We start from the raw sequence: 218623 nt of genomic DNA, 5'->3' as shown, positions 1-218623 counted from the left end.
CTGCTCTCTGGAGGCCCCCGGAGGCCCTGCAGCTTTGGGGCTGCCTTTGGAATCATTCTTCTTTTTTCTTGAAGAGTCACACATGTTGGCAGCGGGATGCCCCTATCAGCTTGTGTCCTGCCTGTGGGATTTTGGAAGTCTAACAGCTTTCCTATGTGTCCATGTCCCTGTTAGTCCAGGATGGCAGTGTTTATACTGGTACTACATTCTCAAAACCATGTTGGTTTCCTGTGCAGTTCATGGGTTGCACACCATCAGACAAGAAAGTTGTCTATGGATCTAGATAACCTCATATCTATTCCTAGCTTCTGCTGAGACAATTGCTTGTATCTATTAGTCATATATCCAATCTCTGGCAAAAGATTGTCTAGTCACACTCTTGACATTCTCTCAAAGTCATGCTTTAGAATCTTTTGCATTATAGATAGGCTGAGAATTTACTAGGTTATCACATTTGGTCCCCTTTCGCTTGATAGTTTCTTCCTCAGCATATCTCTTTCTTCTTGAATATATATATAACCCTAATATACAAACAGGGTTATATATATATATATATATATATATACTAGAGGCCCGGTGCACAAAAATTTGTGCACTCGGCGGGGAGAGGGGTCCCTCAGCCCGGCCTGTGCCCTCTCGCAGTCTGGGACCCCTCGGGAGATAATGACCTGCTGGCTTAGGCCTGCTCCCGGGTGGCAGAGGGCAGGTCCAATCCCTAGGTGCAGCCCCTGGTCGGGCTCAGAGCAGCGCCGATTGGAGACTTGGGGTGCCGCCCCCTGTCATGCACAGAGCAGGGCGATCAGGAGGTTGTGATGCCACCCTCAGTCACGCTCAGGGTAGGGCCGATTGGGGGGTTGGGGCACCGTCCCCTGTCACACTCAAGGTAGGGTCGATGGGGAGGTTGCGGCGCCACCCCCTGTCATGCACAGAGCAGGGCCAATCAGGGGGTTGGGGCACTTCCCCCTGTCACTCACAGAGCAGGGCCCATCAGGGGGGTTGGGGCTCTGTACCCTGTCACACACAGAGCAGGGCCCATCAGGGGGTTGGGGCACCGCCCCTCTATCACCCACAGAGCAGGGCCGATCAGGGGGTTGGGGTGCCACTACTCTCACACTCAGGGCAGGGCTGATGGGGAGGTTATGGCTCTACCCCGTCACACACAGAGCAGGGCCCGTGTGGGGGTGGGGGGTTGGGGCGCCGCACCCTGTCACACACAGAGCCGCAGGGCGATCAGGGGGTTGGGGAGCTCCCCCCTATCAGGCACAGAGCAGGGCTGATCAGGGAGTTGGGGTGCCTTCCCCTGTCACGAACAGAGCAGGGTGGATAGGGAGGTTGTGGCCCCGCCTCCTGTCACACACAGAGCCGCAGGGCGATCAGGGGGTTTGAGCGCTGCCCCCTGTCACGCTGATCCCGGTGCCGGGAGGCCTCGCAGCTCCGCTGATCCCGGTGCTGGGAGGCATATTACCCTTTTACTATATAGGGTAGAGGCCTGGTGCACGGGTGGGTGCCGGCTTGTTTGCCCTGAAGGGTGTCCTGGATCAGAGTGGGGGTCCCCACTGGGGTGCCTGGCCAGTCTGGGTGAGGGGCTGAGGGCTGTTTTCAGGCTGGGGGTGACTGAAGCTCCCAACCGCTCCTTTTTTTCTTTTTCTTTTTTTTTTTTATTCTGGGCCAGCTTTAGCTTTGAGGCTTGGCTCCAGCTCTTAGGCCTCCGCTGCTGAAAGTGGTTTCTGGCCTTTGCTTACAATGTTGCAATCCTGCTGGCTGAAGCCCAGACTAAAGCAGCTTTCTGGGGTTTTGTCTAGCTTCTATATTTGTTACATAGTTGCTTAGAGTTGCAGCTCAGAGGCCTGCAGCGGCAGGCGGGGAACGTTGAAGTCCTCCGTCACTGAAGCAAGCAAGCCTCATGTTAGTTTCAAGCTGCCTGGCTGCCGGCCGCCATCTTGGCTGGCAGTTAATTTGCATATCTAGCTGATTAGCCAATGGGAAGGGTAGCGGTCGTATGCCAATTACCATGTTTCTCTTTTATTACATAGGACTAGGGGCCCGGTGCACGAAATTCGTGCACTGGGTGTGGGGGGGGGGGGTGTCCCTCAGCCCAGCCTGCCCCCTCTCACATACTGGGAGCCCTCAGGCGTTGACCCCCATCACCCTCCAATCGCAGGATTGGCCCCTTGCCCAGGCCTGACGCCTCCGCCAGAGGTGTCAGGCTTGGACAGGGGACCCCCATCTCCCCCCGATCACTGGCTCTGGCCCCCGCCCAGGCCTGAGGCCTCTGGCCCAGGAATCATGCCTGGGCAGGGGACCCTCATCTCCCTCTGATCGCTTGCTCCACCCCCCGCCCAAGCCTGACGCCTCTGACCCAGGCTTCAGGCCTGGGCAAGGGGACCATCATATCCCCCCAATCTCCGGCTCAGCCCCCCGCCCAGGCCTGATGCCTAGGCCAGAGGAGTTGACCCTCATCACCCTCCGATCACCAATCACTGAATCGGCCCCTTGACCAGGCCTGAGGCCTCCGGCAGAGGTGTCAGGCCTGGGCAGGGGATCCCCAGCTCCCCGCGGTTGCAGGCTCCGCCCCTGCCCAGGCCTAATGCCTCTGGCTGAGGCGTCCGGCCCGGGCAGCGGGGACCCGCAGCTGCAGCGGCCCCACGATCGTGGGCTCTGCTTTAGGCCCAGGCAAGGGACCCCTAGCTCCCGGGACTGCCAGCTTCGACCGTGCCCAGCTCCCATCGCTGGCTCCACCCCTACTTCCTGCTATCACTGGCCAGGGCGGCAAAGGTGCCTGATTCTCCGATCATGGTTGGGGGGCAGGGCAAAGGCGGCCCCAGGGCTGCCTTTGCCCTGCCCCCCAGCTCTTAGCTCCCCCCTGGGTTTCTGATCACTGTCAGTGGCAGGGGGCTTCTTCCTGCTTTCCCATTCGCCTCCCTGCATTGTGACTACATATGCAAATTAACTGCCATCTTGTTGGCAGTTAACTGCCAATCTTAGTTGGCAGTTAACTGCCAATCTTAGTTGGCAGTTAACTGCCAATCATAGTTGGCAGTTAATTTGCATATAGCCCTGATTAGCCAATGAAAAGGGTATCGTCATATGCCAATTACCATTTTTCTCTTTTATTAGTGTAGATAACCCTAATATGCAAATAGACCAAATGGCGGAACAACTGAACAACTGAATAATCAGTCGCTAGGACATGACCACCAGGGGGCGCGTGCAGAACATGGCAGGCGACGGCAGCAGGTGGCAGAGCACAGAACATGGTGGGTGTTGGCCCATGACTGGGATGGTGGAGCAGGTGAGCAGGGGCGCCAGACCAAGGAGGGCACCCGTCGCTGTCATGGGGTGAACCTCTGGTGGTTACTGAAAATTCTTTCCTCCTGCGTGCCATGGTCCCGCCCAGTGCTCACACCCGCTGCCAGCACCCAGCGCTCCCCGATCACTTGGTGTTGTCAGCGGGTGTAAGCAGCAGCTGCTGGCCCCGATCACTCCTGAGGGCTTCTCCACCTCCCCCTGGTCCTGAGGGGCGATCCAGGTTGGCAGCCACTGCTTGCACCCGCTGACAGTGCTGGCCCCACTCGCACATGCTGCTGGCACCAGCCCCAATCACTCCGTGTCATCAGCAGGGGCCAGCGGAGCCAGTGCCACCATCAGCGCATGGGAACAGCGGCTGGGATCCTTTAGTCCACAGACCGATGCTCTATCCACTGAGCCAGAAGCCCCAGTAATTTTCTTGGTTTCCTTGTGTCCTTCTGAGCCTTCACCAGAAGCACCTTTAACATTCATATTTCTACTAACGTGCCGTTTGCGACAATATATGTATTCTCTAAGACAATAGAAGCTTTCATTACCATTCTCTTCACTGCCTTCTGAGCCCTCACCAGTATCTCTTTTAGGGTCCACATTTCTACCCAAGAGTCTCTTCAAGGCAATCTAGGCCTTTTTATCAAATACCTCAAACTTCTTCCAGCCTCTACCCATTGTCCAATTTCAAAGCCACTTCAACATTAGAACAGTACTCCACTTCCCAGCACCAAACTGTATGGTTTGTGATAACAAATTACCACCAACTGGATGGCTTAAAATAAGAGAAGTTTATACTTTCACAGTTTTGGAGACTAGAAGTCTAAAATCAAGGTGTGTTTTTTTAAAAAAATAATAATAATCAAATAAAAAAAAGAAACAAATAAACAAACAAAGTTGTTTTCAGGGCCATACTCTCTCTCTCTCTGCAGGCTCTAGAGGAGAATTCTTCCTTGCCTCTTCTAGCTCCTAGTGGATGCTGACAGTGCTTGGCTTGTAACAGCACAACTCCAATCTCTGCCTCCATCTTCAGATAGCTTTTTCCCTGTGTGTCTCCTCTGAGTCGCTGTCTCACAATATTCCTCTTCTAAAGTCACAAATCAATGGATTAGGGCCTACCCCAACCCAGTACAACTTCATCGTAATTCAATTACATCTGTAAAGACCTCATTTCCAAATAAAGTCACATTCATAGGTACCAGGGTCAGCACTTGAACATATCATTTTGAGAGGCACAATTTAGTCTACTTTTATAAAGCTGATAAGAAGAAGAGGAAGAATAATAGGGGGGAAAGATGATAAAGAAGATGAGGCAAATAATTATTGAGCACTTAAGTGCCATGCAGTGTGCTAAGTGCTTTGCCTGACTGATTTCATACAATCCCCTTAAAAGCCCTGGTATACAAGTGTCATGCTTTTCTTATCCTCATTTTTCAACCCAATAAATGTAGGCTCTGATAGGTTAAGATTATTACCCAATATAGAGTGAATTAGAGGTCCACTCACTTCTGATGGGACCCTGAGCCTAAACTCCTAAACACAAGGCTACGTATTTCTAACAATACTACACGCTACCCTTGAGGATTTTGAAGTCTGATAAATGCATCTATCTTCTTATTAGATTTTACCTCCAGAAAGGAGCTTCCTCTTCTGTAGTCCCTTTCAATTCATTTCATGACTTCAAGGAGAATGTCTTCATCTGCGGTTACTATTTCTTTCTCTTTTTTGTTAATATATTTTTATTGATTTCAGAGAGGAAAGGAGAGGGAGAGACAGAAACATCAATGATGAGAGAATCATTGATCAGCTGCCTCCTGCACGCCCCACACTGGAGATTGAGCCCACAGCCCGGGCATGTGCCCTTGACTGGAATCAAACCAGGGATCCTTCAGTCCACAGGCTGATGCTCTATCCAGTGAGCCAAACCAGCTAGGGTGGTCACCATTTCTGTAATACCTAGTATGTTCCACTCTCCCTCTTGATCAGAGACATCTACAAACCCCAGTTCAGAGTCCTCAGCAAACAGCAGAAATGGCCTAACAAGTATTGATATTATTTGGTTTTCCCTTCTGGTTCTATTTGTTTATTTGTGGCAGGAGATACTGGTTTACCCGAATCATAAGAAGTGAGATTGTTTTTCTTTTAAACAAAGGTATTTAAGTAACAAACACGAGTCACAGTAAAGAAAACCAAGGTAAATTATAACACAGGTGGTATGCAGACAGAGCAGAGAATGTGAGAGAAGATGGTATGCAAATGCTTCAAGTTTGCATAACACAGAGTTAAGAAAGACCTTTGACCCTAATTCAGATGCAGAGGTGTCTTATGAAATCCAGCAGGAAGAATAAAATGTAGGTGTTGGCCCTGGAAATGCATAGCATGATCATTAAAGCTGGAAATTAAAGGAGTGTGTCCTTATCCTTGCATTTCAAGGCCTTTTTGTTAAAAAGGAGATTTCCATTTGTCTGGTCACTTACAACAGTGACTCATCCAGCCAGGCTTTGTATTCTCTGTGTTATTAAATATTGCTACTGCAGGGGTGGGTGGCACTCCAGGGCTGCGACGGCAGCGGCTTTATTTGGAAGATCTGGCAGGCCTCCGACAAAGGCTCCTGATCTGAAAGTGGGTGATGTCACCAAAGGGCAGGACTGCAGTTTTCTCACACACGCGGGGCGAGAAAGGGGGAGACTCAGCCAACTGGTCCCCAGAAGCACCAAATGAGCATTGAAGCTGGCACTGCAGAAGCGATGCTGAGAGGCCATCTATGCCAGGGGTTCATAGAGATGGCTCAACTAAGTGTTTAACACATTATTTCATCTTCTGTGTCTCCTATTGTTAGAGTGATTCAAAAAATATATTATGGCCTTTTCAGATAAATGGATTAAACCCACACTAAATGAGTCAGAAAAATCAATTAATTTGTAAAACCTTAGTGCTGAAAATAATGTCAGGTCTGCCCTTTTTGGGGCAGATCTTTCTTTCTTTCTTTCTTTCTTTCTTTCTTTCTTTCTTTCTTTCTTTCTTTCTTTCTTTCTTTCTTCCTTCCTTCCTTCCTTCCTTCCTTCCTTCCTTCCTTCCTTCCTTCCTTCCTTCCTTCCTTTCTCTTGTTCTCCAGTTTGCTGATATTTCAGCAACAATTTTATTTTGTTCTCAGCAATTATGAGTCTGATCCTTGGGAGGCTTAAGACTCCCCACCAAGAGAAGCCATCCAGTAGAGAAGTCCAGTCATGGTCCAGAAATCAGGGCAGATCTGCTAGTTCTTAATAAGTGTGGGCAACGGTGGGCTGAAGGCAAGGAGGATGACAGGGCCTGGCCAACCTGATTAAGTAACAGCAAGCAAAGAGGTGAGCAGTTGCCCCAAATTCTGGCTACACCACCATCCCCTCAGTTAGCCTGGGATCATCCACCCAGCAGATGGCAAAAAGTAGCAGAGACCCTGGGCTTCTAGTTCCTGGGGCAGAAGGCCCTGCAGACTAACCGGGGCAGCCTGGGCATCCAGGGCAGAGCAGGGCAGGCTGCACTGGGATTCTTCTAGAACCCCAAGCACCTGTTCCACCAACTGTGAACATCCAGCAGCTCCACCTGAGGACCTAGGCTCTGAGTGATTATGATTTCTCTCTTAGAACCTCCTTCAGTAATATTTTTTCTGTAAAAACAAAGTAAAACTGAAGACTCACCTGACTTCATTATGTATCCACCCCTCAGGGATAGGAATGGAGTCAGTCACTGCATGCCTCCTCTGAGTAAGGGTGAGAACTACACCGGTAGGGTTGGGGTGGATCCTGGTTCTTCTGAGCTTTGGACCTCGTGATTTTATCTTATTTTCTCATTTACAAGAGCAATTTTCAACTCCTTGTGACATCTAGGTAGGACTAAGACAGTTCTTTCTCCACAGACAGTAGAGAACGGATCTATGGAAAGAACCTGAAAATCCTGGATCCCTGTCTACAGTCAACCCTGGGGTGGGTGCTCTGGGTTCTGAGCGAATTCTGCCACCCATGCCCCTCGGCCTGGCTCCAGCCAGCTGCAAGTTGTCTGGATGGAGCCGCTTCCACACGCTGATGCTATAGGCCTTGCAGTGCCTGGAGCACGCAGATAGGAATGGGCAACCTGCCGTCTCACCAGACGTAGGAAGGCCATTTAGTTTCTGAAATCCAGGTATAAAATCTTGAAAGCTGAGGGGGGTGATGGTGTGCAATTCCCAGTGGAACCATGTAAATAGGGAAATGGCTTGTGCCGTGTATTAATAAACAGGTCAAAGCAGTGAATTACATGCAGACAGAGTTTGTAGGGAAAGTAAGTGCCTAGTCTTTCTTGCCTCCTCCCACCTCCCTCCTCTGAGCTGTGCACTGACAGCAGATTTTTCAAGGTGATCTTTGAAGTTTCACTTTGTATATAAATTAATAGAGTTGGACCCTGGCCGGGTAGCTCAGTTGGTTAGATCGTCATCCCAATATGCCAAGGTTCTGGGTTCGATCCCTGGTCAGGACACATACAAGAAGCAACCAATGAATACATAAATGCATGGAACAACAAATCAATGTTTCTCTCTCTTTTTTTTTCTCTTCCTAAAATCAATCAATTAATAAAAGTTAAAATGATAGAGTTGGCTTGTTTTCTCACATCCTTCATTTACTTCCTAATTTATTCCATAAATATTTATTGAGCCCCTGCAATGTACCAGGCAGTCCTAAGCACTAGAGATAGAGGGATTGAACAAATGCAAGTTCTTATCTTCTTGGAGCTTACATTTCATAGAGGAGGCAGACAGAAAACAGATCAACAGATCATGTCATGCCATGCAGTGACTGCATTATGGAAGCAATCAAATGTATATAGCAGCAGAGTGAGGAGAGAAGTGAGTCCCCCTCTGAGGGGAGGATAGTGTGAGTGATGAATCAGTAAGCATTTATTGAACACCTACTGTGTGCTAGGCATTCTGTGAGTGGTTGGGGGAGGAAGAAAGGGACTAAAAAGATTTACTGGGCACCCACCTTATGGGGAAGCTATAAATTACAAAATAATCATTATAAAGGATCAGGAACAGCATTTTCCCTGATATTCCTCCAACACAGGAGTTATTCACATTTTAGAGTGAAGATTTGGGGATTCAGAAAATTTCAGGTACTCTTCACAGCAGAAAAGTTCCAGCACGAAGAATCTAGCTCAGGTCCGTTTGGCTCTCAAACTGTTTCACTCAGTCCACATTCTATTCTCTGTTCTGTCAGGACTGAGGAATTAAATTCTCTTGGTACACCATACATACTGTGAAGAGATCAACTGTCAAATATAAACTAAAAAAAAAGTCTTCTTGGTTTATTATATTATTTCACCAATGAATCAGAAGTATTTAAGGATCATATGGATCTTGTGTTCAGCATTCAGAACATCGATTATTATTGATGATGGATATGTAGAAGTACTTATAAACCAAAACAAACAAAACAAAACAAAAAAAAGCACACCAGAAATTTTGACTCAAAAAAAAAGAAGGAAAAAGTTGAGCACTTTGTAGATACCAGACCTTTCCTATATTCCGTATTTGTCTATCCACCTGCCTATTGACAGCTCCATGTGGATGTCTAGCAGGCTTCTCAAACTCAGCATGCCCCAAACTGAATTGATCTTCCCCCGAAAACTGCTTCTCCCACCATTGTTCCCCCCTAATGTCCTAACAACTCCATCTTTCCAGTAGCTCGGGATAGACTCTCAGAAGTGTTCTTGCCTTCTCTTGGCATCCAAGCTCTCAGAAAGCATACTGACTCTTCCCAAAGTTCATTCAGAGTCCAGCCATTTCCATCTCCTTTCGCATCCTGCTTCAAGATGTCACCAAGTCTTACCTAGATTATTGCAATAGCCCCTTAAGAGGACTCCCAGCTTCTCTCCTTGCCCCTAGCCTGTGGTCGGCAAACTGCGGCTCGCGAGCCACATGCGGCTCTTTGGCCTCTTGAGTGTGGCTCTTCCTAAGCCTTAGGAGTACCCTAATTAAGTTAATAACAATATACCTACCTATATAGTTTAAGTTTAAAAAATTTGGCTCTCAAAAGAAATTTCAATCGTTGTACTATTGATATTTGGCTCTGTTGACTAATGAGTTTGCCGACCACTGGCCTAGTCAATTCGCAGCACAGCAGATCAAGTGACCCCTTTAAAATTAGCCCTGGGTGGTTTGGCTCATTGGAGTGTCAGCCTGCAGACTGAAGGGCTCCAGGTTTGATTCCAGTCAAGGGCACATGCCCGGGTTGTGGGCTCGATCCCCAGTGTGGGGGCGTGCAAGAGGCAGCCGATCAATGATTCTCTCAAATCACTGATATTTCTATCTCTCTCTCTCTCCCTCTCTCTTCCTCTCTGAAATCAATAAAAAAATATATATATTTTTAAAAATGTAAGTTAGCCCTATCCAGTTTGGCTCAGTGGATAGAGCGTTGGCCTGCAGACCAAAGGGTCCTGGATTTGACTCTGGTGAAGGGCACATACCTCGGTTGCAGGCTCCTCCCCAGCCTGGGGCCTGGTCAGGGTGCGTGCAGGAAGCAACCAATTGATGTGTTTCCTCACATGATATTTCTCTCTGTCTTTCCCTCTCTCTTACACTCTCTCTAAAAATCAATAGAAAAATATCCTCAGGTGAGTATTAAAAAAAAACAAAAAGTAACTTGGAGCATGCCATACCTTTGGTTAAAATCTTGCAGTGGCTCTGCATTTCACTCAAAGTGAAGCCAGTGCTCTTACAATGGCATGCAAAGACTTTCTGTGGCGGCTCCCATCAGCTCCCTGACTGCTTCCCCTCCTGCTCTCCTCTTGTTCATCTGCTCAGGATCACTCGTGTCCTTGCTGCTCCCTAATGTTCCAGGCACACCTTCCATCTCCTTGATGCCTTTGCTCTAGGTCTTCTCTCTGCTATGACACTCTTCTTCCAGGCTAATTCACTCATGTCCTTCCAATCTTGGCTGAAATTTTACCTTCTCAATTTGACTCTGACCACCCTACTTAATTATGCAAACTGCCTTCTCTTCTGCCCTTGAGGGCTTGGTCCCTTTGGCCCTGTTCTAAATATCATCCCCTATCACACGACATCATCTATCTATAAGATGAATGGTCTGAATTCCCCTGCCAGAATGTAAGATCCCTGAGGACAGATATCTTTGTTTCACTTACGCATTTACTCGAAGCCCCTGAGGCAGTGCCAGGCACAAAGTAGTCATGGAATCAGTATTTGTAGAACAAGTGAATGAATGTCCCAAACAAGAGACACCCTCCTTGCCCATCCACCTAACTTGGAGTTCTGCCTATTTATTTGTTGAACTGAGAGAGCCTATGGCAGTACTGTATCAAGAGCGAGACAATAGCATTTCAGTTTTTCAGTTCATCTGCTCTGCTGACTGCGTGCGAGCTAGGGATCCTAAATGTCATACCAACAACTCTAGGACTGGAAATAGAATAAGCATGAGCAGTTCAAAACTCACAGCTTGTGTGGGGTATTCCGCAGTGCAGGCAGCAGCTGGTCTGTCCCACAGGCAAACCCTCCGGGATAAGACAGCTGTCCCCACATCACTTCAGAGGAGTCCTGATTTGGTTAGAAGATCTGACAAGATGTTCCCCTTTGCATCTTTGTTTATTCCTGTTCCAGAGAGAACGGCCAGGCACTTTAGTGGCTAAACTTCAACTATAACAAAAATCAATCCACAACTGCATACTGAAGTGAATGACAGAGGAGAGTTCAAGAACTTCTATCTACCGAGCGGGCTAGAGGGAATGGGATGAGTGCACAAGAGAAGGGACCTCTTGTGTGGGTATCACAGTCTGTCTCCACATTATAACTGGGGGGTGGGGGGAATGGTAGTGGGAAGATGAGGGAAGAAGGTATGAACCATTTTCTTGGAGAGTAGGAAAGAGAATTCATCAGGGAAGCCCAGTAGATGTGCCCTACTAGACTCAAGGCCAATTCAAGAATGAAGTCATATATGTAAAGTGACCATTGTAGGGTTATTTTTAAAAAAAAAAACATGTTTTTATTGATTTGAGAGAGAGAGAGGAAGGGAGAGGGATAGATACATAGAAGTATCAATGAGAGAGAAATATTGATTGGCTGCCTCCCGCACACCCCCAACCAAGGATTGAGCCTACAACCCAGGTATGTGTCCTGACCTGGAATTGGACCAGTAAGCTCTTGGTTCATGGGTGGATGCTCAATCACTCAGCCATACTGGCCAGACCCTTGTGTCTTTTAACAGCAAAGAAATACATCAATCCCTAGGAAAGAAAACGAAAGAAAAGAAAGCAAAATGCTAACTACTAACAAAAAATTAGTCTCTCCACCAGTATTAACTGAGCTTTTTCATGCCTGGCTGGATTTTTTTTTTTTGGATCTTCAGATGGCCTTGAGGAAGAAGAGTTGATGGTGGGCAGTTCAAATTGTCCTTAACTCCCTATGTGTGAAACTACCAGAGATGCCAGGACAATCCTTTTGGAAGTAGGAAATCTATTAAAAGGGGTCATGCATGCCAACATGTGTCAGCAGTCTTAAAAATTCCAGAACCCTTTGACCCAGCAGTAACATGTTGGAGTCACTATCATAAAGAAATAACCCCCAACTACCCCAAAAGCTTCAAACAAATGGATATTAACTATAAAACCAGTGCATGGATAATAGCAAAAAAAATTAGAAGTGGTTCGTGTGTCCAATTATGGGAGAATGTTTAAGTAAAATAGGATGTATCCACAAGTGCACCTGTGATACACAGGGCTCCAAATAGATTTACATTGATATTTATTATAGCCTTGTTTTCAACAAGAGACAAATTGGGGAAAACCTAAATGTTCATAAATAGAAGTATTGTTAAACAGATTGTGATACATCCATATAGTAGCCAACTGTAGAATAATAAATAAATATGTCTGTACAAACATGGAAAGATATCCATGTAAAAAAACTCCATTGAGAGTAGGCTTTTTTTGTGTGTTTTATTGTTTTGTTTACTGACAAAGTATCAATATCTTGAAGAGCAGTGAGATAGAGTAGATGTTCAACAAACAACTGTTGAGTAATAACTATATTTCTTAGCATAAAGAAAAATCAGGCTATAAAAGAATGTAGATACTACAGTTGGTTTATGTTTATGTGTCTGCATTTTATATATATATATATATATATATATATATATACACACACACACATACTAGAAGCCTGGTGCACAAATTTGTGCATGGGTGGGGTCCCTCAGGTGGCCTGCCGGGAATGGACCCCAGCTTGTGCCCCCAGGATCGCAGCCCCACAGCCCCGCCTGGCACCCCACTATGGCCTGGTGCTGCCCCCTCACCTGCTTCACCATCCTGCCTGTGGGACGATGGGTCAGAGCCAGGGCCCCACCCCACGCCCCTGCCCAGCTCCCTCAGTGTCTGGGAGCCGGGCGGCGGCCCTGCCCCCATCGCCACCACTGGTTATCCTCTGTGGGGCAATCGGTGGAGTGATCAGGCCCCTGCTCATACTGCCTTGGCCTGGCACTGCCCGCTCACCTGCTCCACTATCCCTCCGTGGTCCCGCTCTCATCGGGGCCCATCGGGGCTGACAGTGCCTCCACTGCTGCCTGCTGCCAGCGCCATGTAGTTGATGCCCCCATGTTCTGCACTGGCCCCTGGTGGTCAGCGCACATCATAATGAGAGGTCAAACTCCCCAGGGGACAATTTGCATATTAGGCTTTTATCATATAGGATATACTCTATAAGGATAAGACAGATTATACTGCTATAACAGACAACAAGCTCTAAGTAAAACAATCTTATTTCTCACTTACTCTACATGGCCATCACGAGAAATCTGGGAACTCTGCTCTGTGTCACCTTCTCTCTGGAACTTGGCTGATGAAGCAGCGGCTGATTGGAGCATTGCCAGTGCCATGGCTAAGGGAATAAAAGCCCCGAGGTCCTACAGCAGCATTTAAATACTCACAACTCATTGGCCAGAACTGGTCACATGGTCTAACCAAAGAAATAAATTAACCATCAACTGCTATCATATTATGTACCCGGAAAATGTAGAACTGGAAATGTTTGGCAAAAAATACAACTGACTATCGCAAAACCGCATTGTAAGACACATGTGGAATTATTAAATGTCACAACTTACAACTGGAGAAAGAATTTAGGAAGGGGTAAGAGGTTAATGTTTAATTCGTATTTTGAATAGTTACGTATCTTTGACATTTTTCAAGTAGTTTATTGTGTAACAAAATGTTTTTAGAAGTGTGTATCCAATTTAAAAGCATGTTTTAATATAATGACACATTCTGCAGCCCTAGAAATGTTTAGGAACTATTTTTATAATATGAAGAAGTTTTTATGCTGTGATGTTAAATGGGAAAGGTAAGATAAAATTTCTTTATATAGTATCATTTCACTTGTCTAAAGAAATGTTTAGAGAAAGAACATTTGGCAGAAATGTGCCAACCTAGTATAATACTTTATTTGGGTATACATATCTATCAACAATCGAATCTAAAGAACAAAATAAATGAACAAGCAGAACAGGAACAGAGAACATTTTGACGGTCGTTGTTGGATGTGAGTTGGGGAGATAGGGCAGTGGTCGGCAAACGCATTAGTCAACAGAGCCAAATATCAACAGTACAACGATTGAAATTTCTTTTGAGAGCCAAATGTTTTAAACTTAAACTATATAGGTAGGTACATTGTTATTAACTTAATTAGGGTACTCCTAAGGCTTAGGAAGAGCCGCACTCAAGGGGCCAAAGAGCCGCATGTGGCTCACGAGCCACAGTTTGCCGACCACAGGGATAGGTGATAAAGGTGAAGGGATTAAAAGGTACAAATTGGTGAGTAAGAATAGTCACAGGGATGTAAAGTACAGCATAGGGAAGATAGTCAGTAATACTGTAATAGCGATGTATGGTGTCGGATGGACACAATCACTGGGTTGCACACCTGAAACTAATACAATATTGTTTGTTATTGTTACATCTCCTGGTCTTGGTAGACTGGCCTTATATAGTAGGTATTCTGTAGGGTCCAGTGGCACATCCTCCCTGATAAGCCAAGCTGGACACACCAGGTGAGTGCCCCGAATGAGCTGTATACACCCTCCTGTTTTAGTTGAGCCTTGATTGCTGTTGGCATATCAATGAAGGGGGCGTATCCCTAGGCTATTTGCCTGCAATCACTGGCTTCAACCATTATGGAGGATCAGCTAGCTGTGCAGGGGCCCATCGCACAGAGCAAGACTGACTTCAGCGGGGCTCTGGTGCCTGCTGAGTCTACCCCTTGAGTGTGTTGCTTGTGGAGGTGGTTGGGTGGTTCTTCAATGTGTTCTGAAGCTTTCCATTGGGTGTCTTATCCTTCCGGGAGGTGCAGGCGAAAGTCAGCCACCACCTGTGTTCTACCTAGGGCCATCTGGCAGTTACAAAGTGATCTTCAGATGGCTGCTACTTGTCCTGGGTTTGGAGATGCCCAGGGGAGGCCAAGGCAGGCTGCTGCTAGTGCCAGGTGTGGGGCCACTTAGAGAGAGGTATGGGGCACACCAAGGCCAGATGCTGCCTGTTTGAGAGATTTTAAGAAAGTCTGAAGCATGAGTCAAGACAGGTTATTCATATGGAAAAGCCACTGGAGACAGCTTGTGTGGGCCCAAAAATTGGGTGGGGCAGGGTCTCAAGAGATTAGTAGAACTGGGTGAACAGTGTTAGCCAAGTTCATGGAAACTCAGATATGGCAGCCACCTGCCAGTTCTGTGGGAGGAGGACTTGGTGAGGGAACAATGGCCTCTGCCAGCACTTCTGTCTGGGAGAAAGCTGCTCCTCCAGCTCTTACCCTGATGCCAGACTCTTCAGTTCCTCCCCACATGTCCCTAGTACCTTTTGAGGTGCTGTCCTAGTACTGGAGCTTAGAGACAGTAAGTCCAACTAAGTCCATGCATGGGCCCTTTAAGAGGTACTGCCTGGGACTCTGTCTCACTCAGCCACAATCCCCACTGGTTTTTACAGCCAGAAGTTATGGGAACTTCTCTTCATGGCACTGAAACCTTAGGCTGGGGGTGGGGAGGTGAGCTGGTGTGGGGCTGGGATCCCTTCACCCATTGAGGGGTATTTCTGCAGCTGAGATATCCCTCCTGGTTTTCATCTGCGACATGTGGGTTTGGGACCAGCCGTTCCACATCTCTGCCCCTCCTGCTGACTGGTTTCAGGAAGTTTTGAATGATGGTTGGTCTGTAGTTTAGTTGTAATTTTGATTTGGTTCTGAGAGGATACAAGTACCCCATTTGCCTACCCTGCCCTCTTGACCAGAAACCTTCTTAACTCTTAGAACATAAATAGACAAATATGCCCATAACCGCAACTTTTCAGAACAAAATAGGCAATAAGAAATGGACATGTCCTTTCTCAGAAAACCTTGAGTTTTATAAGCCCCTGTAAATAGGGATGAGATGATAGAACAAACAGTTCCTCTTTAGAGTTGTTCTTTTGATATAAAATAGGGGGAAAACTCCTTTTATAAGGCCCATTTTCAGTGGTTAGAGTAAAGTAAGATTTCTACAGAAGTTCAAATAACAAAAAGAAATGAATTTTCCATTTTACCAAAAGAGGTCATTGTTTTCAGCATGTCTGGACACTCAGAAACAATGTTCCTATCCTACTTGTTTCCTATATGTAGTCCTATCTGAGTTTCACATTATGTTCAATCAGAGAACTTTAAAGCTGAAAAGGCTCCTGGAAATAACACACAGATTGAGATGGAAGCTCAAAGAGACAGGAACTAATAATGGCTGGCATTAATCAGGCACTAGGTCTTTTGTGAAGTGCCCATTCAACAGGGATTATCAGCCTTGAAGCTGTTAACATTTAAGGCTGTGCAACTCTCTGTTGCGGGGCTGTCCTGGGCATTGTAAGATGTAGCATCCCCTCTCAGTTACGACCACCCAAATGTTTCCAGACATTACCAAACAATCCCTCGTGACAAAGAGATAGGGTGATGTCCATTCACACAAGTGGGAATCTTCCTCCTGGTCACAGAATTAATAAGTGACAGATCCAGTCTCAAATCCAGCTCTCCATAACTCCATGTGATAATCATGTTAACTACCAATGAATAAACATTTACCTGTAATGTCAGGCATTGTGCTAAGCTCCTGATTGGCATATCCTCATAAAACCCTCACATCAACGGTAATAAGTGAATGCGCTCATTATTCCCGGTTTCTGTGGGAACAAACTGAGCCTTCGCAAGGTCACATAGCCAAAAATATGCAAACCTGAATTGGAACGAAGCTGTGTTTTACTTCACGGTTTACGCTCTTCCCATTAAGCCTGAGGTTTTATTATGTCGCACGTGTTGCCAAGGGAAGGTGGAAGAGTTGCAAAAATATGTTTTGCTCTTACCAGTGGAGGTAATACCTGCTGTCATTGAGTTCATTGATCATTCCTTTGTTCATTCATTGCGTATGCCCAAACCCTGGGGTGGCAGTAGAGCATGGCTTAAAGAGCATGGTCTCAATCCTGCCCCACCAATTACTAGCTGTGTGGCCTTGGGTACATTGCTTAACTTCTCTGAGTCTCAAGCCTCATTTTCTTTGTCTGTAAAATTGGGATAAGTGACTACTTTTTAGGGTGATTAGGTAGAGAGAATGAAAGAATGCATGGGAAATGCAGAGCTTAAGTGTTAGATAAAATGTATCAATAAATGTTATGATTGTTGTCACTTCCCAGAAGAAATTGAGCTGGCTAGGTTCGGAATGCACACAGAGTTGAATAATATAAAAACAGCCAATGGAAAGCCATCGTGCAAGAGAAATGCAATTAAAATGCCAAAGCAATCTCAGGGCAGGCTAATGTGACAGCATTTACCTACTGTTCTGTAAGTGAGCTTTCGAGAAAAAAAAAACCCACATTCGCCCATGTTTGTCATTAACATGTTTTTAAAAATGACTTTATGTGGGCAAATGCAATGAGATATTCTTACAACACGATTGTACCTTACAAAACCTAACGCACATCTACAATTTTCTACTTTTCTTATCATTTTGCCTGTGTCTGCTTTGAGGATTTGGGGGCGAAAAAAGAAAACAACTTCTGTTGCTAGGAACATTTCAATAAGTGAAGATATTTCTCTGCCTACAAAGATGCCCCCATGAACCGGTTCTTCTGTTCTCCCCAAAACCAAATTACACACAGATGTATGGCTAAGTCTGAAGATGTTTATTAAAGCAAGTTATTACAATTCTGAATTTTGTTACAGATTCAAGATTCCAAATAGGAGGGGTAAAGAGATTGGATGAATAATATAAATTCTTGCTCCCAGGAAAGTTTTGCTTTATCTGCTTTGAATCCAATCATTTGCCCAATTTGTATTTATCCTTATGCAAATTGGTCTGATTGCCTACAAACCATATGAGAAGGCTTAAGTGCAGTATCAAAGGGTCAGGATTTAGCAAGGATTTGGAAGTCTTGTGTTCATTAGCCGTACTTTCTTCAGTTACCCCTAAATAACATTCACAGAACTAGTTAATTCACCCACTCTGGATGGATCTTTCAGCTTCCCACTTGGGAGATTAAATCTAAAAGGATAAAACATTTGAGAAAATACTAGAATCCATGTTGGAAAAACCAGATTAATCTGTCTGAGAAATAATCAGGTTGATTTGTCTGGGAAGACAGTAGAGCACAGTGGTTAACTGTGGGGAACGTTGGAGTTTGAAAGAACTGGTGCAAATCTTAGTTCTGCTGTTTAATCGCTGTGGCAGGCAGCAGGCCCTCCAAGGATTCTCACCTCCTGGTAGTTGTGCCCTGATGCAACCCTCTCGGTTGAGTGTAGGCTGGCCTGGTGACTTGCTTCTAACCAACAGAGCCTGGCAAGAGTGATGGGATGCCACTTCTGTGATGAAGGTATGTAAGATGTGACTTCTGCCTTGCTCGAATATTCTCTCTCCTGCTGGCATGAGGGAGTAAGTTTCCATGTTGTGAGCTGCCATGCTGGGAAGGGCACGTGCCAAGGAACTGAGTCCCGCCAAAAACTGACCATGTGAGTGAGCCTGGAAGCTGACCGTTCCCCATTCAAGTCTTCAGATGAGACCCCAGCCCTGGCTGCCGCCTTGATCACAACCTGTGCGAGCCCATGAGCAGAGGGCCTAGCTAAGCTCTACCTGTACTCCTGACTCACAGGCGCTGTCAAATACTGAATACTCGTTGTTTTAAGCTGCTAAGTGCGGGGTAATTTGTTATGTAGCAACAGATGACTAATACTGGGGCGATGCCACCTTGGGCAAGCCACTAAGCCTCTCTGAACTCAAGACCCACATCTGTGTAATGGGGATTGCAATGCCTGCCTCTCGGGATTCAGTAAGTAAATGCTTGGCATTGTGGCTGGCACCTTTCACGCTGACTTTTATTTTATTCATAACATTCTGTACTCATAACGCACAGCAGTCTCAGAAGTTAATGAATGCGATGTACAGGAGACTTAAATATATAAGCCAATGTTTCTGAGAAATCACATTTCAGGACATTCTGTTACAGTCGACACGAGAGAAAGCCAAGTTCAGGCTTCTGCCTCCTAATTTCTACGCAGTGAGGGTTGGGGGCGTCAGTTGTACATCTACGCGCCGGAGAAGACTCCAGAGAGAGGCGACTGGATACAAAAGTCCCACAGAAGAATCTGTCAGAAAGAGGGGTGCACATGTACTTGATAAGAGTGAACTGGTCTGTCCACGGCTGAGCAGTTAGTTTGGCAAGTGTGGGGGGACTGGGGCATCTCATATGCTGTTGGTGGGAACAGAGGGCACTCTGACAAACACCAGCAGCATTTACATGTGTACCCTCTTTAGCCGAATGACCCCGTTTCTGGGAAGTTACCCTGAAGAAATGACCTGAAGAGCACACCAATGTGTTTAAGCTGTTCATCGCACTATTGCTTATAAATGGTAGGTTGAATCACATGACCATACGAAATTGCCAATATTTGACTCTTCTTTTTTTTTTTTTAGGGGAGAGCGCGAATGCAGTCCCCCACTACCACACATTATGCAGTCGAGTCTCCCACATTTGGGGAAATCGCAGGGGTCAGCACATCCGGAGGTCGATGGGTAAGCCTCGCCCTGGGAAACCACCTGTGTGATCATGGTACCTCCCCTGCCAGGTGAGTGTGACTCTTTGATCTGTGAAGAAGAGAATTTGAAACAACTCCAGAACCCAAAGGGAATGTGGGACAGTGGAATTTCACACACACACACACACACACACACACATTCCTGTAGGCATTTAAAAGCTGGGATGTATATGGCAAACTGTTTACTGTAGTAATAATGTATTGGAAGGATGAAATTACAAAAAAAACCCAAAAAAACAAAAACACTATCATTTTTTTCTTAACCTCTTTAACATTTCACAAAGACCATGGTTTTTTTAAGGTAATTGGACTTCCTGGAAAATTAAAGAAGCCCCTTACATTTCATACAGGCCCCTATTTACGTTTGCTGTTGTAACAAATTACCACAAGCTTAATGGCTTAAGACAACACAAGTTAATTCTAGTTCTGGAGGTCAGAAATCCCAACAGTGTTCCCCAGGCTACAGCGAAGGTGTCGGCAGAGCTGCGTGCCTCCTGGCGGCTCTAGGGGAGACTCTGTATCCTTGCCTTTCACGACTTCTAGAAGTCACCTGGTTCCTTGTTTCACATCTCCTTTCACATCTTCAAAGCCACATCTTCGTAGCATCTCCTATGCTCTCTCTGGGCCTCTGGCCTCCGCTTCTGTTGTCACATTGCCTCCCTCCCAGCTCCCACGGCCACCTCCTCTTTCTCCACTTCCATCTTAGGAGCACCTGATGGGTGGTTACATGGGGCCCACCCAGAGCATCTAGGACAGTGGTTCTCAACCTGTGGGTCACGACCCCTTTGGGGGTCGAACGACCCTTTCACAGGGGTCCGGCCATCGGAAAACACATATATAATTACATATTGTTTTTGTGATTAATCCACTATGCTTTAATTATGTACAATTTGTGACAATGAAAATACATCCTGCATATCAGATATTTACATGACGATTCATAACAGTAGCAAAATTACAGTTATGAAGTAGCAACAAAAATAATTTTATGGTTGGGGGTCACCACAACATGAGGAACTGTATTAAAGGGTCATGGCATTAGGAAGGTTGAGAACCACTGATCTAGGATAATGTCCCCATTTTAAAATCCTTCATTCGTTCACTTCTTCCAAGCCTGTGTCCTATGGACGGTAACACATTCACTGGTTCTGGGATTAGGACAGAGACATGTTTGGAGGACCATAATTCAGGTTTACATCTCTGTAGGTGATACATACTCCAGCGTCAAATTACGTCAAACTACATAGAATGTTACTCCCTCCTCTGTTTCCTGTCAGTCACACTGATGACATCCAGGGGAAAGCTTTGGCACCTTTCTAACACCTGCTAATCTTCCTTCTTCACCCGACAGCAGCCCTCAGGTTCAGAGCTTTTAGCAAACAACATATCTACCTGGAATCCAATTGTGCTTTCCCTGTAGTAGTTTTTACAGTTACCTTCCATTAGGAGGTGATATGAGTTTTCCATTTTCAGTGGTGACTATGAAGTCACATTTACATTTAAGATTAAAAAGTCACTTGATTTTTAAAAAATATATTAAATAAGTAAGTAGTTCAGAAAGGATGGGAATATGACAAGAATTGTTAAAGGCTGTTTCCCAATAACTGAAGTTTAAAGAAGTCTCTTGTCAGAGACGCAGAGCCACGCCTTGCCTCCCCTGGGCAGCCTTGTCAAGTCCCATGGTGAGTCTGTTTCCTGCTCCAGAAAACGTGCTCCATCGACACCCCTGGTGTTTCTCAAGGGGTTAACTACCACCTTTACTCATGTGATCCCCAAATGTGTACCCCTGACTCTGACTTCTCACTGACTTGTATTCCCAATTGAATATGAAGGTAAAATTTACATTTACCGAACTAAGAGGGGATTTAGAGAGCCTGTTCTCTAAGAATCTCATATTCAGCTGCCCAAGGGAGGCCGGGAAGGTAATTTACATGTGAAGCAGGCTGGGTATAGATGACAAACGGCAACTGGCATGCAGCCTCAGTGTCAGGAAGACTGTATGTAGGACGTGGTAGAGACTGTGGGGACCACATGTCCATGTCCAGTTTAAAGGGGGCAGCGGGTGGATGCATTAGCCAACTGCTGGGAGCAGAAATCTGGGCTTTTCTGTAAAATCCTTCAATTTTGACATGTTGGTAGCTAATTAAAATGTAAAACCCTTGTAGAATAAACAAACGACATCTGCCACCAGTTTCCCTACTTTGGTTTAAGGCAACACCCTCAATTTTAAAAGACCAATGACTGGGGCCCAGAAGGAGTATATGAAAGATTCACTGTTAACATTTGGCTCGGTTCTAACCAGAATCCAGGTTTCCTCACTCCAAATTTCCTCATATTATAATTGTTTAAAACTAACGCATTATCTTTTCTTTTTCTTTCCCAAACTGGCTCTCCCTTTCAGCTAACCCAGTGGTCGGCAAACTCATTAGTCAACAGAGGCAAATATCAACAGTATAACGACTGAAATTTCTTTTGAGAGCCAAATTTTTTAAACGTAAATTATATAGGTAGGTACATTGTTATTAACTTAATGAGGGTACTCCTAAGGCTTAGGGAGAGCTACACTCAAGGGGCCAAAGAGCCGCATGTGGCTCGCGAGCCGCAGTTTGCCGACCATGGAGCTAGCCTGTTTCTGAGAGAGGACCCAATTTTTCTTCTGTTTTCTCAGGCTAGTAGCCCAAGCCTTCGGTTCCTGTCTTGGTCCTCTCTTTCATAGCACTTCTGTCCTGCATTTTTTCTTTCCATTCTGACTGCCAAAACCTTAAACTTAGCCAGTTCAGGTGTCTGTTGCTCACTTCGTGTCCAATCCCTTCCAACCAGAACGATGGTCTGTCTGTCTTAAATCAATTTCTCTGCTTGGCATTCAAGATTCTTCCATCTGGTCCCCACCTAACCAGTCTTATTTCCGGTTCTGCCCACAGATGTATTTCTTCCCTTCCCTTCCCTTGTCCGCCCATTCAGTTTGTTGCCCACAATCACCTCTAGGGGGAGCTCAAAACCCTCCTCCCTTACCTCTAGTTGACTTTGTTGACCAAAGACAATTGAACCACATTAAGGGGTGAAGCTTTCACACAAAATTAGAAGTAAATTCTGATTCTTCCTCCTCCTCCTGAAAGCATTCTAGCCAGATTCATCTGTCATTAATACTAACAAGAATGGCAATCATAACCGGTAACTTTTTTGAGAGCTGATCATGTACGTGCAAGTCAAGGTGTTTTTCCTACAGTTTCTCATTTACTTCTCTCCAAAACTCTATGGAATATTCTTTTTTGAAGATGAGAACACTGCATCTCAGAGAGACTTGGGGACTGGCCTGAGGTCATATGCTAATAAGTGATGGAGCTGAGATGCTACTTAGGTCCGTCTCCTCCAGAGCCAAGTTCTCAATCTGCACACGATGCTTTCCTATAGCCCCAGTGTAATTTCTGGTGGTGGAGGTCATGTCTAATTGCTTTGTATCTTTATTTTGGTTTGTTTTGTGTGTGTGTGTGTGTGTGTGTGTGTGTGTGTGTGTGTGTGTTTAAGAATAGTTTATTGATTTGGAGAGAGAGAGAGAGAGAGAGAGAAGAGAGAAACATCAATGTGAGAAAAAACATCGATCGACTGCCTCCTGCATGCCTCCTCCCGGGGATGGAACCTGCAGCCGGGTATGTGCCCTGACCGGGAATCAAACCAGCAACATTTCAGTGCCCAGCATGACACCCAACCCACTGAGCCACACAGGCCAGAGCGCTTTGTATCTTTCATACTGCCTCAGTTTTCTCATCTCTCAAATGGCAACAATACAAATCTGTATACATTTCCTCGGGCTGCCCTTGCAAATTACCCCACACTGAGTGGCTTAAAACAACAGAAATAGACTCTCAGCTCTGGAGGCCAGAAGTCCAGAATCAAGGTGTCAGCAGGCCCGGGCTTTCTCCACAGGCTCTAGGAAGAGTCCTGCCTTGCTGCTTCCCTGGCTCCTGTGGACTCTGGCAATCCTTGGTGTTCCTTGGCTTGTAGCTGGATCTCTCTGCTATTGGTCGTTACACAGCCTTCTTCTCTGAGTGTCTCTGTGTGTCCTCCCCGCTTCTTATGCGGACACCAGTCACTGGATTTAGGGCCCACCCGAATCCAACATGACCACGGATTAACTTAATCACATCTGCAAAGAACCTATTTCCAAAATAAGTTCACATTTACAGGTTCCCGGGGATGTGAATTTTGGGGGGACACCATTCAATCCAGTGGGCAACCTTTTAAGATTGTGGTAAAACTTAAATGGGACCCCGTATTAAAAGGCACAAATCCTAGTGCCCAGCGACTCAGTAAATGTTACTGTGCTTCTCTCATCACCCCTGCAGCTATGGACTGCAATGCTCATTTGCTGTTCAGCTGACTCAGGCAGGGGCCTCATCTTAGACTCTAGACAAGCAGTTCTCCCCCCCAGCTGCATATCAGAATCACCTGGAGCATCTTTAAGACCAAAGCTTAAGTCTCATTCAAGACACATCCAATCAGAAACTCCAGAGTCAAGTCTGGGAATGCCCCAGCTTAGAAAGCTCGCGGGTGATTGATCTAGCCCGCAGCCAGGGTTGAGAACCACTCATTGAGATTAATGTGGTCAGAGTCCCAAGAGATGAAACCCAGACTCACGTGTTGAGTGCCTTTGGATGCAGCCCTATTTCTCCGGAACATTAGCTCAGTAAAAAACCAGGCTAGTGCTTTGGGAAGATCAAAACCAGTAAAACTTGTCAGATTCTGAGTTATGTGTAGCTGTTCCTTCTTGTGGGAAACAAAGCATCATTCCAACAGTGCCCAATGTGACGAAGATGAAAAATAAAACGAAAGCAGAGGGAGGGCTGAGTGTATCCATCTTGTGTACCAGTGAAACCAAAGGCTTTCATTTTGGTCCTGAGCTCCAATGGCAGAGATGTCGTCCAGACAGGGCCAGGAATCAGCTGCAGTCACTTTGCATGAACACATGACAAATCAGAGAAAAGCACAATTCAAGAGGCGGGCGTGGAGTATGCAGGATTTTTTTATTGTCATCATTCATTGGGAGCTGACTTAATACTGGGGCATATGGAGAAACTGAACAAAAATTGAAATCTGCCCTAAAGACTCTCAACAATAGCCCGCCCGGTGTGGCTCAGCGGTTGAGCATCCACCCATGAACCAGGAGGTCACGGTTCCATTCCCTGTCAGGACTCATGCCCAGGTTGCAGGATGGATCCCTGATACGGGGAGTGCAGGGAACAGCAGATCAATGATTCTCTCCATCATTGATGTTTCTATCACTTTCCCCCTTTCCCTTCCTCTCTCTGAAATCAATAAAAAGATTTTTTAAAGACTCTTAACATTAGTAAGTTTAATTGAGAAGCAAATTCAATTGAATTCAACATGTATTGATTGAGGGCTTCCTATGTATCAGATCCTATTATAGACACTCAGCATAATCCAGTGGAGATATACATACAGATGTCTATATCTATATCTATATTTATATCTATATCTATATCTATATCTATATCTATATCTATATCTATATCTATATCTATATCTATATCTACCTACCTACCTACCTACCTATCTATCTATCTATCTTTATCTTGGGGAACTTACATCTCTGCAGGGAGCTTAAATTGTACACTAAATATAAAATTGGGTTGAGATGATTGGAGCTTTAAGGAAAACCCTTATTCTTGTTGAGAGAGGGAAAAAATGATTTTTCACAAACCAAACTGAGTAACTGAAATATTTAAATGCTTCAGAAGGTTGAGTTCACTACTCAGATGAAGAAAATGAAATTAGAAAGTCAAAGGAAGCCCCTATAATCATACCAGGGGCTTATTTACAAGGGGTGTTAAGCAATTTAGGAAAGCGAGACAAGAAAATAAATGGATGAACAAAAGCCTAAGGAGGAAATTAAATTCAAATTTCTGGATGAAAAGAATGGGGATTATTAGTATAGTCTGCTTCAAAGGCTAAGAACTTTATTATAGCAGCGAGGGATCCTTTTGCTTGTTCGTGGTTCTCATGCCAATCATGTGCATTGGACAGAAGAATGGAAGTAACGGGCAGGGTTCGTTAGCTGCAAGTTGCTCATGTGGTTGTAAAGCAGTGCTGACCACCTGGACACTTCTGCAACAATGGGGCTGTTCCACATCTGCACTGTCCAATCTATTGGCCAGGCAAAAAGATGGATGCCCGGTCACATTTGAATTTCAGATTAAAAAGAAATAGTGTGTTTTTTAAATTTTTTTATTTGAGAGGAAGAGAGAGAGATTTTTGTTGTTCTATTAACTTATGCATTCATTGGTTGCCCTGACCAGGGATCGAACCCCTCAACTTTGTCATATCAGGACGAGTCTCTCTCTTTGTTTTAAAATAATATATTTTTATTGATTTCAGAGAGGAAGGGGGAGGGAGAGAGAGCTAGAAACATCAATGATGAGAGGGAATCATTGATCGGCTGCCTCCTGCATGGCCCACACTGGGGATTGAGCCTGCAACCCGGGCATGTGCCCTGACCAGGAATTAAACCATGACCTCCTGATTCATAGGTGGATGCTCAACCACTGAGCCACTGCGGCCAGGCTCAGGACGACTCTCTAACCAACTGAGGTACCCAACCAGAGCTAGATAATGTTTATAGCATTCTGGGCCATACTCATCTGAAATTCAAATTTAACTGTTCTGTATTTTTTTTCTCTCTAACTACGGTCACCCTAGCCACATGTGGCTATTGAGCACTTGAAATGAACACAGTGTGACTGAAAAATTGTCATTTTAATTTTATTTAATGTTGATTAATGTAGTAGCCATAAGTAGCAAGTGGCTATCATATGGGTTAGTCGGCTGGATCTGAAGAAACAGGGTATGTGACAGGACTTCCACCAGCGTGAGATTCCATTGGGGATAGTTTTTATTTACTTTATTTTACTGATTTATTTTTAAAAATATGTTTTTTGTTGATTTCAGAGAGAGGAAGGGAGAGGGGGAGAAATTCAGAAACATCAGTGATGAGAGAGAATCATTAATCGGCTGCCTCCTGTATGCCCCATACTAGAATCAAGCCCACAACCGGGACATGTGCCCTGACTGGAAATTAAACCGTGACTTCCTGGTTCATATGTTGACACTCAACCACTGAGCCACACCAATCAGGCCAGGGATGGTTTTTAAACTCAAGTTTTCCATTCCAGGTACTGAATGTCAGGACGGCCTGCCTCAGCTCACTGCCATGCTGGGCGGTCTTCAGTGGCTTATCTGAAATAATAACAACTACAGCAATAATAAGCCATTTATTGAGCAATTATTATGTTTTATGATGCACACTTTAAGTATGCTATGAGACTGAATCCTGCCAACTTTGTAGGTAAGCATTATCCCCACGTTATGGGCGATGAAAACAAAGCTCAGAGAGGTTAAACTAGTAAAGCCCAAACAATTTACCCTAAATGAGGCCTCGGGCTCTTAGGCGAAGCCTATTGCCTCAAATCCATAAGACAACCTGTCCGTACTCCTAACAACCTTTGTCATCTAGTTTCACAAATCTGGGCAGATGACAAATGAGGGAAGGAGGTAGAGAGTGAGTACTTGCTAGAGGCAGATGCCAGAAACAGTGAGAAGAAACAGCTCACAGCCTGCCAGTGAGGAGGAGACAGAAGATCTATAAAAAGTAGACAGAACTGTAAACGCTCAGCTGCTAGGGCCTTTGAATGTTGAGACAAATTGTTCGGCTTGCTTCCTGGAGTGAGGCTATAATACAGCCCAGTATAGCAACTGCTGTTCTTAATAATATACCTGGGTCTCTAAATAACAACACGGTTGGATTAGCTGTTACAAGGGGTGGGATGAAAGAAAGAGGGCAGTTTTTTCACCCTAGCTAGATTGGCTCCGTGGAAAGAGTGTCGACCTGCAGACTGAAGGGTCCTGGGTTTGATTTCAGTCAAGGGCACATACCTTGGTTACAGGCTTGATCCTTGGCCCTGGTTGGGGCACATGCAGGAGGCAACTAATTGATGTGTCTCTCTCTCATAGATGTTTCACTCTCCCTGTCTCTCCCCTCCCTTCCACTCTCTCTAAAAATCAATGGAAAAATAGCCTCCTCTGAGGATTAATAAAAAACAAAACAGAAAAAAAAGGTCAGTTTTTAAAGGGTGGGGGAGGGAGCATGATCGTCACTAGCTGGTATGCTCTCCCTGCCCTCAAATGCTCACTTGTACATCGGCAATGTAGTGGATTATCTGTTGGCCCTTTAATTTTTTTTTTTAACAAAAAACAATCTTTATAATAGACACCTAAATATAGTATTTTTTTAATGAAATCACGTGTATATAGTTGTATTCATAATACAACTATAAAGATAAGTATATTATAAAGATAAAAGATAAGTATATTACTTATAAAGATAAGTATATTCATAAAGGTAAGTATATTCATCAAAAACTACACAATAACAGCAAATACAAATGCAAACAAAGATATTCTTCTGAATTCTGTTCATCGAGCCTCAAAAACCACTAATCTTTTAGTTCTTTTCTTGTACATTATTCTGTATCCACATTCTCTGCACCTGATTGGATCCCTGGATTTTATTTCATTTTCTGCCTGACATTCTCCACAGATATATATCCTTGGCTGCTGCTTTGGGGGTTGGACGTCCTTGTGGGTGCCCATTGTTAATCCTTAGCACCAACACCTTTTTTTTTTTTTTAAATGAGCCATTTCCCCTTTTCAGGACAATGGTATCCTGATCCATTTTTAAAACATCTATGCATTTGACCCTCAAGCATGCATTAAGGGTGGGATGGATAGCACTCCTCCAGGGGTGGCCCTATACATTAGCAGATAGAAACATGCCATTTACCCTTTGACCTTGCCTCAGAGAGCAGCCCGTATCCAAACTGGCACTGTTGTGATGCCAGGGAATGCTTGCTGGGGCTGGTGAGAAACAGTGACTTCCTTTGTCTTCCTGCTAGGTGTCTCAGGAGGACGTGTGGTCTAGAACTGTGTAGCCGCTCTCCTCCTGTGAATGGGAAGCCTGGAGATGCCAAGTGATGAGAGGGAGTCCTCTGTGGAGATTGAAGATGAAGACAAAGTTACAAAAGGCAGAGAGGCTGGGTCAAACCTCAACAGAAGCTGCCTTGGGGTTTTAATTTATACATGCCTATGGATCCCTCCTCTCCCCCTCCCCCCTCCCCCTCCAGTTAAGCCAATTTGAACTGCTTTTTAGTTCATTGCAATGAAATGATACTGGCTCATATAACAGGTGAACAGAATCTTGAAAGAAGAGTAGAATTTTGACCAGAAAAGAATGAGTTTGAGTGGTATTTCAACAACAACAATAACAATATTAACAATATCAACCACAGCAAAAATGTATCAAGCACTTAGTATGCTCCAGAAACTCTGCCTCCAGCTTCATTTACTCCTCACAAGAACCATGGGAGTTCATTTGGGATGAAGCTCAGAAAGATGAAGTGACTTGCCCAGGGTCACCCAGCTGGGAAGTGGATGGAGCAGCGGGGCCTGATGTTCAGGAAGATGCTCCTTTCACGCTGCCTGTCTGCCTCCTCTAACCTTCCAGGCAGACAGCTGACAGACCATGGTCAGAGTGTGGCACCACTGATCTGTACAGTGACGAGGGGAGAATAGGGCAGGCAATGTTGTTCAGAGGTTGCTGGACCCAGTGGTGCACAAGGTGGAGTTGCAACCATTACTACCCTCACACACAAAATGTCCAAACCTGTAGAGAATTTCTATAAGAGTTTATTTTTTATTATTTTTTTAAAAATATATTTTTATTGATTTCAGAGATAAAGGGAGAGGGAGAGAGAGAAACATCAATGAGGAGAGAGAATCATTGATTGGCTGCTCCTGCACACCCCCCACTGGGGACCGAGCCCGCAACTGGGCATGTGCCCTTGACTGGAATGGAACTGGGGACCCTTCAGTCCACAGGCCGACGCTCTATCCACTGAGCCAAACCAGCTAGGGCTGTAAGAGTTTATTTGAGCCCAAACTGATGACATATGTTGAGGAGCAAATTTATGCTCCAGAGAATAACAGCTTGGCAGTTTCTTTTATGCATTTGAATTTAAGGAGGAACTAAGGAAGATTACCTGGAGGTGGGAGAAAACAAGGCACAAGATTATGTGCTCTCTGAGGGTTACTGCCCCCTTTGAGGGATATGTCTGGTCTTCAAAGGTGTGTTAACCTAGATGCACAAGAGCAATGGACAGGGCTGGCTTCAAACCTTTTACTAAAGGAATAATAGCTCAGCAGGTGTTGCTCAATGGTTAAGCATCAACACATGTACCAAGAGGTTGCAGGTTCGATTCCTGGTCAGGGCAGGTGCCCGGGTTTCGGACTTAATCCCCAGCCAGGGGGCATGCAGGAGGCAACAGATCGATGTTGATGTTTCTCTCTCATTGATGTTTCCATCTCTCCCTCTCCTTTCTCTTTCTCTAAAAATCAGTAAAAGCATTTTTGAAAAAAAGAAATTATATGCGTGGGCATGACTGCCCATCATGACCTACCCTGTCAGGAATTTATGATCAGATCACCCTGTGAGATTACTTCCATAGAACCCCCTTTTCATCCATACATATCATTACCAACTGTGCAAAGGGCTGAGGGACAAGAGCAGAGTGCTGTGAAAAGAAGGAGGGAGACAAAAGTTTAGATCAGAAGAGTGTGCAAGTATTTAGGTAAGACCTTTCCATGCAAGTGTGACTTAAGCAGAGGCACTGATGTTCAAATGAGCAGATACAGACTCTAGGCAGAAGGAACCACACAGGCAAAGGGGCAAATAGATTTGCATGTTTAAGGAACTGAAAGAGGTCATGTGGCTGCAAAGTTAATGGGTGAGAGGTAGGAATGGGCTGGATTTTGCAGGGCCCGGAGGCCACCATTAGGACTTCTGATTCTCATTTACAGTATTCATTTCCTCCTTAAACATTTCCTAAGAATCCTCCACTGGGCCAGGCCATACCCAGGGAATAGGGATATAGTGATTAACAATAATGCCAATGATAACGGCTAATATTTGTGGAGTATATTTGCTATTAGAACTATTGTATTTAAGCACTTTGATGCACCAAGCCATTTAAGCCTCCCTATACTGGGAGATTAGAAATTAAGTAACTTTAGAAACTAAGTAATTTTCAAGATCAAAGTGCCAGCAAGTGGTAACAGGCAGCCTGACTTCAGAACTCCTAGGCACTTAATATTCTTAATGTGGGGGAGTGTGGAGGTAAGGAACAAACCTGTAGAGAATTTTTAGATGACATATGCCAGAGAGCAAGAGCTCAAATACTCTGGAGAATAACCGTTTTTGCAGTGTCTCTTATGCATTTGAAATTAAGGACATACCACAGAGGCACATCTTGGGGTGACTCCTCTGAACCCCTAACCACTATGATTTACTACCTCTTGCCTAAGATTGGAGGACAGTCTTCCTAGTCATTTTAGCCACCCAAACAGTGTTTCAGAAGCAGGCAGCCAGGTAAGAAGAGAATTCCTCAAACTTAGCAGAACCTAAAGACTCTTTTGGGGAGTTAAAAACAGACCCTTCTCCTGAAGATTCCGCTTCACGAGGTCCACCCTGGAATTTGTATTTTAACAAGTTTGACCAACACTGGCTTGTGCAGGTCAGTTCAACGGTGTTTGCTGGGCAGACCCTCCTTTGGGTCAGATGCAGCTTTGCTACTTTTCCAGATGCCTGTCCGCTTGTGCAAAGGGCCTCGCCGTTCTGAGCACCAGTTTCCCCTCCTGGCAAATGAGGGAGATGCTGCAGCACCATCGCCCACGGCTGCTGTGTGCATGAAGTGAGCTCTCCCCAAGTGCTCAGCGCAGCGTCTGATGTGGAGTGAGCGATGCTGATCATACCGGGACGGCGGTGATGACAGGGCAGCCGAAGACGCCTGGTGATCGATTGTTATGGATTCCAGCTGCTTAGAGGGCTGTCTGCCACATGGTGCATGGGACAAGCTTATCGTCGCCTCTCTGGGCATTCGGTATTTTTATTCGTGAAACCTGACAACCCTACCTGCAGGCTCCCAGCCTGAGCCCAAACACACCCCCTCTCCGCACTCGGGCCCCAGCCTGGGGGCCTCCGCTCGCCAGGCGCCCCAGTCGATCCCAGAGGGGCCGCTCAAGCGTCTGCCCGCCCAGGCAGCACTAGCGGCGCCCCGAGCTGTCCAGGCCCGCGAGCCGCCCGCCGCCCCGCCCCGCCCCGCCCCGCCCCGAGTAGAAGGCTCCGCCCCCAGCGGGCCTGGCCCAGCCGGCAGTTGGGCGGTAAGGAGTCGCGCCGCTCCCTCCCACGCAGTGCACTCAGGTGGGACCGGGAACTCTCTCGCCATGTCCGCAGCGGAGGCGGGGGGTGTTTTCCACAGAGCCCGGGGCAGGACCCTGGACGCGTTTCCCGAAGGTACTCGGGGAGGGGATGGCTTCGGGCTGCGGAACCTTCCGCCGCGGGAACCTTTGGTGTGGTTGCGCGCACCTCCAGCCGGACCCCATCGGGGCCGCAGTCGGGGTCGGGACCAAAATAAAGTCCGCACAGCCGGGGCGGAAAGGCTTCCTCGGGCGCTATGGAGACGCGGGTGCCCGCTGGGGGAGTCGGGTCCTGGAGACTCGCTGGCCGCGACCTAACTTCCCTGCGAGAAGAGTAAGGCGGCGAAGCAGTTCACAGTAGCGTGGGCTCTACAGTTGGGTTTGGTGTCCTCGCCTCGCCTAAGACACGTTCCTTGGCAAGTTTTGGCCTCAGTTTCCCCATCTGTAAAACGGGAATAATAACAAAGTTCTGTGTGGCACTCGATAAGCGTCTGGTGCACGTTAGATGTCGTTACTTTTATTGTGGCCGTTCCCCATGGTGTATTTTATACGCCGCAATCACGGTTATTTACTATAATATGACTCATCCACCCAAATGTCCCCAGTGCCCGTCAGAACAGTGGAGAAGCCAAGCGGTCGAGAGTCGTGATAGAAGCAGTTAAATGCTTGGACTTTGAATGTAGGCAATCTGCCTCGCTGTAAAAATGGGTTTGTTAAGATTCTGATAGGTAACAGATTAACCAGGTTATTCTTTTAACAGATGGAAACTGTTTTTGAAACCCGGTGTCTGACACAGACGAGGTGCTAAAGTGAATGTTGGCCCCAGAGCTGGACGTCTAGAGCAGCGGTTCTCAACCTTGGCTGCACATTAGAATCACCTGGGAATCTTGTTAAAGTCCTGACTTCTGGGCCTCGTCCTCCGGAAATTCTGTTTCTTTGTTACTAATGATGAGGCCCAGAAATCAGGATTTTAACAAGATTCCCAGGTGATTCTACTGTGCAGCCAAGGTTGAGAACCGCTGCTCTACAGGGAAGTCTGTCCCTGGTTCCCTGGTTCTCTCTGTGGCATTTTGCTGCCTGGGGTCAGATTCCCTCTCTTGCACTCACCAGTTTTGTAACCCAAAGGGAAGTCACAGGTGCCCTGCTGCATCTGGCTTGTGCTCACCTTTCTTCCTTCATGCTCCATTCTTTCCCGTGCCTAGTTTTCTTTTCTGCCAAACTGGGTTTCTTTTAAGATTATTTTATTGATTTTTTGGAGAGAGAGGAAGGCAGAGGGAGAGAGAGCGAGAGAAGCATCGTGAGAGCAGAACATCACACACACCCCACTGGGGACTGAGCCACAACACCCGCATATGCCCTGACCAGGAATCCAATTGGCAGCCTTTTGCTGCACGGGGACAACACTCAACCAACTGAGTCACGCCGGCCAGGGCCACACTGGCTTTCTTTTTCTTTCTTTCTTTTTTTTTACACTGTCTTTCTTGAACTGCATTTTTAAAAGGGCCAATTGCAGTATCTCTTTCTCCTCAGGACCTTGGCGCTTGCTCTTCCCTGCTACCATGGCTAATAGCCTGGCGGGGGGCCTGGCTCTTTCTCAATCTTCACATCTTATTTAAAGTTAAGTTACTTCTCAGACAGATTTTCCCTGGCTGCTCTGTCTAAAGTAGTTTTCTCCTGTAATTCTGTCCTAAAACCTTGTTCTTTTCTTTCTTTGCAGCTCCTGGTGGGGAGTGGCAAGATTTTGGAAGAGCACACGGGGGCCAGGAATATAGCTGTGGTGGATTTTGGGAAATGCAATCTGCTGTAGTGCCCATTCTCTCAATATTTTAGTATGCCTTTTTTTGCCCATCATGAGATTTTTGAGATTTATCTATATTGATATAAGTAGTGCTAGTTCACTAATTTTCCTGCTGGGCAATACTCCATTGTATAAATATATACTCTATGCATTCTGTTGCTGGATATGCTGAGTATCTCTGTCCTCCGAAGCTCCACTGTGCTCCAGGATGTTGGCCTCTCTGGGCGTCAGTGGGCTCCTCGTCCTCTGGCTTTCCCTTGGGGTCAGCCAATGGGGAGTCCCCACCAGGAAGCAGAGGAAGGGTGTTCATTCCCCCAGTTTACTCCCTGTGGACTTGCTTTGAGCTAGTTATATTCCTTACCCCAAGTTCACTGCTTTCAAGATAGCCTTTCCTCTGGGTCTTTTCAGATTTGGGTAACTACTCGCTCCCTTCCCCCTTTCAGATGTAGGGGAGGCAGCAGCTCTGCTTTTCTATCTTTGGGCTACCAAACTGTCGTTTGTAGTTTTTCTGCACTCAGTTCATCCCAAATAATCTATTTTTAATCCCTCCTTTAATTATCCTAATTTTTAGTATGCCAGCTATTTTCTGATATAATGGGCATTGAGGGGTTTATATTTTTCACTCTTGGTAACAGTGCTGTTAGGAACTTTTTTTAAAAAATTCTTTATTGTTTAAGGTCATACATATGTCTCCTCCCCCCCCCCCCCCATCGTTCCCACCCCCCAGTTAGGAACATTTTTGTACAAGTCTTCTAGTGGATGCGTGGGGAAATTTCTCCAGGGCATATATCCAGGAGCGAAATTCTGGGTTATGAGGTATAATCACCCCCAGCTTTACCATAAATTGCCTTCCAAAGCCCTGGCACCAATTTATATATCCACCAGCAGAGAATGACAGAGTTCCTTGTTACTCTTTTCGGTATCTCTTTTCAGTTCAAGATGTGTTTATTAGGTTCCTGTTGCATTCTTTAGTATCTTGTGGAGAATAGAGAAAGAAGGGGGGTGAGGGGGGAGGAAGGCAAGCTACATGCCCTCAGGGGCTCAGTCTAGGCACAGAGCTATGGCACAAAAATAATTCTCAACTGGTGGACTTGTGGGCCACTGCAGCTGCAGTGGGAGGAGTTGGGATGTTAAGCATTGGTCCTGGCTGATGTTGGGTCTGTTAACTAAAATCACAGAATAAGGAGTAGGTTTAGGTTTGATGGGATTGGCTTGGGAAGTAATGGCTTTGAGGTGCCATCAGGAAATATGCAACTTGTGGGGCATATACACAGCTGAGGATGAAGGTGTGGGTTCCACTCGCAGAGAGCAGATAGTATTGCTGTAGGAGTCAGTGGCATTGCTAAGGGGGAAGTGTGGAGTAGTGGACAGTATTTGTCTCTGTGTGTGTAGTCTCAGGATATGCCAATGCTTAGGGGGCAGGAAGAAGAAAAGGACTCGGAGCAGAAAACAACCAGGAATTTTGGAAGAGGAAATCAGGAGCGGACCTTGGCACTAAAGTTGGGGAGGAGGGCTTAAGGCAGGATGGGGCACAGGATGGCATGTTGCAGATTGTTAGCTGAGCAGAGGATGGCAGGTGTGATTGTCACCTCGAGGAGAACAATTTCAGTAGAGTTGTAGGGGGACACCTGTACACAGCGTCTGGGGAATGGCAGAGAGTGAGGATGCGAAGTCAGCAAGGGTAGGATTCCGTTTGGAGCCATTGGTGATGCAAGGTCGACATAGGTCAGTAGCAGCTTAAGGGAGGAGCAGTGCTGAAGGAAGGCCGAAGGGTTTGAAAGAGTAATAATGATAAGAACAGTAGAAGCATCTAACAGTCATCAGGTATTTTTGGCAGCCAGGCACTGTACTCTGGGTTGTATGTAGATTATGTCATGTAATCTCCAAAACAGTCCTGTTGAGGTAACTATTAGGATTATCCTCTTTTTACAATGGAAAAAAAAAAAATCAAGCTCAACAGATTAGGCAATTTGCCCAAGGTCACATAATTGGTATGAGATGGATCTAGGGTTGAAAATGCAAAAGACAGAATAATGGTTGGAGAGAAAGAGCTGTGGAGATGGGATCAACGGCTTGAAAGAGGGGTTGACTCTGGGATCAAATGTACTTTTCAACCATATCTCCATCCTTCTGTCCATCCATCTATCTACCAGGCCATCCATCCACTATTCATATTGGTCTATCCACCATATGCCCATCTCTTCATTCTGTCTATCCACCTATCAGTTCATTCATTTGTCCTCTTATCCAATGTACTGAGCACTTGCCCTGTCCCAGCCATGGTGCTGGATGCCAGAGTGAAGGGAGTGAAAAACAGATGTGACTCTTCTGACACACAGCTACTTGGAAAGCCTGACATTAACCTGCCCCTCACACAAACCAGTGGAAATTCCGGTTGTGGCAAACGTCAGAGAAGTGAGGGATTGGTTCCATGAGAGCCTCTCACCGGAGCATTAGTAAGGACCTTTAGGGAGGGCTTCCTTGAGGAAGGGGTGCATCACCTGATTGCTGAAGGGCGATTAGGAGTTAACTGGGCCTTGAAGGGAGGGCAGACCATTGTGACCATGGGCAGAGCAAGTTTGAAAGCCTGGCATGGTGGGACGGGAAAGGGAAGGATGGGGGAAGAAAGCCGTTGAGTGTGGAGCAGTGTGGTATGGGAGGGCTCTGGAGAGTAAGGTGGGGGATAGTTGGATTTGTTTTTGCCTAATAGCATCAAAGGGATTTAAGCGGTATGTGTGAAAAAACAGGGGCACATAATCGGATATCCATTTGGAAAAGAATGGTCTGGCTGCAGCAAAGGCAACAAAAGCATTTCTACTTACGAGGAGCTTGGGTGTAATCTGGTTGGAAGCTGGAGCTCAAGTACTTGTCTAGGAGCATCATTTCCGTAGCACCACACTGTTTATTTTCAGCGACTGGAGGTGCATGTGGTCGTGGTGGTGGGGCTTCCAATGAGATGATGGGAGTGCTGAGGTGTGGAATCTCCGTGGCCTTTTGGAGCTGCCACAGGGTTGCCAGTAAGACCAGAGAACAAGAGAGTCGTTGGTCTGGAAAAGAATGGGGCCGACGGAGAGCCTTAGAAGATAGGTGATGAGATAGAAGAGGGAACATGACCTGGACTTCTCTACAAGTGGGGCTTGCACTTGGTCTCCCGGTGGGCATGCCCTGTATGGATCATACAGCACAGCACGTGAGGCTCGTCCTTGAAGGCTTAGGTTTAGAATCCCTAGACGTGTTGGTTTACTTCACTGGGTGCCGGATCCCTAGTTCGCCCCTAAGCTGCCCCTGCCACTGACTTTCCCTGGGTTCTATTTCCCTGCTAGCATATCTGGTAACTTTGAAAGATGCCTTTAAGGTTCATTATCAGTCCAGGATCTGCTGGAACAAGCGTGTCAAACTCAAAGACTAACACGGGCCTAATAAACAATGTGGGCTGCAAAAAAAACCAACTTCAATTTTCATAGAAACGGAGGTTTATTTCGATAGAGACATGCTGAGTACAAAGGGCTGAAATAAATGAGCATCATTAACATAAAATAATAGAACATTTTAATAAAAATTAATACTTTTTCTTGAGCATTAACTTACCAAACACTAAAAAACTGCACAAATTAATAACCGTAACGCAAATAAACCTATTTTTCTTGTTCTCCAAAAGCGAAATATTTCCTGTTGTGCACACCAAACAAGTCAGTCCAAGACTAATGACGTGGCCATCGGCTGCTAAAATAATCGCTGCTAGAGAAATGGTGCACCTGCGCGTAAGACATGTAAGGGAAATGAATGCAACATGATTATAGTAATCAGTCATTAGCGAATGTTGTAGTTCATTATTAATAATTATGTATAACAGGATATTGTAAAAATTAAGTCACGAATTTTTTTTTTTTTTACATATGTATCCATTTTATCCCCCCGCCCTAGACAGTCCCCTAGCCTCCCCTATCCCCCAGTGTCTTATGTCCATTGGTTATGCTTATATGCATGCATACAAGTCCTTTAGTTGATCTCTTACCCCCCTACCTCCTGCCCCCCAACCCTCCCCGGCCTTCCCGCTGCAGTTTGACAATCTGTTTGAGGCAGCTCCGCCTCTGTATCTATTATTGTTCAAAAGTTTATAATGGTCTCTATTGTCCATGAATGAGTGAGATCATGTGGTATTTTTCCTTTATTGACTGGCTTATTTCACTTAGCATAATGCTCTCCAGTTCCATCCATGACGTTGCAAATGGTAAGAGTTCCTTCCTTTTTAGAGCAGCACAGTATTCCATCGTGTAGATGTACCACAGTTTTCTGATCCATTCATCTACTGATGGGCACTTAGGCTGTTTCCAGATCTTCGCTATGGTGAATTGTGCTGCTATGAACATAGGGGTGCATATATCCTTTCTGATTGGTGTTTCTGGTTTCTTGGGATATATTCCTAGAAGTGGGATCACAGGGTCAAATGGGAGTTCGAGTTTTAGTTTTTTAAGGAAACTCCATACTGTCTTCCATAGTGGCTGCACCAGTCTGCATTCCCACCAGCAGTGCACAAGTGTTCCTTTTTCTCCACATCCTCTCCAGCACTTGTCGTTTGTTGATTTGTTGATGATAGCCAGTCTGACCGGTGTGAGATGGTACCTCATTGCTGTTTTGATTTGCATCTCTCGGATGATTAGTGACTTTGAGCATGTTTTCATATGTCTCTTGGCTTTCTGAATGTCCTCTTTTGAAAGGTGTCTATTTAGGTCCTTTGCCCATTTTTTGATTGGATTGTTTATCTTCCTTTTGTTAAGTTGTATGAGTTCCCTATAAATTTTGGAGATTAGGCCCTTATCAGATATGTCATTGGCAAATATGTTTTCCCACACAGTGGGTTTTCTCGTTGTTTTGTTGATGGTTTCTTTTGCTGTGCACGAAATTTTTATTAAAACGTTTCTTACATACCATTATATAGGCTGGGCCACAAAAATACTCCTTGTGGGTCGCATGCGGCCCCATGGGCTGCAAGTTTGACATGCTTGTGCTAGAAGGTAGAACCTTGAGCTGGTAGAGTTGCCCCAAGGGCAGGCCTGGAAGAGAAAGGGAAGGAACTGGCTTTTCCCATCAAAGATGTTCAGTTAACTCAAGCAACAGTACCTAACATCATATCCCTAACATCCTATCTCTCACGCACTACTAGAAGCCCCTTCTAGAATTAGCAGTTAAACAGTTGGTTTCTCAAGTGAAGTTTGGCAAGTAAATGAAAGAGCACTGTCTTCGTCTGTTTGAGCTGCTGTAACAAAATACTATGGACTGAGTGGTTTATAAACAGCAGAAATTATAGCTCACCGTTCTGGATGCTGGAAGTCGGAGATCAAGGCACCTGCAGATTCAGTGTCTGGTGAGAACCCTCTTCTGGTTCATAGAGGGCTGTCTTCTCGCTGTGACCCAAGGGGTGAGGGAACTCTCTGGGGGTGTCTTTTGTAAGGGCAATGACCCATTACCAAGCCCTCAAGACCTGATCTCCTCCCAAAGGCCCCCACTTCCAGATACCGCCACACTGGGGGTTAGGTTTCAACCTAAGAATTAGGGGGAGGGGGACACAGATATTCAGCCTCTAGCAAGTACTTTAAGACTACCCCCTGCTTCCCCCCCCCCCATGATTTACATGAATAACAATATTCCCAGGCATTTCTTCCCACAGTATTACAGGTGAAGCTTGGCTTCAGTCATCCATTCCCTGTTAACATCATCTGCTAGGCTCTGCCAACAGATGTTTACAAAAAGCAAATGGTACATGTCACACCCGAGAAGGCTCACATTCCTCAGGCATGTTCAGATACTCATTTTAATCAGGCAAATTGGTAATTATATTTCCTTGACACACATCCTCATTAAGACCACTTTCTCCTAGCAAATCATTGTCTTTCTGAAAAGTTTATGACATCTGTTTTGAAGAAATTCTCAAAGAGAGAAATATCAAGATAAAATATGTTTTAAAAATTACCTATATTTAATTGTCTTCCAGCCCTACCCTGGTTTCCCACTTCACTTTACTGCCAGAATATTTCCTCCCATTTAGAGAACAGAGTTTCCTTAAAAAGGTTAGTTACTTTCCTGGACATTTGCAACCTCAGCAGCTGATTTGGAGGAACCGAATCATATTTAATCCTGAATATTTCTTGGTCCCCTCGGAAACCCTCTTACACGCAAAGAATAAATAGAGTCCCTGTTAAAAACAAACAAACAAACTTCATCTCTTTCCTGTTTCACCTAAGAACTTTTCTCGAAATAGACCTGTTTATGCAAGTCTGAATGGGGTTGAAAATACTGTGGTTTTTGCCGGAGCTGGTTTGGCTCAGTGGATAGAGCATTGGCCTGCGGACTGAAGGGTCCCGGGTTCGATTCCAGTCAAGGGCGCATGACCACGTTTCAGGCTCTGTCCCCGGTCGGGGGTGTGCAGGAGGCAGATGATCAATGATTTTCTCTTATCATTGATTTCCCTCTCCTTTCCTCTCTGAAATCAATAAAAAAATATATTTAAAGAAATTAAAATACTGTGGTTTAAAAAATTCTAACATATTAATGTCTGCCTTTTTTATTATAATCAGCCAAATGGGTGTGACAAGTGGAATCTTATTGTGATTTTGATTTGCATTTTCCTATTGGCTAATGATTTGAACATCTTTTCATGTGCAGAACTGTCTGTTCAGATCCTTTGCCCAGTTTTTAGTAAGGTTATTTGTGTTTTTATTATTGAATTGTAAGAGCTCTTTATATATTCTGGATATAAGATCCTTATCAAGTATTTGATTTGCAAATGTATCTCCTGCCATTCTTTGGATTGTCTTTGTGATAGAGATGGCAGGAATGTTTCAGCAGCTGCCAAGAATTCTTAATCTTGGGGACTCTTCTGCTCTCCCTCTCAGGGCGTCAGCCACCAGAAACTCTTAGCTAGTGAGATTTCTGTCAGTGTGTCTGTAATGTAATTTTAGCTTTCTATCTTTTGGGGACTTTAGTTTGCTCTTCCCTGGTTTATGAATATAGGGACAAAGATTACATGGGGAAGTAGGGATTACAAGCTTGGACCGCATTCCAAGGCTGACTCCCAGGTCTTGGGGGCATAGGACTCCCAGACAGGTTGGTATGTCCTTTCTCTGACCAGAAAGGGCAATCATGGTTAGCAGAGCATGATTAATATTTCCCATAACCATAACTAGTCTCCAGTGTTCTGTTTTTGCCTATAACACTGGGAGGAACAGATCTGTAGAAGTACCCTCTAGCAGTGAAGGAGGGCATTCCTGTTTTTATAAAGGAAAATAAAATAAAATAGTACTTTCACATTAAAGCCACTGAAGGCTGGTGAGTTATCCCTATTACAAAATTTGCCAAGAAAATGCCTTGGATAATAATAATTGGCTTTAAAATCTCAAAGTTGTTATAAATATAACAAAAGTAAAGGTTATATGATAAAGCTTTTTCAGAGTTTTCCAAAGTTTTTGGTAACTTAAAACTTTGGAGTTTGCTGGGTTAAATAGTAAAAAAATTCATATATTTTAAATACCTAGGTATTTTGAAATAACAGGCTACTGAAACTGATGGGGAAAATAAGACATTTTGGGGGGAGGGGCGGGTAGCAATCTGAATCTGTGCCAGTAACCTAATGTACTTTCTTTATAGCCTATAATTAAGTCACTACCCCTTTCTCTACAATCTGATATAGCAAGACCTGTTTTCCCAATTACTCCCAATTTACAAAGGGGCCATAAACAAAAGAATGTAACAGTTTAGCTACAGGGAGGTCACTGACACCACCCAGACCAGGCATTTAGATGCAGTCTAACTTCCCCCTTCTAACTGACTCAGGCAGGTCCCCCAGCCCGGTAGTTAGGAAACAGATAGAAAACAAAGAAACCAAATGGTATAAAGAGAAAGCTTCCTCCATATTGGCTTACTCAGGATTTGGAGAACTGACCCCTGAATCCATGTGAGACATCCTATCTAATAAAGGGGTAATATGCAAATTGACCATCATGCCATAACAAGATGGCTGTGCCAGCAGAGACAGGGATTCCATGACACAAGATGGCTGTGCCCACAGCAGAGGCCGAGTTCCTGTAACAAGCCTTCACGAGCAATCAGCAGGGACCTGAGGCTGTGTGGCACTGGGCCAGGGCAGGGGACCTCAGGCTGTGCCCCCGTCCCCGGGCCAGAGGATCTGAGGCCGCGCCCCACACCCCGGCGCCGGGCTGTGGGACCTGAGGCTGTGCCCCACCACCCCCATTCCCCCCAGTGCCAGGCTGGGGGACCTCAGGCCATGCTCCCTGCTTGCAGGGCTTGACAGGGTACCTCAGGCCACGCCCCCTGACCTTAAGGCGCGCTCCCCGGCCCAGGCCGGGGGACCTCAGGCTGTGCCCCCCACTCGGTGGGTGGGGCTTGATGGGGGTGGGGCTGGCTAGGTCTGGATCTAGCACATGCGGGTGGGCGGGGACTTGACTCTGGTTACCGTGGTGTGCCCCAGACTCTGACAGAAGGAAGATTTTCATATACATTTTAGTAATTTTCTTTCATCTCTGACACTTCTATTATAGAGATAGGGCAAATAGCAATATTAAAATATTTCCTCTAATTTATTCCCTTTTAATGTGCACGAATTTTGTGCACCGGGTCACTAGTCTGAAAATAAATGGGTTTATCCTGGACCTCCAAGTATTCCTGTGTATTTTTCAGTCGCCTGGTGAATTCTGTAACAAAACAATCAGAGTTTGCTTTGTATGGAGAATCTAGAGCAGGGGTGGGCAAACTTTTTGACTCGAGGGCCACAATGGGTTCTTAAACTGGACTCAGAAGAAGGAGCTGCGGCCGTGTTTCCCAACGTTGCCATGTTAACACTGCTGCTGGTGAAGGAGCGGAGGGGAGAGCAAAAGAACCCTCCGCTCTTTCGGCTCCACAGGCCAGATAGAACAGCCGAACGGGCCGGATCCGGCCCGCGGGCTGTAGTTTGCCCACGGCTGATCTAGAGGATAGATTTGAATCTATTTGGATATGTCTTGTATTTTATTTGAAAAATATCCTTAAAATGTGAATGTATTATTAATCTGAGAAATGCTAAGTACTTAACTTACCACCTAAAATTTAAGGTCTAAGAGTTAAAAATTCTAGCTAATTGGAAAGAAATTATCTGGTTTTGGTAATAGAAGGCATGAAGTATGGAGATGCATTATTGAAATAATTAGGAAATTAAGTTGTTCTAAAGCTAAATGAATAAAAGATTTGTGAACATTATTAGAAGGATTGTGAAGAGAAATCTTAAGAGGAAATTATAGGTAGGTGAATCTAAAGTAGGCTAATACAGAATGTGTTTAGACCTTTTCCAGGGAAAAAGTTTTCTGTAAAAAGTAGAAAGATTTTTTCTGTATTTGCCTAGGAAGCAAAAGTTTTAAAAATTAATGGAATAATTATATATTGTGATATTTTGACCAGGTACTTAATTACTTTTAAAAAAAGGTGATTTTAATGGTGGGAACTGAAGATTTACTAGCCTATGTTTGTGTTTAATACCTTCTTGTCACTTAGAATGATAGATGATCTTTTGGTGGATGGGTTTGACAGCCTTCCTAGGGTTTGAATTTTAAGAAAATTTTTTTTGACCTAGAGTTCGCTTTAGATCATTCCAATAGGCCCTGTAATGCCTCAAGGATTTGTTTTCTCTTTATGAAGGAAAATTTTATACTGAAGGTACATACGAACCTTTGCCAATAAAGAAAAATTATATTTCAGTAGGGAATTATTAGGACTGAAATGTTTTTTCCTTCTACCAGACCATTTGTTGTGATTCTTGCTGTTCTAATTTTGCTCAATAATACTAAATATCATAACACAGTTTGTCTCCGCCAGGTTACAAGCCCACCTCCTTCCATGCCTAGGTCTCATCGCCCCTCTGACAGAGAGCAAGGAGCTCTTGACTCTGAGAGAAACCTTCGCCCCTCCTCAGTGTTAGGGTCCGGAAGGAGGAACACATGAGGCCATTTTGGGCTTTTTCTGGGCGGAGAATTCTCTGTGCAGGTCCTGATTCTGGGAAACTCCGGAGGGGAGAGGTAATGGCCTTGGCAAGTGGAATGTGGTCTAAGCAATGCTAGGGTCACCGAGGGGGGGATCAAGAGGCCAAGTTGGTAAGTGTTAGAAATAAGGCGAGCCCCCAGGTCAGGCGTCCTGGTAGAACAAAACAGTCGGGAGCCAGGCAGCAAGGCCAACATCTTCACTTCTACGCAGAAGGGCGCGCACATGGTCTGGAAGCAGCAGCCGGGCCGGTGGTCTGCTCAGGATTTATAACCCTGACGCACGTGACCTGTCCCTTGCTCTTGATTGGAGCTCAGGCGCACAGTCTCTCCCGATTGGCTGATTCAAAGGGAGGGGTTGGCCTTTGCTGTTTCAAGATGGCGGCCCCCAGGGGAGCTGCCAGCCATGCCGCCAATGTGGTGGCTGCCAAGTCACGCAGCCCCAGATGGCGGCTGTCTAAACTGCTCTTTGACAGAAAAGATGGCTTGTTTATTCTCGCATGAGGGATTATAAATTTCTTAAAGGACTCCAGGCGAGCTTTTTCTGGGCGGAGAATTCTCTGTGCAGGTCCGGATTCGGGGAAAGTCGGAGGGGAGAGGTAATGAATGGTCTTAGCAAGTGGAAGGCCCGTTGTGAAGTGGCCTAACGGTCAGTTCCCAGGGGAGCGGGTATCGGTTCACTTATTTGATCAGACCTGACAGTATGGAAGCAGCATTTTTTGCCGGCACCCCCTTTCCCTGGAAGAGTGCAGAGCCAAGATCCTTGAGGGGTGTGTTAGGCAGTTAGACGGACATGAGCAGAGCAAGGACGAAGGGCCAGCGCTGCGATGTGCTTCTTACCACCCCGTCTGCCCGGAAGCCAGCAGTGAAGGAACCTGCGTAGAGTCTCCTTTTCCCTCCTCTGAGACAGCCCACAGGTCTTAGAACACTCATGAAGATAGAATCAGTGTAAGAAGAAGAGGGGAATTTGTAAGAAACATGCCTGATGTATCTTCATAGAAAAGAAACAGCATGTGGCCAGGCGGCTATGGAATTTCCTCAGAGCAGACCGGATGTGTGGGGGGGGAGAGATGAGAGCTGTAAATGTGGCTGACAGTACATATCCTAGGAATATTCCCCTACCCGTGGCCTGCAAACCCTGGCTCGCGAGCCACATTCAGCTCTTTGGCCCCTTGAGTGTGGCTCCTCCACAAAATACCACGTGCGGGCGCGCACATACAGTGCGATTGAAACTTCGTGGCCCATGTGCAGAAGTCAGTATTTTGTGGAAGAGCCACACTCAAGGGGCCAAAGAGCCGCGGTTTGCCGACCACTGCCCTAGACAAAGGGGGGTGGCGACTAGAAAAGGCCCCAGCCCATTTTTTAAAATAACCCAATGGGAGACAGCAAGACCTAGGCAACCTATTAGGAAATAGTGACCAAATAGTACTCAGCCCATGAGGAACTAGAGCAGGGTCTAAATAAATAGGCTGTGTTCCTTGCCCCACGTGTGATCCTATACAATGGAGGATCCAGTCCTCCCTCCCCTTTCACCGTGCTTCTGTTTCCTAGTCCGTCTTCTGAAATTTGGACAGGTGAGCCATTTCTCACAATAACATTTGCAGCACCAAAGTTTTTAATTCTGATGAAGTCCATATTATCTTTTTCTTATATCACTTGTGCTGTTGATGTCACATGTAAGAAATTTTTGCCTAACTCCAAATCATGCTCCTGTGTTTTCTTAAGAGTATTGTAGTTTATGCTCTTACATTTAGGCCTAGGTCCATTGTGAGCTAATTTTTATGTAAGGTAGTTTTTTAAAACTACAATAGACGTCTGGTATTTAGCCAATGAGTAGAAAAACTTAGTTCAAGAGGGTAATCGTAAAAATCCCGCACATTCTTTTAACATTTCATTTTAATGTAAACTATAAGTGTAATTCATTTACCGATCTTTGAGGTGGTGCCAAGGATGTGCCATGGAGTGTGGGCTTGTAGATGGGCCTGCCATGTAGCCTTTCTCGCATAAACACCCACAGGAATCTTTTCCCGTTTGGGTTCTTTCCAGTGGAGTAGTCGGTTAAAAACCACTCGGAGAGCACGCTGAGTGAAGAATGCTTCTAGGTTTATACTTTCTTTTTCTTCAAACCTTTTATACTTGTCTGCCTAACACCTAATTCAAGGTATTTTATTTTCCCCAGCTTGCCGTTATTGAGTCTTCCCAAAGGACCCGTCTTGGTTTTATTAAACACAGCCCTTTTCACATTCCTATTTCTCTGGTTTACATGTATAATTAAAGTACTGGCATAAACAGATTTGGGGACAACTCCTGATGGACACTGAGCAAACTCCTCCAGGGGCAGGGGCAGAGGGGCATAGAGCATGGGAGGGCTCAGCATGCCCTAGGGACTGTCCGTGCCTTTTTAGAGGGCATGGGGAGTGTTGGTAAACCCTTCACATCAGTCTAGTGGTGGCGGCTCAGAGAGCATCATCTTCACAGAGAGGGCTAAGTGGCAACATTTTATTTGTGCAATATATGATTTTTAACTTTGCCAAACCCTCCGATGAGGAAGGCACAATAAATAACCTGGTGCCAGACAGCTGGAGACTCCAGGAGCCCCAGAACTGCGGCCACTCTCAGAACCAAGTCTGATGAGCAGTCAGACACTTGGGAAATATTTTTTGAGTGAACGAATGTCCGAACCCCCCAGGCAGCCTTGTTTGAAAGAAAAAGAAACCTAGTGCTAATGCCACAGGTCCTCATCTGTAAAATGAAGGCAGAGTGGTGGCTAGGTCTGTGTTAAGGTGCAGTCGTGTTGATGTATGTGTTGACTTCATCTGCATGAGGGCACCCTGGCTCTTTGCTGATTTCAGGTTTCAGACTGATAAGTGGGAGGACCAGGAAGAGAATGCAGCAGCTCTTCTGGCTCCCAGCCTTTGGCTTTGCCACCAGAACACACTGGAACAGAACAGAGCTCTTTATGTTCCTTCTCCTCCTCAACCTGCACCTTCCCAGTGTTCCCCCAGCTCACCTGTTCCACCAGAAGCCTTGGAGTCATTCCTGACCTCAGCTTCTCTCCTCCTCCCCATGTCCCAGCCCTCCACAGTCCTGTCTGTTCAACCTCCAGAGCTCCCCTGGGTTTTGTCCACCTTCTTCTCAGCTCCACCTACCCCGTCTCTCACCTGGACAGTTCGGTCGGCCATTGGTTCCACACTTTCCCCTCCAATCCATTCCCTGTGCAGCATTCAGAGTCATCTCTTTGAAACAAAAATTGGGTCCATCACCCCTTTACATGACTTTTCTCTGACCCTCTCTTTTTCTCTCTGTGCTTTCTCATTCTTCAGGTCACAGTTTAAAAGAAACCTGTGCTGATTCTCCCATTCTAAATGAGGTCCCCTGTCATTCACCATCACTCGTTCTTTTCCTTATAGTTGTGTATTTATTCCAGTGACTTTGATGTCTTTTCTTGCCTCTAGACCAGTGGTTCTCAACATGTGAGTCTTGACCCCTTTGGGGGTCGAACGACCCTTTCACAGGGATTGCCTAAGACCATCAGAAAACACATATATAATTACATATTGTTTTTGTGATTAATCACTGTGCTTTAATTATGTTCATTTTGTAACAATGAAAAGACATCCTGCATATCAGATATTTACATTACGATTCATAACAGTAGCAACATTACAGTTATGAAGTAGCAATGAAAATAATTTTATGGTTGGGGGTCACCACAACATGAGGAACTGTATGAAAGGGTCGTGGCATTAGGAAGGTTGAGAACCACTGCTCTAGACTATAAATTCCTGGAGGGCAGGAAGCCTGGACTAGGACAGTGTTAGCAGTAGGGGACACTCAGTGGCCATTTGTTATATGAATAAACAAATGAGTATGAAAGAGTGAATACACTACCTCTGGATCACATGTGTATATCCACCTAACCCATTGCTTGCACACACCATGTATTCTTTGGACAAAACAAAACAGAAACCAGGATATCGAACCAATCAGTACGACCCTCGCAAACCACCCTGGGGCTCTGCTGTTTGTGAATTACTCAAAGACCTCACCTGGAGGACATTCTTGTAATCAGGGGTGTGCCCTCCCACAGAGCTGCATGTGACCCAAGGAAGAATTGTCTTCCCTTAAGTCCAGGGCCTCTGCTTGCCCCGCCTGGTGCCTGCAGGGCTGCCTCTGCCCAGGGAGAGTGCCTTCTTCCAATTCTCCCCGATGCACCACCTGGGCTAGCAGCTTGGGGAACGTGGGGCATAGTGGGGAAAAGTCATAGCTAATATCCACCCACATCAGGCAAACCCCAAGTGGAGATCTGCTTCTGAAAAGTGAGAAAGGTTCAGAAATGCCTTTTCTTCCCGGGTTAGCCATTGTCTAGATCAGCTTTGGCCAAAGCCAGTGATGCCGAAAGCCGCCTGGCCAAGTTGTCCTGGCCCATCTGCTTTCTTACATCTCTGAAGGGCTGCAGATAAGATTTTGGCAGGTCCTTCCTTCCCAAATGGCAAGTGTGGCAGCCAAGCCATGACTCAGAAGCTTTTGTGTATCTGAGAGACTACCTTTTGGATGCATTTAGGCGAAGAGAAGAGTAGTTGAGTAAATTCACTTAGTACTTAGGAAATATGATTTGCAGACTCTAAGGATATTGGTGTTTTAGTTATTTTTAAGGAGGAGGGGGTCCTGAATGATATTTGTTTTCTTTAACAGCTTCACATACCATACAGTTTGCCCTTTTAAAGCGAACCATTCAATGGCTTTTGTTCTGTTCACAGAGTTGTGCAACCCAGTCAGTATTAGAACATTTTCACCACTCCAGAAGAACTCCACACCCCTTAGTAGTCACCCCCTACCTCCCGCCCAGCCCGGGCAACCACAGTTGAAAAGACACTACTAACGGTTGCATTGAGTTCTGGCAGTTTTACAGTTGGGACATTTGGGTTGTCAAACCAGAAAGAGTCCCAGAGTGGTGAAGGATTGTTTTGTTATGTTTTTTGTTTTGTTTACCACTCAAATCAGATTAGTCCCCAGAGAAGATGAAGGATATTGCTGAAGACATGTAGGTAGTGATTCACTGTGCAGATTGCTACTGTGAGAAACTGCAGAAATTGCATTTTGTTGGCATTTGTTCTTTAGCTAGAAAGCCTGCAGGCTACCCATCTTTGCTGTTTTATAAGCAAAGCAATATCCACGATATGTGAAGGAAAGGATGTGAAGGCCAAAGCATGTGTGTGTAGGTGTGTGTATGTATGTATGTATGTATGTGTGAGTGTATATACAGGGTGGGGCAAGAGTAGGTTTACAGTGGTTTGTATAGAATATAATATAAATAATAATGCAAGAATAAATTCTGTGTTTCACATACTCACAACTGTAAACCTACTTTTGCCCCATCCTGTACAGTTATGTATGTAGCTCCATCATCAGATATTTTCTAAACCCCACTTGGTACTGTGGAGAGCAAAGAAATGGGTAAGGTTTGATAGCTCTTCTCTGCTCAGACAAGGGTAGGAGTTCCCATGAGTCATAGTCATGGAAACAGAAGCTCCCACTTGACTGCTTATTGTGTGCCAGGTCCAAATGCTTACATGCATGAACTCATCAATTCTTCACTTTATAGCTAAGGAGACTTACTGAGGCACAGAGAGGTTGAGGGAACTGCATCATGTCACTTAGTTGGTAAAGGATGGAAATGGGTTTTGAACCTGGCACTCAAGCCTCAGAGTCTGGGCTACACTGGGACCAAGTTAGGGCTTCGGGAGATGGAGGCCCAAAGTGGCCCAGAGGTGTTAAGCCCTTGCCCAAGCCCTCACGTCCTGCCTGGTATGATGTATCCCACCTCATGTCACCATTTGCCCTGGTCTCAGGGTCTGGGTACCTGCTGCCATCTTCCTGGAGATTATCCCCACAGCTTCCCCGATGCCTGGCTTTCTCATCCTTCAGATCTCAGCTCCCCTGTTTCCTAGCTGCCCCATCCAACCAGAGCTCTCCTTCCCCCCCCCCCCCCCCAATCCCCACCCCTCGCTCTGCCTGTGATCACCTGATTATTTCTGTGGTCACATGGAGCACTGGTGTGATTGTGTTAGTTGTTGACCTGTTCATTGTCCATCTCCTCTCTACTCTGTAAGGTCTTAAGGAATAGGACCTGTGGCCTTGCTCACTGTTGAATGCCTAGTGCAGTGATGGCGAACCTTTTGAGCTCGGCGTGTCAGCATTTTGAAAAACCCTAACTTAACTCTGGTGCTGTGTCACATATAGACATTTTTTGATATTTGCAACCATCGTAAAACAAAGACTTACATTTTTGATATTTATTTTATATATTTAAATGCCATTTAACAAAGAAAAATCAACCAAAAAATGAGTTCGCGTGTCACCTCTGACACGCGTGTCATAGGTTCGCCATCACTGGCCTAGTGACTAGTGTGGCCCCTGCCATATGGTGGGTGCTCAGAACCAACTGCTGAATGGGGAAGGAGGCAGAGCTGCAGGGGAGGGAGACAGGCTTTGTGGCCGAGGTAGTGATTGAGCTGGGCTGGGAAGGACTGATGGAACCTCAGTGGGGAAAAGAGCCGGTAGCGTGGAGAGCACCCCTGGAGGAAGGGGTGGGAAAGCATGGGTTGTGTTGAGGAGCAGCTAAGGGTCCATTTGGAGGCATCTGTGCTGTCTTGTGCAGGCTTTCTCAGCCTCAGCATGGACACTGGGCTGCCTTGTGCTTTGTTGCGGGACTACCCTGTGTAGTGTGGGATGCGTAGCACCACCCCTGCCCTCTATCCATTGAATGCCAGGAGCTCCATCCCCCTCCCAATGTGACATCCAAAAATGTCTTCAGACATCAGATGTCCCTTGGGGATCAAAATCATCCCTGGTTTAGAGCCACTGGTCTAGTGGGAGCAGTAATCTGTACAGCTGGGGAAGTTTTGGCTATTGGGCTACATTTGAGCCCCAATAGCCGTAATGAGTGAGGATCCATTGCCATCCTCATTTATCCCTTCACCAAATGTTTACTGAATGGCTCCCACATGCCAGGGACATTATACTAGAAAGCGAAAGCAAACTTGGGGCTTTTCTCATGAAGATTAGAGGGATGTGGCCCTTTAACAAGGGAGTTTGATGATATGGGTAAGGGTTTCAGGAAGAGTCGCACTGGTGGTGATAGCCTGGGGTGGATCAGACTAGGCGGCACTGCATGGAGCTGTCCTGGTGGCCCTAGGTGGGAGTAATTAACACCTGGCCACAGGTGGTGCCGCTACAAATGGGGAGGATGGATGAGTATGGGAGATGCTGTGGACAGCATTACCTGGTTGGCTAAAGGTACACATGACCCTAACATTTAGAGATTGGTGGACTGGGGACCATGGTGTCAAAGACTGGGCTATCAGGAGAAGAAGCCAGTCTTGAAGGAAGGATGATAAATTTGCTTGTGGGAATGTTGACTTTAAAGTGCTGAATGGACAAATTGGGAGCTTGAACGTGCCCAGAAAAACACAAAACTGCATTTTACTCCACTTTCTTGTTAATTCTGTGGCTTCTAATCAAATGGAGAAGTGTGGCCCCTTAAGTCCCCATTCATGTATTATTTTGAGTTAGATAAGTTAACAGGAGCCAAAACAATTGAATTTTGAAATATTCTTACAGTGCAATAATGTGGTATTGTAACAACAGCAACCTTGTTAACCAGACTGCCTGCTAATTAAACTTCCTAACCAGTATCTTATTATTTTAAGTCTGTCTTCCAAAAGGCAAACTAGATGTAGAAAATGAGGCTTTTCTTTATAAAAATTAAATTATCATTGTATTCACCTTGACGTATTTGAAGTTGCCTATAAAGTAACAGGTTTAGTACATCATGAGAGCACAAATTATTACAGTATTAGGTATTAATGACAGGACTAACTCCCATAGGCCTTTTCCTAGTTGGGTGATGAAAGCAGTGATTCATTTGCTTTGGGGTGTACATTTATTATAGTTAGTCTTTGATTAACTGGTAATAGCGAAAGGATCAATGAAATTTATAATTCTTGGTATATATTAAAAAGTCAGCTTTCGTTAACAGTTGACAAATATGCCCAAAAGGTTTAATAAAAATGAGAGGAAATATATTGGTAGAGACAAATTTGAGAAAACATTTAGTTCATGATATTAAAAGTGCAAATGCAAAGAGTGATTACAATTTGATTATCTTTCAGACAGGATATTGGCACATAAATAGTCTCATAGGAAGGATTAATGATAAGGCATTGTGTGGATTTTTAAAGGTGTTTTAAGATTTTTCTCTGTATGCCATTGCTTTGCACTTGATCATGCTTAAAGAAGACTCAGAAGCCTTTCCTATCCATAGTGTAATGCCACCCCAAATTCACTGTTGGTTTTTATCCCTTAATTTTGAACAGTGGTTACTATGACAATCTCTATCAGTCGGTGGCCAAATTTTGTTGGTCTCTATACGATGGATAAATCAAAGTTCTTTCTAAAACCAGCTTTTTCTTTGAAAAATAAATTAATTTAAAATTTTGATTTAGGCTATGTTAACTGTTTGATCTAGGCAATGGTAACAATAAATTATGCTAATTTATTATGGCAACTCAGAGCTTGTTTTTCTGGCTTGTCATTTGGACAGACTTCAGTATTCCTAGCTGGATAGTTCTCTGTAATTTCCCCTCTGTGATCACCTGCCCTGAAGTTGGGGCTCTGGAACATACTAGGCCTGGTTCTGCCCCTTGTTGATCTCCATCAAGTTCTTTACTCTTGACCTTGCTTGGTTTCCTCTTCCATTTCACTGAGCAAAGTGGAAGGGTTACCGTAGATAAATGGTTTGTCATTACAGATATCTACAGGGGTTCGGTGATGAATTGGGCCAGGTGTGGACTGTGGTCAATTTGAAAGCACATGCCTCTTTAGAGGGGCAGCCACTGCTCAGCCCCGGCCAGACATTAGCACACTCCACTGGGGCCCGATATGGCCATTTTCCGTGAGAAATCACAAGGCCAGGCGTGCATGTAAAACTCATGATTAAAAATGTTGGTGACAACAGCCCGGCCAGTGTTGCTCAGTGGTTGAGCATTAATCAATGAACCAAGAGGTTCCGGGTTCGATTCCCTATCAGAGCACATGCCCAGTTTGCAGTCTCGACCCCCCAGTAGGGGGCGTGCAGGAGGCAGCCGATCAAATGTTTCTATCTATCTCCCTTTAAAAAATCAAAAACATATTTTTAAAAAAATCTTGGCAACAAATCTGAAATTTTATAAACCCTGTATGAGCCAAATAGAACACATCTGCTAGCCAGATCATATCCAAAGATTTGGAGTTTGTAATCTCTGGAGAAATCACCAGTTAGCATCCCACAGAAGATGAATGTGCCGGCCCCCAGCCTATACTCTGCATCAGCCCTGTGCTGTTGTTGGCAGGAACTGTGAGCATCACAGCATACCAGGGAATTGTTCGGGACCTTGCCAGCATTATCTTTGTGTCCAGTTTTCTTATTTACCAAAATGTTCCATTCAAAGGAGATTTTTTGGAGACAAAAGTGTCCTTGTGGAGGTAGACAACTTCCGGGCAGCTCAGGCAGGTTCCATCTTCTTTGTGGCCCTCTCCTCTTCAGACTGGCCTGGCTGCACTGAGATTCTATGAAAGCTGCTGCTTATTAGCTGTGTGACCTTGAACGTGAGCCGTGACTAAGATCCCTAGCGGGGCCTCAGTATCCCCCACTGGTTAAATGAGAGGGTTGGTTAAAGTAACTTTGGGAACCCTTCCATCACTGACAATTTCAAGTTCTTCATTGGGAAAAGGTAGGCTTCTGTAAGGTAAGCCTTTGGCCTTCCAGGATGGGCTGCCGTAAACAGGTTCACTTAGCTCAGTAGTACAGGCAGTTTAAAGGGTGATGATTAGATAGCAATGAATAATACTAAGAAATGTTTAGGACCAAATACTTGAGCTGGGCACAGACAGGGGCCTAAAAATGAATAGGAACATATACAAAACAACGCAAAACCGTAAAAACATTACCACTAACAATAACAAGGAAATCCTCCAAGCCATTATTTCAATTTAGGGAAACAGCCATCACTTTGCTTCTGTGTCTTATGAACATGTTAAAGCAGTTCCTTAATTAATTGCAGGCCAGTGCTTCTCACATTTGGATTTGCATTCAGTCACCCGGCTCTTGTTAAAATGCAGATTCTAACTCTGGGGTAGGCTTAAGATTCTGCCTTTACCACAAACTTCCAGGTGGTGCTGCTGGTGGTTCCTTGGCCACACCTTGACTGAGGTGTCGGCCCAGCCCCGCCCTCTGAGCCCCAGTGCAGCCTGCTCCACTGTCACACTGTCATCCTTGCCTTTTCTCTCCGCCTTAGCCTCCATTTCCAGGCATTTCCTTTACTCTTTAACCAGACAGTCTGATACTTAAGTTGACTAGGAAAACAAACAAACAACCCTCTCCCCGCTACTGGGTCCTTAAGTGTCTTTTCTGCTGCTCACGGTGGATCAGGGTGCCTTAGGAAGGGACTTCAGCACATCCAAACTCCAGGGCTTGCGCTGTCAGAACAGTGCTTCAGGGAGTCTAAAGAGAGCATCTGGACTCCTCCCCGGGCAGACGCTTGCCCTGCCCTGGAAGGGAAAGCATCACAGCTCTCTCCCGGCTCTTGTAGATGTCAGCTAACTAATACCTAAGCCCTGCTCTGCGGGTAACTCTGGACTTGGGTGAAATAATTTAATGCAAATGTTAATTTATTCTCATAATATAAAAATGTGACCTTCTGAGGGGCTGGGGGAAGTATAGATGTATACCAAAGATTCTTCCTTTTAGAACTAAGGATTACAGGCCTCAAATATCTTTAATTCGGACTTTATTAAAGTTAAGATGAGACCAAAGACCACCAGCTTCTGTAGCAGGAATCTTAAGAGAATCCAGGTACTTTTGAGAATGCAGAGTCCTGAGTCAACAAATTTCCTTTATTAAGTACATAAGGTAAATGGAATAGTGAAATGTGAGCCGTCACACATTTTAGGTCAAATCTGTTTTGTACATTATTATCATAAAATTGAGATTCTATCTAAGATTTCACTAAATAAACAAGTAATAATGAAATTTTTATTTTAATACCTTTTGAGACAATGACTATTGATTTTCAGTCTTTTTCATCTACTGGCACACATAAGCTAATTACTAAAATTCTGCGACACACCAAAAACTATGCTCTACTTTTTTGCTAATCTGATGAAAAAATAGGTATGATTTTGATTCATTCACACCGGACAGCTATTGTTGTGTTGTGATTTTTTTTTTTTATTTAACAGTCTGAAGCTGAATAATACTCCACTCTATGTACGTATATACCACATTTTCTTTATCCATTCATCTGTAGGCAGGACATTTAGGTTATTTCTATATCTTGGTTTAGCCTACTTCTTGAAGGGACAGACATCCTATCACCGTATTCTGTTTATTAGAAGACAGTCACCAGGTCCAGCCCACACTCAAGAGGAGGGGACTGCACAAAGATGTATTGTGACACAGGGGTCTTTGGGGCCTTTGTGACACATAGTAAGGTCTCAGTGAATGAGTTGAATCCATTATCTTGCAGAATCGCTCGCTGTCCTTAGCAGGGAGATGCATACACAAGGGTTTCGTTCAGTCTTTGTTCAGATTGAGCTCAGATTGGCTGTGATTCACCAAGCAGCTAACACTCTGAGCTGTAGGTCAAGAACTGGTGGATTATCATGCATATACAATTTGTTCTATAAAGTATGTACAGGTGGTTATGTTTGTTTGCGCGGCTGTCTTTAAGTTCTGATAAAGGAATTAAGAAGGAAGGGAAGCCTAAAGCCAGAGGTCCACTTTAAGATGATAGTAAGCTAAGTATGGTGGGTGGGAGGGTGGCCATGGGATTTTAAAAGGTTACGTACAAATGGCTCCTTCTTGCTGAACAGATCTCAGCTTAAATGACACCATCTCAGAGAGGCCTTCCCTCTCCATCCAATTTAAATTAGCCATCGCTTCCCTCTTCGTCCTCACATAGTCCTTGGTACCTTCTAGCTCAATTCTCTGCTTATGTCCTTGTCTATCTCCCCCATGAGAACTAAGCCCAGGAGAGCAGAGACCTCACCTGTCTTGGTCCATCCCTGTGTGGTCAGCACCCTGAATGGGGCCTGGGAAACTAGGCTCTCAGTAAGTGCTTACTGAGTAAACGCATGAATCGAACGTGGAGACGTGAGATTATTCCAAGGAGTTTTGGGGATTATAACATTTTCGTGACTTCCGAAAGAAATGCCACTTACTCGGTTAACATGGAAAATACATTAATTTATTTTTAAAAAGAAAACAGTTTTAAGATAGTGGGGTAGTTTTAGCCCTGTCACTTATTGCTCCTGGGCCGTTGGGCAAGGCAGGTCACTGCTCTGGGCTTCAGTTCCCTGGAGGGTAAATACCAGGGCTGCACATCAGGGGGCTTCAGACTGTGCCATCCCCAGACCCCAGTGGGACAGGGACAGCTCCGTGTTTACAGCATTGGTCTGCCACCTGAGGTTTTGGTTGAAGAAAGGATCCTGTGGCAAAAAAAAAAAAAAAAAGTTTGAAATCCACAGGGCCTCCATGCCCATGAATGGTCATCCCAGCTCTGAAGAAGCAGGCACTGGCGTGGTTCTTTGGCAAAAAGGGGTAGATACCTGTGGCTGGTGAAGCTTTGGGCTAGTGGAACCAATAGGAAGGCAAGCCTGATCATTTCAGTGCATGTGACCTAGCTCCCTTTCCAAGAATCCCCTTTCTCTCCACCCCCCCCCCCCCATCATCACACCTCACTTATGCCCACATCATGCTGCCTTTGAAATGTTAGCATCGATTTTTTTTTTTTTTCCACATCGACTAACTCATTTCAACATTTCATTTCTGGCACAGCATAGCCCACCAGATAGCCAGAACTTCTGAGCTCCAAGTTTTATAATTGAAATTCTGTCACATCCCCTGAAACAGTGCAAATTGTGCCATTAAGCCTGGCTAAAAGATTTGAGAGTACTTCACCTAGTCATTTAAATATAATACTTCTGGCAGCTTTCAGTTGGGTTTTTAAAATTCTAATTAAAAACCTATTATTGAGCATTAATATCCTCTCTGTAGTGGGCTGTTGTGCCTCTGAGCTCCATGTTGGCCAGCTCGCTTTTAGACCAATAGCTTGTTGCATGGCCGTGGAGGCCCACGTGGTTTGTCCTGGCCTTTGGGAGACACCAGGTCCCAGGCATAATTAGTATAAATCAACATCCTCTAGACTATGACAGGAAAATGGTATGTTTGGACAGCAGCTTATTAAAATGACCTACTTAATTTAAGAAAAATATTGTATCTACTTGCACGGTAACCTGGATGCTTTCCCTGGCAGCCTTAATCATATTTCTCCTCTTTCCTTTTATTTCTTAAAGAACAGGAAAAGGAATGGAAAGGCCCATTCTACTTCATCCAGGGTGCAGACCCACAATTTGGACTGATGAAGGCCTGGACCACTAGGGACTGTGACAATGGTGGAGATGAGTGGGGGCAGGAGATTCGTCTAACTGAGCAAGCCATTCAGGCCATCAACAAGCTGAACCCCAAGCCCAGATTCTTTGTTGTGTGTGGGGACCTCATCCATGCCATGCCAGGTAAGATCCGAGTTGTCTCTGTGACCTTTTCTCCTTTACCCAGTTATAACTGCATTTGGTCAGAAAAAAAAAATGATTCCCCTTAAAAGTTGTCTTTATTCGGTAATGGCTCATTTCTTCTCTTCATGACGGTTGCAGTATCATCAAACATCAGACAAATGCACACTCATTTTATATTTAGAATTTGGTGAGATTAATCACAGTAATTAGGCAGAGCTGCAGTTCTGATGATCTGAGCTTAATACGAAAAATGGAGCAGATTCCCACGTGTCACCTTGCTTTATTTCCAGGGGACAAACTTGAACTGCTTCCAGATAACTATATCCATAAATGTAATTGTCTCTTCTCCCAATTTTATTTCTCCTGTATTTGCTAGTGCTTTTTGAGTTTCAAGTGACAGAAATGTAACTTAAACTGGATTAATTGTTTTTAATTAATTGTTTCTAAAGTAACCTAATGGCACTGTAAATATCAGAGGTAGAGTTGGCTTTCAGGTGTGGCTGGATCCAGAGACTCAGAGGTTGTTTTGGGACTTGGACTCTCCATTGCTCAGCCCTGCTTTCCTCTGGCTTGACTTCATTCTCATGTAGGATCTCTCTAGTTAGTGGTTGCTGGGGCTGTAGGTTTATATCCTTTTTACAGAAGCCACAACAGAAAGAAAGTACCTTATTCTTGGTGGTATAGTCACAGCCCCAGACCAACACCCAACCAGCTCATGTGGCCCACTGAAGCCAGGGTGTGGGGTCCACTCCGCTGCAGCCACGTAGTCTGAAGAACAGGATGGGTCCCCTAAGGAAGAGTATGCTGCATCGCTGTGGAGGCCCACGGGAATGTGAAAATAATAGATGCCTTCTAGAACTCACTTCCTTTTTTTCCTTCCCCTACCCTGATGTCCTTCTCTGATAGCCCAATGAGCAAGTATAAGCAAGTGGAAACTGCCCCTGCCCCTCAGGGAGGCAGAGCAGGCATCCATGGCCTCTCTTATCGAGGTCCTGGTCTCTGCTTAGTGGAATAGCAATGACCAAGGACTACTGCAGAAAACACTGCAGTGGCTATAGGTGTTTGTTTTCATCTGATGTTAGCGTGTAAACCAAGACTCCTGCAATGATATGTAACACCTTTAGAAGCCAAGGTTCCTTTGCAGTAAGCCAGAGTGCACTAATTTCTCCCCATCAAGGCTCACTTGTTTTCCATCCTGCCTCTGCAAAACAATCCCAGAAGGAAGATAAACTAATGGAAAAGGGGCTGCCCAGAATTGCTCTCCCGGCAGTGTAATCAGCAGGGAGAACCCTCAGACCTTCCCGCATCTGTTCACTAGCATTTTACACAAACTCATCAATGTGCACATGCCCACGTCATCCACTCCCAGCAGGTAGAATCCAGTGATGTAATCTCTAGAGAAGTAGCCTGTCCTGCGATTGGGCCTCTACAAAGGTGGCTGGATGGAAAAGAGGGAGAAAGACCTGCACACTCGGGCTCAGGTGGCTGGGACTTCAGCTCCACATCTGCTCCTGATGCACTGGGTTATCTTGGAGACACTCCTTACCTTCTTAAGGCCTCAGTTTCTGAACCAAGAGCCATTGATGGCAGCAAGACTTTAAAACCTCAACAGTCTGGGGCTGTATAGCACAGTGGCAGATGACTGACTCTGTACTTCCAATCAGCTGCTGAATACCTTAGCAGCTTGGTACAGAAACACATTCACAGGAAGGTGGTGAGTTTTGTTCTATAGGGAGGTAAAATCTTAGTTGCCTATGACCTTGGCCACCTGGTGACTCTTGGCCAAGGGTTCCTAGGTGCTGAGATTGTACAGTGCTACAGTGCCCACAGAGTGCTCAGTTTCGAAAAGAGTTAGAATTCATAGTAGGACTTGAAGTAAACCAAGATAAGGTGTTAGTTGACCAGACAAATTAATGCTACTTCCAAATGGTCTGATCTGCAGTTAGCTGGGTTTTGGGGACCAGTCAGCACTGTAGCATCAGCTAGAGAGCTCACTCAGGGCCACACAGTGAGCAAGTTTCTGTTTTTACTGGACACTTGAAAATCGGATTCTGAATTTAGCATTTTTCTGTGCAGTTTCTTTTCTTTTTAAAAAAAATTTAAATTCTTTATTGTTTAAAGTATTACATATGCCTCTTTCTCCCCCCCCCTCCCCCCCCGCCACCCCATTGACCTCTCCCCGGCCACTTCTACACCCCAGCACATGCCCTCACCCCCCTATTGTCTGTGTCCATTGGTTATGCTTATATGCATGCATACAAGTCCTTTGATTGATCTCTTACCCCCCCCCCTCCTCCCCTGCCTTCCCTCTGAGGTTTGACAGTCTGGTTTCTTTTCTTTAAAAATAGAGTATTATGGGACTCGCTAGAATTACATAACATGTTCTTGTAGATGTTTACTACTTGTTCTGAATTATGTTAATGTATTCAGTCATATTGTCACCAGAAAAAGACCAAGACTGAGCGTAAGCAGTGAGAGGAAACTTAAAGGACTGATTATTAGGGGCAATGTCTATTTTGGGGCAAGATAGAGTAGGGTGCAGGTCCCAGTCCAGTTGGCTGGGAGACAGGTATTGGTGTCACACAGAAAGAAGATTCCCTGATTTTTAAGCAGAAAATGTTCTCACTGGTGAAGAGGTGAGTGACCTTGTTGTTCTCATTTTCCCAAAGTTCCAGCCAAGGTTGCCCCCATAAGGGGCTGGAAAGGGCCTTTGGGATTGACCTGTGTAGCCCCAGTGGTGGTGTTCTCAAAAAAGATATATTTCCTCTCCGTCTCCACCCAAAATTTAGAATGCGTGAGTCTGTGGGAGGGCAGTCGACGGCAGTTAGATTTAATTGAGAGTTGCAAATCTGCCATGGGAATAGCTGGCGCAAGAAAGGGGTTGACCTAAACAGAACTGGGAGGTATTGGTCGTTGGGAAGGTTGCTGAGATGATGGGCCAGGCTGATAATCAAATGGGGAGGCACGTGGGTTCAAAAACAGGGCTGTTGGGTTATGCACTAGCCCAGTTGGAGGAAGGTTGAGAGTAAAGTTGCATGAACGTTGATCAAGATATTCTAAAACTTTTCCTGCAGGGAGTGTTCTGTTGGTGCAAAGAGGTGCCTGATGTGCTAGGACAGTGTTGGTTGTAACTGGTCCTAAGATGGGGACTTTGTTGGATGAGTGTTCAGTTATGTTGTTTAAATATGACTGGAGTGACTGAACGGCTCTGCCTGAGAGCGTTCCTCTTGTCATTTCTGTGAGTTGGAAGTTATAAAGTTCACCAAGGCACACGAGTTGGAACAGGGGCCCTCCATGTATCTTACAGTGGAAGGGTAGACTGGAGGTGGCCCATGTGTATCAGGAGGCTGGGGCTGCCGTGTAGCTAGTTGATGAGAGGGGAAGACAGAGCCATCAGTCCTGCGCGAGAGTGGGGTTGGTGGTGTTGAGGAGCTGATGTGTTAGGTTGAGGGTTCGAGAGAGATAGTGAGGACTTAGGAGGTGTTAAAGAGGTATGGGGTAGATCTGCATACACAGTAAGAGGAGGAGAAGGCTTGGGAAGTCATTGTAGACTCTAACAGATACAGCGTAATTTCAACCAGATGGTAGAAGGCAATGGCTCAATAAAAAGTAAAAAATGACATGGGTGACTTCGAGGAATACTACCAGCCAGAATAAAGAGTGAGTAAGGGCCTCCCAGGCTGAATTCTAGTTAAGTTAATCCCCAGAGTTGACTTCTAGCCAGCTTATTTGGTCCCAGGAAAAGTCTATGAAATCTCCCTGCAGATAACGATCCCATAAGAACATCAGTAACTGTGTTCAGTCCTGGGATGAAAAGGAGAAGGGACTTCTTTGAGGAAGGATAGGGTAAGTGTTCTGCAGTAGGGAGGGGGCTGGCCAGGGCAGGAGCCAAAAGACAGGGACCAGCACAAACAGGACAGTGAGAAGCAATGGGGGAAGCCTGGCTCATAGGGGAGTAGAGTAAGGGTCCAGGGCTTACGGTTCCTCGGAAATTTTTGTAAATTTGAGGCCAGTCGGTCCGAGGCTGACCCTCAGCTACAAGCTGATTGGCGGTGGAGTCTGGGGTGCAGAGGTTCACTTCAACTTGGAGGAGTAGACCCAGGATGAATATCCCCGTAGCTTGACCGCTGTTGGTGTGGTCAGGAGTGCCTGGTGTGGTCCTGTCCTTTCGGGCTTTAGCGTCCCCGCCGTAGGATGCCTGGAGAAATACCCAGCCTCCCAGCTCTAGCGGAGGACCACGGGGAGAGTCAGTGGTGGGCCTGGAGAGAACTGGCCGGCATGCTGGCCAAGGAGGTGGCAAGTGAGGTTGAGAGTGTAGAGATAATCTCCCAAAGGGCTAGAGCAGTGGTTCCCAGTGTGGGGCACACGCCCCACAGGGGGGCAGTTTGATTTTTTTTTTTAAATGTATTTTATTGATTTTTTTACAGAGAGGAAGGGAGAGGGAGTTAGAAACATGGATGAGAGAGACACATCGATCAGCTGCCTCCTGCACACTCCCTACTGGGGATGGTGCCCTCAACCAAAGTATATGCCCTTGACCGGAATCGAACCTGGGACCCTTGAGTCCACAGGCCGATGCTCTATCCACTGAGCCAAACCGGTTAGGGCATGGGCAGTTTGATTTTTAAGGGGGGCAATTGGAGAATGAGTTATTAACAGTGAATTTTTTTGCATTTCTTATTGTTCTAGGGACCTCATACACAGCATATAAATATATATTGTGACATATTTATGGATTTCAGGTCTCTTATATGTTTTGAAACTTTATTTGCTATCCCTTCATATTATTATTTTTTAAATAATTTCTTAGCGATTTCTTCCTCAGTATTTCAGCTTTCCTTTGTCCTGCGTGGAGGGAGTGGTGAGTCTGGGTTGGGATTTGGGTGTCTGTTGTTGTGGGAGGATAGTTTTCCTGCCGTGGTGAGCCAGGCCCCTTTCCAAACAGCTCCTGCCTGTGTGTCAGGAGAGTTCCTCTGTGGCGTGGGAGGGGTTAAGAGCCCGCATAGCAAAGAGCTGGGATTCTGCAGGCTGCTGTGTGGCTGCCCTTCTCGCCTCCCTGTCTGCCTTGTTCCCTAGAGCATTGAGTCCTGTATCAGATTGATGCCCCTTGCAATGGGTTACTGCTGCCGCTTTAGGGAGTCTTGTGGCCCGAAGGAGCTTGAGAATGAGGTTGGTGTTGGTGACTGGGGACTCTCTGGTTGTGAGGAAGCCCCGTAAATTGAAAGATATGGTTTTTATGATCAGCCCTACTGTTGGTCAGAAGACCTTATAAATGTGAACTGGTTTGAATATGTATTTTATATTCAGTGCGACTCAAGAATAATTTATATCTGGTCTGAAGAGTTGGGCTGTTTGTGGGGTTGTAACTGAGCCAATGAAAGGACTGTGACTGTTTGAGTGTCGTGGTCTGAGATTAAGCAGAATGTTTTAAAACTAGTTATCATTTTTAAATATGCAATTAGTGGCTTCCTCCTCATTTAGTTTTTATTCAGGGGCAGACACTAGAAAAGTAATTATTTGCTTTGACTGCTTAGCACATTGTTAAATGCATGTATTCATAGGCAAATAAAATCAGAAAGCATACTTTCAGTTCCACATAAGTAATATCTTGGGCCAAGTCGTTTTAAGTTCAAACTGGAGAAAAAGAACTTTATGGGTAATTCTTTTCCTAATGAAAGTCATAATATGCTTTTTCATTACAAATATCTATCATAATATTTGTTCATCCGCAAATTTTTAGTGTGTAACAGTGCTAGATGCTGTGCATGTGGTAGTTGGAAAGAGGATACCCAGATCCTTCCACGGAGCTCAGCTTCTGGTACGGGAAATGCAAAACCAGAGATGCTAAGAGGAGCTGTTGGAGCTGAAGAATGCAGGGCAAAACATGTTTCATTCTACAGACATCTTTTTTGTTATCCTGGTATTTTATATTTTCATAAAGCTTCTCTATGAGAGAAGCCACATTACAGACAGCAAATGAAGATTTGTATAAATATTGAGACCATTGATTTTCAGTCCTTCAGTTTTAAGCCCAGGGTTACTTTCTTCGGTCCTCCTGACGTTGAGGCATCGACCCACTGATACTGTCCCCAGGAGCCTTGTTAGATTTCAGCAATTATGTGGGAAGCTGACAAGTGGGAACAGGATGATACAATTACAGTGCAAGAGATTCCTTTCTGCCGTTAGTATAGTTCGTTATTAACACACGTGTCCAGCCCTGTTTATTAAAAATTGCCATAACCAATCAAACAGAAAACGTGGAAGGAATTCTTCCCTTGATGAAAAGTCTCCTTAAAGAATTCTTTGTGTGTTGACCTCCACGTGGTCAGCTGTTACCTGATTTCCTTTCACGTGGTGACTCCGCCTCAGGAAATCCTTTATTATGTGATGTGAGGCAAGTCTGCACTAGCATTATTCCTAGATGGTGTGTTAGTTTCCTATGACTGCTGTGACAAGTTACCACAAACTTGGTGGCTTATAACAACACAAATTTATCCTCTTAAAATGCTGGAAGTCAGAAGTCTAACATGGATCTTCAGAGAAGCCTTCCTTCTAAAGGTTTCTGCTTTAGAGACTACACACGAGGCTCTTTCCCTCATCTTCAAAGCCAGAAAGAGCATCTTCCCTCTGACCTTTGATTCTATATTTCTATTAGTCCTACTTAATTTTATGTAAACACTTGTGAATACGTTGGCTCATTCAGATAACCTAGGATAATCTCTTCATCTCAAGATCCTTAATTTATCACATCTGCAAATTCCCCTCTTGCCATGTAAGATAACGTATTCAGATTTTGGGGATTGGGATGTGGACATCTTTGGGTGCCCATTATGTAGCCTGCCACAGATGGCTTAGGCTGGACCTCAAGGTCTGTTATCTGCCAGGAACTGTTGCTAGCTCACCTACTCATTATAGTCATGAAAAGGAGGTGTCACTGTTGTTTTCATTTTTACTGATGGTGGTAACTGGCTCAGAGCAGTTAAGTACTTACCCCAGGGTCATTCAGCATGTCAGTGGTGGAGTCAGGATCTAACTCAAGTCCATGTATTTCCAAACCTCGTGCGTTTCTCTTAGCAGCCACCTACAAGAACGGTGGTCCCTAGAGAGCAGCCTGGAGCTTGTGTGAAATGCCTGCCCAGACCCAGTGAGACAGTCAGCACTGCAACAGATCCGCAGGTGAATCTTATGGACAGTCAAGTTTGAGAAGCAACTACTAGACTAAAATGCACAGGGCCCTGAATTTTTTTTTTTCTTTTCAGTGTGTGGTAGGCAGTTAGACAATAAGAGCATAGCAAGGACGATAGGCCAGGTGCAGAAGGTCACCGGGGCGGACAGCTCCGGGTGCTTAGCAATGGGCAAAACTGGGAAAACAAGGCCAGTGATATGCTAGGGCAGGGGTGGGCAACCCCTGGCACGCCTGCCAAACATGGCATGCCAGTAACTTGCTGGCACGCAAAACCCTCTCTTATAATCTTACACTTATAGTTTTTTTTTTTAATATCGACTTTTTTATTTTTCAGATAAATTCAGTATAGGTGCATCTTAGATAAATAAATAATTTTACATAACATGTATACATTAAAAAATAAATGTATTTTTCATCATCATATACTATGTTTTTGCCGCTTGAATGAATTTTATTATTTCTTCAAGGTTCTTCACATACGTACACCTTAAGAGATATCAAGTAGGCGTAACATGTTCTCAAAAAGTTAGGGTTGGCACGCAGAAGAATTTTGAATCAGAGATTTTGCTGGTTTTGGCATGCACTCACAAAAAGGTTGCCCACCCCTGTGCTAGGGTAACCTTTCCTCTCCTAGCATATCGCTGGTCATGGGGTTCGGACTCTCCCCTGACCTTCCCCTCCCCTAGCATGTTGCTAGTCATGTGTGTTAGACCCCCTTCGAGGGGGGAACGAACAAGGGGCCGGTGAATTGTCCTTAAGCATTAAGCCCCCAGGACAATGAGCTTTTGACGTGCATCAAATACATGTAGGCCTCAGTTCAAGTTTCAGCTCCAGGTCCAGAAAAGCAGCAAAACCAGGTAAGTGACACGTTGGCTGACCTCAGGACACACCTGGAAAGCTGATGCATCTCTATTTGGGATCCTCCCCTGTGGCCTCCAGATAAATATCCCCAAGGGGTGAGGCTCTCTCTATGGAGTCCCCCAGGCCCGTTTTCCTCGCCTCCCTCTCCTAAGCTCCACGCGTCCTTCTTTGCCTCTGTAACTTGTTTCCTGAGCCCTTTTCTTCTACGACTCACTTCTACCTCTGTGACTTTCTAAGTAAACTTTCCCTTATAGTTTGAAACTTGGCTCTGAATTCTTTCTTAGTCAGCACTGAAGTACCGAGGTTGCTGAACCGAGGTCTGGTCTGACTCCACTGATCTAACACCTGGTGCCGTTTCTCTGCCAACAAATGTATTAGGTACAATTGTGTATGCAAGTGGTTTGTGAAAAGTCCCTTCAACTATTAAAGATAATGGTGTTTAGCAAGAAAGCTATCAGTATTTTAGTCTTACCATGCCCAGCTTTCAAAGGGAAATGCTTTAAGTTTGTAGGTTTTATTTTGCTTTGTAACCAGTTTGAATAATTAAGTCAGGGTGACTTCTGCCATTCAGGGCTTCCTAAACAGAACTTGACGAAAATATCCAGGAAGACAACCAAACATTTTTGCTTTAAAAGGATCTTTATGTAGAATGGTCAGGAGACTTAGACCTGGCTCTTTGCGTTGGGTAATATATACGAGCATAATCCCTTACCTGCCATTCGTAAATGCAGAAAGCTCTGAAAACTAAGAGGTTTATCGTAATTTTGAAACTTATTCAGTTGGCAGCATAACTGACCTGAACTGGCATGAGGCTATTTATAGTCTCTATTTATCCTTCTTAGTGAGAATATTCATATGTTCAAATATTTGCTAGGGAAATGATACTCAAGACCCAGCTTCAAGTGTTATTTGTTATTTGCCCTATGCCCAGTATTGGTATTTTAAAGTTTGAAAAACTTCAAATTTCAAATGCTATTTGGCACAGACCCTTTTGGATAAGAACATATGGATCTTCAGTATTGAACTCTTTGGATTTATAGATTAAGAAACCTTTGATCACTAGAAGCAGAAGTCTTTATCTAAACTCCCTCTGATTTAATGTTGTTCCCCAAGTTAACTTCTGTGTTAACACAGAATCCATTTTAGTTTCAGAGTTAAAATGATCCAGGGCATCTTATATTTGAGTTTTTGGGACCATTTCTGTTGGGACCAACGTGAAAAATGGAATTGGATTTAGAAATGATTCTGAGACATTGAAAAGAGAGGGTATGACCCTAGCCGATTTGGCTCAGTGGATAGAGCATCAGCCTATAGACTGAAGGGTCTTGAGTTCGATTCCGGTCTGTACTTTGGTTGCAGGCTTGATCCCAGGACTGGTCTGGCCTGTGTGGGAGGCAACCAATCGATGTGTCTCTTTCACATCAATGTTTCTCTCTATCTCTCTTCAACTCCCTTCCACTCTCTCTAAAAATCAATGAAAAAAAATCCCTGCATCAAGATTAACAAAACAAAAAAAAAAGAAGAAGAAAAAAAAAGAAAGAAAGAAAGCGCGTGCACAGAGGTGATTGCTGTAGATAAGTGCAAAATAATCCACTTAGGTGGAAAGTCTTAACTCCCAGATAGAGGAGGCTTCTGCAGGTATGGCTGCAAAGGATGGAGAGGAAAGGAGTCAATGGAGTGGTGGTTAGGATAGGGGGATGCTATGGGAATTACTGATAAATGGCATTCTGGTTTTCTGAAAAGAACCAAGTGAGACCTGAAAGGTTCCATTTTTTCTAGTTGGATAGCCCCTCACCTTCAATTAGATGTGAATAGTTGGGCCAAGGTCCATATAAGAGTAGCCTGGGCCGTTAAATGACCGTTAAGATTCCTTCCCCACTTGGAGATTTCTAATTCTATTAGGAGTGGACAGAATTGGGGAATAAAATCACCGAGCAAAGATAGAATGCTCTGGTACCCTAGGCTTAAGGCAAAGAATAAGCCATTTGTCTTTTCGTTGTTCACACAGACCAGGAAAGTTAGTATTCATTTTCCTCAACTAGGCAGGCACAAAAGCATGAACATAATTCTGGTACAAGGCAGACTAAGATAAGCAAAGCTTCAGAGTCATAATTTTGAAAACTAAAGCAAGGATTAAGGCTCTGGCGAACAAAAGGCCTTATCTCATTCCTCCAACCCTCTACAAGTTCACCTTCCCCAAGCTTAATTCTAAATTCTAAAGGGCAGTGAGTGTATGTATCTGTATCGGTGTGCATTTTCATCTAGTACCCAACACTGTGGGCACACAAAAGGTAGTCAGTGAATGCAGGTCAAATAAATCATTTTATGTTTCCCATGACCTAAGAGAGCAAGCAAGGAGCTAGCACCTGGTAGGCACTCAGCACAGATTTCTGGATTAAATGAATAATTAATTCATTTTTTAAAACAAATCTTTATTGAATGCTTACTTTGTGCTACATCAGTGACTAAAACAGACAAAAATCCATGTTTGACCCAGAAATAAGGAATATGGACACATGGAAACATGTAATTATTTTCATTCTAATCTTTGGTAGGATTTAGTACAGCGGTTCTCAACCTGTGGTTCGAGACCCCTTTGGCGGTCGAATGACCCTTTCACAGGGGTCACCTAAGACCATCCTGCATATCAGATATTTACATTACAATTCATAATAGTAGCAACATTACAGTTATGAAGTAGCAACGAAAATAATTTTATGGTTGGGTCACAACATTAGGAACTGTATTTATAGGGCCAGAAGGTTGACAACCACTGATTTAGTAGGTGGCAATAGATCTGTTTTATTGTTATTTTATTAGATTTTTAAATTATACAAGTATTATGTGACTAGATTCTCTTTGTAAAGATTTCAAATCTATATCTAGAATAAACTGAAAAGCCCATCCTCACCTTCCACCCCCAAGTCCTTCTTAAGGTCACCATAGTTAAAGGTATATAAAGCAACTTCTCTTATGTCAGTGTCATCACTTTGTATACATTGTTCTGTGACTTTTTCCCCTTCCATCTGTCTGGAAAAATACTTTTATGTTGGTACATAGAGGTTTATGTCAGGCTTCTAATAACGGCATTGCGGTCCATGGATTGGAATATCATGATTGGTTAATCTTCCCTCCTAGCCAGAAGTAGGCATGCAAATCTCCCCGGGTGGGAGCTAACGGAAACCATGCTGCTTTCAGACGTCCTTCTCGTGCCCCAGACCAATTTCTCCTCAGGCTTGAAGTCAAAAGGATTGGCTGGGTTTGAGACCTTCTCTGGCACTTGCAATGAGTGAGCACTAGTCAGTTCCCTAGAGGACATCTCTCGGGACTAACCGGCAGTTGCCTTCCATGTTGTGTCTTTTGTGCAACCAGTGTCTCACTCCCTATCATACAAAGCGATAAGGGCCTGCATGCCTACCACACTGTAGGTACTCAGGAAGTTTCCATTGAACAGAAACCTTTTGTCCCTATTACAGTAGGATTTGTTGTTGTTAAAAGAAGCTTAGCTCAGGTTCATTTCCTCAGCTGTATAATTAGCCTTGAGTTTTTATTTTTAAGTGCCTATTTTAGGCTCCAAGAAATGCCAAGATTAAAGACAATTTGGTGTACAGTTTAATATACAGAAACATAAAAAAGGGGTTATGTGAGTACCAGAAAGGGACACGCCTGGAATGGGCGGGGGCTGCCCACTTGGGCTCCTCCTGCAGGTTGTGCAGGCGAATGCTGCGTGTGTTACCAGGAGCAATCAGCCAGACCTGTAGCTCCGTGGCTCCGTGGCTCCTCCACATCCATTAGAAGTGCTGTTAAAGCAGCCAGGCAATCAGCGACACTACCTCCCTTCTGCCGAGGCTGATTGAAAGTGGTTTGAGCTCATTTACCTAATATAGCTAATTAGGGAGCTTGGAGCATTACTTGAAAAGTTGTTTGTGATTAGGTGTGCGATCAGAAGCAGCATTGTTGGCGCCAGTGATCATTCTCCCTCCCCACCAGCCTTTGCCACATGGTGTTATGGCCGAGGGGCTGCACTCACTGCTGGCTGTCACCTCTTTGCACCCAGTGGGGCAGCTTGGACCCCTTGGCAGGTTGGTAATGCCTTTGGACTACCTCTCAGGATGTTTTTAAATGCTTAAAACAAAATGCATGTCATTTCAAAGGAGACCAATTATATGGAAATACAGTTATCAAAATATTTTAAAAAGTATTCGATACAATGATATACATGCTTCTTCGTTGATCTATTATATAACACAATCTAAAAGCGGGGCTCATAACTGCGATAATTCCAAAGTGGTGCTGAGCTTAAACAATATTTTGAGATATTACAATAGCTGTAACAAGACAGGAAAAATCCTTGTGCTTTCTGCTGGTGACAAAGTCACAGGAGCATTAATACCACTATGTTTTTCTGCCCAAGTCATAATAGAAGGAAATGCTAAATATCAGCTAGGCAGGGGTAGGGAACGTCCAACCTGTGGGCCGTATAAGACCCACAAAATCATTTGGTCTGGCCTTGCCAAGGCATTAGGGGTGAGCAAATTAAATGTTTGACCAAATATAGCAGTCTAATTTTTAAGTTGATAATTTTATATGGCCTATGAATGATGATATAAATATTCAAATGGCCCTTGGCAGAAAAAAGATTTCCCACCCCTGAGCGAGAGGTTAGTGAAAATGTAGATTTTCCCCATCTGGATTTACAGGTCCCCATGGCCCCAGGGTAAGAGCCCTTTCCGTGCACATATGGACACTCTTATTTGACTTGTTGGAGCTGTCTCTTCATAGTCAATATGTGGATATTATAATTGACCAAAGTATAAACTTAATGCAGAAACTCTACTTTTAATTAAAGGCTAAAAGCTTCTTAATTGTAGCTATGAAAATGTGGACGTTTGATTATTCAATGAAAATAAATGACTGGAGCTGAATAACAGCAGGTAATTAACAATTGTCTTTTGATTAAGAAAAACAACACCTTCCATATTTTTTCTCTTTGGTTTCTAGTGTTTGGATCAAAAACTGAAAATTGAGAGATCCTTGTGTTATGTTTTTGTTCCATGGGGACATTTGAGAAGGCTTAAAATGAACAGAAACACACAGTGGAAAAATATAAGAATTGACTAATCAGGACCAAAGAAAATATAAGTCATATAGGAAATCAAGACCAGCCGAAGGGAGACAGAAGCACATAGCGCTATTGTGGTTGATAAGATACAAGTTTAGCCAGGGAGAAAAGAGAGAGTTGTCAAAGAAACAAAATTATACCCATATCTAAGAGAGACACAGATTTTCATAGAAAATCTTAGATTTAAAAGAAAATTTTTATGATGATTCCCTTCCGGGGCACTAAGAAATATAATATCAAACTGGGGAATTCTAGATGCAGGTTTTTAAATCTGGGTTCCAGGCCCATGAAGAGGCTTCATCTGACTAGGGGGACCCATAAAACTGGGCAAAATGCAGTGTATTTGTGTAGATGCTTTGGGGTGGAGTGGGGTAAGGTCTATAGCTTTCATCATATCCTTTAATAAGGGCTCTATGACTCAAAAGAAGGATGAGAGGATCCACGGAACAAAAATCATTGATGATCTCAGTGCTCTTGTTTTCAACTCCCATCTAGGGCTGCTTTCCCTTGGAACAGACCGGACTGTAGAGGACATTGGTAGAGAATCTGTGATGGTCTGCTTAGAGATGCTGGGCCAGCCTTCAGAGCAGAATAGCTCTGGAGCCCACTTCCACCCTCCGCCCTTCCTGTGCAAGCTTGCAGATCCCCTGGCACACAGATATGGTGTAGACAAAACTAGTGTCTTTCCAGCTTCTGCTTAACTGATGGGAATATTTACATCTTTCCTCTCATTGTTTTTTCTGCGAACACTCATTTTCTAGAATTGGAACATTTCACCTCTTTGATGGGCCTATTTTCTGCAACAAATGAAATGCTAAAAAGGAGCACGATCCCAAAGGAGTTTAATTATCAAGTAATTGGTCAAGTGATCAGAATGTGCAATGAAAAAAACAATGAGGTTGGAAAACGGAGCACATTTAAATGCCCAGGCCGCTGAGGACACCCATTGTGCAATTGCCAGAATGTAGGAAACTCACCGCGTGTGTGGAATTCTATGTTGTTCCCTCCAGTTCCTAAATAGTTTGGTGGAACTGTTGGTAGGTTCTTTTTAATATATGTTATTTGGGTTGTAAAGAAAGTTTACTACTCCTTTCTTAATACAATTATTTGGGTGAAATGCTGCTGTCATAATCCATAAATATTCTTGTGAAGAAATTGTATCTGATATGTAAGGTAGCACTTTAGAAATTTCACTTGGATAATATACCTTCCTTAATCTTTTTTCCCCCAAGCACATTAATGTATATTTTATATCATACCAGAGCCCCATTATGTCAAACAGTTTATTTTAGTAATTGTATCCTGACTAAGTTCGCTCATAGTATAGATTCAACAGTGAGTTGCTCTAAATGTCTGGTAGCAGGTAGATGCAAAATTAAATGGATCTTGTCTAATAACGTGTGTAATTTAAGAACCTGTAGAACCTGATTAAGCTTGATCTGTTAGCAATATGGTACCGGATCACTACGTGAGTAAATGTTTATGCTTGCCAGGTTTCAGATCAATGAATTTACATACCTCAATTAATTAGGAACGATAATGGAAAGGGTTTGAAATGGAAAGAACTATGGTTCCATAAATTCTCTGGGAGTAGATGAAAGTAAATGTTCTTTTTAAAGTAAATGTGTATGTGTTTTTAAGTAGATGTATTTTTTCTTAATCCTCACCTGAGGATATGTGTGTGTGTGTGTTTATTGATTTTTAAAGAGAGAGGAAGGGAGAGAGAGAGGGAAACATTGATGTGAGAAACATCCATCAGCTCCCACCTGCAAGCCCCCTAATGGAGATTGAACCCGAAACACTGGCATGTGCCCAGGCTAGGAATCTAACTGGCAACCTTTTGGTACACAGGCCGACATTCAGCCAACTGAGCCACACCAGCCAGGGCCGAAGTACATGTTTTTAATCAAAGTACTAAATCATTTTCTTAAGTTCCTCTCAAGGCTGCTTGTGCCACTGTGTCTCTAGTCCTAGAGCCTTTCTGTCCCACCAATCATTGCTTGTGCCTTGGACTGTGGCAGTTAAAGTCAGGTAATTTGACCTTAATCCATTTACTCATTTGTTTGTCTATAGATAACAGCAGTTCATTGTGGAGGGTCTGCTTATGTGCCTGGCACTGCTTAGTGAGAAACCAGCTTAGTTCCTGTCTTCAGGCAGCTTAGAGGCTGGTGAGAGAGAGAGGAGGCAAGAAAAAGCCATGCTAATGGAATGAACTGGTGGCCTTTGCGAGTGACACTGAGAGTAACACCGGAGCAAGTGACCCCAGTTTGGTGAGTGGTGAGATGAGGACATGCAGTGTGAGGCCCTGGTCTGGTCTGGTGGGTGAGCGAAGGCTTCCCTGCAATTGGAGTAGAATTGCCGTTCTCAGAGTTTGGAAAACCAAGTCAAATCAGACAGAAAGTATTCAGAGGAATAAGGCAGACTTTCTGCCACCACTGACCTACTTCTCTGAGAAAACCAGTTATTAGTTTTTCATGAAAGCTGACAAAAAATTGTCATGCTTATGTACGTACTAGAGGCCCAGTGCATGAAAATTCATGCACTGGATGGGGGGTGTCCCTCAGCCTGGCCTGCCCCCTCTCACAGTTCAGTAGCACTCAGGGGCAGGAGGTGACCTGGCGATCAGGGGAAGGTGATGCCCCATCACACCTCTGCTGCTGCCACTGCCGGCAGCACAAGCCTTAGCTGGCCCTGATTACCTGAGCCTTGGGTGGCCCTGGGCGGCTGGGCAGCCGCCATCCAAGCCTTGCCTGCGCCTCAGGCCAGCCCTGGGCAGCTGGGGGACTGAGGGGACTGGGGTCTCCAGAGGCAGGCATGCAGAGCGGCCTACGATCGCGCCTGCTGCCCCGGCGAAACTGAGGGTACTGGGCACCACCATCTTGTGGCTGTGGGCACCACCATCTTTGAGGGCAGGCAGTCAATTAGCATATTCCCTCCTTATTGGCTGTGGGTGCCACCATCTTTGTGACAGGTGAGGTTCAATTAGCATATTCCCTCTTTATTAGATAGGATAGTGTTCTGTAAAAAGCCCAAATGGGAGCAAGAAAGACACATCATCTGGTTACGTTGTTTCTGTTGCCTCTCCACAGCAGCACATACACAGTCCTCCCACTTTTCAGTGGACAGGATACCAGAATGTGTTCGGACTGTTCCTGATGGGTGGACATTTATGTGTGTCCCGTGTTCTGTTGTGACAAGTGCCCCCAGGCCCCTGCCTGAGCCCGCACCTCTGTACATGTATAGCTGTTAACAACATGACTGTGAAGTCAGATTGCTTACAGTGAAATCCTGGATCCCTGTCACCTTGGGCACGCTAGCTCATCTCTTCGTAGCTGAGTTTTCTTATCTGTAAAATGCAGGTAATAATGGTACCTATTTATAGGCTCCTCATAAAACTTTAAAAAAATGCTTAGAACACTGTCTTGCATTTAGTACCATCCAATAACTAAAATTACATCTACTAGCTATTTTTCAGTAAGAGCTTTACTGAGATGTAATTCCCATATCATACAGAGTGGTCAAAGTAGGTATACAGTTCTGAATATGTGAAATAGTTTATTCTTGTATTATTACTTATCAGTTATTGTATTATTTTCCACACAAACAATGTAAACCGCTTTTGCCCTCCTGCCCCCCTGCCCCTCCCCCCCGTGTACAATTCAGGGTTTTCAGTATATTTGCAGGGTTGTGCACTCACCACCATCAGGACTCCTTTGTGGACCCTCGGAGAGTACAGCCCTGCCAGAGTGAATCCTTTTACCCGTGCCCTCCGTCGGCCAAGGCTGCATAGAAAGTAGGGAGAGAGGGAGCTGAAGTGGGAGGACAAAGTTCCCTACTAGAATTTGATGACAGCCGGCCCCAGGTGTACAAAATACAAAATGATCTGTCTCTGTCTCGGTATAAAGGTGAAGCCGCGTTTCTGTAAGTGGAAACAGGTGCTGTTCAGTTGCAATCTAGGCCATCCTGACAGCCCTGGACTCCATCAGCATTATCAGGTTAAGTTAATTGGGTGATATTGGCATGGGAATTGCTTCTCTTTGTTTAATAGACCAGGGCAGCAGTACTCAAAGATGTCACATTTTAAAATTTCACTTATCAGTAAATTAAAAATGGTCCCAGAGTCCCACACTTGCCACGTGCTGCAGGAGATTTGCCGCACTTCGGAACAGAAGACAGATGTGCTTTTCTCAGCCTGCTGACAGCCCATCCTGGGACCACTGGCTCCCCCACAGCATGAAAAATCAACTCTATCGGTATAGCAGCTTCTACTCCACTAAGAAATAATGTGACCATCTTGTTCAAAATCTTAACATTGCCATCTTAAACTCTGTTCATTCAGAGACATGTAAAATTAACAAGCAATTATTTAGAAGACAGAACAGATATTGCAAGGGACATTTATCATTCTTGACCTTCCAGTACTTTTGAACTCCATTTCCCCTCCCATATGTGTCTTGGAGGGAGGCAGAAACTACCTGTTGTGATTGAAGCTAGATGCCCTGATGTTCTTTCCAGCTTCCCTTGCAGCTAGACTCAGGCATGTGACCTGGTCTTTTTATTTTTATTTATTTATTTATTTTAATATAGTTTATTGATTTTTTTTACAGAGAGGAAGGGAGAGGGATAGAGAGTTAGAAACATCGATGAGAGAGAATCATTGATCAGCTGCCTCCTGCACACCTCTTACTAGGAATGTGTCTGCAACCAAGGTACATGCCCTTGACTGGAATCGAACCTGGGAACTTTCAGTCCACAGGCCAACGCTCTATCCACTGAGCCAATACGGTTAGGGCAGTGGTTCTCAACCTTGGCTGCACATTAGAATCATCTGGGAACTTGTTAAAATCCTGATTTCTGGGCCTCATCATTAGTAACAAAGAAACAGAATTCCCAGAGGATGAGGCCCAGAAATCAGGATTTTAAAAAGATTCCTAGGTGATTCTAATGTGCAGCCAAGGTTGAGAACCACTGTGTTAGGGCATGTGACCTGGTCTTAACCATGCAGGCACACCTGAAGCAGATTTTGAATCTTTAGCTGTTGACACAGAAGGCAGGATTCACCCTGATGAGTGAGTTTGCAGCTACATCCACTCTCCAGGGGCAGCAGTGGGCAGGGTCCCAGAATTATGAGCATCCAGCATCGCCATCAGCAGTGACAGTGGGAAGGCTGGGAGTGGGGTGATCTGTGCTTAGACCAGTGTTTCTCCCTGGAAGCATTTTTGCATGTGATTTGAGGTACAGCTTCTGCCCCTTCAGCCTCAAAACCTGGTTTTCCAGCTTTCCTTAAAACTCACAGCTACCTGATATCTAATATGCTTCTCTCTTAAACTGGCCAGAGTCAGTTGTTTGCAACAAAGACCCTGACTGAAGGAAGCTTCCACAACCACTTTTTCTAGTTGCCTCCCACATGACCAGATTTCGCTCTGTGCTTCTTCCTAGGTCAGCGGTTCTCAACCTGTGGGTTGCGACCCCTTTGGCGGTCGAACGACCCTTTCACAGGGGTCGCCTAAGACCATCCTGCATATCAGATATTTACATTACGATTCATAACAGTAGCAACATTACAGTTATGAAGTAGCAACGAAAATAATTTTATGGTTGGGAGTCACAACATGAGGAACTGTATTTAAAGGGCCAGAAGGTTGAGAACCACTGCCCTAGGCACATCTGCCTGGTTGTTCCACTCATCCCTCGGTTTCATTATGTGAAAACCAAGTTCAGTCCCTTTGTGGAGATTTCTTTTTGTTTGGTGGTATATTATTATTCTCTCAGTCATAAGGATGGGAACTTTCTGGATTCATTCTTGAGCCATCTTTCCTTCCCAACTGCCCCTGCCAAGTTCTGCCTACCCTCCCTGTAGCCTTATTAGCCCTAGACACGTAGGCCAGCTGCTTCCTGAGGGAGCTGTCTACCTACTGGGAGACTCCTTGTCACATTGTCCCTTCCATTGTCCACCTGACCCACCTTCACTGTGTCATGTGCTTGGCTCATCACCCCTGTGGTGTTCTAACAAAATGGCCATAGTTTAAAATAGTGATGCTAAGATTTTGGATAGGATGGTTATATTCTTTCTTAGTTTGATTACACAATTTGTTTAAATGACTAGTTCCTCTTCTGCCTTTCATTGCCATATATTTTGCTCTGATTTAGAGCAGTCCTAGCTATCTACCAAATTGATTTAGAAACATGGTCTTTCAGCCAAATGCTCTGACACACCATCATCTCCTGTAAATAAGTACCCAGTGTTGGAATCTGGCGTCATCTGACAGCATGCTAGGAGGACTTGTTATCCTCCTTGGAAAGGTTGCATTAGGACTGGTTTAGTAGGTCATACCCTCCCTGTGTTCCCACCCTGCAACATGACTTGGAGGCTCTTCCCATTGGGAGATAGAGTGTCTCCTCATGTTTCTTCCACTGCATTAGCAAAGGGGCAGCATAAGGTGGTAATTAAGAGCACAGCCATAGCACTGTCTTTTCTGCAGAGGTTCGAGTCCCAGTTCCATCCTGTATGGCCATGTGACTTTCAGCCACTCCTCTATGTAATGAAGCTAATAATGGTACCTACCTCAGAGGCTTGTTATGGGATGGGGTAAGGTAATGAACGTGAAAGGGCTGGCACAGAATAATCATTGAAGAAATGGTGGCTGAACCATCTGCCCTTCCCATCACCATTCATGTTGTTGCTGTTGTCATGGTCATCAGTCACCATGTCTTCCTTTGGGATTCATCACCATTTCCTGTATTCTTGAAAACTTCTCCAAAAGTTCCAGGTATTAGTGATTCCTTCTACTTGTAAACTCAGCTGTCCATCTACTTCGTTAATGTGGTACTGAGTGTGGGCTGCATTTGTCAGTCTAGTTAAATAGTCTGGGTTTTGGAATCAGAAGATATCACTATAATTAACCTTGTGACTTTGGTCTAGTTGCTTAACTTCTCCAAGCCTCAGGGCCCATAAAACATGGAAAATAATAGCTATGCCAATAGATAGTGGGAGGATTAACTGAAGTATGGTTTGGGAAACAGTTTACATGATATCTGGCACCTGATAAGCCCTCTATAATTGTAATAATTGTTAGTGGCGTTGCTTATTATTGTTCCTCCCAACTTGTGAGCCTCTTCAAGACACATTCTCTGCCATTTATCCATTAGTATCCCAGAGCTACCACAGTATCTGACACACAGTAGGTGCTCAAAGCATAGGTGCTCATAGAAGCTTTTGGAGACAGGTAGACCCGAGTTTAAAACTAAGTGTCATTTAGGAGCTGTTTGACCCTGGGCAAGGTCCTCAACCTCCTTCTCTGGAAGTCAGGGGTGGGGGTGATATCCATGTTCCTGGGACCCTTGGAGGATTAAACAGGATCATAAATTACAGGACCTGTGGCAGACCTTGGTGCTGGAGGAGCGGAGTGATGGCCTGGCTTGTTGTCATTTATCAGGTGACACCACGCTGGACCACATAGTAGTACTGTCTCTTTCCTGTAGGAAACAGGAATGTGAGGACCAGAGGGGGGCTTTGTGTGTGAGCTTTTTCTTTCTTTGACTTCCAGCTCTTATTCAAAATATTCCAAAAGCTTGCACAGAAAATCAGCAACAGCCAAGAGCCCTATGAAGAGAAGTGGATGTTTGATTACACGATTTGCCTAAATGACTATTCCTCTCCTGCCTTTCATTGCCATATATTTTGCTCTGATTTAGAGCAGTCCTAGCTATCTACCAAATTGATTTGGAAATATGGTCTTTTCAGCCAAATGCTCGGACACACCGTCATCTCCTGTAAATGAGTACCCAGTGTTGGAATCCGGCGTCATCTGACAGCATGCTAGGAGGACTTGTTATCCTCCTTGGAAAGGTTGCATTAGGACTGGTTTAGTAGGTCACCCTGAAGGAGTGAGGCCTGCCTGATGCAAACTGTTATTCACTCGTGCCACCTCTGCTGCCTGGACCCCCTGGAAGGTGTCAGTGCCTGGGTCGGAGGTCTGTCTATAAAATACCAAGAGCTCACAGGGAGACCAGACAGGCATTCAGTCATACGGGTTTTTTAAAAAACGTTTTTTATTTTTGAATTAGAATCTCTTTTTTTTGAGGTATAATTGACATAACATTACATCAGTTTCAGCTGTACAATAATGATCCGATACTTGTATATATCATAAAATGATCAGCACAGGCAGTGTAGTTAACGTCTATCACCATACATAGTTACAAGTTGTTTTTTTTCTTGTGATGAGAACTTTTCAGATCTAGTCACGTAGCACTTTCAAATGTTCAATACAGTATTAGTAGCTACAGTCACCATGGTGTACATTATATCTCCGGGACTTATTTATGGGTTTTTATTTTCAAGTTTATTAAGAGCCTTCTGTACAGTTTAGCTTGGCAAACCCTGTGGGCAGACTGCATTCTATGGAGCTCTTAGCATTGGTGGTAATGTTTATAGTTATACTGTGGAGCTCGTATTACTGTACGAAGAATGAGGGCAGCCAGCCAGTCTGGTTTGCTGGGAACTGACTCAGTTTCAGTACCAAAAATGCTCGCACCCTTAGAAACCACTGTGTTGTTGGCAACTGAGATGGTTGGCCGCTCTCAATATGCTGTAATGGGCTTCTCCTACACCCAGGTTGTAGTTTGTGAAGATAAACATTTTTCGGCATTGTAACTAAACATTTTAGAAGTCAGACATGGACAGTGGCTGATGCATGTATTTAATATAAATGTTCAGCACTCGAGGAAATAATCTATTGGGGATATATTTGGGGAGCATCATAGTTGAAGTGTATAATTGCGATCTCAGGGGTTAAAGTTGTACCTAAACTTCCCTAAATACCCTTCAATTGCTTATTTTGTCTGAGTTATTATTTTGCACTGGTTTTCCTAGCATTTCTCAAGAGAATCACTAACTGTTGTTAAGTAAGGACATCTCTGCTGCTACTTCCCCAAGCAGTTTGCATAGAATTGCCCATATGAGAGGCAGCTCTCTCGAAAATCACTAGTTTGCAGCATTTGCCCTCATGACTTTCTGGGTGGGCTCTTACTTAAAACCACAGCTGTGTCCACAGCTGCAGGCCCTGTGCACAGTATGCTTTCTCAGTTGCCTACCCCGTGGACACGCATTGTACCTGTTCCAGGAGCTGTGCGGCTGAACCAGCTTCTGCTTCTTTGAGGCGCCTTACAGAGCTCCCCAGGCAGATTTCATATGCCACTTAAGCTGCTTTTCCGTCACTCTGTCCAAACATTACCTTCCACATTTGTTGGATGTGTCTAGCTGTTTTCATATGAAGCAACAGAGAGTGAATATACTTTATTGCGTGGAGATGAGCCTTCTCAAATGCCTTTACTGCAAAATGATCTAACATCACAGCTAGTAGATCTATCAAGTTATATATTGAAATGCTTTCAGGAGGGTCACCCCGAGAGAAATTCAGTGATTAATGCATGCAGGTCACAGTGATAGTAGCCATAGAAATGATGCAGTTCCAGTGCCAAAAGACACCCCTCAGAGACCGTTTGATCTGACTTCTACCATCTCATGCCCTAGAGAGGGCACTGTTCTTCTGAGTCTTGAATATGGCACTCACCTGCAACTTTCTGTGCACAGAAATTTAGAGTGAGTCTGACCCACCTTTTCCTGCTAGACTTTAATTAATTTTCTTGAAGTTGGTCCACTGTGAGGTAAAAAAAAGATAAGTAAATAAAGCTGGTATTCTCTCCCTTGGCCTCCTCCTCTCAGCAGTAGAGAAGTTCCTGTGAAAATTGAATTTGTAGAAATAGAATGTGGCAGAGGATGTTAGAGAGTCTCTGCAGCTCATCCTTTGTAAGGCGAAGAATGAACTTGTAGTTTGCCTTCATCCGAAATTTGTTTAATTTAGACCTACACAAATCTGTATTTGTGTATTGACTATGACTGCTGTCAGTTTGTGAGGGGGTGTCTCTCATAGGCAGGGGCATGGCCTGTGTGTGTGGGTGCACATACGCGCCACAGCAGATCCGAAACCAGCCAGCAGTTAGGTGCTCATCAAAGTTGCCTTGAACTTCATCTGGTTTGGGTTTGGCTTGAAAACATGCTGTCAGATGGTCCAGAGACAGAGCCAGTGTTAAACCAATATTTATTACTTCACTTGTCATCAGACAGACACTGAAACCTCGAATGGGCGGGTTCAGAGGCCACAGTGCTCCTGAGTGGAGTGTTCTGTCATTGAGATGTGGTTTGAGGACTAAATATCCGTTTTCTTCTACCGTACAAAGCTGTGCCACACAAAGAAATGAAGAATGGGAGCCTAAAAGTACTGGCAGCCATAGAGCAAGCTGTGAGAGAATCCCAGTGAGGGAGAAACGAATGCAGAATGGATTGACAGAATCTGCCACAGAGAGCCACATGAAACAAGATGCAGAGGCAGGAAGGCCCTGAGGATAGTCAGGAGTCTGGTATCTTTTTTAAGGCATTTCATTTTTAGCATGTGTATTAGTCTGTTTATGCTGCTACTACAAATTACCATAGACTGGGTGGCTTAAACAACACATTTATTTCTCACAATTTCGAAGGCTGGAAGTCCAAGATAAAGCAGATCTAGTATCTGGTGAGAGCCCTCATCCTGGTTTGCTCATAGCTGCCTTCTTGATCCCCACATAGTGGAGAGCTGAGAGAGAAAACAAGCTCTCTTGGGTGTGTTCTTAAAGGGCACTAACTAATCCCATTGGTGAGGGCCCCACCCTTATGATCTAATTACCCCACGGCCAGTACTTCTTAATACCACCAGATTGGGGGTTAGGATTTCAGCATATGAATTGGGGATAGGGGCATAAACATTCAGTCCATAACATTTTTTAAAAATTCAGAAATTTTTCAAAGAAATATTTTTGGTAGTTGATATATAAATAGAATAATAAAAAATGTTAACAAACTCACACTGTATAGATTTGTGATGGTGCAACTTCAGCGCGAAATTATAGCTAATTTGCCTACAAACGTCAGGTGGTCATAATAATCTGGCCACTCAGTGTAGATTTGCCTGCCAGGATAGCCCTCAAGTAACTGATTTTCAGAGTTTAATAAATTTGATCTACTTAAAACTGACACAAGTTGATTTCTCCCCACCAATCTGAAGATAATTGTGGTTGAACAGAAGGTAGTTAGGGAGAATTAAGTCGGAGCTGTAAGCATGAAGCAAAGCTGCCCTGTTCGTGGGATAGAGTAATAGGTAACATGAGCATTTCTTATCCAGCCTGGAAACTCATTGCAACCGGAACAGTGATTCAGGTACAAGTTTATGTTATTAACTGGCATCAGGTAAGCTTTTTAAGATCCAAAGGATGTTTTTCATCCAACTTCAGTTACAATCTATGATGTTCTTTTAATAGATTTCCTTAAAGAAAAAGTAAGCCCTTTTATTTTGAAATGGTGCTTTAACCTCTGCTCTATTCCTGTTGTGTTTGATTTTATAAACTAGAACTAGTTTATTATAAGAAGCCTTTATCCCCAACACAAACTTGTGTTTGTTTATCTACTCGTTAATTTAGGGTGTATTAGGAAATGCTTGGCCCTAGAGGGCAGGCAAAACTGGGTTTGAATTCTGGCACTACTACTTTCTATTAGCTTGGTGACTCTAGGAAGTTTTCTTATTATTTCCAATTCAGTTTATTTATTGAGTTGCCTACCATAGGCATTTCTCATACATTTTACCATTGAGTCTCCAAAATCGTACTGAGGATTAAGTATTAAGCTATATATTTTTAAAGTTTTAAATGTTTCAGCGTTTTAAAAAACTGGAAAACATAAAGAACACCAAAAATAGGCTAAAGATTAATAAAATGAGTACAACAAAATAGGCTAAAGATTAATAAAATGAGCACACAGCCAGCTTATGAAATAAAACATGAATAGTGCTGTTGAAGCCTGCGTTTCAGTTAGGCATTAAGGGCACGTGACAGAGAATCCAAAGAACATCTTTTCCCATGTGGAGTCATCTGACCTTGTGGGCGGCCTCCTCTCCAAATTGTCTGTTTATCTCGGCCAGTTTTTTCCATTGAGGTATAGATGCTTCTTCCAGTTATTTAGAACAGTCCTTTATGTATTTTACGGGTTACTCTTTTGTCAGCTTATATTAGTTGTTGCTAACTTTTCTTAGATTTAACTATCTTTTCATTTTTTAAATTATTTTGTTTTTGATAAGCAGAGTTTTAAGTTTTAATGTAGTCCAATTGCTCTTATGCTCAGTGCATTTTCTGTTTTGTTCTGTTTAGGAAATCATTCTTTACCCTGAGGTTAAGATACTCCATTTTCTTCTAAAAGCTTAAACGATCTTTCATACTTAGGTCTTTAATTTGTTTGGAGCTGACTTTTGTGTATGGTAGCAATAGGGACCCTACTTTATTTTATTTTATGCTCCTGTTGGGATTACCAGCTTCCCTGGCACCACTTAATGAGTAGTCTGTCTGTGCCAGGCAGAGGCCGCCTTCGTGACCAGCCCCCAGTAAAAAGTCTCTGGTGAGCTTCCCTGGTGGACAGCTCCTTGCTGGAGGAATGGAGCACAACCTGTGAGACTCCACTGGGAGGGGCCTCTCGGGAGCTGGCACCTGCTTTTCTGCACACTTTGCCCCATGCACCCGACCCTTTGCTGATCTTGGTCTGTGTCGTTTGCTGGGATAAATCACACCAGGAGTAACGTGCTGGGTACTATGAGTCCTCCCAATGAGTCATCAAACCAGGGGGTGGTCTTGGAGACCCCAGCATGCTATTCTTTCCCTGAGGATATCAAAATAATCCTGAGATGTAGATATTAGCAATATTCCTAACTACTCTGAAATGTTAGTTTCTTCATTGAAACATCTAAATGCCCTTCCCTTTCAGGTGTTTTATATACTGCCTGGCACACACACTTTATCACTTAATGAATGGTAATTAATAACCATAAGAAAGGAATAGGTAAAGTACAATAGTCATTTGTAGGAAAGTTGCATATTCAGGCAGGCATATTTTATGTTTTTGCAAATCATGAAATAAATTTACCCATATCTACTTAAGATTGGCAATCATGACTTTTTTTTAAATCATATTGGACTATTTATAGTTCCTTTAATATCCTTAGTTAGGACTTTTTGATCTTCCTAATCTTACTGGAATTTAAAACCCCAGGGTTATTTAATATACTTCACATTCCTGCCTTTGTGTCATGCTATGGACCGAATATTTGTGTTCCCCCAAAATTCCAGTGTTGAAATCATTAACCCCCATGTGATGGTATCAGGAGGTGGGGTCTTTGGGAGGCGGTTAGATCATAGGGGTGACCCCTCATGATTGGGATTAGTGTCCTTATGAAAAGGACCCCAGAGAGCTCTCACCTCTCTGTCGGTCCAGGGAGGACACAGCGAGGAGTCAAACCTCTGCACCTTGAGAGAGAGCCTGACCAGAACCCCTCCCTGCTGGCACCTGATCTCAGACTTGCAGCCTCCAGAGCTGAGAGGCATCAATTTCTGTTGTTTATAAGCCACCCAGCCTGTGACACTGGGTCATAGCAGCCCAAACTGATGGACATGTGTCACTGTCTGATTTCTGACGCAACAGGCCAGCTCTTCAGCCAGCTGCCTTTACTCATGTAATATTTCTTTAGGTAGTAGTTCATTGTTAGATAAATGATTTTATTAAAATTCAAGGCTTGTCTGCAGTTATTTAAAATATTTTTCCTAAAGTATTATGGTCATTTTTACATATTTCTCTATCCGTGTGTTTATAAGAACGTCTCTATTTTGTCACATTTTAAATACTGCCACTTTGACCATAGGTAGGAGGTAAGCACACGTACAGTGATTGGCATTGTATACTAGAAATTTTAAGTTGCAGCAGAGTTAACTGAACCCGCTCACAGAATTCCAACAGGTGTCCTATTTGGGCATTTAGTGTCTCTTGTCCCGTAGAAACTCACATGCCCAACCTGCTTTTCCATAGTGATTTTTTCCTGGTGGCTTGTGTGAACAGATCAATAGTGTCCAACCAATTTCTGCCCTTGATGAAGGGAAGCAATAGTCATGCCCATTTCAAAAACTCTGAATTGAGCTTAGAATACCTTAGATTGCACTCCAGTGGATGGAGTCCCTTTATCACTTGTAATGACCGCCCCCTCTCGTGCTCACATGTGATTCTCCGCAGCTCTCCATAAACAAGTTCGTCTCAGCTCACTTATTCTGTATAAAAGCATCGAAGGAGGATTCATTTTTAGCCCATTTTTTAAAAGGCTGGTATAGAACCATTCTGAGTGTCCCTGGTGCCATTGATGAGGCAGAATAGCTCTTCTGATGATCTACCTCGTCTGGTGGCCTGCCCCCTCCGTTATAAGTACCATCCAGCTAGTTGGCCTGAAGTTACAGTCATAGTTTTTCATAATTGGTTCCCATTCTATTGCTGTATCGAACAGTTCTGGTTTTGGAAAGGGAATGTTATCCAGTGCAGTGCCGGCTCCTTAGAGCTGCTGAGCACACTCCTTACCAGGCGTGGTGAGCAGCTGTGGATCTGTAGCCTTTTCTCCTTTGGTCAGATGAGAAAAGATTGCATGTCACTTAGGAAAGTGTTTGGCTGCAACTGACAGGCCACCCACGCATTGGCAGCTTAAACAAATAGGGGTCCTGAGCTCACCTCCCAGCAGTGCCCTCGGGGCCCCGGGGTCTTCCTGACTGTAAGCATCATCATTCTTAGCATACTGGCTCTCATCTTCCTGTTTGTTGCCCTGTGGTCTCAGGATGGCTGTGTTGACCACATGGGCCCCCTTTTATCAGGAAAGCAAACACTTCCCTAAGACTGTGCCCTCTATACACACCTTCACCCCCACCCCACCACCAGCTGGACTTCTGAGGCTCATCAGTCAGATCCAGGTCACATGACCATTCCTGGACTCCAGGGAGTCTTGGGAAAAAGGGAAGAGCAATGTGCTTATTGGCTTGGACCAATCGTAGTCCTTTAGCTGGGCATGGCACATGGCTGCCCCAAACAAAATCTGGTTTCTCGTGGCAAAGAAGAAGGGAGAATGGACGTTGGCTATCTGGTTGGCTGTGCTAGCCACAGATACATATCCTCAATCTCTCTTTCTCATGCACCACACCACACCCACAGAGAGATAAATTACCACCAGAATCCAAAATGAAAACATCACCTCTTTGCCAAACTCACTTATATTGCTTTTCCTTACTCTTAGAGGGGAAAGACAACTAAATACTTAAAATAAGTACAAAGTTGAAAGAGGTCTGCCCCTGCCCACCTCCCATGGTCTGATCTTGTATTATACGTCTTCATGCCTCCGTGAGACAGCTGCTGTCATGGTGAAGATCTCACACTTCATACTCTTCTGTTCTTCCACAGGGCCTGGCACCTGCCATTCGCTCTGCTGAGAATTCTCTCCCCACTAATCCCCTCCTTCCCCAATATCATCATGACCTCTCAGGAAGCTTTCCTGACCACAGATATGTATTCTCAATCTCTCTCTCTACCTCCCCCCCCCCCCTCACTACACCACACCCTGGCTCAAAACCCTTGACATGAAGGAGAGAATTTCAAGTGCTCCTTCTTCATAACACTAATAATACATTATAATTTTACATTTCTTTGTGAGCCCTTTTTATTGTCCTCATGAGAGCAAGGACTAGACCTAATGAAAGTTATATTCATGGTTTGTATTCTTTCATAATGTATTTGGCTTGATGTATTTGCAGGTTTAGACAAAAAGTAGCTTAAATAAAGTGGAGCTTATTTTTCTTTCATGGTAACAAGGCTCCTCCATCTTTAAGAGAAGAAGGAAGGTTGGGAGGCAATACCAGTGACATCTGACCCCCTTTTCAAGATAGCAGAAGTTTCCTGGGACTTCCCTGAGCCAGTTTCTGCTAGTGTCACTGTTAGCTAGAAAGGAGTCTGGGGAACTGTGTGTGTAGCATTTCCAGCCTCTATACTGGAGGTGGGAAAGGGAGGAAATGGGAGTGGGGCTGGCCCACCAGTAGGTCTCTGGCCCACCACTGTTCCTCCAGCGTGTACTGAACAAGTACTTTGGTCTCCGTAGACAATACCAAAAAGGAGGAAAAGCTCACCTGCTTTGATTATTTGTTCATTCCTTCCTTCCTTCTCTGGTTTGAGCCAGGTTCTCTGCTAGTCATTCTACACATACACACACTTGCCTGTTCTCATGGCAGTCCTGGCAGTTTAGACATTATACTTATTTGGGGATAAGAAACAGAATCGCAGGGAGAGGAAATGACTTGCCTAAGGTTGTGTAGCTATGTTAAGGGGCAGAACCAGGACTCGGACCCAAACCCCCTCCCTCTGTAGCCCTCCTGCATTCCCTGATGCGTCACTGCCTCCCGCATTGGACGTGTTTCTGCCAGGGACAGTAATTTTAGCCTGCCAGAATTTAGCTTCTCCCTTAAACATGTTGGCAAAAACAGTTTGCTAATAATATTGCAACTGTATTTGGGCTCTAATAAGGTGACATTCGTTTTGTGAGCGGGGTTATAATTTTTAGTCCATGGCCCTGTATGTAGGCTACTTAATAAGCATTTACCCAGCAGTTAGGCCATACTCTAAGCACTCTAAATATTTGCATAATCTCTTTCTGTTTAAGTAGGTAGAGTACTTTGCCAGGAGCTTTTGCCATGTATTATTCCTGACAATCCCAGCATTCATTCTTATTTGAGAATAAATGAAACAGTGATCATCTATATTCAGTTATACATTTATACAGCAGCTTACAGTTATACATTTGTGAACTAAAATATTCAGAGAGATTTTATTTCTGTACCGTGGTTGTTGTTGTTTTTTAAAAAATAATATGTGTGGCTTTCTGTGAATATAAAAGTAATAGATGCTTAATTGAAAAAAAATTGGGAAGAAGAATGAGAAAAATCATTCAGTTCTGTACCACCCAGAGGTAATAACTAGTGACATTTTGGGCATATTTCCTTTCTAATCTTTAAAAAAAATTTTTTTGCATAGCTGAGTTCATAAATTATTTATAGTTCTGTGTCCTGCAATTCTTCATGTAACATAAACAAGCCTCCTTGTTATTACAAGGATCGTTGTGAATGGCTGCATGGCGTCCCTTTATTAAAAACACACCACCCTTCTAATTGTGAAATGCTCACTAAAAGAGAACAATGACATCGCACCTGAAGTGAAAATAGTTCCAGTGTTATTTTATAGACATTAAGATAGAAACATTTTTTTTCTTTGGAAACATATCTTGGTGGATATGCTTCCGCATCAGCCTCTTACTATTAAGACGACTTCGTAAATGTTTTGTGCGCTTGCGTACCACGCTATCTATCCTCCCCTCTCTACCAAGCTCTCCTTTACCCCGGCATTGCCTTTTCTCTTTCTAAATGTCCATCATCTTTCTCACTCTATGGTTCCCCATGATTGATCCCTGATTCCCTGGCTCTTCTATGTCTTGATTCCTCCTGGCCAGCAAGCACTAGGGTGCTGACGTCAAGTCCAGATTTGTCAGGACAACAGTGCAAAGACACGTCTCCTACTCAGCCATCCTCATTCCTCCTCTCCTCTTCCCAACCCTTCTGATCAGATGGCCTCCAAATAGAGCGACTCACAAACTGCTGATCCCAGAAGCTGCAGAGAACCACGCTGAGGGCTACTCCAGTTCTGAGTAACTGCAGCATGTTTTGGGGAAGGGATTTCTGTAATTTCTTCTGTGGCTGGGGCTGATCCTAAAGTTAGTATGGAGAAAATATTCTTTGTTGTATTTCTTTTATTTCTGTGGTTCAAGACCTGGAAAATAATGTATTCTACTCTGTGATGTGATATATGCTACAAATATCAGAATTTATTAGAGGAGAGATTAAAAAATTTTTAGATAAGGATATTTCATATATTTCCTTCAAAAGACATCATTCCCTTCTATGTTGAATGTGTAATTTAAGGAGTGACTTTTTAGCAATCTGCTACATTTTATTTGCAGAGTGTATTCCAACTCTACATTATGACAAAGAGTTAAGAACTGGTACCTTGCCTGGCCAGTATGGCACAGTGGTTGAGTGTCGACCCATGCACCAAGAAGTCACTGGTTAGATTCCTGGTAAGGACACATTCCAGGATTGCAGGCTTGATCTCCAGTAGGGAGCGTTCAGGAGGTAGCTGATTGATATTTCTATCTCTCCCTCTCCCTTCCGCTCTCTCTAAAAAATAAATCAATAAAATATTTTTTAAATAGCACTGGTACCTTGTGTTCTCCTTCCAGTGCCAAGCCCTTGCCTTTGACCTTCCACTTTCTTTCTCTGAACCTATATTAACCTGCGTATGATGGCATCACTATTGTCACACAGCCTAAAGTGCGTCTGGAGTTTGCAGATGGCTATTCCCAACACAGCAATAGTGGCTGCATTATAGACACTTCAGCCTAAGGATTTCTCTGCCGACAACTCAGATGTCCATTACAGAAAGCCTGCCAGTCTTCCCCTGGCTTTGTGCATGGGAGTTCCATCCTCAAGCCCCGTTCTAACAAACACTGACAGGAACTTCAGGATGCTTTCCTGTTTTGCTCTGCAATGCCTTGTTGTGTGGGGATGCCAGGCTTTTTCAAGAGGCTGGTCTTTGGTCAGGCCTTGCGGAGCATAGAGGTGCTGCTATGGCTTTCAGTGGGGTCGGTGTGAGTGCTGGCGGCTGCGCAAAGGAAGCTCCCGAAATTCTGGACAACGTGGGAGATTGGCTCTGGGGCATCTACCGCTTCGCAGACAGGAATGATTTCCGGAGGAACTTGATTCTCAATTTGGGACTTTTCACTGCAGGAGTTTGGCTGGCCAGGAATTTGAGTGACATTGACTTAATGGCACCTCAGCCAGGGGTGTAGCCAGTTAGACACATGGAACCTGAGATGTACTTGAACCTCCAAACACAGCCTCCAATCTGTGACCATCACCAGACTTTCCCTGATAGCAGCTGAAGTTTGATTCACATGGCTCCCTTCCCTTCCCTGCCTGCTTCCCTTCGCCGAGTCTACTCAGAATTCATTCTCTGGTCAGCAGTCAGGCTTCAGCTAAAGTGTTGTCCTCTGAGTTGTAAAGTTCTGTATATAATTCCTAAGTTTTGGTAGAGAGTGATCTTTGCTCTTTTCTTGAGGAATAACCTGATGGTATTTTGACAATGATCTGAAATAAAGACTGCACACAAAGACAAAAAAAAAAAAGAGGCTGGTCTTGAAAAGAGAATGATGTGACTCCCAACCAGCCCTACATGCCTCTCCTGCTCTGTGGAGGAGGCTGTGGACATCAGGCTGTGGGTGCCAGAGGGTGGTTTGATGGTGACCGTAGATTAGTCTGCAGCTGCCTTTACTGAACACGAGCACAACTTTGAATGGCACATTCCTTTATTCCTGCCTTTAACTCCACATCTGGCTCTCCATAGAAAAAGAGAGCATGCCATCTGTTATTGATGGACATGTTATGGTGTGAACCTTGAATTGCTAACATTTCTAAGGGAAGAATAATCCAAATTCTGATTATCTTAGCAGGTCCTCTATGTGCATCAAATAAATTATTATTGACAAGCATCATTCTTATGGTCATGATAACTTTTCCTTGGTAGAACAAGATGCTAGTGATTTTTTATTTTAAAAAATAACCAGATCCTTTAGTCTTGCAAGTATGTGTCATGTCCCCTGACACTGAGAGGATGAATACCAGGAAGACAGAAAATTACTCATGTGTTCCCTCCATCTGGCCCCTTCTGCTGTTCCATATCTGGCCACCACCCTAGTGACCTGAAGCCCCGTCCTTGCCCTCCAGTGTTTCTTTTCTTCTCACGGCTTAGGAGGCCCCTCTGGCCTCTACAGCCTCACGCGAATATATAATTCTTTGGTAAATCAAGGGTAAGCCCTTAGACCAGCCGTGGGCAAACTACGGCCCGCGGGCCAGATCCGGCCCCTTTGAAATGAATAAAACTAAAAAAAGAGAGACCGTACCCTTTTATGTAATGATGTTTACTTTGAATTTATATTAGTTCACACAAACACTCCATCCATGCTTTTGTTCCGGCCCTCCGGTCCAGTTTAAGAACCCATTGTGGCCCTCGAGTCAAAAAGTTTGCCCACCCCTGCCTTCGACCATCTGCTAACTTTTCATTCTTTAAAAATAGTGTGGTCAATATGAACACTGCAGCCAGAGATAATTTGAATCCTCAGTCCTGAACATGCCCATTGCTATTTAAAACCCTTTAGGGACTGCTCTCAGGATTCAGACACGTTCCCATGGTGGGCCACAGGCTCTCCTGGATCTGGCCGGCCTGCTGAGGCCTTTCACTCCGGCCTCTAACCATACTGGCTGCTTTTCAGTTCCTCAGGGGCTGTATCCCTTTCACATACTGTTCTCACACATACTGTTCCTCTTGCTAGAAACTGTTCCCTCCAGCTCCTCTCCCTTCTCTTCCCTGTCCTCCTGCTCCTCCAGATGTTTATCTTACTCGCAAGACTTGGCTCACATGTGGACAGCAAAGTGATTTTTTAAAATTACAAAAATTATTGTGTAATCATTTATATAGGTTATGGAATTGCTATTTTGTACTAAACAAAAATAATATGATTTCAAGTTTTGCTTTTTTGATTTAGTTCTTAATTTTTGTCAGCATTATATATGCAAGCAGATTAATGAGTCACATAGTTATACACAGAATGTGGAGAAGCAGCAGTTTACAGCTCCTCACCTGCCCTTTGCTCACTTCCCGTTGGCCACCACTTTCAACGATTTTAGCTAATTTTGTTGATCATCACCTACATAGTTTTAAATAGTGTGCTCATGTTGCTACTTCTGAATCTGCTTATTATTTCTTGGGTTTGCATCTTTGTTAAAGCTTAATTTGGATTATATAGGTATTAATATTTATAATAGTTTATATATACTTTATTTTAAGCATTGTTCACAACTGAGCTCTGTAATATGTCATGATTATTTTTCCTGGAAATTTTATTTGCCTTTTGAAAATAAAAGGTCTCACTTTTTATTTATTTATTTATTTAAACTAGAGACCTGGTGCACAAAAATTTGTGCACTCGGGGGGGGGGGGAGGGGAGTCCCTCAGCCTGGCCTGTGCCCTCTCGCAGTCTGGGACCCCTCCGGAGATAACGACCTGCTGGCTTAGGCCTGCTCCCGGGTGGCAGAGGGCAGGCCCAATCCCTAGGTACAGCCCCTGGTCGGGCTCAGAGCAGGGCCAATTGGGGAGTTGGAGCGCCGCCCCCTGTCATGCACAGAGCAGGGCGGATCGGGAGGTTGCGATGCCACCCTCAGTCATGCTCAGGGTAGGGCCGATTGGGGGGTTGGGGCACCGTCCCCTGCCACACTCAAGGCAGGGTCGATGGGGAGGTTGCGGCCCCACCCCCTGTCATGCACAGAGCAGGGCCAATCAGGGGGTTGGGGCACTACCCCCTGTCACTCACAGAGCATGGCCTATCAGGGAGGTTGGGGCGCTGCCCCCTGTCATGCACAGAGCAGGGCCAATCAGGGGGTTGGGGTGCTGCCCCCTGTCACGCACAGAGCAGGGCCTGTGGGGTGGGGGTTGGTGCACCGCCCTCTATCACCCACAGAGCAGGGCCGATCAGGGGGTTGGGGTGCCGCCACTCTCACACTCAGGGCAGGGCCGATGGGGCGGTTATGGCTCTACCCCGTCACACACAGAGCAGGGCCCGTGGCGGGGGGGTCGGGGGGGGGGGGTTGGGGCGCCGCACCCTGTCACACACAGAGCCGCAGGGCGATCAGGGGGTTTGTGCGCTGCCCCATGTCACACTGATCCCGGTGCCAGGAGGCCTCACGGCTCCGCTGATCCCGGTGCTGGGAGGTATATTACCCTTTTACTATATAGGATAGAGGCCTGGTGCATGGGTGGGGCTGGCTGATTTGGCCTGAAGGGTGTCCTGGATCAGGGTGGGAGTCCCCACTGGGGTGCCTGGCCAGTGTGGGTGAGGGGATGATGGCTGTTTGCAGCTGGTCACACACCCTTCAGGGTGGGGATCCCCACTGGGGTGCCTGGCCAGTCTGGGTGAGGGGCTGAGGGCTGTTTTCAGGCTGGCAGGTGACGGAAGCTCCCAACCGCTCCTTTTTTTCTTTTTCTTTTTTTATTCTGGGCCAGCTTTAGCCTTGAGGCTTGGCTCCAGCTCTTAGGCCTCCGCTGCTGAAAGTGGTTTCTGGCCTTTGTTTACAATGTTGCGATCCTGCTGGCTGAAGCCCGGTGGACTAAAGCGGGTTTCTGGGGTTTTGTTTAGCTTCTATATTTGTTACATAGTTGCTTAGAGTTGCAGGTCAGAGGCCTGCAGCGGCAGGTGGGGAACGTTGGAGTCCTCCATCACTGAAGCAAGCAAGCCTCATGTTAGTTTCAAGCTGCCTGGCTGCCGGCCGCCATCTTGGCTGGCAGTTAATTTGCATACTGCCCTGATTAGCCAATGGGAAGGGTAGCAGTTGTATGCTAATTACCATGTTTCTCTTTTATTAGATAGGATATATTTTATTGATTTTTTACAGAGAGGAAAGGAGAAGGATAGAGAGTTAGAAACATCGATGAGAGAGAAACATCGATCAGCTGCCTCCTGCACACCCCCTACTGGGGATGTGCCCGCAGCCAAGGTACATGCCCTTGACCGGAATTGAACCTGGGACCCTTCAATCTGCAGGCTGATGCTCTATCTACTGAGCCAAACCGGTTAGGGCAAAAGGTCTCACTTTTTAAAATGTACTAATTCAACCTTACTTTTTAAAATGTACTAATTCCAAAGGCATAAGTGCATAAATTTCCTGTCAATAAATTTAAAAATATTAGGCATTCAATCAGTGTCAGCTTCTTGAAGAAATTTCTCCTAAGGCCCTGACTGGTTACTCTCTAAGCCTGCTAACACCATCACCTGGGGACTTCTTCCCCATTCTAGGGACTGATTTCCCCTTTCTCTCATGTTGGACCCCAATTCCCTTCCTTTTCAGATGCATCTCATCCTCCGGTAGCTTCTGGGGAAGAATTTACATTTGAGAATATCGTCATTTGACCCTGACATTAAATTGAATGTTTGGTAATTTGAGTATAGAATGTTAGGTAAGGAGTAATTTTTCTCCAGAATTTTGTAAGGTTTGCTTCCTTGCTTTTGCTTGTTAAGTAGGGTTTTAAGATGCTCGGTTTCATTCTGATCCTTGATCCTTTTATAAGAATGGAAGCCTGTAGTATCTTACGTTTTTATCCAGGGTTCTGAAATAACACTGATGAACCATGGTGTGAATCTGCTTAATCCACTTAATAAAGTCATGGCCATCAAGTGTTTTTGAATGATTTCATTGGTGATTCTCCCCTGTGAGTTTTTCTGTATTTTCTGTTATTCATATTCTCCAGATACTGGGCTTCCTATACTGATCTTCAACTATTATCTCCTTTTTTCCATTTCCTTGCTTATCCTACTTTCTGAGATATTTCCACAAGTTTGTCTTTAAGCTTCTACTGGATTTTCATTTCTTCTACCATAGTTTTAATTTCCAAGAACTTTTTTTGGTCATTAATCTTTTTAAAAGTAGCATCCTGTAATTGTTTGATGAGTGCAGTATCTTCTTTCTCTGAGAATATTAATGATACTTTTCCCCCTTCTCCCCCAATGGTCTCTGTCTTCTCCCGTTTTGATTATTTTGGCGTGGCTTTTGTATTGGACTTTCCTCAGGCATCTAATGATCCTCGATTAGCTGCTCCAGCTTGAGTGCAGTGAAGAAAGAATGCAGCACCGAAAAGCTGATTGGATGCTGCGTGGGGGTCTTGCACCATAGTAGTGAGGCTCCCCTGCTCCCCAGTGTCTTCAGGCCATTTTGGTTCTCAGATGCCCCAGAGGAGACTCTTCCTGCCTGTGGCTGGAGGGCTCTGCCTGGCCGCTCTCATTGGGGGCGCGCTAGGATCCAAACAGAAAAACAAGGCGGTGTTCACAAAATCAGGGTAAAGCCTTTCATCTTAATCCTCCTGTCTTCTCTATGGTACCTCGCCCCTAACTCTACCTGCTGGGTCTCTCAGAATCCCCCGTTTACTTGTTACAAAAACCGAAACCGCCTTCTGCCAAAGTGAGGAGGACAGTGGTCCAGCTTCGTGGAATTTCATGCCATCTCTCTGTTTTAGGTCTCTTTTACCCCCATTTCCAAGGTTACCTGTCACCACAAATTCCCAGGCCTTTAGGGCATCTGTGATACAAAGCAGATATTTAAAAATTCATTTTCTTCACTTTTTTTAAATTGAGGTTTAATATAAAGTAAAATGCAAGTAATCTGAAGTGAAGAGCTTGATGTAAATCCACCCTTAACCACCACTTGGATCAAGATACACCAGAGGGCTCCCCCCCTGCCTCTTCTGCGTCAGTAACCTTCATGCACTGTCAGTTGGGTCTGCCTCTTCTTTAATTTCATAAAAATGAGTCTTACAGTAGGTACTCTTCAGGCTTCTTTTCCTGTGCATACTGTCTGACAGTCATCCATGTTGTTGCATGCAGCAGCAATAACCTCTACACCCTTTTGGTTTGGGACTAGGAGGCAGGCTGGAATGTCTAATCCTGAATTGGAAGTCAGGTCGTGTTCCCCAAAGAGTCAGTGGTGTGTGTTGACCCTACCCATCACCTAGGTTCCCTCCGGGCCTCCTTCCTTTGCAGAGAAGGCGACAGGCAGGGCAGGGATGGAAATGAGGAGTCCCGGACACCTTTTCTGCTCACAGTGGTGACGACTATGTTGGCAGCCGAGATGACAGGCACTCTCAGTGCCCGGGATGTTCTTCATTATTGTTACAGTCATCTAATGATCATGTCACAACTTATCTACTCATTCACTAGTGGTGGATTTCTGGGTCATTTCTATGTTGGGACTATGAATAAAGTTGCTGTGACATTCATATCATGTATTTTAGCCGAGCTGCACACTCATTTCTTTAGTTACGGACCTGGGAGTGGGATTGCTGGGTTGTTGGGAAGATGTAGATTTAACTTTGGGAAATACTTCCAAAGAGTTTTCAAAAGTGGTTGTACCAAGCCAGTCACTTACTGACTTTCTCGCTGCTAGCTGAATATTTAACTTTCTAGGTTGGCTAAGCCCATTCTCACTTGCCCGTCTGTTTCCTGGTTTTCATATTTCTGTGGTTTTCTCCTTTCCTGTCATCTTGTCCTTGAGAGTTCACTATCTTTGTAGTAAGATTTATGGAAGGAACAGAGCTAAGAGCTTTCAATACACCATTTTTAATTGGAAGCCTCTATTATGACTTTAAGGTGGCTTTTAGCTCTGTCTCACCAAACATTCTTACCCTGTGTTTTCTCTGAGTCACTTCTGCTTAATGGTTTTATAAAAACAAGATTTTATTGCTCTCAGCCTTTCACAGCTATCCATTGTTTTCTACATTCTGTATTGTCAACAAAATGACAAGACAATTCTGATCTAAGTCAGAAATGATACAGAACGCAGACTGAAGGTATAGTTTGTGGAATTCTTTCCCTTAATTTTCTTTCCCCGAGTTTGCAAAACCCTCAGTATACTATGACATGTAGGATTTTCAAGCTGATCAAATGATGTTCAGGTCTAGGCATATGTGACTATCCCAGCACTTAACCTTGTTATATCCCAAGTGTGTGTCCCGGTGTCCCCTCACTCCTGGGACCCCTATATCCTTTTGGTTTGGGACTAGGAGGCAGGCTGGAATGTCTAATCCTGAATTGGAAGTCAGGTCGTGTTCCCCAAAGAGTCAGTGGTGTGTGTTGACCCTACCCATCACCTAGGTTCCCTCTGGGCCTCCTTCCTTTGCAGAGAAGGCGACAGGCAGGGCAGGGATGGCAATGAGGAGTCCCAGACACCTTTTCTGCTCACAGTGGTGACGACTATGTTGGCAGCCAAGATGACAGGCACTCTCAGCGCCCAGGATGCTCTGAGCTCCCAGACTCTGCACAACCCATCTGTTTACCATTCGGGCCCTTCCCTGGAGAGCTGACTCTTTGTCCTCTATTCAATCCCTCTTTGTCTATCTTTTCTGCATCACAGAACCAGCAAGATCAGTGCACTTCATTCCATGTGGATTTTACTCATTAGAATAATACTGCGGTGAGGAAGGGCCCCGGTCACCTGGTCAGCCAACCTGGTAGCATGTTGTAACACAATAACAGGCTTGTCAGGATGCACTAGTGCAGGTGCTTAGCACATGGTAAGGACTCCATGAGTGACAGCTGCCAGCACATTTATTCTTCCTATGTAATGGGCTTCTGAGTAACTCAGGAGGGTTATTTGCTTCATTTGGTCAAACTCCAGCGGTGACCTTGGATCACATCACTCTTTCTTTGGGATCTCAAAAATATAATCAACCTGCAAACTCTTCATTTTTATCTCCTCTGCTTCTTCATGTATTAGAGATATATTATCCTAAAGCCACGAATGTTGTATGTTTTACTTCTATTGATGTAACAAATAATGTTTCTAAGTATGGATAACCACAAGATTATGCCTTTACTGACCCTCTAGTCAGATGCATTTAATATACATATTGCTTTACATTATATTTCTCTCCAGTATATTAAATTCCCTTATGATCATTGTGACCTACGGGTATAAATAATGGTTAGGTTCCTATGCATTTTTGAAAGGATAATAGGTTACAAAATTGGGCAGCAGTAATAAATCTCAAATTTTTGCTGGGCAAACAAACGCTGCAGCTGGCAAGAGAAGCTTGATGGTACCTCTTAGGTGGTTGAATCAGAGCATTCGTCTGTGTAGTGGAGTAACTAGTTGTTGTGAGTTAGCCTGAGATCTAACAACCAGGTAAACTGTTTCTGTGACAAACCCTGGTTGCATTCCTAGCAGCCCATTTATGAATAAACTCTTGCACACAATAATCTGTAAAATAAACACCACTCTGAGAGGTTAAAAAAATTTATAATTGTAGTGTTTCTTTTCTTTTAATACTTCTAGATGCTCTAAGGGGATAATTTACAAAGCAATAAACCTTTTCAAGTTAATAAATCCATATTACAATGTTCTTAAGTGCAGAATTATGATGAATGTAGAAATTCTAAAGCCTTATATTTATTTGAGGACTTGACATTACTCTGTCAGAATGGAATGCTTTAAAAAGTGGCTTTGATATCCAGAATTTCCCCTGCAATTTCAGTGACCCCTGAAACCTGTGGCAGACAATTTGGTCAAATAATTTTGCTGCTTTTTATTCCCTATTACCACTAGCTGGAATGCCTGTCTGAATAATTAATTTGGCTGCATTTCAACAAGTTTAGAACTCCCCTATATTCGACACACAATTGGTTGTACTTACTGTACCTTGTAAACCCAGGGTCAGGTTGAAGCCTGTGAGGGTTACTTGCTCTTTATGGTCACTTAGGCTCTGGTTCACTGACCGGAGCTGTGAGAGCATCTCTGGCATAAGCCTTGTGTACACACTCTAAGCTTCATGGGGAAGGACAGTGTCCTTGTTCATCACACTCTCCTGGCACCTCGCCCATACACATGGCATTGTCACCAGATGAGGACTGAGCCCAGAGCGGGTCTGCCTAGGGCCAGTGGTAGTGTGTGGGTTCTTGACTTCATACAGGAAAGGTTTCCCAGTACGAGTCCAGGTGAATTTGAGAGCACATTTATTAGAGCTCGGGACAGTGGAATGAAGTACGGCCTCGGGCAGAAGTAACAGGAGGGAGCCTAGGCAGTGCTCTGCTTTGCCTTCCTAGAAACACTGTAGGGGAGAAGTGAGCCAACGTGGGCTGCTGTCAGCTCACTGGGAAGTCAGAGACCCTCTGTGACCCCACTGACCAGCCAGTTCCCAGGCTGTCCTCCTCCATGGCTTTGTGCCGCTTGGCTCTGAGGCCTCACTCCCGGGATGCGCTGCTGCTGCCTGTCTCCTGGTTGCATGTCTCATGGGGACCCTTAGAGTTACAGTGGTTCTCAACCTTCCTAATGCCGCGACCCTTTAATACAGTTCCTCATGTTGTGGTGACCCCCACCCATAAAATTATTTTCGTTGCTACTTCATAACTGTAATTTTGCTACTGTTATGAATCGTAATGTAAATATCTGATATGCAGGATGTATTTAGGCGACCCCTGTGAAAGGGTCGTTCGACCCCCAACCTCTGGGGAGAAGGAAAGTTTAAAAGTTCATGCCCGAGAACAGGCATGGGTGTGTTCTAGAGTGAGCCTGTGCTGGCATCATTTGTCTTGAGGGGGGCAAGAATCTTAGGGGAGGGTGTCAGCAGAATATTCATCAGCTTTCCAGGTGTGTTTTAAAATGCTAATGCATCAAAATGACTTCACATTGACTTCCTGCAGGAAAGATTTCACAATACGAGTTGTGATTTAGGGGAGTTTTGGATTATTCTCTGGTCTGTTTTACTGTTATCTTAGGTCTGTCTGGCTCTAATCGGGTTTTCTTATTTGTTTCTCTGACTTCATCCATCCTTTGGGTTGGCCGGCACAAATGGCACTAATTGGGTCTCTGTTATCTATTTCTCCAGTTATCTATCTAACCAGTGTTATTTAAGCTGTTCAGGAAGGAGAGGTATAAACCTCTCAAGTGTCCTTGATTGGGGAAGATAAGGTCTTATGATTCATTAGCTGGCTGTTAGTTGGTTAAATTGTTTGGCCTTGTTTACTTATCTTACTTCAGTTAGTTTCCCCTTTCTGCTACCTGAGGAATTGTCCTGGCTTCTTACTATCCTGCCTCAGCATCATTGGTGGGTTTTGTTTTTTTCCCTATTAGTTGAAAATAGATATAGCAAATTCACTAAGACTGCTCAATGCCTGGAGAAACTGAGGCAGCCCACAGTTAAGAATGAAATGGTGTCATGGTGACAGGACTGCTGACACAATGAAATAATGTGTGAAATGCTAACCTTGGTGCCCTGGCAGAGAGAAACACTTCCTAGTGATAGTGAGGGGCATGCTTATAATTGACTAGAGGCCCGGTGCACAACATTTGTGCACTTTGGGGCTGGGGGGGTCCCTCAACCCAGCCTGCGCCCTCTCGAAGTTGATGATAAGTAAATGCACAGCCCTCTTTGTGCTCTTGCAAAATGGAAGGGGCATCTCCACTGGCACACAAGCCATTCTGTTTCAGGAGCAGTCAAGAAACATGCATGTTTTGCATTGGGTTAGGTTTTCTGACGCTATCTTCTGCATAATATGCCAAACACCCTCTCTCCATTGCACCACCAGAGGGATGAGGTGAGGATAGCTGGGAGCACATATAGGAAGGAGAGATTAAGTATATGTAACTTTGAATTGTGGTTGAGAGAGGTGAGCTGTGTGACAGGCTGGTGTCGCTGAAATAGCTCGTGCTGGTGGCTGTGGGGGACGGGTTGAGGGGCCAGTCAGAGGTTAGTGCAGTCCTGCAGGCAGTAAGCTGTACCGGGGAGAAGAAACGTGGGCCTGCAGTTCTGCGATGCCATAGAGGTGGGTAAAGGGGAGTTAAAGAGCATCAGCTCTCCTGGGGAAAGACACAAATACTGTAGACAGCTCTCGGGGTTAAGATTTCAACGTATGAATTGTCGGGGGAGGATGGGTTCAGTCCAAAACAGGCAGATGCTACTACCCATGTAGTTTGCAATAAGCCGCAAGTTGTACCTGTAATTGCCTAAAGATGGGCCACAGCTAAGTTAGGGAAAGAGACTTTAAAAGACAAGAGGAGTGGTGGTGGTGGTGGTGGTGATGGTGGTGGTGGAGGAGGAGGTGGTGGTGGTGGTGGTGGTGGTGGTGGTGGTGGTGGTGGTGATGGTGGTGGAGGAGGTGGTGATGATGGTGGTGGTGGTGGTGGAGGAGGAGGTGGTGGTGGTGGTGATGGTGGTGGTGGTGGTGGTGGTGGTGGTGGTGGTGGTGATGGTGGTGGTGATGGTGGTGGAGGAGGTGGTGATGATGGTGGTGGTGGTGGTGGAGGAGGAGGTGGTGGTGGTGGTGGTGGTGATGGTGGTGGAGGAGGTGGTGATGATGGTGGTGGTGGTGGTGGAGGAGGAGGTGGTGGTGGTGGTGGTGGTGGTGGTGGTGGTGGTGGTGGTGGTGTTGTGTATGGAGAAGCTGCTGAACCTTCTGCTTTTGTCCGAAGGTCTGGAGTGAGGAGGAAGGGTCCTGAGGCCGCCCAGCTGATAGCCCACTATGAAACCAGGGAAGGAGGAATAGACATGGGTGTTCTGTGTGTATTCTAATGTCTTCATGTTGATTTCTGCACTTAGCCGATCCCAAATTAGACCAAATCCACACACACCTACTGAGCATCGTCATTGCACCAAGAAAATCCTGCTGGAGGCTGACTGCTCTGCCAGGTGATGGGTTGCTGCACAGCCTGGTGATGGATTGGGGGGCCGTGGTGAAGCCAGTCCCTGTGATATCCTGACAGAAGGAAGCCTGCGAGCTGGGGCAGGCCCAGAAGGCTGTGCCATGTGAAAGGATCTGACAAAGTACAGCAGCAATTGTTAGGACAGGCAATTCTAATGCATCTCGGACTGTTATCCGCCTCCCCTTCACTGCCTCAGCTGGAGAAATCGTTGGGTTTGCAAGTAACTGCTCAGAGTGAGCTTAGGCGTGGGCCATATTGATTTTGTTGTTCTTTAAGCTGCTAAATGTATTGACCCTGGAAGTCCACTCTGCATCCCCCTGAATGAGCAGCTCATTACACACCCTGACTGTGTCTCTCTTACTGAGGCTGTCCCACTATTTATTTAATTTAAATTTTCCCGACAGTGGTTGAATGTATCCGCATCAATTCTCGTTAGAGCTCTTGTGCCTTCAGGGACTAGGAAACAGAGAACTCTTATTTTCTTTAAGCAACATTCTTCCTTGTCCAGTTGCTACAGAGAACATTGATCTTGTTTAAAAAAGAAGAAAAACTTCTTACTAAAACAGTAAATAGAGTCACAATACTTAAAATCTATTCGCAGTATCTGTTGTTTAGACAACCTCCATAGGAAAGAGAAAATATTTTGCAGGTCGTGCAGTGGGTGGTTTTCAACCGCAGTTTGCTGGTGGGAATTTGCCCTCGCTGAGTATTGCGGCGGGGCGGGGACGGTTAAGAGGAAAGGAAACCCATGGGTTCGCTGTTCATTTCTTGTTCCATGTTGCATTCTCCACTACCCCCAAAGGGGAAAACAAAATGTGTATTATCAGATTTTTGTGAGTGGCAGGGGAGCACTGCATCTCTGTGGTTTTGCCTGCCCCTCTGGCGGTTGAGATAGGCTTTACATGAGGCAGAGTGGCTATTTTCCCTTCAGAAGATGGAGCCCTGAGCTGGGGGAAGTGGTGGTAGCCTGGACACCATGTTCCTGGGAATGAAGTTGCCACCCGGGTTCTCAATAAACAATAAAATCCTAAGGAAAGCTGCATGGCCAAGAGTTCGTCTCATCCTTCCAGGCTTTCCCCATTGCTTCTGGAATACGATGGCAGTATTTCATGAAGAGCCATCCCAGGTTCGCTCTGGTGTCTTCTTTTAATCTATGCCCCCAAGAATTTAAATGAGCCAGACAGTGGGATTTTATTCCAGTAACAGCATATACTTTTGTTTAATCAGGTTGAGCTGCAACCTGTATGAAATCAGAAACGCATGTTACTATCAAAGGTATGGAAGAGAAGAGGTTCCTAGTTGAAACACCAGTCCCTGGGAAAGAGGGCTGAGCGCAAGAAAGCAACACCTTATTGAGAAAAGCTTACTGGCGACTGAGGCCAGCTACACCCGGTCTGATTTCAGGTGCAGTTAGAACACTCAGAGAAGCTGACCTTCCTGTGTCTAAGGGCAAAGGATTCCTTCTCCGAGGGAATAGAGCCTGGTCTGGGGTGCCATCCCCTGAGGAGGAAGACGATGCCACATGCCAAACCAAGACCAAATTCCCTGAAGCCATGGGCTGTGCAGAGACATCCAGGCTCTTGTCTGGGCTTGGCTGGGATTATATAAGGTCATCCAGTTTTGTTCAGTTCTAACACTGGTCTGATAACAACATATGGGTGTGTGTGTGCGTACAGTGTGGTGTGTGTGTGTGATTAACATTCATGTAGTTAGTTATATGTCTTTAATTTTTAAGGTAAAATCCAATTTTGTATATGGGTAAGCAGTTGGTAAATCAGTTTGCTCCCCGCCTTACCACCCGCCAGAGGCCAGTTTTCCTCCCAGAGACATCTACCAGGTTCTTGTGTATCTTTCCCAGATACATTTATAAGTATATTTGCATATTTTTTCCTTATATTTTATTTTCATAATATTGTTTGTTTACATTTTTGATAGAGACCAACTTTCAAAAATTACAAAAGAATATAAATGTAGAAAATGTTTCCTTCTAACCCTAGAAGCAGCACATAGAACCAGCTTTTTAAGGCATCCTATCAAAGATGGTGTGTGCACATATTCTGTGTAGTTCTCCTTTTTTTTTTTTTTTTTTCACATGAAAGGTGGGTCGTAAACTATGCACAATGCACAACCAGACTTCGTTTTTATTGTGCTTAAGAAGTTGCTTTTTTTTTTTTAAAAAAAAACAAAAAACAAATTGAAGGGAAGACCCTCCACCAGCAAAAAGATTATCACTCACTTTATTACGGTACTAGCTTTATTGCAATGGTCTGGACCAAACCTTCAGCATCTCTGAGGTATGCCTATATTGATCTTGCTTTTTTCCCTTAGTATAGATAGTATTCCTCCTCCTTTTTTTGTGGCTACATAGCATTTCATTGATTGGCTAGACCATAATTTATTTACCCAGGCTTCTATCCGTGTTCACTTAGGTTATCTATTATGATATGCTTCAACACTGGGGTGGGGTGAAGCAAGTGAGGTGTCCAGGGAACATAATTTAAGGAGGCACCCACTCTCAGGGTCGTGCAAATGCCAGGCCAGCGCTTACACAAACCTGAGAGTGAGGTTCTTAAATTTTCCACTTCCCTTATCATACTCCCTAGCCCTGCTCTGCTCTTAAAAATTGGCTGCAATAAAAATTGTTATTTGTACTTTTTTCCCACACATTATTCTTGGGAAAAATTCCAGATGTTAAAACATGGGGATCAAAGTGTATGTGGGTTTTTAAATTTGAATGAAGGAAACCTTTTATACTCCAGTCAACACTATAAAAGACTGCCTGTTTCCCCATACCCTGACCAACAAATTGTATTAGCGACACTTTTAGATTGTTGCCAGTGGATGGGTAACACATCAAGAAATACGTGGCCAAGCTAACTGTTTAATAGTCTTGCACCTCAATGTAGGAACTCGTGGAATTGCCTGCAGTGCCCTCTCTCTTCCCCATGGCGGTCACTCTGCATCTGCTCTTGGCTCTGACCAGGAGGTGGTGTATGTATCCATTTCCCTTCATCGCTGAGGACACCAACTTTGGAGTCAGGCTGGGTTAACTCAGGTGGAACTTGAATCTAGATTTCACAAATAAAAATACAGGAACACAAATACTGTATACTAATATTAAAATATCCATTTGAAATTCCATACAACTGGACATCTTATATTTTATCTGGCAGCCCTACCTGGGTTAAAATCCAGTGAGCATCTTATAAACTCTGTGACCTTGAATGAAGGCATCACCTGTGCCTTAGTTTCCCCATTTGTGTTATTAATTCTGCATCGGTTCTTATAGGAGTGAGTGAGGCCATCTGTGTGAGGTGCTTCGCTCAGTGCCAAGAACACAGTCCGCAGTCTGCAATGTGCGCTTTTTGGTACTCTGGCTGCAACTCTGCACTGCCCCGCCTCCCGGTGCCAGATCTGCCGGGAGCCGGTCCATCCTTGCTGTTTCAAAGGACCTGGCATATATGGCATACTGTTCTTAAAATGTTTGCTCACCTTCTTGGCACTATGTGTTTTAACCAAGGTCTCCTCTCTGAGAAAGGTTGTTTCCCCAAGTAGGGATTTTCCCCTGAAGTTAGGGAGGGAATAAAACCCCTCAACTAAGTGCCAGGCGGGTAATTAATCACTTTAACTACGAACAATCATGCTTAAGCTACATAATCTTTACTCCCTGGAATGGAGATAAGAAACGCCCTAACCTTTGTAATAGAGATTGATAGGATTGAATGAACTGGTATAAATACAGATGTAACAAGACAGCAAGACACAGGGCTTGGAAGACAGGACCAAGAGAGACAGAGCCTAGGCACAGAACCTACACAGAACGTTCTCTAGAGACAGAAGAACTTCGCTGGAGAGAACATGACAAAAGATCCTGGACAGAAACTGGCCTCAGAACCTAGAGACAGAACCTAGCGAGAGAACATGGCAAAAGATCCTGGACTGAACCTGACTACAGAAATTGGCAAGAGAACCTGACTATAACCTGGTGACTGAACTTGGCTGGAGATCCTGGCTGTAGATCCTGGCTAGGCTGCTGATCAACTGAACGCTGTCTCCGTGTCATTCCTTCTTCGCCGACTCCGTCTACGCCTTTGGGGACCCCTGGACCTGCTGGGGTTGGACCCCGGCACAGATCCTCTTTCTGGCCTCGGCCTCACCCTGCTGTTTCTTTGCCTCTGAAGGCTTGCTTCCTTTTCAGCAGGCCCTAATTCCCCCTAAGCCTTTTATGTTGGCGGGAGTGTTGCTTTCGCTGGGAAGGCTCTCTCAATTGTGTGGGTCACCCCCACTCTGTGCTTTCACAGGGCCCGATGCTCCTGTCACATAACTTCACATCTTGTGCAATACAACATGGTCATTGCCTTTTCCGTGTTTGGTTCCCCTTCTAGACGTTAAGCTCTATGGGAACAAAGATAACTCCCTTCCTTCTACTGGTGTGGCCAAGACCTAGCACACAGTAGGACAGCAGGTGTGTTGAATAAATGCCTAGCTGAAGACAAATAATTTCTGTTCTTCTAGCCCTATGATAACTGGGGTGTTGTAGATTTTGCCTCTGGCTTTGAAAGAGCAGTGACTCTATTTGGAGTTTAACTGTGAAACTTCTATTAATTTTTCATTACATTTTATATTTAAAATCCTGTATGAAACCGAAGATTTTGGGAGCATAGCCCCAGGTGCCAGAGTTCCGATTATAAAATAGAATCTTAAAGTAAAAAAGAGGCAATCATTCTAACTAAGACCTTTTCATGCACCTGACCCCCAGCAGTTCTGAACAGAAATGAACTGGTCATTCCTTCCCCTGAGGGGACTCGCCAGTTCCAAAGGCGAATCTGCTTATAACTGTCCTGGAACTTTGTCCCGGGATGTTGCATGTCTCTTGTCAGCATCAGCCTTGAGCAGTGTCTTCCATGCACATGTAGCACTCCCATGTACCAAGTGCTAGTAATATTCTGTTCAATTGAGTATCCCATCATCATGCATGTACACATCTTACAACAGCACCAAGGTTGGCTTTAAAGAACATAAACACCAGAGAGATGATCACTTTCGGGGGGAAATAATATATGGATGACCTTGGCCCACAGTGACAAGTGCAGACAATGATGGACATTTACATATTTTCTCCTCTGTGTTTTCTTATGCAAACAGGACAAAGCTTACACATATTTACATGGTCTTTTTCTTTCCTTTCCTAGTATCACAACCCTGTTCTAGTTTTTATTACCTCCTGCTGAAAACCATAAAATTGCCTCTCTGCCAGCCCCTCTGCCTTTGGCCAAAGAATCTTTATGAGGACAGAGTCCTTTTAACATGAACCCTCCTCAGAACACATCAAGGCTCCCACATCCCCACTGCCTCCCTCTTCTGTGTCTCCTGTGGGGAGACATTGCTCTCAGAAGTACACCTCACCTTTAACCTCGGCAAGGGCCAGTCCGAGAACAGCCAGGCCGTGGCACGGTGTGTCTGCAGTGGCAGAAGCCCAAACAAGGCTTCTGAAAAAGCTGAAGCTTCTTGTGTGGTGGCCCTTGAATGAGCTGACCCAGAAATGCATATGGAAGTTTAGGGGACCCTGCAAAAAGAAGAACAGAGTTAGAGGACTCACACTTCCTGATTTTAAACCTATTAGAAAGCTACAGTAATCAAAACACTGTAGGACTGGCATAAGGATAGACATAGATCAATGGAGTAGAAATGAGAGCCCACAAATAAACTCCCATATTTAGGGTCAGTTGATTTCTGACCAGGTTGCCAAGACAGTGCAATGGGTAAAGACAGTCTCTGTAACAAACGGTGCTGGACAACTGGCTATCCACATGCAGAGGATGGCTCTGCGTCTTTCTTTTCTTTTTACTAACTTACCTTATTAGGATGAAATAAAAACATTTCAGTGACATATGGAAAGTCTCAACTCTTAGGCAAGGTAGCTAAAAGTAGATGAACACAAAAGTTGGCAGAATTTTGAAATGGATTGATCCGATTACAGTGGCAACCTAACCACATCTTTCAGAAATAGATGCCGATCAACAGGCGAAAGCAAAGAATAATGACAGAGGATATCTGTATCACACCACGAACAAGTGTGACTGCATGGGAACCTGAGGAGCTGCGTATTCAACAATTGGAGAACGCTCCTTCTTACGCTCACAGGGGACGTCTAGGGAAACTGGCGCGTACTTGGCTGTAAAAGGAATCTCGCTGCTGCTACTCCCTTTGTAGTCATAACTTCTGAGACGTTCTTGTGTTTCCCTCTATTTCTTTCCCAAGTTATTTCTACCAGTTCCCGTTTCACCTCTGCTTATTTTATGACCGTCTAGGTCAGGGGTGGGCAAACTTTTTTTTTTTATTGCTTAAAGTATTACAAAGGGTATTGCATATGTCTCCTTTTTTCCCCCCGCCCTTGACAATCCCCTGGCCTCCCCTGCCCCCCAGTGTCTTATGTCCATTGGTTATGCTTATATGCATGCATACAAGTCCTTCGGTTGATCTCTTACCCCCCTACCTCCTGCCCCCCAACCCTGCCCGGCCTTCCTGCTGCAGTTTGACAATCTGTTTGAGGCAGCTCTGCCTCTGTATCTATTATTGTTCATAAGTTTATAATGGTCTCTAGTATCCATGAATGAGTGAGATCATGTGGTATTTTTCCTTCATTGACTGGCTTATTTCACTTAGCATAATGCTCTCCAGTTCCATCCATGCTGTTGCAAATAGTAAGAGTTCCTTCTTTTTTACAGCAGCATAGTATTCCATCGTGTAGATGTACCACAGTTTTCTAATCCATTCATCTACAGATGGGCACTTAGGGTGTTTCCAGATCTTAGCTATGGTGAATTGTGCTGCTATGAACATATGGGTGCATATATCCTTTCTGATTGGTGTTTCTGGTTTCTTGGGATATATTCCTAGAAGTGGGATCACAGGGTCAAATGGGAGTTCCATTTTCAGTTTTTTGAGGAAACTCCATACCGTCTTCCATCGTGGCTGTACCAGTCTGCATTCAGGGGTGGGCAAACTTTTTGACTCGAGGGCCACAATGGGTTCTTAAACTGGACCGGAGGGCCGGAACAAAAAAATAGATGGAGTGTTTGTGTGAACTAATATAAATTCAAAGTAAACATCATTACATAAAAGGGTACGGCCTTTTTTTTTTTTTTTTTAGTTTTATTCATTTCAAACGGGCCGCATCCGGCCCACGGGCCGTAGTTTGCCCACGGCTGTTCTAGATGAATTCCTTCATTTCCGCTTCATGGTCTTTCTTAGCTGTAATTGCTTCATAAAGATGTTCTGCTTTTCTTTAAACTCATGGTGGACATGAAATGTTGGGTATAATTTTCATCCACTATGGCAAGCTTTTCCAGGTGAGTTTTCATCATCCCCTGGGAAGCTGGGCAGCTCTTACCACCGTTTTTCTTGTGCTGTCTTTGCACGATACTAAGCATATTCGTCGGGACTAACATGGCGCGGTTAGCATGGCCTTCCCCCACTTGGCTTTTCTCAGTAACGCTGCATGACATTTGAAACAGACGGGTGCATCTGTTATGTACTTGACAGATCACCTGGCTCCCCAGTTTGAAAGGAAGACTGTGTATCTTTGGCTCATAGCTCGCTCCCAGGAACTAAAGCAGACCCTTATGCGTAGTCTGCACTCAGTACGTTATTTGTTGAATAAATTAGCATAGAGGGGCTCAAAAAACAGATGTGGATTTGAATTGGTCATTTTAGAACCCATTTATTAAAGTTTTAATGCATTATTATATCAAGTGTGGAAGCCAGGAATCTGAGAGAGTCAGGTACCCACACACTTTTCAATTCTCAAGCTAAATCTGGGTGGGGAACATCTGACCCGTGGGCCGTTTAGGCTGAGATATCGTTTGGTCTGTTCCTGCCAAGGCATTAAGGGCGAGTTAATTAAATGTTTGACCAAATATAGAGGCTAATTTTTAAGTTGATAATTGTGTATGGCCCACGAATGCTGTTATAAATTTCCAAATGGCCTTCGGCAGAAAAAAGCTTCCCCACCCGAGTTAAATAGTCATCTCCAAACTGAGTCTTGTGCCGGGGGGATGCACTTAATATTAAGACATTGAGCACTTGAGCTTTTACACACCACTAATAGAATATAAAATACCTCTTTCTGTGTGGGGAGCATTTAGCAAGGCACATATGAAAGGAATCAAGCCATTCAAATTCTAAGAAATTTTCCTATAAAGGTGCTCACACAGTCTGCCAGACCATGTGTATAGTATGAAAAACTTCAGTTTGGGACTCCCGCAGCTGCACATCACGACCTGCTGAGATGGGGCAGGACAGTTTCAACTACTCATACTTATTTTTCATCTAAACAAAAGATAGAAACCAAGTTTCACTAACATTTAATAGGACAGTGACTCCGCCATCCTTCAGTCGGCACGTTGGGTCATTGCCACTTAGTCATTGAAATCCAAGGCATCCTGAGGGAAGGGCAGTTCAACCCAGAGGGCAGTGGTTTCCAACTCACTTGCTGATTTGCTTTTAGCATAGGCTTACTTTTGCAGTTTCTCTCTGCCCAGTTGAATGCATTTCTAGATTCTTCCCTCTTATTTCATGTGAATAAATGCCAAAACAACCTCAGCCATTTCAGAACGTGACCCTCACTCTTGCAGGGATGCCCTGGCGGAAGGAGCAGACGAAGGACCTGCAGCGGGTGCTCAGGAACGTGGACAGCGACATCCCGCTGGTCCTGGTCAGCGGCAACCACGACGTGGGCAACACCCCCACGCCCGAGACCATCGCGGAGTTCCAGGAGACTTGGGGAGACGACTATTTCAGCTTCTGGGTCGGGGGCGTCCTGTTCCTCGTCCTCAACTCCCAGTTTCTGTACGACGCCTCCAGGTGCCCTGCCCTGAAGCAGGCCCAGGACCAGTGGCTGGACCAGCAGCTGAGCGTGGCGGAGCAGCAGAAGTGCCAGCACGCCATTGTCTTCCAGCACATCCCCCTCTTCATCCAAAGCATCGACGAGGAGGATGACTACTTCAACCTCACCAAGCCCATGCGGAAGGAGATGGCAGACAAGTTCATCAAAGCAGGTAGCAGCGGGTCCCCAGTGCCTGGGTGGAAGGGTGGTCCGAAGGGGAGGTTTCCAGATCCTTCTGCCCCTCCACAGCCTGGCGAAGGGGTTCTGATTCAGCTCTGTCACTCACTGGCCATGAGGCCTGGGACACGCTGCCTCCGTTTCCTCATCTGTAAAGTAGGAACAGCAAGAGTAGCTCTCATATGCTGGTTGTGAGGTTAAATGAGAAGAGGCTGAAAGCATTAGAGTAGCCCCTTAGGCGCAGGGTACTAATGTTGTGGTAGCTGCTCACAGCTGAGGGTGGGGGTCCTGCAGGTAGGGGCACTGGGGCAGGGTCTGAGTGTGACTGCATGTGTCCCTGGAAAGGGAAGATGCCAGGGCGCCTTTTCTCCTTTCTCTGAGGAGCAGGAACTTGCCCACGGGCAGATGATCTTTAAGAGCCAAGCTTCCCGCTCCCTCAGGTATAACCTGGGAAGTCTTGGGTGGGCTGCAGTGGGCAGGCCCTGGCCTCATTGTCTCTCCTTTGGAGAGGACCACATCTCCTCCAGAACCAGGAGAGAGAAACGTACATTAAACGTAAGTAGTACATTTACAGTGGTCATGCATTTGACACGTGTGTGCACACTCATAGAGCATGAAGAGGCCCCCTTTGTGGATCTGGTTTCTGGTGGCACTCTGTGCAGCACTAGCTCACACACCTCACTTCTGCCCGTGGGAGCACCTGCAGTATTCCTCTTGTGAACAGCGGTGTGATCTGAGCTGACCCCTGAGGTTTCAGAGACCTGGCAGGATTCCAGTTTTGACAACTGTTGTGTCTCTTGTTTTGGTCCTAATGCCTCTGTTTAGATCTTTCCAGAGTGCACTTTTTCAGACTTTTCTAAAATGTAAATGTGTCGGTTAGGGGGTAAGGAGAGGGAAGTGGCCTAACCAAGTAGCAATCATTCATTAGAAATTTTAAAAAACCCTGACACTCTTCTTTTCATCTTTGATCATTAAATGAGTTCGCATTCACTTGTGAAGAGTACAATAGGCCCTTCTGTATTTTTGAGGCATTTTATAAAAAGCTTGCATAATTGGAGACATTTTCCAACTGTTCCATGGAGATGAAGTTAGAAAACTATTAAGGTCTTTGAAATTTTGTGCCGTGCTTGAGTTGGTGTAGAAAACCGTTTTGATGACAAGGAAATAAAGTGTCAAGATGGCATCAGCAACACCATGGAGACTGTTTTTTAACAAAAAATAATGTCAGAGAGAACATTTTATGCCACTCAAATGATTCCTTTCATGTCAAATGTTAAATGATGCAAATGCCATCCACGTGGCTGCTCTTTGTTCTCTGCTGTTGTCAACCACAGTCTTGAGTGGCATGTGCTTTGGGGTTTCCCATCGTAGGATGGAGCACATGCGGCCACTAGCACCCCAGATAGTAAGACCTGTGGATTTTATAGAGAGAGCCCACAGCTCTAACAGGGCATCCTCGGGGGAGCCTGCTGCCCACCGCCAGCCAGGATGGCATCAGATCTGGGCTGTGCCGGCCACCTCCCGTCAGGCCTGCAGCCCTGCTCGCCAGGGAGGATTCATTGGCACACCGAATCAGGGGGACAGACTCCACTTGCCCCCGCTCCCAGAAGCTAACATCTCCCACTGAATGCCAATTAAATGATTCGTGTAAGACTGAAGCCCTCCCCTCAGCCCTAGCAACAGTCTCTTCCCGAAGGCTATTATTATTATCTGGAGGTTGCTTGCTAAGCAGGGGACAGAGCAGGGTGCGGTTTTCTTATTCCACTCAGTGCATCTGGCTCCAGAACCTGACGGACTGTGCCCAGCAGGGCCTCCTTGCCCAGGGAGACTCTGATATGTCGTGTGCCTTTTGTTCTGCCTCCTGATATCAACGTCCTGTCCACTCCTCTAGGCTACCATGTCTCTCATCCGGGTCATGGCTACAGCTCCGACCTGGTACCCGGGCCCATTCTTCCCCCCCATTCCAGTCCATCTCCGCCCGGTGCCAGAGGCCTCCTCTTCATCTCTGCCTCTTCCACTTCACCTGGCCACACCTGCTTTACTCTGACACCTTCAGGATGAGGTTCCCCCAGCGCCCCCTTCTCAGCTTTCCTGAATCCCCCACTGGACTCTCATCTCTCGAACAGAGACACTGTTGTAGTCACCTGCATGCAGGAGGCCTGGCTCGGGGCTCCCATAATAAATTCCTCATCAGTATTTGTAGGACCAACGAAGGGCTGAAACTAACACCCCTCCCCTCCCTGATGACTGACCGTAGCCCATGTCCTTGTTTGGCACCACTGTAGGCCGGTGCAGAGCAGACCAAGTCCTGGTTTCTCAGAGCTCCAGGCCCAGCCTTCCCGGAGGGTGTTCGCCTGTCAGTGCCCATCACAGGGCCTCCAAGCCTTTGGTCTTGTGCATCCTTCTGCTCTGATCCACATGCTGGCTCTCCAGGCTCACAAGCAGGCCTTTCTCACTTCACAGCTGGCCTCCCAATATTCCTGCTGATGGGGAAAATGAGACATTTGGGGGGGCGGGGGTTAGCAATCTGAATCTAGTCACTGCCCCTTTAATTATCTGGTCCTGCAAGACCTGTTTACCCAAAATACTACTCCCATTTTAGAGAGGCCATAAACCATCCCCAGATGGCGTTATCTGTGCTGGCGCCAGGCCAGGCCTTGGGATGTGGTCCCACTGCCCCATCCCAGCACATGGGGCTTTTTGCAAAGCCTGTGAAAGGTCCGGAAGTATGGCCCATATTTGGGGGACAAAGAAACCAAAGGGGTATAAAGGGAAAGCTTCCTCCATATTGGGGGGGCTCAGGATTTGGAGAGAAACAGACTCCCCTGAGTCACTGTACCGATTCATGTGAAATGTCGGGAAATAAATGGGTTTTCCTGTGCCTCCGGTACTCCTGCGTATTATTTCGGTCGCCTGGTAAATTCTGTAACACTGCCAGGCACCACTTACACTTGTGAGAAGGCGTCCTCGTGGCTACTGCCTCAGGATCTCCCCTAGACCTGCTTACGGGGAAAACCAGAGAGATGGGTGCTCTAACTGCAGTCCCTGTCAGTTTTAGTGGCTTAAGCAAGCCAGCCCTTTGCTTAAGGGCCCTTCAAACACAGACCAAACCACAGGCAGCATGGAGAAGAGAGGGAGTCGGATGTGGATGCAGCTCTGGCAGGCTGAGTGACCTGCTTGGTGGGGAAGCTCAGGTAGGTGGGCTCTCCTGGGCATGTCTGCTCTGTGACTCAGTGATGCAGGGGATGGCTCGGTCGCAGCAACAACTTTTGAACTCATTTTGGGAAGCCAGAAGTTCTAGTGACATTTTTAAAAATCAATTAACTTGAAGACCATGATGAAATTGGGGGTGGTGATGGTATTTAATACTGCCTCGGCTTTCCCCCACAGCAGTATTATTCCCTACTCCTGCTGCAGTCTCATTTATCTCCTGCATTAAAATGCCACTACTTAAAAAATATGTCAAAAGCTCATCAGAATATCCAGGTTAGCTTTTAATTATGGTAATTGTGTTGTTATAAAATATCCTTTTAGAGAGCACATCCCTCCTCAAACCGCTCTGGAGGTAAAACCCAGCTTCCTCCCAGCAAGCTTAATGAATAATTCTGAATCATTGTGTGGGATGAATAAATGATTTAATAACGAGCATCAACAATCATCTCACATTGTTGCATTAATCTCTAAATGGATGAGGTAAATGAGGAGGAGGGGTGTTACTACACAACGGGCCACCTTGTGTGGAGGGATGCCGCCTCTGAATCCAAGCCTGCGGGCTTCCCGGCTCAGGTTTCCCTAGAAACGGATGCATTCTCTTTCTCTTTCTGAAGCTCAATAAAAACCTTCTTTGTCTGATAAAAAACGTTGTCAATGGCCAGTACAAATAAAGAGTTATCAGGGCGGGACAGATGCACAGCTGTGAAGCGGCTCCGCTATTTTCTGTCTTCTTTTTGCTCTGCCTGAGGATAATCAATTTCATCACATCCAGGGGATGTCGAAATTGGCTTTCCCCATAATTCACCTGATACCTAGTTGGAGTTGCAAAGATAGATAGTAGATAATGAAATCTTGGTTGAACCTGGCCACCGTCTCCATCCTTCGTGCCTTTTTTAGCAGAAGGTTAATGTGTGAACCAGCTAATACGGATTCCAATTTAAAAATTCAATCTTAAAAAATAAAAGTCTAACTCTTTAACTATTTGCTCAATGTCTCGGTACCTTTGCTTTTTTCCACTTTCAGCAGAGAGATCAGAACTGTGTAGTAGAGAGCCGAGAGTGAATTTGACAATTATGAAAAAATCTCAATAATTTGATCTTTCCTGCAAAATTTGATCAGTAATTTCACAAAATTATAGTTTCATCTCTAGTATTTATGTTTAAAACAAAAAAACTAGAGAGCTTTTAGCCCAATGTTATCATATTAGAATTCACTTTATGGGAAAAATAAAACATCAAATCATACTCTAACATCTTAACTACATTGTATGGAAATTATTTTACATCCTGGTTGTTGTTGTTTTCCAGGAAGTGGAATCCCAGCTTAACTTTGTTCACCTTTGTAAGCCCAGCCCCTAGCTAGCCAGGACTGTCCCATAGTAGCCCCTCAATAAATAAATATTGGTTAATGGAATGGATTTAAACTTGATTCAAACCTATTTATTAGCAGAATCATAGGTAATGCTTATGTTACCTGTGGATTGGTGTTTACCAGCTGACTTTTGAATGGGAAATGCATTACCTAGAGCAAGGATTGGTAAACTTTTTCTGAAAAGGGTCAGAAATGTTGGACTAGTCTCTGTAGCATCTACTTAGCTGTGCCTTCAAGCATGAAAGCAGTTACAGAGGACTCCTAAGCAAATGGGCGTGGTTAGGATCCTTCAGTGCTGCTCCTCAGGCTGTGTTCTAGTAACACTTTATTAACCAACAGGTGTTGGGCCTGGAGGCCATGGCTTTGCCACCTTGGCTTAGAGAAATGCTCCCATTACAGTGCGTAGCTCTTGCTCGTCCCAGGCCTTGTCCGCACTGTGCATGTGTCCAGTTCCAGGATGTGTCAGGTGACTTCCCTGGGACAGCTGCCTGCCTCACGGCCCTGAACTGGGCTCCGGTTCCTCAGGGGAGGGTGTGAGTGGGCGAGGCCCGTCCCATCGGAGGCCCCTGATGTAATTGGAGGTGGGGGTGGAGGTGGGAGGGTACATGGGGGCACTTAAAATCCAACACTTGAGTGTTTAACATGTGTTAGGAAAAATATAACTAGCTCATCAATTTGAAGAAAAAGAATAGCAGGGGTAGTAGGCCGGTCAGGCAAAAATTGTGACCGTGGTACAGGGGGTGCCATGTTCGCTCCAGTGGGATGGGTGACGCTATACAACACCAGGGGGTGTAGACAGGCTTTGACTTTGGACAGACCTAGCTTCACATCCCTCAGGGCTGCTCCCCAGGTAAGTGGCTGCACGTGAATTGGCGAACGTCTTTCTGCCTTGGCTTCTCACTTGTTAAATGGGAGTATCATCCCAACCCTGTAGGGTTGGTGTGACAGTCAGTAGAGTGTGGCATGTGAGCATTGGCACCGTGCCTGGGACATAGTATGTGCGTGATAAAGGGTTGTTTGTTGTTACATGCTGTGAGCCCCTGGCAGGCCAATGTGCTTTGGTGGGGGCTGGCTCTTCCTGTAGTGAGAGCAGGGCTCCTCACCCTGTGGTGCCAGCGGGAGGGCCAGGCCTTCTTGTGGGGTGCGCGTGAGAGGCTCCAGGTGAGGACAGGCATGTTTGGGGACATGCCTGCAGTGTGCTAGCATAACGTTATAAATTGAAAAAGCAAGGGATTAGCAATTCTTCATAATACAAACTATAGTAAGAGAAGCTGGACAAAAACCTCTTGGCTCCTAGGAAGATAGAGTTGCAGGGAATCTGAGGTTGTTCAGGGTGGATGGGGAATGCATGTTATTTTTAGTTTTATCTAAAGGGTGTACTAGTTTAAAAGGTTGGAAATCACTGAGCTAAATGGACAATTCCAATGGAATTTGACTTTATTTTTTTAAAGTACATACCTCGCCAATTAATGTGTTAGTAAACACACCTTTGAATGCATAACTTCATAGTCATGTTTTTCTGAATCTGGCAAATATGTTCTCAAGAAAATGGGAGCATCTGATGTGCCCTCTGTTTAAAATGCATTTTAACCAACTTCCAAGTCAAGCTCACAAACAGTTCTTTTAAGCTCATGTAGAATCGGGAGTCTCTGGGGGCATATCAGCTTGAGGAATTTACCCTCTTTAATTTATTTTTTATGATTTGGTTTTGAGTTTATTTTCCCAGTCAATTCACCATAAAACATCCTGCTTTAGTCATTTGAAGTCTGTGTTTCATATAAATCTAGATAAAAGACCAACTGCCGAAGCTACATCTGGTGCGACGTGATGGATTACATTTCTCACTTTGGAGGTACCCTTAACAGTTGGACTAATTAAAGCTAAAATCAAGTCCTGATGTAAATATTTATAAATTGAGAATCTGGCATGTGTAAGTGTGTGCTGCAGGTTCCCCAAGTTAAGTCAACATTCATTCATTCAACAGATAGCTGGGGCGGGGGGGTAGGCGTGAGGACGGGCATGAGCAACACGGACCGGCCCTTCTCCTGTATTGTAGCTCACTCTTACACTGAGAATTCAAATCTTGTTGAAAAATCCCATTGCAACATTTCCAAAAGGAGCTAAAAGTGCATGGGAAAGAGCGGGGTCTAAGTTTATCAAGTCGAAATAACACCTCCTCTCTTATAGGTCATGCTTTAAAAACAGCAGTTAGTGTCACTTTCAAATGAGCAGTGGGATTCCTTTGTCAAATTGGAATATCTCTCAGCCAGCTGAACACTCACTTCCTATACTGGCTCGAAGTATTTTGTATCAACTACACTTGCTTTCATGTAAGAGGCATTTGTCCCCATTATGTATAACAGTGTAACTACAAATTAAGGATGTTGCAGTGTAACGTAAGCTAAAAATGGCTTTAATCTCATTTTTCTGTTTTACTTAACAAAAATGTTTGTTGATGATTCATTTGGAAGTAAAGGAATAGCACCCACTGGGGTAACGCCTCGGTGCAGGCAGGCTCTTCGTGCCCCTGGTCGCAGCCCTGAGGATATTTGACCGCGCCTGCGGGAGCACACAGTAGGAAGGAGCAGAGGCTCTGGCTCCTGACTCCTCCGTCAATTGAAATTATAGACAATAAGAGGAAGGAAGAGGATTTTTCTTAGACACTCTCCTTTATGTCAGGCACTGTCCTATACACCGTTGGGCGTCCAGGTGAGGAGTTCCCTGCAGTAACGCCCAGGTGGAAGGGGCCTAGTCTGGAGCCAGTGTGGTGCTGCCTTAGCCATGAGCCTCTGCTGGCCACCACCTGGGTGGGGTCTGCGCTTCTGTCTGCCTCGGGGGCCCGTGACCTCACTTCCTCAGTGTACCTCAGGGAGATACCTAATAGAGCAGTTTTTCTTTTGGAAAAGGCAAACGATTAATAAGCTGCTCGTGAGCCCTGGCTAATGGTCAGTCTTATTATTACTCCATTAGTGTCAGTGGCTTCCTCATTGGCGCCACAGCCTGCACAGCAGCCTACGAGATGTTGGCACTCTGCACTTGAAGGCCAGCAAACTCGGGTCCTAGAGGCCGTATCACCTGCTCAGGTCGCACAGCTGTGAAGGGATCCGATGCAATAACCCAGCACCTTGACACAGTGACGGTAGTGCTGTTCATGTTTTCCATCTTACTGTTACCACTGTTGATATAAAAATATATAAATGGCAACATTAGATAAATTGATGTGTAAGAAGTACATTTTCTCTTTTTCCATGAGTCCCTACCTCTGACCCACTGCTGGGTTGCCAGAGTGTTGCCAGAATTGGAATCCAAGTCTTTGTGACCGTGTCTTCTGCCACGTCTCTGCCCACCACACTGGGTGCCATGTCCCAGAGAGAGCCCCATGGTGTGTCACCGGTGGGTGCTAAAAACCACAGGGTAACCAACTGCCATCAGTTTTACTCCAAAAGCCATTTAAAACACAACATACTATTAATATAATAATAATTACCAGCCACTTATTTTTAATAATATATTACAGGTCGTATTGTGAGTTTGTAAACAAGGAAACTGAGGCACAGAGAGACCAGTCAGCTTACCCAGATTCACACAGCTGGGCTCACACCGAGGACTCTGACCCTGGGGCCTGGCTCTCATGTTGCTCTCAGGGTAATGAGCAGAGTGTGCATTGGGCGTGGGTGTTCGCAGCAAGAAAAGAGGAGCCAGGCCAGCTTGAGTTGGGGCAGGTCCTATCTGCTCACCCACCCCCAAGGGCTGTCTCAGAGAAGGAGCTGGCCCAGCCAGACACCTGGGCTCAGAATGGGAGTGTCTGGGGGGGCAGAGGGAGGGCCCAGGGAGTCCTCTGGGCGTGGGATTCCCCTCTGGCCTCAGCAGGCAGTAGTTTTTCTTAGAGTAAGTGCCTGAGCTCATTCCTTCCCCTTGAGTGTGTGAATTGTGCCTTCTGCGACAAAGATGCTGTCTCTGTTGTTTTTCTTGAAGCGCTCCCCAGGGGTACAAGTTCAGTTTGGCTCTTAACTGAGGATTATGGGCCCCTGCAAAAGCTCGCTTAAAAAACGGGGACCGTAGCTCATTGAAAACAGTGGTAAAATAAAAATAAAGGTTAATTTGAGACATTATCTTGATAAAAGAGACACATTATGGCAACCAGTGTGTGTCCGCATGATAAAGTGTTGGTTGTTCCTGCGGTTGCACCAACTCTTAGAATGAACGAGGAATAAGGCGAATGTCGGCTTGGTCCCTCAGCCAGAGTTATCTGAAATAGTTGTCTGGCAGCATCCTGCGCTTTACCCTTGGCGCCGGCAGCAGCGTTGAGGGTCATTTGTGTAAGAGAAAAGATTAGAGTTCATCAGTTTTCCTGAGGGCCTGTTTCTGAATCCATCAATAATCTGATTATTGCCTCCGCCGGAGCCAGCGTGTGTTTACTCTGCCGGCGCTGTATTTGTCGGTGACTTCCCCGTAATTGTACAGCTCCCTCGTGTCACTTGCTTGGCTTTATGAAATCCTGCGTCTTTAACACAGAGGTGCCGTCTGCCTGGTTGCACAGGTTGGGATGTTTTGAGTAGGTGGCTTGGTTTATAAGCAATCCATTCAGGAACGTTTTCTTATTACTAAGAAGTTCCTTTTCATACAACTGAAGTCGTATCATATGAGCATTTTAGAAGCATAAGAGTATGGCATACACAGTATTATCTCGTGTCATTTAACCACAAAACACATAGACGTACCACATGCACTGAATGCTTTGTATTATTGGACATTTAAGCTGTTTCCAGTTTTTTTCTCTGATAAAGATTACTGTCATGAACTTCTTCATGCACAAACAAGCCCAAATCTTAAAATAAAACTGCTTGTACATGTTTAAGTTTATAAAGCGAATGCCTGGAATGGTCTTGGTAAGGCTCAGCGTGACGAGAACCGTGTTTTGTTGAAGAGGTTCTGCGCTTGCATTGGAGGGGTTGTTGGCGCTCTTGCTGCCAGGATGGAGTACTTTGCTTGTTGTCACATTCATCCGTGCACTTGTGAACACTTGCTGCGCATGCTCTCTGCATTTGGAAACCGGGAACAAAGATATGCGATCATCAGTCCTGTCCTCAAGAAGCTCAGAGTCCGGGAAGGAACCAGGCTTCCTATCAAAGTAGAAGTCTCAGAGTGGGGACTGCATGACACTTTAGTTATTTACGTATTTAAATTCCTCTCTTTATAAGTCAGATTTGACAATGTGCACTTACGTTGCTAGCTACCTGTTGGATAGGGGCGTGGTTTCCCTGAAGTGTGTGAATAGTGTCTGACCTGTTGCCACGGATGGCCTCCACATCAAGAACATTTCATCCGCCTTCCTTTTCTATTCCTTTCTTCTTCCTTCATTATTTGTTTTCTTCCTTCCTCCCTTTAATTCATAACAGCCTTTACTTCGTGGTGTGTCTGCATGTAATCGCTCCATCAAGTGTGTGCTGTGGGGGCACCCATTCGGTTAATTCAGTAGATAGGGAGTTGCCTGTTCTGTGCCAAGCCCAGGCATCAAGGCAAAGACCACTTCCAGGGGAAAGAAATCTCTTTTGGGTGATTGATTCATCACAGAAGCATTGTGATGAGTGCCCGTTTCCTGTGTTCAGGTCAGAGTAGCAGAATAGCCTCCTGACCTTGTCGAGGTCAGACTCTGCCAGAGGTATCCGTGCCTTATCACAGTAAAGCTGATTGCCTCTGGGACAGCAGGCGACAGTCCAGGGGACTTTGTAATTGTATAAAAATTATATAACCATAAATTTTTTCTTAAAAACTGTGAAAGCAGATCTTACCGATGTTAGTATTTATCTGTGGGTGGTGGGAATATAAATGTCTTATTGCTTTTTGGGCTCATTTTATTCTTCTAAGTTTCTCAAAAAAATGAAAAAAGAATAATGAAAGGAATCCCTTTAATGAGGTCTAGGTCAGGGTTGGCAGACTATTTTTGCAGAAGGCCAGATAGTAAATATTTTAGACTTTGTGGGCCAGAAGCAAAATTGAGGATATTACATCGGTACTTGTATAAACCTAAATTTAGCGATTTAATATAAGAAGCCTTCTTGGCTCACGTTCCTTATAGGCAAACAGACAATGGGCTGTGCTTTGCTGACCCCTCGTCATTGCTAACACTCATTTTTAAGGAAAACCGTTAAAAATTTATGCCATTTGGCACTTTCCACACTTGATGTCATCTAGCCACAAGTGAAAGGTTAAAATCGAAGGGAGGAAAAGATTTTTTTCGTCCTGGTGACCGTGTTTTAGGTATTTTAATAACTCGCACTCTGCCGTAGAGTGTTGTTTCTCACTTCCAGTTGCCTCCGAGTTGTCACGTAGACGTGGCCTGAGAGGCTGAGCCACCCTCCCCCTCTGTGCCCCAGCACTGCCTCGGACTGGGGCCTTGCCCTGTTGAATGCATGATGTTTCCAAAAGTAGTTTCACAAACAGCAGAAAGGACGTCCAGAAGGTCGTTGACCAAACAACACTTTCATGGAGTCCCGCGGAACCCATTCTGTCAAGGAGATGTCCTGGGGCAGTGATGGCGAACCTTTTGACCTCGGCGTGTCAGCATTTTGAAAAACCCTAACTTAACTCTGGTGCCGTGTCACATATAGAAATTTTTTGATATTTGCAACCATAGTAAAACACAGACATATTTTTTATTTTGATATTTATTTTATATATTTAAATGCCATTTAACAAAGAAAAATCAACCAAAAATATGAGTTCGTGTGTCACCTCTGACACGCGTGTCATAGGTTCGCCATCACTGTCCTAGGGCCTCATTTGAAAGAGCTTCCAAAGGCTGGCTTACAGTCTTCAAAAACAGAGGAGTGAGTCCATCCATGCTGTTGCAGATGGTAGGAGTTCCTTTTTACAGCAGCGTAGTATTCCATTGTGTAGATGTGCCACAGTTTTCTAATCCACTCATCTGCTGCTGGGCACCTAGGCTGTTTCCAAATCTTGGCTATTGTAAACTGTGCTGCTGTGAACATAGGGGTGCATATATCCTTTCTGATTGGAGTTTCTAGTTTCTTGGGTTATATTCCTAGAAGTGGGACACTGGGTCAAATGGGAGAGAACATTATGCTAAGCGAAATAAGTCAGAGAAAGATAAATATCACATGATCTCACTCATTAGTGGAATATAATAAACAACATAAACTGATGAACAAAAACAGAGACAGAGAAGCATCGATTAGACCATCAAATCTCGGAGGAAAGGCAGGGGAGGGTGGAGGGAAGGGGAGAGATCAACCAAAGGACTTGTATGCATGCATATAAGCCTAACCAATAGACACAGACACTAAAGGGGTGAGGGTGCGAGGAGGTGGAGAGGGGGGCAAAATGGGGATAAGGACACATATATAATACCTTAATCAATAAAGAAAAATATATATATTTAAAAAAAAAAAAACAGATTAGTGGTCACCCATAAAGAGTTACTGTTCCAAAATGTCCAGGGCAGTATTCATCCATTTGGCTGTGCTCCAGCTCCCCCAGCTCAGAGAATAAGGAAGTTTATCATCGCATGTAAATAGAAGGCGGGCGGTGTGGCTCTCGGCTGGGCTAACTCAGGGACCAGGATCTGGCCCTGATTCTGCACCCGCGCCCCCCCCCCGCCCCCCCTTGTGGCCCTTCCTAGGGAAGCCCTTCCCAGGTGGCTGCCAAGCTCTGGATATCACATCAGACTTGACAACCCCCGAGATGGAACAACCTGTCCCAGAACTCCAGCAGGCATCCTCCCACAGTGCCTGCGGACCCGGCCGCAGACCCGTTCCCACCCTGCGTGGTCACAGCAAGACAATTGCCATGGCTGCCGCAGTCCTGGTTCTGGGACGGAGCAGGACCTGCCCAGAACAAAATCAGAATTCTTTTAGCAAAGAGAAAAAGGTGTGATACGGGGAGGCAACCTGCACTTCTCCCTCGGCAAGGAAGCAAGGACCCTGTGTTCACACCTATTTCAAAAGCAGTGGATAAAAGCCTCGTGTCCCCATGCGCAGCAGTGAGCTGTGCTGGGGTTCAGCACATGTCTCAGACTCGTGTCTCTGTGAGGACGTGCTACCAGACCCTTTCTAAAACGGAGGAAGTGGGGGTTCAGGGAGGTGAACGAAGGAGCTTATCAGGGGGCATTTAAGGAACAGACAGGATTCAGAGTCAGCACTCACTCCACTGCTGACCTCCACCCGCCAGGAGGCCTGACGCTGCTCACAGGAGGGTAAACACTTGAGGAGCGCGGCAGCTCGCGCCACGTCAGGCAGTACCAGACACCTGCGCCTTGGAGCGCACAGGAAGCCCGGGATGTGCGGACCTCGATGTAACGGACTTCAGATTTCACCGACAAAAGTTCCCATCCGTATGTCATGTGAAAATTAACACCCTGCTACTTTTAAAATGCTTTTAATTAAGATTTGCTTGTAATTAAACTAACAGGTTATTTTGTTGCTGTTGATATTAATTCACTGTTATTTTTAACAAATTTTAGCAAATAGGCCATATGTTGGAAAAACACTGTAGTTATTTTGCCAACATAAGTAAACATTACATATCTGTAACCATAATCTACATATTTAAATCCAGGAGTCACTGCTCATAAACTGTGTTCGGCGAGTGATTAGCATGGGACCTGTTGTGGCATGGCCTGGCTTTCTACAGCAGCGTTAACACCGGCTGGCCGATGTCCCGCGTGCTCAGCCACGCCCCAGCTGTGTTCATTTGTTCACTCGCAGTGACTGGTGAATGCAGGCATTTATTAGACCTATTCGGTGTAAATGTAAAATCACTGTAATACATATAGGGAACTTTCCTGTGAGATTAAACTTTTCATATGTATTTAATTTTAATTACACAAACATGTCTACATAAGTAAAAAGAGGTAAACTAATTTGTCGATTTTTCAACATACACATTTGGAAAACCTACTTTATTATATAACAGACTCTGAGCTTTAACGGACACCCCCTCACCTGAGTTAGTCCTTTGCACTGAGGTTTTATTGTATTGGCAAAGAGGAGAGACTGACTTTGTCCTATGGACACTTACTAAAATTGTAGCTTATGAGTTGCCACAGTTTTATATATCCATTCACCCTCATGCATTTACCCAACAGTCGCTCTTAGGGCAGCAGCTCTATTCTGTTGATTCTGGAAATGGATATTCGGTCAACTAGATCTGGTCTCTGCCCTCACAGACTGGTAGGAGGCAGCAAGGTGGGGACAAGAAATCACAAGACAAAGTAGAGGAATGCTCAAGAATCAGGAGGAAGGAGAATCAGTTTGGCCCGGCTTCGCCGGGGATGTTTTTGCTGAGGAGAGGAGCAAGCAAGGTCTTGAAGGACGAGTAAGAGTTCATCACACAGATGTGGGCAGGAAGAGGGCATTCAAGAAACAGGGCAGAGCGTGGGCAGAGACGGGAGCCACAGAACAGCCAGTGTGTCCTGGACTGGCATGACTCAGTGACTAGTAGGGCTCGGGTATTGGATGACATGGAACAGGAGCCCAAGGTGATGGGAAGCATGGAAAAGCTGTGGGGAAGTGGCACGTTGGGTTCTGCGTTTTAGAAAGACAATCTTGCTCAGTCTGTCCAGGGTGAATTTTCTCTTCCATCCCTCCCGGGTGTAGTGTAGGGCACAGTGTGACAGGCCCGGTTACAGCTGCATGTGACCGCGTCCTGGACTTTTAGCAAGCAGGGCTATGGGAAAGCTCTTCCTTCTGCTTGGAACGTGGCGCAGTGTCTGGAAGCCCTGCAGCATCGTGCAGTCATGAGGACAAAGCCACACGCTGAGGGTGGCAGAGCAGAGAAACAGGAGGAGCCTGGATCCTTAGTGAAGGCTCACACAGCTGCATCCACCCTGGCTGCCTGCCTCCTGTCTTTCTACGGGATGGAGCAGCAATCATAAATGAGCACAAGTACACCCTTCGCTGGGTTAAGCCACTGACAGCCGAATGTCCTGACACATCTGGGGATAGAAAGGGCAGATTGGGGATAGAAAGGAGGAGACCAGGCAGAGAGGGCTATGAGCGGGTTCAGGCAGAACAGCCGCCAGGCCCAGGAGGGGGAGGGGGGAGTCCTGGCGACTGTGCCTGCTGGCCCAGGGGCCCACAGGAGGAGAGGCAGGCATGGGGCAGAAGGAGTGAGTGAGGGATCGTGCTTGCAGGGATGTCAGGAGGAGAGGCCCTCACTGAACCTGGGCTGGGCAAGGATGGGAATTGTGGGCCGGGGCTGGGGCTGTGGTCATCCACTGAGCAGGGAGGCCACCTTGTAAAGAACGAGGAAAGCCAGGCCGATTTGGGAACGCCCTGCTCTGTAAGGGACCTCTGCCTGCTTAGAGCCTTTCTTTCCCCAGTTACTAGAATGAAGCTGACTGCCGTTTCCATGCCTGCAGCACTCTTTCCGGGACCTCCGTGCTCATCCCACCTAGATCCCTTTTCCCTAGTAAATTTCATCCTCAGCACTGCCAAACTGCCTTCTGTGACTCGCTGCCACCCCGTCCACCTCCCTCGAGTATTTTTGGACGGATTTCCAATTTGATCCATGAACATGCCATCAGTCAAAACAATCTTTTTAATGAGCCTCTTGTCCTGACAGCTGTGTTTAAGATAGGCCATGGGAAACGGGTGATGGAAATCTAGAAAATTGTCCATTCTGGATGGAAACCTTAATGTGTGCCTCACGCTCCTGCTCCTAAAGAGGATATTATGAATAGTGAAAAAGATGTAATCTGTGCAAATGAAAAAAAGATCTCTTCGATACTTAGGAAAGGATGAAAGGAAGGTGTAATTACCGAGCGCTGCCTGAGCACGGCACATGCAGCTTCCTGCTGTGTGACCTTGGGCCCAGCTCAGTGACCCTAGGGGTGGCTGATGTTATTCCTGCCTCCAAATGAAGAAGATGGCGCAGAGAGGTTGATGGACGTGCTGCACTCACACAGCTTGGCAGGGGCAGACGGAGCTCCGAGCTCATGTCACCTGGCCCTACCTTAAGCTGCCACTGCCTTTCTGGCAGCCAAATGTTGATCAAATAAAATACCGCCTTCCCCTGGCATACACACACGGGTTTTGAGTTTCCAAGTCATCAGGAAGGGGGAGAATTAAATGCACAAATTGAACACGGCCTCCCATGTAGAAAATAAGGGAAAAGAGAGAAGGTTGTAGGGGCATAACTAATCCCGAGTCCCTGGTGGGAAGCCAGGCTGCACAGAGGTCACAGGCCCTCCAAGCCCCGGAGAGAGCTCCGACTCCAAAGTGGGGAAGGCCGGTGTCCTTTGTAATTACCGGGTGTGGTGGTAGAAGTGGGAACGGCGCCTGGCGAACAGAAAGGCCTCTCCTGGCCGCCGTGGTGTCGGCGTGATGGCGCTGACCAGTGAGTCTCTCCCCACCGCTCTCCTGTGGGACTTTGGCTGCAGAACCACTTCCGTCCTGATGAAGCTGAGAGTGCGCAGCCCGAGCCACTTCTCTGCCATCACGAATTGCAGTCTCATCCCTCTCCCACCTTCTTATAGTTTCCATGAACAGGAGGCTTGAAAGGGAAGAATATAATTTTTATTGATTATTATTTAGGTGAGGCAAGAAAAGTGTAATTTACGTGGCTTTTGTTGTTGATCCTCACTCGAGGATATTTTGCCGGAGAATGGAAGAGAGGGGGAGAGACAGAAACGTCAATGTGAGAGAGACACATTGGTTGGTTGCCTCCACATGAGCGCCTACTAGGCCAGGGATCGAGCTGGCAACCAAGGTATGTGCCCTTGACTGGAATTGAACCTGGGACCCTTCAGTCCTTGGGCCGATGCTCTAACCACTGAGAAAACCTGACTAGGGCCATCCATGGCTTTTTTAAAAAAAAGAAATGAAAGTGGGGGAATCATTTTTTGAAAAGAAAGCTGGTTATAGAATATGATCTGGCTTTGGGTCTAGCCATTTCAACAACTGAGCCATTACTTCCTACCTAAGCAAAACATTTTAAAAAGGAAAGACGAATACAGAGGAAGAGAGAGAATCTCAAGAGGTGGCTGTGAATTCTTAACACAAGCCAGATGTTTTCACCTCCGTGGACCAGGCACCTGAACAAATGCTTGAGGTGACCAGATGTTGGTGCTGCACCCACAGGAGGAGAGGCATAAACCCAGGTTCCCAGCAGTGACGCAGCCCAGGGCCCCCTGGTCCCAGGCAGTGAAGCCCTGTCAGCCTTCTGCGGCTGCTCACGCCCTTCAGAAGGCAGGGCTCAGCTCCCTCTCGGGATAACGCACCCTCCCCCAGGCCACGTCACACACAGGCAGGGCTGCTTGACTCAGCTGCTCCTTAACCCCAGTCTCTTCTCGTGCTGATGATCCTGCAGCTAATAGAACAAACGGCTCCTCCCCCAGACCTGGCCTCCTCCCAGGCCCCAGGGCTTTCTCAGACGCTGCACCAACTCAGAGTGTCCCGTCTACCTGAGCAGTCTGAGGGCTGAAAATCTCCGAACCCACCTGACCTCCCCGTTTAAAATGTAGAATGACCATCTGCCAGCCTAGATTTTACATATCGGAAATAGTTTTCAGGATTGAACAGGGTAGCTCTGAGATAGGGCTGTATGTCTTGAGTGGAACAGTTAAGTGATATAGTGTTGGGAGAATAAAGGAGATGGCAAATCCATAGATAACATATCTCATTTTTGTGAAATCACGTGTATTTCTATAGACTTATATCTAATATCTGTATTATTCATAGAGACATTTAAATTATCTGGGAAATACACACTGAACTCCTAAAATGGGAAGAGATTTCAAGAGATTTCTCTCACCCTCCTTTTTTGTCCAGTGCTCTGTGTTTTTACATTTGATTTTACTTTTTAACAAGCAGGCATTGCTTTTTTCTTTTAACTTTTTATTCAAGAATATTATTGAGCTTACAGAAAAGCTACAAGTAAAACGAACACCTGTCTCTATGCCCTTTACTCAGATTTATCTGGCATTCACCCCAGTTGCTTTATTTATTTATTTGTTTAGTGAGAGATGTTGCAATATATATTTTTCTCCTGATCTGAGGGTCAGTGGCATGCATCGTGTGTGAGTTTTCTATTTTCCCTTTTTTCTTACACGTTAGGAAGGCTACTGTATATGTTTTTGCACTTTATTCACATGAGGTTTGGGGCACTCATTCCATATCAGTTCCTGGCGATCTTCCTCATTCTTCGCAGCGTCACTGTGTGTGCTAGTTAGTTCAGCTGCTGTCCTGTAGCTTGCGCTACTTTTGCAGGCAGGAAAGCAATAAAGATAAATAGTGGGAAGAAAATGTAAAAGCCACTGAAAAGAGCAAGAGGAAGCTCTGATAGAAAGTCTGTTCTTTTTAAAGTGGGTGGGCAGTGGGAGGAGTCGGGCCTGGAGCCCTGGGCTGCCTCTGCCCCACAAATAGGGTAACCGGGGCAGCGGGAGGTCCAGTTGGCCTGAGGTCAGCGCCCTGGAAGCAGAGTCCAGGCAGGGGTTGGAGCACCTCAGGGGGCCTCTAGGGAGCAGGGATGTAAGGCTGTAGGACAAGGCAAGGAAGGAGCAAAACTAGGCAAGGATATGTGCTCAGCTGGGCTGGGCTGCAGCCTCTCTCCGGAGCTCCAAAGCACAGATCCTACCGCACCGGATCCCACAGCCCCCACGTACAGTAATCGGTAGGAATGATGAAGAATTTAAAATCGTACATGTGATTAGGCTTGTTCATGGTTCCTGGCTCGTAGATCTTCAACAAATGATAGCTTTTACTGTTACGGTCATTACTCCCTTTTTTGCTTTTCCCCCCATAACAGCTTTATTGACATGCCTTACCAGTACGTACCATACAAGTCACTTAAAGTGTACAATTCAGCAGTTTTTAGAATATTTACAGAGCTGTGCATCCATCACCGCAGTCAATTTGAGAACATTTTCATGACCCTATAAAGAAATCCTGTCCCTTCAGCAGTCACTCTCCCATTTCCTCCCCAACCCCCTCCCTCTCTCGGCCCTAGAAATCTTTCTATCTCCATAGATGTGCCTATTCTGGATATTTCATATAAATGGAATCATACAGTATATGGTCTGGGGGCTGACCTTTTGCTCCCTTGTGTCAGTCATTGGCTAAGCCCCTCCCCCCAGCAAGGGGAGGTGACCTCCTGAGTGAGGTGACCCTGGTTCAGGTCTCAGGAGACGGGCAGCTGTGAACCCTTAGCAGCCAACCCTCCCAGGATGGACACAGACCTATAAAGGGGGCTGGCGGGACAATGACAGAGTCCACCAGAGTACATTGTGAAAGGGTGTTGTTTAAGACTAAGGTGACGGGGTCATCCAGCACAATACAAGAGCAGGGTGGGTGGCGGTTACTCAGAATTTCTGTACACAGAGACATACAGTATGTTGTCCTGGGCAGTCCTCCTTTTAACCTCTACAAGGCTCTCCCTTATACCATCACTAAGGAACGAAATCTCAGTGACCAGACTCCCACATACTGGTGGGAATTTAAACCAGTTCACTTGTTGAAGGATGATTTGACAGTCATATCAAAAGTCTAAACATTGGGAACATGAAAGAATAAAATTCTCCCCTGAAATCAGGAAAGGATGTCTGCTTTCATCACTCCTGTTTAACAGAATGTTGAAGTTCCAACCATTGCAAAAAGCAAGAAAAAGCGTAGAGGTGAAGAAAAAAGTAAAATTGTCTCTATTTGTAGATGATATGATTATTTACTTAGAAAATCCTAGGAATCTACAAAACAATTACTGTTACTATTAAACGAATGTAGCAAGTTCTCAGGATAGCTGGTTAATGAGCAAAAATTAATTATATTCTTACATACTAGCAGCAAACTATTATCAAGTGAAATAGTAAAAATAGTTCAGTTTGCAGTGTCACCAAGCAACACACAATGCCTAGAAATAACAAAGGATATGTAAGACCTCTGCCCTATGAATAACAAAATATTGCTAAGCATAATTAAAAACCTAGGTAAATGGAAAAATAAACCATATTCATGGAATGGAAGATTACTGTTAATGTGGCTTTTCCCCCAAGTTGATCTAGAGATTCAACATTATCAATAAAAACTTCTTTTGGGTAGAAATCTACAAGCTGATCCTAGGTCTTTGTGGAAATGCAAGTTTACACATGAAAGGAAAAAGAAGAAAGTTGAAAGACCTACCCTACCTGGGTTTAAGACTAATTATAAACCCACAGTGATCAAGACTGTTTGGCGTTTAGTATTAAAGATAAGCAAATAGATCTGTGGAAGAAAAGTGAGTCCCAAGCATATATGGCCAATCACTTTGCATTAGAAGTGCTAGGAAAATTCTGAGAGCAACCTCAGTGTCCCTCACCAGTTGAGTGGGTAAACAAATTATGAGATATCCATATAATGGAATATTGCTCAGCAATAAAAAGAATTAACTCTTCATGCATGGACAAATCTTCAGAATTATGCTGAGTGAAAGAAAGAAGCCAGACCAAATAAAAAGTGTGCATACTAAGTATGATTCCATTTACATGAAATCCAAATTTATCTGTAGAGACAGAAAGCAAGTCCGTGGAGGCCTGGGTCAGGGAGGCAAGATGGATGTGTCCATGATCTTGATCCTGGTGCTGGTTTCCAGGTGTGTAGATAGGTTAAAACTGGTCAAATAAGTGCAGTTTATGCTTCTTCAATTATACTAAGTTGTACCAGAAGACCAGAAGTATGCTTTGACCCAACAGTTCCACTTTCTTATAAAATTTGGAAATGATTGATCCTGGAGCCAGCCTTGTTTGTTTATGTGGCATTGTCACATTTTTTGCTCTGCGAACGTGCCTTGTAGTTGTGATACTATCATAATCTGGCATTTCTATTAAAGAAATATTCAGTGCTTTAGTTAATATAGCTGTGGCTCTCAGGTGGCTGCTATGTGCCACACACAGTACAGCTGTTGCTCACAACCACAGCTTTACAAGGTGGCCGTTAAACTCCCCATTTTACAGATGATGAAACTGGGGCCATTCAGTGAAAAAGTGCCAAGGCTGGGATTGGATTTCTACATCTTCCCCATTCAAAGTAAGGTAACCACCAGCTATACGTGGCTGATCCAAATTGAGGTGGCATTAAGCATAAAATACATACTGGATTTTTAAGACTTAGTATGAAAACAAGAATAGAAAATTAGTAATATGTTATATATTGATTAAAAATTTAAATGATAATATTTTAGATATATTAGGTTAAGTAAATAAAACACATAAATTAATTTCAAATGTTCCTTTTTACTTCTTTTAATGTAGCCACTAGAAAATTCAAAATTACATGTGAGGCTCATGTGATAGTTCTCCTGCACAGTGTTGCCATAGAGCTCTTTCCCCCTGTCTCTGTAAAGGCAACTAGCAAGTTAACTCAACAGTACATATTTGTGTTGATTGAATGTAAACTGTGTGCTGGTTAAACTTAGAGTTTTGTTTACCAGTACCTGTAAGCCCATTAGCTATTTAATTTCAAGCACAAATTGTCAGCAAGCGGTCCTTCGAAACATCTCAGGTCTGAATGACATGTCTAGAAGGAAGGATGTGGGCTCTCTCAGTTTAACGTGGGTATAGAAGTCTCTATCTGACCATCACGTCAGATGTTCTTATGTAAAGAATAGCTGTGTTCATTAAAGCACTGTTCTCGGTTGGGCAGATACACTTGTCTCCCCGATCAGGATGGCAGTTTTATTAACGAGTTTTTAAAACTAAACTACGGATTACTGTTTTCTTTGTTGTTGATTTCTTTATTTTTGAGAAGCACCATAGCTTCTAAATTTTGAAGAATCAAGAAATCATGACTGAATTTTGATCTCCCAAATGTGTTTTTTTTTGTGTGTGTTTTTTTTAGATACTATGCTTTCCCCCAGTCACTGTGGCTGCTCCCATGCCACAGAGGAAGTCAGAGTGCATAATTGCAGCAGAGATTCCCGGGCCCTAAAATATTTACTTCCTGGCCCTTTTGAAAAGGTTTGCAGATTCCAGGTCACTTAAGTTACAAGTGATTCTCCAAGAAGTTCCGTGGAAATGTCTTTAAGATCCTGTTCACATTGGCAGGAATGGGGCGAGGATCTGACCAGTGAGAGGCTGTAAGTGGAGCTGTGATGACCATGAGGGGAAAGGAGGACATGAACCTGAGGTTGGAACGTGGGTCCAGTTCCATTTCAGCCAGTCTAGCCTCACCCTCTGGCCTTGCCTCCCCTGCCGTCCACCTGAGCCAGCATCTAAGCTGGAACCCTGGTCTTGCCATGCACTGTCCCTGGAAAATATATGTAAGACTTTCTCCCCTGCCAGATGCCTGGTGAGGGTTCAAAAGGCTGGAGAGGAAATAACTGCTTGTTGGTGGCCAATCAGCAGGAGCCCTCACTGTTGTTATTTAGCTCCTGCTGCTTCCTAAACACACCTGCCTGCCTTTCTTTACTCCCGCCTCCCATTGGTGATGTGCTTGGATTTTGCCTCCACTCAGCAGGTGTGTGGGTTGAGAGCGCTGACTCTGGGTCCAGGTCCCAGCCTGCTACCTCCAGGCTGAGGTAGGTGAATTGCTGTCTCTACATCCGTTTCTGATCTGCAAAACTGGGTTAATAACCATTTCTTCTTCAGGGGGAATTGTGGGGATCAGCGTAAAAACATGTAAAGTGCTGTGAACAATGTCCAACAGGTAGTGAGTACTGCATGACTGTTACTAGGTATACCGGTTAATAATACAGATTTTGTAATCAAAGAAAACACGATAATTTCAAGAGAAACATCAAAAGTGCTTTATTCAAAGTAATGTCCATCGCTACCTACACATTTCCCCCATCTTTCAGGTAATTTGTGGATACCGTCCCAATAGAACCTTTCTTGTTTTGAGGCAAATCATTCAGAGACCCAATTTTCCACTTCTTCATATGTCTTGAAGTGCTGCTCAGAAAGTGCATGTATCATTGATCGGAACAAGTGGTAATCTGAAGGAGCAAGGTCTGGTGAATACAGAGGGTGGGTTAATACTTCCCAGGCAAGATCTTTTAACGTGTCTTTAATTTGTTTCGAAGTGTGTGATGGTGCATCATCATGAAGCAAAATTAGTTTGCCATGTCTACTGGCACATTCTGGTCGTTTTACGATCAAAGCGTGGTTCAAATTGATTATTTGTTGTCGGTAGTGATCAGTATTAACAGTTTCATCTGGTTTTAGAAGCTCATAATACACCACACTTTCCTGATCCCACCAAACGCAGAGCATTGTCTTCTTTCCGAAGCAATTTGGCCTTGCAGTCGATGTTGATGGTTGACCTGGATCAACCCATGATTTTGTGCATTTGGGATCCTCAAAATAAATCCAGTTTTCATCGCCAGTCACAATTCAATGCAAAAAAGACTTTCTCTCGTGCCGTTGAAGCAACATTTTACTGATGACTTTTCAGTTTTCCATTTGTTTTTCGTTCAGCTGATGTGGCACCCATTTTCCTTCCTTTAATATCTTTCCCATTGCTTGTAAATGATCGGAAATTGTTTGCTGAGCAACGTTTAATCTTTCTGCAAGTTGTTTTTGAGTTTGACACGCATCTTCATCCAATAATGCTTGCAATTGTTAGTCTTGAAACTTTTTCGGTTGACCTGGATGTTCTTTGTCTTTCACATCGAAATCATCACTTTTAAAGCATTTAAACCAGCGTTCACAAGTATCTTGAGATGGAGCATGTTCACCATAAGCTTCCCGAAGTATACGATAACGTTTTCTTCAAAATAATGAATTAAAACTTCCCACAAATACTCTTTTTTTGGGCATGAAATTCGACATTATTAAGTGTAAAAATATCTATGATGTTAACACCTTCAGCAGATTTGACAAAGGAAGTTTTAAAGCTTGCTGTCAATACAACAAAATAGCATACATATAAAATCGTATACATATCAACATATGTATAACTCCATATTTTGAAAAAAATCCACATTAACTGGTATGCCTAGTACTTTCTATTACTCATTATTGTCATCATAATCATGATTCTACTTCAAGTCCCAGTTCTGACAAAAGCCAAAAAAAACCACAGAATAAGTTAGGGATGTGCTTAGGTCAAAGCCACCCCCTTCAGGGGGCCTGCAGTGCCATGATCCTTGGCACTTCGTCACTCTAGGGCAGGGGTGGGGAACATCAGGCCCATGGGCCGTATAAGGCCCTCGAAATCATTTGCTCTGGCTCTTCCAAGGCTTTAGGGGTGAGTTAATTAAATGTCTGACCAAGTATCGCAGGCTAATTTTTAAGTCGATAATTTTGTATGGCCCACAAATGATGTTTAAATATCCATATGGCCCTTAGAGAAAAGGGGTTCCCCACCCTGAGCTAGAGGGTAGACAGAGCAACTGCTGAGTCAGCCTGATCCAGACACACATCCTAGCTGTGTGACCCCAGACAGGTTACTTACCTCTAGCGCTCTCCCTCCCGGAGCATGGCCGAGCCTCTCCCTTCCCCTCCCCATTCCCACAGGTGTCACCTTTACCTTCCTCACTCCTGAGCTCTAAGGGTCCTTCCTTCACCTCTATAGCTTGTTTCCTAAGCCCATTTCTTCTACAATTTAAAAAAAAATAGTTACTTCTCTGTGCCTCATTCCCTCACCTGTCAAGGGGGGGGGGGGGTGATGTCATCCTCGTGGGGGTCCTCCTGAGGCCTCACTGAGACGACGCGTATTGCAGGCGCTCCGAGGGGTGTTCAGTAAACAGAGCACTGTACACCGTGCTGCTGTCCCTTTCTGCCTTTCCTGTCATTGCTGCCCAGCCACAGGCAGGCCTTAGGCCTCCACTTCTAGGAAAGGTGGATCTGGGTGCTTCGTGCAAACGATTGTTCCCTGAAATTGGCCGAAGAAGCAGCATCCCGCCTCCCCCAGAGAACGTGACCGGCCTTTGCCTCCCACCTTCCCTGGCAGTCCTGGCCCCGGCCCTGTGGCATGAGGGGAGATACCCGCGGTGGAACTCAGCGTGGTACTCTGGAATGTAGAATTCCCAAATTGGCAGCTCAGGCCGGGACGTCATAGGAAGACCCTCTGGCTGAATGAGCCTTGACCCTCTTTCGTAGGAGCAGCTGCGCCTGGCAGCCCTGCCGAGGAAGCACCTGGCCTCCCTTGGCCTGGCCGCCAGGCCTGTGGGCGCGGCCTCCTGGCTGCCTGCTGAGGAAGCTCCTTCCCTGCAGGAAGGGCTATTACACCTGCTCCTGTGTGGCCACACCCTGTCTTTCTCTTTTGCTTTCCTTTTCTTGCTTTTTTTTTTTTTTTTGAGTCACTTTTTATTCCTTACCACTGAGACAGAATGAATTCGGGTGACTAATGATTTACAACAGAGCTTTCACATTTTCTGCTGGTGATGGAAAGGTCCATGGGATTTTCACAAGTGTATACCCAGGCAGGATGAAGGTAGACGCTGTCCAGGCCTAAGTCACACAGAGGCTGTAAGAAGCCAGCCTTTAGTATCAAAATTGTCCTGAGGTAGACCCCGACTTCCTGGTTGATTCAAGGCAGATTCCGATATTAGAATATTAAATTATCCAGAGATTGCATCCTAATCCTCTGGTTGATTTGAAATGAATTTGAATTAAGACAGCTTAAAAATAGCTTTTATAGCCTCTTTATGACTTGATACCGTGGAGAAATAAACATGAAGCTGATGCCATAGACGGCGTCCTCTGTTGATTCAGAGGCTGCCTTTGCCGGGAATTCTTCTAGTGGCCATCGAGAAGGTGCTTGCCATCCCCGTGCGGCAGTTCATAATTCACCAACAACCTATACGTAACACTCAATTAAGGAACCACAGAGGCATGTTGGCCAGATGACTGATGGACAGCTGAATGGAAATTCTGCACCACTCTGGAAAACACGGCTAAAATCAATCCCCGTGAGGGAAACCATGACTTATTAATACATTCTCTGCCTCCACTGAGTCGTGAATCACTGCTTTCCTATCACAAGCTAATAGAAAGCCAAGATTGGTAAAACTTCTTACAAGTCCCTGTGGCCTGTCGGTGTAAGAGGGGCAGGACCGGAACTCGGACAGGAGCCTGCATGTCGCAGAGCCAGCACGTGGAGTCTGTCCCACTCCAGGGTGAGCAGCTGGCCCTGCACTGGAGAGGCGGGGGGGGGGGGGGGCAAGGAAGGGGGGAGGAGGAGCACCTATTGTTTACCGACACCCAAACGCTCCTCCAAACCTGCCACCCATGCGACGGGTGTTGTCATTATTCATCTTACAAATGAGGAAATCAGGCTCACAAGTTTCAGGAACCTGCCAGAGGTCCCAGAGGACAGAACTGAGTCTGCAAGGCCCGGTGGGAGCTTGGAATCCTGCGTGACCTTCCGTCTGTTCACTTGTTACATGATCATTGCGTCGGTCCTTGTTCAGGACTGAAATGTCCAGTCCCTGGTATTGGGGGTGGGGTGGGGTGGGAGCTCTTTACCAGAGGGGAGAAGGGTCTGGGCACAGTGGCTGTGCTCACTGACACCTCTTTCAGCTCCTTTTCTAGTCCCCTTTAGGCTTCTTTGCTCCTGTAAGGATCTGTCACATTTTCTTTCACTTGGGACCTTAACAATAAATGGTGAGCCCTGGGGGCCTGGAGAGGGGAGAGGATGGGGCCGTACACTGCAGAGGAGCCCAGCTCTGAAAGTTCCCGCCCCTCGAACAATCCCCATTAATGATCCCATCTCTGCAAATGCCGATTGATATGGCGTGAAATTTGAACGTAAATGAGTTTTTACAGCTAATTACAGCTAATGCGAGCAACTTTCAAAATTGCCAAACATTCCTTCCAGAATAGTACAGTTTGCAACTATGAATTAGGCATAAAGAGCCAAATTTCATAAACATAATTTAGCATACAACAGAATTGTACTGCTAAGTGCTTTCCCACTGGCCATTAGGAGCTCCCCGAGGCGGCACTAATAGCACATGCCCGTTTGGTCTCTGCTGGCCGCAGGCTTTGAAAGCCTGGAAGGCAGCGGAGGAGGCGGTCATTGCCTCGGCCGCTCAGCCCGAGTGGTCAGGAGCCCTCACGTCTCCGTTTGCAACGAGGACCCAATGGGCACACAGCTCGGGCTCAGGTGGTGGCCCCTCCATCGCTTCTGTCATCTTTTCCTGGTCCATCTGCCATGCCACCTCTGAGCTGCTCATCTCACCTTGATGTTTTGTTGGCGATCACCAGACCAGTTCCTGACCACTGCACACATTACAGTAGTAAAAATGTAGAAAGTGACGCCCCTCACCGATCCCACCCAACCACCCTCATCTGAAGTCACCATGTTGAGGAGTTGAGTGTATTTCTCTCCCATTCAGTTGGGGATACAAACACATTCACACACACCCTCTTATACATACCCCATCTTTATTTTTTTTACATAAACAGGATCATACAACACTTACCTGTTCATACTGAATATTCTGTTATGCACTGTAATAGGTTGTGATGAAGGCTGTGAAGAGCTAGTAAATGTATGGGCCTCTTAATGTGCAAAACCAAATCATTCCTAAAAGAGTGTAATCTTTTATAAATAATCTTGGTTTCCTGTAAATGCAAAAAAATTTTGAACAGATTGTTAAAGCCTATACTTAATGCAAACACCGTAGAAGGTGGAGCAGGGTGTCATTCTGAGACCTATCTTGGCTGGTTTCTGGGTACCTTGTGGCGAGATTGGATCCCACTCGGAAGCCTGTGCTTTCTCTGTCCCCTAATGGTGGCCACAAGCCTTTCTGGTTACTTCTTTTTATTGTTGAATTGGAAGAGTTCTTTTTTATTTTCTGGATATTACACCCTTATCAGATACATGACTTGCAAATATTTTCTCCCATTCCATGGGTTATCTTTTCATTTTCTTGATAATGTTCGTTTCCAATTTTTAAACTTTTTTTATGAAAGCAAATTCATTATATTTACATGAGATGCAACTTTTTTGTATTCCCATTCCTTCACTTCTCTTACTCTTTGGCAACCATCAGCTCATTCCCTATATCTATGGGTCTGTTTCTCTTTTGTCCATTTATTTTATTTTGGATTCCACATATAAGTGAAATCATGTGGTGTGTGTCTTTCTCTGTTTGATTTATTTCACTTAGCATAATACTCTCTAGGTCCAGCCATGCTATCTCAATGATAAATTTCATTCTTTTTATATATCTGAATAATATTTCCTTGCATGTATATCCATGTCTTCTTTATCCATTCATCTATTGATGGACATCTAGGTTGCTTTCATATCTTGGCTATTACTGGTAATACTGTAATAAATGTAGGGATGCATATATCTTTTTGATTGGGTGTTTTTGTTTCTTTGGATAAATACCCAGAAGTAGAATTGATGGATCATATAGCAGTTCTATTTTTAATTTTTTTGAGGAATCTCTGTACTGTTTCTACAGTGGTTGTACCAGTTTACAATCCCACCCACAACAGTGTCTGAGGGTTCCCTCTCCACATCGTGCTAACACTGATTTGTTGAGTAATTGATGATAGCCATTCTGACCAGTGTGAGACGATACCTTGTGGTTTTAATTTGCATTTTCCTGATGATTAGTGATGCTGAGCATCTTTTCATTTGTTGGCCATCTGTGTGTCCTCTTGGGAGAAGTGTCTATTGAGATACACTTTCCATTTTTTAATTGGATTTGATTTTTTTTTTTTTTTTTTTTTTTTTTTTTTTAGTGTTAAGTTGTATGAGTTCCTTATGTATTTTGGATATTAACCCTTATCTGATGTGTCATTGACAACTGTCTTCTTCCATTTAGTAGGTTGTTTTTTTCTTTTGTTGATGGTTTCCTTCGCTGTGCAAAAACATTTTAGTGTGATGAAGTCCCCTTTGTTTTTTCATTCTTTTGTTTTCTTTGCTTGATGAGACATATCCAAAAAAAAAAAAATGTTGCTATGAGTGATGTCAGAGAGTTTACTGCCTATGTTTTCTTCTAGGAATTTTAGCGTTTCAGGTCTTACATTTAAGTCCTTCATTTATTTTCTGTTCGTTTTTTATATGGTATAAGAAGGTGATCTAGTTTCTTAATTTCTTTCCTTTCTTCCTTTCTTTCTTTCTTCCTTTCTTTCTTTTTTTTTTTTAATATATTTTTTTTGATTAAGATATTACATATGTGTCCTTGTCCCCACGTTACCCTCTACCCCCCCCACCCCCCCCGTTGTCCGTGTCCATTGGTTAGGCCTATATGCCTGCATGTAAGTCCTTTGGTTGATCTTTCCCCCTTGCCCCCACCCTCCCCTACCCTCCCTCCAAAGCCCGACAGTCCAATCAATGCCTCTCCGTCTCTGGATCAGTCCTTCTCATCAGTTTATGTTGTTCATTATATTCCACAAATGAGTGAGATCCTGTGGTATTTATCCACTCTCCAGTTCCATCCATGCTGTGGCAAATGGTAAGAGTTCCCTTTTCTTCTTCCTCTTCTTAAAGAATACCTTTCAGCATTTCATATAATGCTGGTTTGGTGGTGATGAACTCCTTTAGCTTTTTCTTATCCGTGAAGCTCTTTATCTGACCTTCCATTCTGATTGATAGCTTTGCTGGATAAAGTAATCTTGGTTGCAGTTTCTTGCTATTCATCTCTTTGAATATTTCTTGCCACTCTCTTCTGGCCTGCATGGTTTCTGTTGAGAAATCAGCTGACAGTCGAATGGGTACTCCCTTGTAGGTAACTGACTGTCTTTCTCTTGCTGCTTTTAAGATTCTCTCTTTGTCTTTTGCTCTTGGCATTTTAATTATGATGTGTCTTGGTGTGGTCCTCTTTGGGTTCCTTTTGTTTGGGGTTCTCTGCACTTCCTGGACTTGTAAGTCTATTTCTTTCACCAGGTAGGGGAAGTTTTCTGTCATTATTTCTTCAAATAGGTTTTCAATATCTTGCCCTCTCTCTTCTTCTGGTACCCCTATAATTCTGATGTTGGTACGCTTGAAGTTGTCCCAGAGGCTCCTTACACTATCTTCATATTTTTGGAATCTCTTTTCTTTTTTCTTTTTCAGTTGGGTATTTTTTGTTTCTTTGTATTTCAAATCTTTTACTTGATTCTTGGGATCCTCTTGTCTGCTGTTGGATCTCTGCAAATTATTCTTTATTTCAGTCAGTGTATGCTTAATTTCTAGTTGGTCCTTTTTCATGTCCTCCATGGTCTCACTATACTTATTGAGGGACTCATTAAATTTATCGGCGGTTTCCATAAAATTCTTGAAAAACCTTATAAACGTGGCCTTGAACTCTATATCCAGTCGTTTGCTTTCCTCCGTTTCTGCCATTTGTGACCTGTTTCTTTGTCTCCGCATTTTGGCTGCTTCCCTGTGTTGATAGAGTGGCTTTGTGTGCTAGGTGTCCTGTAGGGCCCAGTGGCTCAGCCTCCCCAGTTACCTGAGGTGGACACTCTTGGTGCACCCCCTTGTGGGCTTTGTGCACAGTCTTGTTGTAGCTATGCCTTGGTTGTTGTAGGATCACTGGGAGGAATTGACCTCCAGGCCAATTGGCAGTGAGAATCAGCTGGGTCTGCAGCGGGAGAACTTCTGTGCTGGAGACACCCTTCTGGGGCAAGACTTGCTTCAGTGCGGCTTTGGTGCTCACTGAGACTGCACCCTGAGTGTGTCCCTTATGGATCTGAGGAGTTGTGATCTGGATGGTCCCCCTCTGACCACTGGGTACAGTGGCTCTTGGATCTAAGGATGTGCTAATTTAGCCTCTGCCTGAGGTTACACAGCAGGAACTACGAAGAGAACTGCAGATTCCCCTTCCTTTTTTTGGAGTTTGGAAGTGCCCTGATGATGCTCAGCTGTGTAGCAATGCAAGCCGCTGTGGGGCCTTGGGCCTTCTCTTGGAAGCTCTGGGTCTATCTGGCCTGGCTGAGGTTAGGTAATTACAGGTTGCAAATGGCTGGGGCATTCATATGCAAAAGCCTCTGCCGCAGCCTGGGCAGGGCGTGGTCTCAAGGAATCAAAGGGCGGAAGAAGCAGCTATGGCGGAGCCTCAGCCCCGCCCTAAGGAGTCGCGAGTCCCAGTGTCCTGGCAATGGCTGCAAGCACCTCTGAGGGAAAGCTGTCCTCAAGCTCGCCCGCTGCCAGACAGACCAGTTTCTCCCCGTATGAGTGCTGGGTCCCCAGAGACTTCCCGGAACCGGATTTCAGAGCCGTCGGGAGCTTGTGTCTCCCTCCGGATTCAAAAAGACAGCCGCGTCCTCAGGTGCCAGACCCTTTCCGCGCGCGCGCAGCCCCCGTACCTCTGCACTCCACCTCCGCAGCTCCTCTGCTCTCAGTGTGCTTTTCTTTCCTTCTAGTTGTAGAATTTACACTCAGCCAGCCTTCCTGTTGTTCTGGGTGAGTCCGGCTTGTGTTTTTGATGCATTTATCAATTGTTGTGGGAAGCAGCAATTTCCCGGTGTTTATCTATGCCGCCATCTTAGTTTCTCCCTTCCTTTCTTTCTTTTTTTTTTTTTTTTTTTTTGCGTGTATCTGTCTAGTTTTCCCAAAGTCGCTTAATGAAGAGACTGTCTTTACCCCATTGAATATCCTTACCTCTGTTGTCATAGATTAATTGTCCATATAAGCAAGGATTTATTTCTAGGCTCTCTTTCCTAGTCCATTGATCTATATATCTGTTTTTATGCCAGTACCATGCTGTTCTGATTATTGTGGTGGTATAGTATAGTTTGATATCAAGGCACATCATACCTCCCACTTTGTTCTTTCTCAAAATTTCTTTGGCTATTCAGGGTCTGTTGTGGTGTCATATAAATTTTAGGATTAGTTATTCTAATTCTGAGAAGAATGCCACTTGTATTTTAATAGGGATTATATTGAATCTATATATTGCTTTAGGTAGTAAAGACATTTTAACAATATTAATCCTTTCATTCCACAAGTGGGTATAGCCTTCCATTTATTTATGTCTTCTTAATGAAGGTTTGGAAGTGGTAAACTTTTAGTCTTTATGTGTCCGAACATGTATTTATTTTGCCCTTAAACTTGAATGATGCTTTAGCTAGGTATAAAATTTGAGGTGGGTAGTTATTTGCCCTCAACATTTTGAAGATATAATGCCTTGATTCTGTTATTGCTCAGATGCCCCTATCTAATTGTCATTCCTTTGTAATACTTTACCCTGTTATCTTAAGCTTTTTTCTCTTTCATGCTCTACAATTTTACTTGATATGAAAAGCTCTCAGCTATTATTTCTTCAAATTAGTCTTACTACTATTTACTCGTTCCCCCTGTTCAGTTTCTCTTGAGAACCCACTGATACCTCGTAATCTATCTTTCGGGTTCTTTGAACTGCTTGTTCATATAACTTGTGACTGGGTCTCCGTGTCATCTTCAGTTCAGTTCCTCAATTCTACCTTTTAATTCACTAATATCACATGAGATCTTTGATTAGAGCCAAGTCTAGAATGTATGCCATTTGTTGAGAGTTGCTTTTGTTTTAAATTTTAATGTCTTTTATGTCCACCATTTCTAAATTTTCATTATCAACTATTCTCATTCAATTTATGCCTGTTTTGCTTCATAACAAGTATGGATATTGGTCCTTTACCTAAATTAGCCCATTTATTTAAAATATTTCCCAGGTAGTTTTATATCGATTTAATCTGGAATGAATTTGTGTTCCTAATTGAAGAGTTGGTAGACCATCTTACTTAGCATGAGATTTCTTCATGGGTGGTGGAATTTTTTTTAATTTCAGGTTCAGTTCGAGTAAGAGATTGCTTGGTTTTGTTTTTCCCTTACTTTCTCTCTTGAATAACTTCTCCCTGTCTATGGTTTCAGTTACTTCCACCCCAGCCACCATCCAGGACCAGGCCTTATAATGTAGTGATTTATTGGGAAAATGCGTTTCAGTTCCTAGACTTGAGCCTGTGTCATCCTTCCTTCCTAGACCCATGGGCTGCTATGAGCCCTAGCCCTGTGGTGTGCTAGAGACAGCTCCTGTCAGCTCACAAAAATCAATGATTAAATTTTAAGGAATCTCGTGAGCTGATTGTTAAACAGCCATTGTTTAGTTATATGAACTCACCATTAAGTAAATTATATTAAACAGTAAAGGTAATAAACACTCAAAACTTAGCATTTTATCTTGCCATACATTCCTAATATCCATGCTCTAAAGGTTGCAGCATTTGTGCCCGTGTAGTGGAAACACTATAGCATGGTGCTCGAGGCATCTCTTCCCTCTCCAGTTCAACAACATCATGTTGGTCATTTGAAAATGGCCATGATAAGAGTGTTCAAACCATGGAGATTAGGAAACATTACAAATCAGGTCTTTTTTGTGTGTGTACATGTGTGCGAAATACTTGTTTAACATACCAGCACAGCATTGCCCTGGCCCCGGGCACCGGGCAACAGGCAACAGCAGTTTTCTTCAGTCTCCTCCCGTAAACAGGCACTCCCGCCACCTCATTTCAAATGGGGGTCAGCTCCATTTCCTCCTCTCAGAAAGAGCTTTCCGTCCCGGTTATCTCACCATAAGCACTTCCCTCCCAGAAGCAAAGTACCCCACTCATGGCTCGGCCTTCCTGCTTTGTGCCTGGTCCATGGCATTATTCGTTTGGATGCTGAGGTGGCCTCCGTCCTTCGGTTTTCTCTTTTATGTGTTATCCATCATTGCTTTAAGCTTGCGGTGGGAAGATGTACATTAAATATTGAACATGCTGTTTCCATCTTGACCAGAACTCCATCGACATTATTTTTCATAGACATGTAACTTCGATCCTATGGCTCTCATAATGCCCTCAAAAGATTTCCTTCAGACTTCGTCATCTCTCCCCATCATTCACCTTCTGTTCCTTGTCTGTTTTTCCCTAATACTTCCCTGGACCAGTTGTTAAGGCAAACATGATAACATCTATAATAATAAAAGCATAATATACTAATTAGACCGGATGGCTGAACAACCTTCCAGATGACCTTTCAGATGACCTTCCGGACGAAGCCAGGACTGGGAGGGCTGAGGCAAACCGCCGTAGATGCAAAGGCCCAGCCCTTGCACGAATTTCATGCATCAGGCCTCTAGTTGTATATATGAGCTATCCTTGAAGATTCTGGCTGTCACATATGCTGCCTCTTAATTATTATACACTGAATAATAGTGTGTGTAATATAATAATATATTACTGTTCCAACAAGAAAACATTGGAGCCCTAAGTTACCTAAATGGAAATCCTTGGCCCCCTAATGTTTTTTCCCTTCCCTGCAGGTATCAAAGCTGTGTTCTCGGGCCACTACCACAGGAATGCTGGGGGTACCTACCAGAACCTTGACGTCGTGGTGTCATCTGCCATCGGATGCCAGCTGGGCAAAGATACCCACGGGGTCCGAGTCGTGGTGGTCACCGCTGAGAAGATCATTCATCGGTACTACAGTTTGGACGAGCTGAGCGAGAGGGGAATAGAAAGTGACCTGATGGACTTAATGAAGGAAAAATGATTGCTGTTATGACCCAGTCACTTCCACTTCCACTGTCTTTTAATCTTGCCAGAAACAGCAGCTTCTGAATAAAGAAGTATCCAGGCAGATTTGTGAATTTATGTCCTTTGCGTAAATCAGAGAGCTGGGTCCTATTCTGAATTACTTTTGAAGTAGAACTGCCTTCCCTTTAAGAAAGAGAAGGGGCTGGAGGCGGGTTGGAGCCTGGGAATAGGAGAATAAATGATGCTGGAATATCTCTGTATGAGTGTTTGAATAACCTTTCCTAATGGTGTGTTTCTCAACTATCTCAAATTCTCTGTTGTTAAGTCAAATTGTTTTCTCGCAGTTTATGTGAGTGCCTACCTATGGACCTTAATCCCAACTGGTATCCACGTGTAATCTTGGGTCATCCTCGAACAAACTGCATCTGATCAGTTAAATTGTAGTCATGGCTCCGACGCTTGGCAACAGGAAGGTCATCTCCTCTCCCTCCTAACAAAGCAGACAGAGCTGTGCAGGCACTCATTTCCACAGGGAGCTGTCAGGTGCCGAGGCCTGTGCTGGTGACGCAGTTGGTACAAGTCAGCGCTGAGTTTGCCTTCTCGGTGACTAGAACAGTCACCTTTGCACCTACATTAGCCGTCTGCAAAAGCCTCATCCCAGAGGCCAGAGCCAGAGCCCTAAGGTCGCCCGGCGCACGTTCTGAGTTTATTCCGTTCACACTGGCTGCTGCAGGAACTCCACAGGTTGCTGTCCTCATGCGATCAGAATGACTCTCCACTCCTGAGACGCTTCACTGTGTTGACGTTGACAGGAAAAGTGGGAATTGAGACAAGAGTTCTCAAAAGAATCAAAGCAGAAATTTCGGTGGGGCAAAAACTGCTTCCAGCCGCTTTAATGGAATTGGCTCCGCCTTTGATTCACGGCCCCAGAGCAGGCGAGTGAGGATGGTGAAAATCGGCACTGTTTCCATGCCATCTGCTTTGCTGCGTCTTCTCCGCAGCTCCTGACACTGCTATTTCATGCACGCGGTCTGCTTCTGCAGATGTCCTGATGGGCAGGGAACGTGGTACCCCCAGTCCTGCCAGGAACACCTCACAGCGTCACGCAGTAGCACTCCCTCATCCCGAAATGCCTTCAGCAGCCCGCTGCTTACAAATGAACTGAAAAACCCATCAAGACTTTCTCGTTAAAAAGTGTTAGTCAACGTAGCAAAACCATGAGAAAGTAAATAGAAAGATAATTGGATATGTAAATTCATAAGGAACAAAAGACAAGAAGTTAATTGTACTATAGATCGGTGACACACTAGCTCATTGTTACGTGGCACAGGAGAATTAAAAAAGTTCAAAATTAGAATGCCCTTGTTTGGGGATTTTGCTGCGTTCTTGCTTTGTATTCATTTTTCTTTACAACAGGTGCAGAGGTGAGTTCAGGAAGAGGAAACTCAGTAAGTGGCGTAGCTAGCAGCCACACGTGTGGGGCGTGGGAGGCGGGAACACTGAGGATTAGCTGCCAGGATCGTGTGCCCGGCCCATAAACACGGGCGTGGGCTCCTGGGAGGGGAGAGGGAAGCACAGGCTGACCCAGCGTCTCTGGCATCACGGGTGCCAACGCTCTGGACTGTGGCACCGGAGTTTTGGCGGAGGATATGGAGATAATTAAAAGCAGCAGAAATTAAATTTACTAAGCCTCCCTCCGAAAAACCTAGTAAGTAAAAGCACTGACTCAAAACACAGCAAGAATGTGCTAGCAATAGGGAATCCTGCGAAACCCTCACCATTTTTAAAGTAACCAAACAGCAGTATTCTCATGGTGAGAGGTTCAGGAAGACGTTAGGAAGTGATTCTGTAAATAAGCACGTATCATCCTGAAAATAGATAAGTACCGATGCATCCACTTATGATTCCTTTTTCTTAAAAAAGGGATGATAAACAAGTGCCTTCTACTGTGAAAAACAGGAAACACTCCTGGTCATACGTGCGTGGTGTTGGAGTGTTTCTTCTGTTCTGCACGCTGTGTGAAGGGCTTTGGCTCAGAGAGGCCGTGCCGCTTGGCCGAGGTCACACAGCTCTTCCGAGAGGAAGGACGGACCAAGAAGCTAGCAGCCCCACTGCTAAGCCTGTGCTCAACACTGTCCTCTCTTTCCTGGAAAATGCTTTTAATGGTGACAGTGGCTCAGTTGGTTGGGCGTCGTTCCGTGGACCAAGAGGTCACCAGTTCACTTTGCGGTCAGGCACATGCCCAGGTTTCCGGCTCAGTCCCCCGTGGGGGTTATACAGGCGGCTGCTGATTGATGTCTCTCTATCTCTATCTCCATTCCTCACTCTGTAGAATCAATTTTTTAAAAAAATGTACCAGCTCTGCCCTTGGCAACACTACCATACTTGGCACCTTTGACCATCTCTCCTGGGCAAGAACCCAGTGTTAGCGGGAGGACCTGGGACTTCATCCGGGTTCACAGAGCCCCTTCTCTGAATTGCACCAGGTTCATGGTGGCAAAGCCTGTCCCAGACGCCGGTTGTTCCAGAGGAAGAATTTTCACTGGAGGAGGTGGGAAAGCAGAATTGAACTATAATGGGCCACAGGACACAGCTCTGCCCACAGCGGTACACGCTGCCAGATGACTCCGCACTTCCTGTTTACAGTTCCTGCCCCCGGGGTAGGGAACTTGGCATTCTCTCCAGCAAGGCGTGCCACCCGAACGCGCCCCCTTCCAAGTAGTCATTGTAATTGGGGGGAAGACGAGGGGCTGCCAAAGGGGAAGGCCATGTAAAGTGATCTCAACTTGGACGGCCAAGACTCTGCGGGCCCAGTGGGGAGATGATCGTCTGACTGCTTCACTTTTTACAATAAGTAAGTTTATCTCTCGTCTTCAGTGACGTTTCTCCCGAGGTTGGAAAATGGCGGGGTGAATCCAGTAAACTTTATGGAACCAGCAGACAGACATTTCATAATAGCGTGTGCTTTTCAGCATTACGAGACTGTGGGTCCCGGATAGAGGGATAAGGCAAACACTGAGGTTTAGCTTATGTACTTGCAAAAGGTGCCAAGTTATGTACATCTGTAGATACTATATACACAATACCGTTTAATGTTATAGTCTACGTTCTAATGTGAAATCTTTGGAGGAAAGGTAGCAAAACATTATTTGCATTTACTTGAACTCTTAAAACTTATTCCCCAAGTAGTGCCTGAAACGGCTATGTGAGTCATGAGGTTAAGTGGCAATATTGTATTAAGCTGGGGAGATGATTAGGAATAAACTGTCAAGGCAAGTTCTGTTAAAAGCTCTGTGTAATAGACACCAGGGATTTCTTGTTCTGGTAACCTTAGCAGTTGTGGTTGCATGTGCAAAAGAGAGTAATTGACAAGTGGTACTGACTTTTCTTATAACTTCACAAAATACTGTCTTATGTCATCAGAGAGCTTATATCCTATATAATAAAGATGCAATATATGCAAGTGGTCTTTACGCCATGAAGTGTAACAACCGACTGCATAACAACCGGATCATGGGTCAACAGGAGGGTGGGCAGCACAAGCTACAAGCGGGCAGCGGAGAGCTATTGGAGGGGGCAAGGCAGCAAGCTATGAGGGGTGAGGCGGCGGGATGGGGGGCGGAGGGAGCCACAGGAGGGCGGGGCAGCAAGCTACTGACGCACAGATTTGTGCTCAGGGCTACTAGTATAGATATATATAGATATATAAAATTCTTTGCTAGGAATAATGACTTCTAGCATCTTTCTAGAAAAGATTTACTTACTAAATTCTCTTTTTCCTCTCATTGATTTTTATTTCCATTCTTTTTAACATCAGTGACGATACAAACACAAAATGTGCAGATTTCTCCTTTAGGTTTTATCTATGTAAATAAAGTTGATTGGATATGAATAATTATCAGATACCTTTCGTTCTTCTTCATTATTCTACTCTGATACTTGTCTTTAAGAAGTAATATTCTTCATCAGAGTAACTTTGCACCGCACCTCGAGTAAAGTCCAAACTCCTTCCCGTGGCTTCCCAGGCACCACTCACTGCCCCACTCTGCCTCTCAGCCTGGTTCGCGCCACCTGGCCCTTGCTGGCCGTCCCACTGCCCTTTGCACTGGTGCTTCCTCTGATGGACATTAGCTTCTGGTCGTCATTTTGATCTTAGTTCAAAAATCACTCCTGCCGAAACCGGTTTGGCTCAGTGGATAGAGCGTCGGCCTGCGGACTGAAGGGTCCCGGGTTCGATTCTGGTCAAGGGCATGTACCTTGGTTGCGGGCACATCCCCAGTGGGAGATGTGCAGGAGGCAGCTGATCGATGTTTCTCTCTCATCGATGTTTCTAACTCTCTATCTCTCTCCCTTCCTCTCTGTAAAAAATCAATAAAATATATTAAAAAAAACAAACAAAAAAAAACTTAAAAAAAAAAAAATCACTCCGGAGAGTGGCCGTCCCTCACCCCCTGTCTGTGGTCCGCTCTTCCCCAGGCAGCACCTCCTCACTCCCTGGTGCTTCCCTCAGAGGCATCATGAAGAAACGTGCCTGCCTCACGCTCGGGGTGTGTATCCCCCACCAGCATGTAAGCTCCAGGACAGCAAGGACTTGTCTGTCTCATGTGCTCTCTTCCCAGTCGGTGCCTAGATCAGTGCCTGGGGCACCAGGAAGCCGCTCAGTGCGTACTTGGCAATGAATATGGAGTAAAGTGAGCCAAGGTTATGGAAGTGGTGACCATCCCATTAGAGCTGGTGGCCGTCGGTAGAGAGCGGGTGGCCATCTGGCTTCCACTGAAGCCCTGCCTCCAGGCTGACCATCTGGGTGTGTTTGGGACCGTGAAAGAGCAGAGGTAGGGTGTGGCTTCCTACCCCGCCGTATGAAAGTCTCTCCTTGGGCCTTCAAACTCTGCTTTCAAACTTTCATAGAAAAATTGGACAGTGTCGTCTCTTATACGGTCTTTGAAAGATTGAATTTGCTTTTCTTGAAACTACCACTGCAACATCATATTCTCAACTACATATTCTAGCTGTCCCAGATTTCCAGGAAAGCCACCTAAGCGGAACTGCACCATACTTACCACGCACGCTGCACTTCTCCGTCTCCGTTTGTCAGACAAGCCACGGGCCCCTGGGGGCAGGATCAGCATCGTTTCTCATCACCTGGCCCAGGGCCTGGCACGCCTTACAAATATTTGTTCACTCCCTACTGATGGACCCCACTCGGCGGCCCTCCCACATCATGAGCCTTCCCTCCGATTATTCCTCCCTCCCAAGACCCTGCCAAGCACATCCCATGCCCTGTGCCAAGCACCAGCAAACAGCATCCTTTGACTTCAGCGAGACCATTAAATATTGATGCTTCCTACGTCCCGGGCAGCCTTCTCTGTACCCCGCTGTTCCTGGGATGCTTTGACACCAATAGCATTAATTAGCACTTTTGTGATAACTTCCACATAAACAACATATGAGAGCCCTGGCCAGTGTGGCTCAGTTGATTAAGCATCGTCTCATGCACCAAGGATTTGATGGTTCATTTCCTGGTCAGGGCACATGCCCAGGTTGTGGGCTTGATCCCCAGTAGAGGGCCTGCAGGAGACAACCCATTGGTATTTCTCTCTCACATCAATGTTTCTCTCTCCCTCTCCATTCCCCTTCCTCTCTGAAATCAATAAAAAACAGAAAGAAAGAAAGAAAGAAAGAAAGAAAGAAAGAAAGAAAGAAAGAAAGGAAGGAAGGAAGGAAGGAGAAAGGAAGAAAAGAGAAAGAAAGAAAGAAAGAAAGAAAGAAAGAAAGAAAGAAAGAAAGAAAGAAAGAAAGAAAGAAAGAAAGAAAGAGAAAGGAAGAAAGAAAGGAAGAAAGAAAGAAAGAAAGAAAAAGAAAGAAAGAAAAGAAAAGAAAAGAAAAGAAAAAAAGAATTTCTAAGCGGTGGAGTCACATATGCCAAATGCCAGCTGGACAGCATGACAGTGTCCCAAAGATGACTCGGGCACACGGTTCCAAAAAACATAATTCATCTCCCTTCTCGAAACACTTTCTCTTCTTCTGTTCCCGGTCTTGACGAGTGACATTGCTGCACCTCTGCCTTGAACTGGAAACCCAGCCCCACCCCTCCCTCTATCCCATGCGCCATGTCTGATCTCTCACCGCTGGGAGTAGCCCAGTGCCCTGGATCCACGGCACAGTGGTTGACACCCAGAGCTCCCAACAGACTCTGATCCCAAATCCCATCTGGGCCACTATGGCTGCCTGACTCGGGGCAAGTTTTTAACCTCTGAAACCTCTACGTCCCTCTGCACAACAAGATAATGGCACCTGGGTGAGGGTTAAGGGCCCGCCTGCTGAGCGGTCAGCCCCGTGCCAAGCACACAGTGGGCACTCAGTAAATGGCATCACAGAGGACGGCTGTCATCCAGGTCACTGAACCATTGCCGCAGCCTCCAAACGCGTCTCCCTGCCTCTGCTATGTCTCTCCCCATCCAAGCCAGGGAAGGAGGGAGGAGGGGAGGCAGGGAGGGGAGGTGGGAGGGGAAGTTGTTGTCTGGGACTGGGTCCCGGTCTGTCACTCGATAACTCTGTGGCCTTGGGCAGGTAATGGCCTGTTTGGGGGACTAGGTTTCTTTATCTATAAAATGGGTACAATATAGTACCTTCCCTATAAGGTTTAAATGAGCTTCTTTTCTTTTTCTTCTTTTTTTTTTTTTTTTTAAATTGATTTCAGAGAGGAAGGGAGAGGGAAAAAGAAATAGATGATGAGAGAATCATTGATTGGCTGCCTCCTGCATGCCCCCTACTGGGGATCAAGCCTGCAACCCGGGCATGTGCCCTTGACCGGATTTGAACCTGGGACCCTTCAGGCCGCAGTCTGATGCTCTATCCACTGAGCCAAATCAGCTAGAGCTGAGCTTATTTCATAATGCATTGGCATAGTGTTCGGTGCAGAATATGCACACGATAATTAATGATGCTGCTGATTGTCATCAAACATTACACGTTTGCTTTTTCACACACCACCCCCCACCCGACCCCAGAACAGATCACTGTGGTACATCACAAGGGGCTCACTATTTCCTGACAACTATTCTCATGTGTTGAGTCTTCCAGATTGGCTCCTTAAAAACAGAATTATATTCCTGAATTCCTAGGATAAGATTGTTGGTGATAATTACAAAAGGCCCTGAGAATGGCTATGGCAACCAGGAAAGGGACAAGAGAAGGGGGGTGCAGTGACGAGCAAAGCAGCGGCCAGTATGTTTATAATTCAGCCTCAAAAGGAAAAAAGAAGCTGCCCCCTGGTCAGTAAGGAGAGGACAGCAGAGCCACAGGGAAGCCAGCTAAATGTCCAGCCACTCTCCTGAGTGCCTCACCTATGAAAACAACCCAACCAAGTAAGTACTTTTATTGTCCCCATTTCACAGATGAGGACACTGAGGCACAGAGACATTAAGGAACTTGCCCAAGATCACACAGCTTGCAAGTTGCAGAGCTGGGATTCAAACCCAGGCCGTGTGGCTCTACCTCTTACACCGCAGAGGTAGCCTGCCAGGGCCTGGCCCCAGGGCCAGCCTGCAGCCTCCTGCAGCGGAGGGGGTGGGAACAACACGCCTGCCCCCTTAGCAGGGTCCCAGTTTGTCTTCCATCTAACATGGAGGTCCCTCTGCACACCTCGGAGTCAGTCTGGGAAGCAAATTCTTTCCATTCCAAAATTATGTCTCCTCTGACAAATGGAACCAAGTTTTACCTATTTTTTAAATTAATCAGTTTAGTTGAGTAGGGTTCTCTCTCTCTCTCTCTCTCTCTCTCTCTCTCTCTCTCTCTCTCTCTCTCTCTCTCTCTCTCTCTCCCTCCCTCCCTCCCTCCCTCCAAGGAATTGGAGCAATATAACCACTCATTCCCAGATCTCCAGCAGAGGGGTTTCTGGGCCAGCCTTCCTGGCGCCGGTGAAAAGGGAGTTTCACTAGCTTTGCTTACACCTGCCGACATCATTGGCCAGCGGGTGTAAATGCTGCTGTCACGTCTCATTAGCCGCGGCCTCTGCCCTGCGGGCCACAGGGCCCGGCTGGCTGTTGGTGGGGATGGAGTGATTCCTTAGGGCGCGTCTTCATGAGCCGGCCTCCCACAGAGACGCCCTCATGATCGTTTCGGGAACAAGCTTCCTGAGGCTGTGCAGCATCTCCCGCTGGCGCCGACACGTGACTCCCTTCCCGGCACGGTGGGCCTTCCCCAGGTGATCCCACAGATGCCAGAGAACCGGGCCTCACCTCGGCGTCCTGCCCGGGACGCCTGCGGGCCCTGGCCCAGCCGGGCCCTTCAAGGGGCTGTCTGCACCGGGGTGGGTTCTGCCGAGCACCGGCGTTCGGATTAAATAACCCACCGGTGCAGCCGTGCGCCCCTGGCACCACTCCCCGGCTCGAGCTCAAACCGGCAGGAAGGGAAACGGTTCAATGCCTAAAGGATTACGGCGGATACAGATAATAATTGGTTCTGATAAATCTCACCACGTGCTTCTGTTTAAAAGGGAAAAAGCAGGGGAGTCATTGGAATCCCCCGGTGGCAGGGCTCCACGGAGCTTTGGAGAAGGAAAGACTCTTAGCAAGTTAATTACAGCGCGAGAGCGTCTGGCAACCACGCTGCCTTCTCCTTCCGCAGCCCTCGGCTCCAGGAACCCTGTGAGGGAGGAGCCCCACCCATTGGAGGCCGGGGGAGGCACATTTCACGTGTCCTCGATTGCTCTAAAGATACTGCCACTGACCCTTCTCCCTGGGTCAACCCCCAAATCCCCATCTTCTCAGCCTCTTCTCTGAGCTCTGACTGTGCCCGCCCCCTGGGATGGCTGACCGCAGGACCTTGCTTTGCCTCCAGCTGCCCCTCCCCTGAGCCCCTTCCCTCAGTTCTCTTAAATGAGGCGGGCGTGCTCCCAGTAACCCCACGTGTGTTCCAGACCACGCTCCTCCACTGCCGCTCACTCCTCCTATGTCCATTCCGCAAAGTCTCGCCACCGCTCTGTGCTGCGGGTGTACCACATGGCTCAGTCTCACTGTAATCACACCGACCCTCAGCTCATCCGTCTTTCAAGGGAAGGTGTTAGGACCTATTAACAGTCTTCCCGTTCACCCCAATTAACCTTCATCCAGGCGACTCAGTGGCCACATGAACCACCACGAGCCACCACGAGCCACCACGAGCTCCCACGAGCCACCGGCATCTGTTGCTTATACCTGTGTGGCCTCTGGCTTTGTTTGGGGGCCTCCTCTCCCCTACTGTGGCCTGTCGTTTAGGTGGGGTTGGACCCGTTCCTGGGTTTTGCCACGGTGGGCGTAGGGGTGCAGGTGACATAGCAGAGGGCCCTGGCTCTGGTGCCAGGGCGCAGAGAGGGCCGTGTGACCCACGTCAGACAGTCTCAGGACTCGGGCTAGAAATGTCAAGTGGAGAGACTCTCTTTCTGCTGGGAGAGAACCCAGCTGGGAGGGAAGCATCAGGAGGAAACTGGAGCAGAGAAATGGGGTCGGGGAGAGAACAGGAAAGAAGAGTAAGGACCCAAAATAAGCCCCTGGGTCCAGCCATACCTGAAGCCAGTGCATGCCTGGCTGCTCTGTGAAATGAACCAACAGCTCTCCTTCTTTGCTTACGCCTGTTTCTGTTGTTTGCAAACCAAAAGAGCCCCGACCAAGACACATCCCATATGGCGATCTCAACTCCCATTATCTTCTCCATCCCACCTCTGAGCCAGAGCTGGGGCTGGGGGAGGGGATTCTAGGCGAGGCCAGGGAGGAGCGCACCCTATGGATCAGGAGGCAGCCCAGGCTCAGAAGAAGCCAGAGATGAGGCCATCCCACTCGGAGGACCGAGCCACGGCGTCGCAGATCACCTTCCAGACGCTCAGTTCTGCAAATGTTCAGTGAGCACCTGCTCCCCGCCAGCCTCTTCCAGTCCAGGGACAGAGCAGTGGGCATGTGGGGTGGACTCCACTGGCTTGCACATCAGATCAAAACCCTCCCGTCACTGTGCGACCGGCGCCGTGGCCTCCCTGCCGCCTTTGCATTAAGAAGATGAAAACCCCGAGTGCTTCTATTATGTCGTGAGGTCACCACTTGGGTGGCTTTTATTCTGCCAAATAGAATAGACACTCTTATTATACTTTTCAAAATTGATTCTATTTGCAGCTTATGAATTGATGTCCTGGTTCATTTTCTGCTGTTTGATGTCATAACAGCATTTCTCTTTATTGACGTCTTTCATGTGAGGACAGCCAGATTGATTGATTTGACAATTGAGTCTCAAGAGACATCTGGATATGGGAAGGAAACCCGTCGTGTTGTGCGGTGGACTGCATGTTTGTACCCCCAAATCCGCATGTGGGAGCCCTACCCCCAAATGGGATGGTGTTGGGGTGGGGCTTGTGAGAGGAGATTAGGTTTAGATGAGCTCATGAGGGTGGGGTTCTTATGGGTTTAGAGTCCTTATAAGAGGAGGAGACCAGAGCTCAAATTCTCCATCTCTCTCTCCTCCTCTTTCACTCTCTCCTTCTCCCTCTCCCTCTCCCTCTCCCTCTCTCTCTCTCTCTCCCTCTGGTTCTCTCCTTCTCTTTCCCTCGCCCCCTCTCTCAGCCATGTGAGCACGCAGGGAGAAGGCAGGCATCTGCAAACCAGTGAGAGAGCTCTCCCCAGGAAGCCGACCCTGCTGGGATGCCATTTGGAATATTAGGGTCATGGTCACCCCAAATCTAGGTGACAGAAATGTGGTGAACTGAGTCCAGACTTCTATGTCACCAATTGTTATGATCTGATCACAATGTTTTTTTTTCACAAATGGGACACTGGGGTCAGAGAGGAGATGGGCTCGTTCAAGGTAATTCAACAACAGGAAAAAGCAGAAGAGAAGCCAAGTCGGCCTTGACATTCCGGGGCTGTGGTCTAAGTGATAACCCCAGAGAAGACAATGAAATAAAATGATTCGGGCATCAGGCCAAGATAAAAGACACGTTGGAAACACTCACACTCCCAAATGAGAAGGTCAAGGGGTCACTGCTTCATTGAAGAATAATGACAGAGCTATCTGGAAGGGCAGCCAGGGCCAGCCCCCTGACCCAGTGCTCTGTTCTGGCAGGGGTGCTGGGGAGGGCTGTGGGCGGCTGCCAGCCTCCCTGGCATTAGCCCCTCTGCGGAGGGCGCTCCATGCCCAGCCTCCTGCCAGCAGCGGAGGCTGTGGACCCTTCTCCAAGAAGCTGACGCCCGCTGACAGCCTGGGCCACCTCTGCTCCGCATGACAGGTCATTCCCAGCACCCACTGCCAGACGCGGTGCACAGAGGGGTCCTTCTCTCTCCGTGGTAACAACCCCCGGCCTTTAAAGAGCTTTCAGGGTCGGGTCGCTCTTGAGAAGAAGAGAAGGCGACTCACAGCTCACAAGCCTGGAATCATTATTTCAGCGTAAGTGCCTGGAGGTGTGGGTAAATACCTTCAGTTAATCTATAGTCTCTAATCAATAGTCTCTACTGTAACCTGAGAGGAGCAGATGGTAGAAGGCTTTAACAGGAACACAGACATTTCCACTACATCCCGGGCCGGACAGATCACTGAGCAGGTGCTAAGTTCTACGGGAGGTTTAGGGGAGACGGAAGGTTTAGGGGAGATGGAAGGTTTAGGGGAGACGGTGTAATTCTGGAACGTGAGGGCTGTGAGGACCCTGTAAGAAGTGAAGTGGGGAGGGGGAGGGAGTGGAGGGCACACGGGTGCTTTCCCAGGCAGCCTCCTTCCTCCCAGTCCTGCTCTGCTCGCTGGGAAACCTGTTCCTCATCAAGAAAATATCCACAAGATTCGTCACCTCAGAGGGTTCAATAAACATGAAGGAAGACAAGTCTGGGGCATTTTGAAAATAAACTATTAACTAGTATATATATATATATTTATATATCCTTATCCTGTTAGACTGAACTACTTAAGAGCAAAGACCATTTCAAAAGATCACTGCCTGGTGCCCTTTTAAAAAATGTTTTCAATCCCCAGATCTTAGGAAAGGATTCTGCACTTACCAGGTGCTCGATGAATGTTTAATGAAACAGCTGATATTTAATGAACTCAACATGAAGACGATCCCATCTAATACTTACAGCCCCTTGAGACAGACAAGTATGACTATTCACCCTCCTACAGATGCGGGCAAGAGGGCTCAGAGAGGTTGGAGACGTTTCCAAGGTCACACAGCGCGTGGTGCACGCCGGCCTTGAACTGTACAATTTGCCGTAGGTTCCAAATCCCCTCTAGTGGGCGTGCAACCTCGGGTAAACAGAGGGTGACCTGCAGTAATAAAGCCTGTTTCCTTGTCTGTCTCTGCAGAGCCTCCCTCCTTTGCTCATTAAGGGAACAGAGGTAAATGAACGTGAGGAAAGAAGAAAACCGGCCCAGCTGCAGCCCCTCACGTCCCCAGTATAAAAGCCTGGAGAGGCCCTCAGAACACCTAGAGCGTGGCTCTCAGACCTCCCTCTGTGAGCACTGGGTGTTGCTTGTGAAAATGCAGGATTCCCCCCACCCCCCGCACCCAGCAGCAGCTGTGACCCAGTGGCCTGAGCGGGGCCAGGGCTGTTTCCCAAGCGTCATGGGTGCAGGACAGCAACAGCGGGAGAGGAGGCTCTGGGCCCAGAGGCCCGCAGCGAGCTTGCCCGAGGGCTGGCGGCTGTGGGGCGCATTAAGCAGCCGGCCTGAGGCCCAGGTCTCCCACAAGCCCCGGAGGAGGCCTCTGGAAGCCAGAGAGGTGAGCACTCCCTCCTCCTCTCCCTCCGCAGGGTGAACAGGGGTGGCTGGGGCAGCCCCAGGACCTCAGGTGTACGTCCCCGTCCCTGGTGACCCAGCCTTGGACCCGGCCTCTGAGGTGTCACTCCACTCTGGGGACTCCGCTGACTGCTGAGTGTAGGGAGAAGAGGGGTTATCTGAGGAGAGCTGCGCATGGGGCAGGGGCAGGGGCAGCGTCGTGGCCCTGGGGACGAAGGCTGGACTGTCCGGGGACAGGGCAGGATGAGAAGGCCCAGCTCCTGTGGGTGACGCAGGACAGACAGACTTGCTGGGAGAGGGAGGGGCAGAGGCCAAGTGCTGCTGAAGGCTCTTTAAGCCACAAGCTCCACACGTGGGGCTGTGTCCTTGGAGAGAAGGGCAGGGGTGCAGGAAGGAGACGACACCCTGCCCGTCCCTGCGTCCCCTCTGCTGGCTGTGCCCTAATTAGGAGGCAGCTCGAGAGACTGCTGTGCTGGGAGCAGCCACCACCTCCCGGGTAATAATGCCACCTGGAGACACAGACGTTGAGTCCCCAGCTCCTGCCGCACCTGTGTCTCCCGGGAAAGCATGCGCTGCCCCCCGGGCGGTGGGGGGCAGAAAGTCCCCTTGAGGGGCAGGCCTCCTGGGGAACCCGAGAGACTCCTGAGTGACTCCTGAGCAGAGCTCCTGGGGCAGGTGGGCCTGGCTGGCTGGAGGCCAGGAGAATGGGCTCCTGGACGTCAGCAGGTATAGAGGTGGGTGTGGGAAAATCCAGATAAATCCAGCTTTCCCAGGTCTGCTGGGGCTGCTTGGGAGCGAGAGAGGGCTAGGGCTGCCTGAAGGATGGCCCAGTCCCAGCCGGGAGGTCAGACAGGGCTTCCTGGAGGGGGCGGACACGCCGGGAGTCCCTGGGAGGCTGAAGTCAGGAGTGTGCTGGGAGGGGGAGCAGCTTTAGCTGCATGAAGCTGGGGTAGGTGGAGGGGGAAGCAGGCCCAGAGAGCAGCGGTTCCCACAGCGCAGTCCCCGCACCAGCATCACCTGGGAGAGCAATAGGGCACTCCCAGGCCCTTCCCGACCTGCTGGCTGGGCTCTGAGGGTGGGGCGCAGCCGTCTGGGTGGTTGTAACACACCCTCCTGGTGATGTGGGTGCCGGGAGGTCTGAGAAGCACCATCATAGTTACTGAGCGGCCGAGAGGGGCCTCAGGGCCTGAAGCGTATAGGACTTGGTGGGCCTCTTTAAGAAAAGATTACAAATTATAGATGGGGAGTCAGTTACTGGGCCGCGGAGGGGGCCTTTGCATGCGAGGGAGGCGTCACTAGCTTCCCATTAAGTTTGCCTTTGACGACAGCAATCAGGGTCAGCAGAGGGAGGCCCAGGCTGGGACTGCCGGTCCCATCCCTCCGCAGGCCGCCATGCTTTGCCCACTGGAGAGGTTCTGCAGGGCTTCCGTGCGTGGGCCGCGGGCGGCGGGTCTCGATTATTACACACAGCTGCTGGGCCCCAGCCTCAGAGCGGGCTTGGGGGCCTGCATCTCTAACGAGCTCCGGGCAGGCCAGGCTGCAGTGTGCAGGCCCCTTGCTCACATGAAGAATTGGAGATGGGGACAGCGAGTGTGAAACCAAGCAAAGGGCTGTTCCAAGCGCAGGACCCCGTGTCACCGCACAGGCCGCACAGCTGAGGACGCTGCCCTGCCTCCCAGGCGGCGCTGATGCTGTAGGTCTGGGGGTTGTTCTTTGAGAGCCACCACTGCCTTAGAGCGTCCAGAGGAAGGTGAGAGCAGTGCCTTCGGTACAGGGCACTAGACCAGTGTATTACCTCCATCACCACCTTGCGTCCTCATAACCTCTCTATGAAATGGGGTGTGCGGTGCTAAGCCAAGCATCGGTGTGCCTTCCCTCGTGACGTGCTCTCATCAGCCCCCGGAACTGGTTGCTGTGTTATTCCCACTTTGCAGATGGGAAAACTGAGGTTCAGCAATATCAGAGGAGCTGCCTGGGAACCCACAGTGAGGCCCTCACCTGGGCGTCCTGGCTCTAGGGTCACAGATCCCGTGGCTCCTTCCCATCCAACCCCTTCTGCTGGCCTCATGTTTCTTTCTTAACTGAGAGGGGGCAGAGCACACATTTCCCTACACGGAATGTCAGCACCCGTGCAGACAGGTGATGGGTGCTGTCATTCCCTGGGCACCGGCCCTGGGCCAGGCACTTTGCACATGCCCTCCAAGAGGCAGGCCCCGTTACCGTGTCCATAGGAGGGAGCTGGGCACTCGGCTGGCGGGCCAGGATGCTAATCCGAGTCTGCGACAGCCCTGCTCTGGGAAGGTCCCACCTGAGCTCCGTGGCCGCTGGGATTGAGTCGGGTCTGGTGGCCAGGGCAGCGCCCAGCACCCAGGCCACAGGCCTTTCGAGCCACCTGAGGGGCTGGGTTGTGGCTGGCGGTGGTGGCCGCCTGCACACGGCCAGGTGGCTCCGGCAAGGGTGCGAGGAGTCCTTGCTGTGCCTGGGGAGAGATGAGAGTACACGGGGAGGGGAGACGGCTCACGAACAGAACAGGGAACAGCATGGAGAAGGGGAGAACAGGGGGAAGGGCCTCTTAGCTTGGGTCCCAACAGTGAGGGCTCTGCCGCGTACCCATAGTGTGGCTACATGTTCCTTTCCTTCTCTGAGCCTGTTCCCTGCCTGCGCCCGGGAGGGGCACAGGCTGCTAATACAGAACTCAAAGCATCTGGCGCCACGGTCTGCCCGATGGGTGTGACCTATTGCTTGTTATGATCATCCTCCTTATTATTCCCATTGTTATTTACGTTTAGGTCGTGAGAACTCACAATGTGCCGATTCAGGATGGGCTGTGGGTCTCGTGGGAAACCAGCCACGGGAGGAACAGACAAGGACACGTGGGCGTTTCCACCGGAGGAGGAAGGTACCAGCGTGGGACCCAGGGGTGAGTCTGCAGATTTCATGGATATCGACCCGAGAGCCACTGTGTCAGGTTTCCGGAGGCTGAGAGCGGCCTCTGCCTACGGGCCGGCCTGGGTTGGGGCAGGTAGGTTTTTCTGGAACCGCACGGTCACTATGGTAGCCACGAGCCCCACGTGGCTTTCCAGCATGTGAAATGTGGCTGGTGCAACCGAGAAACCCAGGCTCTGAATTGTGTTTCATTTTAATGTAGAATAAATTGTCAAACCTGATACTCAATTCAGTCCCTGGGGAAAACTTACATTTGGAACAGTATGTGAATCTCCTTTATCAATGGAAGTTTTTAGAAACTTAAAACATATTTCCAATAAAAACTGAGCATCTGGATTAAGATGCCATAAGTATAAAATACACATTAAATTTCAAAGTACTGTACTCCTCCAAAAATGTAAGTATCTCACTAATAATTTTATAGCAAGTTAAAATAACACTTGATGAATAATAACAGATTAATTTGGCCCATTTATTTGTGCGTGGGTCCTGAAAAGTCCTACATGACAGGCGTGGCGTGCATAGTCTTGGCCAGCACTGTCTCCAGGGTCCACGGACTCTATTTTGAGGCATCAAGTGTTGCTGGTATTTGCAAGTTTGTCCAACCTGGCATTCAATAATGGCATCGCATTTGTTGTTAATTTCCCTTTTCTTGATTTTCACCGAGGTCACACACTTCCTTGATTTATTGGCTTATAATTCTGGAAATTGTCTATTCTCTGTTAGAGAACTGGCATTTCTCACAGTGGTTTCTGAGTGATCTTTCTGTATACAATGTGGTATTTCTTGCTTTGAAGGTTTGTTGTCTACCTATTAATGCTCGCTTCTATTAGCTGATGTAAAGAAATTTAAATTTTCGGTGTGATCAGGTATTTTCTTTATGTGCAGGAACCATGTTGTTTGATGGTTTTCTTTAATGGTTTCATTTTTCCTACTTGATGATTTCGTCTGGGCTTCATTTCAGAATGTGACCTGAGGTATCCAACTGATGAGAAATTTGGGGGGCAAACAGCTATTTTAAAGGAGGTTTCAGTTATTTAATGAGTATGTGCAGACTTTATCCTGGTGTTTGTTTTTACTTGGGGGAGTGGGGGGTCACACTGTGTCTGTCATTATGGTTTTATTACAGCTTTCAGAGCACTCTGCTTGTATTATGTTGTGTATGACGCAGAATACACTCAGAATACCGGGAAAGTGGCTAGGACGTGCCGTGTGACCCTGTCCTATGGATATAGGGAGGTAGAGGTCCTAGACTCAGTGATGGCAAAGGCTTGCCCCGCCCTGGCGGGCTGGCTCAGTTGGTTGGAGTATGGTCCCGTGCACAGAAGGGTCTTGGGTTCGATTCCCAGTTAGGGCACGTGCCTAGGTTTTGGGTTCAATCCCCGCTTGGGGCGAGTATGAGAGGCAATTGATAGATGTTTTCCCCTCATTTCTCTTCCTCTCCTTCCCCCCCCCTTCCTTCCTCTCTCTAGAACCACTGAAAAACATATCCTGGGGTAAGGACTAAAACATAAAGGTTTATGTTTAAACCAAAGAATGCTGGTGTAGGAGTGGTGGCGTTGGGACTTGAGAGCAGGAGTTCTGATTTTGTCGCTGATGAGGCTGCGGCACTGGGACCAGAGGACACGCCACCTTCTCAGGTTATGAAGTGGATCTCCGGGAACCTGAACAAACAGAACATTTCACTCCTGAGATCGCGATACCCGGTTAAGCAAACCCAGCCCGATGCATCTCCCACCCCCTGCTCAGATCCATGGCCCATTTCCTTAGGATGTAAGCAGCTATTTCTCAAGATCCTTTTCATGACATTAAATATATCACCCAATGGGAGGGACTCTCAATGCCTTTAGAAAAGGACGTTCTGTACAACCTGCAGGCTTTTCGATTGTTTCCAAGACAGAAGGGCTCTCTGACACAGGCCACAGGCAGACCGCCCCTCCTTTCCGTCCTCTGGAGTGACGTGTCTCTCAGCCCTTTGCCTGCGTGTAAACATCTGCACCATCAGCAGCTGTCCCTGTGGGGTCGTTCCCCCGGGAGCTGGCATTTGGGTTGTCTTCCGATGCTGCCACACACGATGCGGTAAACACGCGAATTCGGGCTTTCTCATTGATGTGGGCAAATGCTTTCCAGAGGAGCTAAAGCCTGGAATTGTGCCATCCTAGGCTATGTGCCTATGTTACTGCCAAAATATTCTCCAGAGCGGTCATAGCAATTTACCAGCAGCACTGTGTGCAAGTACATCGTTGTACTATTTAAGTTTGTGGCAATTTAAAAGGTGAAACGTTATTTTGTTGTTTTAATTTGCATTTCTCTGATTGCTCATGAGGTTGAACATGTTTTCATGTGCTCATCGGGTGTTGATATTTCCTTTTCTGGGAATTGCTCATTCAGAGCCACTGCCCCCAAATTATATATATATTTTATTATGTTATATATGTATATATTATGATATATATATATATATATATATATATATATATATATATATATATATATATATATTAGAGGCCCAGTGCCCGGATTCGTGCACATTGAAAGGAAATTAATTAGAAGAAATATTTTAGAGGCTGGGGAGGGACCACAGCCAGGGAGGGACCGTGGGAGGGCTCCAGGGTGTGTCTGGCCCGTCTCACCCGTCCCCATCCACCAGACCCCAGCAGCAAGCTAAACTACTGGTCAGAGCATCTGCCCCCTGGCCTAATGGTCGGACACTTAGCATATGAGGCTTTTATTATATAGGATATCCTAGATTTAAGCAAATATTTATGTTTGTGACAAGTATCTTCTGGAATGTTACTTGACTTGTAACTTTGTTGACATAATGTTTTATGCTGAACCTTAACATTTAGCAAGGAAGTCCTCGCTTCCTGTTGATAGGTTCTAGGACAGTGGTTCTCAACCTCTGGCCCTTTAAATACAGTTCCTCATGTTGTGACCCAACCATAAAATTATTTTCGTTGCTACTTCATAACTGTAATGTTGCTACCATTATGAATCATAATGTAAATATCTGATATGCAGGATGGTCTTAGGCGACCCCTGTGAAAGGGTCGTTCGACCGCCAAAGGGGTCGCGACCCACAGGTTGAGAACCGCCGTTCTAGGAACTGGGCAGAGCTGCATACAGTGAAACCAGTGTTACTATAGGCTAATTGATGTAAATGAGAGTGAAGTGCACCTCATCAACGTGGTAACAACACGATGGGATTCCAGGATTTGTGGTGTGGTCAGATGTATCAGTCTTTCTTTTATGGCTTTTAAACCCCCCAAATCAAAAATATTTGCTCCTATTTTATTGTAATTTAATAGTTTTGGGGTTTTACTAACATTTACTTCTGTGTGTCTTATAAGGTGGGTGGATCCAACTTATATTTTTTCTAAGTGCACAGCTAATTGTTTTAACACAAATCATTGAAAAGTCCTTCTCTGCTCCTGTGAAATACCTCCTTTAACATCTATTAAGCCTTCATTTCTACCCGTATTCTCTGTATTCTCTTTCATGGATTCATTTCTGTATCACAACAGCTCTGTCATGTATTTTTTGGCATCTGGTGGGAGGAGGTTTCCTTTGTATTTCCTCCCCCTACCTCAAAAAAAAAAAATTTGTCCTGGTTCTTCTTCTGAATTTCAGAATAAGCTTGTCAAATTCTATGAAAAATCTGATTGGGATTGCATTTCATTAATAAAATAATTTGGGAAGAACTGAAAAACACTTTTATACTATTGAGTCTTCTCATTCATAAAGGTGGTAAATCATTCCATTTCTACACAGTTCTTGTTCGGGGAGGACTTACCATTGTCTCCATCAAGGTCTTATTTCTTATAAAGTCAATTTTGTTTCTATTGTTAACCCAATTTTTAAAAATTTCCTAGTATACCTTCTACTTGTTATTTTTATGTTGATCCAATTATCTGGTCATTTTGCTCTTTTATCAATTTGTACCCTTAGAATTTTGTAGGGAATATCTTCTATTATATCACCTATAAATAGTTTTGTATTTCTCTTTCTAATATGTATGGTTCTTCTTATAACGTGGGCTACAACCTTCAGTAAAATTTTGAAAAGTAGCAGTGATAGTGTGAATCTTTGCAGTGCCCCTAACTTTTACATTAGAATGGGGCCTGTCTTAAGCCTATTGATTCAGTTCCATTGGTGGGAGGGTTAATTCTTATACTGTTACTGTGCTATTTATTGCAGCTTTCTATTGTTTTAATATATAGATTAGTCACCTCCAGGCATTATTTTTTCATTATTTTCTTTAACTAGCATTGCTTTCTGATTCTTCTGAGAGCATCTTTTTCTCAACGGTAAGCATGAGCAGCAGGTCCGTTGGGCATAAAATTGTCAGATTCGTGGCTTTTACTCTCAGAATTCTCTAGCTTTTGTTCTATTGGATTCTGATATTTTCCCTAGAAAATCTGTGGCCTGTTGTGGCAAACCTTTATCGTATTTTTCCTGGATATTTTTAGAGTTTATTTTATCCTCAGAATATAAGAGCTTTAAGAATATTTTTTCAATGCCTAACTATTTCCTCAGCCTCGTCTTTGATTATTCCTTCTGTTTTAATTTCTTGGGAAACCATCAGTTTTAAGAGTCACCCTTCTTTCTTACCCTCTCTAGAGGCATTCTCGTCTCCTTTGGCCGTTCCTTCTGCTTGGGGGACAAATGGACTCTGTCCGTGCCGCTCATTGCCTCCAATGCTGCGCTTCATGGAACCTCTCCAACTCATTCCCCTCTTCGGGTACACGGGACACGGGACTTGGGGCACGGCTTTACGCGGTTTCTTAACTCTGCCTCAGTGCTAACCACTCTTCACAACTGAGCATGAGGATAGCGATGGAATGTGCTTGCACAACTCTCATGATTTGAGAGTGCTTTGATGAAAGTCACCTGAGTGCTTGTCACAGGCTTGCATTGCAGACGTGAGTCGCCCCTTTGTACAGAGGAGGTGAGCGAGGATGTCCTGCAGCCACTCAGTGCACAGCCCCTAGGGCAGTGGTTCTCAACCTTGGCTGCACATTAGAATCACCTGGGAATCTTTCTAAAATCCTGATTTCTGGGCCTCATCCTCCGGAAATTCTGTTTCTTTGTTACTAATGTGTGGCCTCACCCCATAACAAAGAAACAGAATTTCCAGAGGACGAGGCCCAGAAATCAGGATTTTAAAAAGATTCCCAGGTGATTCTAATGTGCAGCCAAGGTTGAGAACCACTGCCTTAGGGGAAGGCAGGGCCTGTGTTTCCAAATTCCTGGTCTTCAAAGGGGCTGACCGTTGCACCACCCAGGCACCTTTCAAAGGCGTCTTCCCAGGGAAAGCTTCCTCAGGTCCGCGTCAGGGTGCACCCTAGGCCAGTGAGAGGCAGGATCGCCCTGCGGCCGAGCACAGGCCCTGGACGGAGGGCCCATGGTTTAAACCTCGTTCCGCGTGCCTCGAGCCTCCCTTTCCACAGCTGTGGGATGTAAAATGGATGTTACAGTACCTACCTGGAGTTCAGGGGCGACGATTAAGGTAATCCATGTGTTGTGAATCGAATCATGTCCCTCCCTGCCCGAGTCATATGCGGAAGCCCTAACCCCAACATGCCTAACAATTCCCTCAGCCTCGTCTTTGTTTATTCCTTCTGTTTTAATTTCTTGGGAAACCATCAGCTTTAAGAGTCACTCCATGACTGTGGGGATGGGGCCTTTCAGGAGGTCATTACGGTTCCATGAGGTCATAAGGGCGGGGCTCTGATCCAGTAGAACTGGTGTCGCTATTGCAGGGGGGCAGGGACACCAGGACTGTGCCCCGCACACGGGAAAGGCCACGCGAGCACAGGGAGAGACGTGTCGGGAGAAACCAGCCCTGTGGCACCTTGACCTTCCGGCCTCCGGTCTGTGAGGAAACCAGTGTCTGCGGTGCAAGCCGCCGGTGGGCGGGGCTTTGTCACCGCAGCCCTGGCGGACCCCTGGGAGTCACGGTGCCCAGCACAGGGCATGCACTCAGCGCATTTGGGACACCTTCTTTGTTATCCTCGCTGTTGCTTCACAGTCTTCCTGGACAGAAAGGGACACATCATGTTTGGACCCGTGGCCTCTTTTGCCAGTTCCTTCCTTCCTCCACTGAGCATCTTTCATTGAATAACATCCCACGCAGATGTACAGTTACTTTGTTTTTTCGGTAACATAGACATTGTTAGAGACTAACACATGGGCGTGTGTGTGTGTGTGTGTGTGTGTGTGTGTTTGCCCTGAAATAAAGTTGGCTGGCGATAAAATGAGGAAGCTGGGCTCACACGCAGTTAAACATCCATTATGTTCCAGAATCGGGGCTCTTGCCGATTTCATGTTACACACTGATACTGCAGAACGTTCTCCAAAACCAGCAGGTGAGCCCCGACGGGAAGCAAATACGCACAATCGCAGCTTCGGGTCCGGGCCCAGCTCCCTTCACGGCTCTCCTCCGATACTTCCCCCACTCGGGGGCCCTCGGAAGGCTCCTCCCGAACGGTGCGTGGTGCCAGGTGGGGGAAGGAAATGAGCAAGAACCCTCTTAGTCCCTGAGCTCACGGGCAGGCGCACCCAGGCTGTGCTCGTTACCAAGTGACCTGCAGCCTCACCTGGGAGCCTGACCACGCTCTCCTTTCCCTTCTTAATCCACCCTCTGGCTTGGCGTGTGGTTTTCACCTAAGGTGCAGTTTGCATTTTAACGATCAAATCTCAAGGCTAAACGAGACTTTAATTAAAGCAGCATTTAGTCCAGTGATTTTCGGGAAGAAGGGAAAATGCAGGCAGCAACTTCCCGGGGCCGTCACCTCCCACTTCAGCCAGAGCCCATTGTCCGGTTTACAAATACTGGGCGTGGAGCCCTGACAGCAGGGCGTCTCTCCCGGTCCCTGAGGCTCGGTCGGAGGGGCTTACACCCCGTTCCAGGGAGATGGAGAAGCGCCAAGTGCCCTCCGAAGGTTTCCCAAATCCCCAGAGGTTTCTCATCCCGAGCTCTTCTTTGATTTTATGTTTCTTACCAAATTCTCATTTGAGTTGAGGTGGTCAGCAGACAGCGGGGGCTGCCTCGAGCCGTCCTGCCTGATGGGGACTGACTGCTGCCTCCCGGGAGAGGCTACCCGTGTCTCCCCATAGCTGGTCCGTAGTTACAGTATGTGGCTCAGCAAATCCGGCCTCACAGGTTTGTAAATACCAGGTGTACCGGGTAATAATGCGGATGTTGTAATCAAAGAAAACACGATAATTTCAAGAGAAACATCAAAAGTGCTTTATTCGAAGTAATGTCCATCGCCTGCTCCCGCCTCTGCCTGCAGAGAACCAGCCACCTGAGTCCTCCCAGCCCCATCTTCCAGCTCACGGCTCCACAGGGTCTGTGAAATCGATGCCCCTTCCTTCCCTGGCTTCAACCTCGAGATTTAGCTCAGGCACTGCTTCCTCCGAAAGTCTCCTCGATGCCCCGCCCCTCTGCCCAGCCTGCTTTTGGTGATCCTGTGTTCTCATAGCACCCAGTGCCTCCTAGGTGCCAGGGAAGGTCCTGGATGTACTGGTGCCCTATTGCTGCGATCAGTTACTATACAACCCTCAGTGGCTTAGCCACACACAGTTATTCTAGAGCAGTGATGGCGAACCTTTTGAGCTCGGCGTGTCAGCATTTTGAAAAACCCTAACTTAACTCTGGTGCCGTGTCACATATAGAAATTTTTTGATATTTGCAACCATAGTAAAACAAAGACTTATATTTTTGATATTTATTTTATATATTTAAATGCCATTGAACAAAGAAAAATCAACCAAAAAAATGAGTTCGCATGTCACCTCTGACACGCGTGTCATAGGTCCGCCATCACTGGTCTAGAATGCTGTAGTGCAGACCTGACGTGGGTCGCACTGCGCTGAACATGGAGGTGTCTGCAGGGCCGCGCTCCTCTGTGGAGGCCCATGCTTCCGGAAGCCACTAGCCACCCGCACTCTTGGTTTATGGCCCCTTCCGCTGCCTTCGAAGCCAGTTAACAGCAGGAGTGTCCTTCTCACACTGCATCTCTGCCCTCTCTCCCTCTTCCGTGAGGGAGGGCCCTGGATTACATCGGCCCTGGCCCAGTGCCAGCTGGCTAGCACTCTAATGCTCTATGTTTTTCCTTGCCTGTCGCAGAACATACTCGTGTTCCAGTGATTAGGACAGGGACATCTTTGGGGCCATTTTTCTGCCTATCACAACTTTTGGACTTTCATATTTGCCAGTTTGGGCAAGTATAAAATGATGGATCATTTTTTAAATGTTTCAATTATAGTTGCTATACAAGTTTTACATTAGTTTTAGGTGTACAACCTAGTGATTAGACCAGCCGTGGGCAAACTACGGCCCGCGGGCCGGATCCGGCCCGTTTGAAATGAATAAAACTAAAAAAAAGAACGTACCCTTTTGTGTAATGATGTTTACTTTGAATTTATATTAGTTCACACAAACACTCCATCCATGCTTTTGTTCCGGCCCTCCGGTCCAGTTTAAGAACCCATTGTGGCCCTCGAGTCAAACAGTTTGCCCACCCCTGGACTAGACCCTTATAAAACTTAAGAAGTGATCACCCAATAAGTCTAGTGCCTATCTGGCACACACATAATTACAGCATTATTGATTATATTTCCTCTGCTGCACTGTACATCCCCATGGCTGTTTTTATAATTGGCAATTTGTGCATCTTAAGTTCTTCTCCTTTTTCATTCAGCCCCTGCTATCTGACAACCATCAATTAGTTCTCTGTATTTATGAGTTTGTTTTGTTTGTACATATCCTTCCATTTACTTGTATCTTCTTCAATTTCTCTCTTCAATGTCTTTTGATAAATTTATTCCTAGGTATTTTATTCTTTTTGGTGCAAGTGGAAATGGCACTTAAATTTTTCTCTGATAGTTTGTTATCCTATATAATAAAAGACTAATATGCAAAGTGACCAAATGTCATAACGACCAGTCGCTATGATGCACACTGACCACCAGGGGGCAGACGCTCAACACAGGAGCTGCCCCCTGGTGGTCAGTGCGCTCCCACAGGGGGAGTGCCACTCAGCCAGAAGCCGGGCTCACGGCTGGCGAGTGCAGAGGCGTGGCGGGAGCCTCTCCCACCTCTGCGGCAGTCGGCCACCCCCTGAGGGCCCCCAGACTGCAAGAGGGTGCAGGCCGGGCCGAGGGCCCCCCATCGAGTGCACGAATTTTGTGCACTGGGCCTCTAGTTAGTGTATAAAAATCCAACCAATTTCTGAATATTAATTTTGCACCCTGCTATTTTACTGAATTCATATTAGTTCTGATAGTTTTTTGGTGGACTTTTTAGGATCTGTATATAGTATTATGTCATCTTCAAAAAAATGACAGTTTTACTTCTTCCTTTCCAATTGCAGTACCATTTATCTATTTTTCTGGCCTGATTACTATGGCTGGGACTTCCAATACTATGTTGAACGAAAGTGGCAAAAGTGGAAATCCTTGTCTTGTTCCTGATCTTAAAGAAAAGCTTTTAGCTTTACGCCATTGATATGATGTTAGCTGTCAGTCTATCTGATGTTATATGGCCTGTATTATATTGAGGCATTGAGGTATGTTCCCTCTATCCCAGTGGTGGTCAAACTGTGGCTCATGAGCCACATGCGGCTCTTTGGCCCCTTGAGTGTGGCCACGAAGTCTCAATCGCACTGTACGTGCGCGCCCGCACCTGGTATTTTGTGGAAGAGCCACACTCAAGGGGCCGCAGTTTGCCGAGCATGGCTCTATCCCCACTTTGCTGAGAGTTTTTATCATAAATGGGTGTTGGATTTTGTCAGATGTTTTTTCTGCATCTCTTGATATATCTTTATCCTTCATTTTGCTTATGTGCTGTATCATGGTAATTGATTTGCAGATATTGAATCAACCTTGCACTCCAGGAATAAATCTCACTGGATCATGGTGTATGGTTTTTTTTTAATGCTGAATTGGTTTTGCTACTATTTTGTTAAGGATTTTTGCATCTATGTTTATCAGAGATATTGGCCCTATTTTTGTAGTGTCTTTGTCTGGTTTTGATATCAGGTTAGTTCTAATCTTGTAAAATGAGTTTGGGCACCTTTTCTCTTTAGTTGTTTGGAGTAGTTTGAGAAGCAAAAGTATTACATTTTCTTTCTATGTTTGATAAAATTCACCTGCAAAGCCATCTGGTTCAGGACTTTTGTTTTTTGAGAGTTTATTGATTACTGATTTTATTTCATTGGTAGGTATCAGTCTGTTCAGATTTTATGATTCATGCTAATTCAATCTGGGAAGATTGTATGTGTTAGGTGTGTAGGTGTTTACAAGTTATATCCTCTTGTTGGATTGATCCTTTTATCATTGTCAAATGCCCTTCTGTATATAGGAATTTATCTATTTCTTTTAGGTTGTCCAATTTGTTGGCATATAATTATTCATAGTATTTTCTTATAATTATTTGTATTTCTTTTTTTTGTTTTGTTTGTTTGTTTGTTTTTGTTTTGTTTGTTTTTTAATTGCTTAAAGTATTACAAAGAGTATTACATATGTCTCCTTCCCCCCCCCCCCCCGCCCTTGATAATCCCCTTGCCTCCCCTACCCCCCAGTGTCTTATGTCCATTGGTTATGCTTATATGCATGCATACAAGTCCTTTGGTTGATCTCTTAGCCACCCCCCTCCTGCCCTCCCACCCTCCCCGGCCTTCCCGCTGCAGTTTGACAATCTGTTCGAGGCAGCTCTGCCTCTGTATCTATTTTTGTTCATAAGTTTATAATGGTCTTTATTATCCAGGAATGAGTGAGATCATGTGGTATTTTTCCTTCATTGACTGGCTTATTTCACTTAGCATAATGCTCTCCAGTTTCATCCATGCTGTTGCAAATAGTAAGAGTTCCGTCTTTTTTACAGCAGCATGGTATTCCATCGTGTAGATGTACCACAGTTTTCTAATCCATTCATCTACAGATGGGCACTTAGGCTGTTTCCAGATCTTAGCTATGGTGAATTGTGCTGCTATGAACATATGGGTGCATATATCCTTTCTGATTGGTGTTTCTGGTTTCTTGGGATATATTCCTAGAAGTGGGATCACAGGGTCAAATGGGAGTTCCATTTGTAGTTTTTTGAGGAAACTCCATACTGTCTTCCATAGTGGCTGCACCAGTCTGCATTCCCACCAGCAGTGCACAAGTGTTCCTTTTTCTCCACATCCTCTCCAGCACTTGTCGTTTGTTGATTTGTTGATGATAGCCATTCTGACAGGTGTGAGATGGTATCTCATTGTTGTTTTGATTTGCATCTCTCGGATGATTAGTGACTTTGAGTATGTTTTCATATGTCTCTTGGCTTTCTGAATGTCCTCTTTTGAAAGGTGTCTATTTAGATCCTTTGCCCATTTTTTGATTGGATTGTTTATCTTCCTTTTGTTAAGTTCTATGAGTTCCCTATAAATTTTGGAGATTTATAATTATTTGTATTTCTGTGGTGTCAGTTGTCACTTCTCTTTCATTTCTTATTTATTTGGGACCTTTCTTTTTTCTTGATGAGTAATGAAAGGTTTATCTTTTCATCAAACAAGTTCTTGGTTTCACTAATTTTCCGTGTTTTTTAGACTCTTTTTAAATTTATTTCTGCTTTGAACTTCCTTCCTTCCTTCTACTTACTCTGTTTTTCTTTTTTCTAGCTCCTTTAGATGTATGGTTAGCTTGTTATTTGAGATTTTTCTTTTTTCTTAATGTAAGCCTGTTTTGCTATGAATTTCCCTCTTAGAACTGTTTTGGTTGTGTTGATTTTGGTTTTTTTTTCATTCTTATTTATCTCAAAATATCTTTTGATTTCTTCCTTGATCTTGTTGATAATACATTCATTGTTTAGTAGCATGTTATTTAGCTTACACATGTGTGTGTTTTTTTGCGTTTTCTTCTTATAATTGATTTCTAGTTTCACACCATTGTGACTGGAGAAGATGCTTGATATATCAATGTTCCTAAATTTATTGAGACTTGTTTTGTGTGTTAACATGTGGTCTACCCAGGAAAATGTCCCATGCACACTTGAATGTGTATTCTGCTTTTGGGAGAAATGCTCTAAAAATATCATTTGGATACATATGGTATAATGTGTGATTTATGGCCACTGTTTCCCTGTTGATTTTCTATCTGGATGATCTAGCCATTGAAGTCAATGGGGTGGTAAAGTTCCCTACTGACTACATTACTGTCAATCTTTCCATTTATGTCTGTCAATATTTGCTTTATGTATTTAGGTGTTAAGTGTGTAGGTGTTTACAAGAGTTATATTCTCTTGTTGGATTTATCCTTTTGTCAACATGAAATGCCCTTCTGTATATCTTGTTATGGCTGTTTTAACATCAATTTTGTTTTTCTCCTATGTGTATTGCTACCTCAGATTTTCCTTCATTTCCATTGATATGAAATTTATTTTTCATCCTTTTAAGTCTGTATGTTTCCATCTGAAATGGGGGTCTTGTAGGCATATGTTGGGTCTTTTCTTAATCCACTTGGCCACCAAATGTCTTTTGTTTGGAGCATTTAGTCCATTTACATTTAAAGCAATTATTAATAGGCATGTAATTACTGCCATTGTATTCATTGTTTTCTGATTTTTTTTTTAGTTCTTCTCTCTTATTTTCTTACTCTCTTCTTTTGAATGCTGATGACTTTCCATAGTATTATGTTTAGATTCCGTTCTCTTCATTTCTTGTTTATTTCTTGTAGATTTTTGGTTTCTGCCAAGGGCCATTTGGATATTTATAACATCATTTGCAGGCCATACAAAATTATCAACTTCAAAATTAGCCTCTATATTTGGTCAAACATTTAATTAACTCACCCCTAATGACTTGGCAGGGCCAGGCCAAATGAGTCTCAAGCCTTATATGGCCTGCAGGTCAGATGTTCCCCACCCCTGCTACATACCAAGCTATGTTTATGAAAGCCTATTTTAAGTTTATGGTCTCTTAAGTTTGAACACATTCTAAAATAACTACAGTTTTTACTCACCCTCCCCACATTTATGCTTTTGTTGTTATTTTAAACTTTTGTGTGTATCTTTTTTTCTATTTTCTTGTTTAAAGTATTACAAATAGTAGTACATATGTCTCCTTTTATATTCCCCCATTGACCTTCCCCTGGCCTCCCCTACCCCCAGTACATGCCCTTACCACCCCCTCCCCAGTGTCTTGTGTCCACTGATTATGCTTATATGCATGAATATAAGTCCTTTGCTTGATCTCTTACTGCCCCCCACCCCAACACTCCCCAGCCTTCCTGCTGTAATTTGACAGTCTGTTCGATGCTTCTCTGCATCTGTATCTATCTTTTTGTTCATCAGGTTATAATGTTCATTATTATCCATAAATGAGTGAGATCATGTGGTGTTTTTCTTTCACTGCCTGGCTTATTTCACTTTGCATAATGCTATCCAGTTCCATCCATGCTGCTACAAATGGTAAGAATTCCTTCTTTTTTATAGCAGCGTAGCATTCCATTGTGTAGATGTATAGTTTTCTAATCCACTCATCTGCTGATGGGCATTTAGGCTGTTTCCAAATCTTAGCTATTGTAAATTGTGCTGCTATAAACATAGGGGTTCAAATATCCTTTTTGATTGGTGTTTCTGCTTTATTGGGATATATTCCTAGAAGTGGTATCATTGGATCAAATGGCAGTTCCATTTTAAAATTTTTGAGGAAACGCCATACTGTTTTCCACAGTGGCTGCACCAGTCTGCATTCCCACCAGCAGTGGAGTGTTCCTTTTTTCCCACATCCTCTCCAGCACTTGTTGTTTGTTGATTTGTTGATGATAGCCATTCTGACAGGTGTGAGATGGTATCTCATTGTTGTTTTGATTTGCATCTCTCGGATGATTAGTGACTTTGAGCATGTTTTCATGTGTCTCTTGGCTTTCTGAATGTCCTCTTTTGAAAGGTGTCTATTTAGGTCCTTTGCCCATTTTTTGATTGGGTTGTTTATCTTCCTTTTGTTAAGTTGTATGAGTTCCCTGTAAATTTTGGAGATAAAACCCTTATCAGAGATAACATTGGCAAATATGTTCTCCCATGCAGTGGAATTTCTTGTTGTTTTGTTGATGTTGTCTTTTGCTGTGCAGAAGCTTTTTATTTTGATGTAGTCCCATTTGTTTATTTTCTCCTTAGTCTCCCTTGCCCTAGGATCTGTGTCTGTAAAGATATTGCTACAACATATGTCTGCAATTTTGCTGCCTATGGAGTCTTGTAGGGTTTTTATGGTTTCCCGTCTTACATTCAAGTCCTTTAGCCATTTTGAGTTTGTTTTTGTTGTGTGTATCTCTTAATTGATTGTTGTAATTACTCATGATCTCCCTACTTTTGCCTTTAAACCTTTGTACTATCTTTATAGTTGTTGATCCACAGCTTTTACTGTTAGCCTTTGTCAGTGAGTATTTTTTTCTATCATATATTTCCTTATTTTTATTTTTGATCTTTTCTATTTAAAGAGGTCCCTTTAACATTTCTTATAATACTGATTTAGTGGTGATGAACTCCATTGCTTTTTCTTGCCTGGGAAACTCTTTCTCTGTCCTTGAATTCTAAATGATAGCCTTGTTGGGTAGAGTCATCTTGGTTGTAGGTCTTTGCTTTTTTTTTTAATCACTTTATTTTGTGCTAATCCTTCTGGACTACAAAGTTTCTGTTGAGTAATCATCTGGAGGTTTTATGGGAGCTCCCTATGCATAACTAGCTGCTTTTCTCTTGCTGCTTTTAAGACCCTCTCTTTATGGTTATCCTTTGGCATTTTATTATGATGTGTCTTGGTGTGGGTCTCTATGGGTCATCTTGTTTGAGACTCTGCATTTCCTGTACTTGTATGTCTATTTCCTTCACCAGGTTAGGGAAGGTTGCAGTCCTTATTCACATGTTTTTCAGCCTCTGTCTCTTTCCTCTGGCACACCTATGACACTAACGTTGGTATGCTTCATGCTGTCCAGGGGTTTCTTAAACCATTTTCATTTTTTATATTTCTTTTTTCTTTATGCTGTTTCAATTGGTTTTTTCCTCTACTTTGCCTTCTAGATCACTGATTTGATTCTCTGCTTCATCTAATCTGTTGTTGATTTCCTTTAATGTATGCTTCATTCCAGTTATTGGTTCCTTAATTTCTGACTGATTCTTTGTTTTCTATCGCCATTTTTATGTTTCCCATGTTTCTGTTGGAGTTCTCCTCAAGTTTATCTGTTCTTCCCCTGAGTTCATTAAGAATCTTTGTAACCAGTGTTTTGAACTCTGCATCTGGTAGACTCCTTGTTTCCATTTCATTTCATTTATGTGGGGTTTGTTTTATTCTTTCATTTGGGACGTGCTTGTTTTTTCTCCTTATTTTGGTTCCCTCCCTGTGTTTGTTCCTATGCGTTGCATGGGCCTGGTCTGTGTCCTGGTCCTGGCAGAGTAGTCTGTGTAGCAGATGTCCTATTGTGCCCAGTGCACAGTCCTTGGTCACCTGAGCTGGCTGCTCCAGGAGTGTCCCTGGTGTGGGTTGTGTGTGTCCTTCTGTTGTAGTGGAGCCTTGATTGTTGTTGTGGGTGGAGCTTACCCTCAGCCTGACTGGCTGTGAGGACTGGCCATGACTGCGGTGGATACGCTGTTGTTTGGCACCGGACCCAAAGGAGGAGAGTGGCTTAGTGTGGCTCTAGTGCCAGCTGAGCCAGCCCTTCAGGCGTGCCATCTGGGGAGCTGGTTTGGGTGGTGCTCTTGGGTCTGAAGCCAGCCAGCAGGTGTGTTGTTTCTGGAGCCTCCTGGGAGGTGCTCCGGAGGTCAAGGTCAGCCAGCACTGTGCCCCGCTTGGGGCTGTCTTGTAGGCGCCACAGAGGGGTCTGTGTTGGTAGCTGCTTGTTCTGGGCTTGGGGGTGCTTGGGAGAGGCTCTTCTGTAAACCAAGGCTGGCCCTAGCGTCGGGCTTGGGACCCCATGGAGGCACCACAATGCGAGCTCAGGCCAGCTGCCACCCGCGCTGGGTGTGTGGCCGCTTAGTTGAAGCTACGTTCCAAGCCACGACTGGCTGCTGCTTATGCCGGCCTTGGTCACCGTTTGTGCTGGTGCTGGAGCTGCTTCGCAAGAGGAGCGGGGCACGCCGAGGCGAGCTGCTGCTGGGGCGGGGTCTGTGGACACGTGAGAGATCCTAGGGAAGCCCACAGCATGAGCCGAGGCAGGCCCCTCACGTGGAGGCACTGGGAGAGGTTTGGCCAAGTGTGCGAGTCAGGGGGCAGGGCCTCAGGGAGTCACCCGGGTGGGGCAAACACTGTTGGGGTACTGGAGAGCTGATGTGGGGCCTGCCTGTTGTGGGCTGGCGTGGGTTGGGGAGGACTCGACAAAGGAACAATGGCGCCTGCCAGCACTTCCATCCCTGGAGAGGGGGTCCTGACCCACACCCCTCCAGCCCTTGCCCTGAAGCTAGTCAATCAGTGCCTCCCCATATGTCCCTGGCATTTTTTGAGCTGTTTCCTCTGTGCTGGAGCCCAGAGTGAGCCTTTTCTTTGGCCCTTTAAGGCCTGCAGTGCCTAGGTCTGCAGCAGCCCTCAGTCACAGTCCCCCAGTTCTCACAGCCCGATGTTATGGGGACTCCGTTTCCAGGCACTGGTGCCCAGGCTGGGGAGCTGGGTGGGGGCCTTGGACCCCTTCTCCGCGGGGGCCTCCACAGTCAGGATCTCCCTCCACATTCTCGGTGGCCACACTGTGGGTATGGGGCCTGCCCAGTCCATGTCCCTGCCCCTCCTGTTAGTGTTGGTGTGGCTTCTTGTTTATCTCCTTGGTTAGAGGGCTTCTGCTCAGCTGGTCTTCAAGTGGTTCTTGGTGGCAGGTGTATCATTAGTGGTGATTTTGATGTAGTTGTGGGAGGAGATGAGCACAGTGTTTACCTGTTCTGCCATCTTGACGGGAAATCTGCTAAGTGACTGGGCAAAGGCCAGATCGGAGGGGTTCCAGAGAGAGTGGGAGGAGAGGAATGTGGAGAGTGCATCCGAGAAGAGGACCGTACACTTCAGGATAGGAAAGTTTATGCTGTGGTAATAAACATCCCCTGAAGTCACTGTCTTCAGACAGCAACAGGTTGTTGTTTATAATGTGTTTACTACACTAGCAGGTCCACAGAGGGCTCTCGTCATTGGAATCGCCCGGTTGCCCTGGCAGGAGAAGGCCTTTCTCACATGAACTTGCTTAATCACCATGGGCAGAGGAACGGGAAGGCGAATTGTGCGCCAGCCTTTCAAGCTTCTACCTGGAAAACCACATATCGCTTCCTTTCACATTCATGGCCATGCCTAACGGTGAACAGTGCCTAGAGGGGGCCTGGGCTATCACTGAGAGGCACTGCTGAGTAACACAAAAAGCACAGCCTACAGTTGAACTTGCAGTTCGTCCAAGGAAGTCACTCAGGGACTGAGATGCACCAGTGAGTGAGGCCGAGTCCTGGCCTCCCCGAGCTCGCAGGGCAAGGGGTGGACCCATCACATATGCGTAAACAGGAACACAATGTGGGATAAACTAGAACAGGGGGTGGGTATGTGTGGTGCCATTTTACACAGATGTCCCGGGAGGGATGAGTTTGTCACGTGTGAGGGTGGGATGGAGGCCACAGCGCAGGTCGTGCTGGGCCAGTCAGGAAGGTCGCCGAATTCAGGCCATATGAGGCCAGTGGCTACGTCAGGCGTCGTGGTTCAGCCTAAGCCCTCAGGAGTGTTGGTGAGTTTTAAGCACAGGGTTGACATGATCTGATTGTGCTTTGAAAACGTTATTTGGTCCGGTGGGATGAGTCAGCAGTAAAAGAGGATGCATTATTGATAGGCACAACAAAGGGATGACTCTCCGAGAGAATGTGCACACAAGAAGCCAGATACAATGAGTGCATGCTACACGATTCGATATATGATGGCCAGGAGCAGGCAAACTAATCTGTGGTGGTGGAAATCAGAAAGGGGGTGCTTGGTGGGTCGTGTGTGTGTGTGTGTGTGTGTGTGTGTGGAGTGTGTGAGTGTGTGTGTGTGAATTAACTAGGAAGGAGGAGGAGGGAACCTTCTGGGAAGAAAGAAATATGTCTTGTTTTGTGAAGTGGTTATGCTAGTGCATATCTCACACACACACACACACACACACAGCATATATATATATGTATGTATTGTATTTATATATATGTATATATATGTATATATGTATTGTAGTTATATATAATTTATAAATATACACACAGGGTGTCCCAAAACATGTAGATACACTTTAACAGCTGATAGCTCAACTGATGTGTCTTTCTTTTCAGACTAAGTTTGAACAAAGGACATTCATCCTAAAATGCTACTGGAAGTTTGAAAATGCAGCTGGAGTACACGCACTGCCTTTATACTTATTCAGTGTCTATACATCTTTTGGGGGAACACAGGGGTGTAATCAAAAAATGTATACACACTTTAATAGCTGATTATTCACTTAATTTTCACTCCTTTTCAGGTTTAACTGCTTTGAAATAATGGGTGAAGCCAGACTAAGCTTTGAACAAAGAAAATTTATCCACTAGACTTTTTTACATAAAACATAAAGTTTATGGTCCAAAACTGGCAACAGTTGATGAATTGAGGGCGCAAAAACACAGAATGAAATGATTCTTGATGTTTGCCGTTTTGTTGCTTCGTTATCAGCAGGGCCTGGACCAGAACAGTCATCAGTTTGAAAATAAGCACAGACAAAAACATTATTCATTTGTGTAAATTCCTTAAATTTTGAAAGTGAACTCTATGTTAATAAACACTGACTTTACAATCATTCAAAGTGTGTATACACTTTTTGGGACACCCTATATATGCACATATACTCCTTGTATGTGTAAGCATAAGTATGTGTGTATATGTGTGTGTGTAAGCATAAGTATGTGTACATATGTGTATGTGTAAGCATAAGTATGTGTGTATATGTGTGTGTAAGCATAAGTATGTGTACATATGTGTATGTGTAAGCATAAGTATGTGTGCATGTGTGTGTAAACATAAGTATGTGTATATGTGTGTAAGCATAAGAGTATGTGTGCATATGTGTGTGTGAGCATAAGTATGTGTGTATGTGTACCCATGTGTATATGTGTACATGTATGTACATGTGCAAGCATGTCATGTGTATATATGTGTGTATGTGTGTGTGTGCGTGTGCCTGTGTTGAGGGATAGGTGGAGACAGCTGGCAGGGTGTTGGGAGGCTCCAGGTGAGGCTGGCGGTCCCTGGGTGAGTGGGAGAGTGCATGGATTTAGATAGTGTGTTTTTCCTGGAGGTGCTATAACAAGGTACCACAAACTTGGTGGCTTAAAATAGCAGAAATTTGCCTGGCAGGTGTGGCTCAGTGGTGGAGTGGCGACCTATGAACCAGGAGGTCACGGTTCAATTTCTGGTCAGGGCGCATGCCCAGGTTGTGGGCTCGGTCCCCGGTGGAAGGTGTGCAGGAGGCAGCCGATTGATGGTTCCCTCTTGTCATTGATGTTTCTCTCTCTCTCTCCCTCTCCCTCTCTGATATCAATAAAAAAACAAAACAAAAAACTCCAGAATTGTATTCTCTAATAATTTAGAGGGTACAAATCCCAAAACAAAGTGTCAGCAGGGCTCCTCATGAAGGTTGCAGGGAGAGTCTTTCCTCCCTCTTCCAGCTCCTAGTGGCCACCCTTGGTCCCTGGTTCTCCTGGCCTGAGTCTCACATGCCTTCCCTCTGTGTGTCACATCTCATTACAGCACCCCTAATCTAGTACTTTATATCCCCACTAGAGACCTGGTACATGAATTTGTGCACAGGTGGGGTCCCTCGGCCTGGCTGGCAATCGGGGCTGATCAGGGCCCTCTCGCCCAGTCCCCATAGGGGTTGATTTGGGCTGGCCGGCTTGGGGGAGGAATCGCGGGAGGTTGGCTGTGGGAGCGCACTGACCACCAGGGGGAAGCTCATGCATTGAGTGTTGACCCCTGGTAGTCAGTGTGCATCATAGCGATTGGTCTTTCATCGTTCGGTCACTTAGGCTTTTATATATATATAGACTAGTGGCTCGGTGCACGAAATTTGTGCACATTAAAAGGGGATTAATTAGAGGAAATATTTTAATATTGCTATTTGCCCTTTCTCTATAATAGAAGTGTCAGAGATGAAAGAAAATTAGTAAAATGTATAGTGGGGCCTTGACTTACAAGTGTCCTGACTAACGAGTTTTTTGAGATACCAGCTGTCTCTCGGCCGATTTTTTGCATTGAGTTGATAGAGTAATTTGAGTTAACGAGCTCCTTAACGAGCTTGGTTTCGGAACGAATTAAACTCGTAAGTCAAGGCCCCACTGTATATGAAAATCTTCCTCCTGTCAGAGTCTGGGGTGCACCATGGGACCCAGAGTCAAGTCCTCACCCACCCACATGTGCCTCGAAATCATGCAAGAGCCAGACCTGGCTGGCCCACCCCCATTGGGTTAGATCCAGACCCTGCCGGTCCCACCTTTGTCAAGCCCTGCTGGGCAGGGGGCACAGCCTCAGGTCCCTTGGCCCAGCGCCAGGGTGGGTGGCATGGCCTGAGGTCCTGTCAAGCCCTGCTGGGCAGGGCATGCAACCTGAGATCCCCCATCAAGCCCTGCTGGGCAGGGGGCGCAGCCTCAGGTCCCCTGGCGCTGGGGTGGGGGGCATGGCCTGAGGTTCCCTGTCAAGCCCCACAGAGGGGATGGGGAGCATCCTCAAGTCCCTGCTGATTGCCTGTTAAGGCTCATTATGGGAACTCGGCCTCTGCTGTAGGTGCAGCCGTATTTGTGATGGAGTGACAGTCAATTTGCATTTTCCCTCTTTATTATATAGGGTAGGACGTCTGCTTTTATAACTGGCAATTTGTCCTTCTTAACCCTTTCCCTTTTATTGTCATTCCACCAACCCCCTTCCATCTGGCAACCATCAATTTATTCTCTGTATCTGTGACCTAGTTCATGTTTTGTTTATTCATTTATTTTATTTGTTTTTAGATTCCACATATAAGGGAAATCACAAATAAGCAGCATTTGTCTTTCTGTCTGTCTTAGTTCACTCTGCACGATATCTTCTGGGTCCATCCATGTTGCAGATGGTGAGGTTTCATTCTTTTTTAGGCTGAGTCATGTTCCGCTGTCTGTATGCACCCCCGCCCCCCCTTGTCCATCCCTTGATGGGCATTGCTTCCCTTGTGATTACCACGAGGATTACATCTAACATCCTGTTAATGTTGAGTGAGTTTATCAGCCTAACTTCAGTGACATACAGACACTCTGCTCCTACAGCTGTCCCCACTCCAGTCAGTGGTTGACGTCACAAAATCCCACCTTTATACATCGTGCAAAGACATCCACTAATAGTTCTTCTAACTGCACCAATCTCCTAAGTTATGTGGCTGGGCTTTGACGGGGCTGGGTCTGTGCCAACCAAGTGTGAAGGCGGGACAGGGGCTGGGGCATTGGGAGGAGCCCTGGTGTCCTGGCCAAGGGATCCAGAGCTGGGAAAGAGTGTGAGGACAGGTGTGTGTGTTTTATATTTTTATTAATTTTTTTAAAGGTATTCCCCTTTTTTTTCTTTTTGGTTTTGTCACACTGGGAGAATTCAGTGCTGTATTTATTTATATTTTTATTGATTTTAGAGAGGAAGGGAAAGGGAGAGAGAGATGGAAACATCAACGATGAGAGAGAATCGTTGATTGGCTGCCTCCTGCACGCCCCCTACTGGGGATTGAGCCCGCAACCCAGGCATGTGCCCTTGACTGGAATCGAACCTGGAACCCTGCATTCTGCAAGCCAGCACTGTATCCACTGAGCCAAGCAGGCTAGGGCAGGTGTGTGTGTTAAAGGACAGATGAAGGTCTTGAGGAATCTGAAGCATTGCTGCCGTTCCACAGAGTAAGGCACTGTAAGGACAGAGCTGGGTCAGAGGGGATCTGACCTCAGGCCCCCAGAGGCACTGATTGCTGCCCTCGCCTGGAAGAGGCTCCCGTGGTGCCAAGACACAGCCTTGAGCCCGGCCGGTGTGTCTCAGTGGTTGAGCATCGACCTATGAGCCAGGAGGTCACGGTTCAAATCCCTGTCAGGGCACATGCCCGGGTTGCGTGCTTGATCCCCAGTGTGGGGCGTGCAGGAGGCAGCCGATCAATGATTCTTTCTCATCATTGATGTTTCTTTCTCTCTCTCCCTCCCTCCCTTCCTCTCTGGAATCAATAAAAATATATTTAAAAGGCGCCTAAAGGTACTACATTAAAAAACAAAGTAACAGCCTTGGAGAGGGGGGCTCAGAGAAGTGAGACCAGCGGGAGGAGGCCAGTGAGTGGGGTGCCGACCCTGGAGGAGAGGGGTGCCCATCCTCAGGCTGCAGGGTGCTGACCTTGGGAAGAGGGGTGCCGAACCTCGTGAGTGTGGAGAAGCAGCTCACGGGTCCATAGGAGCAGAGGTGTTACCGGCAGGTGGTATGAGCTTCAAAGGAATTGATGTTTCTAAGGAGGCAGCGTGGTTTAAAATAGGGAAACAGAGAGTTAGGACGTGGATTACGGAGGAAAATCAGACAGCCTGTACCTGGGAGAGCTCGGGGAGCAGGTCCCGGAGGGGGGAGAGCTGCGCGGGAGCCGAGGCTCCGTGAGGAGAGCTGAGGGGGAAGGAGGCGGCGGGAGGGGGAGATGGACACCACAGACTAGGATGTGGCCCAGTCGGCTGGGGGCCTCCGGCAGCACGTGTCGGTGCTGGGTTCCCTCGTCTGCTCAAGTGCAGAGCCAGGGCCTGCTTCTCTGTGGTGGCCCGGGGTCAGGTAAACTGGAGGCTGGCCACACGCAGGCCCCTAAACCCGCGTTTGTCCTGTCTCAGGCTGGGCTGGGCCTGTGCTGAGGGACACCCGCCGTGGGCCCTGGCCAGAAGCCGCCCGGGGTTCGGCGGTGTGAGTTAGCCTACCTCACCCCTGGGCTCTCTGAGAATCTGTTTCTCCTCCTCAGTCGCCATAATTAGGTTAAGAAGATAGAGTCCTTGCTGTTTGGTGTGCATTTTTAAGCCAAGGCTATTTTGGGGGTGGGGGGGGGGAGGGTGTAGCATTTCCTTCTCTCTCTGCAGGTCACAGCTTAACTGTCAGTCACTTCTGCCAACGGGTCTTCACTGGGGACCACCTCATGGGGGAACCTGTGGCCTCTCTGGCTTCATCTAGAGCAGCGGTTCTCAACCTGTGGGTCGCGACCCCTTTGGGGGCGAACGACCCTTTCACAGGGGTCGCCTAAGACCATCCTGCATATCAGATATTCACATGACGATTCGTAACAGTAGCAACATTAGTTATGAAGTAGCAACGAAAATAATTTTATGGTTGGGTCACAACGTGAGGAACTGTATTTAAAGGGCCAGAAGGTTGAGAACCACTGATCTAGTGGGAGGCGGCCAGGGATGCTGTGAACCCCCTCAGTGCACAGGACGGCCAGCAGGTACCCCGCCCACAAGTCCGCAGTGCTGAGGGCGAGACCGCCTGGCCCCATCTTCCTCCCGTCCCGCTCGCGGGAGCGCTTCTGGCTCTGCCTGAAGTCTGTGATCTGGATGGCTGACAGTCTGGGGGAAATCCTCTTATTGTTCTGGGCAAGTCCACAGACGGCAGGCGTCCTTTCTGTCTTGGTCACTGCCGCATGCCCAGTGCTAGCACGATGCCTGGTATACAGTCGGTGCCCAGTGACTACCCGTTTTTGAGTGAATGGAAAGGAACCTGTAACGAGGGCTTTTCTCTGGATTTATTTCTCTCTGTGCAGATTATACAGCTCTGCCTAATACATCAGGTGAAACTTTGCTTCACTTCAAATTAAACTGATGTTAGTCCCGTCAAATCCTCTCCCGGGCATCATGTCGAATGGTGAGCGGCTTTCAGAGGTGTTTATAACGCGCTGAAAACCCCCTCTCCCGCTGCGGACAGGAACGGAGGCGCAGAGCAGAGGCCATGAACTGAGTGCTTCGTGTATAAAATGTCACCGTTTTTATTTGCCATTGCAAAGAGGTGTATCTCCACCAGATTGTAACAAAATTACCACAGCTTGTTCCAAAAGAAAATTTTAATACAAGAGATTTTAGAAAATTAAACACATTTGTTTAAAAATTCTATCATGTAAACCTTAACATAACAGGGTAGTTACAATAATACTACATGTTTCAGAGCGAACCCGCCCGCGCCCAGGCCTGGGCACAGACAGTAGCCCAGACTCCACATCGTTGCCGTATTACCCCCGACGGCGTCCCTGGGACCCAGGCTGAGGCCTCCCACAGTGGCCCCTGCACCCACAGCCCCTCCTCCCCGAAGTCAGTATCTGATGAGTCAAGCCGCGCTTACTGAGCAGCTGAGCAGGGGGCGGAGCTAAGGCTGCAGAGGTGAAGACGGTCAGGATGAATCCAGATAATAGAAACCCTCGTCAGCCCCGCCCCTCACCCCTAGAAACCATCCCGGGTCTGGGTCAGAGCGGTCAGCACGCTGCTCTCCTCCCGCGTCCCCAGCCCCGGCCTTCGCAAGGGCAGCTCCTGTCTGGTCTCCGGTGGAAACAGTCGTGAGGGTGAGCGAGTGGCCTCTCCCTCCACAGCTCACCTGAGAGGCCTCATGGGCAGGTGGCAGCCTGGACAGGTCAGCTAGTGGTTTCCCAGTTTTGACGGGAAGATGTTCACGGGCTGGTAAGAGCTGACCCCTGGACACTGAAATGCTAATGACTCCAGCACGCTCTACCGTGGACGGTCGTCCAGGCGCCATCGTTTAGAGAAATCAGATTTTTTCCTACAGAAGCTGACTAGGTTGGTCGGGAAGCCACTCAACATGGCCTTAGGGCTCCGTGACTGAAGTCGGGAGCATCCGTTGGCAGTGTCCTGGTGGAAACGGTGAGAAGTCAGGAGACGGACCACGGAGGCCGCTCCAGGGCCTGCGGGCTGAGCAGGGGGTTCGCTCAGAGCTCGGGCTCGTCGGCCTCCAGCCTTGTGCCTGTCGATCCCGGACTGATGTTTTAGCTTAGAAACATAATTAAGACCGCGTGCTACAGAAACATGAAAACGAACTTTTGGCACGGAAATCTGAGATAAAATATACAGTGCTACAATTGTGCAAAAATAGCACAGAAGCTAATCTGAACAGCAAATATTTAAGGTTAGCTTTAATGAAACAATGCACAATATTTGAAACATGATCGCTGCAAACCCCTTGCTCAGAGGCAGACGCTGCCCAGGGAAGGGCCCTCTGCCAGGCCCGCCTGTAGGCTGGGGCGCCGTCCAGTGTGCACCACGTCCGAGGGAACCGCCAGGGAGAGGTCCAGACAGGCGGCGTGCCCGGCTAGGAGGTACCTTAGCCAGGCTGATGTCCTGCAGGTGTGGCCGCTGGCAGGGCCCTTCTCAGGCAGGTGGGCCCACCCATCCTCAGGGCGAGGCTGAAAGCCAGCCTGTTCTTTAGTCAGTTACACGCCTGCCAAGGTGTAAGCGCCTCCCGGTGGATGGACGCTGGGCTGGTGCAGAGGAACCAAGAGGAAGGAAGGAAGGACTCTGGAGGGACTGGCTAGAAGGCCCTGCTGGGACCCAGAGAACAGGCCTGGCCCCAGGTGAGGGGCGGCCGGCACCTCTTGGCTGCCACTATGAGCAGGTGGGGTGGGCTGAGGCCTGGGACCTGGGACCCCGGTGCTCAGGTGGGCAACCTGTCCCATGTGATACCCAGAGAAAAAGGAGGCCACCAGCTGGAGGCCACGCCGGTGCTGGAAGCCGGCAGTGCTGCGTCTCCTGGCGGGCGGTGTGCTGGCCCCAAACCTGGGGACTCCCTACTGGGCCTCCAGCGCCTGCTGCCTGGCGCACTGGTAACCATGGTGTTATCGATCCCACGATGTGAACAGCTTTGATTGCCTCTGTTTTGTTACAGGCACGACACACAACCTGCCACCCTGGTAAATTCCAGTGGTTATCAAAGGATTCATCTTAATAAGCTCCCAGCTGGGGCAGAGCCGAGTGCCATGATTAGGCCACGCCCACATCCCCCCTACCCCCCTCCCGCCGCTGGCGCCTCCCTCTAGGTCTCACACAACGGTATCTTGTCTTCACTCCTCAATCAGGTGACCCCGTCTGTAACCAGGTGACCCCCAATGTGCCCAGCTGTTGGGTATTAAAGGTGCCACTGTGGACGGGAGAGCCACCTCCTCCCCCAGGGCCCAACTGGACAAACGCTGGCTGTCTAACTGCGGCTCGGCGCACTGCAAGGGACTGCCTGTCCCTCAGGGAGCCGTGTGCCGGGGATGGGTGCTGAGCTGGACCCAGCCATGCCCAGCCGACTGCAGGTCGACTGCGGGCCGTCCTTCCTGCGGATGGTCACGGGCTGGGGGGGGTGCGCAGGGAGGTCGGCAGCCTGCCCTCGGAAGTGGATCCGGGTTGAAGGGCAGGGGAAAGTCCGGAGGGGCTGGCACCTGTGCACCTGGCCGGGCCCGGGGTCTGTCTTCCTGCTCTGGGAACAGGAAGTCCCTCCTTCCACACGCACCGCAGCTGAATGGACTAAATCGCTGCAGAACAGTCTGTTTCCCAAGTTAAGGCTCTGAGGAGTTGCTGTAATGTGCGTGTCACATGCATATCTGAGCTAAAATTCGGGGTGCTGTACGTTAAAGGTGATTCCAGGGTTTCTGCACGATCACAAAACAGGGTACAACGAGCAAGCAGCAAAGTTCCCATGTGGCCCTAGGAATGTGCTTTTACAACCAGTGGGAGAGCAGGGCGAGTTTTCCATGAGAAAGAAATTCAGCTTTGGAAGATGGGAGGCAAGGTTTCTCCTGTTTGAGTACAGGCTGAGCACCTGTCCGCCTGGCGGTGGGAGCAGGGTCCTGGAGGATCGCATGCGGACGTGTTTGGGGCAGGTGCCGGGTGGGGCCGCTGAGGTGGGTGTTGATACGACCAGAAGGAGAGGCGTCGGGGAGCAGGCTCCGCTGTCCAGACGGCAGTGCTGGAGGGTCTCTCGGCTCCGTCACGGCGAGGGAGGTGGAGCAGACAGCGTGTGGCGCGGGGCAGCTGGAGTGGGGCACCTGCCCATTTCGGAGGGCGGCTCTGTCCAGAGCAGCCGCAGGGGCCGGGGTGCAGTGGGGCTGGGAGTTGAAACGAAGGAGGTTGACCCTGGACTGACCGCAGGGTCCCCTGCCACTCACTCCTGCCGCCCTGAGAACAGGCCCTCGGCCCACCTGGCTGTCCCCAGAAGGGACTCGGGCCTGTAGCTCTGCGGCTGTGCGGCTGCACCTCGGCGTACACAGGAGGCGGCTCTCCTGTCCACGGGCACCTTTACTACCCTGCACAGGGTTTCCTCCCAGGGACAGCCACCTGGGCCCCCGAGGTCTGAGTGGAGCTGATGGCTCCGGGACGCGTAGGTGATGAGCTCCACTGGCCGTCCTTCACAGGTTCGTCATCCGGTTCCCTACGGATCTGTCCTCAGGCTTCGCTCATCCCCGCGCAGTCTCTTTACAAACAACCTCGCATCTGCTTTCTAGTATCTCTCAGAAATGCAGCCTCCTCCTCACAGTGCTTGCGCCCAGGGGAGAGGCAAGTCCATGATTCTGCACAGCCGGCGGCCCTGGCCCGGGAGGGTCTGACTTGGAATGCTGGGGGGAGCCGGGGGGAGGCCACGCTCTCATTTTATCAGTCCAGGGGCCTGGTGCCCTCCAGTCTGTCTTAGGGAATGACCATGATCTGTTCAAGGTGGAAATGCGCCCCAGTTCACAGCGAGCCATGCGGTGACCCACGAACTTGGGGGCCAGGTCTGCAGGCCGAGGGCCTAAGAGCCTCTGCAGAACCAAGTCTCTCACAGCCCAAGGCCTCTCGGCTGGGAAGGCGAGGCCACTGATTCCTGGGCAGCCCAGGGCGCTCCCCCGTGGGGGCACCATGTTGCCACGGATGGCTGGCTGGGGGAGGTCCCCCAAACCTTAGAAGGTGCCTGCGGATCAGGGGCCTTGGGCTTCCTGGGGGCCGCTCCTCCCAGAAGCCAGGCGTCACCCGGGAACCACAGTTCGGCATCGCCGACGGGCTCCTTCTCACACAGGCCCCGGGGTCTCCTGGGGGAGAAGCCGCCGAGCTGAGGCTGGCCGTGGGGCGCTAACAAGGGGTCGTGTCTAATGGCTACTGGTGGGGAGTGAAACGGCAAGGAAACCGCCCCGCTGGGCCGCAGGCAGTTGCAGGAAAAAGAAAGACAGACTGTAACAGTCATTCCAGCTCCCAGCCCAGCTCCCAGCGGGAAAAGCCAAGAGGCCGTTTCTGAGGGAACCAGGGGCTCCACGCCCACCTGGCCCTCCGCCGGCCCCTGGGCTGGAGGGAGAGGAGGAAGCCTGGCTGCTCGGGCAGACCCGGGAGAGTGGTGCCCACGTGTCCACGTCTGACCAGTTTAATCGGTGCCATGTGACCGGTGGAAGGTGTGCTCTCAGGTTCACCGGTGCGTGTGGCTGTCACTCCAGGTGGCGGGTTTGGCTGCCGTGGCCAGACTGGGGAGGCAGCAGCGCAGCACAGAGGCTGAGTCTGGGAGTCCACGGAGGTCAGAGGTCGCCGCTCTGGGGCTCCACGTTGCGCGTCTCCCTGGGGTGGCTGCGGGACAGCTTGGGGAAGCGGGAGGTCACCCTGGGCCGGCTGCTCTTGCTCAGTGGCTCTCCGGGAGGGGCGGCGTCGCTGTAAGAAGAGGGGAGAAGGGTTAAATGGGCTCAGAGCGCAGGGACGGGGCGGCGGAGCAGGGCTCACGGACAGCTGCTGCCCAGCTGGCTGCTGATGCAACACGGAGACACTGAGAGGCCGCACTGTTAGGTACACTCTCTCTTTCCAAAGCACAGCTGTGGGGCCACCAGCTCTGGACCGTGTTTTTAAGGCTGTGAGAGAAGGTACCAGCCACGGCCTTCACCCCTCCCCACACTCCACCCCTTTTTCATTGATCTTCCAGCAAAGGCACATTCCAGTCCGAGAAGAGAGAATGCTGTGGACACACTGCACGCACAGTCATGAGAGGTGCAGCACAGACACGGAGGGGCTGGGAGAATTCATCCTAAGAGGGCAGTCAGGGCAGATGCCAGCGTCGAATAAGGGCCTCCCCGCAGGGGGTCACTGACACTGGTTATCACACAGGGGGCGCGGGGCGGTGAAGAGGCGACAGAGGAGCGCATGTGCTGACCCACCCGTAGAGCCTGCGACGAGGACGCAGCTACAACCAAGTGGGGTCCGGGGCCTCCTGGCTCGGCTGTCGGCTGGAGCCTCAGAAAAGACCGAAGAGTAGGTTGTAGAGAAAGAGAAAGAGATGCAACATTCGAGGACCTGGGTTCCAGGGCTCCCTCAGCTGCAGATGTGAGTGAGGGAGCTACGTGGTTCTCGAGAGATCGCTGGCCTGTGCGTGACCTGGGCACGTGGTCGGGGCCCTGTCATGAGACGGGGGAAGGGAAAACACAGTACTTCTCCAGCAACACGTGAGAGGTGGAGATCAGGGGAAACGGAGCACACGGAGTAGTGATGTCGGTCAGGACACCGCACAGAGTGTCCGTGTTCCCACCCGGCCTCAGAGGCGTGGCGTATCCGCATGGGAAAAGGGTCGTGGGTTCATGTGGGAGGGAAAGGAGACAGTGGTGCACACATGGATAAAAACAACGTGAGGGGACGTGCAGCAGCACTCACAGCCGACATCGCAGTTCTGGGCGACCAGACAGGAGGTGCTGCTGAGTGGGCCTATGCGATGCTGTGATCTGTGAGTTCCCAAGGACAGGACTTAAAACACTCTTTTAGGGAGGGCATACCCTGCCATGTACAGGGAAACCCTGCAGGACATTCATGCCTTCCTTCATCCCAGGATCTCTCTTGAACACACAGTGGGAAGCGCTGTCCCAGGCACGGAGGATGGAACGGGGAACAAGGCAGGTTCTCCGGGCCTTGGAGCTCACAGGGGCGTTAGCATGTCATCTCTCTATATAAAAGCCTAAATGACTGAACGACCGAACAACCATTCGACAGGTCACTATGATGTGCACTGACCACCAGGGGGCAGACACTCAACACAGGAGCTGCCCCCTGGTGGTCAGTGCGCTCCCACAGTGGTAGCGCTGCCCGGCTGACCACTGGGCTCCAGACGCCGGGCTCACGGCTGGTGAGCACGCTGCGGCGGCACTACCGAGCGGCAGCAGTGACAGGCACAGTGGGGCCGGATTGAGTGGGAGCAGCGTGGCACCCAGCACGGACTCGGGCTCCTCCCTGGCCGCCTGCCGCTTCACGCACTACTACTTCCCTCGGGGGATGTTGGACTGCTGGTTCCGATCCCAAAACATGGCTAGAGGGTGCATGAATCCGTGCCCCAGGCCTCTAGGATAGTATAAAGGTTTAGGTTACAAATGCAGCCAGAGCCCCCGAGGGGCCAGCTGCCTGAAGATGGCAGGAAGTGCCCCGAGAGGGGCAGGGAGTGAAGGGCGTAGCTGAAGGCTCCTGCGGGGAGCCCACAATCTGGTTGTTTTAAGGGGCTCCTGCGTGCTGGGCAGAGGGTGGGCTGGAGGGCCAGTGGTCTGGGCCCAGGGCGCACTTGGAGGGCGGGCTGTGGCTGTGAGCGCAGGGCTGGTGAACTCTGACCTCCCACAGCTACCGTCACACACTGTCACACACTTAGTGGCTCAGGACCACACAGCTGTGATGCACTGTCCTACAGTCCTGGAGGGCAGACACCAGAATGGGACTTCCAGGGCGGAAGTCAGGGTGCAGCTGTTTCCCCACCTTTCCCAGCACCTCCAGCTGGCAGTCTCCATCGCCAAAGTGCAGTACCCCCGACCTTCCCCCTCTAAGGACCCTGTGACCACACGGGCCTGGGTAACCTCCCTCTTCCGAGACCCTGAGTCACAGCTGCGGGGTCCCCTTTGCCATGGAAAGGGGCACATTCACGGGTCCCAGGGAGCAGGGTGCAGGCATTTTGGGGGCCATTATTCTGCCTAGCACAGATGCTTCTTTCCTTCCTTTTTACCAGCACTTATTATCGTTACTTCTTAACATTGTATAACTGAACAGTCCTTACTCCAATGAACCTTTGTGAATATTTTGGTTTGAAACACTTTAAAGTACAGCAAACTATTTCATTAGGTGCTGCTAATCTGTGCATTTTTTTAAACTTTTTTTTTCAATTATAGTTGACATACAATATTATATTATATTAGTTCGAGGTGTAAAACAGTGATTAGACATGTATATGCCTTATGAAGTGCTCACCCATAAGTCTACAGCCACCTGACACCATACACAGTTATTCCAATATTATCGACTGTATTCCCTGTGCTGTACTTAACATCCCTGTGACTGTTTTTAGACCTGGCAATCCGTACATCTTAATCCCTTCACCTTTTCTCCCAGTCTCCCAAGTCCCCTCCCCTCTGGCAACCATTACTTTGTTCTCTGTACCTATGAGTCTGTTTGTTTTTATCTATTTACTAGAGGCCCAGTGCATAAAATTCGTGCACGGGTAAGGTTCCTAGCAGCTGCCGGCCGGGGCCTCCCTTTGTTCCACGCCGCCCCTTAGTGGTCAGTGCGCATCATAGTGAGCGATCAAACTCCCGATGGGTCGAACTCCCAAGGGGACACTTTGCATATTAGGCTTTTATATATATAGATTTTGTTTGTTTTACTAGTAGATTCCACATATAAGTGAAATCATGTGGTATTTGTCTTTCTGTGTGTGACATATTTCGCTCAGTACAAGAGTCATATTCTCTTCTTTATCTGTCTACTGATCGACACTCAGGTTGTTTCCATAGCTTGGCTATTGCAAATAATGCTGCAATGAACAGAGGGGTGCATATGTCTTTTCAATTTCTTCAGATAAATATCCAGAAGTGGGCTTGCTGGATCATGTAGAAGTGTTATTTTTAATTTTTTGAGGAACCTCCATACTATTTCCCTTGGTGGCTACACCAGTCTGCATTCCCACCAGCGGTGCACAAGGGTTTTCTCTCCACCTCCTCACCAACACTGTCGTTCGTTGATTTATTGAGGCAGCCATTCTGACAGGTGGGAGGTGATATGTGTGGTCTTAATTTGCATTTCCTGTCAGTGACATTGAGCATCTTTTCCTAGGTCTATTGGCTGTGTGTCCTCTTTGGAGAAGTGTCTATTCAGGTCTTCTGCCCATTTCTAATCAGATTGTTTTTGGAGTTTAGTAATATGAGTTCCTTACTAGTAAGTATTTTGGGTATTAACTCCTTAATGGATGTATCATTGTCGAGTGCCTTCTCCCATTCAGTAGGTTGTCATTTCATTTTGTCATTTTGTTGAGGTTTCCTTTGCTGCACAGACTGAGATTTGAATAAGAAGTGGTGAGATTACAGCTGGTAGAAAATATAAATGAGAAATAAGGAAAAGACCTGTATAATAAATACCTCACTGGACCAAAACACTTTAAAAAACAAACCTAATAAGGTGAGCTCACGCTCCTTCCCCGGGCTCCGTGCCAGGGCTCCCCGCTGCGTCCTGAGCCACACTGGGCTCTACAGGCAGAGAATCACCTATGGACGGGCCCTGGGCTCGGGGGCCAGGCCTCCCGGGGAGTAGGTGGCAGATGCGGCTCATCCAAGCCCAGTCTAGCTGAGCGAGGGAATGAGACACACCCAAAAGGAAGTGTGACCCCACAGGGTTCCTCCCCTGGTCTTAGGGGCGGTTCTGTTTAGGATGATCTGATTTTCACGCCTCTCCAGGGATGCGGCCACTGTGCTCAGTGAGACTCGCCTTGTGCTGAGTTGGGGACAGTAGCTCAGTATGACGACAGATGAAACCCCTCTGCTATTACCCGTTGCCCTGGGAGCCTGGGTGTGCTTTCCTTCTGAGTGTGGAAGGGAAGGAAACATCTGACCTTGACCAGGGTGGAGTCCCCCTCCCGAGAGCCATTTCTGCGGCCAGTCCAGCTGCTTGCCGCTCAGTCCTCCTTCAGAAGGGCATTTACCGAGGGCCCAGGGACAACATGGCCCTTTCTCCTTTCCGTGTTACCAATGCCTCTTCCTCCCCAAGCGCCCCAGAGGACGGGTGGAAGATGCTGGAAGGAATGTCCCCTCGCCCTGTGTAGGTGGGCTTACGTGTAAGTGTCCTTTAAACCACCCCCCTCACACGGGGCCCGACCCTAAGCCTTGGCCATCACTGGGCGTGACAGGCAGGCAGGATGAGCCCTGCTTGCTGTGACCAGAGCCACTGGGCCTGACTTAGTGGCTTTTGGGGAGGGAGAGTCACAAGTCAATGGGGCCAAGGACAGCGGCCACTTCATTTTGTTTTGCAACCAATGGCACCGACTGTGTGGGAAGGCAGCCTGGGGCAGGGGGCAGGACGGGGCTCTGAGCCAGGTGCCCACATCCAGTCATGGCCCTGCTGTCTTTGAGACTCATTCTCCTGTCTGTCCCATGGGGACGATGATCAGTGCTGGGACAGGGATGAGAGTGAACCCACGCAGCCACCTGCCAGCCGCATTTCCTTAGATAAGTTCCTTGCTCTGCTGATATAACAAAGGTGGGTGGTTGTGAGCGTTATGTGGATAAAGGTGGGACAATAACCACTCAGAACTGTGGGCTTTGCCAGGTGCCATGCAAGGCCCTGGTGTACAGAGGTGAACAGGAATCTGAGGAGTCCACAGCCTCGTTGGGGAGCAGGCAGGGTGGGCCCAGAGCAGACTGTGACAGTGGAACACGGTGGCTGCTTCACACCGGGAACACAGGGTGCTGAGCACCGGTAGTGAGAGGGCTTCCTGGAGGGGAAGGGCGAGAAGGATGGGCAGTGGGAGTTGGATGGTTCGCCCTGAGAGGGCTCTTTAGATCTGCCTGAAGCCTACAGCCCTGTGGTGGCTGTGTGGGCCCAGCGACTTCCCTCCCTGGAAGCAGGACTGACCTGGGGGCTGTCAAACACCCATGCTGACTCAGTGAGTGCAGCTGGTACCCAGGGTGGACTGGAATGGGGGGGAGGGGGGCGGTGTGCCAGGCACAGCTCAGTCTAAAGGTCAGAGCAGCAGTGAGAAGGAGCTAAGCCCACTGGGGTTGGGTGAGTGGGCAGGACTATTGTAATAATTCCCACGAACAGGAGAGTGGATGGCGCCAAGGCTCCCGGAAGATGAGCTGGCTGGGGCCAGCTGAATGCAGACGCTGTGGCAGGTCCATAACTAGTGGGTGATGGGTGACAGGGCAGCTGACGAGCAGGGCTGGTGCTGTTGAAAGCGCTGAGCTGGAGCGAAGAGAGTGGGGACAGGACTCATTGGCACGTATGAGGCCAAACCACACGAAACTGACATTTATTTTCCAGGTCAAAAACCATCTAATAGTTTCATGGACCTGTTGGCCATTTGCATGTCTTGTTTGGCAAAAAATGTCTATTCAAGTCCTTGGCCTATTTTTAAAACAGAGAAATGCAAAACCACAGTGATACTGCCTCACACCTGTCAGGATGGCTGGCGTCGGTGAGGGCGTGGCAGACTCGGTGGGAAAGCAAAATGGTGCCACCGCTCTTGCCAACAGTGTGGAGACGCCTCAAAACTCACAAAAGGGACTGCCTTCCGACCCAGCTATCCCACTGCTGGGTTTTATCCTAAGAACTGAAATCGGGATCTCAGGGAGATCTCTGCCCCCCTGCTCACTGCAGCGTTATTCACAACAGCCGAGATTCGCAAATCCCCCAACCCCTGGGTGGGCAAGTGGATAAACAAGTGTGGTGTGTGCACACAGTGGGACAGTCAGTCCATGTGACAACTCGGAGGACACTGTGCGGAGTGAACCGAGCCCGTCACAGAAGGACAAACACCTCAACACCTAAGAGTCACGCTCACAGAATCAAAGGCTGGAGTAGTGGTGACTAGAGGTGGGGAGAGGTGAGGGTGGGGTACACTTAAAATTTGCCAAGAGGGTGGAGTGCATGTGAAATTCCTGGGGTTTAAGAGTAGTACCTGCAGGCATGGGGTGGTGGGTGTGTGCAGCCTGGTGGGGAGGGGTCTGGGGGATGGAGGAAGGGGAGGAGCCTTGGCCAGGCCTGAGGTGCATCCACAGAGCCCAGGGCATGTGCCGGAAGTTCCAAGGCAGAGGGAAGACCTCAGGTTGATGAGGAAAGACTTAAATAAGGGCCATTGATTTTTTTTTTTTTTTAAACTAAGGCTCACTGGAGCCTTGCAGCCACTGCCTCCAATCCCATCACCTTCTCTGTCTTCGAAATTAAATTCTCACTCCTCACAGCCCGCGTTAGCGCCAACTCCCTGCCTCGCACCCTGGTGAGACCTAGGGAGGGGCAGTGCCATTTACCCGCCCCTGGAGCATCAGGCCACGGAGAAAGCAGCTGCCTCTTCCCCAGCAGCCTGTGCTTCTGTGACACGGTGGCTGGTGGCTCGGGCTGGGCAAGAGCCGAGCCGGTGAGCAAAGCCCCACTGCATTCCCGACTCTCCTGACAGTGCCGCGCTGTGTCTGCCCCAATTTTACAGACAAGAAAGGGGGGTCTGGAAGGCAGGGAAGGCCCTGTCCCCCAGAAGGGATTTCCAAAGGCCACGCAGTCATTGATTGCACTCCGTATTCCGAATCAGAAAGCCTGCGTTCCTTCCGTTAGACGGGTTAGGACCTTGGGAAGACGCACGGCCCTCCCAAGACTCGGTTCTCTGACCTGTGAAATGGGACGGTGCCGTCCTGCCTGCCATGCACGTATCGTTGGCACATACGTCTTGAGCCTGTTAGCGTAGGAACCGTGGTGGCTCTTCCGAGGCCCTGAGATAACTGACAATGCGAGCAGCACGGGAAGTCTGGCAGAATCAGAACCTGGGTTGCGTGCCATCAACATACCAAGGGACCTGGTAGAGGCTTTTTACAAAGACTTTACAAACTACGAAATACAGCGAATTCCCAAACCTCCCACTCCCTCTTCCCCAGAGCCACCTCCCCAGCGCCCTGAGTAAAAAGATAAATGGCAATTTAAAAATGGACAAAGGGTTTGATAGCCATTTCTCCAAAGAAGATATACAAATGACCAGTAAGAATATGAAAAGATACTCAACATCATTAGTCATCAGACACCACTTCACACCCACTAGGGCAGTGGTTCTCAACCTTGGCTGCACATTAGAATCACCTGGGAATCTCTTGAAAATCCTGAGTTCTGGGCCTCATCCTCTAGAACAGGGGTCCTCAAACTACAGCCCGCGGGCCACATGCAGATACAAATATTGTATTTGTTCCCATTTTGTTTTTTTAACTTCAAAATAAGATATGTGCAGTGTGCATAGGAATTTGTTCATAGTTTTTTTTTAAACTATAGTCCGGCCCTCCAACGGTCTGAGGGACAGTGAACTGGCCCCCTGTTTAAAAAGTTTGAGGACCCCTGCTTTAGAAATTCTGTTTGTTACTAATGTTGTGGCCCCACCCCATAACAAAGAAACAGAATTTCCGAGGATGAGACCCAGAAATCAGGATTTTGAAAAGATTCCCAGGTGATTCTAACCTGCAGCCAAGGTTGAGAACCACTGGGCTAGGGGCTGCTCTCAATAGGTCACACAATAGCAAGTGCTGGTGAGGACGAGGAGAAATCTGCTGGTGCGAGTATAAAAGGATGCAGCCGCTTTGGTTTTTGTTTAAATAAATTTTTACTTTTCAGTTACAGTTGACATACAGTATTAGATATTAGTTTCAGGTGAACACCCCAGTGATCAGACATTTATATAATGTGTGATCCTCCTGGTAAAGCTCGTACCCACCTGGCACCACAGTTATTACACTATTACTATTCCCTATGCTGTACTTTCCATCCCTGTGACTAACTACCAATGTGCACTTTAATCCCTCACCTTTCTCATCCATCCCCCCAAGCTCCCTCCCATCTGGCAACTGTCACAATGGTCTCTGTATCTGTGAGTCTGCTTCTGGTCTGCTTGTTCACTCATTTATTGTTTATATTGCACATATCAGTGGAATTATGCATGTCTTCCTCTGTCTGACTTATTTCCCTCAGCCAATACTCTCTAGGCCCATCCATGTTGTTGCAGGCGGCGATTTCATTCTTTTTAAATGGCCGAGTCACATTCATTGCGTATACGTGCCACTTTACTGAGGTTGCTCCCATATCTTGGCTCTTGTAAATAATGCTGCAATGAACAGATGGCTGTGCGTCTTTTTTTACTTAGTGTTGGGTTTTTTAAATACCCAGAAGTGGGCTTGCAGGGTCCTTCTTTATCCCTTATTACAGTCTTTGTTTAAAGTCTATTTTGTCTGGTATAGACATTGCTACCCCAGCTTATTTATTCATTTTCATTTTCACGAGATATCTTTTACCATCCATCCCTTTCAGTTTATGGGTGTCTTTCTATCTGAAGTGTTCTGTGGACAGCATATGGAAGGTTCTTGTTTTGAAGGCTCTTGTTTTGTTATTAAGCTACCTTATGTCTTTTGTAATATGTATTCAATTTGCATTTAAAGTAATTATTGATGTACATATTGTTATTTTATTATTCATATTTTAAAATCTTTTTTTTTTTAAAGAAGACTCTTTAACATTTCATATAATACTGGTTTGGTGGTGATGAACTCCTTTAGCTTTTTCTTGTCTGTGAAGCTCTTTATCTGGCCTTCAGTTCTAAATGATAGCTTTGCTGGATAAAGTAATCTTGGTTGTAGGTCCTGCTTTTTATCACTTGGAATATTTCTTGCCACTCCCTTCTTGCCCACAAAGTTTCTGTTGAGAATCAGCTGACAGTCGTATGGGTGCACCCTTGTAGGTAACTAACGCTTTTCTCTTGTTGCGTTTAAGATTCTCTCTTCATCTGTAACCTTTGGCATTTTAATTATGATGTGTCAGGTGTGGGCCTCTTTGGGTTCATCTTGTTTGGGACTCTCTGCGCTTCCTGTACTTGTAAGTCTATTTCTTTTATCAGGTTAAGGAAGTTTGAAGTCATTATTTTTTCAAATAGGTTTTCAATTCCTTGTTTTCTCTCTCTTCTCCCTCCATGATGCAAATGTTGGCTCTTGAAGTTGTCCCAGAGACTCTTTATTCTCATTTTTGCAGGGACTCTTTTCTTCTAGCTGTTCTGATTGGGTGTTTTCCACTTCCTTATCTTCCAAATTGCTGATTTGATCCTCTACTTCATCTACTCCACTGCTGGTTCCCTGTTATGCATTCTTCATTTCAGTTAGTGTATTCTTCATTTATGACTGGTTCTTTTTTATGTTTTCTATGTCTGTTTTTATATATTTCCTATCTCATTGTTCAAGTTCTCATTAAGTTCATCGAGCATCCTTATAACCAGTGTTTTGAACTCTGCATCTGGTAGATTGCATATCTCCATTTTGTGTAGTTCTTTTTCTGGAGTTTTGTTCTGTTCTCTCATTTGGGACGTGTGTGTTTTTTTTGTCTCCTCATTTTGGCTGCCTCCCTGTGTTTGTTTCTTTGTATTAGGTGGAGCTGCTATGTCTCCAGTCCAGTAGAGTGGCCTTAGGTAGTAGGTGTCCTATAGGGTACAGTGGCACAGCCTTCTCAGTTACTTGAGCCAGGCACTTGAGGTGTGCCCCTCCTTTTGTAGTTGAGTCCTGATTGCTGTTGGAACATCCATGGGAGGGATTTACCCCCAGGCCAATCAGCTGAGAGAACTGGCTGCAACCACATTGGAGCATCTGCTGTGCAGGGGCGGGCCCCACGGAGCAGACATTGCTTCAGTGGGGCTCCGGTGCCCAGTGATTCTGCCCATTCAGTGTGTCACTTGTGGAGGAGATTGGGTGCTTCCTCAGCATGGCTGTCACTGTCCCCTGGGTACACTGGCTCTGAGGCCTCCCAAAGATGCAGGCCAAGGTCAGCTGCTGCCTGTGCCCTGCCCTGGGCCACCCAGCATGAGCTACAAAGTTATCTGCAGATGGTTGCTACTTGTGCTGGGCTTGGAGATGCTGGGAGAGGCCAAGCTGGGAACCAAGGCCGGCTCCCACCAGAGCTGAGCCTGGTACCTCTTAGCAGAAGGTATGGGACATGCTGAGACCATTTCTTTGTGTCTCCATTTTCTTATGAGGATTCCCGTGTCATGTAACAAGCACATAAATCTGTATGCTTTTCCCCGTTACTGTTTTATATTTTAATTCTTAAGCCCAGGTAAAAACACCCTGAGAGGGATGAACCTTGACAATATTGTACTAAGCCTGAGTGGTCCACATAGTAAATGAGTCCATTCACGTGAAAATCTGTAGAGACAGGAGGTACATTTGTGGTTGTTTGGGGAGCAGGAGGGGTGGGGTTTCTTTTTGAAGTGATGAAGATGTACTAAGAGTGACCATGGCGACGGTGGTGTACATGTGTGAATATACTAAACCCTATTGATCTGTGTACTCTTTAAGTAGGTGAATTGTATACAGTATGTGAATTATCTCTCCATAAGGAGGTTTTAGAAAATGGCACGAGCCAATAAAAAGGAAGAAGGATATCACAGGCTCTTCTCTGGCAGAGTTTGTGATAAAGCTGAGGGATGACATTCAATGCCAGGACCGCATGGCACCATTGGGTTCTTAGTGAACGCCCCCTCCCTTCACCGCTTCTGAACTTGGCTCTGGCGCCTGCTGCATGGCTCAGGCCCTCTCTGAGAAAGCCGCCCAGGTGATAACTGAGTCTTGTCCTTGGAATCTGGTGCTGTTGGGGCCATTTTGGGGTCCATGAGGGGATGGTCTTGGAGACCCAGGTCAAATCAATAAGCAGGAGACAGGGAGAAGGTGATGCCGAGGCTTCCTTCCCCCAGCTCAGGAGATCCAGCCCCCCCAGCTGTGGGGACGTCTCTGGGGCCATCACTTCCCCGTGGCCAGCACTGCACCTGGCCCTCAGCTGGAAGGCCGCAGGAGCTATAGCCTCCTGGGAACTGTGGGTCACAGGAGCTGGCCCGTGCCCCACTGGGGGTCTTCCCTCTCCTACAGGGATGAGGAGTGAGCCCCTCCCCGTCAGGTCTTCCGCTCCTGAGACGCCAGCCTGCTACTCATTTCGGAAGCTCGCTGGTATGATCAGTCTCCCTGCTGCTGGCTGCCAGCAAGGCACCAAGGGAGTCCATGTCTGTGAAGTGGCCCCTTCCAGGAGCCCCAGACATGGCTGTTCTTTTTAATGAGCCTCCTGGGCACACTGCCATGGTGTCCCAGCCCCAGCATGCGGGAGGAATCGATCTGATGGTCTCAACCACTCATCAGTGAAAATGGCCACTGGGGGAGAGCTGCTTTTCATTTCACTTACCAACTGGCTTTCGAAGGTCAGTCAATATTCCATTTGCTGGGAGCTGCCTTCCGTGGCTTAGAGGGGGGCGTTGCACAGGCCCTGACTGCTGCTGGGCTGGGCTATAGGACACAGCGGGACCGGACCGTGTGCACCACCAACCTCCTCCACACGTGACACTCAACGGGCAGACTCCTCGGGCACCAGAGCCCCACTGAGGCAATGTCTGCTCTGCGGGGCCAGCCCTGCTCCAATATGGCTGCAGCCAGTTCACACATCTGTAGGAGGTGTGGCCACTGTCCCCCGAGACCGAGACCAAGCTCTCTGATGACATTTGTGACTGGAGACCTTGGAGAATGGTGCTACCTCCAGAATGTGCAGACATGGAGGAGTGCTGCCCACCTGTCTGATGCCCTCAGATCTGCATGGTGGGAGGGGCGGCCTGGCCCCACCCCACGTAGGCTGGTTGTGAGGGCTGCAGGCGACAGGTTGGTCCAGGCGAATTCACCCCTCGGCCTCACTCAGGGTTCAGGACCATGCAATGGGCCCCTTGGGGATCCCACTCTGCTCTGTCTCTCCTCTGACATCTTTGAGGTTTCTCTCTGGGACCCCCATCGAGCGGGTGGTGGAAGAGGCCTCTGCCGCATTTCCTGTTTCCTGCCCTGGGGTTTGATCGGGTCCCAAGACTTTCACCACCCAGATGTGACCCAGAAATAGCTCCGGCAATAACAGGGTTCCCCAAAGGCAGGACTGTGTCCAGTTCTTTGGGTCCCCACACTTTCTGACCCTGAAAGGCACCAGGTGATTTAGTTATTTTGGATGGATCAAAGAAGGCCACTGCTTGTCAAGTTTGGGGCTAAAAATTATACAGATTCTCACGTAGTCTTTGCTCTGGCCTTGAAGAAGGTGCGTTGACTGTCATCTCAGGTTTACACACGTGGGCGTTAGAGCAGAGAGGGCCGGTCACTTGCCCAGGGCCCCACAGCAGGAAGGAGCAGAGGCCAGTCTTGAATGTGCAGTGTGACCCCAGAGCCCACAACGAGACCTCGCAGTTAGCAAGGCCACAGCAGGCATGAGCTCAGTGCTTAAGGACCACTTCTTTCGGAGTAGACAATGGACAGAGAGGCTGCCCACCTCTGCGTGTTGCGGGGAGTGTCCACACGAGCCACTAAGCGAGGCTTCAATCACATGGATTGGCCCGAACCAGGGGGGCTGCTGGGATGTGACTGCGGGAGGAAGTGGCAGGACTGGGTCGGGGACAGGAATGCTTTCCACAGCGACGTCCTGGCCTTGGAAAACGGAACAGGTCACACGGCAGAGGGCACACCTGGCCCCAGGTAAGTGCAAACCCACCACCTGCATTGTGTTATGGGCTCATCTTCCGCATGTGCTGTCCATGGTGCTTCGATGTACTGTGGTCTGCTGAAGTTTCTAATAGTTCAGCGCTAAGCTTTTCTACTCCAAGCTCCACCAGGTCGTTACTATCCCATAGGCACAACTTAAATGAAGGTAAAAGGGAAGCAGAGGAATGTGGAGAATCCTCTCTCATCATTAAAACAAGGTGAAGAAGAGTGATGCAGGATTATTATTGAAAAAAAAATAAAACAAGGACAATGACACAAAGGTAGGAGGAGGGAACAGAAACAGCCGTGACCCACCGCATTTTCTGTGTTTTTCTCATAGTGCATCTTTCAAAGTGAAAATGGTTTCCTGTATATACAGCCTTGAAATGTGATGTTCCTTTTCATCGGTATTCTGCTCAGGGATGCGACAGGTATTGGTGAGAGGGCCCGAGAACGGTGGTGACAGTGACGTCTGTGACTAGAGCAGGTGGCATTCAGAGCGCTGGCTGTGTGGCAGGTGCAGGCCAGTCACCCTCTTACCTAGTTCTCCCTCCCATCAACCCAGATATGAGGGCTGCTTCACAGGGAGTGAGTTGTTGCCAGCGTGGCTTTGGAGGTGTAGGGACTGGTGCAGGGCCCCTGCCTCCCAGGTTAGAGCAGGAAGCAAGCTGGGCCATCGGGCAGCAAATTCTCATCCTCTGGGCTAAGTGGCCAGTGACAGAGAAGCATTTGCAGAAAAACAAACAAACAAAAAACCAAAATGGCCTAAAGGTTCTGCAATTTTTGATTATGACTTTACTTGCCTTAAATGAGTTTGTTCATGTTTTTCCCCACTTGTATATATCCTGTATGATATCTATTTAAGAAATGTCTTTAATGACCTTAATTATTAGATTAGCCTCGTCCTAAGAAAAGTCTCTTAAACTCTACTATCACCGTCTGAAAAATGAAGTGTGAGGTAACAACACTGTGGGGTGAGCTCTCTGACAAGGAGGCTGGAGGAATGGGCAAGGGCCGCCGTGTGGGTCCCTGCGGCCCCACTGGAGTGCGGCCTGCTCTGGATGGACGGAGTGTAAAGATCACCAGTGGGGCCGGGAGGGACAGGAGCTTTGTGGTAGGGTGGGTGCAGCTGCAGGATATAGATTCTGCGGTCAGCTCTTTCCCAGGCGCGGGGGATGGGGAAGAGAAAGGGGGGGAGTTGGAGGCAGAGGGAATGCAGCAGGACTGCAGTGAGGCACCAAGGGTGTTGGAAGGAGAGCAACCCCAGGGCGTGATGATCAGTCGGATGGGGAGGTGAGAGTAGGGTTCGTTTGTGCTTGGAGACTGGACCACGGGAGTGGCTGAACTGGAGGGGAAGGTGCAGAGAGTGACAGTGAGGTGGTGCCAGGGGTGCAGGCATGGCCCACGTGTCTCTTGGTGAGTTATGCTGTTAAGAAAAGTAAAGATGCACTTGGCCTGGTTTGCCAAGAAGGAGAGGGTAAGTCCGTAAAAACGCTGCACTGCCACCAGCGTGCCGTCAGCTCTGAGTATTTCGTGGCCACAAAGCACACAGTGAGGTTCAGATCCTCAATGGCCCTGACGCTGATGGGCTGCGTGGGGTCCGGCTGGGAGCCTCTCAAGGCTCCTCCCTGTCCAAAGTGGGAGTCAGGGGCTGGCTCCTGAGCTAGCGCGGCTGACATGGCAGACGGTCTGTGCATGCCCGTCTACTGGGCTAGGGCCCGGCCCCTCTCCTGTTCACTCCCTCCAATACCCCTGCCAGCTCCTCATGGGATCATGCCCCGCTCTCAGTCCTCACTTTCCTTCTTACAGCCGGACCTCAGCAGTCTCCATGGTGTTCACTGCCCACCCCCTGTGGAGTGCTCCCCATCACAAAGCCCCAGCCTCTTCAGTTCCTGGCTAACTCCACAGGCCCCTGATTTCCGTCTGGTGTACCCAATCGTTCGCGTAGTCAACATGGCCTGCACAGGCCATGCTGGTCCACACTGACCGCGTCCCTGGCCTGAACGTCCTTGGACACGCCCAGCTTAGAGGAGGAGGTGGTTTGTGATGCTGGGATGTGGGCTTGGAATCCCCCGGGGCTCAATTCCTGACCCTGCAGGGCCCCCGCCTGTCACTGTGAGAGCCATTGACACATGAGGTCCAAGGACTAACCCACATATGCTTCTCAGACAAAATGGAGATAATACTTTTATGAGATCGTTAATAAGAACAGTAATTGCCTCCAAAGCGTCACCCAGACTCTCCCACACGGCAAAAGCTACAGTGGTTCTAACAGTGTGGCTGCAGTGACCAGTCAAGTGGAGAGAACCATAAAGGGGGCGTTACAGGTGGGTGTGCAGTGGGCAGACCTCTCACCATAGGCAAAAATACATGGAGGGAGAGCTGAGCGCTATGACTCCCTTAGACAATGAACAGACTGGGAGGAGGCAGGTGTGAAATGTCCAGCATGTGTAAGGGGCCCTACAAGCCAGAGAGAGAGGATGGCATCGCAGGGGCAGACATGGGGAGCACTCCACAGAAGAAAGCATGTTAAGTTTTTAATTCTGATGGTATCTGTTCAGGTCCTGCCAGGTGCCAAGTGGGAGGAGACACTGTGGTCCTGGGCACCTGCTCTCCCACGCCACCTGCTGCTAGTCCAGTCTCGACACGGTGCCTGAGCCATCCCGCTGGGGAAACTGGCCAGAGTGTGGCACTCTGCTCAAACCCTAAGGTTTAGCTGTGCTGAGCTGTGCAGGGCAACCAGTGTGCAAGCCACCGCTGAGGCCACAACTTGAAAGCAATTGTACCATAAGGTCAAAACTCTACCCCAGGATTTTCATCTGCTTTGTCCCCAAGAACCCATGTCATTTAACAGAAAGCCAGATGCTACGAATAACTTTGTGATCCCTCCAACTTTGTTCTTCTTTCTCAAATTGTTGTGGCTATTTGGGGTCTTTTTTGGTTTCTACATAGCCTTTGTAATCAAAACAGCCTGGTACGTCACAAGAACAGGCATATAGAGTTATAGAACAGAAAGTCCAGACATCAACCCACCCCAATATGGCCAATTAATATTAATAAAGGCGACAAGAACATACAATGGTGTAAAGACAGTCTTTTCAATAAATGGCGTTGGGAAAACTGGACAGGTACCTGCAAAACAATAAAACTAGACCACCAACTTACACCATCCACATGAATAAACTCAAAGAGGACAAAAGACTTAAACTGTAAGTTGAGAAACCATAAAAATCCTAGAAGAAAACATAGGCAGTAAAATCACAGATATCTCCCATAGCAGTATCTTCACCGATACGTGGCCTAGGGCCAGGGAAAGGAACAAATAAACAAATGGGACTACATCAAAATAAAAAGCTTCTGCACAGCAAAGAAAACCATCAACAAAATGAAAAGGGAACCTACCATATGGGGGAACTCTTTTCAGTGATATAGCTGATAAAGGGTTAATTTCCAAACTATATAAAGTACTCATACAACTCAACACCAGGAAGACAATCCAATTTAAAAATGTGCAAAAGACCTGAAGAGACACTTCTCCAAAGAGAACATTCAGATGGCCAATAGACACATGAAAAGATGCTCAAAGTCACTAGTAATCAGAGAGACACAAATTAAAACTATAATGAGGAATCACATAACACCTGCCAGAATGGCTACCACCAATACATCAACGAACAAGTGCTGGTGAGGACGTGGAGAAAGGGAACCCTAATACACTGCTGGTGAGAATGCAGACTGCTACAGCCACTGTGGAAAACAGTATGGCCCTAGCCAGTTTGACTCAGTGGATAGAGTGTCGGCCTGTAGACTGATGGGTCCCGGGTTCGATTCCGGTCAAAGGCACATGCCCGGGTTTCGGGCTTGATCCCCAGTAGGGGGCATGCAGGAGGTAGCTGATCAATGATTCTCTCTCATCACTGATGTTTCTATTTCTCTCTTCCTCTCTGAAATAAATTATATATATATATATACTAGGGGCCCGGTGCACGAAATTCGTGCACTGGGTGTGTGTGTGTGTGTGGGGGGAGTGTCCCTCAGCCCAGCCTGCCCCCTCTCACATACTGGGAGCCCTCAGGCATTGACCCCCATCACCCTCCAATCGCAGGATCGGCCCCTTGCCCAGGCCTGAGCCTCGGCCAGAGGCGTAGACCCCCATCACCCTCGGATCTCCTGATCAGCTCCTTGCCCAGGCCTGACGCCTCCGCCAGAGGTGTCAGGCTTGGACAGGGGACCCCCATCTCCCCCTGATCACTGGCTCTGGCCCCCGCCCACACCTGAGGCCTCTGGCCCAGGAATCATGCCTGGGCAGGGGACCCCCATCTCCCTCTGATCGCTTGCTCCACCCCCCGCCCAAGCCTGACGCCTCTGACCCAGGCTTCAGGCCTGGGCAAGGGGACCATCATATCCCCCCAATCCCCGGCTCCGCCCCCCCACCCAGGCCTGACGCCTTGGCCAGAGGAGTTGACCCTCATCACCCTCTGATCACCAATCACCGGATCGGCCCCTTGACCAGGCCTGAGGCCTCCGGCAGAGGTGTCAGGCCTCAGCAGGGGACCCCCAGCTCCCCGCGGTTGCAGGCTCCGCCCCTGCCCAGGCCTAATGCCTCTGGCCTAGGCTTCCGGCCCGGGCAGCGGGGACCCACAGCTGCAGCGGCCCCGCGATCGTGGGCTCCGCTTTAGGCCCAGGCAAGGGACCCCTAGCTCCTGGGACTGCCAGCTTCGACCGTGCCCAGCTCCCATCACTGGCTCCACCCCTACTTCCTGCTATCACTGGCCAGGGCGGCAAAGGCGCCTGATTCTCTAATCATGGCTGGGGGGCAGGGCAAAGGCGGCCCCAGGGCCACCTTTGCCCTGCCCCCCAGCTCTTAGCTCCCCCCTGGGTTTCCGATCACTGTCAGTGGCAGGGGGCTTCTTCCTGCTTTCCCTTTCGCCTCCCTGCATTGTGCCTACATATGCAAATTAACCGCCATCTTGTTGGCAGTTAACTGCCAATCATAGTTGGCAGTTAATTTGCATATAGCCCTGATTAGCCAATGAAAAGGGTATCGTCGTACGCCAATTACCATTTTTCTCTTTTATTAGATAGGATATATATATATATACACACACACGCACATATATACATATACATTTAAAAAAAGAAAAAACAATATGGAGTTACCTCAAAATATTAAAAATGAATCTGCCGTTTGAACCAGCGATCCCACTTCTGGGAATATATCCTAAGAAACCCGAAACACCAATCAGAATATATGCATCCCTATGCTCATAGCAGCACAATTTACAATAGCTAAGATTTGGAAACAGCCCAAGTGCCCATCAGTAGGTGAGTGGATTAAAAAGCGGTGGTACATTTACACCATGAAATACTATGCAGCTGTAAAAAAGAAGGATCTCTCACACTTTGAGACAGCATGGAGAGACCTGGAAAATGTTATGCTAAGCAAAATAAGCCAGTCAGAGAAAGCAAGTATCACATGATCTCATAAGTGGAATTTAAACAACAAAATAAACTTACAAACGAAACAGGTCCAGAGGAATGGATGCATGGAACAGACTAACAGATCCTGGGGGTTAGGAAGGGGACGGGAAGAAATTAACCAAAGAACACGTATGCATCACCCATGGACACAGACAATAGGAAGGCCTGGGTGGAGGCTGGGTAGAGGGGGGCAAAAAGGGAGAAAATGGGAGACATCTGTAACGCTGTCAACAATAAAATCAAATTTAAAAAATAATAGAAAAAGACCCAGCTGTTGTGCCTTCATCTGTTAGGTGAGTGACTGCCCCAAACTTGTGAAGCTCAAATGAGATACTACATGTAAGGTGCTGAGAGAGGCTCTATAATAAATAAGCATGTTTTATAGATGAGGACTCTGAGGGTCAGAGAGGACCCACTCGAGAAGTAATGGAACTGAGATCCCATCGACTTAGCACTGGCACGCCCCCACTCCTCATGCTGCCTGCCACCCTGGTTCTGACAGTTCCTTTGGATACACCACGTACACAGGGCCAGCAGAAAACAGCGCAAGGGAGAGCAGCCACCACTCTGGGTTCAAATCCTGCCCCCACCCCTGCTGAGGGGCCTTGGGGTAGCTGCTCCAGCAACCCGAGCCTCAGGTTCCTCATCTCTTAAGTGGCTGTAGGCAATGGTAAGTCCCCTCAGAGCCTTTTGTGGAGACGTACTGAGACGGAGGACAAAAGCAGCGGGCCCAGTGAGCGGCCACAGGAAGTGCGCAGTGGCTGCTACTGGTCATGGAGGTCACCACACTTAGCTGGAAAGAGGAAACGAGGGTGCACTTCCCTGCTCTCTGCACAGGTCCTAACAGCAGTGGACTTGCTAGTCAGAAAAGGAGCAGATTTCTCTGCCACCTGTGTCCTATACAGAGAGCAAGCTAACAGGCTGCAACCCTCGTGGACTTTGAGGTGCCCCTGTTGAGAGAAGAGCTGAGCAGGGACCAGGAAGGCCCAACTAGAGAGTCAGGAAGGTCTGGTTTGGAGTCTCAGGTGAGTCACTTAATCGGTGGCGCCTCAACTTGCTCACCTGTGAACAGCAACTGCAGCCACATCATGGGGTTAGGAGGATAGGAAGGGTCTCGAAGGCAGGAGCCATGAAAGCTGTGATTATCCTATATAATAAAAGGCTAATATGCAAATTGTCCCCTCGGGAGTCTGACCGACCGGGAGTTCGACTACTTGCTATGATGTATGCTGACCACCAGGGGGTGGTGCGGAACAAAAGAAGGCTCTGGCCGGCAGCAGGGGGGAAGGAAGGCCCTGATCACTGGCCTAGGGCCCCTACCCATTCACAAATTTTGTGCACTAGGCCTCTAGTTGTTATTATAAAAGAACTGCAGATCAGGTTCATCCTCAGATCCAACCCTGCTCCAGCAGTACCCAGGGCCTGGTCTGGAGGGCACACTGACATCACTTGGGCTCAGGAGCTGGGGCTCCTCAGCAGTGCCAGCCACATGGCAGAGGGGAGAGTGACTGTGCACCAGGGTCAGCCGGAGGGCATACACATGGGTGCTGTGACAGCTGTCCACCGTCAGCCCCAATGGCTGGGCACTCTGGGTGGTGTTCTCCATGCCTAAGTAGTGACTTTGGGACCAAAGCCACCTCCCTGATGGGCACATCAGTATGTGGCCAAGTGTCCTTGGACCCAAGGAAGAGATTTCACTTCCTTTCACCCCCTGCAAAGCCAGCACCTGCTCAAGGAAAGGCCCTGGAGAGTGAGGCAGAGAGGGCCTGAGTTCTCTTAATAAGGATCCAGCCTTCCTCGCCCAGGGGCATCCCTCCTGCTCCTGCCTGGCTCCTCGCCGACATTGACTGCCTTCGGAAACACACTGCCCTGGCTAACTGGGGCCCTGGTTTACGAAAGGGCCCTCTAATATCCTGGAAGCTGAAAAGGTGGAATGCGGCCCACAGAGCACAATCCTACTGATCCGGTGGCTGCTTTCACAGGTCAAGGTGCCATTTGTAAAAGGATGAAGGTGATGGGGTGAAGGCGAGGTGGGCAGCCATGTGGACGGTCCTGCTTGGCCTGGACTAGACTATGCCAACCTCATGCTCTCCCTTCTGCTCCTCCCCCACATGCCACACTCTGCTCCAAGTCCTGCCTGCAGGTCTGCTGGAGCAGCTGGTTATGCTGGAGGGTCAGAGACTGCCACTGGACCCCACTGGCCACTTTGGGACTGAGGCACTACCCCAGAAACCTCCCTGACGTGTACATCAGCCACTGGCTGCAGAGCGTGCGACTGCATCTAGGCTCAGGCTGTCTGCCTCCCAGACATGTTCTCACCACCACATCGCAGCCTCTGGACAAAGTTCAGAGGACCCTCCTGGAGGGGAAAGCCTATAGCTCACTGTGGCTGCCCTCCTCCGAGCTCACTCTCCTTTCGGAACTCCCTGGCTGCCCTGCTGGTTCCTCTCAGGGACCAGCATCTACAAGGTGGGCGTGCAGGGCCCCATCCCCAGGCTTCCCCTCTTCCCGCCCCCCTCCCCTCTCCTTAGCAGACTCACTCATGCAGGCTCATGGCATGAAGTGCCACCTACATGTGATGACTCCTGAGATTCTATTCCACCAGGACCTCCATCTGAACTCCAGGGGAATCTCAGACTCCGGGCCCACTGCAAATGTAACACGCCCAAGGCCACCTCTTTATCCCCCCCTGCCCCTGGCTGTCCCCACTTTGTAAATGTCAATTCTTCTTTCAGTTCCTTACACCAACATCACAACTCCTCTCCGTCCCTCACACCCATGTCGGCCCATCTACAAATCCTGTCCATTCTACCTTCAGAATACATCCAGACCTGGCTGCTGCTCACCACTGCCCCTCCAGCCTCACTCAGCCACCATCTCCTCTCACCTGGTGACCGCATCATTCTCTACGACAAAGCCCTTCCCTGCTGATGGCTCCCATTTCACTCCCTGGACTCAAGGCCCTGTGTGACCCAGGTGACCTCATCCCCACCACTCTTCCTCCTCCTTCAATCTGCTCCTGCTGCACTGGCTTTCTTGCTGTCTCTTGAGCACACTGCCTCAGGGCCTTTGCACTCGCTGTTTCCTCTACCTCCGTTCCCTGGTCTCCACACTGTGTCAAACTATCTTTGTGGCCTTCCCCTACCATAGATAACACGCCCCCCTCCCCAGGATGTCCTCTGTTTATTTTTCTTTAAGCACGTACCACCTGACATACCTATATTGGTATTTGTTAGTTTGCTTAATGCCTATCTCCCCCACCAGAATGTCCATTAGAGAAGGAACTTTGTTTTATTCACTGGTGAACTATCAGTATTTGAAATGGTGCCTAGCACACAGTAGGTGCACAGTAAGTACATGCTGGGGAAAGGAATGGACAGAGAATTCCTGCACACCATGCCTGCTCGGATCCTGGCTGCTCTCCTGGCCCACCCAGAAGCAGCTGTGCTCCTTCCTGGAACTTGGACAGATCCTGGGAGAACCAAGCCAGCCTCTTACCTTCAGGTGTTTAGACTAATATAATCTCATTATTTTCACGTACTTTGAAAGCAGTCCTAATCGTTTATATTTAAGATGTCCTTTAATAAAAATGCATGCATAGGAGGCGGCTGCATGAATGCCTCTGTAATTTTCTCATCATGATTGCTTCGTTTTCCAGTCAAAACAACAGCCTGAATCGCAGCGGTTCTATATGTATTAAGAACTGAAGATTCCCCCGTGTTCTTCATAATTGTCTAAAATTATTAATAGATCAATCTAGTATTTATATTGTACTTATTCTTGGGTTGAACAAAGGATGGAGAAGGGAAATTAATTTTACTTATGGCACTGAACACCTACTATGTGCCTTGTTGCTTTATATTCACTGTGTCACCATTCTGTGAGGTCTGGGTCATTAGCCCCCTTTTATGGATAAAGAAATATGAGGTGCAGCATAGAGAACAAACTGTCCAAAGTCACGCAGCCAAGTGACAGATTGGGGACCTGAACCCAGACGGCTCCATTCTTTCCACTAGTGTTTTTTTTTTTGACATTTAAGTATACAAACTATAGTTCCCCACCCCCCAGAGTAAAGAATAAATAATTATCCCCAAATACCTGGGCTGCTCAGGCTCTCCCACCACCTCTGCTCCCCCCGCCCCACTCCCCCCGCCAGGGGTAGTCTTGAGAGCCAGACTCCAAGGCCCCTGTGATAAGCGAGGCCCCGCCTGGCTGAGTACCACACACTGAAGGCAGTGGGTGGAGCCAGGTGCCCTGTGCTCTGCCAAGGCTAGAGGAGCAGGGTCAGGGAGCTGGGTGAGGCTGCTGTGCAGGGGAGACCAGGCCTGGTGTCCACAGGACCTTGCACAGAACAGCACTCGGTGTCTGATGGGGAAGCCAAGAAGAGCCTCCACAAGCCCAGTGAAGAGAGAGCTGTTTCCAAAGGCTGCCCCTGGTCTCTGGCAGGAATTGGAAGGCCTCATGGTGACCCTTGAGGCCCTGCCTAGACTCTGACCTCAAGTTCTACCACCCCTGACCCTGGCCCACAGCCCCCATCCTCTGGCTCCAGTGTCACATCTCAGAGCAGCTTGCATAGGTCCCTTGTGAAACTTTCAGGCATAACTGACACCCTCCCCTGGGTAAAGGGGGCATGACTCGCTCACTCTAATGGTGGCAATGCCAAGGGGCCACCCAGTGACACCCACCCCCAGTGTGGGGCCTGCAGACAGACATGTGCATGGCTATGCCTCCTGCCCCATATGGAGCCACCAGGCTGACCTGGAAGCTCCCCGAGGACAGAGACTGTCGGTGCATCTTCCTAAAGCTTTGCTCAGAAGCTCCAAAGGGGCAGAAGAGTCTGAACAAATGTTTTTTTAAATAAAGGCATGAATCTCAATGCAGGGACAATGGTAAGTCTCCTTTCGCCCGTATACCCTTGACATGGCTATACTAATATCAGACAAAATGGGTTTTAAATAACAGGTCACAAGAGACAAGGACATTATATATTAATGAAAGGTTCAATACAGCGAGAAGAAATAATTATAAACATTTATCTACCTAATAACAGCCCATCAAAATCTATGAAGCAAAAACTTGACAGTTGAAGGGAGAAATAGATAGTCCGTCAATAACTCGCTCAGTAATGGAGAGAACCACCAGAGGGAAGATATAAACAGCTCAAAAACCCACTAAATCTAACAGACACATACAGAACATGCTACCCAATAACAGCTTTGCAGGTGCACATGGAACATTCTCCAGGGTAGACCATATGTTATGCCACAAGTTAAGTCTCAACAGATTTAAAAAGATATACAAAATACCTTCTCTGACTACTGTGGGATGAAATAAGATCAATACACTGTAAAATTCACAAATTGTTATGGACATCAAATAACACACTCTTAACCAATGGATCAAAGAAGAAATCACAGGGAAATAAAATACTTTGAGGGGAATGAAAACAAAAACCCACCCACCAAAACTTACAGGATGCAGTGAAGAAAGTAGTGTAAGGGGGAAATCTACTGCCATAAATGCTTACATGAAAAAACTAGAATGATCTAAAATCAGCAATCTAACTTTACAACTTCAGAACCAGAAAAGAACAAATTAAACCCGAAGTTAGCAGAAGGAGAGAAGTAATAAAGATTAAAGGAAATAAACAAAATAGAGAACAAAGAAGCAACAGAGAAAATTAATGAAACTGAAAGTTGGTTCTCTGAAAACATAAAAAAAAATTGACAAACCTTTAGCTAGATGGACTAAGAATAAAAGAGAAAATATTTAAATTACTAAAATCAGAAATTAAAATGGGGACACATTATAATTGATTCCACAGAAATAAAAAGGATTATAAGAATACCATGAACAATTGTCTACCAACAAATTGGATAACTGAGATGAAATGGACAGATTCTTAGAAAGACAAAACCAACTAAGACTAAAGCAAAGAAGTAGAAAACCTGAATAGATCTGTAACAGGTAAGGAGATGGCACCAATAATCAAACACATGACCCAGGAAAGGCTGGGACCTGATGGTTTCACCGGTGAGTTCTGCCAACATTTAGAGAACCAAGGCCAATCCTCCTCTAACTTTTCCACAGAACTAAAGAGGAGGGAACATTTCCTGACTCATCTGTGAGGCCAGCATTGCCCTAATACAAACCAGACAAAGATACTACAAGGAAAGACAATTAGAGACCCATATCCCTGAGAACTTAATGAAAAATCCTCAACAAAACACTAGCACACAATTCATCAGCATAGTAAAAGGAATATATGCCAGGACCAAGTGGGATTCATTCCTAGAATGCAGGGATGGTTCAACACACAAAAATGTCATATACCAAGCTAGCAGAATGAACAAACAAACAAACACGGTCATGTTGCCTTTTGCCTCATTGCATCCGGGAGAGCAAGAGAGGTGACCAGCAGGTCCTTCCAAGAAAATTCAGCCAAGGTTCTTGCTCCTGCACAGTCTGATCCGGAAATATGGCCTCCATATGTGCCCAGTGTTTCCATCAGTATGAAGGAAATAGGATAGTGGTTTCATTAAGTTGAAGTAAGTGTACTTCCTTGAATGGGTCGTTCGAGACATCACCTTACTACAGAAACAATGCTAGCTCTTGGTACACAAAATAAATTTTAAGAACTTCAATTATGAGTGTTCTGATAAGACCGAAATAGTCCTTTAAAGAGATTACTATTATCTTCTCAATGGATTTATCTTTAAAATTTGTAGCATATTTTCTCCCAGTTATATAAAAGTATTCATGCTGAACTCTGGTAAATACCAGTTTTGTTTTTATGATTAAAAACACATATTTTGCTAAGTAAAGTGCCTGCTATATATAGAAACATCCAGCATATAACCTGAGACAAGCTGTCTCATGGGTTAGGGCAGTGACAATAAAACTGTTCAAAAATAGAAAAAAAAAAACACCCACAACACAACTATATCAATCGATACAAAATAAATAACAAAATCCAACTCTTTCATGATAAATACTCTTGTGTCCTTAACTTCCAGAGCACAGCCCTGTGCCTGGCCATGTGGCTGGGACTTTAAATGCATTAGTCCAGCTCAATCCTCTTCTCAATCCTCTTAGCAACCCCGAGAGGAAGGAACTGGAGTTACACCCAAGTTAGGGAGGTAACTGAGGCCCAGTGAGGCCTAGGGACTCACCCAGGTTCACACCAAGACTTGGACCACACTCTAATGTCGACTCCATGCTCCTGGTATTAATAATTGCAGCAGCAGAGATGGCAAAAGAATACATATCACCCCTTGCTACAGCTAACACTCCTTGCTCTGAATTCAAAACAAATACAAAGGGTGAGTCATCACCCTTCCCTGGAGGCCCAAGGAGCCCTTGCTGACTCTCGTGGCCGAGGCCTGGCCTGGTTCAGAGCTGGAGCTTTGGATCTCTGCTCCGCTATCCGGCAGCCTGGTGGCCCAGGGCAGTCACTTCACCTCTCCGGGCTTAATTCTCCTGCCCTTCTTGAGAGGATGGTAAGGAAGATCATTCTAGTAATAGCGCTCTCAAAAGCTGCTGTGAGAAATACACAGATTTCCCCGCTGGCCCCAGGGTCGGACAGAATCAGGAAGGGCACCTGACTAATCAATGCCTGCTGGGCCCTAAGGGGCTGGCCTGGCAGTGCCCTATGCCACACAACCTGAGAACTCCCTCCAGGGCCCTGTGAGGGACCGGCCTCCTGAGAATGAGACGGGTAGAAAGGAAGTTCCCAGTCGCCACCAATGATGACGGACCCTTCACTTTTATCAGGCCAGCCCTATGACCCCTCCCTCCCACTGTCCAGTGCCAGCTCTCCCCTCCACCAGTCTTTTGATGTTTGCTGCCTCGCGACTGCCAACTGGGTCCACCTTCCGGACCTGCCGACTGTCAGGAGACACGTCTCAGTCTAAGGTTGTGTCTGTGTGGGTCAGTGAGCCGCAGCCTGGGTGCGGTGGCCCGGGGGTTGGGGCTCCTGGCCCCTGGCAGATGCGCACGATTCCCCTTCCTGCCTGCCTGTATTCTGATCAATGATGAAACCATATTTTAAAGCTGGGGCTGTGGATTTACTCTCCACAAACCTGAACCTTTGCCCCTGGTGACGTGAGCAACAGTGGTTCCTGTGGCTTTGGAATGTGACATCAGGCTTGGGTCTGGAGCCCAGAGCCACTGCCCTTCACTCACAGGATCTTGGCTAAGGCCCTGCCCTCCTGTGTAACAAGAAGGCACCTGATTCTACCTCTGGCGCCCAGGACGAAGAACACGAGAGTTCCTGCAGAGAGGTGAGAGGACTTCTCACCTAGACCTCTCTTCTCCAAGTATAGAGGCCCTCCAAAGTCTCCCCCACAGGCTGGGAAGAAGCCGAAGCAGCAGACACCTGAGAAATCTCCACGTGCAGTCAGACCCAGGCCACCCCGAGTTCATGGCTATATCCCGGCTAATGCTCTACAGTAGGACTGCCTGCCACACACAGGTGACACCCACAGGGAGTGCCAGGCACTCTTCCACTCCATGGGAGTGAGGAGCTGGAGGTGCAAAGGTTCCCCACAGAAGCATGGTCTCCTGGCTTGAGGGGCGGGGAAGGCTGGGCCAGAGAAGCACAGCTTCTTACTCAAAAGCGGCCACAGCGGCTGGCTGTGGTTTTACTGACAGCCGTCCAACAGACCCACAGAGGGGACCTGTTTGTCCACCACCTTCTCTTCTTGCAGGGACCACCCTCTCCTGAAATAGGCTCAGTCCATGAGTTGAGGTGGCTGAATGCCCCTCCCCTTTTCCCTGGATTTGGCAAATCAGGGTGCTGATTCCCTGGCTCAGCCACTGGCTCAGAGGAGCTGAGGCCATCAGAACCTGCCTAGGACTTTGGCTGGAGCGGAGATAGGATGTTTGTTCGTCAGGACCTGCATCCATGGGGTCTCTCGGGCCTGCAGCTGCCAGGGGCCGGCTTCCCACCACACAGAGAAAAGAAGCTTGAAAGTGAAGCCAACCCTTGAGAGCTAATAAGGACTCTTTTCCGGATAAGCTCATTCCAAGTAGGTTTCTGAAATCTTGCAAACCAGAGTTGCTCATCACACATACCTTGCTTCCGGGACCTGTAGAGACTCAGACACTTAGCGTTTTGAGGACCTGACATGGGTCCAGATGCCGCACTAGGAGTGTTTGCCTCATTTCACCATTTATCTGCTCTTTTTTAAAGACAGTGACAGTGTTTACATGTGTGGGCTCTAGGGTAAGAGAGACCTGGGCCCAAGACCTGCCTGGGCCCAAAGTCCAGGGGTCAGGCCCAAGTTCAAATGCCAGCTCTGAATGGACCAACTCTATGATCGCGGTCAAGGCCTTTAATGCTCAAGGCCCCAACTTTCTCACCCTGTAAAGTGAGAATAACAACAGGCCCTCCTCTCTCAGAACTGCAGTGAATGAGATCCTGCCTCTAAAATGCGCAACACAAGGCCGGACACAGCAGGAGCGCCAGGTGGCTCGCCTGAGTCAGAAATGGTGGTTCAATGTAGGGATCTGTTTGGGAGGAGGCATTCACAGCATTTGAGCTAACTGGTGATTAGGTCTATTTTTGCTATACTAATTTTTAAAAAGAAAACAGAAGTAGTATTGCAAACATGAGCCCTTCTGGATTTATCAGACAAGCCACGTCTCCTTAGGTGGTTCCAACATCTTGTTTGGGGAGGTCCCTGTTGCAGGAAATCAATGGACAATAGCTTTTGGCTCATCGAGAAAGTATTCACTGAGCATCTCCCAGCTCTGTGCTCCACAGGAGGCACAGGAGGGGAGAGGCAGTGTTCCTGCCCTCTGGGCATTTAGACGGGAAGGGCAGAAGCACAGTCCACCCACCAAGTCAGCAGGAGGTGCTGGCTGTAAGGATGGAGGGAAGTAAGTACAGGTGGGAATCAAGAGAGGGGCCCACGGCCCTGCCTGATGGCTGTGGTAATGGGGTGTCAGACGGCTGTGGGAAGACTCGATGGCCAGGTCCAAACTCAGGAGTCTGGCAGTCCTGACAGGGGAGGGCAGTTAAAACTGCAGGATGGAGTGGTTACAACTGGGGCCCTGGAGTCATACAGACCTGGCTCCATCACTCACTAAGTATGGCTCCTTTGGCAAGTTGGTTTGCCTCTCTGAGCCTCAGTTTCTTCATCTGTAAAATGGGCCATGTGATTACCTCATAGGGAGAATTATCAAAATTAAATAAGACAATTCTGGCAGATGGAACGTCCTCAGTAAATGCTGACCATCATCAATGCTAGGAATATTCCTGTTACTGAGCATTCACTGCGACATAATACATGTTCACACAGCACTCCCCTTCTGTGCCTGCACAGCTACTCGCTAATACTTTGGTGTAGAAACTGCTGAGGGGACTCCAGATCTTGGTACGATGGAGTAGGCTCTTTCCATCTGGTGCAGCTACGAAGCCTGGAGGGAAAGCACGAGGCAGCTATTGAGATTCTGGAACGTCAGTAATGGCAGGTGGTGGGGAAGACAACCAGAACCTGCTGTGCCATCAAACCTGCACTGAGTTGGTCATTTCCCCTCTCATGTCCTCCAGCCTGGGCTCGAGGCAGCCTGGCCCCTGATAGTGGGCAGGGCATGGACAGAAGGCTCAGGAGAGAACGCTAGTTCTGGCTCAGAGAACAGTAAAGCAGACAATTAGTGCTCAGAAAGAGTGGGGCCACCGTGTCTCTTCTCTCTCTTCTGTGTCCTCAGACCTCAGTCTGCAGGGTCCTCAAGCACCGACAGCTCCGAGGGAGGGGCGGTAAGACGAACAGTGGCTCCCAGGACATCCACACCCTAACCCCTGATGCTTTATGGAACAAAAGGGATTCTGCAGGTGTGATTAGTTTAAGGATTTGAGATGATGTTGTCCTGCATTATCCGGGTGACCCAGTATGATCACAAAGGTCCTCATAAGAGGGAGGAGGTCAGTCACAGAGCAGGGGGGAAGCAGACCTGGAGTGTTGCAAGGAAAGAGATTCAGCCCGGAGTCTCTAGAGGAACCAGCCTGCTGACACTGATTGGACCAGTGACAATTCTGGACGCTGGCCTCCAGAGCTGTAAGAAAATACATTTGTGTTGTTTTAAGCCACCTACGTCTGTGGTGGTTTGTTACAGGAATCTAATATGGGGGAAATCTTCCTCTCCAATCAGAAGAGCTGGGGTCCCCTTTCCTCTGTTACCCTCCTCTGGGCCCTGGACAGGGGTGCTGTCATGGAAGAATTTAGCCTTGACCCAATCCTCACACCTCATACCAAAAACCCAGGAGAAATCTTTGTGACCTTGGTTTAAGTAAAGCATTCTTAGGCAGGACATCAAAAGCATGATTCTTATAAGTACCGCGCGCTAACCGATTGCGCCACTGGAGCTCCCAAAAGCATGATTCTTAATAGGAAAATTTGAGAAGTTGGATTTCATCAACATCAAAGAGTTCTGTTATGCAAATGACACCGTGAAGAAAAAATGAAAAGGCAGGCTACAGACGGGGAAGAAATATGTGCAAATCACCTATCTGATGAAGGACCTGCGTGCAGAATATACAGAGAACCATCAAAGCTCAACAGTAAAACAACAAACAACCCAACTTTTAAAAATGGGCACAAGACTCGGACAGACATTTCCCCAAAGAGAACAGAGCTAAGAAAAATAAGAACATGAAAAATGAGCAATATCATTAGCCGTTAGGGAAATGCCAACAAGGCCACAATGAGAGTAGATGCCAAATGCTGGTGAGGGGGCAGGGTATCTGCAGCTCTCTCGTGCATCGACGGTGGGAATGGACCATGAACAGCCACTGCAGAACACAGCTTGGCGGTTTTTCACACTTACCACCCCACCTTTAGGTATCTGCCCCCGAGAAATAAAGCTACGCACTTGTATTAGCTCTATTCAAATTGTCCACAACTAGAAAAAATGTGTCTTTGTGAACGGATAAACAAGCTCTGGTAGATCCATATGTTTATCCATATAATAGAATACTACTCAGCAGTAAAAGGAACTAACTACCGATACACCCCACCACGTGGATGAGCCTCAAAGGAATTGTGCTGAGTGGGAGGAGCAGGGGGTTGCTTACTGTACGATTCCATGCAGATGACATGCTCAAGAAGACAAAGCCGTAGCGACAGAGCAGATCAGCCGCTGCCAGGGCTCGGGGCCGGGGAGCGTGTGACCCCAGGGAGGCACAGAGCTGTCTGTGTGATGGAACTCTCCTACATCCCGACTGTGAGGTGGCGGTTACTCAGATCTACATGTGTATTAACATGCATAGAACTGAACACCAAAAAAGGTCCATTTTACTATCTGCTAAAAGTGTTTTTGTTTTTTGATGAGTCAAG

General features: G+C 46.7%; 4 protein-coding genes and 1 non-coding gene across 7 annotated transcripts in view; 2 read left to right on the top strand and 3 right to left on the bottom strand.

The window, feature by feature from the left end:
- Nucleotides 1-19277: 19277 nt before the first annotated feature.
- On the bottom strand, nt 19278-19440 carry LOC132233942 (U1 spliceosomal RNA). Its single transcript, XR_009452789.1, has one exon. It is a non-coding gene; the product is annotated as a U1 spliceosomal RNA (small nuclear RNA).
- An 8407-nt stretch (nt 19441-27847) lies between these two features.
- Nucleotides 27848-28116, bottom strand: LOC132232350 (DNA-directed RNA polymerases I, II, and III subunit RPABC4-like). Its single transcript, XM_059691831.1, has one exon. It carries the CDS (start codon nt 28064-28066, stop codon nt 27890-27892), a length of 177 nt encoding a protein of 58 aa, XP_059547814.1. The 5' UTR covers nt 28067-28116; the 3' UTR covers nt 27848-27889.
- Nucleotides 28117-31646: 3530 nt separating this feature from the next.
- On the top strand, nt 31647-143872 carry CPPED1 (calcineurin like phosphoesterase domain containing 1). Of its 2 annotated transcripts, XM_059693203.1 has the most exons (4): nt 31649-31820; nt 56939-57157; nt 109239-109661; nt 143405-143872. In XM_059693203.1, the coding sequence occupies exons 1-4, from the start codon at nt 31751-31753 to the stop codon at nt 143632-143634; spliced, it is 942 nt and encodes a 313-aa protein (XP_059549186.1). In that variant the 5' UTR covers nt 31649-31750; the 3' UTR covers nt 143635-143872. The 2 variants fall into 2 exon arrangements, with proteins under 2 accessions (XP_059549187.1, XP_059549186.1); XM_059693204.1 differs by lacking the exon at nt 109239-109661 and having other exon boundaries at nt 31647-31820.
- LOC132233100 (mitochondrial import receptor subunit TOM6 homolog) lies at nt 57018-89492 on the top strand. The gene is made up of 2 exons (XM_059693205.1): nt 57018-57157; nt 87762-89492. The coding sequence occupies exon 2, from the start codon at nt 88935-88937 to the stop codon at nt 89154-89156; it is 222 nt and encodes a 73-aa protein (XP_059549188.1). The 5' UTR covers nt 57018-57157; nt 87762-88934; the 3' UTR covers nt 89157-89492.
- A 39394-nt stretch (nt 143873-183266) lies between the features above and the next one.
- Nucleotides 183267-218623, bottom strand: part of SNX29 (sorting nexin 29) — a 438387-nt gene continuing 403030 nt past the window's right edge. For both annotated transcript variants that reach the window (XM_059693196.1, XM_059693200.1), the window contains exon 22: nt 183267-187956. In XM_059693196.1, the coding sequence (XP_059549179.1) occupies nt 187827-187956 (130 nt within the window). In that variant the 3' untranslated portion in view covers nt 183267-187826. The remainder of the gene's footprint in view (nt 187957-218623) is intronic.

Source organism: Myotis daubentonii, chromosome 4 (genome assembly GCF_963259705.1).
Source record: "Myotis daubentonii chromosome 4, mMyoDau2.1, whole genome shotgun sequence".
Lineage (NCBI taxonomy): Eukaryota > Metazoa > Chordata > Mammalia > Chiroptera > Vespertilionidae > Myotis > Myotis daubentonii.
This window is presented reverse-complemented; position numbering and strand designations above follow the sequence as displayed.

Excerpts from the sequence above, each read along its gene's own strand:
- CPPED1 (XM_059693203.1), top strand. The coding sequence starts at position 31,751 with ATGTCCGCAGCGGAGGCGGGGGGTGTTTTCCACAGAGCCCGGGGCAGG. Across the intron at positions 57,158-109,238 it reads CCTCATCCATGCCATGCCAG|GGATGCCCTGGCGGAAGGAG; the intron begins GTAAGATCCGAG and ends TCACTCTTGCAG. Across the intron at positions 109,662-143,404 it reads AGACAAGTTCATCAAAGCAG|GTATCAAAGCTGTGTTCTCG; the intron begins GTAGCAGCGGGT and ends CCTTCCCTGCAG.
- LOC132232350 (XM_059691831.1), bottom strand. The coding sequence starts at position 28,066 with ATGGGCACCCACAAGGACGTCCAACCCCCAAAGCAGCAGCCAAGGATA.
- LOC132233100 (XM_059693205.1), top strand. The coding sequence starts at position 88,935 with ATGGCTTTCAGTGGGGTCGGTGTGAGTGCTGGCGGCTGCGCAAAGGAA.